The following is a 281,242-nucleotide window of genomic DNA, read 5'->3' as shown; positions in this document are numbered from 1 at the left end:
TCTTGTCCTTCCCTTAGACTTAGGTATACTCTTGGCCTGGGTTCCATGAGTCCTACTCCCCATATCATATAAATAAATTCTCCTTTTTAACCTAAGATTTGCTGAGTTTGTTTCTGTCACTTGCAATCAGAGTTTATACAGGGATCACATCCCTATGAGTTCTCTGTCTAAGTTCTTGTGGTTAGAAACATTGAATAAACCAATTCCCATCAAAATGTTAATGGCTGTTAAGTATATTAGCGTGACTGAGCTTGGAATGTCCTCAGATGTAAGCTTTTATAAATGCCTCATTATAAAGAAAAGAAAACAGGGCTCCAGAAAGGGGGAAGACTTACTCAAGAGTATACAGAGAATGAGCACCACCATCTCATCTGGTACAGCCTAGACCCAGGGAGAATGAGGTCCCTCCCTTCACTAGTAACACAGGGGAATCCATTGCCTATCTCACACTACTCTGGAGTATTTTTACAAAAGGATTTGAAAATCAAAATGTCTTTATTTCAAAAGGATGAATCCTCCAAAGTGAAAACTAAAACACTATAGTCTGCTGGAGGAAGTACATGTTTATAGGCAGTTCTCAAAATTTCTTCAATCATTCAATGACTGGTTAATGAATCCTAACAACATGGACACTATTGATCCAACTCTAGATCTTGATTCAACTAGAATAGTAGAAGTTAGCAAACAAAATCCTAAATGGTCTCTAACCTGTACCCTACTGTACACTCCACTCTTACTTTGAGCCATGCACTGAGATGCAGCCATGCTAAGCATCTTAACATTCCCTGAACAACATGCTGATTCCTCTTGCCTTTAGGCCTTTTAGGCCTTGGTTCTCACCTCTGCCACAACCTGGTACAATCTTGTATCATGCCTTTCACTTGATCAATTTCTGTTTGGCCTTTGAGACTCATTTCAGATTTTGCCTTTGTTGAGAAAACTTCCCTACTTATTCTTCTGTTTATCCAGACATACCATGGGATTCATGTCTTTCTTGTTCACTACTGTATTCCCAACACCCAGCCCAATTCCTAAACATACTAGATGTTTAATATTTGTTTATCAAAAAGATAAATAATGAGCCGGGCATGGTGGCGCACACTTGTAATCCCCACACTTGGGAGGCAGAGACAGGAGGATCACGCAGGTTCGAAGCCAGCAGCGCGCGCTGGCTTAGGAGACCCTGTTTCCAAATAAAAAGGTAAAAATAGGTCTGGGAGTGTAGCCCGGAGGTAGAAGGGCATCCAGGAACCCCAGTACCACCAAAAAAAAAAAAGATAAATAATGCTAATTATGAGAGAAGTCTAAGGCACAAATACTTCTTCACAAAGGAGAAATAAGCACACAATAGTTCACATTATAAAATAAAACCATAGCATAGTATTAAACCTGGAAAAAAATACTCAAATGAGGGTTCAAGCTAAGAAGTTAATCAAGGTAGTAAAATGGAAAATAGTAGATTAACTACAAAACAGAAAGGCAAGGAGGAAAAAAGAGATTAAAAGTAGAGGGATAAATATACGAATATATGACAGAACAAGCCAACAGACTTAAATTCAACCATATCAATAATTATAATAAATATACATGGCCTAAAAATTTTAGTTAAAAAACAAAGACTGTTACCTGGGCATGGTGGCACATGCCTATAATCCCAGTAGGTTGGAGGCTGCTAGAGGAGGGTTATAGGTTTGAAGCCAGCTTCAACAACTTAGTGAAATGCTGTTTTAATATTTTTTTAAAAAAAGTATGGAGGTATGTCTCAGAGGTATAATGCCCCTGGATTTAATCCCCATATCTCCCTTTCAAAAACACGATGGACAGACTAAAGTAAAAAAGCAATATCCAATGATACCAATAAAATAAAAGGTATATTTTAAATATAAATGTTGAAAGTAAAAGACTATATAAGGAAATACCATACTAACAGTAAAAATTAATTACATAGATATATATATATTTATGATTTTTATATAGCAAAGAATTTCTTGAAGAAAGTTCAAAAAAGAATCATTAGATAAAAGCTTGATAAATTCATCTATGTTGATACTATGAATTTCTGTAAGTCAGAAGGCAGAATTTTTAAAGGATTAAAAAGAGAAGAAACATGGTGGTATAAATGTAATCTCTTTACAAAGAATTGGTATGCAGAATATATAAAGATTTTTAATATAGCAATAACAAAAATAACCAATTAAAAAAGAGAGAAACAGATATAACCAGTTAATTGACAGATGAGCCAAATAAACATAAAAACATATGCTTAATTTCTAAGAACCAGGAAATTGTGAGTTAAAACCACAACCATAGAAACAACCATTTGTCATCCTTCAGACAGGCAATATAAAAATCACAAGTCTTGAGACAGATGTGATAGCACATGCTTGTAATCCTGGTACTTGGGAGGCTGAGACAGGAGGATCACCAGTTCACGGCCAGCCTCAGCAATTTGTGATGCCTTCTACAATTTAGTGAGACTCTATTTCAAAATAATGAATAAAATAGGGCTGGAGGTGTAGCTGAGAGGTAGAATGCCCTGGGTTCAATCCCAGTACTGAAAAAAAAAAAGTCACAAGTCTTTGCATAGAGAGCCTAGACACTCTTAAACATTGTTGGTGGAAATATAAATTGCATAACTAATTGGTTAAGCAATTTGGCATTATCTGGCTGAGTTAAAGATAATCTTACTAAAAAGCTGGCTATCCATCTCCAGGAGTTCTGCCTGTTCAAGCAGTCACATACAAAGTGGCCATAAACTTTCCAAGCTCTGTTCCATTCTCCTCACAAATTCTCCCCTGCCTCTGTTCTTTTATATTTACTTAAGTCAACACAGAATTTAATCTAGAAAAATACAAGAAATCAATCCACAAAGGGTGGAATTTCATATAAAAATATCCTTGTAGCCCCTCTACAAGAATATTTTCAGCAGCTCTCTTTAAAACATATCTGTGAACAGGAAAATAGATGAACAAATTCCATAATTTGAATGCATTATATCACTATTCAACACTAAAAATTAGTGACCCAAGTCCCCATATCAACTTATGTGGATATCATACATGATAAATTGAGAGGAGGGGAACAAATTACAGAAAAATAAATACATGGTGATACAACTGTACAAAGTTCACATTTATAAAACAATAATATATTTTATATAAAAGTAGCTATATTTATAATATAACTTCACTACTCCAGGTACACATGATTCCTTTTATTGGAAAATGGTATTAAAAACCAATATCTGGGGGGATTGAAGTTGGCAAAATAGATGAAGTTAGGCATTTCGGTTGCTCTGAGACTTAGAACTTAACTAGTGAGAAGACTGCTTCTTGGCAAGAGAAGAAAAGCAGTCAGAACTCAACAGCAAAAGACAATTAAAATCTAGTTGAACTGGAAGCAGCACAAAGAGCAGAGGACTGAAAAGTGCTCCAAGTATCTCATCTGGTAAGCAGAGTTGGTGGTTCCTGGAATCCAGAAACTTTTGGAAATCAGCTCCAATAAAAAAGAAGTTAAATTATATTTAGCCACTGATTGCAAAGAACCAACACACACCCAAAAAAAAAAAAAATCACATTTTTCTATCCTTGCTCAAAAACTTCAAGACTACAAATCTCCAGTTTTCCCAGCCAAACTTAACTCCTATTGTTGCAGCTAAACTCAACAGGACCAAGACACAACAGACCTTTCCTGCCAGAACCCAAATGGCTACAACTAGCTGGGTTAAGACCACCATGAATCTCCACACTGTTCAGCTAAACCACCCAGTGAATTTCTGTGGCTGCAGTAAACTCATTGGGACCAAGAAATTACAGACCCTTCCTGCTGATAACTGAGTGGCTACAACCAGGATCATTGAGACAATGAGTTCACAAACTGTCCCAGTGGGATCCTGCATGGCTTCAGGGACTTGCATGACAATAACCAAAGGCATGGGGTCTGCGCGTATGCAAACTATTTGAAGATGGGGCCAGAGGCTGTATACAGCATAAATGTGAATTAGCAAACACCCCTAGGCATGCTGGAGCAGGACCTAGAATCAGCAGTTGGCCCCACCATGAAGGGTCTCCAGTGATTACTGCAGGATAACCAGATGTGTGTAGGGTTAAATAACTCAGCCAACTATGCCACAGGCTCAGAAGGCTTTTATAAACTCTCAGCCAACAGTATTTGGGTGCCACAAGTACCAAGGCTGGCAGCTGGCAAGATTTCACATGTTCACAGCTGCCATAGTAGCAGTGGTGTACCTGGGCCTAAATAACTTAGCCACTCATGCCCCAGGTTCTGAATGGTACAATGTCTCTCCTGGTGGAATTTTGGCCCTGCAAGCAGAGAGGCCAGGAGCCAGCAGGATTTTATAGGACTGCAGCTAGCAGAGCAGGACTGGTATCCCTGGGACAATTTAACTCATATATGCCACAGGCTAGAAATGCTACAATCTCTAAGTAAGCAGATTTTGTGCCTGGTGAGCACAGATGCCAGCTTCTCATAGGGTTTCACATATTTTCAACCGACAAAGCAATGGTGGTGTCCCTGGCACAATAAAGCACAACCAGCCAAGCCACAGACTCAGAACAACATAATTTCTATCCCTGCCACGTTTGAGTGGAGTGACCACGGAGGCCAGATGCCAGCAGCCCTCAGAGTTTCACATGATCACAATCAATAGGGCAGCACTGGTGTCCTTGTGGCATTAAAACTCAGCCAAATGGATCGCAGGCTCAGAATTTTTTATTCTATGGCCCTGCTCAGTTTGGGCCCAGTGAACAAGGTGGCCTTCAGCCAATCAGAGACTGCTCTTTGCCTGCACTGGCTATGTAGTATATCCTGTTAAAGAGGTTCTGGGTGACTAACTCAAAATCCTGATTATATGAAAGAGATTCATTAAGAAAAATACATATACTTAGAATAGAACTTATTATACAGAGACAACAAATAGACATAGGATTCCCACACAAAGAGGAAGAGGATGACAACACAACAGAGATATCAACCTAACACAACAAAGATATAAACCTATGAATCCTGAAAACATAAGAACTAAGAACTCCACAATGATGATCACTAATACAGAGCTCCAAAAAATGCCAGAAGGATAATTCAAAAATTTTATTTTCAATATGATCAAAATACTTAGAAATAAAGCCAGAGAAAGGTACAGGATATAAAAGATCATATCAATAAAAATTAAGGCTCTAAATAAGAATCAAAAAGAGACCCTGAACAAAATAAAGGAGACAATAAACAAAACATAAAGTCCTCAACAGAAACCATCACTGGCAGACTAAACCACATGAAAAATAGTGTCTCATTCTTAGAAGAAAGCTCATTAAAAACTGACCACACAGTCAAAAATGTAGAGAAGACAATAGGACAATATGAACAGAGCATCCAAAAAATCTGGGATAATATGAAATGACCTAACTTACAGACAATAGTCATTGAAGAAGGTCTAGAGGCAAAAACCAAGGTAATTAGAAACCTCTGCAGAAAATACTACCAGACAACTTCCCAAATATAAAAAATGAGATGAACATCGACATACAGAGGACATTCAGAAACCTAATAAGAAGATCAAAGAACTTCTCCACACCGCATAATAATAAAAATGACTAACATAGAAGTCAAGGAAAGAAACTTTTGCATTGAGAGCATTTGCATTGAGAGCAAAAGGACAGGTGATATTCAGGGACAAAATAATAAAAATCACTCTGGACTTCTCAACCTAAATCCTGAAAGCCAGGATGGCTAGTAGGATGTACTCCAAACTCTGAGAAACAACTTCCACCCAGACTGTTATGTCTAGAAAAGATATCTTTCAAAATTGAAGGAGAAAGAAAAGACCTTCAAACATAGGCAGAAACTTAAAAAAAATCATTGACTACCAAGCTGGCACTGGAAAAAATATGTAAAAAAAAGAAACAAGATATAAATACCAAAAACAGACAAGGAATGAATTCCACCAGGTGAACAACTAAGTGAAGAAAAGAATAACACTATATCGAACAGAAAATATAACTCAAAATGACAGAAAATAAAATATCTCTCAATAATAACATTGAATATCAATGCTCTAAATGCCTTAATTAAAATGCAAAATGTGGATTAAAGATTATAAACCAACTATATGCTGCTTGCAAGAAAATCATATTACTGGCAAAGATTTCATAGGAAAAGATATTCCATGTGAATGGAGACAAAAAAAAAGCAAGTGGAACAGACTAATTCCAAAGCAAGTAGAAAGCTGTAAATAATTAAAATCAGAGCAGAAATTAATGTTACGGAAAAAAACTAAAAAAACCACAAAAGATCAACAAAACAAAAATTGTTATTTGTGGGGGGAGCCTCGACTCAATTTTTTTTTTTTTTTTTTTGTGGCACTGGGGTTCCTGGAAGCCCTTCTACCTCCGAGCTACACTCCCAGACCTTTTTTTTTTTACATTTTTATTTGGAAACAGGGTCTCCTAAGCCAGCGCACGTGGCTGGCTTCAAACCTACGTGATCCTCCTGTCTCTGCCTCCCAAGTGTGGGGATTACAAGCATGCACCACCACGCCCTGCTCGACCCAAATTTTTAAAATAAGAAATGAAAAAGGAGACATAACCACAAGCAGCAGGGAAATCCAGAGGATCATCAGAAACTATTTTGAAGTTTATACTCCAATAAACTGGAAAACATAAAATAAATTGAGAGATTTATAGACATATACAATTTATCTAATGTAACCAAGAGGATATAGAAAACCTAAACTAGTGAATAACAAGTAAATAGATAGACCCAGCAATAAAAAGCCTTCCATAAAAGAAAAGTCCAGGTCCAGATGGATTCCCAGATGAATACTATAAAACCTTTATAGAAGAACTAAACCAGTCCTTCACAGATTATTCAATGAAATAGAAAGATACGGAATTCTTCCAAAATCCTTCTATGAAGTATCCCCTTAAGAAAAAACCAAATAAAGATACCTCAAGAAAAGAAAATTATAGATCAATATTATTGATAAGCATAGATGCAAAAAATCTAGATATCTAAAAAAATACTAGCAATACATATTCAAAACTATATCAGTTGTATATCATGTCCAAGTTGGGTTTTTTCCCTAGGGATGCAAGGCTGGTTCAACATATGTAAATAATACATGTCATTCACCACATAAATAGAACTATGGACAAAATAAACATGGTCATCTCAGTAAATGCTGAAAAACATTTGACAAAATGTTTATATTATAAACATTTATATTATAAACCTATTTATATTATAAATACTACATAAAGTTGAAATAGAAGGAACTTATCTTAGGCAATATACAATAAACCCAAAGTCAACATCATATTTAATGGGTAAAAACTGTAAAAATTTCCTTTAAAATCAGGAACTAGACAAGGATGTTCACTATCACCACTCCTTTTCAATGTAGTACTCAAAACTCTAGCCAAAGCAAAAAAGCAAGATAAGGAAATCAAAGGAATACAAATAGGAAAAGAAGAACTGAAGTTATCTCTACTTGCAATAACATGACTCTATGATTAGAAGATCCAGAAAATGTAACCAAAATACATATAGACCTAAAAAACAAATTCAGCAAAATAGCAGGATACAAAAATCTATCAATAAAAATCAGTAGTTTTTTTTTTATTAACCACAAATTCACTGCAAAAAAAAAAAATCCAGAAAACAATTCCATTCACAATAAACTCAAAAACACAAAATAGCTGGAAATAAATCTAACCGAGGAGGTAAAAGACCTCTACAATGAAAATGTTTAAAACTCTATAAGCCAGGCGTGCTTGTAATCCTAGTCCTTGGGAGGCTGAAACAAGAGGATCATGGGTTCAAGGCCAGCCTCAGCAACCTAGTGAGACCCTGTTTCAAAAATAAAAAATATCCAGGTAGGGTGGCACACACTTGTTAATCCCAGAATTTGGGAGGCTGAGACTGGAGGATCATGGTTCACAGACAGCCTCAGCTACTTAGTGAGACCCTCCATGACTTAACGAGACCCTGTTTCAAAAATAAAGAACAAAGCTGGGTGTGGTGCACATTTGTAATCCCCGCACTTGGGAGGCTGAGAGAGGAGGATCATACAGGTTCAAAGCCAGCCTCAGCTACTTAGTGAGGCTCTCAGCAACTTAGTAAGACCCTGTTTCCAAATAAAGCATAAAATAGGGCTGGGAGTATAGCCCAGAGATAGAAGGCCTTTGGATTCCACCCCCAGTACCACCCAAAAAAAAAAGAAGAAAAGAAAAGAAAAGAAAAAAGAAAGAAAAGTAAAGAAATAAATAAAGAATAAATAATAGGGCTGATAGTGTAGCTCAGAGGTAAAATGTCCCTGGGTTCCATCCCCAGTGACACAAAAAATAATTAATTAATTAATCAATTAATTAAATTAAAAAGACTAAAAATAGGGCTGAAGGTGTAGCTCGGAGGTACCGTGTCACGGGTTCCATCCCCAGTACCAAAAAAATAAAAATTAAAAAGGGATAGGGGTGTAACTCAGAGGTAGAATGCCCTGAGTTCAATCCCCAGTAACACACACACACACACACACACACACACACACACACACACACACACTATAAAAAAAACATTGAAGATCTTAGATGATGGAAAGATCTCCCATGCTCTTGGATAGGCAGAATAAATATTATCAAAATGGCCATTCTACCAGAAGTGATCTACAGATTCAATTCACTCTACTAAAATATCAATGTCAGTCTTCACAGAGCTAGAAAAATCAGTCCTAAATTTTGTATGGAAAAACAAAAGATCCAGAATAGCCAAAGCAATTCCCAGCAATAAGAACCATGCAGAAAGCATCACAACACCTGACTTCAAATTTTACTACAGTTTTTAATAAAAACAGCATAGTAGTGGCACAAAAACAGACACATAGACCAATGAAACAGAAGACATAGAAATAAATTTTACACTTACGCCAATTTATTTTTTTACAAAGGTGTCAAACACATATGTTAGAGAAAAAACAACCCTTTCAACAAATGGTGTTGGGAAAACTGGTTATCCATTTGTAGAAATGAAATTAAATCCCAACCTCTCACTTTGTACAAGAGTCAACTCAAGATGGAAAACAGACCTGAGAATTAGACCAGAAACTTTAAAATTAATAACGAAGAGCACAGGACCAACACTCTAACATAGAGACACAAGTAGACCCTTCCTCAAATAAGATCACCAAAGTCCAGAAAATTAAAACAAGAATTAACAAATGGGATGGAATTAAATTAAAAAGTTTCTGTTCAGCAAAGAAAACCATCAAGAATCTGAAAAGAGAGTCTACAGAATGGGAGACTATCTTTGCCAGCCTTTCCTCTGATTAAGGACTAATATCTATAATATACAAACATTAAAATAACCTAATCAAAAATAAGCAATTAAATTAAACAGAGACTTTACAAAAGAAGAAATTCAAATGGACAATAAATATATGAAAAAATTAGCTGGGTATGGTGGTGCACGCTTGTAATCTCAGCATTTGGGAAGCTGAGATTGGAGGATCATGGTTTGTGGCCAGCCTCAGCTAATTAGTGAGGCCCTTTGCAACTCAGTTAGACCCTGTTTCAAAATAAAGAATAAAAAGCCAGGTGTGATGGCACATGCTTGTAATCCCTGCACTTGGGAGGCAGAGATAGTTCGAAGCCAGCCATGCTGGCTTAAGAGACATTGTTTCCAAATAAAAATATAAAAATAGGTCTGGGAGTGTAGCCCAGAGGTAGAAGGGTTTCCAGGAACCCCAGTACAACCAAAAAATAGAAAGAAGGAAAGAAAGAAAAAAGAAAGAAAGAAAGAAAGAAAGAAAGAAAGAAAGAAAGAAAGAAAGAAAGAAAGAGAGAGAGAAAGAAAGAAAGAGAGAAAGAAAGAAAGAAAAAAGAAAGAAAGAAATAGGGCTTGGGGTGTAGCTTGGAAGTAAAATGTCCCTGGGTTCCATCCCCAGTACCTAAGGAAAAAAAGGAAGAAAGAAAGAAAGAAAGAATTAACATTATTAGTAATTAGGGAGATGCAATCTAAAACTATACTGAAATTTCATTTAGCCCCAATTACAATAACAATCATGAAGAATTCAAATAAGCCCAGGATGGTGGCACATGCTTGTAATCCTAGTACTTGGGAGGCTGAGACAGGAGGATCACAGTTTCAAGGATAACCCCAGCAATTTAGTGAGGCTTTCAGCAAACTAGTAAGACCCTATTTCCAAATAAGAAATAAAATTGATCTGGGGGTTTATCTTGGAGGTAGAATACCTCTGGGTTCAATTCCCAGTATCACAAAAAAAAAAACCCCAAAGAATTTAAACAATAATACATGCTAGGAAGGTTGTGGGGAAATAGGAACTTATGCTGTTGCTAGAATTTCCAATTACTGCAGCCACTATGGAGAATAGTTTGAGATTTCTCAGAAAACTGGGAGTGGATTTACCATATGATCAGCAATACTATTCCTGGATATCTTTTCAAAGGGGCTGAAATTAGAATATTATAGTAATATATGCATATCCCTGTTTATAGCAGCACAATTCACAATAGCCAAATTATGGAATCAACCTAAATGTCTATCAACATATGAATGGATTACAAAATTATAGGATATACACACAGTGGAATTCTACTCAGCAATTAAAAAGAATAAAATTATGGGATATATACAATGGACTTCTACTCAGCAATGAAGAACAGCAAAATTATGGAATACACATAATGGAATTCTAATCAGCAGTAAAGAAGAACAAAATTACGTCATTTGTAGGAAAATGGATGGACCTGGAGAATATTGTTAAGTGAGATTAGCCAGTCACAGAAAGTGAAGGATCCTGTGTTTTCTCTCTTATGCAGAAGCTAGGGAGTAATTGGGATACAAAAGAGGCCTGAGATAATGGAGAAGAAACCCCAGCGGATCAATGGAGGGAGTTTAGGGGAGTGGGGGGAGAATTAATGAAGAAAACATTTCCACTGACGTTATGTAAGTATATGAAATTACCAATGCCAATCTCAATATCACGTATGGGGAAGTGAAGGGAATAGAGAGGAAGCCAACAGAAAGCTCACAAAGTGAGCCAGGTGTGGTGGTGCATGCTTGTAATCCCAGCATTCAGGAGGCTGAGCCAGGAGGATCATGGTGCATGATGTCCCTATCACCCTGAGCTACATTGAGATGTGACAAAAGTAGAGATTTGGGCACTAGGTTTGCTCTCTGCTTTTGGAGTGCTGCTGATTCCATGCCCTCTCAGGTGACAGGGCAAGGATATGTACATATGTGTATAGACAAGTGTATATATACATAGCTATAAATATTTCTATATCTATATGTATCTATTTTAAGCTAAGCGCTTGTTCATATTGATTCTCCAACTTTAATCCATTGCCATAATTATCATAATTTCAGCATCCTAGCCTTGCTTATCTACAAACTCCACATCTAAAAATGAAAAACTTGACTCTCACTATCCAACATCCACTTACTTAATTGTCCAATTAAGTATCCATGTATAGCAGTATCAGGATTCTCACCCCATAACTCTGGTGAGAAACAACTAGAATATCATAATTTCAAAAGTAAAGTACAATGTGGAAAAGAAAAGAATACTAACGGTACAGTAGAGAGATCTGGCAGTCATCACCTCAGCCAGAAGATCAAGGTCAGCATCAGTGGTGACTAAGTCACATGAAGAGTACATACTCTTGACATGATACTACCCAAATGGCACTTTACCCTGCAATCTTCCTCCCAAAAACATGTAATTCCTGTCTAATTATGAGACATACATGAGGCAAATACCAATTGAGGGTCATTCTTATTACTGCTCTTAAAATTACAGGGTTGAGACTTCCGGGAAGATGGTGACTGAGAAAAGCAGCGTTTATGAGTCCTGCTAACACTCAATCTCTATTGCCACAAAATCAGCACTTTTCATAGCCAGAAAACACTAAACAGCAGAGAAATAAAAAAATGTAAACACACGGGACAGAGAAAGAGAAGATTAAAATAAAAACCAGAGACCAGAGAAGAAACCAGCCCGCGTTTTGGCAGTGGAGCCATGCTGGCACCATCTTGCCTCATAGCACCAGGCTCCAGAGAGGAAAGGTAAACAAGTTGCTGAAGTGCGTAGCTGCAGATCATTCAGGTGTAATTCAGCAGTTCTTTCAGCGCAAAGAACGTCTAAAACTCCCAGTGGCCAAACTCATCACACCTTCCAGGGACTCAGAACGGAGCTCAAAACCAGAAAAGAAATATGCCAGCCTCATGGCCAAGGACATGGTAGTGGCACCATATTGCCAGCAGCAGTGGCAAGTTCACCACACCTGCGACAGCTCCAGAACAGCACACACAACAACCGTAAGTGAAATTGCGAGCCCTAAAGAAGAAATCCCAGCACTGCACCCCGAGGGACTTGTGCAGCTTTGATAATCTCCCTGTGTCTGAGATATTGCAGTCCAACTCAGTGAAGGAGTAGTGATGACAAAGATACCACACCCTAGTTGCAGATCTCCATGGAAAAATGCCCAGCTCGGCACCCCCACGATCTCTGCAGCCTTGATTAACTCCCTGGGTCTGAGACTTTGTGATACAACCCAGTAAAGGAGTAGTGGCCACTAAGATTATCACAAACTCAAGATCCAAAGCACCTTAAGTGAAGTCGTGGTGACCTAAGGAAGAACCCAGAGAAGGCACAAACTTCTGAAATCATAGGAAAGAGGAAAAAAAATAGAACAATGAATGCCCACAACCCCATAATATCAGAACCTGATAACACAGAAATTCAGAGATCTCCAGAAGATCAAATCAGGAATATAACTGTACAAATATCACAGGTCCTTTGAAAAGAATTGAGTCTAAAAGAAATAAAGGATGCAATAATTGAAGTAAAGGCATCAATTCAAACTATAAACAATCAATTAGACCACATGGAGAATAGAATCTCACTCCTAGAAGATTATCACTCCAAAAACAAACACATAATTTATAACTAAGAAAAAAAATTAGGCAGCAAGAATCTGACATTGAAGAAATATGGGCCCATTTTAAGAGAGCTAACCTAAGAATAATTGGAATAGAGGAGGGAAAAGAAGGTTAAACCAAAGGGATCAATAATCTCTTCAAAGAAATAATAGCAGAAAATTTTTCAAACATAGAGCAAGTGGTCGATACACAGGTCCAGAAAACTTAAAGAATTCCCTTTAGACAAGATCAGAGAAGAGGTTCCCCACACCACATAATTGTCAAAATGACCAATGTAGAAGCCAACCAGAGAATCTTAAAGGCAACAAAAACAAAATGCCAAGTGACATTCAGAGGAAAACCAATTAGAATCACTCCAGACTTCCCAAACCCCAAACCAAGTTATGAAAACCAGAAGGGCTTGGAGTAACATATTCCAAACTCTGAAAGAAAACAACTTCCAGCCAAAAATCCTACCCAGCAAAACAATCTTTCAAATTAGATGGGGAAATAAGAAGCTTCTATGACAAACAGAAACTGAAGGAATTTATGTCTTCAAAACCAGAGCTAGAGAAAATACTCAAAAGAGATGAACTATAAAGAAGAAATAGGTAGTACACACCAGAACCAGAGAAACAAGATTTTCCATCCAGCAGACAACTAAGCAAAGAAGAATAAACAGTATTTCAAAGAGAAATAAAATCTTAACATGTTAGGAATTAAAAGTTATTTCTCAATAATCACACTGAATGTAAATGGCCTCAATTCCCCCAATAAAAAGACAAAATGGCAAAATGGATTAAAAACCAGAATCCATCCATCTCCTGCTTACAAAAAAACACACTTTACAAGTAAAGAGAGTAACAAACTCAAGGTAAAGGGCTGGAGCAAGGTAATTCATGTTAAGTAGCCATCCTAACAAATGTGAAGTAGTATTTCACTATAGTTTTTATTTGTATTTCCTTAATGGTTAGTCATATTATGATAATGATGAGTGATATTCATGTATTTATTGGTCATATAAAAATATTTGGAGATTATCTATTTTAGTTTTTTACCTATTTCTAAATTGTATTGTTTGATTTTATTGTTGCCAATTTTTAGGATTTCTATTTGGAATATTAATATACCTTCAGATATAGCATTTGGAAATATTTTATCCCATTCTATCAGTAACTTTTCATTCTGTTTACATTGTCTTTGGATGTATAATACTTTAATTTTTTATGAAGTTTGTTTATTTTTTTTGTTGCCTGTGCCTTTGGAATCATATCCAAGAAATCACTGCCAATTTCAATGTTGTGAAGTTTTATGATCCAGGTTTTCTTCTAAAAGTTTATAGTCTTAAGATTTACATTTAGGTCTTTTATCTATTTTGAGTTAATAGTTGTAAATGGTGTTAGGTAAGGGTCCAATTTTATTCTTTGTCGTGTAATTATTATTTTTCAACAACATTCAGTGAAAAGATTATTATTTCCTTCACCAAATGTTCTTGGAAACCTTGTCAAAAATAACTTGACGGGTGGGCATTCATTTGAACCATCCCCCCATGCCATTCTGGCATGGGACTGTAACTATCTTCTGTATTTTTCTATCTTTTTAATAAACGTCTTTAAATCTTCAGCAAGAGTCCAGGCTAATGTGTATTTAGCCTTAGCTCAGGACAAGAACCTGCAGTTTTTCTGTTTGGGTTTTTTTTGTGGTTTGAGGGAAACTGTGTCCGGGACCCTAACAGTGGTCCCCATGGACAGTTTCCCCAAAACCATATCATCTCAAACCATAACATATTTGCCACCCATGTGAGGCTATCTGTCCAGCCAAAGGCAACTCCAGCCAATGGTGGCCCCAAAGCCACTGCATCTTGAAGGTCAGTAACCCTCCCCCAAACAGGACCAGATCCTGGCGGATGACTGGATTGCTGGTGCCAATGGGCTCTCTAGAACCATGGAGATCCCCCTGCCACAGACTAGCTACAGCAGAAACTCCAGGGGAGGGGAAAATTCCCCATTAAATTGTGTAGGCATGATAGACCTAATGAGTGCCCATCCATTCTGCCCACATCATAGATGGGACTCTCTTTTAAAAGCCATATACAATGTTAAATCTAAAAAGAAATGCCCATGGCCCACCTTCAGAAAGCTCCCCAAACAGGAGATGCCAGCCAGCACCCATTTCTAAAATGGTAGTAAGTTTTTTTTTTTGTTTTTTTTTTTTTTCCGGTAGTTTGAAACAGGTTTTAGGGAGATAAGCTAGCTTGTTTTTAGCGGCAGTATGTAGAAAGTGTTGCCATTGGCAACCGCAGCCATGTGCAGTAGCTCCGAACCCCCAGCAGTTATTGGAAGCCTGGATGAGTAAGCTTCTCCAAGAGCTCGAGAAAAAGCCTATGTCAAAAGTTTTAGCCAGCCGGGCGTGGTGGCGCACGCTTGTAATCCCCGCGCTTGGGAGGCAGAGACAGGAGGATCGCGCAGGTTCGAAGCCAGCCACATCCATTGGCTTAGGAGACCCTGTTTCCAAATAAAAATGTAAAAATAGGACTGGGAGTGTAGCCCGGAGGTAGAAGGGCTTCCAAGAACCCAGTACCACCAGAAACAAATCACAACAAAAGTTTTAGCCAGATAACTGCCAGGCAGGTCTGCTAGGTGAATGGCCACACTCAGGAGGCATTGTCAGGCATTCAGCAGGCAGTTACAGTTCCATTTGCATAAGAAAGCTCTCAGAGGAGGAAGCTCAGGAGGAGGTCACACCCGACTGCTGGCAGCTTGGAATTTTTAGGCCCCTTCAGAAATTGAAAGATATTCTCAGGGAAGCAAATTAATAAGATTTTTTTTTAATGGCAATATTTTCAGCTAGAAAACCTCATTGAGAGAAGGGACAGGCAGATGAAAGCTCAGCTGCAAGGCAGAAGGGAGTGGCTAAACTTCAAGCTTGCACTGGCTTTCTGGTGGATGGTGAGGCCATAACTGCTCCATGTCATCCCAGCTGGATGCCCCTACTGGGCTCCTAGCTTTAGGGGTGCAGGGAACCTCATCCAGACAGAGAAAGGCCATGCAGACCTCCTTCTGTCTTAAAATGTGATTCCAGGAATATCCTAAATGCTAGGGTAATTGGTTTTAGATTGGAAAGCTCTGAGAAGAGGGGGCGACCTTGCCCAGACAGGCCACTAAAACCCCACCCTTCCTCTCTCAAGTGGGATCCCAGCAATCCAAAGTGAAAGCCGGATCTCCACTCACATGTGTTCTCCAAAACTGGGAAAAGTTTGATATCAAAATGCTAAAGAAAGCTCTCATTTTTTTCTGCACCCAAGTATGGTCACAGTATGCACCACGGGGACAGAGACTCGTGGCCCCATCAGGGAGGTTTAAATTATAACACAATTTGGCAACTAGATCTATTTTGTAAAAAGGAGGAAAGATAGATGAAAGTAGCTTATCTTCAGCTGTTCTTTAACCATCGAGACCACCCAGATTTCTTTAAGGATTGCAGGGTTGAAACAATTGTGGCAGCCTTGGCTACAATAGGGTGGGGAGGGAGAGTTTAGAGTTCTATCTGTCCATATGCAGTTCTTTCTGAAGGGCTGAGTGTAAGGCTACATCACCAACTCAAACAATAGGTGCTGGCAGTCTTAGTCAAGTTTTTATCCAGTAGAAGCGGAGGCCATTCTTAAGACAAAGACTACTACTGCAGGCTGCCAATTTGGTTTAACAGGGACTTGAAATGGGAAAGACAGAGAGGCAAAAGCCATGAAAGAACTCTGGCTAAGCACAGAAGCATAGGCTCAAGTCTGTTTTAGGGGTGAAGAACAAGGGCATCTCTGGTGTAAATGCCCTCAACCATGAGGCCAAAAAGGGCCTTCTGAGGCCTGGCTCATGGAACAAAGGGGGACCATTAAACAGCTGAGCTCCCCAAGTTCCAGAGGGATCTGGGGTCCCCAGACCTAGGTTCTCAGTGATTCCTCCCAACTCCCACCACCTGAGTTAAGACTAAAGAGCCTTAGGCAATCACAGTGAGATCTCAGAAGGCCAGATTTAAGGTGTTACCCTCCTTTCCCAGCCCAAGGTCCAAAACCTTTGCTAGGGTGAAAGGCAGATCAGGCCAGCCCCCCAAACTACTTTTTTTACCCAATACTCAGCCCACGGCCTCCAGGATGACCTCCAATTCTCCAATTATCATTTAAGCTAGAGACTTCAGCTCCTCTCAAGAAACCAACTTTGTTTTCTCCTTTTGCTGGCTACAGTAAAGTTATTGTTAAAGATTTTTTTATCTCAATCAGTCTCAGCTAAAAGAGTAACTTCAGAAAAGCTGTCCAATTAGACCCCTGTGAGATGTGATTAAATAAAGTTATTTCCTTCTTTGACAAAATTAATGTTGGAGACACTAGTGATGTTCATCTGATGTCTTGGTTTTCTGTTATAATTTATAATACAGTTATTAGGGGGTGCGATCAAATATGATATGCATTGTCTTTAATTTTATTCCTTCTGCAAAATTAAGGTTTTAAAGTGCTAGTAATATTTACCTAATGTCTTAAAATTCAATTATTAAATTGGGGAAATGCAAAATACAATGACTTGAATGCTCTTAACTTCATAAGGTTTAAAATAACACCTAAGTCTTTTTTTTTCCAGGTCTGGGGATAGAACCCAGGGGCATTCTACCTCTGAGCTACACCCCTTGCCCTATTTTCTACTCTTTATTTTGAAACTGGGTCTCACTGAGTTGCAGAGGGCCTCACTAAGTAGCTGAGGCTGTCTGTGAACTGCGATCCTCCAATCTCAGCCTCCCAAATGCGGGGATTACAAGTGTGTGCCACCATGCCTGGTGACACACTTAAGTCTTTTAAATTTTTTTTAAACTGCTGGTATCTAAACAACATTATAAAATGGTATGGTTGTTTGGTTTGCTTGTATGTAACAACAATAGATATAAAGAGTGTGTCCGTATAAAGTTTTTGTAATGAAAGAACTAAGAAAACATACTGTAAGGTTTATTTCCTGAATGGGAAACAAAGGACTAGGATAGAAAAATCAGAAGGTTAAAGTAAGTTGTAAAGCATTTGTGGAATGTTTGTTTGTTTATAAAGATTGTCCCAAATGGGAAAGAAAGGACCAGGATAGGAAAATCAGAGGTTTAAAGCAAGTTGCAGAGTGTTTGTAGTAAGTTGCAGAGTGTTTGTGGTATGTTTACATATGTGATGAAGATGGATTATTAAAAGGGGTATAGGTTTCTAATAAGCCTACCACTTGTATATTCCCAAGAGAAAAGTGCTAGAGTTCAGCAGCAGGGGTGTACTATGGATAGAAAGGTTAGAGGATTACTTTTGGCAATGAAATCGAGAGACTCCAAAGTCGGTAAAAATTCTTTAAAACTGGCTTCAAAATGTTTACCAGAAAAAAGTTACAGGAGACTAAATCGTATCATACAGGGATTTGATATTTGGTTTAGAAATTAATTTAAAAAATAGCTTGTTAAATCCACCAGGCAAGCAAACTAGGACACCTGTCCAGGTGAAGATTGGCAGCTTGGTTTCACTCATATGCCAGGGGAAACTTTTAGATCTTTTCTGACTGGGACATAGTCCTAGATAACAATGTTATCCTATTGTCAGTATACCAGCAAGTTTTAAGTAAACTCCAAATAATGCCAGAGGAAAAGGGTAAATCCTATTTTGTCCAGGTGACCTGGTACTCATCAAATCATCTAAAATCTTCATTCAAATTGCCCCAAAGCCTATTTCAGGTCTCCACAGCACTAATTTCTGGATTCACATCATGCAAAATAAACTTAATACATCCACTTTTGTGTGTTTTAGCCTAAGTCAGCAAAACAGATTTTAACTTCTCATTTAAGTACTATTTTTTCATGGTTAACCTGTATTGTGAGTGTCATCTCATAGGTTTGAAGCTTTCAGACATCAGATGGTGTTACAAACAGAACCTGACAAAGCCATCTATCAAAGCCCTTTGGACGGCTATAGAGACATACTCACCCATCTGACTCCCTCACCACCACCCTGCATGAGTATAACACTAAAGCTGGAGCCCCCAACTTCATCTCTGTTCAGCTAGAAGCAGTTTATGACCGACTTGACATCCTTATTCCTCTGCTAAGGGATACATTCATGTGATAGAAATGAGGGGAAAATTAATGGAAATTGAGCTCATGTTAAATGTTTGTAAAATTGTAAAAGTCAAAATGTATATTCTGTATCTACCTTTGGCCTGAAAGGTGTCAGGAAGTTACTAGATGGGGGGGGGGGGTGCAATATTGGGAATGGCCTAGGAAGATTTGAGAAAGCTATGAATTCCAAAAATTGGGTGAGGGGCAAATCTGTGAAAGGACTTGGTTTCTGCCTAGAAGCAGGCAATTATTCCAATAATTAACCTAGCTAAAGGTAATTCCCAAGTCTATAGGAGAGGGGAACTAGGACTTCCTCATCCTCATTCTAAAGACAGGTTTACATAATAATTGGTTAATCTAGCTAGGGTGGGAGGAGGGGTCGACCTTAGTGAAAGGAGACACCTCGCCACAACTTACAGGGGGAGGAACCTTACAGGGATGTTTACTACATCAGAATTACGTAAAAAAGATGGAGGTCATGGGTATAAAAAGTCCAGTCCACATGTTGTATCTTTGATGGGGCATTCATTTGCACTACCCCCCCATGCCAGTCTGGCATGGAACTGTAACTATCTTCTTTATTTCTATCTTTTTAATAAACTTCTTTAAATCTTCAAAAAAAAACTTGACCATATATGGAAAAATTTATTTCTAGGCTTTTTATTTTACTCCACTGGTTTATATATCTGCCTTTATAGCAGTACTACACTGTTTCGATTATTATAGCTTTATAAGGTTTTAAATCAGAAAATGTACATCTTCTAGCTGTGTTCTTTTATGAGATTGTTTTGGGTGTTTAGAGTTCATATTTCATGTTAGGATAGATTTTTTCTGAAAAAAAATGTATGATAGTTTCATCTCAAATATATGTGTGTGTGTGTGTGTGTGTGTGTGTGGTGTGTGTGTATCCTCTGGTAAGAAAGCAAGCAAGAAAGAAATATTGAAATGTTATCTCTAAGTGATCAAAAATTTGATATCAGACAAATGAATCTGTTATGTGAGATTATCATTGTTAATTTTGCATAAATCGCCATAATATTAAAATAAATAAAAAGAAGAAGAAGAAAAAATTATCAAGGTTGAGACTGGGGATATAGGTCAGTGATAGAGTGTATGCTTGTCATTCATGAGGCCCAGTGTTTAATCCCCAGTACCAAAACAAAACTACCATAGTCATCAAAAACAATGAGGCAGGAATGGTGGCACATGCTTGTAATACCAGTATTCAGGAGGCTGAGACAGGAGGATCATGGTTCGTGAACAGCCTTAGCTACTACTTAGGGAAGCCCTTTGCAACTCAGTGAGATCCTGTTTCAAAAGTAAAGAATTAAAAAAAATAGGGCTGAGGTGTAGCTCGGAGGTAGAATGCCCCTGAGTTTCATCCTTAGTACCGCCAATAAAAGAAAAAAAAAGAATCTGAAAAAGTGACACAGTTATGAGAGACCTAAGGAGACAGAATAACTAAAAGAGTATTTTGGAATTGAAAAAGGGCATTGGGAGGAAACTAAGCAAAGCTAAATAAACCGTGGATAATAGTCAAGAATGTATCAATATTTGCCCATGGATTATAATACACATAGTATACTAATGTAAGATATTAATAGTAGGAGAAACTGGATGTGGGATATATGGAAACTCTTTGCAATATCTTCACAATTTTTCTATAAATCTGAAACTGTCCTAAAATACAAAGTTTATATTTAAGAAAATGAATAGGAAAGCTATACACCAATTTCAATATGATGGTTACCTCTCGGGGTAAGGGATGAAATCTGCAAGTTAGACAGGGATCCTTTGATGTTGGTGCAGTATCTATTCATATTCAAAGAATATAAACCCTGAACCAGGCTGCCTGTGCTCAGTATTACCGAGCCATGCAGATCACCTGAACTACAGAAGTTCTAAGGACAGAGAAATCAGGATAGTCTAGGAGGGGGAAAGGGTTAAGGAGACCTTCCTAGGGGAGGCGAGACTACAGCTGGATAGGTGCAAGAGTAGAGAACACAGAAGAGTAGAGAGAAAGCCTAAGCCTGGTGAGGTGGCGCACAAGGTGGCCTCCCAGCATTTGGGAGGCTGAGACTGGAGGATCCGGGTTCACAAACAGCCTCAGCTACTTAGTAAGGCCCTCCACAACTTAGTGAGACTGACCCTGTTTCAAAATAAAGAATAAAAGGGTGTAGTTCTGAAGTCAAATGCCCTTGGGTTCCAGAGAGAGAGAGAGAGAGAGAGAGAGAAAACAAAAAAAAAAACAAAAAAAAAACCACCTAGACCAAGGATTTTGGCTTATGCTGGCAAAGGTAGGGGGAGCAGGGGACTGCATAGTGAGGCTCTCAAGGGAATCATGTGCAGCAGGCTTGGGTAAGAGTCAGAAAACAAGGCTGAGAACATGACAGGCTCTAGATTTACTCCCGCATATGCAGACAGTGGGCTCCACTGGCCCCTGCATAGACCCAGCCCTGAGCAAAATGTCCCTGAAGAACCGTCCCCACAACACTTCCATTTGTCTGTTTATCAGAAAGCTCTCTGCAGCTTTCTCTACCAGAAGCAGCACACCCCTGGCTTTTCTGCATTTGATGCAGGAAGATGTGGAGGGCTGCTAGCCACTCTAAGTGATGCACAAGCTGAGAACGTTAAAGAAATTGGCCTCACCCTTGTTGAGGTCCTTGGCTCCTTTAGTAAACGCAATCCAGCTCTGACTGCAGAGGCAAGAAGAGACCTGGACACAGGCACAGCCTCTGTGCTCAGTCTTCCTAGCACATTCCCATCTTTGTTACTGCCACACACAGATGAGTGGTCAAGCTGTGGTCCTCAGGCTGGTGACCTCCCACTGTCTTCTGGACCACTTTCCTGCCCACTGTGACCTGAGCAAAGCAGAGACAGGAAAGCAGATTAGCTGATGAAGAGGTGCTCACAACAAGTTCTGGAGACCAGCTAAAATTATTTAAGGGAGAAAGAACTACATAATCCAAGAATTTAAAGAACCCAAGAAGGCATTAGATAGGGCAGACTTGGCATCCCAAGCAGGACTCCCCTTCTGGCCAGCCTGATCGTGCCTCAGACAGCCTTGGCCACAGACCCCAGGCTTCTTAGGCTTCTTCTTTTTTTTTTTTCAGTATTGGGGGTAGAACCCAGGGGCATTCAACCTCCAAGCTACACCCCCTGTCCTATTTTTTATTCTTTATTTTGAAACCGGGTCTCACTGAGTTGCAGAGGGCCTCACTAAGTAGCTGAGGCTGTCCTCGAACCGCGACCCTCTGGCCTCAGCCTCCCGAATGCTTCCCAAATGCCAGGAGTGTGCCACCTCGCCTGGCTTTACCCCAGGCTTCTGAGACAGCCCTCAGGCCACATCTGTACAAGAAATGCATAACTTGTATTTAGAGGAAATATCAGGCAAGCTCAAAGGAGGCTCTTCAGAAGCATTGTATCATGAAAGATGAAGTTGAAGAAACAGTCCCGATTCAAGAAAACTGAAGCAAAGTAACAGCTGAAAGCAGTACACAGGGTTTTTTTTCTTTTTTGCAGGTCTGGGGATGGAACCCAGGGGCATATGACCTCCAAGCTACACTCCCTGCCCTACTTTTTATTTTTTATTTTGAAACAGGTCTCACTAAGTTGCGGAGGGCCTCACTGAGTAGCTGAGACTGCCCACGAACCACAATCCTCCAGTCTCAGCCTCCCAAATACTGGTATTACAAACGTGCGCCTCCATGCCTGGCAATACACAGTCTTAGATGGGATGTTATACCGGAAAAAAATAAAGGATGTTATTGAGACAACTAAAGAAATTTGAATATGAAATATAGAGTATGAACTATTTGAATATGGACTATTATCCAGAAGCTAAATTTACTTATCTTAATCATTAACACTTTGATAATTATTTCAATGGTATGTTCTGTGGAATACATAGTATTTAGGGACAATGGAAGAAATATCCACAATTGACTTTCAAATGTAACAGAAAAAAAAAAAGCAGAGAAAGAATGTCAAAGCATATGTGGCAAAATGTTAGTTTGCAAATCTTAGTGAAGAGTAAATGAAATGTCTTAGCATTCATTCTTCTTATTACTTTTCTGTAAATCTAAAATCATCTTAAAATAAAAATTAAGTACTTAAAAAGAATCCTAAATGGAATTAATTTTTCCTTATGTAAAAACTAAATGCCATTTTTTCACATTTAGGTTTTTGCTCTAGTATTAGGGGCCAGGCAGACCACATCCATGCCCTTTCTGTGTGCCCTCTGATATTTGAAGACAGCCGTCATCTCTTTCAACTCACCCCTGCCTTGCAGTCACTATTTTTCTCTGGTCCAGGCTAAATTCCCAGCCCTCCACTTGATCTGCCTTCTGAGAAGGTGGGAGTCAGCCTCAGTAGGGAACCCTCACCTATGATTTCTGGGTTTTGTGGACATTCTTACTGGCAAAGGGCCCTGGCAGCGAGCTGTCAGCAGCTTGTCTTGAGAGTTCCTGAATCCAAGATGCCCAACACAGAAGGCGAGCGTTCCTGGCCAGTTTTGGGTAATCGGTGCACGTAGGAAATTGGTACTGGGAGTCATTTCCTTGAGCGATCCACAGGGAACGCAGAGCTGTGATTACCTAAGATGGCTTGGAAGCTTTGCAGCTGGAATGGCACTGTGCTAAATTTGGCAGCCCCGGGGGGAAATGAGACTTTTTAAATCAGGAAGTCGGCTTTGGCTAACGTCTCTTTCCCCCGTCTGTCATGTGCTCCTGTGCCAGGAGTGAGGAGCTGCCTGGAGTGAGGAATCTGCTCGCAGCAGTCCTGGGGAGGGTGAGCAGCTGATGGCTCCAAGGAGCCAGCACCTGCCTGGGACAGGGCCCCGCGGCCAGCGCAGCTCTGAGCCTGTTGTGGCTTTTCCTACTCAGAGAATCTGAGGGTTGGCAAGGAAAGTCCCCGTGCTTGCTGTGGGGTCCTCACCTAACCTAGATTGACTACAGAAGCAGGAAGCCTCTGTTTAGAGAACACCAAACTAGTAGAGTAACCATAATCAGTTTATTGGTCCATTTTATATGGCCTATACAGTTAAAAAAAATTTTTAAGTTGTGGAAAACATTGAATAATTAAGAGGCGTTTGTTTGTTTGTTTGTTTGAAGACTTCTAGCTATTGCTGAGGTCGGGTTTCAGCTCATGTTCGGCTGTGGCAACCCCTCCTGGGCAGGGCAGCGTGCCTTATCTCACCACAAGCCCATTACCCTACTGCTCCCTGACTCTGGGGTTCTGGGCCACTCACTTGTACTGTGGTTTTCCTTAGAGCAAATTTTTTCTGCCGGGCGTGGTGGCGCACGCTTGTAATCCCAGCATTCGAGAGGCTGAGACCGGAGGATCGCGGTTAGCGGACAGCCTCAGCTACTTAGTGAGGCCCTCTGCAACTCAGTGAGACCCGGTTTCAAAATAAAGAATAAAAAATAGGACAGGGGCTGTAGCTCGGAGGTTGAATGCCCCTGGGTTCCATCCCCAGACCCGAAAAAAAAAAAAATTTCTACCCTGTTTCTGTTCAAAAGGGGAGAACAAAAGATGTCTAGAGGGCATCTCTCGGTGAAACACCCTCCACACCTGCCACTTTGCCCCTGACATTCCATTCTGCCTCTCACTTAGTACACTGACAAGTCTGTGTCTGAGAATTAGAATCCCAGGCTCCCTTGGGTCCCACAATGGAAGTTCTTCCTTAGGACTTCATCAACCCAATACAAACATGCCTTTGTCCATAAAATCTTCCCAGATAAGAGACTACAAGAGTCTATGGCACCACCTTTTCTTTTGTACAGGAGCATTCTACCTCTGACCTATACCCTCCGTACTTTTTTCTTTTGAAACAGGGTCTTGCTGGGTCACTGAGAGTCTTGCTACATTGCTGAGGCTGCCCTTGAACCTGAAATCTTCCAGTCTCAGCCTCCCAAGTACTGGGATTATAGGCTATACCACACCCCCAGATTTGGCCTCTACCTCCTTTTAATAAATTTATTCTTTTATGTTGTTGTTGTTGTTGTTGTTGTTGTTGTTGTTGTTGTTGTTGTGGAGGTCAAACTCAGGGCCTGCTAATCATGCTACACAAAACTAAATCGTATTTGTCAGATAAGCACTCTACCATTGAACTACAACCTCCCCCCTCCCCACTCTCGGCCTCCTACCCCTCAGGGCCTAAAATGGTGTCTCCAGATGAGGCTGCCCATTCAGTACAGAGATGTCTGGACATGGCTGAAGAAAGATGAGAACCCCATTTTAAGCCTGAAAAATCACAACATAATGCACCATGAATTTGAGGCAGGACCCCCAGCTTTGTCCTCTAAAAGCAAAGTAAAAAGAATAAAACTTCTTTACAGTCCCTCCTCAAATATTAGCAAGCAAGTAGTTTGGAAGATAAGATAGTACAGTCTCAGCCAGGCGTGGTGGCACAAGCTTGCAATCCCAGCATTCAGGAGGCTGAGATTGGAGGATCACAGTTCGCGAACAGCCTCAGCTACTCAGTGAGGCCCTCTGCAATTTAGTGAGGCCCTTTGCAAACTGTTTCAAAATAAAAAAATAAAAAGTAGGACAGGGGGTGTAGCTCAGAGGTCAAATGCACCTGGGTTCCATCCCCAGATACGCAAAAAAAAAAAAAGATAGTACAGTCTCTCTCAAATATAAACAAAACAGAGTCACAGACTCTATCAAATTTAAAAAAGTGATGAAAAGAAAAACAATATAATGACTAATTGCTTGGTCTGATTTTGTCATCATGCTTATGTTAGAAAACGCATGTTTTGCCGGGCGTGGTGGCGCACACTTGTAATCCCCACACTTGGGATGCGGAGACAGGAGGATCGTGCAGGTTCAAAGCCAGCTGCGCTGGCTTAAGAGACCCTGTTTCCAAAAATAAAATAGGTCTGGGAGTGTAGCCCAGAGGTAGAAGGGCTTCCAGGAACCCCAGTACCACCAAAAAAGAAAGAAAGAAGAAAGGAAGAAAGAAAGAAAGAAAGAAAGAAAGAAAGAAAGAAAGAAAGAAAGAAAGAAAGAAAGAAAGAGAAAACACATGTTTCATACCTACCCCTCCCCTCCCAACATTAGGTGAACAAATGTATAAAAGAGCTTGTATAACCAGTGTTCAATGCTCAGACCCGAAACTTTCCTTGCTGACCCTTCACTAGTGAATAAAGAAACCTGCGTCCAACTCCAGTCTGTTTTCTGACTTACAGGACATAGTTTTCCTGCAACAAATTCAGGTCTTTCAAATCCCATGGTTAATTATGAAGTGTGTGTGTGTGTGTGTGTGTGTGTGTGTGTGTGTGTGTGTGTGTACACATGTATGTGAACGTGTTGAAAGACCTCATTTATTCAGTGTAGGCTTTTGTGTATCACAGATCTTGAAATCCTATCTTTTTTTTTTTTTTTTTTTTTGCTTTATCTATCAGCAGGAGATTTAAAAACTGGAAGCCCCTAGGTCTCCTTTACCCTCTGGAGCCCTGCATCTCTGCATCCTCCCACAGGGACAGCCTGATCATGTCACCCACTAGAACCTGTCCTGGGAATGAGGCAAGGGCCCTTGAGTCTGACTGCAACAAGAAGAGCCATGTGGACAGGAAATATGAGTCCACAGGATGAGAGGGGAGCAGAGATGCCAGAAGTCGAGGGGCTTGGAGAGTGGCCCCGGCTGCCCACATTACCTGGACCTCCTTCTCTCTACCAACCTCCTCTGATTTGGCTTCTCTTGTCCCACCTGCCTGGAGCCTCTTCTCCAACTGCCCCATTCAACTGCCACTCCCACCACACCTGAGGAGGGAACTCTGGGAGGCCAACATTCCCTTGGCCTCTCCTCTGGGGAGGGGCCAGTGGTGCTGTCCAGCTCCATCAGTGACAGGCAGAGCACCTACACAGTGCTTACCTACCCATATCCTCAAGGCCTGTTGCAGCACGCCATTGTGTACGATGGCACAGAACCCTCTCTCCAGCTCCCATTTCATGGATAAGAAAACCAAGGAGCCCAGGCCTTCCATGACTGTCTTGGGGCAAAGCCCAGGCCAGTGAATGCATCTGATGACCCTATTCCAGGCCCCTACCTATGAGCGCACATCCTGTTTTTCCCTCTGTGTGCCTGTGAAGGTGAAACAACCCTAGGCCCAGAAGAGGGGAGAGGAGCCCAGTTTTCAAAACAGAAAATTTTATTCATCTATTCATTCATTCTCCATTCATTTAGCCAAAAATAAAGGGGCAATTTGAGCTCAATTTGTTTTTCATGAATTGAACAAAAAGTTAAGTCTTAGATGGTACTAGCAGCTAAGTTTTTCATAGAAAAGTTCCCCATTTGTCACACTGCAAATATTGCAAGCTCTGGAGCTGCAAAGGTCTTGTCTGCATCCTTGGGTCTCTTCTGCCCAGAACAGGTGCCTTATCTCAGTTAGCAGGATTCCACGGTGGCTACTGAACTGGTTAAAAGGGATCAAAATCTAATTTCAGAAATAACAAATTGACTCATTTTTAGGAATTAGACATTTTAGAAGGTCTTTGCTACCTAACTAACTTGGATTTTAGGACAAATCTTGCTATAGTGGTTCAAACCTGCCCAGGGCTCTTCTTATTTTATCCTGGCCAATCCTGCCCTCTGCTGGCAGTTCCTGGCCGCTCTGCTTCCTGAAAAAGTCATGCACTGCCGACCGGGCTCTCGGATTTCTCTTTTTGCCCAAAAGGGAAGTAGAAATGGGGAGGATATAGAAGACAGCTGTGACGAATCCCTCAAATGGAATGAATCCCTCAAGAAAGGTACTGGCCTGGGGAGTGGGCTAGACTGGCAGAAGTTTCTTTACATATGTCTGAAGCATCCCACTAAATTGCCTCCACCCTTCCTCCACGGGTAGAATCCAGCACGGATGTCAATGATACCAATTGACATTTACCCAGCCCTTTGTGTATCCTGAAGCTTTTACCCCTTGATCACTTGGTTTTCACAACAACGGGGTGGGTCTCATAAACACAGACAGGCTCCCGCTCACAGTCCGCCAACTGAACACAGATGCTATCGACTTAACCAACTGGACACAGATGCTATCGACTTAACCAAAGGAGGGCGCCGAGCAGTCTCCCCATGCTCATGACAGGCAGAGAGGAATTTCTACTAGGGCGGTGTTTTGGTACTAGGTAAAGAAGATTCTTTGATTCATCAGAGAGCAGATTCAAAGAGAAATGCTAGAGAGAGGCTGTCTAGTCTCTGAACAAGGGAGTCCTTCAGAGCAAAAAAGACCAACTCCTGTCCCAGGCAGGGTTCATTTCAAGTCAGGGCCAAGGTCCAGCCTGGGTGAGCATACCTGAGGAGGAGGCATGAGAAACTATTGGAGTGCAGGGAGAAAAATGAAAAAATCCTACTAGATTTTCCCTCATCCTTCAAAAAATTCTATTTTTCCATTATGATATGAGACTATAATGCAGCAATATAAGCATATACACAAAAATTCTATTATATGTTTTTTGTGTGTGCATTACTGAGGATTGAATCTATAGGCATTCTACCTCTGAGCTACACCCCAGCCCTTTTTACCTTTGGTTTTGAAACAGGGTCTCTCAGGTTTCTGAGAGTCTCACTACTTTGCTGAGGCTATCCTTGAACCTGAGATCCTTCTCTCTCAGCCTCCCAAGTACTGGAATTACAAGCATATGCCACCATGCCTGCTATTATAGTGTGTGTGTGTGTGTGTGTGTGTGTGTGTGTGTGTGTGCGCGCGCGCGCGCGCGCGCATGAGCGCACGTGCACTCACGTGCATGTGTTGCTAGAGATTGAACCCAGGGTCATTCTACCTCTGAGCTATGCCCCCAGCCCTATTTTAATTTTTTGTTTTGAAACAAGGTCTAAGTTGCTGAGAGCCTCACCAAGTTGCTGAGGCTGACTGTGAATCTGTGATCTTCCTGTTTCAGCCTTCCAAGTACTAGGGTTATAAGCATGTGCCACCACACCTGGCCATTTTGTATACTTTTAAACCCAAACTTTTAAGACCAAGAGATCTCTGAAATAAAAGAGTTTATTGAGTCATTACAGATACTAGTCAGAAAACAAAAGGACCAGATCTTAGGACAAATTCATATAACTACAGGACAAGTTGAGGGAACAGCTGTAAAATGACCATGGATCAAGAGCTAAGAGTGTGTTTTATAAACTGTGAGGAGGAGGGAAAACACTGTGTCCTACACTGGTTGTTGGATAGGGTACTACAGAGTGGAGAAAGCTTTGGGATAAAGGGAGGCCCATAGGGAGACTTCACTGTTACTTCTGGGTCGGTGGGGGTTAACAGTCCAGAAAGGTTAGAGTAAGCAGGGCATGGTGGCCTTGGTGTTCAGCCTTGGTGGGATTTAAGTCAAGGTTTCAACACAAAGAGTGTTTTTGTTGGTTTCACTTGTAGCTGTTAACTGACTGATTTCCTTTATCTCTTGCCCCCTCTGCCCCCTAACCTTCGTAATTAAATTGGGGATGTTTTTTCTTTTATTAATAAAAATATATCAATATGGTGATATGCATGTATAGTCTATGTATCATTTGCAAATAACTATATATGCATTTACCAGGAGTCTATATGCCTAAAGACAGCAATGCCCTGTAGCAAATAAAAATTGGTATTTGCAGAAAAGAGAATTTTCCTAGCTCTGAGCTTCTGTGAGACTTAATTCCAAAGTGAGGCCCTGTCTGAAATCTTCAAATATATATATCATTGTATACAATTATACAGAGACAGAGATCTGGCCCATTGGCACCTCCTTGTGTAGAGTTGTATAGACTCGATATCATCTAGTAGTTAAGAATAGGAGCTCTGAGCTGGATGTGGTGGCACACACCTGTAACCCAAGCACTTGGGAGGCTGAGACAGAAGGATCACAGGTTCAAGGCCAGCCTCACCAACTTAGTGAGTCCCTGTTTCAAGATAAAAAGTAAAAGGGCTGGGTGTGTAACTCCAAAGTAGAATGCCCCTGGGTTCAATCCCCAATGCCAAAAATTTAAAAATTAAATCAGAGCTGAATTAGATGAGGGTTCTTAACCCTTTGGGGCCATGGACCTCTTTGGCACTCTACTCTCAGGGTAGTTTTTCTAATGCCCTAAGTATACATAGAATTGCAAAGATGATCAATTACATAGAAACATGGTTACCAAAATATGTATAAGAAATAAGATTAGATATTATAAGATCTAGTTTCTATATTGAGTCACTAAATAATATGATCTAGTAGTAGGTCTAATGATTATGATTTCAAAGCATTGATGCATTTAAAAGATATTTTGAATTATCTAAAACAAATGAAATTGAATTCCAGAATATCTTTTTGTTAAAAAAAAAGTCAAAGTTAATCAGACTATTTAATACTAGTTGACTCAGTCATAATCAAGGGAAATACTAAATTTTAATTAGTAAAAAATAAAGTCATATTTTTCCCACCCAAATTCATGGATTTTCTTGAATCTACCTAACAGTTCTGTGGATCACACGCTAATTTCCAGACTGGAGATCTCTGAAGTAGCTTCTGACTCTGACATTGTTGGATTCCATAGATTATCTAAATGAGACAGGGGTTAGAATAGGGGTTAGAATAGGAAATCTTATTATCTTAACAGGTGGCACCAGGATATCTCCTGGAACAGAAACTGTATTGAGGTGCAGACATTGAGATCCTGGTGACTTGACTAAAGCTTAAAATACTGACACCCAGTTTCTATGGAAATCAGTGAAATCAGAGTCCATTTCAAATACTCTTTAGTTCATTCCAACAGGCAACCAACTCTGAGAATCATTCCAGGGTGAGAGGCTGCTGCCAGTGGGGTGGTGCCCTGTAGAATCAGCGGCAGTGAGCTCTATTTCTTGTCCTGTGACTCAGCAAATACTGCTTTCTCTAGTGGATTTTCTGTGGACCCTGCCAGCTCAGGAACCTGCACAGCCTGCCCACACTTTTTTGGGGGAAGAAGCTGCCATCTGCTGGCCAACTTGAGGAAAATCGGCCCCTACACAGTTGACGTGGATTATGGGTTACAGCACTTTTGTTGTTGTTGTTGTTTTGTTGGGGGGGGGGGGAGTTGCCTTTTTTGTTGTTTGTTTGTTACCTGATTTTTCTTTGTGTTGTGTTGTGTTGTTTTTGGTGCTGGGGATGAAACCCAGTGTTCTACTTTTGAGCTACACACCCCCGGCCCTATTTTATTATTTGGAATCAGGGTCTCGCTAAGTTACTGAGGTGGCCACGAACCTGCAATCCTCCTGTCTCAACTTCCCAAGTACTGGGATTATAGGCATGCACCATGACACCCAACACTCATTTTTAAGCACTTTGAAGCACTCATTTGAAGCACTTTCTTAGGTACCACAGGCCATCAACCCACAGCAGCTCTGGAAGGAGGGCAGGGCCCGGTAGGTAGTCATTTTAAACTCCGTGGTCCTGTAGAGGCAAAATGGTGTGGTACTGGTGGGGCTTTCAGGTACTCTTCAGGCCTCAAAAGAAAAAAACAAAACCAAGGGTTAGAGGAGATAAATAACAGGTAAAAGGATTTGTAAGACAGAAAAACATTCACCTAGGAAATGTTTTAGGAGAAGTAGATACTAGAGAATTCTAGGAAGGGCACCAAAGATAACAGACGCGTGTCACCATCTCCAAGTCAATAAATCATTCTCCTCTGGTTGGTCCAGAGAGTGCGACCACCCCTTTCATCTCTCGCTCCTGTAGGGATTTGTTTGCTGTTCTCTCTGCCTCAAACATTCTTTCTTGCCCAATTCCCTTTATCTGAGTAAAGTTCACTCATTACAGTCTCAGTAAACTGCAGCCTCACTCCCACCAGGAAGCCTGCACCCAGGCATGGCCTCCTGTCATGCAGTCCTGGATGGACCCTTCTTTACTTGTTTATTGTTTATTTAGTCTCACAATATTCCAAATTCCATGAGGGCAGGGATATCATTATATGCCCAATACCCATCCCAGTGCAAGAAACAGTAAGAAATATTCACTTACTGAATTAGTTTTTCTTGTGGAATTTTGGGAAGATCAGACACCATAATTTGAAGACAAAAGAAAAATACTTTAAAATATACTTCACTTTAAAACTAAGATCTCGAGACTTCCGGGAAGATGGCGACCGAGAAAAGCGGGGCTTAAGAGCCCCGCTAACAACAAATCTCCATTACCACAAAATCAGCGCCTTTCATAGCCAGAAAACACCATCACCAGTGAAACAAAAAATCACCAGGCTCCAGAGAGAAAGCAGACTGAGAACAGAGCCACAGAGGAGATAACCGGCCTTGCGCCCGAGGACGCGGCAGACACGGCAGCAGCGCCATACTGCTGGCGGCAGCGGCGAATTCACAGGACGGCTACAGCAAGCCGAGGTGAGCCACTGTGGAACAGCCAGGCGGGATTTCTCCGCGCAGAGAGCATCTAAAGCTCCCAGTGGCCGAGCTCAGCACACGCTGCAGGGATTCAGAGTAGAAATCAAAATCAAGAAGAAAAACGCCAGCCCCATAGCCGAGGGCGTAGCAGCGGCGCCATATTGCCACCGGCGGCAGCAGCAGCGAATTCAGCGAGGCCAGTACAGCTACATCTGTGTACTCAAGAACAGTGAGTAAAACTGCGGGCCACAGAGGAGAAATTCCAGTACTGTACTCCCTGGGACTTTACCCAGTGGGAGAGGGGCGGTGGCAGAGATATCACACCATAGGAGAACGTGCAACCTGGCACCCCCCACAGTCTAAAGCAGCCTCCATCGACTCTCTGGGTCGGAGACTCTGTGATAAAACCCAGTAAAGGAGTAGTGGGGTCTGAGATACTACTGACTCAAGATCCAGAACACCTTAAGGGAAGTCATAGTGACCCAAGGAAAGAACCCAGAGAAGGCACAAACATCGGAAATCATGGGAAAGAGGAATAATACTGGAGCAATTAATGCCCACAACCCCACAACATCAGAACCCGATAAAACAGAACATCAGAGATTTCTAGAAGATCAAATCAGGAAAATAACTGTAGAAATAATAGAGGTGCTTCGAAAAGAACTCAGAGAGAGCCAAAAAGAGATAAAGGATGCAATTAATGAAGTAAAGGCCTCAATTCAAAGCACAAACAACCGATTAGAACACATGGAGAACAGAATCTCGCTCTTAGAAGATGAGCAATCCAAAAATGAACTCATAGTTTCTAATCTAGAAAAAAATATCCGACAACAGGAATCTGATATTGAAGAAATATGGGCCCATTTTAAGAGAGCTAACCTAAGAGTAATTGGAATAGAGGAGGGAAAAGAAAGTGAAACCAAAGGGATCAACAATCTCTTCAAAGAAGTAATAGCAGAAAATTTTCCAAACATAGAGCAAGAGGTTGATACAAAGGTCCAGGAAACTTACAGAACTCCCTTTAGACAGGATCGGAGAAGAGGATCCCCACGCCACATAATTGTCAAAATGACCAATGTGGAAGCCAAGCAGAGAATCTTAAAAGCAACAAAAACAAAGGGCCAAGTGACATTCAGAGGCAAACCAATTAGAATCACTCCAGACTTCCCAAACCAAGTCATGAGAGCCAGAAGGGCTTGGAGTAACATATTCCAAACTCTGAAAGAAAATAACTTCCAGCCAAAAATTTCCTACCCAGCAAAACTTTCTATCAAATTAGATGGAGAAATAAGAAGCTTCCATGACAAACAGAAACTGAAGGAATTTATGTCTTCAAAACCAGCACTAGAGAAAATACTCAAAGAGATTTACTACAAAGAAGAAATAGGTAACACACACCAGAACCAGAGAAACAAGAGTTTCCATCCAACAGACAACTAAAACTGGTTATCTGTGGAGATTCATTATTTATGTTAGTCTTTTACCTATCTCTAAATGGTATTGTTTGCCTTTATTGTTGTTAATTTTTAGGATTTCTAGTTGGAATATTAATATACCTTCAGATATAGCAATTGGAAATATTTTATCCCATTCTATTAGTAACTGTTAACTCTGTTTACATTGTCTTTGGATATACAATTTTTTATTTTTAATTTTTTAGGGAGTTTGTATACTCTTCTGTTGCCTGTGCCATTGAAATCATAACCAAGAAATCACTGCCAATTTCAATGTTGTGAGGTTTTATGACCCAGATTTTCTCCTAAAAGTTTATAGTCTTAAGAGTTATATTTAGGTCTATTATCTATTTTGAGTTAATATTTGTATATGGGATTAGGTAAGGGTCCAATTTTATTCTTTTCCATGTAATTATTATTTTTTAACAATATTTAGTTAAAAGATTATCATTTCCACCACCAAATGTTCGTGGAAACCTTGTCAAAAATAACTTGACAATATAGGGAAGAATTTATCTCTAGGCTTTTATTTAACTCCAATGGTTTATATATCTGCCTTTAGAATAGTACTACACTGTTTCAATTATTGTAGCTTTATATAGTTTGAAATCAGAAAATATATATCTTCTAGCTTTGTTCTTTTTCAAGATCGTTTTGGGTACCTAGACTCCATATTCCATATTAGGATAGATTTTTTTCTGAAAAATAAATATATAAATATATGATAGTTTCACCTAAAATAATAGAAAAAATATTCTCTGGTAAGAAAGAAAGCAAAAAGAAATATTGAAATGTTATCTTTAAGTCATCAAAAGCTTGGTATCAGACAAATGAAACTGTTATGTGAGATTATCATTTTTAATTTTAGATGTCAACTACTAAGCCAAGCATGGGAGGGAGGGATAGGGAGAGAATGGGGTGGGGATTGGGTGGGGGTGACTGGGAAAAGTGTGCATGTATGTCTACAAAAGTATGTATCCCACTATGATGTATGAATACAGTGCACCAATAAAAAAATAAAAAAAATAAAAAAATAAAACTAAGATCTCCCTAGAAGTAAATTTGGAATATATATATTTATATAGACACATGTATACACAAATAAATACACACACACACACACACACACACACACACACACACACAGGAGGAGGAGGGAGGGAACAATCTTATTTTCAGTTGGCATATGCTATAAATAAACCTTTTATTCCACCTGTTTATGCTACCAATTGGTAAACACACACGTAGTAGATGGCTACTATTTGAGGCCTACCAAGCTTCCACAGACATTCCTCTTCATGTAGAAACAGCATCCCAATTCTGTTTTGGAGAAAACAACCCCTCCATTCTCAGCCCATATGATTTGAGGAAGCTGATCCCATCCGCAGGTCTTGGTATGGTTATGAGACTCGGGCTTAGCAAATCTCTGTATTCCAACAGCCTAGTATGGAAGGGGCTCACAGATGAGCACAGGACCCGTAAGAACTTAGGCTGAATCACTGGGATAAGAAGACCTGGGGTGCTGAGCAGGTAGAGTGAGCCTGGAGCTACTGGCGGCCATGTTGCCAACAGGAAGTGAAAGGCAGCCAGAAAGTGAGCCAGATACAGCAAAGAAGATGGGACAGGAGAGACAGCATACCCAAGGCTGACTTCTTTCAATACGTGCCCCCAGTCCAGAACTTTTCCTGGACCTTTCTGCTACATGAGCCATAAAGTACCTTTTACGGTTTGAGGGAGTTCCTGTTCCTTGTAACTGAAAAAGTTTTAGCTAACATAGAAAGCAAAATAAATGTGACTTGTTTTTTCTTAGTTTTATTTTTTACAAAATGAATACATCATTTGCAACATATCAGAAAACTATGTTAAGCTTTCACATTATGAAATTAATCTGCATATGATTTTACAAGGACACATGATCAGTAAACCCCATGGTATCAAACAAGGCTGGGGTTCGAAAGTTTTAGGAACCCCGGTAGCCTCTGATTGGTTTGCTCCCTCAATCTCCTTTTCCATCCCAGCACCCCTCATCACAGGTCAGCCTTGTTCCAGAAGTAGCTATCTCTAGACAAAAAGGTCATAGGCTATAGGCCTCACACTGCCCCTGGACGATCCTCTGGGCTCAGGCACCAGTCCTCATGCAGTCCCAGCCTCTACTTCCTTAGCTTATTGAAGAACTTGCTGTTGCCTTCAGGGCTCCAAATAATGACCCGGGCTGCTTCTGCAAGACCTCAGGCCTGTCAAACTCCACAGCCTGTAAGGTGGAAAAAGGAAGGGAGGAGACAGGGGCAGAGTGAGCTCAGTGGAGGACGATTCACAGGCCTCCTTCCACCAGCCCAGGGACATGGCTTTCAGCTCCCGTTGTCCATGACCAGGATCGGTCACAGTTTAGGACAGTGGTGACACGGTGTGTGATGACCATCACAGTGCAGCCCTGGAAGGCTTCATGGATGGTGTGCTGGATCAGGGAATCAGTCTCCATGTCAATGGAACCTATGACTTCATCAGTAAGGGTAATCTGGTGGGTACAAAACAGGTGTGAAGGCAGCCCTGTTGGGGTCCAGAGACCTAGGCCTGGGCCTGGCTCTACCAAATATTCACCAGACCTGCATTTCCCTAGCTGACAAATGAGTTCAAAATCTCCTTTAAGCTTTAGTTAGCCATTACATTATAAAGAAGAAAATATTTAATTTCAACAAATGCTAACTATATCTTAGTGACCAGAGAATTAAGTTCCTAGAAATGAAATTTGGCCCAGTAGCAGTGTGTGTGTGTGTGTGTGTGTGTGTGTGTGTGTGTGTGTGTGTGTGTGTGTGCTGGGGATCAAATCTAGAGCTTCATACATGAATAGCATGTGCTCTACTTCTGAGATACACCCCCAAAGTTCCCAGAGACAACGTCTTGCCTTCCCAAATGCCTGAATTAGAGTAGAGCAATGGGACATACCCTGGGAGGCCTATGACATGGTCATCGCTGGTATATGATAAGCATTCTTGTTAGTCCAACAGTTTTGTACTTACTTCATTAACAATATGCATTTAAGAACTATAACAGAAAGCATAGTTTCACAAAAATATCACTGTTTAGGACAAGGTCATTGTAAATAAGAGTTTAGGATTGTAAATCATACTGTTTAGGACAAGGTCATAGTAAATCATAAAGCAGTTGGTATGCAGATACAACAAAAATCAGAAAGTGATTACTCAGCTTTGGGAAACAATACAAAGGAAGCAATCTCAGCACCAACGGGCTAAGGACTTGTGAAATAAGGAATTGAGAAGATAAGAAAGTGCTGCATATATATTGCAAATGATCTTGTTTTTCTTTCTTAAGAGGAGAAAAATCCTACCTCCTCTGAAACTTTCTCCACCATTACAAGCTCTGCTGAACTCATTTCTCTCAGATATGACAGCTCACACCATGTGTTTTGCATAAATTATCAAATAATGTGTATGTAGCCAGGCATGGTGGTGCACACTTGTAATCCCAGCATTCAGGAGGCTGAGACCAGAGGATCATGGTTTTTGGACAGCCTCAGCTACTTAGTGAGGCCCTCTGCAACTTAGTGAGACCCTGTTTCAAAATCAAGAATAAAAAATAGAGCAGGGGGTATAGCTCAGAGGTCAAATGCCCCTGGGTTCCATCCCCAGACCTGCAAAAAAAAAAAAAAAAACAATAATGTGTATATGCGTGTATGTGTGTGTGCACTTGTGGTACGAGTGCACCTATGTATACAAGGGTGAGTATGGAGGCAATATATGTATGAACATGTGTGTGTGTCTCCGTTGTGAGAGAGGTTTGTTCCTAGCTACCCCTGGTACTAAAATTGTGGGCAAAATATTTGAAAACTTTTGAAAAACATTGTTACATCAAACTTTTTTTTTTTTTTTTGGTCTTAAGGGTTGAATGTAGGGGCATCCTACCTGTGAGATACATCCATGGCCTTTTTATTTTTATTTTTATTTTTTTTCATTTTTGTTTTTATGTGGATCATATTGAAAATGGCATACATTCAGACTGTGCTTGGTGTCCTCTCCCCCCCAACTCACCCCACCCAACAATGAGTATTCAGGTTAACTATGCTACATTAATACTTTTACACATATTTGAATGTAGCTCCTCCATTAATTACCCTTAGCCTTCTTCATCTCCTACTCTTCCATTTTAGCTTCGTTGAGGTTTCTCCTCCATTATCTGGAGTACCTCTGGTATTCCTAATACTCTCTAGTTGGGACATATTAGAGAAAGCATATGTCCTTTCTCTTTCTGTGCTTAGCTGATCTCACTTAACATAATGTTCTCCACGTCTTTACATCTTCTTGGGAATGAGATGATTTTGTTCTTTTTTGCTGAGTAGAATTCCCTTGTGTGTATTTCCCATAATTTTGCAATCCATTCATCTGTTGATGGAGATCTAGGTTGGTTCCATATTATGGCTATTATAGATTGTGCTGCTATGAACACGGGTATGCATATGTTACTGTAGTTCTCTATTTCAATGATCTGGTATAGCCAGATCTTATGGTGGATCCATTTCCAGTTTTCTAAGAAATCTCCACACTGATCTCCATAGTGGCTGAACTACTTTGCACTCCCACCAACAGTGTAAAAGAGTTCCTCTTTCCCCACATCCTCGCCAGCAATTGTTGTTGTTTGATTTCTTTATGCTTGCTACTCTGATTGGGGTTAGATGGAATCTCAGCGTAGTTTTGATTTGCATCTCCCTGATGGCTAGTGATGTTGAACATCTTTTCATGTATCTATTGGCCATTTGTATCTCTTCTTTTGTGAAGTGTCTATTCAATTCAGTTGCCCATTTTTTGATTGGATTATTTGTTTTGCTAGTTTAGGGTCTTTTGAGCTCTTTGTGTATTCTGGATATTAGCCCCTATCAGAGTAGTGGCTGGTAAGGATCCTCTCCCATTCTGTAGGCTCTCTCTTTAGGTTCTTGATGGTTTCCTTTGATGAGCAGAAACTTTTTACTTTGATGTCATCCCAATTGTTAATTCTTGCTTTAATTTCCTGCACTTTGGAGGTCTTGTTGAGAAAGTTACTGCCTGTGCCTATATGTTGGAATGTTGAGCCTATGCCCTCCTCTAATAGCTTCAGAGTCTCTGGTCTAATTTCCAAGTCTTTGATCCATCTCAAGTTAATTCTTGTGCACAGTGAGAGGTAAGGATTTAGTTCCATCTTTCTACAAATGGATAGGAGTCCTCCCAACAGCATTTGTTGAAAAGGCTGTCTTTTCTCCAGCATATGAGTTTGGCCCCTTTGTCAAATATCAATTGACTATAAGTGTGTGGGGGTTTTTCTGTATCTTCTACTCTGTTCCACTGGTCTGTATGCCTGTTGTTGTGCCAATACCATGCTGTTTTTACTACTATTGCTTTATAGTATAACTTGAAGTCAGGGATTGTGATGCCTCCTGCATGGTTCTTATTGCTGACGACTGATTTGGCTATTCTGGGTCTTTTCTTTCTCCATAGAAAATTCATTTCTAGGTCTATGAAGAATGCCATTGGTATTTTGATAGGAATTGCATTGAATCTGTAGATTATTTTTGCCAGAATGGCCACAACTTATTTTTATTTTTGGAACAGGTTCTTGCTAAGTTGCTGAAGGTCTCACTGAGTTGCTGAGGCTGGCCTCCAACCTGCAATCCTCCTGTCTCAGCCTCCCAAGTACTTGGATTACAGGTATGAGCAATCATGCCCAGCTTCAAACTGTTATAGGCAATTAACCAATCTCAGTACTCCATATTGGGAAGGGAGGAGAAGAGGAGGTTGGGGAGGTGGCTACCAAGTGCTGTGAGCATGTGTGTCACTGTCAACAAGATTTACATTATGATGTGAGACTATAATGCACCAATGAAAGCATATTGAAATATTTTTTTAAATAGGCAATATAAAATTTTTTTAATTTTAAAAGGCATACTTAAAAAATAAAAATGCCGGGCGTGGTGGCGCACGCTTGTAATCCCCGCGCTTGGGAGGCAGAGACAGGAGGATCGCGCAGGTTCGAAGCCAGTGGTGCGCGCTGGCTTAGGAGACCCTGTTTCCAAATAAAAATAGGTCTGGGAGTGTAGCCCAGAGGAAGAAGGGCTTCCAGGAACCCCAGTACCACCAAAATAAATAAATAAATAAATAAATAAATAAATAAATAAATAAATAAAAAATAAATAAATATTAAAAACTGGGATTTGGAAGGCTGAGATAGGAGAATCACAGTTTTGAGTCCAGCCTCACCAACTTAGCAAGATCATCAGTAACTTAGGGAAACCCTGTTTCAAAATAATAAGGACATAGCCGGGCATGGAGGCGCAGCTTGTAATCCCCGCGCTTGGGAGGCTGGGACAGGAGGATCGCACAGGTTCGAAGCCAGCCTCAGCTACTTAGTGAGGCTCTCAGCAACTCAGTGAGACCCTGTTTCCAAATAAAATATAAAATAGGTCTGGGAGTATAGCCTAGAGGTAGAAAGCCCCTAGGTTCCATCCCAGTACAAATAAATAAATAAATAAGTAAATATAAATAAATAAAAAGTACAGGAGGTGTAGCTCAGAAGTAACCCTTACACACACACACACACACACACACACACACACACACACACACAATGCAACTAAGGCCGAGAGTACAGTTCAGTAGTCGATCATGTGCTTTGCATAAATAACATCCTGTGTTCTAACCTCAGCACCTCAAAAGTAAAATAAACAAAAATAAAAATAGAATAAAACTATACAATTGTTTCTTGAAGTAGCTGTCTTCTACTTCCCAATTCTAATAAAGACAAAAAGGATGTCTTATATCCAAATTTCAAGAGGATGTCCTGAAAGAAAATTTTAAATCAAAAGGGTTTCTAACCTTTTGCCACCTTCTGATACAAGAGATCTTAATTTGGCTCTTGATATATCGGGTCCCTCCCTTCCCCATGAAGCCCCGCAGCAGGGACAGGAGGTGGAACCCTGGAAGCCAGAGCAGAGATGCCGTGAGACTCCCGACATCACGGGGCAGACTCCAGATATCGTGAGACTCCAGATGTCGCGAGAGGACCGGCATTCCTGTGCCTCTAGCTCCTCCCCAAGACCCCAGCTACATAGATACTCTCACTTCCTCTCTGCCACATGACTCTGCCAACTGTGCAACTCTGCTGATCATGTGACTTCTGCTGCTCAGTCATCGGTCCCTTTCCCCACAATTGGCAAACCTCGCCTGAAGCTGCCGGTTGATTAAAGAGGCCTTTAATAACTTGGCTGGTATTTGCCTCCTTTGTGACCCCCAACTCAATTTCAGTGTTACATCTGGTGCCAAAACCCTCCAAACCCAAGAGGACTTATCTTTTTATTTTTTCTCTCTCTTTTTTTTAACCCCTCTCTGAGCCCTCATGAATCCCTCAGGAGCCCTTCTCTTTACTCCCAGGAACCTGGACTCTCCAACCCTTAATTGGACCAACTGCTTCCACTTTCAAACAGGGTAAGTTCCTTCCCTTCATCTGGTCAGCAGGTTCCAGCTTCTTGCCTCCTTTCTGGGTTGGATCCTCCCTTTCTGCTGGTCCACTGGCATCTAAAATCCAAGCATTTGGTGACTCACTGTCCTCCAGTCTACTGGGACCTCCAGTGCACTGGGACCACTTACCCCAGGAATGACTGGGCTCTTTGGGTCGAAGCCCCCCAGACAACCAGGTTGTCCTCTGGTCTTGAGAAGGGAGACCTTTCTCTCACCCTCTTGACCCCCGTTTCTGAATGTTGAACAGGTTAATCGGGGATGCCTGTTTCCTGTTCTTCATTCTTGCCTGGGGACCAGACATGGGAAGCTAGAATTCTAAAATAATAGATCGCAGTGGTCCAAAAACAGAACTCTGGATTTTAATACCCTGATCGATCTCAGCAACTTTTGTAAGCAGTCTGGTAAATGGTCAGAAGTCTTTTATGTCCAGGCTTTCTTTTTTCTGCACTCCCTCTAACCGCTCTTCCCAGTCAGCCACTATTTTCCCATCAGCCACCATTTTGTGATGGCATGTAGTTGCTACCTGGTGTTACAGTCGCCATCTTGGTCACCATCTTGTGACCTTGCTGGGTTACAGGCACTGTTTTCTGATTTCACCCCCAATCTCCTAGGATCTCTCCTCACTGCCCCAACCACCATCCTACTCTAAGACGGCCTCTTTCTAACCTGCTCCTTTTCCCCCCACCATCCTCCCTTACATTGTGCAAGCATACAATCTCACATGGCAGGATCCTTGTGTTATTTTAACCTCTGCCTTAACTCTGGATGAATGGTATCATATTGTAAAGGCCGCCCAAGAACGCACCGACCAGGCTCATTTAACTACCTATGGGAGTGGCCATGGTACCTTCTGACGATCCCCACTGGGAATATCAACCAGCCCCAAATAGTGGGGGTGAGGAATTAAAAATGAGAGACCATTTGATACTATGCCTTCTTGATGGCATGCAGGCTGCTTCCCATAAAGTGGTTAATTATGATAAAACTTTAGGAAATCACCCAAGGTCTAGATGAAAACCCAGCCATTTTTCTTAATCGGCTTCAGGAAGCTTTTACCTCTATACCTGATCAGATTCATCTACTGAGGCAGGATATGTGGTGGCGGCAACCCATTTCATTGGGCAATCAGCCCCTGGTATTCAAAAAATTAAGAAAGACTGAGAATGGCCCTCTGATCCCTATTCAAAATTTGGTGAACATGGCATTTAAAGTCTTTAATTCCCAAGAGAAACAGGTTGAAATGGAGCGTACACTCCAACTTCGCCAAAAGGCAGATCCCTGGTAGCTGCTCTGTGGCCAGTGGTAGAGACTCAACCCTCTGGAGCGCCACCTAGGTGGAGGACAGCAATGACAACTACCTCCAGAAGCTGGCTTCAAGTGTGGCAAGGCCACACCCACCAACCAGAGCATACCTGGTGTGTGGCCACGAAGGCCACTGAAACAGTGCCCTTGGAAAAGCAGTGAGCCCCAGGATCCTCAACACAGGGAGAACACCCTTCCATAACAGGCTCTGCTGCTGGCCCTACTCAGCCTGGCCGAAGACTGACAGCTCCCAGACTCCTTAACTTCGATCCTCCTTGCTGAGCCCAGGGTAACGCTCAAAGAAGTGGGTTATTCAACAGGTGGCACAAGCCCTGGGCATTTCTTGGAAGCTCCACATCCCATATCAAACACAGTCATCAGGAAAGGTAGAAAAAAAAATGAATGGTATTTTTAACAATCATCTAACAAAACTTTCCCTGGAGCTGCAAGTGTCATGGCCTGAACTCCTACCACTGGCTCTGACCCACATACGGGCCACCCCTCGAAGCCCCACCTTCATGATTCCCTTTGAATTGTTGTATGGTCACCCTTTTTTTGCTTAATCACTCTCTCCCTTTGGATCCCCCTCTTTTGGCTTCCTATCTCCCTTACTTGTCTTTTCTCAGGCACCGCCTTAGGGAACATACTGACTGATATCTTCCCCTACCTGGGACTGAAGAAGCAGCTCCACACCCAGTAGTCAAGGCCCTGAAGCAGGGAGACAAAATCCTCAAGTCACTTCAACCAAAATATCTCCAACCACGGTGGACTGGGACTTTTACAGTGATCCTCACCACATCTACTACAGCCAAAATGCTGGGGGACCCCAACTGGCATCATTTTACTCAGCTAAAAAGGGCTCCATTACAACAGCCCCATGAAAAATTCTCCTGTACAGTGTTGTGGCCCACTAAGGTTCATTTTTTCTCTGCATAATTCTTTTTAATGCTTTTATTTCAGCAGGTCCACATGTTTATATAGTGAGGTACTCTCCCTTTCTGGATGCTTGACAGCCAAAAACTCTTCTGTTAAAGTTTATTTGAACGTGCTTTGCCAAGCTGTCCAGGATAACCTCCAATCAACTCCTACTGCAGCCATACTCTCAACTGCCCGCTTCTGAAGGAACCAACCTCTCCTGGCCAAGGGCCCCCTATGATGTCCCCTGACAGCAGGAAGTCATTATTAACTCAGTCATCACCCAATATCACCAAAAGGCTGGGATGATAGGTCAATTCCCTCCTTTCCCCAGGAGACTCTGCATCAGGGACAGGAGACAGAACCCCGGAAGCCAGAGTGGAGATGCCTCGAGACTCCTGACATCGCGGGGCAGACTCCAGACATTGTGAGACTCCAGATGTCGTGAGAGAACCAGCATTCTCATGCCACTAGCTCCACCCCAAGACCCTGGCTATGTACATACCCTCACTTCCTCTCTGCCACATGACTCTGCCAACTGTGCAACTCTGCTAACTGCATGACTTCTGCTTCTCGGTCATTGGTCCCTTTCCCCACAATTGGCAGACCTCGCCCAAAGCTGCCAGTTGATTAAAGAGGCCTTTAATAACTTGTCTGGTGTTTGCCTCCTTTGCGATCCCCAACTCAAGTTCAGTGTTACAGCTCTGTCACCACCATTTCAGCCTAGTTGTAGGACATCTGGGTATGGGGTGCCCAGGCTGAGCACCTCTACCATAAATGCTTGAGGAATGGCCATCAGTGAGGTGAGAGAACCCTGGATCTGAGGGGAACACACAGCACGGAGCCCTCTGTCCTGTGGCAGTGAGGGAGAAAGAGCCCTGCAGTCCCCATGTCACATATCATCTGTGACTTCCTTGGCAGCCCATCAGCTGCAGACTTGCCTTGGAGTTGCAGAGTAGGGATCACATAATGCAGAACAGCTGCCTCTCCCCCAGGGAGAAGTTCTCCCCATTTTCCATCACTTGGGCAGGCAGCCTTTCAGAGAACTTTGAATCTGCAACATGGGCAAGAGGGACTGCATCACACTCTCCCACCTCTGTCCACCACCCCAGGTTATTCCTTCATGGCATGCTCACTCTCATTCGGGGCCTTGGCCTGTGCCAATAATGTTCTCTCGAACGCCTTTTCCTGGCTGCCCCCTCAGTATCTGGCCTCTGCTCAACTGTCATAACCTTAAGGAAGCCTTGGCTGAAAACCCTATCAAAAGGACCCAGGTGGGGCTGGGGATGTAGCTCAGTGGTGGAGTGCTTGCCTAGCATGCACAAGGTCCTGGGTTCCATCTCCAGCAACACTAAAAGAAACAAAGAAACAAAATATAGCTCATCAAATTTTAGCCAGGCACTGGACAGGATCACAGGGCAAGTGCAAGGTCAGCTTCATTAACTTAGCCAGGCCCTGCTCAAAATAAGATATAGAAAGGTTTGGGGATGTAGCTTGGAGGTAGAATGCCCCTGAGTTCCATTCTCAGTACCAAAAAAAAAAAAGTGTTACAGTTCCAGAACTGTTCCAGGGTCCTTGTTGGGCTCCCCTGTGTTACAGTGCTGGGGCTGTTCCAGGGGCCTTGAAGGGCTCCTGAAACTATTACAGTGATATGTAGCCACAGGTTCTTGTTCTGAGCTAGGTATAGAAAACACTAGCCTGAACTCTTGCTATAAATGAGTTTATTACAAAGACAGAAAGATAGAACAGAGTTTAGAGTAAAGCACTATGCCATAAAGGGTGACCTAGTGGGGTGACTTGAAAAGAAGTCACTGGAGGCTTATGGACACAGAGCATTTTATACCAATAATCTTCTGACCCAACTAGATTCACTCCCCTCTGGGGCAAGTCTTTTGATGTGGGGATTCTTTCCTGTAGGTCTGTCCAGTCTCCAGTACAGACCCAAAGCCTTTTGTTATACCCCAAAACGTGTTAATTGATCATCAGAGTCTGGTATCTCTTGAAGGCTTATGGCATCCTCCCACAATTATCAATTATCTTATCAGGGTCTGGGATCTCTTAAAGGTTTAAGGTATCTTCCCACATCCTTGGGAAATCTTATCTTTACAATGAAAAAGGGCCCTGGGACTATCTCTGTTGTCTTGCTAATCACCCTTGGTGCCTGGAATTCTGTACCCCTTTCCCTGAAGCTTCTGGCTTTCTAATACTGAAGTTAATTTTTAAAAATATTTTGAAGCCCTTTCCCAATACTGGTACATTAATACATTTTGAAGCCTTTTCCCAATACTGGTACAAAAAGGAGATGTTCCCTGAAGTTTCTATTGGTCCCATTAGTCCCTCAACAACACTATCTGAAATTGTCTTTAGCTTCATCAGCTTGTTGTCTCTTTTATCTTCTACTGAGTATAAGTGTACCAGTATTGGGAATGGCCTAGGAAGATTTGAGAAAGCTATGATTATTAATATATTTCAAAAATTGGGTGAGGGGCAAATCTGTGCAAGGACTAGGTTTCTGCCTAAAAGCAGGCAACTATTCCAATATAAATTAACCTAGCTAAAAGTAATTAAGTCAATAAGAGAGGAGAACTAGGCCTTTCTCTATCTAAAGACAGATCTACATGATTAGATAACCTAGCTAAGATAGTAGGAGGGGTCGACTCTCATGAAAGGAAACACCTTGCCACACCTGGCTGGGGGAGGTACCTTACAGGATAAGGGAAGGTACCTTACAGGGACGTTCACCATGTCAGAATTACGTAAACAAGATGGAGGTCTTGGGTATAAAAATTCCAGTCCACGTGCTGTATCTTGGGAGTGGTGAGTTGGCCCGGGCCACCCTCCCCCCTCGTGCCATTTTGGCATGGGGCTGTAACTATTTTCTGTATTTCTATTTTCTGTATTTCTATCTTTTTAATAAACTTCTTTAAATCTTCAGCAACTGTCCAAGCTATGCATATTTATTCTTAGATTAGGACAAGAACCCGCAGTTTCATTTCTGGTTTTGGTCGTTTTGGGTTTTGTTATGGGTTGGGGGAAAGTGTGTCTGGGACCCTCGCAGAGGTTCCCAGGGAACAGTTTCCCCACAACCATATTCTCCCAAACCATAACAATAAACACCAGGAAGTTAAAGACCTCCTTTGCCCTGACTTTACTGTGCCCATGAGCCCAGAACAGTGCCTGACACTCTGTTAGTAATTGCCTGCCATCAGCCTTTATTTGGAATTCCAAGTCACCAATAAGATTATTTAACCTATAACCAATAGCAACAGCTTCTGGAATACCCATGAGTTGGCACCCACAGAACTGGCTTCCCTGTTGAAGACGCAGGCTGAGACCAAGAGCTGGGCCTTGGGGCCACTTACAGTCCTAGTCAGGAATGTTCTCTGCAGGACATCCCAGATCTGTTTGTCATGTGGCAGGCAACGGGATCTAAGTTGAATCTGCCATACGAAAGAAAAGGAAGAAAAGTCTTTGAGCACTCATTTATATACACATAAATGTTCAAGGATGGCTAGAATTGGATTCTTAGGTTTACCAGTATTGGGAATGGCTTAGGACAATTTGAGAAAGCCCTGATTATTAATAGATATACTTCAGAAATAATCATGTCAAAATGGCAGACCTGGAGAGAGAAAGACTTGGCTTTGGTCAGGAAGCAAACAGCTATTGAAACTTAGATTGACTTAGCTAAAAGTAATTAGCAAGTCCATAGGAGAGGGGAGCTAGGGCTTCCTCTTTCTAAAGACAGATCTACATAATAATCTAGCTAGTATAGACCTTCGACCTTCCTGAGAGGAGACACCTTGCCACACCTTGCTGGGGGAGGTACCTTACAGGGTAAGGGGAGGAACTTTACAGGGATGTTTACTATGTCAGAATTATGTAAACAAGATGGAGATTATGGGTATAAAAAAGTCCGGCCCACGTGTGTCCCTTTGATGTATTCACTCGAATCCCCCCCATGCCATTTCTGAATGACATGGGGCTTAAACTGTCTTCTGTAGTTCTATCTTTTTAATAAACTTTAAATCGTCAGAAAGAGTCCAAGCTAACGTGTTTTTATCCTTAGCTCAGGACAAGAACCCATGGTTTTTTTGTTTTTTGGGTTTTGTTGTGGTTTTAGGGAAATTGTGTCCAGGACCCTAACAGGGGTCCCAAGGACAGTTTCCCCAAAGTCATAATATATTTCACCGTAACATTAGATTTAAGAAAACCCATAGCTGGGTGTGGTAGCACATGCTTGTAATCCCAGCATTCGGGAGGCTGAGACCTGAGAATCATGGTTCGCAGACAGCCTCAGCTACTTAGTGAGGCCTTCTGCCAACTCAGTGAGACCCGGTTTCAAAATAAAGAATAACAAATAGGGGGTGTGGCTCGGAGGTAGAATGCCCCTGGGTTCCATCCCCAGACCTGCAAAAAAAAAAAAAAGAAAAAGAAAACCCATGAAACAACCATGAGAGGTCTTTGAGGACCTCCCCAGCACCCAAGATTTCTGCAGGCAGCAGCCCCTAAGATTTTTCCAACTCCTCTCCAGCCCTTAAGCCCATGCCTTTCAGGTGAGGCTCCACTCCCTACTCCAGGGGTAGAGCAAATGACCCAAGTATAACCCAATCAATATGGGGCAATCCCTGGACACTGGCTAGTTTAAACTGAGAAGATAACCAACCAAAGGTCACTCGGGACTTTGAGCTGGTCATGAAAACAAATCATGCTCTTTTTCACTGGACCAAACAGAGAAACTGTAACTAACCATCTTGCTACAGGAGTGAGACAGAAGCAGCCCCTTAGGGTCCTTATGTGGAATTTGAAATTGAAGCAAAGCTAGGCATAGTGGTGCACGCTTGTAATTCCCACGCTTGGGAAGCTGAGACAGGAGAATCTCATAGGTAAAAAGCCAGCCCCAGCTACTTAGTGAGGCTCTCAGCAACTTAGTGAAACCCTGTTTCTAAATAAAGTATAAAATAGGTCTGGGAGTATAGCCCGGAGGTAGAAAAGCCCCTGGGTACCACCCCCAGTACCACCAAAAAAAAAAAAAAAAGAGGAAGAAAGAAGAAAGAAAGGAAGAAAGAAAGAAAATGAAGCAAAGACGCAGCAAGTGGGAAACAAGGCCCTTTAATGCAGCCTTGGCCTTCCAGTATCATAACTCATTAGAGACTGTTTTTACATAAGCCATTTGGGATATTTTTGTTTTGTGGCAGAATATGAATGAATAGTTGAAATAAAGTTAGAGGGTTTAGGAGGGAGGTAAAAACACCAACCAGGTTATCAGAGACGACTGTTTTATTCAGACCCAGCACCCTCCAGAAAGTCAGGTAGCCATGGGGGAAGGGACTGACAAACCACGTATCTGGAGAGTTGTGTGTAGTCCCAATCGGCCAGCTGAGTCATGTAGTGGATTGGAGGCACCGATGTTTTATAGGCATATTGATTCTCTCACGACATCTGTAGCATCGTGATGTTTGGAGTTTCAAGGCAACAGGAGTCTCGCGATATCTCCGCTTCTGGCTTCCAAGGTTCCACTGAGAGATCATGCAAGGGAGGTGATTAATATTTAAAGATGCGACGGGTCCCAATCGTGCACAGATACACGTGGAAATCCATTATAGGTGGTATGGATGCCTTTATTCGTGGGGAGTCAACCGCCAATCCCCGCGGGCCCACGGGGGCTAGTGGGTGAGAGCGCATCTCTCTGTCTCTCTCTATCAGGCTTCTCTCTGAACTCACTCCTCTCAGATCCAGAGGGGTGGTCTCCTCTGGGAATCACAGGGCTCCACCTCCTAGCTTCCAGCACCACCCCTGCGGGGCAGGGGGCTCAAAACTTTCATCCCGACCTCTTTGACTAAGGGGGGAGGGGTTAAGGATGGTGGGGACTAAGGAGGGGGGAGGGGCGATGATTGGCTCCTCTAGTTACTTCCTGCTGTGAAGGGGCATCATCAGTCTGGGGCCCCAGGTCGGGAGAAATCTCAATCTGAGCCGCCAGAAGGGGGCAGGTGGGTGTGGTCACAGCGAGAGATGGAGGTTACCCTGGAGAGCTCGTTGATGTGGTTTGCTTTGAGGAGACTAACAGGCAAGGTGCTATTAAAGAAAAAGAAAATTGTGAGAGTGGAACCCAGGCTGGGCAGGAGCCCTTTTAGATACAAGGCAAATTGTCACTAGATCTATTAATACAAATAGCACTTCCCTGAGGAATACATGTGCCGCCCCTTTAGCAGTTTTTCATTAGACCAGAGTTATTAATAGCAGCAACTCCCGGAGAGGACCCCACACCACTCTTTTCAGCATTGAGTGGGTATGGATTTGTCTGGTCAAACATACACCTGTTACTGCATCAGGAGCATCAGTTACCCATTTTAGAGAATTTAATACTTATGGCAATTTGGCATCCGAAGAGGGAGAGCACTGTAGTATGTAAACAAGTGGACCTGCTAAAATATAAACATCAAAGAGAGTTATGTCAAGAGAAACAAAGTTTAGTGGGTCCCAACACTGTGCAAGAGAATTTGTCCTGGAGCTGTTGTAATGGAGCCTTTTTAGATATGGCCTAAGCCATGGGCAGAGTCAGGAGAGCTTGCCGTCATCACCCTGGACCGAGATCTGGGAAGGAAACTAAGGCCTGAAAGATTGAGCAGGCCATCAAAGAGGAAACTGGCTTAACCTGTACCTGTAGAGTTACCCTGGGCCAGCAAGGAAGATGGAGGAAGGAGGATGAGGGATTCCAGGAGCTGTCAGTCCTTGGTCAGACCAAATAGGGCCAGCAGCGGGTCCTTGTCCAGAAGGGTAGACCCCTGTAGTGAGATACCTGAGGTCCACCACTTTTTAAAGGGCACTCGCCTTTCCAATGGCCATTTACTCCACACCTGAAACAGGCTCCTGGAGGTGGTTGTCTTTACTGTCATCCTCTCCTGGGTGGTGCTTACCACCCGGAGGGCTGCCCTTTCTCCTCCAGCTTCAGGATGTCTACCAGGGTTTGGGACTGTAAGTCCACCATCTGACGAAGATGGAGGGTACACTCCACTTCTGCCTGTTCCTCTCTGGAATTAAAGACCTTAAATGCCATATTCATCAAATTTTGGACAGGGGTCTGCAGGCCATCCTCAGCTTTCTTTAATTTTTTCATATGTCAGGAGCTGCTTGCCCAATGAAATGGGTGGCCAGTATGATCGAGCCTGCCTCAGAGGATGGACCTAGACGGGTATAGCGTGTAAGAGCCTCTCGCAACCGATTAAGAAAAACTGCTGGGTTTTCATTTGGACCCTGAGTGATTTTCCTAAGCTTATCATAATTAACCGCCTTATGGGAGGCATCTCACATACCATCAAGAAGACATTGTATCATATAATTTCTTATTTCTATTCCCTCCTTTACATTATAATTCCAGTGGGGCTCATCGGATGGAACTGCAGCTGTGCCAATAGGAAGCCCCGGATCTGTTAAATGAGCCTGATTAGCTCTTTCCCTGGCTGTTTTCAGGATCCGATCGCATTCGTCTGGAGTTAGAGAAGAGGTTAGAATGACATGCAAATCCCGCCAAGTTAAATCATATGCTTGCACAATATGTTGGAATTCTTTGATAAAACCAGAAGGATTGGTAGAAAAGGACCCCAGTCTCTTTTCCAGTTGAGTGAGGTCAGGAAGGGAAAAAGGGACATGGACCCGGACCACCCCTTCTGCACCAGCCACCTCACGAAGTGAGGCCAGGAGAGAGGAAAATGGGGCTTGTAACCCAGCTGGGTCAGACCCCGGCACCCACGTCTCATCGCAAAATGGCGGCTGTGGGTCCGCAGAATTATAAGCCTGTGACCCAGAAGGGCCACCAGGTGGCACCTATGAGTTGCCACGTGGTGTCCAAGATGGCGGCTGTGGTTGGCAGGACTCCCCAACCCGCATGCCTCAGGCAGTAGAGCCGGTAGAGGGGGAAAACAGAAAATGCAGTCGCCAGAAGGGCTGCATATACGTGAGGTCACACCATTTTGCCGACCGTGTGCAAAATTCACTAAGAGCCATCAACATCCTAGGATCTAGCGTGCCCATTGCAGGCCATCAAAAATTATTAGTTAAATCATATGTCGGCCAGACCTTAGTGCAGAGAGAGACGAGCCTCTCAGGGTACAGTTCCCCGGAGAACCCCAAAGTCTGGAAATTAGCCAACACACGGCCCAGCAGAGACTGAGAGTCAATCTCAATCTTTGATGGCTGACTTCCCCCCATGAGTTGTAAGTGTGCAAGAACGAAGGCAGGTACCCAGCATCCCGAGGCCACGCCCGAGTCTGGATCAGACTCGGGTATGTCAGAGAGAAGACATCTCTTTTCTCTTTACACACCCCCAAATCGGCCTGGCCGATCGGAGAGAACTGGAGGATACCAGTACCGGGTTCGAAAGCAGTCAGTCAGAATCCCCCCAGTCCAGCAGAGGCTAAAAAAAAAGCCGGAGCCCACTAACTCCCTTAAGAGGAAGCTTGCCGCTGAGAGAGGCTGCTGTGAAGATTTTGGCTTGAAATGGCTGTGAAAAGTTTTTTTTTTTTTTAAACATGGTCACTGACTCCTAGGATTGGCTAGGAGAGGAAAGTGGGAGGGATTAAAGATGGCGAGGCCTCCAGTGAGGCCATGAGGTGGGAGGGGTTAAGGATGGAGGGGCCAAGATGGCAGCCTGCCAGTGATTCCACGTGTCCAAGATGGCGGCCCCCCCCCCAGTGATTACACGTGGGGGCAAAGATGGCAGGCCAAAGCTGGCGCCCCCCACCCCAGTGATTCCATGTGGCTGCTTACCGGAATGGCCCAGGCAGTGGGGGTGGGCGGGCACAGGGTGAAGGGTGCCAGGGCGCGAGTCCGAGTGGAGGAACTAGCTGGAGTGCGGGCTGGACTTGGCGGGCTGGGGGCTGTTCAGTAGAGTGGCAGCCACCCAGATGGAGGAGGCAGCCGGCACGGGGGCCGGTCCGCCTGGTGGGTCGCGCGGGCTGCGCGCGGCGGCACCGGCAGATGGGTCTAAGCAATGCTGGGCGCGGAGAAGGCATGGGCACAGCGGCGCGGCGCGCCATGGATGGCAGAAGTGGCGCGTGTGGCGCGGTCCGTGGGCGGCATGAGCCCGTCCCGGCGGTGCCGCCGCATATCTTCTTTCAGCTTTTGCAGAAGATCGCCATGTGCCAGCCTGAGCGGGGCCAGGACCTCCTCGGCCCTGGCGCCAGCGGGGCGGGCGGGTGCGCAGAGAGGGGTTGGAGCCAGAGTGGCCCGCACTTTTGTGTAAAGTCTGAGTATGGGGAATCAGCTGCAGGCAGAGTGGATAGAAAGTCCAAGAAGGGTGGGTCCATTAGGCATGTCCAGGTTAGGCCCCATAAGTCCAATATGGCTTTCAGCACCAAGATGATTAATATTTAAAGATGCAACGGGTACCAATCATGCACAGATACACGCGGAAATCCATTATAAGTGGTATGGATGCCTTTATTCGTGCGGAGTCAACCTCCAGCCCCCGCAGGCCCGTGGGGGCTAGTGGGGGAAAGCGCGTCTCTCTGTCTCTTTCTATTAGGCTTCTCTCTAAACTTGCTCCTCTCAGATCCAGAGGGGTGGTCTCCTCTGGGAATCACAGGGCTCCACCTCCTAGCTTCCGGCCCCACCCCCTGCGGGGCAGGGGGCTCAAACCTTTCAGGTGGGACCCAACTTATCAATAAATATTTGTAATCCACAAGTGTATGATTCAATGGTGTTAAATACATTAACAATGCTTTTTAACCATCACCCCTATCTATATCCAGGACATTTTCATCATCCTTAATGAAAACTCTGTACATCTTAAACAATCCCCTCTTTTTTATGCCCCCCCAACCTGGCCCCTAGAAACCTCTATTTTCTTACTAGCTATGTGAATTTGCCTATTCCAGCTCCCTCATATAAGCAGAATTGTATAGTGTTTCTCCTTCTGAGTTATTTCACTTAGGATAGTGTTTGCTACATCTATTTGTTGTAGCATATTGTTGTGTGCAGGTTTAGCAAAAAATGAGAGAATCCAAGGGAATGTGCCAATTGAAGCCTTTATTAGCTGGCCAGCAGTGGTACCCTCAGTCTAGAAATCTGACTAGAGGAGCATGCCGACTGGCCAGGGGTAGGAGTTTAAGGAGAAAACCACAAAGGGGTGAGCCATCTATTAAGCAAGGGTTTACAGAAGCAGAAATTTGCCAGTTAGCTTATCTGTTATTCTGGTCAGGTGCTGGGTGAGGCCTGGGCTCCACCCAAGGTCAGACTTTTGGGATTAGTTTACCATGAATCACAGGAATTTCGGGTGGGGAGATAGGCCATTGTGATTACAAGTGTGGCCTATTAAGGGCTTTTATCAAAGAAAGAACAGACCTTGCAGGGCATAATGAAATTTCTAAATTTTAAAACTATATTTTTCTCCATTCTTTCCAGTTTGCCTCCTTTTTGCTTTTGTCATTACTATATATCAAAAGTCCACTACTATTTCATTGTGTGTGTACACCACATTTTGCTTAGCCACTCATATGTTGATAGACACTTGAGTGGTTTCTGCCTTTTGCCTGTTATAATGTTATTAGTAGTGCACACATATCTGTTCAAATCTCTGCTTTCAATTATATAACTAGAAGTAGAATTGCTGTATTCTATGGTCCGTCTATATTTAATTTTGTGAGGAACTGCCAAATTGCTTTCTATAGTGGTAGCAACATTTTATATTCCCACTGGCAAGACATGTGGGTTTCAGATTTCCTATATCCACACCAAAACTTGTTATTTGCCTTTACTTTTTATTATAGCAGCCCTCATAAGTGTGGAGAGGTAGATCATTGCAGTGGGATTGGCTTTTTTGTCTTTAGCAGGGAAATGTATTCCCATGGGTCATCTAGGCAGCTACTGATTGGTGGGATCTATCCTGCCTTCAGACCCATGAGGCTTCCCTTTCACCTAGCACAGGCAGCATGAGATACACTTGCCTGTTATGCAACCATCCAGCCCAAGTGAAGCCTGTTAACCTCTGCCTCATCTTTCCCCAGTTCAGGAGGCCACAACTAGAACTAGACTGTATTAAAGAAGCAGGGGGCAGAAGTCCTTTTTTGCATGACATTTGGTACTCTCCAAAGGAATTTCACATGAATTTCTCTTTTGAGTCAGGTATTCCCTGACATGGGTATTCCCCTTCCATGAGGAATTATTGATTATAACTAATCTTTTTGTGGTACTGGGAATGGAACCTAGAGGCATTCTACCTCTGAACTACAGCCCTAGTTCTATTTTATTCTTTATTTTGAAACAGAGTCTCACTGAGTTTCAATGATATGGTTTGGAGAGTATGATTGTGGGAAAACTGTTCCCAGGGACCCCTGTTAGGGTCCCGGACACAATTTCCCTCAAACCACAACAAAACCCAAAACGACCAAAAACAAAAAATTACTGTGGGTTCTTGTCCTAAGCTAAGAGTAAATATGCATAGCTTGGACAGTTGCTGAAGATTTAAAGAAGTTTATTAGAAAGATAGAAATACAGAGAATAGGTACAGCTCCATACCAGACTGGCATAGAGGGGTGACTCGAATGAATACAACCAAGGGATCACACGTGGACCGGACTTTTTATACCCATGACCTACATCTTGTTTGCATAACTCTGATGTAATGAGTGTCCCTATAAGGTACACCCAGCAAGGTGTGGCGAGGTGTCTGCTTTCATGAAGACCAAGGTCAAACTCTGCTCCATCCTCCCTAGATTATCATTTAGATCTGTCTTTCGATAAAGGCCTAGTTATCCTCTCCTAAGATCTGTTTTTAGATAGAAAGGCCTAGCTCTCCTCTCCTATTGACTTGTTAATTATTTTTAGCTATGTTAATTTACATTGGAATAGTTGCCTGCTTTTAGGCAGAAACCAAGTCCTTGCACAGATTTGCCTTTCACCCAATTTTTGAAATATATTAATAATCATATCTTTCTCAAATCTTCCTAGGCCATTCCCAACACTGGTATAGCAAAGGGCCTCACTAAGTACCTGAGGTTGTCCAGAAAACCCAATCCTCCTGCCTCAGCCTCCCAAATGCTGGGATTACAAGTGTGTGCCACCATGCCCGGCTGGATTACTACTATTAAATGGCTGTCCAGGGTCACAACATAAATCAGTATGAGAGCCAGGCTGGAATCAAAGGCACTCAGAGTTAGATGGGATTTAAAGGTAGAGAAGACAGATCTCCTGGATTCCAGTTCATCTTTCTTCAGCAGCAAGGGGAGGAATATTATATCTATAAAAAAACTATCCCCCAGCTACACTGTGAACTCCAGGGGAAGCAAAGAAAATGTTCATTTGTCAAAGTGTCCCCAGTGCCTAGCACAGTGTCTGAAACTGGCAGAAGTTCAAAAGAGGGAAGCTGAATGGGTGAATGAATGATGAATGAATGGATGATGGAGCTCTGTCTCAAAGAATGCCCTTTAAATACCAGTGAAACAGCCAGGTGCAGTTGCACATGCCTGTAATCCCAGTACATGGGAGGCTGAGACAGGAGGACAGCCTCAGCAACGTAGTGAGACTCTATTTTTTTTTTTAGGTGGTACTGGGGTTCCTGGAAGCCCTTCTACTTCTGGGCTACACTCCCAGACCTATTTTATATTTTTATTTGGAAACAGGGTCTCTTAAGCTAGAGCAGCTGGCTTCGAACCTGCATGATCCTATGTCCGCCTCCCAAGCGTGGGGATTACAAGCGTGTGCCACCACACTCGGCTTAGTGGGACTCTATTTTGAAATGAAAAGGGCTGAGGGTGTAGTCCAGAGGTAGAAGGCCATTGGGTTCAATCCTCAGTACATATATACACATTAGTCTACATATATGTATGTCTATCATATATACATAATAGATATAAATATAATATCTGTAACATGAAGATTTAGATTGTTTGTTTGGTTTGGTTCTTGAGATTGAGGTCTGGGGTTTTCTACCTACATGCTATACCTTGAGGCCCTTTTTCTTTTTATTTTGAAACAAGGTCTCTCTAAGTTGCTGAGGTTGGTCTTGAACCTGTGGCCCTGTCTCAGCCTCCCAAGTACTGGATTACAAGCATGTACTACTGCACCTGGCTTCTACCTTGCTCTTAATGCATTGGTCCTCCTCAGCCTCCATGTCTTTGCTGCAGTGCACTGCCGAAGTAGGGAGTGTTGTGGATGAAATGTGTTTGGTGTGTGAGGGGAGAAGTAATTCCCCCACCACAACCACACAAACAGAAAAACAGAGAAAAACCATGAGTTCTTGTTCTGAGCTAAGTATAAATACACATCAGCACAAACTTTAAAGAAGTTTATTAAAAGATAGAAATACAGAGAATAGGAACAGCTCCATACTAGACTGGCATGGAGCGATGACTCAAATGAGTACACCAAAGGGCTTACACGTGGACTCAGCCTTTTTTTATACCCATGACCTCCATCTTGTTCATGTAATCCTGACATAGTAACCATCCCTGTAAGGTATCTCCCCTTAACTCTGTAAGGTACCTCCCCCAATCAGGTGTGGCAAGGTGACTCCTTTCCTGAAAGGCAAGGTCAAACCCTGCCCCATCCTCCCTAGATCATCATGTAGATGTCTTTAGAAAGCAGAAGTTCTAGCTCTCCTCTATTGACTTGTTAATTATTTTGAGCTAAATCAATTTACATTGGAATAGCTGCCTGTTTTAAGCAGAAATCAAGTCCTTTATTTACCCATGTCTGCCACACAATTTTGACACAACTATTTTTAAAATATATCAATTTTTTTAAAAATATATTAATAATCAGAGCTTTCCCAAATCTTCTTAGGCCATTCCCAATACTGGTATAGGGGCACTGTTAGGCCCTGGGTTGAATTCAAGGAAATAGAAAGGGTGGTGAAGATGCTGAGAGATCCAGTTCTGTCCACTGCACTGATCACCCTGCCTAGACTTTCTATCCCTCCACTGCCCAGACATGTACCCTGTGAAAAAGTGTTATCTACCACCCAGGGCTTTACCCAGTGCATGCAGAAAAGAGAATAAGTCATAAAAGTTACATCTGTACACAAAATAATATGCTAGGTAGTAGGCATAGTGCAAATACATAACAGTATACTGAATTCCAACCAATCCAATCAGGATTTTAGAAAATAAACATATGCCTGGCTTTTGTTTAAGACATTATGGCTGACAGTGTACTCTTGTGTATATCAGGGCCTCATTCAATTTCCAATGACACCTCAGCGAGGGTGGCCAGGAAGGTCCAAAGGGCCCAAAGACCAAGGAGAGAACAGAGGCCTAGAGAGTGAGACACTGGCCACCCATAATTGGAGGCAGCCCTGTGCTGGAATCCCAGTCCTGCATGTACCAGTATTGGGAATGGCTTAGGAAGATTTAGAAAGCTCTGATATTAATAGATATATTTCAGAAATAATTTTGTCAAAATTGCAGACCTGGAGAGAGAGAGTCTTGGCTTTGGTCAGGAAGCAAACAGCTATTGAAACTTAGATTGACTTAGCTAAAAGTAATTAGCAAGTCAATAGGAGAGGGGAAGTAGGCCTTTCTCTATCTAAAGACAGATCTACATGATTAGATAAGCTAGCTAGGATAGGAGAGGTCAAAGGAGATACCTTGCCACACCTTGCTGGGGGAGGTACCTTACAGGGACGTTCACTACATCAGAATTATGTAAACAAGATGGAGGTCATGGGTATAAAAAGTCCTGTCCACGTGCTGTATCTTTGGGGTGATGAATTGGCTCGGACCACCCCCCCACTCACACCATTCTGGCATGGGGCTGTAACTATCTTCTGTATGTCTATCTTTTTAATAAACTTCTTTAAATCTTCAGCAAGTGTCCAAGCTATGTATACTTATCTTTAGCTCAGGACAAGAACCCGTGGTTTTTTTTTCTGTTTGTGTGGTTGTGTTGGGGGAATTATTTCTCCCCTCACACACCGCAACATATTTCACTGTAACACTGCAACTGTCCCCAGAAGGCTGTCCCCTGCACCACCCCAGCCTCTAGCTTGGCACTCACCTGATGGTTCCTGAGAACAGCACTGGGTCTTGAGGGATAACAGCTTGGGCTACAGTTCCCCCAGGCCGACAGTATAGAAGTTGAGGGCTGAGTACTTAGTAGCCATTGGTTTTATCTCCCCACTAAGAGCAGAGGCCCACAGCTTCACCATGGAGAGCGGGTTCTGTTGCTCTGAGCCCACCCAGGTCCCCAGCACTGCGCAGAGGAAGGAGCACAGCAGCCAGGAGTGCCTTTGTCTCCCAGGACGTGCAGCGTGCCAGCCGACCCAGCTATGCAGGGCTCCCTCTGACACTCCTGAACCTTTTTCTTACATATTATGTTGTCCAGAGGTACTGAGCATGTGGGGAAGGTGCAGACCACTTTTGGGGAGATTTCCTCAAAAGTTCAAGGTGAATTAGATTGAATATGTTCTGCCTTTCCCCAATACTAGTGGCTGCTGCTAATGCCACTGCCTCCACCACCACCACCACCATCTTGGTTCTCCTCCCAAGCATTTTTTTTACATAGTATGTTGTCCAGAATTCCTGAACATGTTGGGCAGGAGCAGTCTATTTTTCAGGGCGATTTCTCCAACAGTTCAAGGTAGATTGGATTAGATCTGTCTGCCTCTCCTGAATACTGGCCACCACCGCTGCCATCTTGGTCTGTCTCTTCTATCTCATATTTAGGTAGGAAGTCATGGCTGGAAATGTCTCTGTATGTTGTCTTAATCAGATATTAAACCAAAATCTGTTGTCCGGGGTTTCTCAGAGGAATACATGTCCTATTCAGCTGCTGGCAGCTGTTGCTGCTGTGGCTGTGGCCGCTACCATCTTCCATGCCCCCCTCCCAAATATTTTATATACAAATATTCAAATACAATATCCCAGATACAAAAATTCAAACATGCACGCTTGTAATCCCAGCATTTGGGAGGCTGAAACAGGAGGATCGTGGTTCAAGGATAGCCTCAGCTACTTATTGAGGCCCTTTGCAACTCAGTGAGACCCTGTTTCAAAGTGAACAATAAAAAATAGGGCTGGGGGTGTAGCTTAGAGGTAGAATGCCTCTGGATTTCATCCCCAGTATCCCAAAACAACAAACAAAAAAACCTCAGTAGAACTGGCAACACTGGGCTGATTGTGGGTGCATCCTTCACACAGAGCAGGATGCTCCAGGCTACCACTACACCCTCCACAGCCTACATCACACCCCATACCCTTTCCACTCCTCTGTGTGAAAGGCACTTGAGTTTTCAAGCCCTGCTCTCAAGGCTCTGTGAGGATGGAAGCTACGTCTGACTTTCCTTTGGCTTCTTCTGTGGACTGGATCTGGCATGTCCCTCAAAGCCTCCTGTGTTGATGACTGGGTCCCCACATAGCAGTGTGGAGATGGGGCTTTGGGAAGGGACTGGCTTCCCTGGTGGAGAGTTGGCAGTCAAGTGAGCATTATGAGGCCTGTCAGAGGACATAGGTCCCTGGGGGCATGCCTGTGGAGGGTATGCCTTGCTCCTGTTCTCAGTCAGCTCCCTGACCACCGAGGAGATGCTCTGCCTCACCACAGGCCAAAGCATTTAGCCAGTGACCATGTGCTGACACCTCTGAAACCCTGAGCCAGAAGAAACCATTCTCCTTTAAATCAGTTTTCTCAGGTATTTTGTCACTGTGACAAAAATCTGACTAACACATGGCCCATGCACATAGTAGGTACTTAACAAATATGTACTGTATGGATATGGTCAGATGAACCAGTGTCTACTGAGCTTCTCGGTGCCAGATCTCAGCCCTCTCAGGCCACTGGCAAATAAGAAATAGCAAAGGAAGAACACCCTGGGAATGGAGCTGGAAGCTATTCAGCAACAGTGGTGAAAGTACAGCAAGGGTGTGAGGAGACTGTGATGACTCCTGCCACCCTGGGGGCTGCTTGGATGAGACGACTCTGGGATGCCCAAGGCGTGATGGGGCAGAAGGTCTAAGTCTGGACAGTGTCTCTGAGAATGAAAAGATTCAGAAGGAGTAACATTTGAACCAGATTTTCCAAAACTGATAGGAAAGGAAGGACAGGAGAGGAATTAACAAGGAGAAAATTAGAAAAGAAAGGAGAGGAGACTTCTGGGAAGATGGCGATGGAGGAAAGCGGCACTTACAAAAGTCCCGCTAACAATCGAACTCTATTACCACAAAACCAGCGCCTTTCAGAGCAAGAAAAAACCACCAGCAAAGAAATAAAAACTGTAAATACAAGGGACAGAGAAAAATAGGGCTGGAAAAACAAAACACCAGAAAGAAACCAGCCTGAAGTGCTGTGGCCTCTGCAGCCACCACGGCACGAAGCAGATGGAGCAGCCAGAGCCGCGGTGTGGAGCAGCGTGGCCTACATCTTCCCTAGCAGCACCAGGCTCCAGAGAGGAGGGAAACTCAGAATGAAGCTCAAATCCAGAGAGGAGGTATGGCGGCCTCGCGGCCTAGGACGCAGCAGCAGCGCCTTACTGCTGGCGGCAGCGGCGAGTTCACCGGACGGCTCTAGACCAATATACTCAACCAGCCACCAGGCGCCAGAGAGGAAGGGTGGACAGTGAGGCGAGGTGAGCCACTGCTGAACAGCCAGGCAGCAGTCAGCAGTTTTTTCGGTGCAAGGAGCATCTAAAGCTCCCAAGGGCCAGGATCAGCACACCCCGCAGGGACTCACAGAGCTCAAAACCAGAGAAGAAGTACGCCGCATCACGGCCAAGGGCGTGGCAGTGGTGCCATATTGCCAGTGGCGGCAGCGGCAAATCCACCAAGTTCACTACAGTTCCATCAGCACACTCAACAACCGTGAGTCAAATTGCAGCCCCTAGGGGAGAAATCCCAGTACTGCACTCACAGGGACTTGCGCAGAAAGTCTCCCTGGGTCAGAGATTTTAGCAGTGCAACCCAGTGGGGGAGTGGCGGTGGCAGAGATACCACACCATAGTCACAACTCCCCACAGGAGAATGCCCAACTTGGCACCCCCCACGGTCTAAGCAGCCTCAATTGACTCCCTGGGTCTGAGACTTTGTGATACAACCCACTAAAGGATTAGTGGTGACTGAGATACCACAGACTCGAGATCCAGAGCATCTTAAGTGAACTCGTAGGGACTCAGGGAAGAACCCAGAGAAGGCACAAACTTCCAAAATCATGGGAAAGAGAAATAATAATGGAGCAGTGAATGCCCACAACCCCACAACATCAGAATCTGATAACACAGAAATCCAAAGATCTCTAGAAGATCATATCAGGAAAATAACTTTAGAAATAATAGAGGACTTTCGAAAAGAATTCAGAGAGAGTCAAAAAGAGATGAAGGATGCAATAATTGAAATAAAGGCCTCAATTCAAAGTATAAACAACAGATTAGACCACATGGAGAATAGAATCTCACTTCTTGAAGATGATCATTCCAAAAATGAATGCATATTTCCTAATTCAGAAAAGAAAACCCGACAGTAGGAATCTGACATTGAAGAAATATGGGCCCATTTCAAGAGAGCTAACCTAAGAATAATTGGAATAGAGGAGTGAAAAAAAAGTGAAACCAAAGGGATCCATAATCTCTTCAAGGAAGTAATAGCAGAAAATTTTTCAAACATAGAGCAAGAGGTCGATACACAGGTCCAGGAAACTTATAGAACTCCCTTTAGACAGGATCAGAGAAGAGGATCCCTACGCCACATAATTGTCAAAATGACCACTGTGGAAGCCAAGCAGAGAATCTTAAAGGCAACAAAAACAAAAGGCCACAAGACATTCAGAGGCAAACCAATTAGAATCACTCCAGACTTCCCAAACCAAGTTATGAAAGCCAGAAGGGCATGGAGTAACATATTCCAAACTCTGAAAGAAAACAACTTCCAGCCAAAAATTTCCTACCCAGCAAAACTATCCATCAAATTAGATGGGGAAATAAGAAGCTTCCATGACAAACAGAAACTGAAGGAATTTATGTCTTCAAAACCAGCGCTAGAAAAAATACTCAAGGAGATTAACTGCAAATAGGAAATGGGTAATACACGCCAGAACCAAAGAAACAAGAATTCCCATCCAGCAGACAACTAAGCAAAGAAGAATAAACAGTATCTCAAACAGAAATAAGATCTAAACATGTTGGTAATTAAAAATTATCTCTCTATAATCACACTGAATGTAAATGGCCTCAACTCCCCAATAAAAAGACATAAAGTAGCAAAATGGATTAAAAACCAGAATCCATCCATCTGCTGCTTACAAGAAACACACCTTATAAGTAAAGATAGGAACAAATTCAAGGTAAAGGGCTGGAGCAAGGTAATCCATGCTAATGGTACTCGAAGACAAGCAGGAGTAGCAACTATGATATCAGACAAGTTAGACTTCAAACCCAAACTTATTAGAAGAGACAAAGAAGGTCACATTTTACTGGTAAAAGTAATAGTCCAGCAAGAGGAAATAACAATAATCAACATCTATACCCCAAGCACAGGGACAGCTACTTTCATAAATCAAACTCTTTGTGACATGAAGTCACATATAAATCCCAACACAATAATACTGGGGGACTTCAACACACCTCTCACAATACTAGACCGATCTTCCAGACAAAAGGTCAGTAAAGATGTCTCAGAACTAAAGAACACCATTAACCAAATGGACCTGTTGGACACATATAGAATATTTGACCCAACTACAGCGGAGTTTACATTTTTCTCAGCTGCTCACGGAACCTTCTCCAAAATAGATCACATCCTGGGACACAAAATGAGCACTAGCAAATTTAAAAAATGTTACATACTTCCCTGTGTCATTTCAGACCATAATGGAATGAAACTAGAAATCAACTATAAGAAGACCCAGAAAAACAACATAAACATGTGGAGACTGAACACCACACTTCTTTTTTTTTTTTAATGGTGCACTGTATTCATACATCATAGTGGGATACAAACTTCTGTAGACATACATGCATACATCGCCCAGTCAGCCCCCACCCAATCCCCACCCCATTCCCTCCCCATCCCTCTTCCCATGCTTGGCTTAGTGGTTGACATCTAGTATTATAGCAATTTATCCAAAATTAAAAATGATAATCTCATATAACAGTTTCATTTGTCTGATACCAAGCTTTTGATGACTTAAAGATAACATTTCAATATTTCTTTTTGCTTTCTTTCTTACCAGAGAATATTTTTTTCTATTTTTTTAGGTGAAACTATCATATATTTATATATTTATTTTTCAGGAAAAAAAATCTATCCTAATATGGAATATGGACTCTAGATACCCAAAACAATCTTGAAAAAGAACAAAGCTAGAAGATATATATTTTCTGATTTCAAACCATATAAAGCTACAATAATTGAAACAGTGTAGTACTGTTATAAAGGCAGATATATAAACCATTGGAGTTAAATAAAAGCCTAGAGCTAAATTCTTCCCTATATTGTCAAGTTATTTTTGACAAGGTTTCCATGAACATTTGATGGGGGAAATAATAATCTTTTAACTAAATATTGTTGAAAAATAATAATTACATGGAAAAGAATAAAATTGGACCCTTACCTAATCCCATAAACAAGTATTAACTCAAAATAGATAAAAGACCTAAATATAAATCTTAAGACTATAAACTTTTAGAAGAAAATCTGGGTCATAAAACCTCACAACATTGAAATTGGCAGTGATTTCTTGGATATGATTTCAATGGCATAGGCAACAGAAGAGTATACAAACTTCCTAAAAAATAAAAAAAAATATTGTATATTCAAAGACAATATAAATAGAGTTAAAAGTTACTAATAGAATGGGATAAAATATTTCCAAATGCTATATCTGAAGGCATATTAATATTCTAACTAGACATCCTAAAAATTAAAAACAATAAAGCCAAACAATACAATTTAGAGATAGGTAAAAGACTAACATAAATAATGCATCTCCACAGATAACCAATCTTAGTTGTCTGTTGGGTGGAAAATCTTGTTTCTCTGGTTCTGGTGTGTGTTACCTATTTCTTCTTTGTAGTTAATCTCTTTGAATATTTTCTCTAGCGCTGGTTTTGAAGACATAAATTCCTTCAGTTTCTGTTTGTCATGGAAGCTTCTTATTTCTCCATCTAATTTGATAGAAAGTTTTGCTGGATAGGAAATTTTTGGCTGAAAGTTGTTTTCTTTCAGAGTTTGGAATATGTTACTCCAAGCCCTTCTGGCTCTCATGACTTGGTTTGGGAAGTCTGGAGTGATTCTAATTGGTTTGCCTCTGAATGTCACTTGGCCCTTTGCTTTTGTTGCCTTTAAGATTCTCTGCTTGGCTTCCACATTGGTCATTTTGACAATTATGTGGCGTGGGGATCCTCTTCTCCGATCCTGTCTAAAGGGAGTTCTATAAGTTTCCTGGATCTGTGTATCAACCTCTTGCTCTATGTTTGGAAAATTTTCTGCTATTACTTCCTTGAAGAGATTGTTGATCCCTTTGGTTTCACTTTCTTTTCCCTCCTCTATTCCAATTATTCTTAGGCTAGCTCTCTTAAAATGGGCCCATATTCTTCAATGTCAGATTCCTGCTGTCGGATATTTTTTTCTAGATTAGAAACTATGCATTCATTTTTGGAATGATCATCTTCTAAGAGCGAGATTCTGTTCTCCATGTGTTCTAATCGGTTGTTTGTGCTTTGAATTGAGTCCTTTACTTCATTAATTGCATCCTTTATCTCTTTTTGGCTCTCTCTGAATTCTTTTTGTAGCACCTCTATTATTTCTACAGTTATTTTCCTGATTTGATCTTCTAGAAATCTCTGATTTTGTTTTATCGGGTTCTGATGTTGTGGGGTTGTGGGCATTCATTGCTCCAGTATTATTCTTCTTTCCCATGATTTCAGAAGTTTGTGCCTTCTCTGGGTTCTTCCCTTGGGTCACTATGACTTCACTTAAGGTGTTCTGGATCTCGAGTCAGTAGTATATCAGACCCCACTACTCCTTTACTGGGTTGTATTACAGAGTCTCAGACCCAGGGAGTCGATAGAGGCTGCTTTAGACTATGGGGGGTGCCAGGTTGCACATTCACCTATGGTATGATATCTCTGCCACCGCCACTCCCCCACTGGGTTAAGACCCAGGGAGTACAGTACTGGGATTTCTCCTCTGTGGCCCACAATTTGACTCACAGTTCTTGAGTACGCAGATGTAGCTGTACTGGACTCGGTGAATTCACTGCTGCTTCTGCCGGTGGCAATATGGCGCCGCTGCCACGCCCTCGGCCGTGAGGCTGGCATATTTTTCTTCTCTGGTTTTGAGTTCCACTCTGAGTCCCTACAGCGTGTGCTGAGCTCAGCCACTGGGAGCTTTAGATGCTCCCTGCGCCAAAAGATCCCGCCTGGCTGTTCCGAAGCAGCTCACCTCGGCTTGCTGTAGCCGTCCGGTGAATTCGCCGCTGCCGCCGGCAGTATGGAGCTGCTTCCGCGTCCTCGGGCGTGAGGCCGGTGTATCTCCTCTGTGGCTCTGAGCTACGTTCTGAGTCCCCTTCCTCTCTGGAGCCTGGTGATTTTTTTGTTTCTCTGGTGATGGTGTTTTCTGGCTATGAAAGGTGCTGATTTTGTGGTAATGGAGATTGGTTGTTAGCGGGGTTAACAAACTTTATCCTTAAAAAAAAATCTTTGCTAACTCAGTCTGTCACATGTCACTGCCCATCTATTTTAGTTATAATACATATACGTAAAATTCCAATTACACATATGAATTCAAATAATTTTAAAATAATTCTTTTTTAAAAAAAAAAAAGACTAGTTTTTCTCACAGAAGACTCCAGCCCTTGCGGGTCCCCTGGCCAAGCTTTTACTCAAAGTCTACACGAGATGCTATAACAGGGTTTGATTCCCAGTACAAAAAAAAAAAAAATCACTCTACTGAATATAGAAGGTGATTGGAAGGTGTTGAGGAAGCAAGAAGGCTCAGCGGTCATCACCCAAGATGGAGATGAGACACTCAAACAGGACAGTCAACACTGAGAAGGCATGAAAGGCGGTATTGTGGCACAAACCTGCAATCCCAGTCTTGACAGGCTGAAAAGGAGAATCCTAAGTCTTAGGATAGCCTCATTAATTTATCAATATTCTCTTCCAAAAGAAAAAAAAGGGCTGGGGATGTGGCTCAGATGTACTGGGGATTGGGTTCAATCTCCAATATCACAGAGGGAGAGAGAGAGGAGAGGAGAGAGAGAAGAGAGAGAGAGAGAGAGAGAGAGAGAGAGAGAGAGAGAGAGAATAAGGAGGAGCAGGAGGAGCAGGAGCAGGAGGAGGAAGAAGGAAAGAATGACCAAATGATCCCAAGTGTCATTGTGAAACTGATTTTTTTTTTTTTTTTTTTTTTTGCGGTACTAGGTATTGGACCCTAGGGCATTCCACCTCTGAGCCATTTTTTATTCTTTATTTTGAAGCAGGGTCTCACTAAGTTGCAAAGGGCCTTACTAAGTAGCTGAGGCTAGCGGTGAACCTGTAATTCTCCTGTCTCAGCCGAAGCTGTAATATTTTGAAATGCATATGTGGTCTTAGTCTCCTGTCCCAGGCAAAATGCTCCTAACACCTTGGAATTTCCAGAGTTTTGAGAGTGTCTTTTGCACAAAACAAGGTGACTGGTTGCTCAGCCCTCATAGCTGCAGGGCAGGACTGCTCAGCTGAAAGGCCAGACGGGATTATGGGATGGCATCTTCCAGCCCTGCCCCCAACCTCCCGAGAAGGGAGAGGAGCTGAAGATTGAGCTGTAGGTGGACCGCTGATGACCAAGGAGGTAGTCCATCATGCTATGCAATAAAGCTGCTGTAAAAGTCTGAAAGGACAGGGCTCAGGGAACCTCCAGACAATTGAGCATGTGGGGGCTCCTGGAGGGCGGCATGCCCACACAGGGCACAGAAGCTCTGCACTCCTTCCTGAAGACCTTGCCCTATTAACCCATCATTCATTAAGCTTTGCAGCACCTTCTGTATTAAATCAGCAAATACACTTCCCTGAGTCCTGCAAGCCTATCTAGCAAATAAATGTAACCCAAGGAGGTGAATCACAGAAATCCCAACGTATCCATGTAGAGGATCAAAGAGTTGAACTGGATTAGAGCACCCAGTGGATCTGCTAGAGAGGTGGGGGAGAGCCGCCCACTGGTGTGCAAGGGCACACTGGAGGGGCGCGCTGTGGTGTCCTGCCACTCCAGAGGCCAAGTCAGCCCTGCGGGCAGGGCTCCAGTTCCAGTCACATGTGCAAGAACCGACCTTTGAACAAATGCTGATGCCCATGGTGTCCCTGAGAGAGACAGACCTCTGCCTCTGGACAGGACTGAGCACTGCACTCCTGCAGCACCCAGGAGAGATTTCTGGGCCTTAGAGATTCCAAGTCCCCTAAGACAGAAGTGTGGCACCTCCCCAGATATCTGGAAGGCTTGAGAGCATTTCCTCAGTGGTGTGTGTGTGTGTGTGTGTGTGTGTGTGTGTGTGTGTGTGTGTGCCACTATGGACAGACCTCTCTTACTAGTTGTGGGAACATGGGAAAGTTACTTCCACTCCTTAGGCCTATGAGTCAGGAATTACAATGGTTAACATTTATCAAGCGTTAAATCTGACCCAGCCACTTTTCTAGATGTTTCGCACGCATCAGTCAGTCCTGATGTTTATATGCATTCCTCACAAGTCTGTGAGTTCAGAAATTTTATAATCGTCCTTTTGCAAATTAGGAACCCTAAGCGCAGAGCTTGATGTTACCCAAGTCACACAGCTAGTCATGGTAGTGTGGACCTTCCACTTCGCCATGTCTTATGTAGCGTGGTGAGGACCACGCGGGAGAGACCGCGCCCTGGTCGTACAGTCCAGCCCCCACTGGGGGTCATTCATTAACTGCCCCTCTTTGATCATGTGGCCTTTTCTCCAGTTAGTTGACTTGGGCTGTGTCTCACTGAGCTTTACAAGTCCTCACGGCTGAGGAGTGGTTTGGAGACACAAAGGGGCTCTGCCTCACTTGTTGAGCCCCTATGTTTCGTCTTCCTGGTCTGTGTCCTGCAGCAGCCAGAGGGGTTTCAGGAAATCAAGGCTGTGCGGGTACAATAGCATGAGCTTAGTTTGAGCTCCCACTATGTCTGGCTATGGCTGCCCAGTGGTGTCTGCATGCGCTGCACAGAGGCGTGTTTACGCAGGATGCATGCTCACACATGTGTGAGGGGGTGAGGAGAGAGGTGGAGCCCTTACACATCCCAAACATGGAGGACAACGGAGCTTCAGGCCCTAAGCTAACTAGAGAAAAGGCCGTGGCCACAGAGAGTCAGGTGGTGAGTAACCCTGGGGAGGGGTCCCACCTGCCGGGCTCCTGGGGCCAGGCTGCCTCTGGCCCCACAGCCCTCCTGGACAGCCCTTCCCTGGGCTCTGTGGACAGCGACCCTTGACCCTGCTGCTCTCCTCCCACACCTCCTCCCACCCTGTGCTCTGTGTGGAGACAGTCTCGCCAAGAAGGGAGAACCGTTTCTAAAACGGATGACCCAGGAAATGACTAGGAACCTTTCCACTGGGCTCTCTCAGAGTGAGACTAGCAGAACCTCCCAGGCTGGGCCCGGCAGGGTTCCAAGCCTGTGTCCATAACAGTGAGAATCCTGCTGCCCAGAAGAAACAGAAACCTGCCTTTTCCACCTTCTTTGGAGGAAATGCCAAAATTCAGAAGCCTCAAAACTCAGTCAGGGTGTGAGCACTTGAGTTTAAAATCACCAGCCAAAAACCCTGAATCAAGCCGGGCGTGGTGACTCATGCTTGTAATCTCAGCATTCGGGAGGCGGAGACCGGAGGATCGCTATTTAAGGACAGCCTCGGCTATTTAGCGAGGCCCCTGGCAACTCAGTGAGACCCTGTTTCAAAAATAAAAAGACTAAAAAATAGGGCTGAGAGTATAGCTTGGAAGCACAATGCCCCCTAAGTTCCACCCCCAGTATGAGAAAATAAAAAAAAAAAAACCACCCGAATCAGGGTCAGGGTTCTGCTAGTTCTCTGAACAAGTCTTTTCCCTGCCTGGGCATCAGTTTCCCTATCTACATAGTATATGTTGGATTCTGTGGTTATGGGCTGCCCTTCACCCCACTGTTCTATGATTCCACAAATGTGGGATTCAATGTCCACCAGCTTGCTCTCTTACCCTAGACTCTGTGCCTGGTTTTGGAACATGTAGGTCATCCTCACTGGACGGAAGACAGTGAGTGAGCGTCAGTTTTCCCCCATACAAGGCCACAGAGTTCAGAAGGCTGAGCGCCAGGCTGAGCGCAGGACTCAGAGGATCACACATGGTCAGGGACTTCCAGAAAGTGTGGAAGTCCTTCCCTGGCCATGTGTGATCTTCTGAGTCCCTGTTTGCCTAGGGGCTGCAGCTGGAGGGCAGAAACCACCCAGGGGGCCCCTCGCTGCCCAAGTTCCTTCTCACCTGCAGCACAAGGCTGATAGCCATGACTTTATAGAGTAGGAAGTGGAGGAAATCCCAAAAGTCACAAACAAGACAATGGCTAAGGTCACCAGGTTGGTCATGACCTCCATTCACAGCGCCAGCCACTGCGTGGAAGACAGAAACATCAGCTTATAGTTATTCTATGTGACAGTCAGCTGCTGAAACCTGAGAGAAAGCACAGCCAACTGCCACATGTGCCTGACCCAGGCCTTTCTCAGCATGGGCCCTGGCTGCTTCCTCCAGCGTCCAGCCCCACCCCACCAATGGGGTCTGAATTTTCTTTGGGAGAAGAAAAATCCCCCCTTCTCCACCTTTATAAACCATGGATTTGGTGAAGTTAATCCGATCAAGGAATGGGCTCTGCAAGTATAGACCACCAGCACACTCTTTCCCTAAACTCTGTGACCGGTTAGGGGACAGGCAGTCACCCTGCCTGGGCCACTGACAGTGAGTAAATGCTAGGCACTGTGAGGGGAGGGGAAGGGAGGCAGGGGAGGCATCTCTTGAGAAAGGACCATGAGAGACCTAAGTTGCCAGGGTGCTGCCATGAGGGCAGCCCAGAGCTGCCCAGAGAGCAGAGCAATCAGAGACAAGCAAGGTCTCCGGCACATCATATGAGCCTGGGCCAGGACTCACTTGAAGTGAAGCCCCTCTTAGCTCCCTCATTTATCTTGTCTAGCCTTTTGTTACAAACATTTCTATAATGTGCGATCCTCCTGTCTCAGCCTCCCAAGTGCTGGGATTACAGGCGTGCGCCACCATGCCTGGGTCCCCACAGCCCTTTTTTAATTTCGTATTTTGAAACAGATCTCACTAAGTTGCTGACGGTCTTGCTAAGTTGCTGAGGCTGGCTGTGAACCAGTAATCCTCCTCTCTCTGCCTCCTATGTAGTAGGATTATAGGCTTGTTCCACCACACCCAGCTAAAGTCTTTTCTTTTTAAGCTAGTTTGAACTCATTTTTCCTCACTTCCAACCAAAAGAAACCTACCAATTTTCACATGCCACCATCACAATTTTCCAAATCAATATACAACCTATTTGGTCATTGATTAGTAGTATTCTTGTTTTTATTTGACCTAATATAATCCAGAGTTAATATTTTTTAAAAAGTTTTATGGCCCTTCCTTCACACCACCTTCCTGTCCTTCAAACCTATGTTCCATCTCAGAGTCATTGTATTTACTGTTCTTTCTCCCTGGAAAGCGCTGACCCTCACTTCATTTAGGTCTCTGCTCAACAGCTTTTCCTTTGGGATCTTCCTTAATAGCCTCTCTACTCACCCTGCTTTATGTCTCAGGCATCGGCTGCATCTGTCTGGCTTCCTGCTGCATCCTCAGCAGGCGCAATGCATGAGGTGGGTTTTCAGTATCATCTGAATGAATGAACTCCTTGGTCTCCTTGGTCCACACTGCCCTGGGTGCTCTCCAATGCCAGTAAGAGAACAGGTGCCATGCACCCAGGGTCCCAGTTCCCAGGGACACACCATCTCTATGCCCAACTCTTACCCAGCACTTGAGGCCAGCTCAGATGCCATCTCCCCAAAGCTTTACCTGGCCCCTCTCCCCACTGACCCCCTGCACTGTCTCCTCTGTTCCTTTCCTATGCCATCCAATCCTGTTATTACAAAAATATGTCTCCAGACTGCGCTCCTTGTAGGTGAGGATATCGATTCGTCTCTACAGTCAGGTTCATATTACACAACTAGGTCTTGACAATAACCACAGGATCTCTTAATTTCAACAAATACTGAGAAGGCAAATCTGTGTGTGCATAGTGAAGGAAGTTCTGTTATTTAAAAAGCTATCATTCCTCATTATTTTATTAAAGCTGAATGCCTGGAGCCTGGGCCTAAGTGCTGTAATCCCAGTACTTAGGAGGCTGAAACAGGAGGACCAAAAATTCAGTCAGCCTCAGCAATTTAGCAAGGCCCTCCACAACTTAGCAAAATCTTTTTTCCAAACAAAACAATAAAATAGGGCTGGGGCTATAACCCAGAGGTAGAATTCCCCTAGGGTTCAAACCCCAGTATCACAAAAATTGATTAATTAATTAGTATTTGGAAGTGAAAGAAAAATGTAATGCACAATACGTTTGCATAATAGTATATCTTATTAGTAACTACACACATACACACACACACACACACACACACACACACACACACACACAGTTATTCCTCAGTATGCAGATTGTTTCCAAGACTCCTGAAGGCTATTAAACCCAGTTTTCTTTGTTGATTGTATCTTAGTGATTTATGACACCTTCCCTATCCCTAACATTCCCCATGGTATTTCGGTGTTTGCTTTTTCCCATGAGGTTGTGATACTTAACTTAGCTGAAAAAAGGGTATATAAAACCTAGTTTTAGAGAATAAAATTGTCAGTTACATGAGAATAAAATTGTCAGTTATGTGTCCATCATTTCAAGTCTCTCCCTCCCAAGTCCTGGAGAGGAATCTCCGACAGAAACCTGTAAGGACAAAATCCACCAGGACCATGAGTATAGTGGCAAACATTGCTTGGGACCAGACTAAATGCCTGTTTCCTTTAGGCTGCGATGAAGCCTAAGGGGTGGTCAGGGGAGAGGCATAGGGCAATAGTTAAAAAGCATGGATAGGTTCCATGGCGTCCAGTGCCACCCAATTCTCACCTTGGCTAAGTTACTTAACCCCTCTGAGCCTCAAGCTCTGCATGTGTTAAATTTCCAGTATAACAAAGCTTCATAAAGTGGTGGTGAGCATTTCATGATTCTGCAAATATATTAAATACCTATAATTTGTACAATGTAAAAGGGTGAATATTATGGTCTGTAAATTATGTCTTGATATAAATGGAATGAACTCAGGACAGTATCTGTCCCCTGATAAGTGTTCCATCAATGTGTGCTTTTAATATTTTCTATAAATGGAACCATTTTCACTTGCCAAAGACTGGTAGCAACAAATACACTGAAATTCACAAGACTTGGACTTTTGGGTGGGATTTTGCCATGATTCCCCCTTCTAGAAGGTGGCACCCACTCTTGATCTCTAAAAGCCAGTGGACATGAGGCCATTTGGAATTTTTAAAATATATCGACCTTAAAGGGCTTAAACATAAGCAGGTAGTTCAGTGTCTATATTTTGCAAATGAAAAGAACTAAGGCCCAGAGGAAGTGAAGTGACTCTGTGACTGGCACAAAGTCACCCAAGTGGTTAATGTCAAAATTGTGACCTGGATCGGCTTCTTGAGGCCACATTCTTCACAGAAGACATTTCTTAAAGGATCATGGAGCTGACCAACAGACCATCTTCATTTCCCCATGTACTTCTCAAGCCATATTGCAAGAAATAGAAATGAATATAAGGTAATGATATCTATTAAGGCCAAAATCAAGGAAAGAAGGACTTCCGGGAAGATGGAGACCGAGAAAAGCGGGGCTTAAGAGCCCCGCTAACAACCAATCTCCATTGCCACAAAATCAGCGCCTTTCATAGCCAGAAAACACCATCACCAGAGAAACAAAAAAATCACCAGGCTCCAGAGAGAAAGTGGACTGAGAACAGAGCCACAGATGTGGCAGCAGCGCTTTACTGCCGGCGGCAGCGGGGAGTTCACCGGACAACTACAGCAAGCCGAGGTGAGCCGCTGCGGAACAGCCAGGCGGGATTTCTCGGCGCAGAGAGCATCTAAAGCTCCCAGTGGCTGAGCTCAGCACACGCTGCAGGGATTCAGAGTGGAAATCAAAACCAAGAAGAAAAACGCCAGCCCCACGGCCGAGGGTGTAGCAGCGGCGCCATATTGCCAACAGCAGCAGCAGCAGCTAATTCAGCGAAGCCAGTACAGCTACATCTGCGTACTCAAGAACTGTGAGTCAAATTGCGGGCCACAGAGGAGAAATCCCAGTACTGTACTCCCTGGGACTTGACCCAGTGGGGGAGGGGCGGTGGCAGAGATATCACACCATAGGAGAACGTGCAACCTGGCACCCCCCACAGTCTAAAGCAGCCTCTATCGACTCCCTGGGTCTGAGACTCTGTAATACAACCCAGTAAAGGAGTAGTGGGGTCTGAGATACTACTGACTCGAGATCCAGAACACCTTAAGTGAAGTCATAGTGACCCAAGGGAAGAACCCAGAGAAGGTACAAACTTCCTAAATCATGGGAAAGAGGAATAATACTGGAGCAATGAATGCCCACAACCTCACAACATCAGAACCCGATAAAACAGAAAATCAGAGATTTCTAGAATATCAAATCAGGAAAATAACTGTAGAAATAATAGAGGTGCTTTGAAAAGAACTCAGAGAGAGCCAAAAGGAGATAGAGGATGCAATTAATGAAGTAAAGGCCTCAATTCAAAGCACAAACAACCGATTAGAACACATGGAGAACAGAATCTCGCTCTTAGAAGATGATCATTCCAAAAATGAACGCATAGTTTCTAATCTAGAAAAAAATATCCGACAGCAGGAATCTGATATTGAAGAAATATGGGCCCATTTTAAGAGAGCTAGCCTAAGAATAATTGGAATAGAGGAGGGAAAAGAAAGTGAAACCAAAGGGATCAACAATCTCTTCAAGGAAGTAATAGCAGAAAATTTTCCAGACATAAAGCAAGAGGTTGATACACAGGTCCAGGAAACTTATAGAACTCCCTTTAGACAGGATCAAAGAAGAGGATCCCCACGCCACATAATTGTCAAAATGACCAATGTGGAAGCCAAGCAGAGAATCTTAAAGGCAACAAAAGCAAAGGGCCAAGTGACATTCAGAGGCAAACCAATTAGAATCACTCCAGACTTCCCAAACCAAGTTATGAGAGCCAGAAGAGCTTGGAGTAACATATTCCCAATTCTGAAAGAAAACAACTTCCAGCCAAAAATTTCCTACCCAGCAAAACTTTCTATCAAATTAGATGGAGAAATAAGAAGCTTCCATCACAAACAGAAACTGAAGGAATCTATGTCTTCAAAACCAGCACTAGAGAAAATACTCAAAGAGATTAACTACAAAGAAGAAATAGGTAACACACACCAGAACTAGAGAAACAAGATTTCCATCCAACAGACAACTAAGATTGGTTATCTGTGGAGATTCATTATTTATGTTAGTCTTTTACCTATCTCTAAATGGTATTGTTTGCTTTTATTGTTGTTAATTTTTAGGATTTCTAGTTGGAATATTAATATACCTTCACATATAGCATTTGGAAATATTTTACCCCATTCTATCAGTAACTGTTCACTCTGTTTACATTGTCTTTGGATATACAATATTTTTTTTAGGGAGTTTGTATACTCTTCTGTTGCCTGTGCCATTGAAATCATATCCAAGAAATCACTGCCAATTTCAATGTTGTGAGGTTTTATGACCCAGATTTTCTCCTAAAAGTTTATAGTCTTAAGATTTATATTTAGGTCTTTTATCTATTTTGAGTTAATATTTGTATATGTGCCAAGACTGCCTGCTGCCTCGGCATCTATGTTTTGAGACCCCACTCCACATAGTTAATCGGCAACAAGCCCCGAGAAGGAGGTGTCGTCTCTGGCCAAAGTACCCCCCACTTTTAGATACCCTTCATGCCTATTATTTTCTTGGTAATGATTCCTTTTAACTCTCTACACGAATTGCTCCAGTGATGTGAGATCAGGACTATGAAATTGAGTCCGTGGAAATAAATTCTCTAATAATTTGTCTAAACGTCCTTGGCTTTGCTCAATAGTAATGAAAAAACTGGCCAGAACTCAGATGCTGTGATAAACATTCCAGCTGCAGCAATCACTAGGTTAAGCCATTAACTCCGGTAAGGTAGCTCAGTTCAAGGTAACTGTTTACCCTGGAGATCCTGCCTAGAGGCAGAGAAGATAAAACCTTGTGTGTGACTTTGAAGCAATTTAGTTGATGAACAACTTAGTTGCCCAAATACAATAGACCCAAAGAAAAAGACTATTGACTTTTACCTCCGTGTGAGCATTCCTGGAGATAGCGAGACTGGCCGCATAGTTAGAAATGAATATGACAAAATAAAGGACAGATGTTCCAAATATATATGTATGAAAGAAAGGAAATACCGTAAGAGTAAGAAAAGCATTTTTGCATGAAAAAGAGCTTATCATAAGAAAGTCCCAACTGGGAAAGAAAGGAATTAGAAGGTTAAAAGCAAGTTGCAGAGGGTTTGTGACAGGGAAATGGATTATTAAAGATGAGTAGGCTTTTAATAGGCTTGTCGTCTAAAGAAGAGTGCTCAGCAGTTAAGGAAATACATCTGACAATTAAAACCAAGAACTTTGTGGTGTTGTTTGCGGTGTTTTGTCTGCCAAACTGTGTTGTGAGTTTGCTTAAGCTTTCAGATTTAGAAGATAAGATGCCAACACCTGAAGAAACTCTATCGCATCCATCTGAATCACCACATCTCCCCACACTTGCTATATGAACTGAGCCCAAAAGATGGAAAGTTCCAAGAAAGTTAAAGAAGATTCCCGAGAAGCCCCCAAGCCTTGGGCATGCCTGTTTCTCCTGGGAGGTTGCCCCCTGGAACTGCTTATCTGCAAGACCTTGGAGAGGATCAGGAGTTAATCTCTCGAAGATCAACAGCCAGCTGAAGGACTAGTTTTATTACCTTTGTTTACATGTCATTCATTATTATTTCACAGTGATTGCATTCACCCCCTCTTCTCTTTATCATTAACTTTACTGGTGAAGGGTATAAATTTTTGGGTTTTTTGTAATAAAGTGTCATTGGCTCAAGAAGCCTTTGTCCACCTCAGGTTCTTTCCAAAGCGTCGTACCTAAAAACTTAAGGAATTCATAGAGGGGAAAGAATCGCTGCAGATAAGTTTCTGCAGGACTTCACCTGCCTTTTGCCCCATCTTTCTGAGGATTTAACCGGGAGCGGACAATAACGACCCGACTGAGTTTAGTCCGTGACATATATGGGATTAGGTAAGGGTCCAATTTTATTCTTTTCCATGTAATTATTATTTTTCAACAATATTTAGTTAAAAGATTATTTTTTCCACCACCAAATGTTCATGGAAACCTTGTCAAAAATAACTTGACAATATAGGGAAGAATTTATCTCTAGGCTTTTATTTAACTCCAATGGTTTATATATCTGCCTTTAGAATAGTACTACACTGTTTCAATTATTGTAGCTTTATATGGTTTGAAATCAGAAAATATATATCTTCTAGCTTTGTTCTTTTTCAAGATCGTTTTGGGTATCTAGAGTCCATATTCCATATTAGGATAAATTTTTTTCTGAAAAATAAATATATAAATATAGGATAGTTTCACCTAAAAAAATAGAAAAAAAATATTCTCTGGTAAGAAAGAAAGTAAAAAGAAATATTGAAATGTTATCTTTAAGTCATCAAAAGCTTGGTATCAGACAAATGAAACTGTTATATGAGATTATCATTTTTAATTTTGGATAAATGGCTATAATACTAGATGTCAACCACTAAGCCAAGCATGGGAGGGAGGGATGGGGAGAGAATGGGGTGGGGATCGGGTGGGGGCTGACTGGGCGATGTATGCATGTATGTCTACAAAAGTTTGTATCCCACTATGATGTATGAATACAGTGCACCAATAAAAAATAAAAATAAAAAATAAAAATAAAAAAAAAATCAAGGAAAGAGAAAGGAGAGATGTTATGACTATTAGTAGTAACCATTAGTACATGAAATGTCCCTTGCAGCATTTCTCTTTACAAATGCCTGGCAACTGCCACCGAACCGAGTTCATGCTCCTATTTGCTTTCTAAAGGGGTGGGGAGAAGAGCAAGGTCTGGGGAGCAAATTATGATCTTCCTTACTTTTTCTGCCTCCAAATACCTTATTTTTATTTCCAGAAAAACTTGTTAACCACTTGAGCTAAAGCAATCAGAATTGTCACAATTCCTCAGAAATATCAAAGGACAAAAGGGTCATGGCCTCAAGGACTTCCAACACACAGGGTGGGGGAAGTGGGGGGGCACAGAACAGATCTCAGTTCTTCTGTGGGCACACAAGCCACCTTTGTGAGCACCCACACCACTAAGCATGAGGGACGAATGGTGCAGACACAGGGAACAGGGTTTCTGGTTCCTCCTAAGTAGCAAGCTATGCAGGGGATTATTGGTTGGTTTGGTTTTAGCTTTTTTTTGTTTTTGTTGTTGTTCTTGCAGCTTAACCAAGTTTTTTAGAGATTTATCCTTTACTTGATGTTATTTAAAACTACAAAGGCAAATTTAAAACCAATAAAGCCATAAAGAGACCATGAAAAGGAAAATATTTAAAATATGAAACACTTTCTAATAGAAACTTGAACATTTCTTATGATTAAGCTATTAAGTGTCACTTGCAGGACTGGCCCCCACATATTTTTAGAATCTTGGGGAGCACAACCAGAGGCACTTTAGAGATCCTCTAGCCAAGTGCTGCCAACAATGACCAGTGGTGAATGCCAGGCCTTGGCATCTCCCTCCCCTGCCTTCTGTTTTTGCCAAGTCAATTGCCTTTTCCGAGAGGTAGAAAAAGCTTTGGCCTTATATTCCCAAGACTGAAACACTCAGCAGCAACACGATCTGCCTTGGACCTGCAAAGTACTGACGGGCCTCTCCTCACCTCCCAGGTGCACTCCTCTGAGCTCCAGCCTCGGCACCCCACTGGCTTCCCCAGAAACACTCTGCTTTAATTCACCTCTCATCTCCTAATCTTGAGCTGGCTAAATTCAAATTCATCCTACAAACAGCAATAACCTTCTCCAAGAAGCCTTCTTGGACTACCCCTGAAAACTACCTTCCACCACCCCCAAGCCAAACGGATGCCTCTTATGTCCTTATGGCCCTGTGCACACATTCCATGGCCTGTCTTCTTCTCCATCTCCTCCAGCAGGCTAAATGCCCTTGAGGGCCCTACCCTACACTGTAAGCCTGCAGCACCTACTGCAGAACCCAACACTAGTAATATTTGATAAATGAAAAAGATAAGAGGTGATGTCATATTCTAATATATGATACCGTATGTGTATCTAACATACATGACCAATAATATACATTCTAGTCATAACACACATGGGACTTCAGTTTTCTCACAAGTAAAATGAGGATAATCATACCCACATCAGTGGGTGGCACTGGACACCATGGAACCTATCCATACTTTTAAACTAATGCTCTATGCCTCCTCCCCTGGCCACTTAGGCTTCATATAGCCATTCCTTGGGCATCCCCTGGCCTCCCCTGGCCATTCCTTAGGCACCACTCCTTAGGTTCCTTAGTCCACTCAGTAGGGCTGGGCAAGATGCCCATCAATAGATGAATGGGTTACAAAACTTGGGATAGGTACACAATGGAATTTTACTCAGCCATAAAGAAGAACAAAATTACATCATTTGCAAGAAAATGGATGGAACTGGAGAACATTATACTAGGTGAGATTAGTCAATCACAAAAAGTGAAAAATCAGATGTTCTCCCAAACATGTGGAATCTAGGGAGAAAATGGGTCAGAGGAGGAACTCTAGACAAAGAAGGAGAACCATAAATGAGCAAATAAGGCGACCTGAGGGAATGGACGGAGGGAAAGGGAAATTCCCTAATGTACCTGATGTCCGTTCACGAACATATCAAAGTCAATCACTAAGCCAAACAGCTGAGGACAGAGAGTGCAACAGAGCCCACGAGCACGGCCCTTCTGCTGCTCTGTTTGCTCACCCCTTCCTCCCTCCTTCCCTCCCTTTCTCCCTCCTTCCTTCTTTCCTTTCTCCCTCTCTTTCTTTCTTTCTTTTTCTTTTTTTTTTTGTGGTACTGGGAATTGAATCCAAGAGCCTTCTACCTTTGAGCTATACCTCAGCTCTTTGTATTTTTTTAAATTTTGAAATGAAGTCTCGCTAAGTTGCTGAACCACCTGGATGTAGTAGTGGTAGACACTCCAGCTCAGGGCGTCTGCTTCCATATCCTTCTTCTTTGTGAGCTGCTGCTCTGGCCCTGGGTGAGGGTAAGAAAAGAAGGAAATGGAATACTTCTGAAACACCTTTTCCCCTTCTGGCGTCAAGAGGAGTCCTAGAAAAGCCTCTGGCCCCCGCCGCAACCTTTTCCAGCCTTCTCACCTTCCAGGGCTGGTGAGCAGGACTCACCAAGGTCTGACCCTGGCCCGCAGGTTTGCCCCAGAAGGCTTAGCTGGAGGTAACCTTTGACTAGAACTCCTGAGCCTAGAGCGAGGGCGCCTCCCTGGCCATTCAAAATGTCCTGGAGAAGCCGGGCCTGGTGGCGCACGCTTGTAATCCCAGTGCTTAGGAGGCTGAAACAGGAGGCTTGCACAGGTTCGAAGCCAGCCTCAGCTACTTAGAGAGGATTTCAGCAACTTAGTGAGACCCTGTTTCCAAACAAATTATAATATAGGTCTGAGAGTATAGCCCAGAGGTAGAATGCCCCTGGGTTCCACCCCAAGTAACACACACACACACACACACACACACACACACACACACACACACGTCCTGGAGAACTTGGGGTCTCCACATCTCCACATGCTTAACAGGCCAAGAAAGGCAGAAGGAGCAAATGAAGCAAGCCGTTGCATGGGGGTTCCAGAACTATCACCATGACTCTGTGCCACTTTAGAAAAGTCACTTCACTTCTCTGAAATATAGCAGCCCCAGTGGTTGCTCAGATGCTCTGCAGGGGTGCATCTATCTCCAAGACAACTACTTAGAAACTGCCTTGACCCCAGAAGGCCACTGTGAGTATGCCCACAGAGCAGTGCTTGACATACTACAGAAACCTGCGATGTTAGCGACAACCACAGTAGCAGCAGCAGCCAGGCCTGTTGTGTCTGCCTGACAACCCCCAGGGGCCCTGGGAAGAGTCTCTTCCTACATTTTGAATCCTAAGAAAAATTACACAAGGACAGAAATGCTTGGAGGCAATAAGACTTTGCACTTGTCTCTGCTACTTAGACCCCAACATTTGCTAAATCCTAATTCTTCTACTTTCCTTTTATTCTGTGCTTATACTCTTCCTTCCTATAAATTACTTTTCTGATTATGTTGGCCCAACTTGGTTTCTGGCCCATGCAGTTAAAAAACTACTGAACACTAGAGACTACAATGTGCCAAAACTGTCCCAAGGACTTTCCCATACCTGGCCTCATCTAATTTCTATTGCATCCCTACAACGCAAATACTATTATCTCCACTTTTGCTTCAAAGGATGCAGAAAGGTTAAGTTGCTTGGCTGAGGTCACACAGCTTTTTAAGCATCAGAGCTGGGACTCAAATCTAGAATTGCCCTACTTGAAGTGGCAGTCTTTTCCTTTTGCTTCCTGCCTCAGAAAAGAGCAAGTCCTGAGCTCCCAGAAGCTGGGGCTGGACCCAATTCATTCCTCACTTCTAATGTCTTTGTTTTCAGCATTTCCTTGCTACCAATGGGCAGTAAATGAATATTCAGATGCCTTGCAAAGTCCTCCCATCTTTCCTTTGCTCTACACTCTCAGCGGGGCTCCCCCACTCACTCACTCCCTGAATCCTTCAGGCCTCCTGACCACCACAATCCACACCCTACGTGCCTCAACTACCCGGATCCAGAGCGTTTAGGATCCTGGGCAGTGAGGGGCATAGCCCAGTCTGGGGTCAAGGAAGAAATACCAGGTGGCCCAGAGAAGCCTATAGACATACAGACGCTCTGGTCCTTTCCCACACCCTCACCAGCATCCTTGCTGGGGGGGGGGGGTCCTTGGAGGAGGCCTGAGCCTGTCCTGCCCATGGGTTTTCTGCTCTCCCAGTTGTGTCCTGCTTCGGGCCCTGGGGAGAGAGAGCATGTGCTGTGAATGCAGGGGGGTCCCACCCACCATGGGGAGGGATGAGGGCAGGGTGGAAATCACCTGCACAGTTTCCTCCTGCATCTTCTGGACCAGTCGGGCATACCTCTGCAATAACTCACTGTGACTTTCATTTTCACAGATTTTTTCCCATCTTCTAGCAAAATGATCTGATCACAAAACTCTAAGTACTGGACATTCATAAGAAATAAGCTCATCGGTCAGCACATGCAAAGGTGTTCAACTTCACTATTCATCAGGAAAGTATACGTTTAAATTATAATAAATATTATTTTAAACTGCCAGGGCAAAAAACTCATAAGTCGGACAACCCCAAGTATTGATGATGACCCAAGGTTAAAAGAAGGCTCGTGAAATGTTGGATTGGTAAAGTTACTTTGGAGAAATCTAAAAATGTAAGTGTTTTGTTTTGTTTTGTTTCTGTTTTGTGGTGCTGGAGATGGAACCCAGGACTTGGATGAGCAGCCTACCCTGAGCACATCCCCAGCCCTGAAGTCTTTTGAAGCATTATGAACCAACAATGGACTCCTAAAACTCTATGCTCACATAAGACCCTCTCAAGCCTGTGGACAAGGACACGCGCGAGAGGTACAATGAAGCACTCCTTTCTTTGTAAAAGTGAAAACTGGGAAACAAAAGTTCATCCTGGAGAAATAATTCTGGTATGCTCAAATCCTACAGTGAGAATTAAATAAAGCTCCATGTGTCAGCAGGAAAGATCTCAAAAATACAATGTTGAGTGGGAAAAAATTACTTACGGACACAGAAAAAATATCAGTTACATAATGTTTTAAAATATGCAAAAGCAACTTTTTATGTTTAGAGACTTATATGTATGTATGTATATATATATATATATATATATATATATATATATATATATATATGTATGTATATATATATATATTGTGAAAGTATGGAGACCTGTGTGGGAACAACAGTAAGCAAGAAAGTGAGGGGAACAGGAGAGAGGAAATAGGGTACAGCTGAGAGGGTGATCAAGGTCAGGTTGTTTACTCTGAGTGGTAGATACGTGGATTTTTTCTTTTTTTCTCTCTCTTTTCTTTTTCTTTTTTTTTTTTTTTTCTTTTTACTAGATTGAATCCAAGGGCATTCTACCTCTGAGCTATATACCCAGACCTTCATATTTTTTTATTTTTTTCAAACAGTGTCTCACTAAGTTGCTGAGGGTCTCACTAAATTGCTGAGGTTGGCCTTGAACCTGTGATCTGGCTGTCTCAGCCTCCCAAGTACTGAGACAGGTATGCACCACCATGTCTGGAAATACATGTTTCCATTCATTATTTTCTAAACATTTTTAGGTCTTAAATATTTCATACCTAAAAATAGTAAAGCTATTATGAATGGGGGGGCTAGAGAAGATGAAGAGACTAAAGAAAGCAGGAAGTCCTGGAAGTCAATGCCATGTATGAAAATCTCCAGGGAAAACGACATGAAAGGCAGAGCCAGGAAAGCCACTGCACTGTTTCTATAAGAAAACACTCTGAGATGGCTTAGTCTACCAGTGTGTGGCCTGTAGAAGTTCTCTGAGGAATCCTTTTATTTTTTATTTTTGGGTTGTTTGAGGTTTTCTTTTTTTCAGAACTTGAAAAACAGGGGTCCACTCAGGGAATTTCAAAGATAGTTAGAAAGCTCAAAATTTGTCTTCAATTTTTTTTCTTTTTAAATTTATTTTTTTTACTGACACAAGTACAAAAAAATTATACCATCCATTGTATTAGGTTTCAGATTAAAGATGTCATAGACCATTTCTTTGTGATAACATTCAAAGTCCTTTTCTAGTCTTTTGAAATAGAGTACATTGTTGCTACCTCTAATCACCCCTACTATGTAACAGCACACCCCAACTTTCCCCCAGTACTCGCTGATCAGTCAGCTTAATATTTTAGCCAGATGCAGTGGTCCATGCCTGTAATCCCAGTATTTGGGATGCTGAGACAGGAGGATCACAGGTTTGAAGACAGCCTCAGCATCTGAGTGAGGTCCTTTACAACTTAGTGAGACCCTGTTTCCTAATAAGGAAATAGGGATGGGATGTTGCTCAGAGGTAGAATGCCCCTGGGTTCAATCCCCAATACCACAAAAACAAAACAAAATAAAAGGGCTGGAGGTGTAGCTTGGAGGTAGAATGCCTCTGGATTCAATCCCTAGTATCACAAAAGAAAAAAAAAGTTTTAAAATGCAATGGGAGCCAGGCATGGTGGCATGCCTGTGATCTCAGTATATAGGTAGCTGAGACTGGAGGATCGCATGTTCACGGCCAGCTTCAACAACTAAATTAAAAAATTAAGCCAGGCGTGGTGGTGCATGCTTGTAATCCCAGCATTCGGGAGGCTGAGACCTGAGGACAGCCTCAGCTACTTAGTGAGGCCTTCTGCAACTCTGTGAGACTCGGTTTCAAAATAAAGAATAAAAATAGGGCAGGGAGTGTAGCTTGGAGGTTGAATGCCCCTGGGTTCCATCCCCAGACCCGCAAAAAAAAATAAAAAAAAAATAAAAAAAAAATTAAAATAGGGCTTGGTAGCCGGACATGGTGGCGCATGCTTGCAATCCTCATCATGCTTGGGAGGCTGAGACAGGAGGATCGCACAGGTTTGAAGCCAGCCTCAGCTACTAGGTGAGGCTTTCAGCAACTTAGTGAGACCCTATTTCCAAATAAAGTATAAAATAGGTCTGGGAGTATAGCCCGGAGGTAGAAAGCCCCTGGGTTCCACCCCAAGTACCTCCAAAAATAAGATAAAATAAAATAGGGCTTGAGGTATATCTCAGAGGTAGAATGCCACTGGGTTCAATCCCCAACACCAAAAAATAAAGCCCTGGGTTTCATCTCCAGCACCACACACAAAAGTTAAAACTTCAGGGGTAACAGAAGTTACTCAGTGGAGATAAATTCTACACAGTGAGCTTAATTATATCCACTTCAGGCATAGCAAAGACGTAAACGTCTACACCAGGCGTGGTGATGCGTGTCCATGTCCCTGCCAGTCCCGGGACTGCAGGAGGTCAAGGCCAGCCCAGGCAACAAAGACTCTGCCTCAAAAAAAAGTTATTTTTCTAGTAATTGTTGTTATACACAATTAGGTGGAGCACTTTCCTAACATATAGGATAGCCTTTTGCGGTTGTAATTTAAACACCAAACGACATCAGAAAACAACCAGACTGTAGGAAGCTCCAGACATGTTCCCTTGTCTTCAATTTTTATTAGCCACAAAAATCTTTTGTCAACCTATGTTGTTGAAGACAGCAGACGTAATCCAAGTACTTTACAACATTCCACATGTGCTATGGTTTGGATACTGCTATCCCCAAAATATTTATGTACTAGAAGTTTTGTCCCCATTATAAGTATCAAGAGATGGCGGGACCTGTAAGAGGCTGGACCTAGTGGGGGGTGTTAGGGATGGGGCTCCTCCTTCATACGTGGCTAGATTAGCTTCTCCTAGGAATAAGTTAAGGACTGGATTAATTGCTGCAAAAATGGATTGTTATAATACAAATCTGTCTCTCACACACACACACACACACACACACACACACACACACACGTGCTCCTCTTTTGCATGTGCCTGTTTCCCCTTTCTGTTTCTCCACCATGATGACATAGCACAAAGCTTTCACCAGAAGTCAACCAGATGCTGCCACCAGAAGGAACCAAAATAAACACCTTTTCTTGTAAATTATCCACCCTCAGGTATTTTGCTATAGCAATACAAAATAGACTAAGACACAAAATTTAGGGGAGTCTTGTTGGAGATGAAGGGAAAACTACTGTGAGATTGTTATCGAACCACATTCTGAAACAGCAGAGCCTAAGGATCTGTGTTATCCACTGACCAAGGCCACAGCCCTGGAGGGGTGGTCACCTACAGCTGCTGGGTCACCAGGATGATGGTATTCCCCTGGAGCATCTTCCTAATGCACTCCTCAAAGATGTGCTTCCCAGTGTGGGTATCCACGGAAGACAAGAGACTATCCAGCAGGTAGAACTGACAGTCAGGGTAGACAGCGCGGGCCAGGCTGATCCTCTGCCTCTTCCCCCCAAGAAGTTGAGACCCTGATCTTCAGACAGTCAACAAAGGGTACCATGTCTAGAGGACAAGGACAACCAGGTGTGCTCAAATGGGTTGGACAGATGGGGAAGAGGAATCCCCCCAGCACAGAACAAGATTTGTGCCCATCCCAGGATACCTGATGATTTCCAAAACCATATCCACCTTTTCACTGCATACAACTTTTCTAAACCCCTCAACTTCTCAGGAGATGAATTAAACAACTAAAAAATTAGATAATAAACAATTAATTCCCAAGAAACAGCACTGCCTTACATCGCATTCAGGTTTCTAATCTCTGTTGACTGTACCAGTCAACCTGTGAGACTGCCAGCCTGGGGGCCCTAGCAATCAGGGCTCCATGATCCTCACAGAGCAGACTCAAAGTTCCAAGTTATCTCTGGCCATGCCTGCATATTACAGAATTACTACTGTTTGGCATGATAATGTTATTGTGGTTAGACATAAAAATGCCCTTATTTCGGGGCATCATGATGAAGCATTTAGTGGAAAAAGTGCCATAACCTCAGTAATTTAAAATAGTTCTTCAAAATGTAAATTCCACCAACTGTTGAATGTAGGTGGTGGGTACACGGGCTTTCCTTAATGGTCTTCCTGCTTTTCCATATGATAAGTTTAAAGCTCACATTAAAAACAAAGAGAGCCGGGCGTGGTGGCGCATGCTTGTAATCCCCGCACTTAGGAGGCAGAGACAGGAGGATCGCGCAGGTTCCAAGCCAGACTCGCTGGCTTAAGAGACCCTGTTTCCAAATAAAATATAAAATAGGTCTGGGAGTGTAGCCCGGAGGTAGAAGAGTTCCATCCCCAGTACCACCAAAACAAACAAATAAACAAACAAAGAGAAAGTGTGTGGTGCACATCTGTAATCCCAGTACTTGGCAGGCTGAGCCAGGAGGATTGCAGGTTCCCAGCCAGCATCAGCTACTTATTGAGTGCCTCCACAACTTAGTGAGAACTTGTTTCAAAATAAAGAATAAAAAATAGGACTGGGGGTATAGATCGGGGTAAAATGCCCCTGGGTTTAATCCCCGGTACCGCAATAAGTAAATAAATAAATAGAACTGAAAGGCCTCTGCAGGGAGGGGGCCAGACACACCTGCCAGGTGGTTGAGGGCATTTTCAGTTGTTTGCTATGAAGTGTGCAATGTGACCCTAAGTGACTTAGGGGAAGGAGTTTGGGTTTTTTTGGAAACTGGAGAGGGTGTGCATTGAACCTCATGTCCATGTATCTACAAAGAAACCTCAAAAAACAGCCACAGGCAAAGGAATTGGGGTTCAAGTCACAAAGATAGGGGCGCTCAGCAGGTACACAGGTCCCTGTGCTGGGGTAGGAGGAAGCCCATCCCATCAGCAGGGCACAGGGAAGCACCTGTAGTCCCTAGAAGGCTAGCTGCTCACCACTACCTTTGCCTCCTCCCACGGCCTGCTCCTGGTGCTGCCCACAAGGGGCGCACACCCTGTCCTCAATGGTATGGGTTTGGCTTCACATATGAGTATCATGTTAAACTTCAAGACATGCTGTCTCATCACCTAGAGCAGTGATGGACTCCAGGTGACCTTCCGAGCAGCTGGCTCCTCACAGCATCCCTGAGGAGAGAAAGACCACCAAGAAGGCCGCCTTTTTCTCACCTCCCCTGCCCTGCACAACCCTTCCGATTTACAAAACTCCTACTTGCCCAGACCCCTCCGCTGTGAAGAAGGAAGTGGCGTGGAGCCTCAGTGGCACACTGGGGCATGGAGGAGGCTGTGGCCACAGTCACTCAACTCCCCCAGCGCAGCCCACAGCAGGCTGCTCTTGCCACCCCTGTGTGGCCGCAAATCCCCAGCATTGGCCCCTGCAAAGTCAAGGACAGATGGGCCTGGGGAGAGGAGGACAGGCTGGTCTACCCCACCCGCACACCCAGGAAGGGTCAACTGCTTAAACAGGAAACAAGGGCAAACCACAGAGCCTCCCTCTAGAGAGTGAAGCCCAAGGGGAGCTCTGAGGCTAGACCTCGCACCTGGAAGAGAATTCCAAGTTAGAGTCTGCTCCACTCTGTGATCCTGGGAAAGTCTTAAGTCCCTTCATCTGTAAGATGGGGAAGCCAGCCTCACAAAACCTGTACATGCATGCGCCTGTCCATTCATTCACACAAAACAGCCATTGAGTTTCTTCTGAACAAAGAAACTCTCCTAGAGCTTCCGTTCTAGTGGGTGGGGAGAGAGACAGAACAATCAGTAGATAAAATCAATCAATCAGTAGATAGTAATAAGTGCTATAAGTAAAATGAAATCAGCTACTGTGACAGAGCTGGAGACCAAAGGCATTTTGGTAGGCCTGGAAAGGCTTCTTTAGTTGCAACTTAGGCCTGAATGACAAGAGTCAGACACAAGAAGGTTTGGAGCAAGAGTTTTCCAGAAAGTGGGAACAAGCAGTGCACAGTTCCTGAGGCTGGGAGAAGGTGGACGGCAAAGCTGTGAGCGCGGTGGAGGGGAGCCGAGGAGGGGAGGGGAGAGGGGCTCAAGGGCAGGCTCTTGGAGGGGACCTGGGCTCCAAGTGGAAAGTCACTGAGCTCCAACAGAAGTGTCTAGAACTGAGTGATTTCTGTCCTTGTGGTATGGATCAGGACAGGGCAGGAGTAAACGCAGAGCAGTGGCCAGGAGGGTCTAGATGTGGCACGATGGTGGCTGTGCCGGGGCATCGGGGGCTGGTTGAGAGATGGCTGGGTTCGGGAGAGATGTCCAAGTAGAACTGGCGGGCCTCACTGGGTGGTTGGGTTGTGGGAGAAGGAAAGGAATCAAGTTTGCCTCCCAGGTCCTCAAGCAGTAGCACAAGGGTGGTGCTGTCTCCGAGAAGAGGGAAATCTAGGGGACTGGTCAGAAAGGGTGAAAATTGAGACCTGGTCTGGTTTAAAATGTTTAGTGACATTTAAGAGAGAGAGAGAAAGTAAATATGCCGTTGAGTCTAGAGCTGAAGGGAGACTTCAAGGGTTCATATGGAATTTAAAGCCACAGAATTAGAGACAATCACCAAGAGAAAAAGTGCAAATAGACACAGAGTAGACAGTGATATTAATAGCTATCACTATTAGATAGTAATGCTAATTTTAGATGTAATTTTTACCACTAGAATTAAATCAATATATTTATTCCAATTATTATTGGACGTTAATATCCATATTAATAGATGAGAACAGGAAAGAGTAAGAAACTCGCCATTGTAAATAGTAGCAGAGAAGGAGCCAGATAGGTAAAACCACAGAATAACTAAGTTAAACCACAAAGAATAGTGCTTGGCTCATACTAAGAAATTAACAGATGTTAAGTTCTTTCCCTTTTATTTTTGTGTAAAAATACTTTCATACTATTCTGGGTCTTGCCTATCTCCCCACTAAATTTAGAACATTGATTAATTCACACTAAAATGTGAAAATCTTCCTTCCTGTATTTTTCCTTCATGAAAATTTGTATTTGGGAAGGGGGCAGTTGCTGGGGATTGAAGCCAAGGCCTTGTGCAAGCTAAGTATGTACCTTACCACTGAGCTTTACTCCAAGCCCCCCAAATTTGTATTTTAAGGGGAGCTCTTAGGGCAATTTTTAATCAAGGAAATAGCTGTTTGGCCAAGCTTTTAGCCTCAGGCCCTGAAATCCTGGCAGCAGGCTTGCCTACATGACTTGTACAAGAAAGGCTACCTTTGACACCACCAAGTTTATCCTGTGCAACTCTGGGCCAGGGCTCTCCCCCGTCCTCCAGCCTGAGGGCATCTAACCATGGGCCTGGTGACCCCCTGAGAAGCTTATCTGTTCCTCTCTAGCTCTGATGCCCCCGTGACAATTTTGGGGCAGGTCTGTTGCCAGGACAGGTGGCCTCCTCCAAAACCAGAGCTTTGCTGGAGTCTTGCCGTGCCTGGAGATATAAAACAGGACTCTCCTGGAGAAAAAAATTGTCTGTAAAGACAAAAGGAGAGGGAAGGAGGAGGCACTCTCAGTTCAGTAGGAATGTGAATCATGTTTTACTGACTTGCCAGTTGACATGACTTATTGAACTTCTCATAAGCAGTAAAAGTCTGAAGTATCACCACCACCAAGGAGGTCAGTTTCTGCTGGTGACAGTTCTAGATTAGGGTTCTCCAAACTTCAGACCATGGGTCACTCATCCATGTTTGCTACCTGTGCTGTCTTTTGACCAAGGCCTGACCTGTTCCACGTGATAGTGGCTGTGGACTAAGGGATTGATGTGTAATTTTCCAATTACATTCTATTTATAACTACTATAAATTTAAAAATTCCCTCCTATTTATCACACCATGGGAAACACCATTTTGAGTTATACATTTAAAACTGTAACTACAGGCAGGTCTCCATTTCCCTGTCTGTAAAGTACTAGGGCTGACCTACATAAAATCTAGCATTGAAAAAGATGAGTAGAAAGTTTGATCCCACTGAACTCAGTTGCCTTCATACAGCTCCCTGAGACCAGCTGAGAGAGACCTAAGAGAATGTTCATTGACATTTGGGACACCTTACTTAGCCTGCTGAGCCCAGATTGTAGCTTCTACTTGTCTGCCCACTCCAGAGGAAAACAGGCAGAGGAAGAACCTAGTGCTCTCACGAGAGGAAGGGCAGTGGCAGGGTCTCTACGGCTTTGGGAAAGCTAGAGCAGCTCCTGGGTTGTGGAGAAGTCAAACTCTCCAGCCACAGGACTTCTGCACTTGCTCTTCCCTCTGCCAAGTCCCTGACCAGCCTGCCCACAGTGGTGTCCCAGGCTTCCCCAGTATACACTCTGAAACTCACATGACTTTGTTCACCTCATGGCTCATCATGTGCCTTTGACTCATTTGTTAATTATCTGTTTCCAAAACCAGATTAGATAGAGACCCCTGGAGAAACTGGGCCCAGTCGTCAGACCATGGGTCCCGGGCAGGGGTCGGGTGGGGCACACTGGACCCCGGAAGAGTTGGGACCCAGGTTGCAGGACTCTGGGCCCGGGGCCGGACCACACATAGCACACCAGACACCTGGAGAAACCGGGCCCGGTCCGACCCTGGGTCCCAGGCAGGGGTCGGGTGGGGCACGCCGGACCCCAGAAGAGTTGGGGCCCGGGTCACGGGACTTGGGGCCCCAGGCAGAGTAGTGCGGAGCATGCTGGACCCATGGGGAAACTGGGCTGGGTCACAGTGCTACTGAGTGCCTGATCCCACTACCTCCTCAAACCACACATACTGTCTTCTCTTATTTAAAAAAAAAAAAAGAAAGAAAGAAAGAAGGAAAGGAAAAGAAAAAGAAAAAAGAAAAATATCGGAGAGGGGTTAAGAAGGCCATGGCAGATTCCAGGATACTGGAGATGCAGACAAAACTTATCCAAATAAACTGGAACTTATGGAAAAATTCCCTGTGAAGGAGGACTGCTGCTTCTCTACATTGTTAAGAATCTTGGACATCACCTGTAAGGAGAGAGTTTAGCAGAGACCAAGGAGAAAGGCGGTGTTGAAAGCGGTCTCCACGATGGCGGTGGAGACTTGTTTTCAGGAGAAGCAGAAATAGGATCCTACCAACCTTGTTTTTTTGGAGAAATTACACCAAATATCGAATGCTACCATCACGCATGCTTAGGAACACTGGACAACATTCAGAGTGGAAAAAGAGCTTGGGAAAGATTTGAAATGGTGTAGGCAGTGGCAATGGCAGTGGCCAGTACTCAGGGGAGGCAGAGATCTGATGCATAACACCTGGAACCTTTGAAGTAATAACCCCAAAGGCAGAATGCTACCACCATGCACCCTCGAGAACGTGGGACAAATGGTTGGGCGAAGAGGGTGCTCGGATTGGAGCCTGCCGTGTGGCGAGGCCAGTGCTGGGGCCTCCGAGGCCGGGATCGGAGCCTGCCGAGGGGTTAGACCGGTGCCGGGGCCAGCGTGGCCGGGATCGGAGCCTGCCGTGAGGCAAGGCCGGTGCTGGGGCCTCTGAGGCTGGGATCAGAGCCTACCAAGGGGTTAGGCCGATGCCGGGGCCAACAGCTGGCATCAGAGCCTGCCAGGAGGCAAGGCCACTACTAGGGCCTCTGAGGTCAGGATTGGAGCCTGCCAAGATGTTAGGACGATGCCAGGGCCAGTGGCCATCATTGGAGCCTGCCGCGAGGCAAGGATGGTGCCGGGGCCTCCGAGGCCGGGATCGGAGCCTGCCGAGGGGTTAGGCTGGTGCCGGGGCCAACAGTTGGTATCAGAGCCTGCCGTGAGGCAAGAAAGGCCTCCGAGGCCGGAATTAGAGCCCGCTAAGGGGTTAGGCCGATGCTGGGGCCAGCGGCCAGCATCAGAGCCTGCCGTGAGGCTAGGCCGGTGCTGGGGCCTCCAAGGCTGGGATCGGAGGCAGCCAAGTGGTTAGGCCGGTGCCAGGGCCAGCAAGGCCGGGATCGGAGCCTGCCGTGAGGCAAGGCCAGAGCTGGGGCCTCTGAGACCGGGATCAGAGCCTGCCGAGGGGTTAGGCCGGTGCCGGGGCCAGCAGCCAACATCGGAGCCTTCCGTGAGGCAAGGCCGCTACTGAGGCCTCCGAGGCCGGTATTGGAGCCTACCCTGAGGCTAGGCCTGTTTTGGGGCCACCGAGGCCGGTATCGGAGCCAGCTAAGGGGTTAGGCCGGTGTTGGGGCCAGCGAGACCAGAATTGGGGCCTCCCATGAGGCAAGGCCGCTGCTTGAGCCAGCGAGGTCTGGATCAGTCCACCGGGTAGCCAGGCCACTACTGAGGCCGTCAAGAGTGGGATCGGTACTTGCAACGCGGCATGCACAGAGAAATATCGCAGAAAATAAAAACCAGATGCTTCCCCTAATCAGCAATAACTAGGAGGAAAGGGGCAACAGGAAGAGGTCGAGCTATAGAAAGGGCCCTATAGTGAAGCTATTAAGGTGACCAATCAGAGGATATGGAATAGGGGAGGATGGAGCCTCTTTAAAACACAGGAGGTACATAAACAATATATCAAAGTTAATCACCAAACAAGCATGGGATGGAGGGAGGGGGAGGGAATGGAATGGGAGCTGGATGAGGGCTAATTGGATGATGTGTGCTTGTATATCCTCTCAAGTCTTGTACTCCAATGTGATTACAATGCACCAATAAAAAAATAAAATAAAATAAAATAAACCAGATTAGAATATCCTGAGAGCAGGAATCATATGTGATGTAGTATTCTTGGTGCCTCGTCTATGTTGGTGCTGGGATTGGAACCCAGAGAATTCTACCTCTGAGCTATATCCCCAGCCCTACTTTATTTTCTTATTTCGCAAATCTCTAACCTGTGATCCTCCTATCTCAGACTCTCGAGTAATGGAATTACAGGCATGCACCACCATGCCTGGAAATAAATGTTTTTTGAAAGAGTAAGCAGATGGGTGGATGGGATAGGTCAGGGGCTAGATGTATTTAAAAGTAGGAAGACTGTGAATTGTCCTTTTAAATTGATTTAGATTAGGATATTCCAACTCATATGTCTGCTGAGGAAAGACTAGCTTTGAAAATAAGTGGACCATTTCTAAGACAATAAAAGGTAAGTAAAATGCAGCCCTAAAGTTGGAGTTGCTATAGGGCATGGTGGAGTCTTCAGCCTACCACAGGTAGGCTGAAGTAAGCAGTCCATCTAAACTAGGAACTAGCTCCTCGGCTCCAGCTGCTTCTGGCCACAGGAGAATGTGGCCTAGTGATGCCAGATCTTGATTATTCAAGACAATTCATAAATCTGGATTGTTGTATGAAGTTTCCAGGTTTATAAATACAAGAAACAGATAATGTTTAAGCAAAACTATGGCGGTTACCCTATGTAAACTTGGATAAGGTCTACAGACCTCCTGCCTGAGGCCTGGTTTGGAGTCCTAAGCTCTCCCTGAGGACTGGCACCTGTCCTGACCCAGCCTCCACACCAGCCTGAGAGGAGGTGGCCACTGAGATAGCTAGCTCCTCTTGAGCCAGGATAGACCCTGCCTCGGCCAGGGGCACGTTCAGGAGGAACATCACAGGCTCAGTGCCAGTGTACACCAGCGTGGGGGCATGCAGCCACTCTTGTTATACTTACCTTGAACCTCTCCATGGCAGACTTGGAATTTATAAGACCTTTGACTGCAGAGACCACACGGAACACTGTCATCCGCAGGGGATTCAGGGTGGCCACGGTGGTGAAGGCCTGGGTGAGAGGGGAGGGGCAATGAGGGCAATCCTTCCCACTTTCTCCATTCCTGGGTTCCCATCCCTGAGCCTCCCTCCCCCCACTTCCAACAAGCAGTTCTCTCATTTGGCAGAGGCTCAGCTGGCACTGAGAGTGACTGAAAAATTGGGGCAAGGAGCACTTGTCATAGAGGTAGAAGGCCTGGTCCCTGCTGCAACTTAGCTGGCAAGTAATTCTGTAACTTTGGGCAGGTTGCTGGGTGTTCCCATTGGCAATAGTAACAAAAATCATAAAGTTAATACAGTAATAAGGTTAGGGGAACAATGAGAAAAGCTACACGAGATAGCTTATCTACCACCTGCATAGCTTCGCACTCCTGCTGCAGTCAAGGTCAGACTCTTCTTTGCCTTGTATACTCATTTCCTGCCTAATATCCAGAATCTTGTTACCTAATGCAAGCCTCACTCTGACTGCAGCAAACTGCTCATGGGATCCCAGAACAGGATCTCCTGGGGGTCCCTTAAGGACCTGCTAATCTATTTCCATTTTCACCCCCTTCTTCCAACTAAATCCAAAAATGGATTCCTACAGTACGTGAATGTTCTGCTCTGATCCCTCATGGTGTGAGTGCTGTGTAACCCTGAAGTCCTCCTGAAAGCTCTCCTTTCAAAGCTCCCACTGCCCACCAACGTCCCCTCATAGACTTCTCCTCGAGTGGCTCCCTGGCACACGCCTGGGCCAAGTGGAGGTGAGGGCTGCAGGGAGCACAGCCTTGTCTCTGGACTCTCTCGAAGGCTCCCCTTCTCGATTTGGACTCAGTCTCCTGCCTCCCTGGATGCATCACCACCTTTCCAAGAGCACCCAGCCTTATTCTCTACAAAAATCGAATTCCTAATCCTGAAAGGCAGCTGCTGCTTCTCAGGCCAGGGTAGGACCACAAAGGGAAAGACCAGAAAGACTACACCTTTTATTCAAAGTGTGGTTCCAGGGCCTGATGTGGACTGAATCAGAGAGATGTCTCCATTTGGGATTCTTCACCTCAAGGCATTGTCAGAATTGTCAGGTTCTTAAGCATACATGCCACTTTCCTGCACCCTGAGACCTTCCATCTCTCCTCCCAGTGCTGCGAGGCAAAGGAGTCACTTTCTCAGGTGGGCTGAGATGGAAGAAAGCTGGAGTAATCTGGAAAACCAAAATTGATGTCCAGTGTCCATTTGCAAAGCCTTCAGGTCTTCCAGGGACATGGACTAGGAAGGACACACATGAAAAATCCCCATCATTATAGGAAGAGGAAAAAACAAAGCACCAAGACACATACTAATGATGTCACGAGTTTCAAGTTTAAGAATGTGGGTGAGAAGCATGGTGACAATGGCCACTGTCAGGGTAATGAACAAAGTGAGGTGGTCAGGCTCTGCACAAACTCACTCCTCCCCAGTACTTTCTTTCTTCTTCCTTCTCAGGTCTGGGAGAGTTAAAAAAAAAAAAAAACCAGCAGGAATAAATACAAGTGCATTCTCCAAAGCAAATGAATCCCCAGAGGTAAGAGGTTGGGCTTATAAGGGCAAACCAGGCTCTGAGCAGAATCCAGACTTTGCATACCTTTGGTCATGTCTGCAAATGGTCTCTCCCACGTGTACATTTTAATAAGCTTAATGCAAGTGACAACCTCACTGGTCAGGCAGATGTGCTGGTCACTAGCCTCAGATGTGTGATCCTGTGTCTTCACGATCACTCTGGTCAGGAAAACCTGAGCACAGAGTGTTGATGCACAAGAGTTTATTTCAACAAGGACAGGAAAGTTCAGCCTGGCATTAGTGAGGTAACTAGGAATTTGGTTATCCCTCAGAACCCTTGGGGGGTGGGGTTAGGTCTAGGACCCCCCGCCAGGATACCAAAAATCCATAGATGCTCAAGTGCCTTAGTATTTTTATATAACCTATGTACGTCCTCCAATATACTTCACATCATCTTTATGTTATTTATTTTACCTAATTTTATGTCAATAGTCATTATACTGCGTTTGGGAAATCGTGATAAGAAAAAAAGTCTGCACAAGTTTAGTACTGAAACAACTTTTTCCCCAAATATTTTCAGATCCAGGTTTACTGACTCCTTGAAGGCAAACCATGCAGGTAGGGAGGGCTAACTGTACTTGCCAAGGTCAGCCCCCGATGTGGACTGAATGCAAGGGCTTCATTCGGCACTGAGTGGCTCCACAGAAACTCTCGGGTGCTGAGCCTGCTGAAGGCTTCCCAGTGGACACCTCTTCAGGCCATGGTGCCTTCAAGCATCCTGAGGGCCTCTCTCTCTCCTGGGCCCACACCAGATGTGGATAGCCAACAGAAACATGGCTCTTCTGCCCTCTAACACCTTAAGCCTGTTACATGACAATCCCTTCTAACCAGAGCTACTGCAAGGGGAGAAAAGCACTCAGGTTTAGCAGTTGGGAGTATACATGATCCAAGAGCCAGTTCTACTTTGCCAGTTTTATTTCGCCTGAGTCTTTGGCAGCAAAGTTGTTCCCTTTTGCCCAGTAAACTGTGTTTAGCCAAATGTTCGATGCCATCTACATTTTTTCCAGATAGAAAAGGACAAATATTTCCCACAGAGATCATCCATGGCACACATAATCCCACATAGGAACCTTTGAGATAGACCTCACACATCATGGTTAAGGTTAACACACTTTGAGGTGCGCTGCAAACCTGGGTGTCTTTCTCTGCTTCTCAAGCCTTCTTCCTAGGAGAGGGACGGCAAGGCCACCAGTGTCACTTCTAGGCATCTTAGAGCTAATGCCTGTGCCATTATGCCTACTTCATATGTTTTTATGAAATAGTCAATGAAATATAAGGTGTCTTACACAAAGGTTGTGCTTAACAAGAACATTTTATTACTATTATTGCTAATAATAATATCCAGATCTCAGACAAGTGCTTCTATTCCATTCTAATGTATTGTTTTGGATGGAAACACACCAAGTATGTGCACATGTGTTTTTAATCACTCTGAACCTCCTTGTGATATATAATTACAATGCACCAATTTAAAAAGTGATTTCCTTTTTTTGTGCAGTATCTGAGATGGAACCCAGGGGCATTGTACCTCCAAGCTATACCCCAGTCCTATTTTTGAAACAGTGCCTCACTGAGTTATAAAGGGCCTCGCTAAGTAGCTGAGGCTGTCCTCAAACCTCCATCCTCCTCTGGTCTCAGCCTCCTGAATGCTAGGATTATGAGCATGCGCCACCACACCTGGTGTGATTTCCTTTTAATATCACCTGATCTACTAGTTCACAGGAAGTCTCAGCCTGAGACTTTAAACAAAAAGTAAGCCGGGCATGGTGGCACATACCTGTAATCCCAGTAGTTGAGAGACTGAGGCAGGAGGACCACAGGTTCAAGGACAGTCTCAACAAGTGGTGAGACACTCATCAACCTAGCAAGACCCTGTTTCAAAATAAAAATAAAATAGGGCTGGGAGTGTAGCTCAGAGGTAGAATGCCCCCTGGGTTCAATCTCCAGTGCCACATACACACATAAAAGAAGTATATTAGGAAGCATATAGTTACTTTGGAGGAAATTTAACTGTAACTTTTAAAGTTAAAAATTGCACAAACCATGTGACCTGATAGTTTCATTTCTCTGTGAGAAAACACCCACAAGTGTTGGAAGAAGCACAATTAGGACGTTCATTGCAGCACTGCTTATACCAGCCAAACCCTGGAAACGTCCTAAATGTCCACTGGTGGGGAAAGGTTGAAAAGGTCATCCCAGAAGTATTAGGAATATTTGGTCCTAGATCTAGACTGTCAGAGCTCATATCCCAGACTCATTATTTCCTAGCTGTGGAGACACCAGCAAGTTACTCTGCCTCCCTTGGCCTCTGCACCTCATCAGCAAGATGGGGGGGAAACAGTACAGCCACTTCATTGTATTCATTAGTCCATGAACTGAGTGAGATAATGCCCATAAAATAATTTACTTTGGACACATTGAAAGCACTATAATTATGATTAAGCCTCACTAAATGAAGAATGAGGGACACTCATGTGTGCCAACATGGAAAACTAAAACATAACAAACAGGAGTAGCAAAAACTACAAAACAACATAAATGATGCGGTAATATCAATGTAAAAACTCACCTGAAAAACTATGTTTTTTTATCAATAACTATACTTTTTCTATTGATAAAACCAAGTTGCAGAACACTATACAAAATGTAGTACCATTTATGTAAACACACATATACATGCCGGGCGTGGTGGCACAATCTTGTAATCCCTGCGCTTGGGAGGCAGAGCCAGGAGGATCGCGCAGGTTCAAAGCCAGCCGCGCTGGCTTAAGAGACCCTGTTTCCAAATAAAAAATATATATATATAAAATAGGTCTGGGAGTGTAGCCCAGTAGTAGAAGGGCTTCGAGGAACCCCAGTACCACCAACACACACACACACACACACACACACACACACATACACACACACACACACACACACACACACAATACATTGTCTATGAGTAATTTGCACAAGTACATAAATAAATGTACTTTAAAAAGTCAAGAAGGACACAAGCCAAATTGATAATGGTGCTAACCTCTGTATATAGGGAAGTGACGAGGTCTAGGGCATCCTCTATATAGCTGTCCGTTTGTTTGCTAGGGATTGAATGGAGGGCCTCACACATGCTCAGCATGCACTCTACCACTCACCTACACCCTTAGCCCTCTATAAAAGTTTTCTTGTGGTTTCCGAGAGGAACGTATTCATGTGGGTTTTCTTTCTTTTTTTCTTTTTTATTTTTTTGCAGCACTGGGGATTGAACCCAGTAGCATTCTGCCTCTGAGCTATACCCCCAGCCCTATTTTTTTTAATCTTGAAACATGGTCTTGCTAAGTCACAAAGGACCTCACAAGTTGCTGAGGCTGGCTGCGAACTAGCAATCCTGCTGTCTCAGCCTCCCAAATACTCGGATTACAAGCATGGACCACCATGCCCGGCTCATGTGGGCTTTAAAAAATGTATTTAAAAATAAAATGGATGGAAGCAGCACTCTAGAAATCTTCATGTGAGTAACCAGTTCCATCTCCATTTTCAAACGAGGCTGGGGAGGGCTGATGCCTGATCATGATGGGAACCGGCTTGAGGATAGGAGCCAAAGCAGCACTGCCTTTCCCCAAAATCAAAACGTCTGTTTCAGAAGAAAAGCAATCTGTACCCCTCAGTGCAACTTGGAAGCAATAGAAACACAGGGAAAATAAACTCAGTACATAAAATTCCCAATATGTCCTGTGATGATGGAACCTAAATTGGAGTATCTTCCTCCACTTTCCATCGATGTTTGTGTTACATTGTAAGAAGAAAAAAAGCAAAGACTGAAGAGTCAATAACAATAATCGTGTAGGTATAAGTATTTCTCTTTTGCAGATGAGAAAATTAAAACTCTGGTTATTTATGATTGTTTTTCCCTAGAAAGTCCCTGAGCTTTAAGTTCCCCCATCCCCTCGCCCCCAGGCTGGGAGGGAATGCACTGTCCAACATGCTTCTACTCAAGATGTGTGTCTTTGACTTCGCAGCTGTATTCCCAGGGCCTAGAACAGAATCTGACCCACTTAGGCCAATGAATGGATAATCTCTGGATCCTTTCCATGTACTCTGAATGCAAGTGGCAGTTCCCTGGAACAGTGTTGACCTGCTTTCATGACCCTGGCCAATTGTTGATGTTTATAAATACTAAACCTAGGAATTATTTTCACTCCTTCCCTCTTCTTCCTCTCCTGACTCCCTTACCTTCTTTGCTTGGTCCCTAGAGCAGTGATGTTTAGCAGAGGAGTAGGGAGGTCCATCTGGGATATAGTCCTGGTTGCTTACCTCTCCCGAGGTGATGTGTGTCAGAGACTTAAACTGTATGCGCTTCTAGAAAGCAAAGGAGGAGATGGCAGTTTGAAACCCAATGCTCACATGCTGGTTGATGATCCAAAGTGAGCGTAATCTCAGAGACTCCAGACACTCTGTGAGAAAAAGAGGGAGGCACAGGCCCACCATGGACAATATTCCCTGACCCGTCTTCAGAGTATTCAAGGATCTTTGGTATAATCAGTATCTAAAGGAAATGGGAGTTTGGATCGGTTGGCCTCCCCAATCCTTCTTTCAGGCACGTTTGATATTCGTTGTTAGGAAGTCAGGGTTAATGCTGGGGACTTGCTGAAGGACCCTAATGGATTCAAGCACAGTTCTCCCCTCAAGGTCCAGTTGGAGGAGACTTAGGAATTCAACTGACCCAGACCTGAATCCTAGGTCTGCTACCTAGGTGCTGGGTCTGCCAGGAAACACAGCCAGAGCCCATTCATCCCAACCATGTACACAGGAGAAACCATTAGTTCTTGCTACCTACATTCCCAGAGCTGTTCAGACATTTCTCAAAGCAGCAACCATGTACTAAGCCAGGCTAAATTCCAAGTGCTTTATATATTTGTCTCATTTAATGTTGTGCTCTCTATTTTACCTGAGGATGTCATGTGGTTCCACTAGGAAAACGAGGTACAGACAGGTAATTAAACTGCCCACAGTTACCCAGAAATTAAATGGCAGAGGCAAAGCTCAACCCTACAGAATTTGCAGTGATATATATCGGGTTCATTTTCCCTCCAAAAGTCTTTATTTTAGGGACAGCAGCTGAGAGGCAAAACATCCCCAACTCCTGTCATGAACTTCAACATGTCCCTGTCCCATTTTTAATCATGAGAGCTCAGCATCCCCAAAGCTCACCAAGTCTGCACTAATGGACCCAGTATGCTCACAACGCAGAAGCAGCAGCCCAGAAGCAGGACAAAGATAATCCTCGTTCTCTGGAACCACAGCATCACTTGAAACACAGAAGCCTTTTCAATTCCACACCTTGATAACTTCTTCACTCCGAAGACGGTGAAGCCTTAAGGAGAGGGACAAAGCCAAGTGGAATCACTTGCGTGGGTCGGCCCTGTCCTGGGGCTTGCTAGCCAAGAGCTCCATTGCAGAAAGCTTCAGACAGAACACACTGGAGAGAACAGTGTCTCTCCCAAGTACGCATCCTCCACCATCAAGAATTATCACCTTGAGTATTTTTGTTTCATCTCTCCTCCCCTCTACCTTTGTGATTATTTTTTGCTAGAGTATTTAAAGCAAATATCAGATATTGTATCACTTCATCTATAACTGCTTCAATATGTATCTCTTCCAGATAAGGCTTTTTGAAAGGAATCATAGTAACAATAATTCCTAAATGGTACTTAATGCCTTGTTGATAGTCAAATTTCTCTAATTACTTAAAAATACATTTTTATAGTTATTGTACCTGAATCAAGATGCAAACAAGGTCTACACTTGCACTTTAAAAAACATGGTAAGCCTCTTTAAAGTTTGAAATTTTTTTTTGTACGGATACATTAAAGTTGTACCTATTTATGGGGCACCATGTGATGATTCTACACGTGTACACATCACATCCAATCAGGGTATATAAATCTAGCTCCTCAAACATTTATCATCTCTTTGTGGTGAGAACCTTCAAATTCCTTTCTTCTAGCTTTTTGAAATATATCATCTATAGTCCCATACAGTATACTAGCACACCAGAATTCTTTCTCTCCCACTCCCTCTCCCTCTCCCTCTCCCTCTCCCTCTCTTTCTCTCTCTCTCTCTCTCTCTCTCTCTCTCTCTCTCTCTCTCTCTCTCTCTCTCTCTCTCTCTCTCGTGTGTGTTTTATTTTTACTCTGAAATAGAGTCTCATTAAGTTTCTGAGATTACCCTTGAACCTGCAATCCCCCTGTCTCAGTCTCCCAAGTACTGGGAATACAAGTGGGCTTCACCATGCCCAGCTTCAGAATTCTTACTCCTAAGTCTAACCATAACTTAGCCTCCTCCCATTCCTCTCTCCCCAGCCTCTGGAGCCACCATCTACTCTCAGCTTCCGTGAGACCAACTATTTTAGATTCCACATATGAGTGAGATTGTGTAGTACTTTTATTTCTTTGCCTGGCTTATTTCTCTTGGCATAATGATCTCGTTTCATCTATGTTGTTACAAATAACAGTATTTTGTTCTGTTTTATGGCTGAATGGTATTCAGTGGAGGATATGTGCCACATATTCTTCATCCACTCATTAACTGATAAACAACTAGGTTGTTTATTGATAGGCCTGTTAGGACTCATTTCAACCTGTAAGTTTGCCTACCTACATATTTCTATGCCATTTATTTGTTGAAGAAATTTAGTTACTTAACCAGACTAATTTGGATAATGTGTGTGTGTGTGTGTGTGTGTGTGTGTGTGTGTGTGTGTGTCTGGGGATGGAACCCAGGGGCATTTGACTTCCAAGCTACACCCCCTGCCCTATTTTTTATTCTTGATTTTGAAACAGGGTCTCAATAAGTTGCAGAGGGCCTCACTAAGTAGCTGAGGCTGTCCACAAACCACAATCCTCCTGTCTCAACCTCCCAAATGCTGGGATTACAAGCATGTGCCACCATGCCCAGCTAATTAAGATAAAATTGGTTACTTATGCAAAACATGGATTTTCCATGCTTTGGGTTGAACTGATTGCATCTCTTTGGCATTGTCTAACATATTTTCTTTCTCCTGCATTTTTATTAGATCGATAGTTTGACCTGGAGACTTAATGAAATTCATAATTCAAGTCATTTGGTGAAATTATTTAGTAGGTTATGAAATGTACACCCTGTTGCCTCAAATCAGAAGTCATACAATGTGAGCTGGGCCATAGCTTAGTGGTGGAGTGTTTGTTTACCTAGTGCGTGGTGAGCCCTGGGTTCAATCTCCAGTGCGAAAGAAGAAGGAGAAGGAGGAGGAGAAAGTGGAAGAGGAGACGCAAAAAGAGGAGGAGGAAGAGTCATAGACTGTCTGGAGTCCCACTTCTAGTAACATTAAGGTACTCATTCATCATCAAATTCCATCACTGACATTGCCTAGGATTGCTTCAATCGTGGCTGGCAAAATGATGATTTTCTTAATTCTATCATTCCTTTAGTATCTTAAGTAGCTTGAATTCTTCTATTAAAAAAAAAAAACCTTTTTCTCATTAAGAATTTAGTTAGCCTGAAACACAGATAGTTTAGGAAATTACCCAGGACTTTAAAGTGTCACTCTTTCATTTCAAATACAAATTAAGATTCACAAAACTCAGTACTTTGACTTCTAAAAAATGCCCAAAATTATTTCAAAGTTCCCCAAAGGGTTCCCCAGCATTGGCTCATCCAGATAAAAGTATGTCCTTTTGTGACATTCCAAGCTAATGGAGACTTGAATGTTTATGTTATACCAGAAAAGCTAGAACCTTTTTTCTTTGGAGAAAAATATTCCACAAATATATCAAACTTATCATGAAAAAATTAAAAAATATGCTGACTTTCCTCTACTTTTCATTTTGAATCCTATATGAGGAGGGGCAGAAGACTGGACAACAGTTGCTGTGGTGCTTAGAGCTTCCAGGAGACTTACTCTGGCCCTCTGGTGCCTCCCACACACCCGCAGTCTTCACTACAGTTGCCATGTGGCATCTGACCTTTGGCATTTGGCTCCTGCTCCCACATATCTGATTTCACTCTGAAAAGCAGCTACCGTTGTGTATCAGGAGAACATCAAAGAACATGCAGAGGAACCTCAGTGTTCCCTGAAGCTTTGACTTCATCCGGAGCATGATGGACGAAATGGCCTCTGTTTCAGCCTCCCTTTGTCACAGGGCCAACGGCAGCACTGCTTGTACACAGTGAGCTCCACCCTCCTCCAGTCGCAGCCTTGCTGACTCTCTCCAATTCTCAAGGCAAACAGTCCTATCCCTTCCTATTCCTTCCTTTTCCAGCCATGAAACCCTTCCTACTAAAATGAGACAAAAACAAACACCATCGAATCTTTCTGTCTTTTTTTTATCTGCAATTAAAATTTCAGTCTCTTTCTTCCTCCCTGAGTTATAAAAAAAAAAAAACTGTTGCTAGCCTATGTCCACCAATGAATAAATCAGATAACTTGGCAGGGAGTTCTGGGCCCTTGCTCAGCAAAGCAAAATGTCCTATGACACCCATGTGCACTAGAGGACTCTGGGGATTGAACCTAGGGGCAACCGAGCTACACACCCTGCACTATTTTTATTTTGAAATAAGATCTTGTTAGGTTGCTGAGAATCTCACTACTTGCTGAGGCTGGCCTCAAATCTGAGATCCTCCTGTCTCAACCTTCCAAGTACTGGGAATACAGGTATGTGCCACCACGCCCAGCTATATTAATGAATTTGTTTTGCTTATAGATGATAGTACTCAGGCTGAACCATGGAGTCAGCTCTCCTCATTCCAGCCCCACCTCACATGTGTATATATGTATACAATCCACGGAGAAGATGAGCTCTAGAGTGGGCTCTATGTTAACCGAATACATCCAAGTTTTCCATAATCTGCCCACACTTTCCCTGTAACTCTACTAACCACCAGACTCAATGTCAAATGACTTGGATTCAAATTTTATCTCCTCCATTCATTGGCTATATAACTTTGGATGACACCATTTCGCCCATCTTTTTGTTCTTTAAATGGGAAAAATAATATGTGCCCTATCTATTTCATAGCTTTATTGTGATAGCTAATGAATATAATGAATGGGGAAATGCTCTGTAACTACAGAACAATAAAAAATATGGTGGTGATGATGGTGGTAATAATACTGCCACTGATGCTGCTACTGGTGATGGTAGTGGTGGAGAGGATGATGCTGATGTTGACAGATTGTCAGCAAGTCCTCATGAAAGCCAAAGCAGTTCTTCTGATGGATTAAGGAAGATGTATCGCCAAACTCTGCCTGTCAAATAGTGGACATATAGAAAGAAATCTCTTCCTTCATTAATTATTTTTAATAAACATCCCCAAATGGAGTAATTACAAAAGTGTTGATGGACAGACATCATGAGTTATGGAATGAAAAGGCAGAATCACTGGACTGTTAGTGAATAGACAAGATCAAAAGAGCCTGTATAAGCAGTGGTTAGGGAAGAAGTAAACGCCCCCAAGTGGTTGAAGTACCAGGCATTTTCCCTGATACTTCAAACTGAAGTCACCAGTTTTGATTCTTTAAACAGTCTTATACAAGTCCATGATATAAGGTTTATGGCTCACTATTTTATACATAAAGACACAGAAACCAGATAAGGCCACTTGTCCAACATCATGGTAAGAGGTGAGATCCTAATCAATATTTGGCATTACCCCACCAGTCTAGAAATTGCTTTTAATGTTATGTGTTTCAATATGAAGAAAATTAAATTTAAAAAAAGATTTTGGGAGAAATAGGGAAAGATGAAAATGCCAGACTCATGAGATTAGGGTGAGTGTTATGACCCTTTTCTCTACTCTGATGGTTTATACTCATAACCCCCAGGCTGTGCATTCTAGAACAGGTTAGTCATGCCATGGCCAGAGATGTCAGAAGAAAGTGGGGGCCAACGGATGAGGAGATCACAGGGCAACCCATGATCACCAAAGACAGGCTAGAATCCTGAGCCAGTGCCAGTTCCCAAAGGCCCAACAGAAATAGTATGTTTATCTAAGTGTTACAGTTGTAATGGCACAATGGGTTCTTCTCAATTCAAATAGATATGTTAGGCTGGGTGTGGTGACAAAAGCTTATAATCCCAGCATCCAGGAGGCAGAGACAAGAGAATCATGGTTTGTGGACAGCCTCAGCTACTTAGTGAGGCCCTCTGCAACTCAGTGAGACCCTGTTTCAAAATAAAGAATAAAAAAATAGGGCAGGGGGTGTAGCTTGGAAGTCAAATGCCCCTGGGTTCCATCCCCAGACCTGCAAAAAAAAAAGATATGTTAAATCAGGAAAATGGAAGAATTGATAGACAACTTGGCTGAAGCTGAAGAAAGTCTTAATTAAAAGCAAGAAATAAAAAGGGAAGAACAAGCAGAGTGCCAGACAGAGACATGCTGGAGAGCCTGAAAATGGAACTCTGCCTCCTCTCAGACCCCTGTGGAAGGTTGAAAATAGAGTTGCGGAGTTTAGGAGAGAGGTAAAAACACCAACCGGGTTATCAGAGACCGCTGCTTTATTCGGACCCGGGCCCTCAGGAGAGTCAGCCGGCCATGGGGGAATGGACTGATGAGCCACGCTTCTGGAGAGTTGCACATAGTCCTGATCGGTCGGCTGAGTCACGTGGTGGATCGGAGGCATCGATGTTTTATAGGCATGCCGAGTCTCTTGCAACATCTGTAGTCTCAAGATGTTTGGAGTCTTGAGGCACCTGGAGTCTCATGATATTTCCGCTTCTGACTTCTGGGGTTCCGCCTCCTGTTCCTGCTGCTGAGATCACAAGGGGTAGGGACCCGACTTATCACCCTGTACTTAAAAACAGTTTTTTAAATTGATATTCTCTTATAGGTATTATCAAGTCCATGGGCTACCAACACATTTTCCAAGATGGTGGTATTATCTTATCTCTGGACCATGCACTAAATAAATGCAGGTGCTGGCTGATAATCTATCTTTCTCTACCTCTGCTGTATCAGTTGCCCACCAACTTTGAGTGCTTTGAGGTAGCATATGGATTTTACATCCTGTATACCAAGACCCGTCACAGAGGAAAAGGGAGCCAGTGCAGCAGCATGTAGTCTCCACGGGCAAGGCCTAAAGCTTTGGCTGTCTTTATAGTCTTAAGATGTGCCAGGAAGAGCTATGTGTGATCTTTTAAGGCTCTAATTGCTTCTACTCTCTTACTATGGGTTACCATTAGGAAAAGGGAGATGGAAGGGGAAGTATATGAGGACAAGCTACAGTCTTTTCCTGCCTGAGTGCTTGCACAGCACCCAGGCTGGGACTTCCTTTGACATTTTAATTGGGAATCAATACTGGGGCAATTTCACAACACCAGGACATAAGAACTAAGGATGTGAACTTTGTACATAGTGGAGATAGCAATTCAGTATGGTAACAATGTAGCTAGAATTGATAGAATCTTGGATTTTAGAAATGAGAAAACAAATGTAGTATGTGGGTAGATAAGTTAGTAGAAAATATGTCAGAGAGAAAAGAAAATCATAAATACAAATGGGACTCTTGGTGATGAAATGCTGAGGAGTCCGACTAGAAGAATATTAAAGGCCTGTCCGTAAATGCTGAGCACCAGCAAGCCTAGGAGTGCAGTTCTGCTGAGGCCCCTGAAAGCAGGCTGTACAGAGTCAGAAAGCAACTGGGGATGGTTATGTTAAACTGTGATCTGGTGGAGGACAGTGCATTGAATTTCTTCCATTTTAAATCTAAGGTCAACATCATGGGGTGTTTAGCCCTCCCTGTGCCCCCCCCTCTACTCTCAGAATGAAGACCAGCCTCACAGTGCGGCCCGTGGGGACCACACGATGCTCTGGCAATCTGCCTGCCTCTAGGGCTCATCTCCCCCGTCAGTCACCTCACATGGCACAACAGCGACACTGGCCCCTCCTCAGTCCTGTGCACATCATTGCCAGGGTCCAGCCCAAGCAGAGTCAGCGTTTGTGTGTTGATGAGGGGGAAACCGAGGCCGACGAGAGAAGAATGACACACGAGATCAAGTCTTTCTCCATCTTTCTCCATTTTATTCAGGATTTGTTACAGTTTTTATACTTTATTTTTTGGCAGAAAAGCAAGAGCAAAGTCATGCAAGCAGGATTGCCAAGGACAATAAAAATTATTATTTTCTATAAAGTTTAGGGTAAGGTGCCGGACATAGTATGTTTTGTCTCACTTCACAAGGCTGACTCGAACTTAATCGTATACAGTGGCTCTAACTAAGGTCAGTTTGAACTTATTGTTTGGCCCAATAACTTTATCCTCGGGAAAGATCTTTGCTGTCTGAGTCTCTCACAAGCCGCTGCACATCAGTTTTAGTTATAATGTTTATACATAAAATTCCAATTATACATATTAATCCAAATAATCCTAAAATAATTTTATGAAGAAAGGAATGCTAGACGTTCTTCATGGGGGATCCCCGGTCAAGCTTTCTCAAGATCTGCAAGAGATGTGGTAGCGCATCATGCTGTGTTCCTCCCGCCTCAAGACAAGCTTGGCACATGCCGCTCCCCTGCCCAGACCATTCTCCCCTGCGCTTGTCCAGGAAGTTCTTGTTCATCCTCCAGGTCCCAGCTCACAGCCCTCAGAGCCCAGCAAGCGCTCACTGTTCTACCTTCCCTCAGCACCGACACCTCTTCGTAGCATCTCCAAAGAGCAGCGTGGGATCACACATCTACTTGTGGGTTTACTTGCTCCTGGTCTCTCTGCCCCACATCATGGCCACGTCAGGTCTGTCTCACTACTTGGCTACTGTTCTATGGCCCAGCACAGTGCCTGGCACATGTAGGTGCTCAACAACCCTTGTTGAATGAGTGAATAAATGGATGGATGAACAGAGGTGATGATAAGGTACAATAGAAGGAAAAAGGATAGGTAGAGAGGAGACAATTAAGAAAAGAGGGACTGTAGCTTTAAATTTACAAAGTCCACAAACACTCCCCTTCTCACTCAGATTTGGTTTCCTCCAGGCCTGAAATATATTTTTCTTTTTTGTTTTTGTTTTTGTACTGAGGACTGTACCTCTGAGCTATACCCCAGCCCTTTTCATCATTTTTGTTGTTGTTTTGAAACAGACCTCAAACCTGCAACCCTCCTGTCTTAGCCTCCCAAATATTGGGATTACAAACATGTGCTACCATACCCAGCACTAGGCCTGAATTCTTACAAGATCCAATAAATCTTAGAGTACTGTGAAGTCCAGTTAGTTAATGCCTATAGATATTGTGAGTTACTTTACAAAATGTATTTGTAGACAGATTAAATGAAGCTTTGAGAAAGATAATGTTAAAAATTCATGATATGGATACAGTCCAAGCACTATCTATTAACTACATAATATTAAGCTAAAAATTCTGAGAGCTGAGCGTGTTAGTGCATGATTATAATTCCAGTACTTGGGAGGCTGTGACAGAAGGATTGCAGGTTTGAGGACAGCCTCAGCACGTAGTGAGACTTTTATCAGCCTAGTGAGACTCTGTTTCAAAACAAAAATAAAGTAGGGCTGGGGGTGTAACTCAGAGGTAGAATGCTCCTAGGCTCAATCCCCAGTAACACACACACACACACACACTTCTGAGAGAAAAGCCCAGGTCAGTGTGACCCGTTCTGTGCTCCATGTTCAAAGGAATCAAGCTCCTTAGGCTGCTGCCCCTGCCAAGCTTCTCATGTTCACCCTTTACTAAGTTTCCTTTAAATAAAAAAGACTGAAGCGGGGCATGGTGGAACATGCCTATAATCCTAGCACTTGGGAGGCTGGCCAGTGTACAGTAACTTAGTAAGATCCTGTTTCAAAATAAAACATCTTAAAAAGGGCTGGGGATGTAGCTCAGAAGTAGAACACCCTTGGGTTCAAAAAGAAGAAGATGTCTAGTACTTGAGAGGCTGAGACAGGAGGATCGCAGGTTCGCAGCCGGCCTCACCAATTTAGCAAAACTCTTGACAACCTAGTGAGACCCTGTTTTAAAACAAAAATAAAAAAGGTCTGAAAGTGTATGTCAGAGACAAAGCACCCCTGGGTTCAATCCTCAGTACCAAGAAGAGAGAGAAAAAAAGAGGAAGACGCCTAAGACCCCAAAGCACATGTCGCTCTTGACACTAGCCCTCCCCTCCAGGGTGTGTGTCCTGCTCCAGTGCTCGCTTCCCTGCACAAATCTTCTTACTTTCAGGAATAAATCTCTGTGTTTCTGACACATCCCTGCAATTCCTTTCTGTGGAATAAGTAAAAAAAAAAAAAAAAAAAAAAAAAAAAAAGAAGAAGAAAGAAAGAAAGAAAGAGGGAAGGAAGGAAGGAAGGAAGGAATGAAGGAAAGAACGCCAGAGCCAAGTTGTGGCCTTTGTCCCTTCTGGGGGCCTCCTCAGACCCACCTGGTGATGACGGGCCATGCCTCCCCACTGTGCCTGCGGCTGCTCTGCAGGTGTTGACCATGGTGGGTGACATGACTGTGCAGGGACACAGCTATGTGACCTTGGGCAGGTTCAGAATATGAGGTTGAGTAGCATCGCCTGCTGGCTCCTGGCCTCCCTCCCTGTCAGGACTCACTTTGGCTTGGGACTGAAGGGAATCATGGTTCTCCAGGCAGGGTCGTACTTCCCCTGAGGGAGCACATCCCCTCTCCCTGGCGTCTCAGGCTCCTCTTCCGCTGCCCCCACAGGCTGTCTTTGAAAGCATAAGTTTGCTTGGAAAAAACAAAATAGTATTGGTTTCAGATTTCATCAATACTGTCCTGAGAGAGCACTGAACTAGGTGCTCAAGAAGAGATGGATCTTTCACATCTAGCTTCCTAAAGAAAGGCTTCCAGGCAGGGGATGGACGACGAGGCCAAGAGACAGGAGCGCTGGGCCCCAGCTCCGCCTTGGCTGCACATGCACAAGCCAGTCACATCTCCTTCTTGGGGTTTCATCTGTCAATAAGCAATGAAACTAGGAACAAAGGGTGTGATCCCACAGAATGTGAGACCAAGTCACCTACTGACAGTAACCTACCTAAACGGAATAAGTAAAAAGTATCCCAAAATATTATGTTATACTTTGGATAACAAAAACAAAATGCTAGGTAATTTTTAGGACTTCATATAAAATAAATACTGTTGACCTCCATACCCATGGATTCAACCTACCATAGATCAAAAATATTCAATAAAACATTGCATCTGTACTGAATATGTATAGATTTTCCCTTGTCATTATTGCCCAAAAGATACAGTATAGCAGCTACTTACAAATCATTTACATTGTATTAGGTATTATAAATAATCTAGAGCTCAATTTAAGATGTACAGGATGATGTGCATAAATTATATGAAAATACAGTGTCATTTTATGTAAGGGATTTAAACATTAACAGATTTTGGTATCTGTTTTTTGGGGGGTCATGACTGGAACCAATGCCCTGTGGATATAAAGGCATGGCTTTAAAACTATCTTTAAAGTATAGCAAGATATTTATGGGAAAAGATTTAGGTTAAAAATTAGGTAGAAAAAGTCAGGAAATGAGATAATGTGAAAACTGAGAGATGGACATGATTGTCATGGTCCAAGCTGGTATGTTGGTTATGGGTTTACAGATGCTTATTATATTATTATTAATAAATATATAGATAAGTAGGCAATAGATGATTAATAGATAGATGCACACAGAGATGATAAAGTAGATACACATATTTATGTGCATGAACCATGAAGATATGTCATGACCAAGTATTATGATTCATCTGCTGGTGGAAGACCAATGTCCCTCTGAAAATAAAATCAAGGGTAAACGAATATGGGACCAAATTCTTTGACCTAATTTATGATCATGGAGAATATACTGTTGATGACATAAAAATCTATTTACATAGCTAAATCCCAACACCACATCATGATCTATGTTAGTGCCAAGGTTCACAAGGCCATCTGAAGATTAAACCCAGCCCTCAGCATCCTAGGCAAGCACTCTCTCACTGAGTTACATCCCCAGAACCTTGAAGTTCACTGGTAAACATGGGGAACCCCTTCCTCCTTGGTGAGACCCTGGATGAAAAGGGTCTTGATGAACACTTGTGGCCTTGGGCCATGCGTGCTTCATATATCAGTCTGTTGCAGGGGAGGGAACTTGGCACATGTCCAGGGAAATAATCCAGAACCTATGGATCATGCCCAGGATGGTCAGCTCTCAGTTGGACTTCTCTCCATGATCTAGTGGCTCAGGCCTACACCTAGGATCTCTCCTTGAAAACTGTTTTTCCTTCATTCTTCATGTCCAGTCCACCAGCATATTCTGTTGAAGCTACATTCAAACATAACTTGACTTTACCAGCTTCCAATCTAAGTCATTGTCACCTTTTCCCTGGGCAGCTGTAACACCTCCTAAGTGACCTCCCTACTTCTGATCTTAAATCTTTATATCTTGAGCCGGGCATGGTGGCACACGCTTATAATCCCAGCGCTTGGGAGGCTGAGACAGGAGGATCATGCAGGTTTGAAGCCAGCCTCAGTTACTTAGTGAGGCTCTCAGCAACTTAGTGAGACCCTGTTTCCAAATAGAATATAAAATAGATCTGGAGTATAGCCCAGAGGTAGAAGAGCCCCTGGTGTACCACACACACACACAAAAATCCTTTTACCTTCTATTCTCCACACAGAAACCACAATGGCCTTTTGAAAATATAATCCACCCAGTGTTATTTCTCAGCTTGAAACTCCCAGTGGCTTCCATCAGGCTTAGAGAAAAATTTGAATTCTTTTCCACAGCCTACAGAGCCTTCCACAATCTGACCCCACCACCTTACCATCTTATTGGGTGCCACAAAGCCCTTAGCTCAGGATATTCTAAAGCGGTTCCTTGAACACGGTACATTTGTTTTCAGCTGCAGCATCTTTTTGCAGCTGCTACTGCTTCTGCCTGGAAAAGGTCCTGAGTCTCAAACCCTGGTCTTTGCAATGCTCCTCTCTCAGTGCAATGCTCAGTCCAAACATCATCTCTTCAGGGAGGGCATCTCTGACCATCTAAAGGACTTAGCACTGTCCAGGAATATTTTGCTTATTCATTTTCTTGCTTATTTTTTTTCTCCTTTAGCATGTCAGTTCCATGAAGAGAGGAAACTTATGTCTTGATTCCTGATATATCCCTCAACACTGAGAATAGTATCTACTACATAGTAAGTGTTCAAAAATATTTTTGTGAATTAATATTAAGACAAATATTAAGCTAGGTGTGGTGGCATATACCTGTAAACCCTGTACTTAGGAGGCTGAAACAGGAGGATCACAGGTTTGAGGACAGCCTCAGCAATGTCATGAGAGTCTCAGCAACCTAGCAAAACCTTCTTTCAAAAACAAATGTGAGACAGGAGGATTGCAGGTTCAAGGCCAGCCTCAGCTACTTAGTGAGGCCCTCCACAACTTAGAGAGATCTTGTTTAAAAATAAAGAATAAAATATAGGGGTAGGAGTATAGCTCAGAGGTAGAATGTCTCTGGGTTCAATCCCAAGTACCACAAAAAACCAAAACTGTTACGGTTTTGAAGCTGATGTTATGATTTGAGAATATGTCCTTGGGGACCCCTGTTCAGGTCCCGGGCCCAATTTCCCTCAAACTACAACAAAACACAAAAACAGAAAAACTGTGGGTTCTTGTCCTGAGCTAAGGATAAGTATATAATAGCCCAGACTCTTGCAGAAGATTTAAAGAAGTTTATTAAAAAGATAGAAATACAGAAGATAGTTACAATCCCATGCATGGGGGGGGGGGGTTTCGAGTGAATGCCCCACCAAAGAAACAACACATGGACCAGACCTTTTATACCCATGACCTCCATCTTGTTTATGTAATTCTGATGTAGTAAACGTCCCTGTAAGGTGAAAGACCCCCAGCCAAGGTGTCTTTCACAAAGGTCAATCCCCTCCTCCCATCCTAGCTAGGTTAGTATGTAGATCTGCCTTTAGAAAGAGAAAGTCCTAGCTCCCCTTTCCTATGGACTTGCTAATTACTTTTAGCTAAGTCAATCTAAGTTTCAATAGCTGTTTTCTTCCTGACCGAAACCAAGACCAAGTTCTCCTTTCCCCAGGTCTGCCATTTTGACACAATTATTTTTGAACTATATCTATTAATAGTCAGAGCTTTCTCAAATCTTCCTAAGCCATTCTTAATACTGGTACAAAAGGGCTTGGGTGTAGCTTGGAGGTAGAATGCCCTGTATTCAATCCCCAGTAGAAAAAAATTAAGTAATATAGTGTTTGATGTATGAGTGAAAGAAAGTGGAGTCGCTCCAGAGAAAGAAGCTTAGTGTAGAAGCTTCCAAGTTTCTGCATTTGTGTCTCTTTCAACATACCTAGTAGCTCTACCTGTACCAGTTTTGGGAATGGCCTATGAAGATTTGAGAAAGCTCTGATTATTAATAAATATATTTCAAAAATTGGGTGAGGGGCAGATCTGTGAAAGGTCTTGGTTTCTGCCAAGAAGCAGGCAACTTTTCTAATGTAAATTAACCTAGCTAAAGGTAATTAGCAAGTCGATAGGAGAGGGGAGCTAGGACTTTCTCATTCTAAAGACAGGTTTACATAATAAGTGATTTGAGGTAACAGGATGGGACGAGGGGGTTGACCTTTGGGAAAGGAGAAACCTGGGTGTAAACTAAGAGTTCCTGGGGGCAAACTAAGAGTTCGGCAGGAAAAGTAAGGAGAGGAACTTTACAGGGACTTAGTACGTCAGAGTTACGTGGAACAAGATGGAGGATGTCATGTGTATAACAAGTCTGTTCTGTGTTTTGTATTTCGCTGGATTCGTTCAAACCCCCCCCACACACACACACACACACCACTCCTGAATGGCATGGGGCTGTGACTGTCTTCTGTATTTCTATCCTTTTAATAAACTCCTTAAAATCTTCAGCCAGAGTCTGGGCTATTGCATATTTATTCTTAGCTCAGGGTAAGAACCTGCGATTTTTGTTTGAGGGAAATTGCTTCCATGGGGCTACGGGGGTCCCTGGGAACAGTTTCCCCAAACAGTAAGATTCATCTTTCATGTAACGTCATCCCTTAAACTGTAACATCTTTAACTGTAACACTACCGTATCCTTTCTCCAATCTGTGATAAATGTACAGTTCTGCCTGCCCTGCATTAGACTCAGCTGTCTATGGACCTGTCACCTGACTAAGATACGCTTGAGGTTGGGAACATGTTTTGTATTACCCTCCCTACCCCTCTGCAATTAGCTCAGGACTCAGTACTGTGCAGTCATTCAACAAACGCCCATTGGTTTGAAAAGGCTTTCAGTTCAATCCTGGATTCTGAGATCATTGCTGCACTTCATATTTGGATACAAAGTTCCCCCTACAACCTAGGGCAAAACCCAAATTGAATCCCAACATAAAGAGCTCCAAATGGCAAAAAAAAAAAAAACCTCAAGAAAAAAAATATTTGATTACAACCCACAAAAATACCCTTGAGTTCATACTTAAATAATTAAGTAAATAAATGGGAAAGAGGTCGGACAGCCTTTTCTTAAAGAATTCCAATGAATATACGTAGAGTTATCTCTCTACAAAACACTAATTACAAAGAGAAAAATAGTAACTCATAGTGCAGACAACCTGGCAGATGTCACCTTCATCAAATAGTCGAGACTGAAGTGCCACTCATAACTCTCATGTACCAACCACTAGGCCACAGTCTCATTTGAATGATATTTGAGCCCCAAATGCATGCCATCGAAGCATGAAGAACATGAGGTAACGCCAAACTTTGAGACTTGTACAAATTTCCTGATATCCTTTAACGGCGTCATAGTTTTAAAAGACAAAGTAAAATGGAGCTAAGACTGAGGCATTGCCACAAATTGAAGAGGATCTAGGGGCTGTCGTGACAAAGTGAAGAGTGGGACTCTGGATTGGCTCCTGGATCAGATCCAGTTAAGGACTACAGCAAGAAAACTAGCAAAGTTTGGATAAAATCTGTGGATTGGGTAGCATCATGCTGATTGGTTTTGATAATGTACTATGATTATGTGACAGGGATGCGTGAATGGTATATGGAAACCCTTTTTGCAACCTTTTTGTAAATCTAAAATCTATTCACATAAAAAGTTAAAGGCGTTTCTAATGCACACGATTCAAACACGACCATCCTCAACGCACGCCAAGCGAGGCTGGGAGGAGGCCAAGTTCGCAGGCCGATTTTCTTGAGATCTATGCTTCAAAATGACAGGAGGCCGACGCCTAGGCTGCTAGTAGGTAGAGCCAAGGGGAAGCAGTTGCGCCTGGAGGCCGGCAGGCGCGCCGGGCCGGAAGAGGCGGGGTTTGGGCCGGAGGGAGGGCCGGAAGGGGCGGGGTTTGGGCCGGAGGGCTGCTCGGAAAGGGCGGGGTTTGGGCTGAGGGGCGGGGCGGAGCGCGGGGTCGGAAGAGGAGGCGGTTGGGTCCGGAGGGGGCGGGCCGGAGTGCGGGGCAGGAAAAGGCGAGGTTTGGGCGGGGGCGGGCTGGAGGGCGGGGCCGGAAAGGCGGGGTTGGGGCCCGGAGGGGGCGGGCTGGAGGGGGCCGGAAGAGGCCGCGGGTCCTGCGGCTGTGGAGCAGGACGTTCCGAGCTGCTGCCCTGCTCCTTCTGACAGCTCTCAGTGCTGTTGGTCGCCATGTCGTCGGTGAGCCCCATCCAGATCCCCAGCCGCCTCCCACTGCTGCTGACCCACGAGGGCGTGCTGCTGCCCGGCTCCACGATGCGCACGAGCGTGGACACGGCCCGCAACCTGCAGCTGGTCCGGAGCCGCCTGCTCAAGGGCACGTCGCTGCAGAGCACTATCCTGGGCGTCATCCCCAACACGCCCGACCCCGCGAGCGACGCGCAGGACCTGCCGCCGCTGCACAGGTAGGCCGGCGGCCGGGCAGGCCAGCCGCTCTGGGGCGCCCTTGGCGGCTCGGCTCAGCCTCCGGCGCCCGCACGGGAGGATGGGAACGGCCGACGCTGCCGGTGCCCGTTAGTAAGACAGTTCGTAAAGTGGTGCCTGACACCGAGTCGAAACTCCGTGTGCTATTAATTACCTGCCATTGTTGACTGTTTGATTTGAGCCCCGCTCCCCTGCAGTGTCCCAGGCCGGAGCTCGAACTTTCCAGGCCCCTCCTTTTTCCTGGGTCGCTTTCTTGCCTTCCCATCTTTCGTCCTAGCAATCCCCCTTCCTTTCTAACTTTTTCTTTTCCTTCTCTTCCCCCTCCCTCCCTCCTTCCTATCCTGTTTACTCTCGGTGACACTCTGTACTCCACAGGTTTTCCCTACCCTGTTTCTAAAATACACCACCCTGTCGTTAACTTTGGGCGCTTTTCTTGTGCACTCAGTACCACCCTTTCCCTTCTCCCCCAGTGTTTTTCCCCCCATTCTTAAAAGGGCTTTCTAGCCGGACTTGGTGGCGCACGTAAGCGGGAGGTTAACACAGGAGGATCGCAGGTTCAAGGCCAGCGTCAGCAATTTAACAAAGCACTCAGCCACTTAGTGAGACTGTTTCAAAACAAATTTAAAAAATTGCCAGGCGTAGTGGTGCATGCCTGTACTCCCAGTACTTGGGAGGCTTAGACAGGAGGATCACAGGTTCTTTGCCAGCCTCAGGTACTTAGGCCCTATTTCAAAATAAAGAATACAGAAATAGGGCTGGGGTGTAGCTGAAGGTTAGAATGCCCCTGGGTTCAATCGCCAGTACAAAAAAAAATGGGGGATAAGGGGCTCTTTTCTGTTCTCATTTCCCTTTGTCTTCCTTTCTTCCTAGATTCTCACCTTTGCTCCTCCCAAATCTTAATATTCTTCTTAGACTTCCCAGGTCTAACACTAGATTGACCCGCATCATGGCCCGAGGTGTGTGACTTTGGATGAGCTACAATCCCTAACCCTTTTTTTTTTTTTTTTTTTTTTGAAACAAGGTCTCACTAAATTTCTGAGGCTGGCCTTAAATCTCCGATCCTCCTGTCACAGACTCTCAAGTACTGGGGATACAGGTGTGCACCACCATGCCCAGCTATGTCTATTTCTTTATCTCTAATTTGTAAACTAACAACATCAATCTCGTAGGTAGTTATGGAGAGTAAATTAAATAAAATGTGTAGGCTGTCTTGCACCACTGAATGATGGATAGCTCTGGTGTCCAGTACTATACAGTGTTTGTGGCTCTGGAGTACTTGACATATGACTGGTCCAAATTGAGATGCTAGGATTGCATGGTTTCCATTCACCAAAAGTCCTAGGTCCCAGAAAGCCCCTCCGACCCAGGTAGAGCAGCGGGGTTAGTCACTCATCTAATGCCGTAAATGTACAGTACATACTGGATTTGAAAAGTCTTAGCATAATGTTTTGTTGGTTTTAAAAATGTTATGTAGATTAAATGTTGAATGGCATGATTTTGACTATTTGGGGTTAAATAAAATGTTAACATTTTACCTGTTTTTACTATATTATGAGTCTACTAGAATCACATGTGTGGCTCACATATTTTTATCGGATGGTGTTGGTATACAGTATGCTCTCACCACACCAGATTTTATCTTCAAACTCACCTTCCAAATTCCTGCCTCTTATCTTTAACTGAATTCAGGGTTTTTTGTTTTTGGGTTTTTCTCCTAGTTTGGAGATCATCTTTTCCCTGTGTTTATTCCTCATTTTCAAATTAAGGGTTCCTGACAATCCCCAGTACTGCAAAGTATACTTGACTGAGTAGATTTTGAGAGGGTTAAAATGCCTTTTTTTTTTTTTTTTTTTTTTTACCCAAAATCTTTGGACTGTATACATTGTTTTGTTGAGAGGCCACACTTTTTTCTCACATTCTCAAAAGATGTCTGATACTTCCTTAAAACAACAAAAACAAGACAAAACATAAACCACTACAACAACTCAGGATTAGTTAATATTTAAAAGCCTTGCTGTTTTCAAGCATGGAAAATACTTGGCTCTATCTAATCAGCTGTAGTTGTTCCTTGAGTGGAACTGGATAGTTTTCAAGTTTCGTAGTGTTTGACAAATTGTATTGCATGCTGATATTTTCTACTTATGACCCCACTCCTTAACCTCTGTTTATTCCTTTTTTTTTTTTTTTTTTTGCCTTTTGTGCCCAGGCACTTAATTACCTGTTGAGGCAAGATTGTTCATAATTTGATTTTTCTGTCATATTTCTTCTGTATATATGTATTGATTACCCATGGATACACTGAATTTTAAAAAGAGTTGGTCATATTTTATTTTATTTTATTGGCACTGGGGATTGAGCCCAGGGGCATTTTACCTCTGAGCTATATCCCCACCCTATTTTTTCTTTTCTTTTTTTTTTTTTTTGGCAGGTCTGGAGATGGAACCCAGGGGCATTTGACCATCAAGCTACACCCCCTGCCCTATTTTTTATTCTTTATTCCAAAACAGGGTCTCACTAAGTTGCAAAGGGCCTCACTAAGTAGCTGAGGCTGTCCGCGAACGACAATCCTCCAGTCTCAGCCTCCCAAAGGCTGGGATTACAAGCGTGCGCCACCACGCCCGACTTATTCTTTATTTTTGAAACAGGGTCTCACTAAATTGTGGGTGGCCCCACTAAGTAGGTGACGCTGGCTGTGAACCTGTGATCTTCCCGTCTCTGCCTCCCAAGTACTGGGATTGCAAATTTGTGTCGCCACACCCAGTTTAAAATTTTTATTTTGAAACAGCGCCTTGCTAGTTTGCCGTCCTCTTGCTAGTCCTGCCTGCCTTCTGCCTCAGTCTCCCAAATGCTGGAATTATAGGCATGCACCACAGTGACTGGCCATACTTTATGTCTGAGTGATGATTTGTTGGTATTTTGTGTGTGTGAAGTTTTGGAGGGCTTTTTCATGTAAATCCCTCCACAACAACTTTAACTAAATTCAGCCTAGAAGTTATCACTACGATCACTAATACTCAGATAATATATAATCCGATGCTTGATATTGATATATTGCTTTTGTTTTAGGTGACTTGTAATATTAAATTTTAGTTATTAAAAAGTCTAGCCGGGCCTGTGTAGTGGTGCACATTTGTAATCCCAGCATTTGGGAGACTGAGACAGGAGGATCGCAGTTTGTGGACAGTCTCAGCTATTTAGTGAGGGCCTTTGCAGCTCAGTGAGACCTTGTTTCAAAATAAAGAATAAAAAAAAAAAAATAGGGCTGGGGGTGTCACTTGGAGATAGAATGCCTCTGGGTTCCATCTTGAGTACCAAAAAAAAAATAATAATAATAAGTCTAGCCATGAGTGGTGGCGCATTCCTATAATCCTAGTACTTGGGAGGCTGAGACAGGAGGATCACAGGTTTGAGGACAGACAGCCTCAGCAAATAGTAATTCTCTGATCAACCTAGCAAGATCCTGTTCCAAAATAAAATAATAAAATAGGATTGGGGGTATAACTTGGAGGTAGAATATCCCTGAGTTCAATTCCTAGTGGCCACAAACAAACAGCCAATGGACTTGCAGCATTATAAAAATCTACCAGATCATCTAGTCTAGAAATACTGTTTGCTACTTGGTAATACATTCTGATAGCTTTTTTCTGTAGCGTAGCTATCAAACCACTCTAAAAAAGCTTTACTCATATAAGTATTGAGTTATCTGTAGCGCGAGTCTGTTTCTGTGCATAGATCTGCCCTTTCCCAGGTACCTGCTTTTCCAGGTGGTCCAGCACCCAGGGAAGTGAAGGACTTTGCTCCTGCCTCCTTTCCTTTGCACCACCCAGGTGACTGCTCAGTCTCTGGGGAGCAGCAGGAGTAATTTGCCCCCAGGGTTTCTTGCCACACGGGTGTTACCTCCCCTTTACCCCTGCCCTTGCCATTTTGAGCAGCACAGCCTTTCTGCATGTTAGTGTGAAGCGTGTGGCCTGACAGGAGCCTTTGTAAAGAAAGAGCTTTCTTTAATAAAATAAATTTTTTAATAATAAAAAAGCTTTGTATTATCCCTGCAGTGTAGAACTTGGCTCCCATGCCACCTCAGGACACACTGTGTTTCTTTGCTTAACTGAACTGCAGTTTTAGTGACTCCTGAGTGACCCATTGTTTTTGTAGTGAAAATATAAAATAATTTAGCACTGCTTGCACAGTGTCCTTTTAGGTATTTCAAGATAGGCATCTAATCTTCCAACTTTCTTCAGGGTCCATGCTTCATTTTGTCATAGTGCCCATCCCTGCTTAACTAGGTTGGATTTCTCGTTCATCTGGAGACCCCGAGCTAGTTTCTTTGGTATTGTCTAACAAATATAAATATTTTATATCTAGCAAATGCACAGTTTCATAATTAGAATCAAATTTTGTTCTTATGTGACTCCTTTTGTATCTATTGGTATTCTTAGGTGTTCAAGAACTATCACCTTATAGTATTTTAAATTTTTACTCTTATATTAGCAGATGTGTAACAGATAGTTCAACTTTTTTCCTAAATCTTCATTTATTCTTTTTTCTTTTTTTCTTTTCGGGTCTGGAGATGGAACCTAGGGACATTTGACCTCCAAGCTACACCCCCTGCCCTATTTTTTATTCTTTATTTTGAAACCGGGTCTCACTAAGTTGCAGAGGGCCTCACTAACTAGCTGAGGCTGTCCGAGAACCGCGATCCTCTGGTTTCAGCCTCCTGAATGCTGGGATTACAAGCGTGAGCCACTATGCCCAGCTTTCATTTATTCTTAAGGAAGATCTGTCTACAAGTGGCATTTCTTCTTTTTTTTCTTTTTCCTTTTTTTTCTTTTTCCTCTTTTTTTTTTAGAACTGGGGATTGAACCCAGGGGCATTCTGCCACCAAGCTATACCCCCAGTCTTATTATTCTGTGTGTGTGTGTGTGTGTGTGTGTGTGTGTGTGTGTGTGTTACTGGGGATGGAACCCAAGGGTATTCTACCTCTGAGCTACACCCTACACCCCTAGACCTATATTTTATTCTTTATTTTGAGACAGGGTCTCACTTAGTTGCAAAGGGCCTCATTAAGTACCTGAGGCTGTCCATAAACCGCGATCATCCTGTCTCAGCCTCCCAAATGCTGGGATTCTAAGCTTGTGCCACCACGCCCCGCTTTTATTTTTTACTTTTGAAACAGGGTCTCACTAAGTTGCAGAGGGTCTCCCTAAATAGCTGAGGCTGGCCACAAATCTGCAATCTTCCTGGCTTAGCTCCCAAGTACTGGGATCACAAGAGTTGCCACCACTCCTGGCTTACAGTGGCATTTTTAAAATTCAGAAGTAAAGTTTTAAGTAAGGGTAAAAATCAAAAGTTGCTAGAAGCAACAGAAGCTTCTTTTAGTTTATAGACCTTGAGAATGTTCAAATAGACTCCTGTCTTGTTTTTAAATTCTTATTAATGAAGATAAAATTTTCCAAAAATTATCAACTGTTTAAGAAGATAAGTGTAGTATAAGTTAGACAAAACTAAAAAAGGGTTTCAGTGGCTCTTTCCCAGAAATGTGAAGCTTTTCTTTTAAGTGTTTTCTTAATCAAGGGTCATTGAGATGTAAACATAGTATGACTTCCTAGAATCCACTTTTTGGAAAGCTATGTTAGTAAATATTTATTTCTATACTTAATAGTATAAGTTCATATTGTCTGCTGTGTGAGGAGAGAGTAAGTTTTGTCATAAAATCTAATTCAGGAACCCCATTGCTATCAAATATTCTTGTAACTATGTATGTTATTTTCTTGTAATTATGTAACTTATTTTCCTCATTATGCAATCTTAGTTACTCATTTGTAAAAAAGAGATTTGCCTCATAGGGGGAAAAGGGGGTATAAAATGAAATATTCAGGAAGTAAGGCCTGCTAAACCTACATGCTAGTGGCATTGTTATCTCCTAAGTGGGTCGTTTAGATATGGGATTTCACAGAAGAGGTTTAAGGCCCTGTATTGTCTCAGTATGAGCTAGAACGGAGCTTGCATCATTACAAAGGGCTTGAAGACTGAGGATTCCAAGAAAAATGGTGGGCTTTACATTAAAATAGAAGCAAACAGCAAGAACACATGCTTGTTTTAGATGTTTAGATATTTACTTAGCATCTTCATCTTCAAAAAATGCTTTTTTTCAGCAACAGCTTATCTTCCAACACGGTAATTGATGGTTTCTGAATACTTGTAGAACTCCTATAGTCAGACCTTGTATGGATTAAATACTGTAATACTTTATATTTTATAAACTCTGAAGGTATATCCAGATATCCAGTTAGGTTTCATTTCAAAGTTCCTTTTTTTTTTTTTTTTTTGGTCATGCAAGGGGTGGAACCCAGGGGTATTCTACCTCTGAGCTACAGTCCCAGTCCTTTTATTTTGAAACAGGGTCTCACTAAGTTGCTGAGGGCCTCACTAAATTGCTGAAGCTGGCTTCGAACCTGCAATCCTCCTTCCTGTGTTAGTACTAATACCTAAGTTAAGGTATTATAAGTGTACGCTGCCATGCCTGGCTCAGTGGTCCTTTGAAGCCCAACAATGTTAGAGCACTCAGAGAGTATATTAATTACAGAGCTATCTACAGGGAAGGATACAGCTCATTTGGCTGTATAAACGTGGATCTGTTGTAAATTCAAAGTATCGCTTTGGGTCATAACTGATCATGTACATATTCTAATAGAAGAGCAAGGATATTTAGAAAGATGACTAACTTGATATAAAGACTTGTATATCAGAAAGGAATTAGATATTTTGTTTACCTATTTTTAATATGCTCTTATTGGTACATTATAACCTCACATCATAATGTAAATCATGTTGACAGCGACATACATGCACACAGTTATTTGCCTATTTTATATGTAAAATCTGGAGTCCAATAAACAATATAAGTTGTCTAAAATTACACTAAATGCAGTCTTTTTCACAGTGCCTTTTGCTTAAGACATCTTCAGGTACTGTTTCTGACCATCTGTAATTTCAGAGGTCACATTTTTCCTTAAATATTTTAGTTCATTATATGTGATTTTAAGTGTGAATCAAAACCTTTAAAAACAAATCAAAACATTTAAAACCTTTGTCTCATTAGAGAGAAAGGCATATTAGTTTAAATTCAGCTTAATTTCATTTCAGTTTGGCGCATCTTCCTTTTACTATTAGCAAAAGTGTTTTATTAGCTTTCTTTAAAAAAAAAAAAAACACTTTTTTTCTTGTGCAGTACTGGGCATGAAACCCAGGGGCATTCTACCTCCGTGTGACACCCCCAGCCCTGTTTTTTATTCTTTATTTGGAAACAGGCTCTGACTGAGTTGAAAAGGGCCTCACTAAGTAGCTGAGGCTGTCCTCATCTGCACTCCTCCTGTCTCAGCCTCCCAAATGTTGGGATTACAAGTATATGCCACCACGCCCAGGTGGCAACTCATTTTCAGTATCACCTTTTATCAGTGACAGAGGCCAAGTAATTAAATTTATCTCCTAGAAGACCTGGAAGTTTGGATTTGCGCCCCCCCACTTCTTCTTTCCCTCTCTCTCCCTCCTCCGCCTCATGTTTCTTCTTGGTTCTACCTTGTAAACCCCTTAGGGAAGATCTGGTTGACAGTTGGATGTTTCTATATACAAACAGAACTGTGAACTCTTTCAGCATGGAGCAAACAGTGGTGGATATTATCTGCAATGAATTATAGTCTGTGTTGGTCTCTAATCAATTTAGGTATTGCTTTCTCAGGCAATCTGTATTGGTTTTCAGAAAATGGGAAATATTACCTAGTATTTATTAGTGACTGAAAAAAATAACCACAGCATAAATAAGTCAAAATAATAAGCGACAAGTCACTTCATGGTTTTTTGTTTTTGTTTTTGTTTTTGTTTTTTTTTTTGCAGTACTGGGGACGTAACCCAGGGACATTTCTACCTCCAAGCTATACCCTCAGCCTTGTTTTTATTTTGAGGCAGGGTCTCACTGAGTTGCAAAGGGCCTCACCAAGTAGTAGCTGAGGCTGGCTGTGAATCTGATTCTCCTGTCTCAGCCTCCCAAATGCTGAGATGGTGGCGTGCGCCACCACCCCAGGCCACTTAAAGTTTTGAAAGTATGTGATTTTTCTTTTTCTTCACCCAGTTATCTTCCCAATTCTCAAAAGGTGATGTAGAACAGCGGACATAGCTTAAACTTAGCTGAGAGCCACAGGAAGCCAAAGGTTATGCGTGTTCTCCAGAATGTGTAATTTATAAAGAAATGAGCCAGTCCATTGAAATAGCCACAGACTGGCTGGGTGAGGCGGCGCACGCTTGTAATCCCTGCGCTTGGGAGGTGGAGACAAGAGGATCGCGCAGGTCTGGAGCCAGACACGCTGGCGTAAGAGACCCTGTTTCCAAATAAATATATAAAAATAAGTGTCTGAGAGAGTAGCCCGGAGGTAGAAGGGTTTCCAGGAACCCCAGTACCACACAAAAAGAAAGAAAGAAAGAAAGACAGAAAGGTAGGTAGGTTGGTTCATAGACTGTATGCAATTCAGTATGTTTGAGATAAACAGGTACAGTATTCTAATACTACCATTTTACCAGAGCTATAATCATTTTAATCTTAGTTTTTTCTCTGAAATTACCACTTTTCCTATTTCAAGGGAGAAAATGTGTTTTTGTTGTTGTCGTTTGCTTTTTTCCCCCGATAGAACTTAGGAACAGTCTACCTCCGAGCAACATTCCCAGCCTATTTTTTTTATTCTTTATTGATTTTTTTTTTGAAACAGGGTCTCCCTGAGACTCTGTGTATTTCTGTGTGTGTGTGTGTGTGTGTGTGTGTGTGTGTGTGTAATTATGTATGTATGTATGTGTGTATGTATGTGTGTATGTATGTATTTCAAGATTGTGGTACCAGTTTGTAATAAGGTAGATGTATAGAAGTTTTATTGATTGATTATGTAAGATTACTGGTTTTAATGTTAGTAACAGAACTAGTATTGCACAGAGATTTCTTATATTAGTTTATGCTGTTTATATTGAAGTCTACTTAAAATATTAATGTTTAGCAGGGCGTGTGGTGGTGCACGCCTTTAATCCCCACACTTGGGAGGTGGAGACAGGAGGATCACACAGGTTTGAAGCCAGCCGCGCTGGCTTAAGAGACCCTGTTTCCAAATAAAAATATAAGAAAATAGGTCTGGGAGTGTAGCCCAGAAGTAGAAGGGTTTCCAGGAACCCCAGTACCACACACACAAAACAATGTTAATGTTTATTCTAGCCTTCCTTCCTCTCCTCCTTTCTTTCTTTCTCTTTCTCTTTCTCTTTCTCTTTCTCTTTCTCTTTCTTTCTTTTTGACAGACTGGGGATGGACCGCAGGGCCATTCTACCTCCAACCTACACCTCCAGCCCTAATTTTTATTCTTTATTTTGAAACGGGGTCTCACTAAATTGTGGAGAGCCTCACTAAGCCGAGGCTGGCCATGACCTGCCATCTTCCTGTCTCAGTCTCCCAAGTACTGGGATTACAGTTGTGGTCCACCACACTTGGCTTATTCTGGTATTTCTGATTGCCACAATTGCTTTAAGCTATATAATTATCAACTGCTTTTACTCGTGTGTGTTTGTATGTGTTGCTTTTGCTGTTGTTGTTGGTACTGGGGATTGAACCCAGGGGTGCTCTTACACTGAGTTACATCCCTAGCCTTTTAAAAACATTATTATTATATTTTATTTTGAGGGAAGGTGTTGCCGACTTGCCCAGGGTGGCTTCAAATTTGTGATCTTCCTGCATCAGCCTTCCAGGTTGCTGGGATTACAGGCATGTGCCACCACTCCCAGTTTACACTTCTATTTTTATGCCCTGGCCTAGCCTATGTCTGGTGTGTGGTTATAATAATCCTCTGTACTAGAGAAAGGGGTGGGAGGAATTAAGGTGGATGCAGTGCCACATACCTATATTCCCAGTACTTGGGAGGCTGAAGCAGGAGGATCACAGGTTTGAGGGTATCCTGTGCAACTTAGCAAGACCTCGGTTCAAAATAAAAATTAAAAAGGACTAGGAGGCCGGGTGTGGTGGCACACGCTTGTAATCCCCGCGCTTGGGAGAAGGAGACAGGAGGATCGCTCTGGTTCGAAGCCAGCCATGCACGCTGGCTTAGGAGACCCTGTTTCCAAATAAAAATGTAAAAAAATAGGTCTGGGAGTGTAGCCCGGAGGTAGAAGGGCTTCCACGAACCCCAGTACCACCAAAAAAGAAAGAAAGAAAGAAAGAAAGAAAGAAAGAAAGAAAGAAAGAAAGAAAGAAAGAAAGAAAGGACTAGGGATGTAGCTCAGTGGTAGAATGCTCCAGGGTTCATTCTCCAGTACCAGGAAAAAAAAAAAAAAAAAGGTGTAAGTAATCCAAATATGGAAGTTTCTACCTATTTTATAAAAGAGAAGTCAGTTAAACTGAGATTATGTTTTGTCCCGTAGCTGATGGTGTCTTAACGAACCACATGTTGGAAGCTAAATTAAAATTAAATAGAGATATCTTTAAACCCATCTACCTTTTCTTTCTTTTTCTTTTTCTTCCTATTTATTTATTTATTTATTTATTTATTTTGTGGTACTGGGGGTGGAACCCAGAGGCTTCTACCTCCAGGCTATACTCCCAGACCTATTTTATATTTTATTTGGAAACAGGGTCTCACTAAGTAGCTGAGGCTGGCTTTGAACCTGTGCGATCCTCCTGTCTCAGCCTCCCAAGCATGGGGATTACAAGCATGCGCCACCACACCTGGCTTTCTTTTTATGGTACTGGGGATTGAACCCAAGGGCATTCTACCACTGAGCTACACCTCAGCCCTTTTTATTTTGAAATAGGGTTGCAGACCTGGCTTTGAACCCACAAATCTTCCTGTCTCATCACCTTAAGTACTAGGATTACAAGCATGTGCCCCTGCACCCAAATAGATGTTCATCTTTAATTACTTTTTTACTGATAATTTTTTTGGTGTGTGTGGTACTGGGGATTAAAACACAGGGGTATTCTCCCTCTGAGCCTCTGAGTTGCAGAGGGCCTCACTAAGTAGCTGAGGCTGGCCGTGAACCTTCGATCCTCCTGTCTCAGCCTCCTAAATACTGGAATTACAAGTACATGCCATCATCCTGGCTACGCTGACACTTTTTACGTGTCATATTAAATGTTTGTAATACATGTTTTGTGTGTTTTTCAGGATTGGGACGGCTGCGCTGGCGGTTCAGGTTGTGGGCAGTAACTGGCCCAAGCCCCATTATACTTTGCTGATTACAGGCCTGTGCCGGTTTCAGATTGTCCAGGTCCTAAAAGAGAAACCATATCCTGTTGCTGAAGTGGAACAGTTGGACCGGCTTGAGGAATTTCCCAACACCTGCAAAACTAGAGAGGAACTAGGAGAGCTATCGGAACAATTCTACAAATATGCAGTACAAGTAAGTGGTTTTTATTTTACCTTCAAGTCAAAACACCCCCTTCTGTTCTTAGATATGGTGAGTCTATTAGATATGAGGTTTTAGGGTAGCATACCTTTAAATAATTTAATAATATTTAATTTAATAATATTTTATAGTTGGGGTTGTAACTAAATCACTCTAGAACATATTAGTCAATTCTTTTAAAGTTTTTCCAAAAGATATTACTAAAGATCTATCTTTTTTCTCTACTCCTTCCTTCCTTTCCTTTTTTCTTTCTTTCTTTTTTTCCTTTCTTTCTTTCTCTCTTTTCCTTCCCTCCCTCTTTTCCTTCTATTCTTTCTTTCTTTCTTGGATTGAACCCTAGTACATTCTACCTTTTATATCCCCAGCTGCAGAGGGCCTCCTAGGTTGCTGAGGCTGGCTGTGACCCTGTGGATCCTCCTTTCTTGGCCTCCTAAGTACTGGGATTATAAGTATGTACCACCATACCCAGCTGTGATTTTTTAATAACTTCTAGTATCTCTAAATCAGATAGTTACTAAACCTAAATATTTACTATTAAAATATCATACAGAAGCTATTTGTCACTAGGATATCTAGGCATCAAATTCTAGAAGTTATATTGCTTCAGAAGTCTTTGTCACACGGTGCCTGTCAGTAACTGTGGATGATTAAGCCCAGGGTGGACTGATTTCACGGACGTGTAAAAGCTTGACCAAGTAGAATACTAGAAAAGAAGAACGCGTCAGGCAGGCCTTACATATTGAGCTTCTTAATTCTGGAATTGAGTTTTTTGGCTAACTATGTAGAACAGAAACCTATTCTTCCCAACTCATCTTGTTTCAAACCTTAATATTATAAAATACAGTTTCTTACTTTTCTGTTGACATAATCCAGTTACTCTAACTGGATTTAAGAGGACCAGGTGGCTAAAGGTCTTGATTTTAAACACCAGTAAAAACTTTGTAGGGTAGATATCCACAGCCTTTGGTGTTTGTACCAGATGTATTATTTAAAGTGTCACACTCCTAGTGTGGTGCATAATAATAGAAAATTTGGAGCTTTAGCTTATGAGGGGACTGAAGGAAAGAATTTGCTCTGAAGAAAGAAACTTCAGTGTGAGAACAGGAATAGGTGCATGTACTATTTAGGAATGAAGGCAATAAGGAGAATTAGAATTTCTCTTCACTTTCCTCAGTGAGGCTCCTTGATTCTTTTTACTTCTGTTGAACACAGCTTTGTCGTTTCTTTTGCTTTGCCTTTACTTCTTTCTATTTTGGATCTACAGACATCATTTAAACAGGGTCGGGCGTGGTGGCGCATACTTGTAATCCCTGCGCTTGGGAGGCTGAGACAGGAGGATCGCACAGATTCGAAGCCAGTCTCAGTTACTTAGTGAAGCTCTCAGCAACTTAGTGAGACCCTGTCTCCAACTACAGTATAAAATAGGTCTGGGAGTATAGCCCAGAGGTAGAAAAACCTCTGGGTTCCACCCCCTAGTACCACCAAAAACAACAACAAAAATAATTTAAACATGTGAACATTTTGCAATGACATTAAATGAATTTTTAGAGATAAGTAAATCACTGCTACATACCTAATTTAATTTCTTATTTTCTTCTAATTTTGGTCCATACTAATTTTGTGTTTTGTTTTAGTATCCATCTCTAATTTTTATACCAAATGCTTTTAGTTAAGTACTTTATAAATTTCACTGACTTGGGATATCTTAATTATAATATTTCTCTTATTAGACTTATTGACTATTTCTAAGCCAGGCATGGTGGCACATGCCTGTAATCCCAGTACTTGGGCGACTGAGACAGGAGGATCACAGGTTCAAGGTTTCACAACAAAAAAATAGAAAGGGCTGGTGCAGCTCAGAAGCAGAATGCCTCGGGTTCAATCCCCAGTACAAAAAAAGTTTCCAATGAGTGCTTCTCTTTCATTCCCTTTGACATCTGTTTCTGTAGATCTTATTAACAGACTCTTCATGAGCCTCCTAATTGTTCTCTTCCCGCTTTCTTGTGTCTCTAACCCATCCTGCTCACTGAGCCTTTCTTAAAATAAACAAAACCAAAAATTGGGGGCATGCCTTTTCCTTAAGTAAAGACTTTAATGGCCATAGTGTGAAGTTCAAATTTCTTAGTATAATGTTACCCTTTGCAACTTGACTTAGGCCTATCTATCTTACCTCAACTCTCATTTTCTCCATTTAGACCTACAGTCCTAGCCACATTGAATATCAAAGAGCCTCACATCTTGTTATTTCATGGTTGATTTTTCCTCCTGTTCTCTTCTTTCTGTGAATTTTCAGATGTGATTTGTGTGTTCCTGTGTATTCTATGCTGTGTTCCTTTCTTTGTGGTTTCTCCATCCTTTATGCTTATCTTTTAATGTAATGCTTATCATGTTATATTGATATTTATTTCATAGATCTGTTTCCCCTACCAAAATTGAATTTGTTTCTTCTTTAACTGTCCCGCTCTAAGTAGTGTACTATGTCTGGCAAATAGCTTCTACTCGGTAAGTGTTGGGAATGATCTTTAACTGTTTTAATTTATTTTCTTAGGATGAATTCCTAGGAGCAAGGGTCTACAAACTTAATTGTCTACTTCTCTCACCTGAACAGCTTCATCATAATCATACTTCAGTTCCCTTGATTCTAGGCAGGTAATGGGTAGGTCCCTAAATTACAGTGATTTTAGAGCAGTTTGTTATTATTGGTATTTTAAATATGATTTGAGGTGACTGAGGGTTTCGTTCTCCATCTGTAAATTAGTATGAACTAAGTTTTGCTATGTTAACTACACAGTTTCAGCTACGTAACAACAAGGGTGAATATTTCTTGCTCAGGCTTCATCCCCTAAAACTAGTAGTTATCAGTAATCTGCCTGTAAGTCACTTGGATCCAGATGGATTTGAGTTTCATCTCAAGACACCCTCCTCTTATTATTGAGGCAGAAAAAGGAGATGTGCAAGTCTCTCAGTGACATGTAATGCTTCCGCTTACACAGAACTGTCTCATCCCCCATGTGATTCAAGGGCCAGCTTGAGTGAGGCTGATAGCCACAATATATTTAAAGGAGATGAGAGAGAGCAGTCCTGACTTTCCCAGACGAAAAGGGACATCTTTGTCTATCTGAATGACAATATTCAAGGTTATATTCTTGAAGGCTTTTTCCTTCTAAAAATCAGTCAGTGGTTAAATTTTAGTTAATCCAAATGTTATACTAAAAATCAAATTATGATTTGTCATAATAGCATCAGCTATGTTAAATTTCCAGAATCTTAATAATCACATTGTGATTATGTAAGAGAATTCCTTGTTTTTGAGAACAAAGGTACAACATACTTGCGGTGTTCCCATAATAATTGTATGTGTGCATATATACAGAGAGAGAAAGCAAATGTAGCAGACTGTTAAGAACTAGTGAATCTTGGAGACGGATATATAAGAGGAGTTCATTATACTATTCTTGCAATTTTGTTATAGATATGAATTTTTCCAAAATTAATATCAAGTACTCTTTAGCCATTTTTGCTATTTTATATATATATATATATATATATATATATATATATATTTTTTTTTTTTTTTTTTTTTTTTTGGTATGTGTGTGGTATTGGGGATGGAACCAGGAGCCTTCTACCTCTGGGTCTCAATAAGTTGTTAAGAGCCTCATTGAGATGCTCAGAGCATCACCGAGTTGCTGAGGCTAACTTCGAACCTGCAGTTCTGTCTCAGCCTCTTAACAAGCATGTGCCGTCATACCCGGCCCCTGATTAGTATTTTGAAAGTATTTCTTCCTTTCCTGAAAGGTCTGTAAATGCCCGCACTATATTAATCAGTGATCTTTCACAAAGAAATACTGAGCCCCAGGCATTAAACCTATATTGAAGTCTGACTTTTAATTTAAAAATACCAGCTTTTATTAAAAGACTTTTTTCTTTTTCTTTGTAGTTGGTTGAAATGTTGGATATGTCTGTCCCTGCAGTTGCTAAATTAAGACGTCTTTTGGATAGTCTTCCAAGGGAAGCTTTGCCAGACATTCTGACTTCAATTATCCGAACAAGCAACAAAGAGAAGCTCCAGGTACAGTGTTTACTTCTTGAAACAAAGTTGCTGTGTCGCTTTTTATTTGGATCTAGATAATAAGTAGTTCAATTTTGACTTGCAAGAAATACTAGAGACTCAAAGAAGTGGTTAAAGTGCTTTTACAATTAAATTGATTTTTTTATGTGTGTGTGGGGGGGGTTGAATCCAAAGGGTGCCTCTACCATTGAGCTATATTCTGTAGCCCATTTTATTTTTTATTTTGAGACAGGGTCTTTCTAATTTGCTCAGGTTTGCCTCAAATTTGTGATCCTTTTCCCTCAACCTTCCCAGGACTGGGGTTATAGGCATGTACCACTGCACCCAGCTTAAATTGATTTTTTTTTTTTTTTTTTTTTTTTTTTTGGTAGTAGATAGTACTGGGAGTGGAACCCAGGGGCTTTCTACCTCTGGGCTATACTCCCAGACCTATATTATATTTTATTTGGAAACAGTATCTCACTAATTTTCTGAGAGCCTCACTAAGTAGCTGAGGCTGGCTTCGAACCTGTGCGATCCTTCTGTCTCAGCCTACTAAGTGTGGGGATTACAAACATGCGCCACCACATCCAGCTTAAATGATTTTTATAAGTGATCATATTAGCCTGGCTAATAATGCTGCTTGTAATCCCAGTACTTGGGAGGCTGAGACAGGAGGATTGCAGGTTTGCAGCCAGCCTGAGCTACTTAGTGAGGCCTTCCACAACTTAGACCCTGTTTCAAAAATAAAGACTAAGAAGTCAGGTTGTGGATATAGCTTGAAGGTGTAGAATGTCCCTAGGTTCAATCCCTACTCTTACCAAAAAATAAATAAAAAGTGATTATTTTATATTTTTGTTTACATAAGCAATTCTTTGCAAATCAGCATGAGTAATTGATCAATTTATAGAAAGAGCTAAAGCAGATCATTGTAAAAAAGTAAATATTTAGCCAGGTGTGGTGGCACACACTTGTAATCCCAGCATTTGGGAGGCTAAGACAGGAGGACAGGTTCACAGACAGCCTCAGCTACTTAGTGAGGCCCTTTGCAACTCAATGAGACCATTTCAAAATAAAGAATAAAAAAAAAAAAATAGGGCTGGGGTTGTCTCTCTGAGGTAGAATGCCCCTGGGTTCCATCCTTAGTACTGCAAAAAAAAATTTAAAAAGTAAATATTTAACGTAAATACATAAATATGATTGGCTTAACTGTTTTCTGAACTTGTGGAACCATGGCTTTCCCTTGGGTATGAACTTGCTTTTGTTAGAATTTATCTTGAAATTTCTTATCTAAGTCATTCCGAGGATGCCTTTTTTTTTTTTTTTTTTTTTTTATGCTGGGGATTATACCCTTGGCTCCAGGCCCTAATTTATTATTTGGTAACAGGATCGTGCTAAGTTGCCAGGCCTGGCTTTGAACCTGTGATCCTCTTGTCTGAGCCTCCCAAGTATTAGGATTACAGTTGTGCACTACCATACCTGGCTATAAAAGGACGTGTGTGTGTGGGTGGGTGTGTGGGTGTGTATGGGTGTGTGTGTCAGAGAGACAGGCAGATACACACACACTGGGGATTGAACCCAAGGGCATTTTACCTCCAAGCTATACCCCAGCCCACTTTTTATTCTTTATTTTGAAATAGTTTCTTACTAAGTTGTAGAGGGACTCACTAAGTAGCTGAGGCTATCTATGAACCTGCTATCCTCTTGTCTAAGCCTCCCAATACTGGGATTACAAGTGTGTATCACCAAAACCTACTTGAAAGGACTTTTAAAAACACTCAGGTACATTGGACCTGGACTTGGTGGCACATGCTTGTAATCCTAGCACTTGGGAGGCTGAGACGGGAGAATCACACAGGTTCAAAGCCAGCCTCAGCTACTTAGTGAGGCTCTCAGAAACTTAGTGAGACCCTGTTTCCAAATAAAATATAAAATAGGTCTGGGAGTATAGCCAAGTAGGTTCCACCCCTAGTACCACTAAAAAAAAAAAAAAAAAAAAAAAAAAAAAAAAAAAAAAAAAAAAAAACTGTGCATGGTGGTACACGCCTGTAATCCTAGTACTTGGGTGGTTGAGACAGGAGGATTGCTGATTTAGGCCAGCCTTGGCAACTTAAGGAGGCCCTCAGTAACTTAGTGAAACCCTGTCCAAATAAAAACTAAAGCCGGGCATGGTGGCGCACACGCTTGTAATCCCAGCATTCAGGAGGCTGAGACTGGAGGATCGTGGTTCGTGGACAGCCTCAGCTACTTAGTGAAGCCCTCTGCAACTCAGTGAGACCCTGTTTCAAAGTAAAGAATAAAAAAAAAATGGGGCAGGGGGTGTAGCTGGGAGGTTGAATGCCTCTGGGTTCCATCTCCAGACCCTCAGTAAACAAACAAACAAACAAACAAACAAAATAAGAGCTAAATGAGTGGTGAGGGTATAGCTAAGAGGTAGACAGCCCCTGGGTTGGATTCCCTAGTAAATGCGCGCGCGTGCACGCGCGCACACCACACACACACACACACACACACACACACCCCACACACACCACACACACATACACACCACACACACACCACACACACACACACCACACAGACCACACACACACACACCACACACACACACCACACACACCACACACACACACCACACACACCACACACACACCACACACACCACACACACACCACACACACACACACACCACACACACACCACACACACCACACACACACACACCACACACACACCACACACACACACACACCACACACACCACACACACACCACACACACACACCACACCACACACACACCACACACCACACACACACCACACCACACACCACACACACACACACACACACACACACAGAAATAAATTTTTTGAAAAGGGCTGGAAGAACTCTTGGGTAGAGCACTCTTGGGTTCAATTCCCAGTACCTCCCAAAACAACATATATAAAAATAAATCAAAGCCAGGCGTGGTGGCGTACACTTGTAATCCCAGCATTTGGGAGGCTGAGACCAGAGGATTGTGGTTTGTGGACAGCCTCAGTACTTAGTGATTCTCTCCACAACTTAGTGACACCTGTTTCAAAATAAAAAATAAAAAACAGGGCAGAGAGTGTAGCTCAGAGGTCAAATGACCCTGGGTTCCATCCCCAGACCTGCAAAAAAATAAATATATAAATAAATAAATAAATAAATAAATAAATAAATAAATGCACTTAAAAATAATACACTAAAATACGCTAAAAATAATCCTAGTTTGCATTATTTTAATCCTGACTATAAAACTCTTTTTTTCTTGAACACCTATTTTTATATAATTTTTAGTATAGAGTTTCTTACTAGAATTTTTATAGTTATATTGACTCTTCCTAGAATACTTGTTAGTTTTCATTAAACAACTTTTTCTTACTCTATAGCTTACTTACTACTTAAATGCAGCAGTTATAACAGCAAGGATAACTAATACAAAGTGGTTGAGTGTAGACACAGAATTGAGTTTGGTGGGAGCAGGGTGTGCAGGAATGCTGGAGAGTCACCTGGCTGTGGGAGTTAGCAAGCATGTTGTTGAGAATGAGAGTGACTGTTTTTCCAATACATCATCTCAAAGGTTGGTTAACAGTTTGATTAGTTTTTCATGTATGCAAAAAATTAATATTTTGAACCTAGAATTTGTTGAGACTCAAAATTTAAACTTTAAGAGACTAATAATAAATGTAGGCTTTACAAGAATAATTTACAGAAAGAGTTGACATTGACCATGTGTTTGGTTCTTGATCTTGGGACGTATGGCTTCATTTATAAATGAAAGACCAAGCTGGGAGGATGAGACAGGAGGATTGCAGGCTCAAGGACAGCTTCAGCAAGTAGTGAGGTTCTCATCAACCTAGCAAGACCCTATTTCAAAATAAAAATAAAATGTACATGGGGGTGTAGTTTGGAGTTAGAACACCCCAGGTTCAATCTCCAGTACCACAAATTAAATAAATAACCAAGATTTCTTTTCTGAATTGTTTTAGGATTCTCATATTCAAACAACCTTGCTGGTTGTAGTTGATTTGGTTGTGTTAGCCATAGTACAGCTGTGATTACTGGTTGGATGTGGTAGAGGGTATATGTGGTAGAGGCAGGCTAGGCATACCTTTCCCATAGCCCCTGGGATTTGCAGAAGATAAAGGCTGTGAAGGAGGCTGCACCTTGGACCAGGCCCCAAGGCTGTGGCATCGCTCACCCACAGGCTCACAGTGTTGTGTAGCCTGTGAGCTCCAAGGTGCAGGTGGTATGTGGGGTAAGGCTGGAGAACACACAGTGGGCTCACAGAATTAACCCTGAAGTGGTCCCACCCAGGTACCACATCGCTGCCCTGCCAGGACCATAACAGCAAGGTACTGTGTGGATTCCTTTTTTTTTTTTTTTCTTTTTTCTTTTTAACTCAGCAATTTAAATCATGATTCTGACTGCTTGTGTTTGGTACATGTATTTATGAAGAGAGGTGGTATTAAATGATTCACATTTCCTAGATTTTAGATGCTGTTAGTCTGGAAGAGCGGTTCAAGATGACCATACCACTACTTGTCCGGCAAATTGAAGGCCTGAAATTGCTTCAGAAAACCAGAAAACCCAAGCAGGATGATGACAAGCGGGTAAATACTTCTTTGATTCTATTTTTTCCAGATTTTTATGTGATGTGAGATTCTGTTTTATTTGAAAAAAAGAAAAATCTGAAAGCCAAGCGTGTATCTGTAGTCTTAAACACTAGGGAGGCTAAAGCAGGAGGATCCCTTGAGCCCAGGAGTTGAAGGCTAGCATGGGCAACATAGCAAAAGCCTGTTTCAAGGTGGGAAAAAAGAATTGGGGAAAATAAAGGAAAGAAAAGAAAAATTGATTGCCACTGATAAAATTTTGGAGTATTTTTATCAAATCCTTTTCTATGCCTGAATTTCTTGTAAATATGTTAGCATTTTCTAATTTTTTGGTTATTTTTGTCCAGAGAGTCAATTTTGTGAGTTGTTAACCTTTTTCATAGAGATTGTACATTGCTTCCAGTTGTCTTCTATTATTTTAAAAGTTGGCAAGTAAGCCTAGCATGGTGGTGCACGCTTGTAATCCCAGTACTTGGGAGGCTGAGACAGAAGGATCACCGTTCGCAGACAGCCTCAGCTACTTAGGCCCTCCCCAACTTAGTGAGACCCTATTAGTATCTTGTGTGTGTGTGTGTGTGTGTGTGTGTGTGTGTGTGTGTGTGTGTGTGTACACACACACATATATATACAGGGTCTCTTAAGCCAGAGAGGCTGGCTTCGAACCTGTGTGATCCTCCTGTTTCCGCCTCCCAAGCGCCTCCCAAGCGCAGGGATTACAAACGTGCGCCACCACGCCCGGCGAGACTTTTTTGTTTTTAACTTTAAAAAGTTTCAGTTTTCATTTAGTCAAACTCTTAGTTTTTTATTGTCTTCTATGCTGAATCCTTGTCCTCTAGTGACTTCATAAATATGCAGTCCTTTTAGTTTTCCTTTAGTTGATTTTTAAAAGATACTTAACTCTTTAAACCATATTAATATAATAATTTTGCCCTGTTAACGAGGTAAAGACAGCAGTTGTATTTTTCCCCAAATAGCTTTTTATTTGGCTCAACGCTACTTATTAAATAATCCTTTCTTCTCTGTTATCATGAAGCAATTGCATATATATGTGTATTTGAAGCCTACTTTGAGCTGTAGAGTTTACTATTTTTATGTCTGGGCAGAGTTAAAATCAGACGGGTGTATCAGATGTGGAAATGTGCGAAAGTGGCAATTCTTGGAAGGACTTTGACATGCCAGCTTAGAAGAATGTAGAGACGTGGCGGTTACCAGCACAGGCTGCTCTTCATCACTGTGAGGAAGAAGAGCAGAATCAGGGGGCTGCCTCCAGTGGGACCGGAGAAGAAAGAGCACAGTGGTCACCACGCAGCGTGCGCACATGTGTGCGTGCAGTGTGCGTGTGCGCGTGCAGTGTGCCTGTGTATGTGTGTGCGTGCATTGTGCGCGTGCGCGTGCGTGTGCATGTGTGTGTGTTCTGGGGATTGAACCGAGGGTCATTCTCCCTCCTCCAGTCTACTCCCCCAGCACTGTTTTATTTTTTTATTTTGAAACAGGGTCTCACTAAATTTCTAAAGCTGTTCTTGAAACTGTGATCCTCCTGTCTCGGCCTCCCAAGTACTAAGATTGACAGGCATGAGCCACCACACCCGGCTTATACTACGTGGCATTTAATATTTTAGGGCACCACAATGCTTAAAACAAATGTCAGCAGTCTGAATTAGTTCTAGCTTGAGATCCAATCAGTGACTCAATTATGCATTTTTTGCAGAAAGTCAAACCTGTGTATATTCTGTATTGGGAGTCACAGAAAACTGCAGCTCATTATCAGTAATAGTTCCTATTACTTACTTGTTTGAAGTACTCCAGTAAATGATTACATAAGAGATGGTTTGAAACTGAAGGAATCGGAGGATAATATTTAGAATTAGCTTAAAACTATCTTCTTGTTACCCTTTTAAGAGTTGAAAACTGCCATTCTAGCAGTCAGGGGGAAATTGTACTTTAAAAGTCCTTTTGTAGCAGGCGTGGTGGCACTTGCTTGAAATCCTAGTACTTGGGAGGCTGATACAGGAGGATCGCAGGTTCACAGCCACCCATAGCTACTTAAGTTGTGGAGTAAGGCCCTCCACAACTTAGTAAGACCCTGTTTCAAAATAAAGAATAAAAAATAGAGCTGGGGGTGTGGCTTGGAGTAGAATGCCCTAGATTTAATCACTAGTACCACAAAAAAAAAAATTAGAATTGTCTCATGATGAAATCATTGATGTACTTTTTAAAATTTCCCTTAAAAATCCATTTTCAAGTAAGAAATCATAAAAGCTTTTATAATTTTATAACTTATAATTTTATAAGTTTTTATTATAAAATGTTTATAATTTAAGACATTTTGCTAATGATTTATACAAGTATAAAAGTATTTAATATATGTTTTAGATGTTTTATGCTTAAATGTATTAAATAGAGAATTTCACAGTTTAAAAACTTAATTCTGGAGGTTTTTAGATTGAATACCAGTGTATCATCTTGCTCTAGTAATGATTGGAGGAGTTGATTTTGTGATATTGATGAGTCAAGCATTTCAAAGAGCTCATAAGATACTTCTAAAATATGGCAGAAAGAGAGGCATGAATGGAGAAAGAGAACATGAATAAGGGACACTTGACTTGGCATAAGACATGATTATTGGGTTTGAAAGAGCAATTTCAGCACCATGGAACAGAAGCCAAAAGTTTACTGAAGTTTTGTATTTGGTAAGAAAGGGGAAGTGCTACTTGTTGGAGAAACAGAACATTAGGAGGAGGAGAGTAAACTATGTGGCAGTAAAGCTGGAAGGGACCCCTACTGATGATATAAAATATTTTGAAAGAAGGAAGAATTTCTTGTCTTGATGACAGTGTTAATAAAGCTAGGGGTGAAAAGGTAAAGATAAGGGGGAGAGATTTTGGAACGTAGGAAGAAGAGTGAAATTTACTCTATAATCAAATAGTAAGTGGTAGCTGGGCATGGTGGCGCATGCTTCTAATCCCAGTACTTGGGAGGCTGTGACAGGAGGATTCCAGATTCACAGCCAGCCTCAGCTGCTTAGTGAGGCCTTCTGCAACATAGCGAGACCCTGCTTCAAAATAAAGATTTTTTTTTTTTTTTTTTTAAGGGCTGGGTGTGTAGCTCAGAGGTAGACTATTCCTGGGTTCAATCCCTGGCACCGCAAAAAATAAATAAATAAATAAAAATAAAAAGTAAGTAGTAATGTATATGAAAAAAAATGTAGCTGCAGTAATAGCTCAAGAAAAGTAATTCTTAGGTATTATTTCTAGTAAATGGTTGCTTTAATTATTTTTCTTATGCAAGTGTTATAAGCACCAAGAAATCGTGTCCACTTTATATTAGTCTACTTTTTAATTCTTCTACCTGCATACTGCCTACAAATACTCTGACCTTTATCCATAAGATATAGATTGAGCTAGTTATGGTGATGCACACCTGTAATCCCAGCACTTGGGAGGCTGAAACTGGAGGATTGTGGATTTGAGAGCTGACTCATTAATGTAGCTAAACTCTCAGCAACCTAGTGAGAGTTTGTTTCAAAACAAAAAATTAAAAAGGGCTGGGAGTATAGTTTAGAGGTAGAATGCCTCTAAGTACTGGGTTCAATCCCCAAACACACACACACACACACACACACACACACACACACACACACACACGCAGACTGTAGCCATAGAAATACTTATTCAGCACAAATTATAACCTTACATCATGTAGCTGCATACTTCATTTACCATTTCTTTTGACATACTGTTTTCTACCGCTTTTTTCTTAGGTTATAGCAATCCGCCCTATTAGGAGAATTACACACATCCCAGGTACTTTAGAAGATGAGGAAGAGGATGAAGATAATGATGACATTGTCATGTTAGAGAAGAAAATAAAAACATCCAGTATGCCAGAACAGGCCCATAAAGTCTGCCTCAAAGAAATAAAAAGGTAAATTACAGGAGGTATTAATTCATTAATGTTCTAAATTGTAACTTATAGCTGGGCGTGGCAGTGTGCTCTTTTAATCCCAGTATTTGGGAAGCTGAGACAGGAGGATTGCAGGTTCATGGCCAGCCTCAGCTACTTAGTGAGGCTTTGTGCAACTTAGTGAGACTTAGTGTAACTATTTCAAAATAACATCTCAAGGACCTAGAAAGACTACAACAGTCTAATCCAAAAGCCAACAAAAGGCAGGAAATTATTAAAATCAGAGCAGAAATAAGTGAAATAGAGAACAACAACAACAAAAAAAAAACCAATTCAAAGAATCAACAACAAAAAAGCTGGTTTTTGGAATGATAATGAGATTGACAAATCCCTGGCCAACCTAACCAAAAGAGAGAACCAACTCAAATAATTAAAATCAGAAATGAAAAAGAAGACATCACCACAGACCAGGCTCTGACAGGTTTCCAGATGAATCCTACAAAACCTTTAGTGGAAAACTAATCCCAATACTTCACAACTTGTTCTGGGAAATTGAAAGAGAAGGAATTTTCCCAAATTCCTTCTACAGGGGCCAATATCACATGAACCCCAAAACCAAATAAAGATACCTCAGGAAAAGAAAATTACAGACCAGTATCCTTGATGAATATAGATGCAAAAGTTCTAAACACATTTATGCATTCAAAACCATATCAAGAGAATTGTACACCACAATCAAGTTGGTTTCATCCCAGAAAAGCAAGGCAGGTTCAACATATACAAATTAATACACATTTTCATCACTTAAATAGAACTGAGAACAAAAACCACATGATCATATCAATAGATGCTGAAAAAGCATTTGACAAAATACAACACCCATTCATGTTTAAAACACTGCAGAAAATTGGAATAGAAGGAACGTATTTCAACATCATTAAGGCAATATATAATAAATCCAAAGCCAACATAATGAATGGAGGGAAAACTGCAAGAATTTCCTTTAAAATCAGGAATGAGACAAGGATGCCCACTATCACCACTCCATTTCAATATAGTCCTCGAGACTCTTGCCACAGCAATGAGACAAGAGAAGGAAATCAAAGGAATTCAAATAGGAAGAGAGGAATTAAAACTATCCTTATGCTGGGTGTGGTGGCGCACGCATGTAATCCCCGCGCTTGGGAGGCTGAGATAGGAGGATCGCACAGGTTCAAAGCCAGCCTCAGCTCCTTAGTGAGGCTCTCAGCAACTTAGTGAGACCCTGTTTCCAAATAAAGTATAAAATAGGTCTGGGAGTATAGTTTAGAGGTAGAAAATCCCCTGGGTTCTACCCCCAGTACCACCAAAAAAAACTATCTTTATTTGAGCCGGGTGTGGTGGTGCATGCTTGTAATCACAGCATTTGGAGGCTGAGACCCGAGAATCGCTGTTCGCAGACAGCCTCAGCTACTTAGTGAGGCCCTCTGCAACTAAGTGAGACCCGGTTTCAAAATAAAGAATAAAAAATAGGGCAGAGATGTAGCTTGGAGGTCGAATGCCCCTGGGTTCCATCCCCAGAACTGCAAAAAAAAAAAAAAAAAAAAAAAAAACTATCCTTATTTGTAGATGACATGATCCTTTATCTAGAAGACCCAAAGAACTCAACCAAAAGACTACTGGAGTTGATTAACCAATTCAGCAAAGTTGCAGGATATAAAATCGATCTAAAGAAATCAGTTGCTTTTATATATACCAACAATGAAAGAAATAAAATTCCATTCACTATAATCTCAAAACCAATAAAATACCTAGGAAAAACCTAACCAAAGATCTGAAAGACCTCCACAGTGAAAACTATAAAACATTAAAGAAAGAAATTGAAGAAGATATTTGAAGATGGAAAGATCTCCCTTGCTCATGGATAGACACAATAAATCTAATCAAAATGGCCATTCTGCCAAAAGCGATCTACAGATTCAATGCAATTCCTATTAAAATACTAACAGCATTCTTCATATACCTAGAAAAATCAGTCATGAATTTTATATGGGGAAAGAAAAGACCTAGAATAGCCAAAGTAATCCTCAGCAATAAGAACCATGCAGGAGGCATCACAATCCCTGACTTCAAATTATACTATAGAGCAATAGTAGTAAAAACAGCATGGTATTGGCATACTGACCAGTGGAACAGAATAGAAGAAACAGAAACAAACCCACACACCTATAGTCAATTAATTTTTGACAAAGGGGCCCAACTCATTCGCTGGAGAAAAGACAGTCTTTTCAACAAATGGTGCTGGGAGAACTAGCTATCCATTTGTAAAAAGATTTAACTAAATCCTTACCTCTCACCACTCACAGGAATCCACTCAAGATGGATTGAAGATTTAGAAGTTAGACCAGAGACTGTGAAGTTATTAGAGGAGGGCATAGGCTTAATACTCCAACATAGAGGTACAGGCAGTAACTTTCTCAACAAGACCTCCAAAGTGCAGGAAATTTAAGCAAGAATTAGCAAGTGGGATGGCATCAAACTAAAAAGTTTCTGCTCATTAAAGGAAACCGTCAAGAACCTAAAGAGGAAGCCTACAGAATGGGAGATCTTTACCAGCCACCACTCTGATAGAGGGCTGATATCCAGAATATACAAAGAGCTCAAACAACTCTACACTAGCAAAACAAACAACCCAATCAAGAAATGGGCAAATGAGCTGAATAGACACTTCACAAAAGATATAAATGGCCAATAGACACATGAAAAGATGTTCTACATTATTAGCCATCAGGGAGATGCGAATCAAAACTATGCTGAGAGTCTATCTAACCCCATTCAGAGTGGCAAACATAAAGAAATCAAATAACAACAAATGCTGGCGAGGATGTGGGGAAAGAGGAACTCTTTTACACTGTTAGTGGGAGTACAAACTAGTTCAGCCGCTGTGGAGATTCTTTAGGAAACTGAGAATGGATCCACCATATGATCCGGCTATACCACTCCTGGGTATCTTTCCAAAGGGGTTGAAATCAGAGAACTACGTTAACATATGCATACCCATGTTCATAGCAGCATGGTTTGTAATAGCCAACATATGGAACCAACCTAGGTCTCCACAACAAATGAATGGATTGCAAAATTATGGGAAATACGCACAATGGTATTCTACTCCGCCATAAAGAAGAACAAAATCATGTCATTCACAAGAAGATGGAAAGACCTAGAGAACATTATGTTACGTGAGAGCAGCCAAGCACAGAAAGAGAAGGGACATGTTTTCTCTAATATGCTCAAACTAGGGACTATTAATGGAGGGGAAACCTCAGCAAAGCTAGAATGGAAGGTTGGAGAGGAAGAAGGCTGAGGTTGATTAATGGAGGAGCTATATTTGAATATGTGTAAAAATATGGACACTCATTGTTGGGAGGGGGAGAAGGGGAAGTAGAGAGGGGAGTGCACCAAGCACAGTCTGAATATGCCATTTTCTATATGATTCACATAAAATTAAAAAAAAATTTTAAATAAATAAAGAATGAAAAATAGTGCTGGGAGTGTAGCTTGGACATAGAATGCCCCTAGATTCAACCTTCAGTTCTGGGGGGAAAAGAAAATTTTAGTTTGTGAAAACTTGATTCTGTTGCTTTGATCACAAGCTGAAAGCAGAGTCATTTGTTCTGCATTCTCTGATTTTTCTTTATGGTGTATGTTCTCATAGACTACCCAGTTTACCTTATCTTTCCATATCAGCTATGTATGCATGCATGTTTTATTTATTTATCTATTCACTTGTTTGCTGTACTGGGAAGGAACCCAAGGGCATTCTACCTCCGAGATAACTCCCACTGCCCTATTTTCTTTATTTTGAAACAAGGTCTCACGAAGAGGCTGATACTGTACGCAAACCCTTGGCATAGACATCCTTTCATCTGTGGAATGCTTCCTTCCTCTTTCTTCATTCCTCCGCAGAATCTAACTTTTTATTTATTTATTTTTGTATGGGGGATTGAACTCGAGCATTGTATCTCTGAGTTCCACCCCCAGCCCCAACCTCCTTTAAAAAAAAAAAAATCTTGCTAAGTTTCTAAGACTGGCCTCAAACCTGTGACCCTCTTGTTTCAACCTCCCAAGTACTGGGATTAGAGTCTTGTGCTACTACATCCTGCTTAAAATATTGTTAATATTTCTGAATTAACAACTTTTGCACTAATTTTTTCTCATCTGAGGAGAAATGATACATCTCTTTCACATATGGTCTCATGTCAAACATTATAACTGTTATCACTGTCTTTTCATTATTTAAAAGAATGGACCACCTGGGCCTGGTGGCACACATTTGTAATCGCAGTACTTGGAGGCTTAGACAGGAGAATCACAGGTTCGTGGCCAGCCTCAGCATCTTGTGAGGCCCTCTGCAACTTAGACTCTGTTTCAAAATAAAGAATAAAATTGGGCTGGGGGTGTAGCTTGGCAGTAGAATGCTCCTGGGTTCTATCCCCAGTACCACAAAAGAAAAGGAAAGGAAAGGAAAGGAAAGGAAAGGAAAGGAAAGGAAAGGAAAGGAAAGGAAAGGAAAGGAAAGGATGCTTCTTTGTTTAGATGCCGTGTTTGTTCAGTTATCATTGTGTTCTTCACATGTCAATGTTTTTTCTTTAGATTATGAACTCCAGAGGGTAGGAATTGCCAGTTTCTCTTTGTATATGATAAAGTACAGGGAAACCTTGAAGACAAAATAGGCTGCATGATTGATTGCAGTTTCTAGGTGACCTCAGAGTTAAATAAAACAGGACAAAATAAAATTTTTATTAAATTAAAAAACCTTCTGCAGACTTGTTTAAATATGTATGATACATCTTACAAAGAAAGGAAAACATGCATGATTTTTGTTATTATAGAATTATTCTTTTATTGAACATGTTTGCTTTATATTCTTTCTCTATAGACTCAAAAAAATGCCTCAGTCGATGCCAGAATATGCTCTGACTAGGAATTATTTGGAACTTATGGTAGAACTTCCTTGGAACAAAAGTACAACTGGTAAGCCAACAAAATAACACCTTGTTTCCAGCCTATTTGTCACTCAGATAGCTTATATGGATTCTCATACAGGTGTTTTCTGCTGACTGTCTTACTGTTAAATTAGTTCCTATAACTTTTAATTTTTATTTTATTTTATTTTATTTATTTTGTGGTACTGGAAATTGAGCCCAGGGGCATTCTACCTCTGAGTTCTACCCCTAGCCTAATTTTGTATTCTTTAGTTTGAAACAGGGTCTCACTAAGTTATGGAGAGCCTCTAAGTTACTGAAACAGGCCATAAACATATTACCTTCCAGTGTTTCCTCTTGCTCATTGTATCATAACTGGCTCATTTGTGTGTGTCTGTGATGGTAATGGTGTTAAGAACATGTAACATGTACCAATTCAGTCTCTATTTGTTGTTCATCTCTTCAAATTTTTGGTTTCTTGATTCAGTCTTGATTATATGATGTTTCTAGGAATCCCAGGTTTCTAAGTTGCTGGCATGACATATTTTATAGGAATTTCTTCTGGTCCTTTATATTTCTGCAGTATCATTTCTGATGTCTACTCTTTCATTTGCAGTTATATTTATTTGAGTACAGTGGCATACAACTTATGTCATCATAGCTACTTGGGAGGCTGAGGCAGAAGGATTGCAAGTTTGAGATGAGTTTGAGCAAATTAATGAGACCCTATCTCAAAATAAATTATGAAAAGGCTTCAATCCCCAGTACTGAAGAAAAAAAAAAAAAACCCAAATCAAAACAAAACTTGCTTGCTTGCTTGCTTGCTAGAGAGAGAGAAAGAGAGAGAGAGGGAGAGACTGATTAACCTATAGAAGATCATGATATTGTTAATTTGTTTTATTTCAAAGAGGGCCCAGGATGAAGCATATTTGTGTTAAATTAACTATGCCAGGGTTATTCTGGGAATCTATATCTTTTCACTAGATTAAGTCAATGTGCCCCTGGTTAACTGTAGAAGGAATCCTTTCAAAGCAATAATGATAATGTTTTTTCTTTATTTTCCAGCTTTATTGAGGTATAAGTGACATACAGTAAACTACACATGTGTAAGGTGTACATTTTGAGGAGTTCTGAAATATAGTAAAATAATGAACCTACCTATCTTCTCTAAAATCTTTCTCATGCTCTTTTGTAATCTTTTCTTCCTTTCCTTTCTTCTTTGCCTCCTGGCTCCCAACCATTATAGATTAATTCATAATTTCTAAAATTTTATGTAAATGTAATCACATACCCTTTCTTCTAGTTGCTGCATGTTGGTAATTTTTTTTATTTGATGGAGTTATATTTTATTGTATGACTACAGTATAATTAGTTACCTATTGATGGACATGTGAGTTGTTTCCAATTTTTTTGGCTTTTAAAAATAAAGCCATCATGAGCTATTTGTGGTAAATTTATTTCACATTTATAAATCCCTTCTTGTTGAAGGGAATCACTTCTTGGGACTCATTTGAAATGTTTTTCACTTAAATACCTATCATGAAACACTTTTTTTTCTTTAGCATTTCAGCAAAAAACTAAAGAAGGGTAAATTGTGGTATAAAAGGATTGAGTCAAGTTGAGCTCTTAAACCATTATTATGTCTAAATATTGTTGTGAAGTACAGTAATAGAACCAAGAAAATATTCATAATTCTTAAAAGAGAAACTTATCTAAGTAGAACTCTGAGATATTAAAAGCAGAAAGGAAAGCCAAGAGGAAAGAGTTGGAGGAAATTAGTTTGCTCATCTTCCCATCTTAAATAAGAGGAGACAGTAGATACCATTTTAGCCTTCCAGTTGTAAATATATGTATGTATGTATGTATGTATGTATGTATGTATGTATGTATGTATTCAAGCAAGGTTTTCATTTTTTACAATTAACCAGAATTCCTATTCAAAATAGGAAGCATGCATTCTGAATCATTAAAAAGAACAATGAGGCCAATCATGGTGGTGCATGTCTTGGGATGAAACAGGAGGATGGCAGGTTTGAAGCCAGTGTCAGCAACTTAGTGAAACCATTTTCAAATAAAATATAGAATAGAGGGACTTCCGGGAAGATGGCGACTGAGAAAAGCAGGGCTTAAGAGCCCCGCCAACAACTAATCTCCATTACCACAAAATCAGCACCTTTCATAGTCAGAAAACACCATCACCAGAGAAACAAAAAAATCACCAGGCTCCAGAGAGAAAGCGGACTGAGAACAGAGCTCAGAGCCACAGAGGAGATACTCCGGCCTCACACCCGAGACCGCGGCAGCAGAGCCATACTGCCGGCGGCAGTGGCAAATTCACCGGATGGCTACAGAAAGTCGAGGTGAGCCGCTGCGGAACAGCCAGGTGGGATTTCTCGCCGCAGGTAAAACCTAAAGCTCCCAGTGGCTGAGCTCAGCACACGCTGCAGGGATTCAGAGTGGAAATCAAAACCAAGAAGAAATACACCAGCTTCACGGCCGAGGGTGTAGCAGCGGCGCCATATTGCCACCGGCGGCAGCAGCAGAGAATTCACCAAATCCAGTACAGCTACATCTGCGTACTCAAAAACAGTGAGTCAAATTGCGGGCCACAGAGGAGAAATCCCAGTACTGTACTCCCTGGGACTTGACCCAGTGGGGGAGGGGCGGTGGCAGAGATATCACACCATAGGAGAACGTGCAACCTGGCACGCCTCACAGTCTAAAGCAGCCTCTATCGACTCTCTGGGTCGGAGACTCTGTGATACAACCCAGTAAAGGAGTAGTGGGGTCTGAGATACTACAGACTCGAGATCCAGAACACCTTAAGTGAAGTCATAGTGACCCAAGGGAAGAACCCAGAGAAGGCACAAACTTCCGAAATCATGGGAAAGAGGAATAATACTGGAGCAATGAATGCCCACAACCCCACAACATCAGAACCCGATAAAACAGAAAATCAGAGATTTCTAGAAGATCAAATCAGGAAAATAACTGTAGAAATAATAGAGGTGCTTCGAAAAGAACTCAGAATGAGCCAAAAAGAGATAAAGGATGCAATTAATGAAGTAAAGGCCTCAATTCAAAGCACAAACAACCGATTAGAACACATGGAGAACAGAATCTCGCTCTTAGAAGATGATCATTCCAAAAATGAACGCATAGTTTATAATCTAGGAAAAAATATCCGACAGCAGGAATCTGATATTGAAGAAATATGGGCCCATTTTAAGAGAGCTAACCTAATAATAATTGGAATAGAAGAGGGAAAAGAAAGTGAAACCAAAGGGATCAACAATCTCTTCAAGGAAGTAATAGCAGAAAATTTTCCAAACGTAGAGCAAGAGGTTGATACACAGATCCAGGAAACTTATAGAACTCCCTTTAGACAGGATCGGAGAAGAGGATCCCCACGCCACATAATTGTCAAAATGACCAATGTGGAAGCCAAGCAGAGAATCTTAAAGGCAACAAAAGCAAAGGGCCAAGTGACATTCAGAGGCAAACCAATTAGAATCACTCCAGACTTCCCAAACCAAGTCATGAGAGCCAGAAGGGCTTGGAGTAACATATTCCAAACTCTGAAAGAAAACAACTTCTAGCCAAAAATTTCCTACCCAGCAAAACTTTCTATCAAATTAGATGGAGAAATAAGATACTTTCATGACAAACAGAAACTGAAGGAATTTATGTCTTCAAAACCAGCACTAGAGAAAATACTCAAAGAGTTTAACTACAAAGAAGAAATAGGTAACACACACCAGAACTAGAGAAACAAGATTTTCCATCCAACAGACAACTAAAACTGGTTATCTGTGGAGATTCATTATTTATGTTAGTCTTTTACCTATCTCTAAATGGTATTGTTTGCCTTTATTGTTGTTAATTTTTAGGATTTCTAGTTGGAATATTAATATACCTTCAGATATAGCATTTGGAAATATTTTATCCCATTCTATTAGTAACTGTTAACTCTGTTTACATTGTCTTTGGATATACAATATTTTTTTTTATTTTTTAGGGAGTTTGTATACTCTTCTGTTGCCTGTGCCATTGAAATCATATCCAAGAAATCACTGCCAATTTCAATGTTGTGAGGTTTTATGACCCAGATTTTCTCCTAAAAGTTTATAGTCTTAAGATTTATATTTAGGTCTTTTATCTATTTTGAGTTAATATTTGTATATGGGATTAAGTAAGGGTCCAACTTTATTCTTTTTCATGTAATTATTATGTTTCAACAATATTTAGTTAAAAGATTATTTTTTCTACCACCAAATGTTCGTGGAAACCTTGTCAAAAATAACTTGACAATATAGGGAAGAATTTAGCTCTAGGCTTTTATTTAACTCCAATGGTTTATATATCTGCCTTTAGAATAGTACTACACTGTTTCAATTATTGTAGCTTTATATGGTTTGAAATCAGAAAATATATATCTTCTAGCTTTGTTCTTTTTCAAGATCGTTTTGGGTATCTAGAGTCCATTTTCCATATTAGGATAGATTTTTTTTTCTGAAAAATAAATATATAAATATAGGATAGTTTCACCTAAAAAAATAGAAAAAAAATATTCTCTGGTAAGAAAGAAAGTAAAAAGAAATATTGAAATGTTATGTTTAAGTCATCAAAAGCTTGGTATCAGACAAATGAAACTGTTATGTGAGATTATCATTTTTAATTTTGGATAAATTGCTATAATACTAGATGTCAACCACTAAGCCAAGCATGGGAGGGAGGGATGGGGAGAGAATGGGGTGGGGTTCGGGTGGGGGCTGACTGGGCGATGTGTGCATGTATGTCTACAAAAGTTTGTATCCCACTATGATGTATGAATACAGTGCACCAATAAAAAATAAATAAAAATAAAAATAAAAAATAAAATAAAATATAGAATAGAGCTGAAGCTGTAGCTCGAGGTAGAATGCCCCAGAATTCAATCCCAGTACCACAAAAAAAGAAAAAAAGAATGAATATGTCCTATTTAGGAAAGATAGAAAAGAGTTTATATAGCATAGTGTGTATGCATTTCTTTTCTTCCTTCACTGTCAGTATGAGTGTGGAGCTATATAATATGTGAAATATTTCTTGAAAGAAATTTCTTCATAGTATTTTCAGTCTTCTTAAAATTATCTAGCCAAGTGTGGCAATGCATGCCTGTCATCCCTGTACTGATGGGGAGAGAGAGGTGAGTTAAGAAGATCATAGGTTTAAGGCTAGCCTCAGCAACTTAGTAAGACCCTGTTTTAATATTTTTTTAAAAATTTTAAGGTTTTGGGGGCTTAGGTAGAATGCCCCTGGGGTCAATTTCTAGTAACAAAATAGTAATAATGGTAATAAAATCACCTAAGCAAGTGTGGTAATTCCAGCTATTTAGAAGGTTGAGGCAGGAGTATCATTTGAAGCCAACTTGGACAACATAGTAAGACTCTCCAAAAAAGAAAAAAAGTTAGAATTCTGTTCTTCTGTTGCTAAATCTGTTAATCAGGAATGGATGATGTACCTTTTTAGGTACAAAATGATATTTTAATGGAAATTTTTTTCCTTTGACCTGGTAATATAATAAATATATCGATAATGTAATCTTTGCCAAACTAAACTAGTCCCAGTGAGACTTATTCTTTTAATAGATTTGATCTACTATTATTTTAATATTTAGAGCTATACAAGATGACGTCAGTCTGAAGTTTTTTTGTTTTTTTTTTTGTTTATTATGGTTGGTTTTAGTGCTAGAGTTAGCATTGTAAAACTCCTAGGACATTTTCTAGCTTTCACTTATTTGTATTGGTTGTGTTATGTTTGAACGCCAGAAAGAAAAAACTTTCATCCACACAGGGTTCTGACTAAAATCAACAGTACTAGAATTAAATTTTATATATATACACCACACACACACACACACATTGTTGCTTAACTGGGTTTTTATAGAGTATCTTGTGAATCAAACTACCATTTAAGGCCATTTTCTAATAGGAAGAGTACATAGCAAAATCCAAATAACTGAGTGTATGTGTATGCATTTCTTTCCTTCTTTCACTCAGTATGAGTGTGTAGGTATATAATGTGCCCTAACAGCCACCCAGTTGGTAATTTATTTTGGTTTTCATGGTGTGGTGTTTAATATATGAGTATTTTAAGGCCCAAAGTACTTCAATAAACTGATGACAGCTTTGCTCTAGAAACAAAGTCTAAACCAAATTCTTCTCATGGTACTTTAATGTATACAATTTTTCTGGAAGAAAATTAGGTAGTTCTTTAAACGTCTATTTTTGTATAGCACTTATATTCATAGATGATTAGCAAAAGGAAATAATTATAAATGTACAGAGATTAGTTACAAGGAACATAGTATAAAGTATTCTTTATGAGTAAGGATAAATAAATGTTTAGCATAGGGAATTAGTTAAGTGAATACGGATAATTAATACAATATTAAATGCCCATATAATGTTAGAAAAATACATGTAACACTGAAAGTTGCCTAATTGAATAAATGAAAAACATTTTACAGAAGACCTCATAATTTCTCATTTTCAAGAATAGGTAAGTAAGTTCACATTCACACAGCCTGGAATAACACCAAAGTAAACATAGTGATGATCTCTTGGGGCATGTGATTATGGGTAACTGTTTTCTCTCTTTTTATTGGTTTCTTCAGATTTTCTGGGATGAACATATATTATTATTACTGTAATGAGGGAGGGAACTACCTTCTTTAAAGGAACAAATGTCAGCACAAATTAGGTTATTTTGTTTTGTTTTTGTGGAACTGGGGATCAAACCCAAGGGCATTCTACCTCAAAGCTACACCCCAGCCCTATTTTTTATTCTTTGTTTTGAAGCACGGTCTAATTATGTTGCGATCCTCCTGTCTCCGCTGCATATGCTGGGATTACAAGCATATGCAACCATACCTGGCAGCATTGGATTTTTAATTGGGTTGTGCTTACTATCTCTGAAGTAATTAAATCTTAAGCAGAAAATCTAAGCCATGTGTAAATCTCCTTTCATTTAAAAGGATCCAAGTCTGTTCTTATCACATCTTTATTTCTGGAAAAAAAAATATATATATATATATTTATTTGTGTGTGTGTGGGGGGGGGTCTGGGGATGGAACCCAGGGGCATTTGACCACTGAGCTATACCCCCTGCCCTATTTTTTATTCTTTATTCTGAAACAGGGTCTCACTAAGTTGCAAAGGGCCCAAGTAGCTGAGGCTGTCCGCGAACTGTGATCCTCCAGTCTCAGCCTCCCAAATGCTACGCCTGGCTTGGAAAATATTTTTTACCCTTGCTAAGCTTGAAAAGAGTTCTCTCATTTAAACATTTCATATGCTCCAATTATTTCTGTTGGGTTGACAGACCGCCTAGATATCCGAGCAGCCCGGATTCTTCTGGATAATGACCATTATGCCATGGAAAAATTGAAGAGAAGAGTTCTGGAATACTTGGCTGTGAGGCAGCTGAAAAACAACCTGAAGGGCCCAATTCTTTGTTTTGTTGGTCCTCCTGGAGTTGGTAAAACAAGTGTGGGAAGATCAGTGGCCAAGACTCTAGGCCGAGAATTCCACAGGATTGCGCTTGGAGGAGTATGTGATCAGTCTGACATTCGAGGACACAGGTAAAATATACCTCTCAGCTTAATCTCTCATTCTGCTTTCCCTTTTATTGACTAGGACTTGCCAAAGCTAAGACCTAATATTATGTCAGTTTTTTTTTTTTTTCCAGAGACACAGAGACTTATTTAGGAAAGTAAGAAATACACATTCAAGGGAGAATGTGGGCCCCCCCAAAAAAGGAGAGAGACTTTTGGAAGGTGCAGGCTCTTTTATAGGGGGTGGGAAGGAGGAGGTATGTGAGGATGACCTCAGTCTATAGTCAGAAGATTACCTAGGGTATTTCTATCATCTTCCAGGTCCTGATATTCACTGTCCAAGCCATAGGTATTTAATTTGTTTAAACTGTCCAAGGACAGCCAACAGTGCCCAAGGAGATTGTTCTTTTGTTTAGACTATTTACAGATGGGATGGTTAACAGTGTCTAAGGAGATTACCTTTTTTTGTGTGACCTCTGTTATTGGTCAACAGACATCTCCCCGTGATAGTCAGCAGTGCTCAGGGTAATGAGCAAGGACTCGGAAATTCCTCAGAATCTTTTGAGTCTAGCAGACATTGCCACAAACTTCCATATTAAAGTAACATTTTACTTGTTCTCATTTTATCTCTTTTCTACTTTTTTCTTTTTTTTTCTTTTTTTCTTTATCTCATCTGCACCCCCCTCTTATATCTCTTAATCTTATGGGTTGATGAGGGATGAAGTTCAGTCTTTTTATGGCAAGGGGTGTTGGCTGTGCCTAGCCAGGGATCAAGTCTCATCCTAACTATTGATCTAAAGGAGATAGAGTGAAACTGGCCTCAATTGTGGTGGGTTCCTTACTGTCAGGTCACAGGTTAATACTACAGCTGCAAGAACATGAGGATCATAAATGGCTTTTCCTCCTGTGTGCATGCATATTTAGTCTACTATGCCAAGCCTGTTTTAGTTGTCAAGTCAACATTCACAATCCTTGTTACTTTGTTTTTCTTGTCAGCAGAGCCATCATCTGTTTTTCATTGGTATTGTGGTTGCTGTGGGCATCTACATGAAAAACTGACATGTTAGTGTATTGTACAGTAACCCCGATATATTGCCACAATATTTTTCCCCATAACTCTTTACCCTGGACTATCCGCTGTTTATCATTCCAAACTGGAAGACAGGTAACTTCAGAATATCAGATCCCAAATAGACCCAAATACAATAATATTGGGAGACTTGAACACACCTCTCATGCCACTAGATTGATCTTCAAGGCAAAAGATGAGTAAAGACTCTTCAGAACTAAAGAAAACTATAAACCAAATGAACCTATTAGACATATACAGAATATTTCAACCAGGAACAGCAGAATACACATCCTTCTCAGCAGCACATGGAACGTTCTCCAAAATATTTCACACCTTGAGCCACAAAGCAAGCACCAGCAAATTCAAAAGATGTAATGTACGTCCCATCATCTTTTTAGTCCACAATGGAAAGAAAGTAGAAATCAACAAGAGGAAGACCAAAAGAAACTATTTAAATACATGGAGAATGAATGATACACTATTGAATTATGTGTGGATAAGATCAGAAATAAGGGGAGAAATAAATTTCTGGAATTAAATGAAAATAGAGACACAACATACCAAAATCTATGGGACACTTTGAAGACGATGTTAAGAGAAAAGTTTTTAGCATTGAGTGTTCACATAAGAACAGAGAGTAGCTAAGTAAATAACCTAAAGACACATCTCAAGGACCTAGAAAAGCAGCAACAGTCTAATGCCAAAGCCAGCAGAAGGCAGAAAATAATTAAAATTAGAGCAGAAATAAATGAAATAAATAAATGAAATTTTAAAAATTCAAAGAATCAACAAAACACAAGCTGGTTCTTTGAAAAGATTAATAAAATTGACAAACCCCTGGCCAACCTAACCAAAAGAGAGAATCAGCTCAAATTACTAAAATCAGAAATGAAAAAGGAGACATCGCCACAGACAGTTGGGAAATTCAAAGGATTATCAGAAACTATTTTGAAAATTTATACTCCAATAGATAGGAAAACATAGAAAAAATCGATACATTTCTAAGCACATATAACCTACCTAAATCGAACCAAGAGGACATAGTAAGCCTAAACCAACCAATAGCAAGCAAATACAAACACCAATAAAAATTCTGCCATCAAAGAAAAGCCCAGGCTATTGCAGGTTTTCAGCTGAATTCTACAAAACCTTCAGTGAAGAACTAATCCCAGTACATCGCAACCTGTTCCAGGAAATTGAAAGAGAATGAATTCTCCCAAATTAAGATGCCTCAAGAAAAGAAAATTATAGACCAATATCCTTGATAAACATAGATGCAAAAATTCTAAGCAAAATAGTAGCTATCTGCATTCAGAACCATACCAGGAAAATTGTACACCATGACCAAGTTGGTTTCATCCCAGAAAAGCAAGGCTGGTTTAGCATACTAAATTAATACAGGTTTTCACCACATAAATAGGCCTGAGAACAAAAACCACATGATCATATCAATAGATGCTGAAAAAACATTTGACAAAATCTAATACCCATTCAAGTTAAAAACATTGCAGAAAATTGGAATAGAAGGAAGGTATTTCAACATTCATTAAGGCAATATACAATAAATCCAAAGCCAACATCATAGGAACAAGACAAGGATGCCCAGTATTACCACTCCTTTTCAATATATCCCTCAAGACAGAAATAAGACAAGAGAAGGATATCAAAGGAATTTAAATAGGAAGAGAGGAATTAAAACCATCCTTATTTGGAAATGATATGATCTTTTATCTAGAAGACCCAAAGAACTCAACCAAAAGACTTCTGGAACAGAGTTACCAGTTCTTCAAAGTTGCAGGACACAAAATCAATCTAAAGAAATCAGTTGCTTTTATATATGCCAACAGTGAATCCACAATGAAAGAAATAAAACAATTTCATTAACTATAACCTCTAAACCAATAAAATACCTAGGAATAAACCTAATCAAAGACATAAAAGACCTCAACAGTGAAAACTATAAAATAGTAAAGAAAGAAATTGAAGAAGACCTTGAAAGATGGAAAGATCTCCCTTGCTCATGGATAGGCACAATAAATATCAAAATGGCCATTCTGCCAAAAGTGATCTACAGATTCAGTGCAATTTCTATCAAAATACCAACGGCATTCTTCATAGACCTAGAAAAATAAGTCATGAATTTTATATGGGGAAAGAAAAGACCCAGAATAGCCAAAGCAATCCTCAGCAATAAGAACCAGGCAGGAGGCATCACAATCCCTGACTTCAGATTATATTACAGACCATTAGCAGTAAAAATAAGCATGGTATTGGCACAACAACACACATTCTGACCAGTGGAACAGAATAGAAGAAACAGAAACAAACCCATACACTTAGAATCAATTGCTCTTTGACAAAGGGGCCAAACTCATATGCTGGAGAAAAGACAGTCTTTTCAACAAATGGTGCTGGGAGAACTAGCTACCAATTTGTGGAAAGATGGAACTAAATCATTACCTCTCACCATGCTCAGGAATCAACTCAAAATGATAAAGACTTGGAAATTTGACTAGAGACTGTTAAATTATTAGAGGAGGGCATAGGCTCAACACTCCAACATATAGGCACAGGCAGTAACTTTATCAAGACCTCCAAATTGCAGGAAATTAAAGCAAGAATTAACAAGTGGAATGGAAATTTAAAAGTTTCTGCTCATCAAATGAAACCATCAAGACCCTAAAGAGAAAGCCCACATAATGAGAGAAGATCTCTACCAGTCACCACTCTGCTAGAGGGCTAATATCCAGAATATACAAAGAGCTCAAAAGACTACACTAGCAAAACAAATAACTCAATCAAGAAATGGGCAATCGAATTGAATAGGCACTTTACAAAAGAAGAGGTTCAAATGGCCAATAGTTACATGAAAAGATGCTCAACATCATTAGCCTTCAGGGAGATGCAAATCAAAACTACACTGAGATTCCATCTAACCCCAATCAGAGTGGCAAGCATAAAGAAGTCACATAACAACATGCTGGCAAGGGCATGGGTAAAGTGGAACTCTTTACACTGTTGGTGGGTGTGCAAAGTAGGTCAGCCACTATGGAGATCAGTGTGGAGATTCCTTAGAAAACTGGGAAGGGATCCGCCATATGATCTGACTATACCACTCCTGGGTATCTTTCCAAAGGGGTTGAAATCAGAGAACTACAGTAACATATGCATACCTATGTTCATAGCAGCACAATTCATAATAGCCAAAATATGAAACCAACCTAGGTCTCCACAACAAATGAATGGATTGCAAAATTATGGGAAATACATACAGTGGAATTCTACTCAGCTATAAAGAAGAACAAAGTCATGTAATTCCCAAGAAGATGGAAAGACCTGGGCAATATTAAGTGAGATTAGCCACACAGAAAGAGAAGGGACATATGTTTTCTCTAATATGCCCAAACTAGGGAGTATTGGAGATACTTGAGGTACTCCAGATAATAGAGGGGAAACCTCAGCAAAGCTAGAATGTAAGGGTAGGAGAGGAAGAAGGCTGAGGTTGATTAAATGGAGCTATATTCGAATATGTGTAAATGTATGTAGCATGGTCAACCTTGACACTCATTTTGGGGAGGGAATAAAAGGGGAAACGGGTGATTTTTTTTTAAGTACCCCCTCATGTTACCCAAGAGTAACATGTAACTGTCTTCTGTATTTGTATCTTTTTAATAAACTTTAAATCTTAAAAAAAAAAAAAAAGAATGGAGAGAGTAAGGGCAGAGTATACACTCATCGCAGAACTAAGAGTTGAAGGTGACGGTAGGAGAGAAAGAATTGAGGATTATAGTGCAACCATGGCGGTGTCTGGGAACGTGTAGCTCCATTGAACAGTTGAGGCATTGGGGGAACACTCGGGGCTTGGCATTTGAGTCCAGGAAACATGCTCACAATTAGAGTTCATGAAGTGTTGTTTTTCCTCACCCTCTTTCCTTGTAGATCAGTACCACTGACCTTCAGTCTTAAATAGCCAAGAAAAACAACTGCTTTTTGTTCCCTTCCTTGCTTATTCTCTTGACTTTGTCATTCATTTGGCTATTTTCCCATGAATGGAATCCCGCCGTTTGCTAGAAGTACCTGTTCATGTGAAAGAAGCTCATAAGTTGGGAATTGATATTCAAATAACCAAAGATATATGTTTTAGTATTAAATAATAATGAAGTAGGAGCTAGGGGGAAAAGAAGAAGGCTTGGTTTACATTTAGATTTTAAATGAGAATAAAAGTAATGACCTGACTTAACACAGCCCTTTATTTTTCTTTGAATCATTTTGGATATCTTAAAGGAGGAATAGATCAATGCTCAACTTCACAGTAACTCATAGTTTTTCAGTCTTAGTAATTCCCATTTGGGATTATCTTCTCTGGGATTCTTCTGTCCACTTTATTTATGTATGTATTTATTTGCTTATTTTTATTTTATTTATTTATTGGTACTAGGGATTAAACAGAGGCATTCTACCTCCAAGCTACACTCTCAGCCCAATTTTATTTCTTATTTGGGAACAGTCTCATTAGGTTGCTAAAAGACTCACTAAGTTGCCGAGACCAGCTTTGAATCTGTGATCCTAGTCTCAGTCTTCTAAGTACCTGGATTACAAGTGTGTGCCAACTTTTTGTTGCTGTAATGAAATACCTGAGGCAAGATACTAAGGAGTTTTATTTAGCTCACAGTTCTAGCAGCCGAAAGTCCCAACAGGTAGGAGCACTTTCAAACTTGTTCCTATATCAGCAACCCTCTCGAAAGACCTCAGTACCACAAGAAATGTGTTAATCCCTTTCAAGGGTATCCCTTCCCCCAACTCCTCCCAAGAGGTACTGCCTCTTGATACCTTGACCCTGGGAACCAAGCCTTTGCCACATGGACCCTTGAGGGACACTTATACCATAACCACATCATGGCAGGCAGGAAAGCACCATAAAAAAATTACAGGGGGCAATATAGGATCTTAATCATGGTTGAAGTAAGAGAGTAGTAGCTGCAAGTTAGGAAGGAACTAGATTAGTAAGAGCCTTGACTTCTAGACAGAGGACTTTGTGCCTTTTTCTTTAGGCTCTGAGAGGCAATGGAATTAGGTAGAATTGCTTGTTGGCAGTGACTAATGCCGGAGCCTGCCGGCAAAAGTACGGGTTCTGAAGAGAGGAGTGAGGATGAAAAGAATTTTATTCACAGAATACTTCATTCTCTCATGGAAGTATCGGCAGTACACTCCCGGGTCGATATCTCTACTGACCGATCCTGGTTTTATCGCTCTCGTCCTATTTATACCGCTCCCGGTCAGCCAACCCTCGTGACGTCACCACCTACACGCGTAACGGTCAAACCAATCAAGCCTGTGCCGTCAGCACCTGTGCGCTTAACGGTCAAAGCAATCAATTCCACCTGAGCTTCTCTCAGACGTTGAATTTTCCATGACCCCAAACCTTATTGGCTCTGGGCAAAGGACAGTCAGAAGTATTCTTTAAGGGGAAAACCTTAATGGCTCCCCACAGACTAATATTTAGATCTCTACATTTTTGTTTGTTTGTTTATTACAGAACTAGGGATTGATACCAGAGGCATTCTACCTTCAAGCTATACCCCCAGCCCTATTTTTTAATTAATTAATTTATTTTATTTTATTTTGGTGGTACTGGGCTTCCTGGAAACCCTTCTACCTCTGGGCTACACTCCCAGATCTATTTTTATACTTTTTTAAATTTGGAAACAGGGTCTCTTAAGCCAGCACGTCTGGCTTCAAACTTGCGCGATCCTCCTGTCTCCACCTCCCAAGCGCGGGGATTACAAGTGTGCGCCACCACGCCTGGCTTTATTCTTTATTTTGAAACAGGGCCTCACTAAGTTGCAGAAGGCCTCACTAAGTAGCTGAGGCTGGCTGTGAACCTGCAATCCTCCTATCTCAGCCTCCCAAGTATTGGGATTACAAGTGTGTACCACATGCCCAGCAAGATTTTTACATTTTTAGAAAGGGTACCTAGAATATTATTGCCTCTCCATGACTAGTTCTACACTTGTCAATACTTCATAAGTCTACCTGTCAAAAAAAGAAATGTAAATTAATGCACATCTTCTCTGTATCTCATTCTAATGTCTTGATTATGCTAATTTCTTATCATAACAGGACAGTGTTCATTGTATCTGGTTACAGTACTCTGGATGAAGGGTATTCCCACAATATTTTTTTATCTTTTCAAAGGTCACTCTCTTTGTTTTGTCCTACTTGTACCAGTCATGTGGCAGGACTGAGGCTTGCTCTGTGAACCAGCTTTGTGCAGGTCATGAGATTGCTGCTGCTGCTCCACTTCACATCTCATTGAGCATGTTCTTCTAGGCCGTCAGCATTTTCTGTTGTTTCAGAAGCAGCATTTGCTTTGTGCTTGCCTTAGGGAGCAAGGTAGTAATTAAAATTAGGAAATTGCTGCTTAAAGTTTGCGAAACTTTATTTATTCTGAAATTAAGGAACAGAATAATGAAATTTTAATATAAATACTCTTTATTTGCTGAGCATGGTGGCACATACCTTTAATCCCAGTACTTGCCATAGATTTAAGTGTGGTAACATATGAGAACCTGTTTCAAAATAATACATAAAATAAGCCAGGCATGGTGGTGCATGCTTGTAGTTCCAGCATTCCGGAGGCTGAGATAGGAAGATCACATTTTCAGACAGCCTCATCTACTTAGTGAGGCTCTTTGCAACTCAGTGAGACCTGGGTTCCATCCCCATTATCGCAAAAAAATAAATAAACAAAATAGGACTGAAAGTATAGCTTAGAGGTAGAACACCCTTGGGTTCAATCCCTAGCACCACAAGAGAGAAAGTGAAAGAAGGAAGGAAGAACAGAGAGAGAGAGAGAGAGAGAGAGAAGAGAAGAGAAGAGAGGAGAGGAGAGGAGAGGAGAGGAGAGGAGAGGAGAGGAGAGGAGAGGAGAGGAGGAGGAAAGAAGGAGAAGTATTTTTTACTTCAGACTTTATTACTACAGTTAATAAAGATTATTGCTTTTGAAAATAAGACTTTGTATAGAGGAGCAAACAAGGAGGAGAAAGGAGGGGGAAAGAGGAAAATCTCTAAAACACTCAATGTACTTAAACATATTGAAGTTAACCACTAAACCAAGCAAGGGAAGGAGGGGCAGGGAGGGAATGGGGTGGGAATTGGGTAGGGGTTAAATCAGCGATGTGTACATGTTTGTACACACAAGTTTTTTACCCCAATATGATGTATGAATATAATGCACCAATAAAAAATTAAAAAAAGAAAATAAGACTTTGTAGTCTTTTATGAGACTTATAGCCAGAATTAAGTAGAAAATAAGAATTAAATATAAGTGAGATGTGATGGCACATGCCTGTAATCCTTGTACTCTGGAGGTTAAAACAGAAGGATCACAGGTTCAAGGCTAGACCCAACAATTTAGCAAGGTCCTTAGCAACTCAGTGAGACCCTGTTTTGAAACAAAAAATAAAGTAGGACTGGGTGTGTATCTCAGAGGTAAGACACCCCTGGGTTCAATCCCCAGTAAAACACACAGACACACACACACACACACACACACACACACACACACACACACCAAATAAACAAAACAAAAAATATGAATTGAATCTAATAACTTTGTGATGTATCCTAGTACCTTTTATATGTGGAGCAGCTCTTTGGTATATTACAGTGATAGCTAAATTGCTTCTTCATAGTCCTGGAGTTTGATTTCTTAAATGGTACAGTTCTTGTCTCCTGATGTCACAGTTGTGAATTTGATGCCCGCTTTCTATAGGCGCACCTATGTTGGCAGTATGCCTGGTCGCATAATCAATGGCTTGAAGACTGTAGGAGTTAACAATCCAGTGTTCCTGTTAGATGAGGTTGACAAACTAGGAAAAAGTCTACAGGGTGATCCTGCAGCAGCTCTGCTTGAGGTAAGAGTTAGAAAATTCCCTGTTTATAATCACACTCAACAAGTAGGAATAAGAAAAGATCATATCTGAGTAATATACACACTGGTATGTATTTCTGTGTTTAGGTATGGAAAAAGAGTTTGGTACAGACTAAAGTTTGAAGTAATTTGACATCTAAATAAAAATGCCTTAAAGACTGGTCCTCAATAAATGCTGGTGAGAATGTGGGGAAATAGGAACTGTTATGCACTGCTGGTGGGATTGCACATTAGTGCAGCCGCTATGGAGATGAATGTGGAGATTCCTCAGAAGACTGAGTAGCATGATCCAGCTATGCCACTCCTGGATGATTTTCAAAGGGATGAAAATCGGAATATTATAGTGAAACATGCATATCCACGTTTATAGCAGCATAATTCACAATAGCCAATTTATAGAATCAACCTAGGTGTCCATCAACAGATGAGTGGATCACAAAACTATGGGATATACAACACAATGGAATTCTACTCAGCAATAGAGAAGAACGAAATTATGTCATTTACAGGAAAATGAATGGGCCTAAGGAACATTATGCTAAATGAGATTAGCCAGCCACAGAAAGTGAAGGGTCATATGTTTTCTCTCATATGTGGAAGCTAGGGAGTGATTGGGATACGAGAGGGACTTTAATAAAGGAGAAACCCCAGTGGAGCCAGGGAGGTAGTCCAGGGAAGGGCGCTGTGGGGAGAGATGAATAAAGGAGGCACTTCCATTGACGTTAATGTACAATATGTGAAAACACCAGTGTCAACCCAAGATCATGGAAGGAAGGGAAGAACGGGAGGTGGCCGGAGGGAAGCCCAAGTACTGTTTGCACGTTTGTCCTCATCACTCATACTGCGTACACACACTCATACACATACTACAGTATGATCTGAGACTACAGCACACCAATAAGTAAAAATGTGCACGCATGAGAATGTGTGTGTGTGTGTGCGTGTGTGTGTGCATGCGCGCATGCACGCTTTACATATATATGTTAAGATTTATTATTCTAGCTGGGCATGGTGATGCACACCTGTAATCCCAGTATTCTGGAAGCTGAGGTAGGAGAATTCAGGTTCAAAGCTAGCCTCACCAGTTTAGCAAGGCACTTAGCAACTTAGACACTGTTTCAAAATAAAAAATAGGGCTGGGGTTTAGCTTAGAGGTAGAATGCCCCTGGGTTCAATACCTAGTACCTTTGGACAAGAAAATGGAAGAGAGATTAGATTTCTTGCTGTTTTTTGGTAAGTCCCTTAATTTTTGTTTTTATAAAATAATTTAACAAAATTTTATAAATTCTTGCCATTCAGAGACCAGTAATTTTATAAGGTTATTTAAAAAGGCATCAAGCAAGTCCTCTTCTCCTTGGGCATTCATTTCCTCTTTACATTTTGTTCTTTCCTTTTTTGGGGCGGAGGTTACTGGGGATTGAACCCAGAAGTATTCTACCTCTGAGCTATATATACAGCCTTTTTATTTTTTGAAACAGAGTCTCACTGAGTTGCTGAGGCTGGCCTCAAACCTGCAATACTTCTGTTTCAGCCTCCTAAGTACTGGAATTACAAGTGTGCACCATCATGCCCAACTAATATTTTGTTTTCAGAATAGTTTTGCTGTACTGCTATATCTTGATATTTGGGGGTTTCTAAGCATGTGTATGGACCGGGAGATTGAATGCAGGGGCATTCTATCTCCAAACTATGCCTCCAGCCCTATTTTTATTTATTTATTTATTTATTTATTTATTTATTTATTGGTAATATTGAAACAGGGTTTCACTGAGTTGCAGAGGGTCTCATTAAGTTGTTGAGGCTGGCCACAAACCTGTGATCCTCCTGTCTCAGCTTCCCAAGTATGAGGGTTACAAACATGTGCCACCATGCCCAGTTTTATAAATATCTTTTTTTTTTTTTTTTATGGGTCTGGGGATGTAACCCAGGGGCATTTGACCTCTGAGCTACAACCCCTGCCCTATTTTTTATTCTTTATTTTGAAACCAGGTCTCACAGAGTTGCAGAGGCCCTCATTAAGTAGCTGAAGCTGTCCAAGAAACACGATCCTCCAGTCTCAGCCTCTCGAATGCTGGGATTATAAGCGTGAGCCACCACGCCAGGCTCCCAGCCCTTTTTAAAAAATTTTGCTGTGGCTAGCTAGCTTCAAATCTACAATCTTTCAGTCTTAGCCTGAAAAGAATCACTTCAGAAATTAAAATATTGCACTATGAAATAACTCACTTAAATGGAAAAGAAAGCAGTAAGAAAGTCAAATGGAAACACTTCATTGGCGCTACGCTCATTTATGAAATTATCAGTGCCAACCTTACTGTCGTGCATGGAGAAGGAGAAAGAGTGCTGTAGGAGCCACAGGGGAAGCTTGTCAGTCGCAGTGACGACTCTTACACGATCTTCCTCAAGCAGTTTTATTACCCCAGCTTCTTGTACAGTTCCCGTAGATCTTCTCCCTCTCTCCCCAGAAATCCTTCCCTTATATAGAGCCCAACAGCCAATCAGCAGACCGTTCACGTGTACAACTCATGGGCACAGCCAGTCCATTGGCTGTTGCCCTATGGCATGCGGTGTTCCCGTGTATCTCATGCTCTTGTCGTCATACTTCCTGAAAGTTGTTTACCACCTAAGCGCTCTGGGGAACTTCCGCTCCGCGCCATCTTAGCTCTCGGACTTACTGGCTGATGGGCGGGGCCCGTCACAGAAGCTCACCAAGTGCTCAGTGCACCTATGTCCCTATCACTCTAAATTGCATTTTAATGTGAGATTACAAATGCACAAATAAGAGTATGTATTTTTTTAAAAGACAGAAATTGGTACACGGGGTGGTGCATGTCTGTAATCCCAGTACTAGGGAGCTGAGACAGGAGTATCACAGGTTCAAAGACAGCTTCAGTGATGAAGTGAGACGCTCAGCAACCTCTTGAGACCCTGTTTCAAAACAAAAATGGCCAGGTGTGGTGGTGAAAGCTTGTAATCCCAGCATTTGGAAGGCTGAGACAGGAGGATTGTGGTTCGAGGACAGCCTCAGCTACTTAGGCCCTTGGCAACTCAATGAGACCTTGTTTCAAAATAAAGAATAAAAAAATAGGGCTGGGGATGTAGCTTGGAGGTAGAATGCCCCTGGGTTCCATCCTCAATACAGGAAAAAAAAAAAAAAAAGATAAAATAAAAATAAAAAATAAAAAGGACTGAAGGTATAGCTCAGAGGTAGCATTTCCCTGGGTTCAATCTCTAGTAAGGCACGTGCGTGCGCACACACGCACACACCGCAGAATCAAATAAAAAGATTGAACTATAGGAGATACACATTAGAATCAAAAGCAAGTAGATAGAAGAATGATGCAAAAGATAATATCATGCAGATGGCAACTATAAGACAGCTGGGGTAGCTGTACTAATAACAGGTGAAATAATGTCACCAGAGATTCAAAAAGGGTATGATCTAGTGATGGAACAGTTAGTCCATCAGGAAGGTACAGCAGTCAAAACACACACCTCAGAGTGGCGCCCAAAATACGGGAAACCGAAACCAACAGAACTGAAGGGAGAAATAGACAGTCCAACAGTGATAGTTTGCAACTCCAATGCCACACTCCTAGTAATAGTTGAAACTAGTCAGAAGCTCAGTAGGGAAATGGAAGTCCTGAATAACACCATAAACCAGCTAGATCGAACAGACACTGTAAGAACACCTCCACAACAAGAACATACACATTCTTCTAAAGCTCACATGCAATGTTCTGCAAAAACCATGTTACTAAACCATAAAATAAGCCACAGTAAGTGTAAAAGGATGAATGCATACTGAGTCAAAGAGATCACAAGGGAAATTAGAAAATACTTTGAAGTGAACGAAAATATACCAAGAACTAACCCTCCTCCTCCTCCTCCTCCTCCTCCTCCTCCTCCTCCTCCTCCTCCTCCTCCTCCTCCTCCTCCTCTTTTGTACTGGGGATTGAACCCAGGGACACTCTATTATGTAGCCACACCTCCCTCCAATCCTTTTAGTTTTTTTTTAAATTTTGAAGCAGAGTCCTGAGTTTGGCGGGCTCTATACCTGAAGGGCATTGGATGAGGCCATGAAAAAATGCTCTTGAGACTTTATTCTTGATCTCAAAGAGTAAAAGGCAACTCAGCAGAACTTAGCTCTTTTATTCCAGGCTTGCAGAGTTATGTCTGGGTCCTTGCATCCTTAATTGTCTCTGGCTAAGGAGTAGTGCATTGTGCTAGGAACGCTTTAGGAGATGAGTTATCTGGCAGTTTTGCAAAAGTTGCAGAAGCTTCTGTCTTCAGTTTCCTCCTTGGGTGTCTTCCACCCTAAGCAAAGTAAGGGAAAGATGGAGTAAAACAGAAGGAAACAGCCTAGATAGTGAAGGGATAGCAAGGTCACTGTCTTCAATTCCCTCAGGTAAGGCAGTCTCTACCAAAACATGTAAGACGCTATAAATCTGTAAGCCAATATTTTTTAGACTTAGAACAGTTTCTACAGAGTTTTTGAGGCTGGCCTTGAATTTGCGATCCTCCTCTCTCAGCCTCCCAAGTATTGGGATTACAGATGGGCACCACCACACCTGGCTCTAAGGACTTTTTGGAAGGGGACATTAGTCTCTATTCTGAATTCACTATTCTGAACAACCCATAGTTATCATTTTGACTTTGACTCAAGGTTTTCAGAAGTGTTTTAAATTTCTAAATACTTAGGTTTTGTTGTGATTTTGATGTTTAATATATTGTCTAAGATTGTTACTTAAACACTTTCTAATTTTTTTGGAGTTTGGGTCCAGTTTTATAAACTTTGCATAAATTTTAGGAAAGGTTCACTGTTTTGAGAACATCCAGCTAATTTAGGGATATTTTTTTCAGTACTAGGGCTTGAGCCCAGGGACATTTTACCTCCAAGCTACATCCCCAGCCCTAATTTTTTATTCTATATTTTGAAACAGTCTCACTAAGTAGCTGAAGCTGTGAACTTGCCATCCTCCTGTTTCAGCCTCCCAAGTACTAGAATTATAAGCAGGCACCACCATGCTGGCTAAATTGGGATTCTAATCTCAAAACAGCCAGCACCCCTCCCCTAATTAGGAAATAAAGGGAGTGTCTACAGTATCTTTTATAGGATGCTTCTTTTATCTGGGGGATGGCACTGTGCCCGGTTAACCCTCATCCAGGGGTTCCCTCACAAAAACTTGTTTATATGGCAGATGTCTTGATAACTCATGTCTGACTATCCAGTTTATGCTTCTCTGGCTATCCCTCTAGTGCCAGGAGCCTGACCTTGGGTTTTGTGTTTTGGTGTGTGTGTGTGTGTGTGTGTGTGTGTGTGTGTGTGTGTGTGTGTGTGGTACTGGGGATTGATACCAGGGGCATTCTACCTCCTAGCACACCCTAGCCCTATTTTTTATTGTTTATTTTGAAACTGGGTCTCACTAAGTTGCAGAGGCCTCATGAAGTAGCTGAGACTGGCCGTGAACCTGCGATCCTGTCTCAGCCTCCCAAGTACTGGGATGACAAGTGTGCGCCACCACGCCCGGCTGACCTTGTGTTCTTATCCAGGAGCATCCCTATCCAGGAGCATCCCGTAGGAAAGCACCCTGGGGGGCCCCTAGTTCTTCAAATGGAAGGCACGAACTTATGTACTAGCACAATAGCAAATAAGTTCAAAGATTGTATTTGCAGATCCTGGGCAAGAGGATTCCTTGAGACGGGAGGACCGTCATCTGTCCCTGGGTTATGCAGGGTGTGGCAGAGAGGAGGGGATGAGCAACTAGCAGTACATGTAAGAGAATAAGGTGTGGTTTGCTTTAAAGGGCATATGAATGGTCCATTTGTTTATTTATTGTGTATTTATTTATTTAATTTTGTGATACTGGGGATTGAACTCAGAAGAATTCTACCTCCAAACTAAACCCCCAGCCCTAGTTTTTATTCTTTACTTTGAAACAGGGTCTCAGTAAGTTGCAGAGGGCCTCATGAAGTAGCTGAGGCTGGATGCAAACCTGCCATCCTCCTGTCTCAGCCTCCCAAGTACCGGGATGCACCCGTGCACCATCACACTGGGCCTGAATGGTCCCTTTAAAGGAAGCAGTGGGAAAGTGAAGAGTTCAGCTGCCTGCGTGGCAGAGATACCTCCATGTTGGGTCTGAGGTAGAGTCAGAAGCCCAAGGGCAGCTCAGGGCTGCTTTGGCATGAGTTAAATTCAAAAAAGATGCCGAGACAACATAAAATGATAAGAATTCGCCACAGTGCCATGGTGACTTCAGTATGTAAGTGTGCATATCTTTACATACACACACACACACACACACACACACACACACACACACACACTTAGAGAGTAGCAACATTACAAGTATATGTGTGTTGTATTCCATTGCTATTCCCTAGTTCATACCTTTTCCCTCATATAGATTGAAGTGTGCGAAACACATTAAATTTGCTCAGCATGGTTTTCTCCTGGCAGTTTTTTCACTGCATTTTTTTTCCTGGCAGTTTTGCTTTTTAATATCTAGTAGAGAGCCAGGCGTGGTGGCGCACGCTTGTAATCCCCGCGCTTGGGAGGCTGAGACAGGAGGATTGCACAGGTTCGAAGCCTGTCTCAGCTACTTAGTAAGGCTCTCAGCAACTTAGTGAGACCCTGTTTCCAAATAAATATAAATAAAAAAGGTCTGGGAGTATAGCCCAGAGGTAGAAAGCTTCTGGCTTCCAACCTCAGTTCCACAAAAAAAAAAAAATAGTAGATTTTTTATAACACAATATTTAAATATTTCTTAAAACATCATTGTGATTATTTTTGCTAGACAGGAAGAACCATTTTCTTTGTTGCATTTGATGTTTTTACCTTGATTGCTAGTTGGACTGGTACTGTTATATGCCAGGCATAGCTTTTTTCCCTTTTAATTTTTAATCATCCTATCTCACTTTTTTTTAGTATTTTCTACAAACAGTTTTGATCAGATCAATTTTGCCATACATTAGTGGTCTGGTATTTAACAGTTTTTCAAATCATTGCTCTAACTGATGTATTTGGACTTTTTTAATGATGGGGAACTTTTATCATAGCAAATTATATATAACATAATAATTACCGTTTAACTTTTATCTTTCTTCATTGTAGTTATACATCATACATGCACACAGCTCATGGAGCACTTCCTTCCAGGTCCCACCCCTGCACTCCCCTTCCCCATGCATGTCTTTGATATTGGCATTGTTAGTTTACCATATGTTCATAGCATTATTTCAGCTTACCTTCCTTATATATAACTATATCCCCCTCCACCCTCCCCTAAGTCTTCTGTTGCTTTATTGTAGGCTCTACTTGTCTATCTGAGATTATCCTAGTTCCAGATTTCTTTTTTGCATTACTGGGGCTTGAACCCCCAGGGGCATTCTACATCTGAGCTACACCCCCAGCCCTATTTTCACTTTATTTTGAAACAGGGTCTCACTGAGTTCTGGAGGGCCTCACAAGGTTGCTGAGGTTGGCTGCAAACCTGTGGCCCTCCTATCTCAGCCTGCCAAGTACTGGCATTACAAGCGTGCACCACCACGCTCAGCTCCCACTTTCTATAAGGCTTCCACATATGAGAGAAAACATACTATTTGTTTCTTAAGCCTGGCTAATCTCACTTAGCACAATATTGTCAAGTTCCATCTATTTTCCTGCAAATGACATAATTTTGTCATCTTATGGTTAGGTTTTTGTCCCCTTGAGTGGTCCTAGTATTTCCTTTGAGTTATGTTATTAATTGTGTGCATAATTTGTTATTTTTAAAGGTGTATGCTTTTTTTGTGTGTACTGTGATACTTTTGTTTTGTTTGAAGTACTGGGGATTGAACTCAGGGGCAGTCTACCTCCAGACTATACCCCTAGCCCTATTTTTTAATTCTTTATTTTGAAACAGGGTCTCACTAAGTTGTGGTGGACCTTACTAAACATATGAGGCTGGCTGTGAACCTATGATCCTCCTGTCTCAGTCTCCCAATTGCTGGGATTACAAATATGCACTGTGGTGCCTGGCTTGTGATACTTTTAAGTTGTTTGTTTCTTTGTTTGTGGTACTGGGGGTTGAACCCAGGGGACATTCTATCTCTGAACTATACCCTCAGACCATTTTTTTTTTCTTTTGAAACAGGGTTTCACTAAGTTGACAAGCATCTCACTAATTGCTGACACTGTCCTCAAACCTGTGGTCCTCCAGTCTCAGCCTCCCAAATGTTGGGATTACAAGCATGCACCACCACACCTGGTTTAGGAGCTTGCTTTATAAGAAGACTTAAGCTATATACCTGAAAGTACTCATTAGCTAACATGATTCGGAGCCACACTTATTTACTTTCTGGCTTTCTTCCAGAAGAAATACCTAAACCGAAATCCTCCTCCTGTCTCAGTCTTCCAAATGCTTGGAGTATAATCATGCGCCACCAAGTCTAGCTTACTTGTAGGTTTTTGCAGTTATAAATTAAGCTACTATAAAGGTTTGCATGCAGGCTTTTGTGTACATAAGATTTTAACTCATTTGGGTACATACCAGGGAGTATAGTTGCTAGATCTGATAAAACCATATTTAAGTGTTTTCTTTTTAGAGTGTGTGTTTGGGGGGGGGGTTGGAGGGGGTGTTGTGGGTGTGTGTTTTACTGGGGCCATTCGACCTGTGAGCTACACCCTCAGCCCTATTTTATTATTATTTTGAAACTGGATCTCATTAGATTGATGAGAGTTTCTTACTGTTTGCTGAGGTTGTCCTCAAACCTGTGATCCTCCTGTCTCAACCTCCCAAGTACTGGGATTACAATCATATGCCACCACGCTCAGCACAAGCATGTTTACTTTTGAAAGAAATTGTAGAACTACCTTTTTATGTGTGTGTGGTACTGGGGATTGAACCCAGAGGCATTCTACGTCCAAGCTACACCCACAGCTCAATTTCATTTCTTTACATGGGATGAGGGTTTCGCCAGGTTGCTGAGAGCCTCACTACACCACCAAGGCTGGCTCTGAACCTGCAATCCTTCTGTCTCAGCTTCCTGAGTACTGAGATTAAGAGCATGCTCCACCACGCTTGGCTCAAACTGTCTTCTAAAACAGCTGTACCATTTGCCTCCACAACAGTGAATGGTAGTTCTTTTTGTTCTGCTTTTTTACTAACACTTGGTGTTTGGATTTTAGATTTTAGCCATCCTATCAGATTTTCTTAAGTTCCTGACAGTATCTTTCCCATTTTTTCCAAGAAGCTCTGTATATTCAGGCATACCTTATTGCTTGTGTAGATAGCAATGGTACCTAATTGTTTTGCATCCTTTTTTTTTAAAGCATATTTCTCACTTTAAAAAAAAATAACAGATTTGAAAGCTGAGCATGGTGGCTCACGCTTGTAATCCCAGCATTTAGAAGGCCGAGATAGGGAATCGCGCAGGTTCGAAACCAACCTCAGCTACTTAGTGAGACTCTCAGCAACTTAGTGAGACCCTGTTTTCAAATAAAGTATAAAACAGGTCTGGGAGTATAGCCCAGGGGTATAAAAGCCCCTGGGTTCCACCCCCAGTACCACAAAATAAATAAATTAATTAACAGATTTGAGCCAGGTGTGGTGGCCCACACTTGTAATCCCAGCCTTCGGGAGGCTGAGACAGGAGGATTGTGGTTCACAGACAGCCTCAGCTACTTAGTGAGGCCCTTTGTGACTCAATGAGGCCCTGTTTCAAAATAAAGAATAAAGAATAGGCTGGGCATGGTGGCGCATGCTTGTAATCCCAGCATTCAGGAGAATGAGACCGGAGGATCATGTTTCGCAGACAGCCTCAGCTACTTAGTGAGGCCCTCTGCAACTCAGTGAGACCCCGTTTCAAAATAAAGAATAAAGCCGGGCGTGGTGGCGCACGCTTGTAATCCCCGCACTTGGGAGGCAGAGACAGGAGGATCGCGCAGGTTCGAAGCCAGCCGTGTGCGCTGGCTTAGGAGACCCTGTTTCCAAATAAAAATGTAAAAATGGGTCTGGGAGTGTAGCCCGGAGGTAGAAGGGCTTCCAGGAACCCCAGTACCACAAAAAAAAAAAAAAAAGAATAAAAATAGGGCAGGGAGTGTAGCTCGGAGGTCAAATGCCCCTGGGTTCTATCCCCAGACCGGAAGGAAGGAAGGAAGGAAGGAAGGAAGGAAGGAAGGAAGGAAGGAAGGAAGGCAGGCAGGCAGGCAGGCAGGCAGGCAGGCAGGCAGGCAGGCAGACAGACATATAGGGCTAAGGGTGTAGCTTGGAGGTAGAATGCCTAGGGGTTCCATTCCTAGTGCTGCAAAAAATAAATAAATATAAACACACACACACACACACACACACACACACACACACACACACACATTTGGAGCCAAAGACATGGTGGCACATGCCTGTAATCCCAGTATTTGGGAGGCTGAGACAGGAAGATCACAGGTTTGAAACCAGCCTCAACAATTTAGTGAGCCTCAGTAACCTGTCCAGACCCTGTTTCAAAAATTAAAAAAAAAAAAAACCAGGGCTAATAGTGTAGCTCAGAGGTAGAATGTCTCTAAATTCAATCCCCAGTACCTCCATATAAAAAAACAGATTTAATGAAACACAATTTATATACTGTAAGATTTAACATTTAAAGTACTATTCCATGAGCTTTAGTTTATTCACAAGTTGCAGCAAAGATAAAAAGGGTTGGAGTTTTCTTAATATAAATATATTTTATTTGGAAACAAGCTCTCACTAAGTTGCTGAGAGCCTCACTAAGTAGCTGAGGCTGGCTTTAAACCTGTGCTATCCTCCTGTCTCAGCCTCCCAAGCGCGGGGATTACAAGTGTGCACCACCACGCCCGGCTTGGAGATTGTTTTTACAATAATGTGAATATACTTAAAATTGCTTAACCTTGGCAATTTTTATGTTTATATATATTTTCAGCTTATAAAATTGGAACCTACTGGCAACTGCCATTTCTTTTTCTGATCTTATGAATTTGGCTCCTCTCGATATTTGCTATAAGTGGAATCATAAAGTATTTGTCTTTTTGTAACTGGTTGGTTTTCACTTTATATAGTGTCCTTAAGGGTCATTCATTGTACAGTATGACTTTTTTTTTAGTATATAATAGCTGATTTTGAATTTTTTAAGAAGTCTAACATCTGGGCTTCAGGTACAGTTTTCATTTACTGCTTTTTAATTTTTTAAAAAATGTTATTGTTGCTAGATATGATGGCACATGCCTGTAATTCCAATACTTATGAGGCTAAGACAGGAGGATTATAGGTTCAAAACCAACCTCAGCAATGTAGCAAGATTTGCAGCAACCTAGTGAGACCCTATTTCAAAACAAAAAATAAAAAGGGGCCAGGCATGGTGACACGTGCTTATTATTCCAGTACTTGGGAGGCTGAGATAGAAGGATCACAGGTTTGAGGACAACCTCAGTCAATAGTTTGACTTTCATCAACCTAGTGAGACCGTGTTCCAAAATTAAAAATCGGGCTGGGAGTGTAGCTTGGAGATAGAATGCCCCTGGGCTGCATCCCCAGTACAACAAACAAAAGGAGGGGAAGGTGCTAGGGTATACCTTAGAGGGAGAATGCCCCTGGGTTCAAGCCCAGTACCACACACAAAAATATAGTAATAGAGCTGGGCATTTGTCTCCCACTTGTAATCCCAATACTTGGGAGGCTAAGACAGGAGGATCGCAGGCTCAAAGTCAGCCTCGACAACTTATTGAGGCGTTCACAACTTACTGAGACGCTGTTTCCAAATAAGAAATAAATCCGGGCTGGGGGTTTAGCTCAGAGGTACAATGCCTCTGAGTTCAATCCCCAGTGCTACAAAAGGAAGTGTGTGTGTGTGTGTGTGTGTGTGTGTGTGTGTGTAGTGATAGTAATTTTTATTAGCTTATTCCTATGTGGAATCCTCCTTTCAGTATACCAGAATTTTACCAGATTTTCTGATAATGTTTGAGGAGGGATATACTGATTATTTGTTCTATAACCCAATAATTTCTTTTTTTTTTTTTTTTTTTTTTTTTTGTGGTACTGGCGATGGACCCCAGGGGCATTCTATCTCTGAGCTACACCACCAGCCCTATTTTTTATTATTTATTTTGAAACAGGGTCTCACTGACTTGCAAAGGGCCTAAGAAGCTGAGGCTGTCCTCGAACCGCCACCCTCCTGTCTCAGCCTCCCAAATGCTGAAATTACAAGCATGCACCACCATGCCCAGCTAATTTCAAAATACTCTACATATTTACTTTATTTTCCCATAGCAGTTAAGGTAGGGTTTCCCAAGAGGGAAACTGGTTCTGCAGGATTGGTCACTGGTAATGTCCGTATAATGAGTAGTTAATAAATAGTATTAAGAAGAAAGCTGGGAAGTGTGTAATTTTTTCTTCTTTGTGCTGTTATGTGTTTTCAAAAATGTTGACAATGAATGTTACATTTTTAAAAAGTACTTAGGATATGAGAAATGGTGTAGTGTTGCCCTGTATTTACAAGGCTGTATTTACCTGTACTGAGCAGAAACGTCAAACTTGCAGATACTTCACATGTGTTTTAATCTGTGCAGTTTTCTTTTGGAACTACTAAATTTGTTTAAATATTTATTGTTCTCCTGTAGGTGTTGGATCCTGAACAAAACCATAACTTCACAGATCATTATCTAAATGTGGCCTTTGACCTTTCCCAAGTTCTTTTTATAGCTACTGCCAACACCACTGCCACTATTCCACCTGCATTGTTGGACAGAATGGAGATTATCCAGGTCCCAGGTACTTAATTTATAAGTCAAATAATTATTTTCTGTATAGCTAGCCTTTCTGAGCATACACTTTAAAATTGGCCATACCATGTAGTTTTGAATAAGTTAATTTGCCAATGTGTAAACTTCTTCAAAAGGTCTGAGTAACATGTGCTAACCAGAGTTATGTAGAGTCAAAACCTAGAACAACAAAAGTTGCTTATTATACAATGACAGAGAAGAGTAGATAAATGTTCTGTAAGACATCAAAAATAATTTTGTATGTGTATTGTACTGGGGATTGAACCCAGGGGAATTCTATCTCTGAGCCACACCCCAGCTCTGTTTTATTTTTTAGTTTGAAAAAGGGTTTTCCTAGGTTTCTGAGAATCTCGCTATGTTGTCAAGACTGTCTTCCAACCTGTGATCCTTCTGTCTCAGCCTCCCAAGTACTGGGAGTACAAATGTGCACGACCAAACCCAACATCAAGAATAAATTTTGACACTTTCAAATTTGACATTGAAGATAAATTTTCTTATTTTGATTATGGTTTTAGGCACTTCACCTATTTAAGTAATTTAGTACTTAAATTCTTTCTAAATTCAAGATTCATTGTGTCTATATTTGCTTTATTTTAAAAAGCATGGCAGGCAGGTGTGGTGGTGCATGCTTGTAATCTCAGTACTTGGAAGGCTGAAACAGGAGGATCGCAGGTGCATGGCCAGCCTCAGATACTTAGTGAGGCCCTTTGCAACTCAGTGAGACCCTGTTTCAAAATGAAGAATAAAAAATAGGGCAGGGGTATAGCTTGGAGGTAGAATGCCCCTGGGTTCCATCTCCAGTACAAATACATACATACATACATACATACATACATACATACATACATACATACCAGGAGTGGTGGCGCACGCTTGTAATCCCAGCATTCAGGAGGCTGAAAACGGAGGATCGCGGTTCATGGACAGCCTCCGCTATTTAGTGAGACCCTGTTTCAAACTGAAGAATAAAAAATAAGGCCGGGAGTGTAACTCGGAGGTCAATACCCCTGGGTTCCACCCTCAGACCCGCAGTAGATGGATGGATAGATGGATGGATGGATGGATGGATGGATGGACGGACGGACGGACGGATGGCAGACATTGCCAGGTGTGATGATGCACTCTTGAAATTCCAGGACTTGGGAGGCTGAGATAGGAGGATTGCAGGTTTGTAGCCAGCCTCAGCAACTTAGGGAGATCCTGTTTTAAAATAAATAAATGGATGGATGGATGGGGGAATAAGCCTGGTGTGGTGGCACACGCTTGTAATCCCAGTACTTGAGAAGCTGAAACAGTAGGTCACAGGTTTGCCACCAGCCTCAGCTACTTAGTGAGGCTCTCTGAAACTTAGTGAGACCCTGTTTCAAAATAAAGAATAAAAAATAGGGCTGGTGTATCTATAGCTCAGGTGTAGAATGCCCCTGAGCTTTATCCCCAGTATGGGCAGGAGGCAAAAAAAAGTCGGGGGGAGAGGCTTTGAGTGTAATTCAGAGGTAGAATGCTCCTGGGTTCAATCCCCAGTACCACCAAAGGGGGGGGGGGTTGGCACTGGGAACCATCCATCATCCATCCACGTGAATAATTACAGAGCAGCCTCCATTCTTTTTCAGGGTATACACAGGAGGAGAAGATAGAGATTGCCCATAGGCACTTGATCCCAAAGCAACTGGAACAACATGGGCTGACTCCTCAGCAGATTCAGATCCCTCAGGTTACTACTCTTGCCATCATCACCAGGTTAGTAAGCCATCCTGAGGCATTATTGATCTTGGAGTCTGAAGAGCTTGGTTTTCTTTTCTTTTTAATTAATTAATTTATTTATTTTTATTGGTGCATTGTATTCATACATAATAATGGGATGAAAAATACTTTTGTAGACATACATGCACACATCACCCAGTTAGCCCCTACCCGTTCCCCACTCCATTCCCTCCCCATCCCTCCTTCCCATGCTTGGCTTAGTGGTTGACATCTAGTATTATAGCAATTTATCCAAAATTAAAAATGATAATCTCACATAACAGTTTCATTTGTCTAATACCAAGCTTTTGATGTCTTAAAGATAACATTTCAATATTTCTTTTTGCTTTCTTTCTTACCAGAGAATATTTTTTTCTTTTTTCTTTTTAGGTGAAACTATCATACATTTATTTATTTATTTTTCAGAAAAAAATCTATCCTAATATGGAATATGGACTCTAGATACCCAAAATGATCTCGAAAAAGAACAAAGCTAGAAGATATATATTTTCTGATTTCAAACCATATAAAGCTACAATAATTGAAACAGTGTAGTACTATTCTAAAGGCAGATATATAAACCATTGGAGTTAAATAAAAGCCTAGAGATAAATTCTTCCATATATTGTCAAGTTATTTTTGACAAGGTTTCCACGAACATTTGGTGGAGGAAATACTAATCTTTTAACTAAATATTGTTGAAAAATAATAATTACATGAAAAAGAATAAAATTGGACCCTTACCTAACACCATATACAAATATTAACTCAAAATAGATAAAAGACCTAAATATAAATCTTAAGACTATAAACTTTTAGGAGAAAATCTGGGTCATAAAACCTCACAACATTGAAATTGGCAGTGATTTCTTGGATATGATTTCAATGGCACAGGCAACAGAAGAGTATACAAACTCCCTAAAAAATAAAAAAAAATATTGTATATCCAAAGACAATGTAAACAGAGTTAACAGTTACTAATAGAATGGGATAAAATATTTCCAAATGCTATATCTGAAGGTATATTAATATTCCAACTAGAAATCCTAAAAATTAGCAACAATAAAAGCAAACAATACAGTTTAGAAATAGGTAAAAGACTAACATAAATAACGAATCTCCAAAGATAACCAATCTTAGTTGTCTGTTGGATGGAAAATCTTGTTTCTCTGATTCTGGTGTGTGTTACCTATTTCTTCTTTGTAGTTAATCTCTTTGAGTATTTTCTCTAGCTCTGGTTTTGAGGACATAAATTTCTTCAGTTTCTGTTTGCATGGAAGCTTTTTATTTCTCCATCTAATATGATAGAAAGTTTTGCTGGGTAGGAAATGTTTGGCTGGAAGTTGTTTTCTTTCAGAGTTTGGAATATGCTACTCCAAGCCCTTCTGGCTCTCATGACTTGGTTTGGGAAGTCTGGAGTGATTCTAATTGGTTTGCCTCTGAATGTCACTTGGCCCTTGGTTTTTGTTGCCTTTAAGATTCTCTGCTTGGCTTCCACATTGGTCATTTTGACAATGATGTGGCATGGGGATCCTCTTCTCCGATCCTGTCTAAAGGGAGTTCTATAAGTTTCCTGGACCTGTGTATCGATCTCTTGCTCTATATTTGGAAAATTTTCTGCTATTACTTCCTTGAAGAGATTGTTGATCCCTTTGGTTTCACCTTCTTTTCCCTCCTCTATTCCAATTATTCTTAGGTTAGCTCTCTTAAAATGGGCCCATATTTCTTCAATGTCAGATTCCTGCTGTCGGATTTTTTTTTCCTAAATTAGAAACTATGCGTTCATTTTTTGAATTATCATCTTCTAAGAGCGAGATTCTGTTCTCCATGTGGTCTAATCGGTTGTTTGTACTTTGAATTGAGGTCTTTACTTTATTAATTGCATCCTTTATCTCTTTTTGGCTCTCTCTGAATTCTTTTCTAAGCAGCTCTATTATTTCTACAGTTATTTTCCTGATTTGATCTTCTAGAAATCTCTGAATTTCTGTTTTATCAGGTTCTGATGTTGTGGGGTTGTGGGCATTCATTGCTCCATTGTTATTCCTCTTTCCCATGATTTCGGAAGTTTGTGCCTTCTCTGGGTTCTTCTCTGGTTCACTACAACTTCACTTATGGTGCTCTGGATCTCGAGTCTGTGGGGTATCTCGGTCCCCACTACTCCTTTACTGGGTTGTATCGCAGAGTCTCAGACCCTGGGAGTCAATCAAGGCTGCTTTCAACCATGGGGGTGCCAGGTTGGGCGTTCTTATATGGTGTGATATCTCTGCCACCACCACTCCCCCGCTAGGTCAAGTCCCTGGGAGTAAAGTTCTGGGATTTCTCCTCTAGGGGCCACAATTTGACTCACTGTTGTTGAGTGCGCAGATGGAGCTATAGTGGACTCGGTGAATTCGCTGCTACTGCCGCCGGTGGCAATATGGTGCCGCTGCCACGCCCTCAACCGTGAGGCTGCCGTATGTCTTCTCTGGTTTTGAGCTCTGCTTTGAGCCCCTGCAGGGTGTGCTGAGCCCAGCCCTTGGGAACTTTAGATGCTCCGTGCACCGACAAATCTGCCGAATTCTTCCCGGCTGATCCGCAGTGGCTCACCTCAGCTCTCTGTCCGCCGCTCCTCTCTGGAGCCTGGTGGACTGTTGAGTGCGTTGGTCTGGTGCCATTCGGTGAACTCACCGCTGCCATCGGTAGTAAGGCGCTGCTGCCGTGTCCTCGACCATTAGGCTGGCGTATCTCCTCTCTGGCTCTGAGCTCCGTTCTGAGTCCCCCTCCTCTCTGGGGCCTGGTGCTGCAAGGGAAGATGGCGCCCACCGCTTCGCACCACAGCTCCAGCCGCAGCACTGCAGTCTGGTTTCTTTCTGGTGTCTCGTTTTTCCAGCCCTCTTTTTCTCTGTCCCTTGTAATTACATTTTTTTGTTTTTCTGCTGATGGTGTTTTCTGACTATAAAAGGTGCTGATTTTTGTGGTAATAGAGATTGGTTGTTAGCGGGACTCATAAGCCCCGCTTTTCTCCATAGCCATCTTCAAGCTTGGTTTTCTAATGGCATCTGTAGCATCCATTTTACTGCAAAAAAAAAAAAAAATTAGAATATCCTCATTGGTAAGGGCCTTCAAGTCAGAATTTCTACTTTGCCACAATAGTTATTTAAAGGATTAGTTTGATAATTAAGAACCAAATGTGTGGAAAATCTGGGATGGTACTTTTTTTTTTTTCTTTCTTTGTAGTACTGGGGATTGAACCCAGGGGCATTCTACCTTCAAAATACACTTCTAGCCCTGTTTTTTATTCTTTATTTTGAAATATGGTCTCACTAAGTTGCAGAGGGCTTTACTGAGTAGCTAAGGGTGGCTGCAAACCTGCAATCCTCCTGTCTCAGCCTCCTGAGTACTGGGATTACAAGCGTGTACCACCATGCCTGGCTCCTGAGGTAATTTTTTTGGGGGGAAGGGGTTCTGGAGATGGAACCCAGGGGCATTCCTTTAAGCTACACCCCGTACCCTATTTTTTATTTTGAAAAAGGGTCTCACTAAGTTGCAGAGAGCCTCACTAAGTATCTGAGACTGTCTGCGAACCATGATCCTCCAGTCTCAGCCTCCCGAGTTCTGGGATTACAAGTATGCACCACCATACCTGGCTCTGAGATAACTTTTTTTTTTTTTTTTTTTTTTTTTTTTGGTGGTACTGGGAATGGAACCCAGGGGCCTTCTATCTCTGGGCTATACTCCCAGACCTATTTTTACATTTTATTTGGAAACAGGTCTGTTAAGCCAGCTGAGGCTGCTTCAAACCTGCGCAATCCTCCTGTCTCAGCCTCCCAAGCACGGGGATTACAAGTGTGCGCCACCACGCCCGCCTGAGGTAACTTTTTAATGTTAAGGATCTTGAAAGTTGTTGAATTTGCTTAAGAGACAAGTGGCTACATTCAGACATCTGATTTAGGTTTTACAGATTTTTTTTCTTCTCTGAGTTATTTTTTAAAATCCTTGGAGTTTCAGTCCTCTGAATTAAAACTGGAGCCATAGAAGAAGGAGCTTTCCCAAATGTGCTACCAAGGGCGTAAGCCTGTGGCAAGTACCACATAAATTATCTGAGTAGAGTATTATTTAGTCTAATTTATAGGTTGTGTGTTTGAATGGAAAAATCTAATGTGTTGAGCATTTGTATCTACTGTAGCCGCTTAGTTTTCCTGGCTCAGTATTACAGACCCGTTGCATCATCCCACAAGTTAAATCAGGCTGTACAAGCCCTCCTTAGGCCGCCCTTTTCTGGTAACTGCTGTTTTTTAAGAGATGTGAAGTATCTCTCTATTTCTTAGTTTGCCTCATCAACTGTCTTCTGGTCAATGGCAGCCTCATATGAATCTATTTAAATTCAGATACAGAACAGTAAGACTACGTATGACCTAGGAACTCCTTTTCTCAACGTGTTGTGTGATCTACATGTGGGTAATGCCAGAAGAAATAAGGTGACTTGCCAAAGTCTTCCAGAAAAATTATTGTTCCAGATAACACCTCTGATATCTTTGTCTAACTTTCAACAAGGCACTTACCTTTTTTTTATAGCTTTTCTCTCTGTAAAATAGAAGTGATAGAGAGGAATATATAGCTTATCTGAATCTGAATATTCTGAAGTGTAATTATTTTCAAGGTATTGCCTGGAGAACTATTTTATTTATATATATTTGCCAGCTCAAAATATCAGAATTTGGGGGGATTGAACTCAAGGGAGTGTTCCACCCCTGAGCTATACCCCCAGCCTTTTTTTTTTTTTTTTTTTTTTTTTGCAGTCCTAGGGATGGAACCCAGGCTCTGTCTACTTCCAAGCTGCACCCTACACCCCAGCCCTATTTTTCATTCTTTGAGTTGCAGAGGGCCTAAGTAGCTGAGGTTGTCTGTGAACCATGGTCCTCCTGTCTCAGCCTCCCAAATGCTGGGGATATGCCACCATGCCCGGCTTGTTTTTTATTTTGAAATACAGTCTTGACAGAAGGATCACAGGTTCAAAGCCAGCTTCAGCAACTTAGATCCTATTTCTAAATAAAAATAAAATAGGTCTGAGGTATAGCTTGGAGGTAGAAACCCCCACTGGGTTCCATCCCTAGTACCACACACAAAAAAAGAAAAGAAATAGAGTATCAAGCCTGGTGTGGTGGTGCACACTTGTAATCCAATTACCTGGAAGACTGAGACAGAAGAATCACAGGTTTACAGCCAGTCTTAATGAGACTTTGTTTCAAAATAATAATAATAAATTTTTAAAAATAGGGTTGGATGGAATTGGAGGACATTATGCTAAGTGAGATTAGTCAGTCACAAAAAATAAGAAAGCAGATGCTTTCCCATATATGTGAGAGGTAGGGAGAAATGGGTCATAGGAGGAACTCTAGATAAAAAAGGAAATCCTATACAGGAGCAAACAAGGCAACTTAAAGGAGGAGAAAGAAGGGGGGAAGAGGAAAATCTCTAAAACACACAATGTACTTAAACATATCGAAGTCAACCACTAAGCCAAGCAAGGGAAGGACGGAAGGACGGACGGGGAGGGAATGGGGTGGGAATTGGGTAGGGGTTAAATCAGTGATGTGTACATGTATGTCCACACAAGTTTTTTACCCCAATATGATGTATGAATACAATGCTCCAATAAAAAGTTATTAAACATAGGGTTGGGGTATGACTCAGGAGTCAGAATGACCCTGGTTGCAATCCCCAGTACCATAAAATAAAATAAGATAAATAAAATAAACAGAATCTTGCTAAGTTGCCAAGGCTGTCCTCAGGCCTGCGGTCCTCCTGTGCCAACCTTCCAAGTACTGAGATTACAGGCATGTGTAACCATAGCTGGCTCAAAGCATCAAATCTTTAAAACTGTGAACATTAAAAAATTTCTCTAATAGTTTTATTTATATATACATTTTTTAACAGCACAGGTATATGCTGTTCCTGGCGAGTTTTGGGTATTTAGTGAGTTACTAGACCTACATCAGTTTTCAGGTTTTTTATCTTATGGATCTCTTAGCCATCGACCCTTAATTGGCTAGTCTTACTTAGCTCTTCATGTAGCTAGCCTGCTGGATCTTCCCATCTTAAGATGCTTACTACTAACTACCTCATAGCGGGCACTGTAATTTTCATAATCATTTTTTATATTCATTTTACTGTATTTTCTACTTTTGCTTTATAGGAACATCTGGAATCTAAACATAATTCCTTCCTTGTTCATCCCTTCTGAAATAAAAAAGATATTCTGTCAGATCGTCAGATCTAAACCCCATAAATACTCTCTTCTTCAAACTAAACATTCCTGTCATCTTCACTGATCTTCATGACCTGGCTCAAGACTTTTCGCCTTTGTGTTTAGTTTTTTTCTGAATGATTCCTGTATATACATCAGTGTGCCTTTTACAGTGAAACACTCAGAATGAAACAGTATTTCAGATAAAGCCTAAACAGCTCATAGCAGAAGAAGGCCATGCTTTTCTTACTCTGTATCATTTCATAGCTGTCTCTCTAGATACTTAGCTTTTTTGAGATTATTTCGTTACCTTTTTCATTGAATTTTTCATTTGGCTTATCCCAGTCTGTTGTTGTTGTTGTTGTTGTTATTTGTTTTTGTTTTTTGTGGTATTGGGGATTGAACTCAGAGGCCTTCTACTTCCAAGCTACACCCCCAGCCCAATTTTTTATTTCTTATTTGGAAACAGGGCCTCATTAGTTGCTGAGTCTGATCTCGAACCTGTGATCCTCCCTAGAGTTTAATCAGTCTTTCTTTCTTTCCTTCTTTCTTTCTTTCTTTCTTTCTTTCTTTCTTTCTTTTTTTGTTTGCAGTACTGGGGATTGAACCCATGGGTATTCTACCTCTGGGCTATACACCAAACCCTATTTTTTTAATTTTTTTTTATTTTTGGAGGGGGGATGGAACTCGGGGGCATTCTGCCTCCAAGCAACACTTCCAGACCTATTTTTTATTATTTATTTTTTGAAACAGGGTCTCACTGAGTTGCAAAAGGCCTCACTAAGTAGCTGAGACTGTCTGTGAACTGTGATCCTCCTGTCTCAGCCTCCCAAATGCTGGAATTACAAGCATGTGCCACCATGCCTGGCTGCTACTTTTTATTTTGAAACAGTCCCCAGGCTCCTTTTCTTTGTTTTGAAACAGAGTCTTACTAAATTGCAGAGGGTCTTACTAAGCAACTGAGGCTGGCTGCAAACCACAGTCCCTGTCTCGGCCTCCCAAGTACTGGGATTACAAGTGTGCACTACCATGCCTGGCTCATAGAGTTTAATTTCTTAAAACTAAAATGTTAAACTTTGCAGTTATATATAATTTGTTGTTTCAGCTACCATCGCAGTAAATTATTTTTTCACTTTAATTAGTATCAAATACATTAATTTTATGTCCTCTGAAAATCAACATATCAGTAGCATCTTTATGTTTAAGCTATGAGAAACATCGACCTTTTTTTTTTTTTCAGTGCTGGGGATCAAGCCCAGGGCCTTGCACGTGCTAGGCAAGTGCTCTGCCATTGATCTGTATCCTAAGCCCTACATCAACCAACTCTTTTTTTGTGTTTGTGTGGCACTAGGAGTTGAACCCAGAGGCACTCTACCTCTGACCTACACCCTTGGTTTTGAAAACAGGCTGTCACTAAGTTGCAGAGGGCCTCACTAAGTAGCCAGGGCTGGCCGTGAAAATGCAATCCTCTGTCCCAGCCTCCCAAGTACTGGGATTACAAGCATGCGCCACCACACCTGCAATGGTTTTCTTATGTTGGTTTTATTTTCAAGATGACTATTGGGTTTCTGATATGAAATAATATTTTTATATTCTTTAAAATTCTTATGTGAAATTATATGCAGTTGTATAATGGACTTTATGCCCTTCTATCCCTTTGCTTGAGTTTTATGGGCCACGTGTAGTATAATTCCAGTACTTGGGAGACTGAGACAGGAGAATTGTAGATTTGAAGCCAGCCTCAGCAACGGCAAGGCTGTCAGCAATTTAGTGAGACCCTGTTTCTAAATTTAAAAAAAAATAGAGCTGGGGGTGTAGATCAGGGGTAGACTGCCCTTTGGTTCAATCCCCAGCATCACTCCCCCCAAAAAAAGTTAGTTTTATTTTAGAGTTTTTAGGCAACAGCTTTTGTCTTACAGCATTTATTTATTTATTTATTCATTCATTCATTCATTCATTTGATACTGGGGATTGAACCCTAGTGGCATTCTACCTTCAAGCTACACCCCCAGGCCTATTTTACTTTTAATTTGGAAACAAGTTCTTGCTAGGTATGGGGTAAAAGTTCACATGACTTATATGAAAGAAATAGTCATGGTCAAAAATAATATGAATATTTAAGAAACAATACTATAATGAGATGTTTTAAGTATGGAGAAGTTAGTACTCAAGAAAGTAGTAAACTTTTAAATGTACATTATTTCTTTAGTAAGGTTGGTCACATTACTTCTATTTTTATGGATGATGTTTAGCCAAAAGTAAACTATGTTTCTTTGATGACAGATATACCAGAGAAGCAGGGGTTCGTTCTCTGGATAGAAAGTTTGGGGCCATTTGCCGAGCCGTCGCTGTGAAGGTCGCAGAAGGGCAGCATAAGGAAGCCAAGCTGGACCGCTCTGATGTGACCGAAGAAGGTCTGTGCTGCTCCCAGGCCTGGCAGAATGAAGGGCACAATTGAGCTGGGTATGCAGGGGTGGTGTTGAATAGTCACTGGAGCAGTGGTGCTTATGACTCCAGTGGTCAGTACATCCAGTAAGTAGATACCTGAGGTTTGATGTAGTTTATCAAGAGGAGTCTCATTTATAAATAGTACAGAGTTTAAACAAATAATGCTGTTTAAGGATTTCTGCAGATTTGAAAATGATGGTACACTTTACATATGGGTTTTGGTGTTCTCTTATTTCTTACTGACCTGGACAGTGGTTAAGTCCCTTGGTAATTTATAACATAAAAAGTTGTTGCCAAGCCAAACATAATGGCCCACACCTGTAATCCTGGTACTTGAGAGGTGAGACAAGAGGATCTCAGGTTTGAGGACAGACTCAGCAAGTAGTGAGATTCTCATCAACCAAGTAAGACCCTGTTCTAAAATAACAATAAAATAGGTCTGGGGGTGTAAATTGGAGGTTAAAGCCCCTGTGTTCAGTTCCCAGCACTACAAAGAAAAAAATTTTTTTTTTTTACTCAAGCCAAGTGTGATGACATGCTCCTGTAATCCTAGTACTTGGGAGGCTGAGATGGGAGGATTTCAGGTTTAAGTCCAGTCTCAGCAACAGCGAGACTAAGCAACCTAGTGAGACTTTTTTCAAAACAAAAAATAGGCTGGGGATGTAGTTTGGAGGTACCCTGAGTTCAATCCCCAGTACCAAAAAAAAAAAAGTTACAACATCAAAATGTATAAGCTTTCCAAATACTACAAAGGGTAGATCTTTGTACTCTGGAAGAGTTTCGTGTGTAATTATTTTTTATATATTTTTTGTTTAGAAGCATACAATTAAATGTAATATAAATATAATTGTGGAAGTGGTGACATAAGGAATTACTGGAAAATAATCAAATAGACATTTCCTTTGTTGAAGTTAAAATGGTTTAATTTCATGCCCCAGAATTGGAAGGGATTTCAGTTTATCACACCATTCTGTTATGGATTTGCCAAAATTTGCTTTAACAAATGTAAGTAGGAGGGAACTAGAAATTTTTTTCATAGTAAAGAGATTTATTAAATGCTCTACCATTTCCAAAGCCCTCTTTCCAAACAGGAGTTAGAGGAATGTGATGTAAGAACCATAACTTGTGGCAGACATGGTGGAGCAAATGCAGTTAAATAGCTTGCTTCTTTTTTTCTCTTATTTGCTGAGCTCAGGACACTTCACAGCGCTGGCATCAAAGAGTAGGTGTTCGCCGGACGTGGTGGCGCACGCTTGTAATCTCCGTACTTGGGAGGCAGAGACAGGAGGATCGCGCAGGTTTGAAGCCAGCCACGCTGGCTTAAGAGACCCTGTTTCCAAATTTAAAAAAATATAAAAATGGGTCTGGGAGCGTAGCCCGGAGGTAGAAGGACTTCCAGGAACCCCAGTACCACCAAAAAAATTAAAAATTTAAAAAAAAAAGAGTAGATGTTCACACAGTCCTCAAGTTTCTCTGCGATGCTTCTTCACTCACTGTTCCACTTTGCCTACAACTCCACTGGTTCATTTTCTCTAGAGAGTACACCAACTATTTTTTGGTAAATTGGAGGATAGCTTTCTCATTATGGGGATATTGAACTCTTAATTATTGTGGGGGAAGGAGGTTCTCAGTGTCAAACCCAGGAGTACCTTACCAGTGAGCTACAACCTCAGCCCTTCCTTCCTTGCTCCCTTCCTTCCTTCCTTCTTTTCTTTCTTTCTTTCTTTCTTTCTTCCTTTCTTCTTATGGTACTGGAGATTAAACTCAGGGGCATTCTACCTCTAAGCTACATGCTCAGCCCATTTTATGTTTTGTTCTGAAACAGGATCTCACTAGGTAGCCAAGAGTCTTGCTGCATTGCTGAGGCTGTCCTCAAATCTGCATTCTTCCTGTGTCAGCCTCCCCAAGTACTGGGATTACAGGTGTGCACCACCACTCCTGGCTTTTATATTTATTTTGATACAGGATCTCACTGAGTTACCAGGGTGGACTTAGAGCTTAAAATCCTCCTGCCTCAGCCTCCCAAGTTGCTGGGGTTACCAGCATACACCGTTGCACCTGGCTTCTAGTTGTTTTTAATACAGACTTTAAAGCTTTAACACTGTAATCTCTGTTACAGTTTGACTGTATTCCCCAAAGCTGCTATGTTATAAACTTAATCTCCATTGCTACAGTAGTAAGAGGTGAGCTCTTTGGATTAATGCCATTTTCTTGGGGGAAATAGGTCAGTCATCTCAGTAGTAGGTTCCTGTTAAAAAGATGAATTTGGCTCCCTTTCTCTTTCCCATGGGCTCTCGCCATGGGATCCCCTCTGCCCTGGCGCGGTGCACGAGGCCTTCCCCAGGTGCAGCCCCTCCCACTTGGGCTCCTCAGTCTCCAGAACCATGAGCCGAATGCATTTGGTCCATCACATCAACCGCCTTTGTTCATTACCTTGAAGGAGACCTCAAATCCCTGTACTTTGTAGGTTTTCTTAGCCCCAGTCAACTCACTATTGTTGATCTCACATTCCTACCCCACAGATACTAAGGTTTCGCTTCCTAAAATTTTGCTAGCATGTCTTATCAGTTGTCTTCTGTGTTTTCTTGTTCTTGTACTTTTTAACTGCTTACCTGTCATTTAATAGGATCTAGAGAAGAACTGTAAAGATAACACATGTTCAGGCTGCTATTTGTAGAAACAGAATTTTTCCAGCGGTCCTAGGAGAGGGAGTGCCTGTCAGGAGCGGAGTCCACTGGCGCGGCAGGCTCCGGAGCAGGGAGTAGGGAATGAGGCATGCTCCCTCCACTCCCTCTAGATGCAGGCCCTGATCTAAGCGCATGTGAATTGCCCTTGTTTATTCTTAAAAGGCCTCAGGCATTTAAGCCTTTGTCTTTTTTGTTCTTGACTATGATGTAATAGAAAGATAGAAGATGATTTACCTAGGTAAGTCAGAATAAGTTAGAATTTATAATACATTCAGAGGGATTTGATGTCAAGGAAAAGTTTCCATAGTTATAATTCTCTGCTTACCATTTATTATTCATACATCCATTTGTGGGTTTTGTTTTTGTACTGGGGAGTGAGCCTAGTGGCATTCCATTTCTGAGCTACACCCCCATCCCTATTTTTTTTTTTTTAATGGTCTTGCTAAGTTGCTGAGACTGTCCTAGAACCTGATTCTCCTGTCTCAGCCTCCCAAGTACTGGGCTCACAGGTGTGCACCACCAACCATATCTAGTGTGAGTTACTTTTAAGCAGTAAAGATAAGCACAAATACTATTAGAAATACACTAATGCACTGACATGGCTGGGCATGTTGGCACACACTTGTTACCCCAGTACTTGGGAGGCTGAGACTTGGAGGATCACAGGTTCATCTCCAGCCTTAGCTACTTAGGCCCTCCGCAACTTAGTGAGACCCTGTTTCAAAATAAAGAATAAAAAGTAAGGCTGGGGTATAGCTCAGAGATGGAATGCCTCTGGGTTCCATCCCTAGCCTGACAAAAACAAAAGGGGTGTAGCTCAGAGGTAAATTTGTCCATGGATTCATTCCCCATACCAAAATAAAGAAATAAATATAAAAATAACTCAATAACTCACAAGTATTCAATAACTTGTTCAAACATCTTTTGAGTTGTGTGTGAGTGTAGTTTTTATGGTAACACTTATTTGCTCCTTTTTTATTTATTTTATTTTGTTTATTTATTTATTGGTGGTACTGGAGGCAGAACTCAGGGGCTTTCTACCTCCCAGATCTATTTTATACTTTATTTGGAAACAGGGTCTCACTAAGTTGCTGAGAGCTTCACTAAGTAGCTGAGGCTGGCTTTGAACCTGTGCGATCCTCCTGTCTCAGCCTCCCAAGCTCAGGGATTACAAGCGTGAGCCACCAGGCCCGGCTCCTTTTTTTTATTTTTTAATTACTGAACATCTTCTAAATGATAACATAGTTAAACAGATTACCTGTGTTATCCAGATGAATAAATAATCAAGATAATATTTTGTCTCTTTTTTTTTTTTTTTTTTTTTGGCAGTACTGGGGATGGAACCCAGGGGTATTGTACCTCCAAGATACACCCCCAGCCCTGTTTTTTATTATTTTTATTTTTTGAAACAGGGTCTCACTGAGTTGTGAAGGGCCTTGCTAGGTAGCTGAGGCTGTCCACAATCTTCGGGTCTCAGCCTCCTGAATGCTGGGATTACAAGTGTGCGCCACCATGCCTGACAATATTTTGTCTCTTGAGAATGAATTTTGTTGTAGCCCTTATTGAAAGTATAGATATGACTTCAGGTTGGTTCTAATATTGTAAAATACCCCTTGAGTTACTGAAGTTACTGAAGTGCTCCAGATTTTAGTAGAATAATTATAAGGAATCTGCAATGGTGTTTATGACACCAACCAAGCCATCAGAAAAATTTCTACAAAAGAGTCTACATTAAGTTTTTGTGCCAGAAAATTCAAATGGAGCTCAGTAACTTAAAGTTTCTCATTAAGAAATATATTAATACCCGGGCATGGTGGCACACGCTTGTAATCCCAGTATTTGGGAGGCTGAGACTGGAGGATCACAGAGACCCTCAGCAACTTAGTGAGACCCTATTTCAAAAAAATAATAATAAAGAATAAAAAACAGGGCAGGGGGTGTAGCTCGGAGGTCAAATGCCCCTGGGTTCCATCCCCAAACCTGCCAAAAAAAAAAAAAAAAATGTATTTTTTTAAAATACAAGTATAAAAGAACACAGTTGCTTTAAAAATTTCAAGTAATACAATGTGAAGGTTATTTTCCATGTTAAAATAATGCCAGACTTAGAGTTACTGCCAAGAAGAAAAGTAATTTCAGGCCACAAGCTTCAAAACAAGCAGATACCTCCAGTGTATCACCCAAACCTTCTGGCTCCAGTCCTGTGAAGAGCTGTCTTTGTTTCTGTGGGATCTTCACTAACAGTTAAACAGACCAAGTAACCACTGGGAGTTCAGATGGCAGATGAGAGGTGCAGCTGATCAGAGTTAGAAGAGGAATATGTATGGGTTCAGTCACTTCCCAATAAAATATGGGCCTGTGTCTTTCTGCATGTTATTAGTTTATTATGAATTACTCTTTCTTTTTGAGGTGTTAGTTGGGTTGAGGAATAAAAACACGTGACCAAAGTTGTAGTCTGCTTTTTGTTTTGTATTTTGGGTTTTTTTTTGTTTTTTTTTTTGCTTTTTTATTGTTTGTTTTGTTTTTTATGGTACTGGGGTGGAAACCAGAGGCTTTCTACCTACCTCCAGGCTATATGCCCAGACCTATTTTATATTTTATTTGGAAACAGGGGCTCACTAAGTTGCTGAGGCTGGCTTCGAACCTGTGCGATCCTCCTGTCTCAGCCTCCCAAGCGCGGGGATTACAAGCGTGCGCCACCACGCCCGGCTCTGTAGTCTGCTTTTTGCTTGCCTTTAGCCAACACAAATATTCTTTGTTTTCAGTTTTACACAAACCTGTTTCTCTGCACTTGGGCAAATGTCCATTTGTTCAATTACTCATATACCACAAATGTGCAATTAATATCTGCTGAGATTTTTTGGTTAGGTGTTATCATTAATAATTAGTCTATTTTGACCCTGCTGATTTGATTCATAAATCTCTTATCAGTGTTCTCTAGTAAATATTTTGCCTCTGCTGTTGAACTCTGTTAACAGACGCATCAGACAGTCATGTGTCAAGGTGTGGTTTTGTGCTTATTTAATGTGGTGTTTTTTGGTTTTATTTTGGTTTTTTTGTTTGTTTGTTTGTTTGGTCCTAAGGATGGAACCCAGAAGCATTCTATCTTCCAGCTACAACTGAAGCCCAGCCCTTTTTTACTTTTAGTTTTGAAACAAAGACTCACATAGTTGCTGAGACTGGTCTGGAACGGGCAGTCTTCCTCTTTCAGTCTCCTCAGTACTGGGATTATAGGTGTGAGCCACTGCATTCCGCCTGCTCACCATTTGAATTTGTGGGCTAAACTAACTCTTTCAGCGTTTTACACAAATTTTCTTCCTTTTTTTTTTTTTTCCTCCTCTGGGACTCTGAGACTTTGAACTATTTGTTCCTTATCCTCTGTTCTAATATTTTCTTGAACTTTTCTAATTCAGTTTGTATATTTGTTATTGTCTTATATTCTACTTCATTATTGTTGTCTTCGGCATTTCAGAAATTTTCCTTTTTAAAGTTTTCTATGCCAGTTGATTCTTCATACATAGATTTCAGTGCATTCGGAAATTCTCTTTGGATCTTTAATCCATCTTTTCTCTTATTTTTTGGATGTACTAATCATGGTTTACCTTTTTTAAATTTATTTATTTTTGTGGTATCAAGGATTGAACCTAGAGGCATTGTACCTCCAAGCTACATCCCCAGCCTTACTTTTTATGTTTTGTTTTTGTTTTTGTTTTTGGTGGTACTGGGTTTCCTGGAAGCCCTTCTACCTCTGGGCTACACTCCCACACCTATTTTTACATTTTTATTTGGAAACAGGGTCTCCTAAGCCAGCGCCCGTGGCTGGCTTTGAACCTGTGCGATCCTCCTGTCTCTGCCTCCCAAGCGCAGGGATTACAAGCATGCGCCACCACGCCCGGCTTATTTTTTTATTTTAAAACAAGGTCTCAAGCCGGGCGTGGTGGCGCACGCTTGTAATCCCCACGCTTGGGAGGCTGAGACAGGAGGATCACACAGGTTCGAAGCCAGCCTCAGCTACTTAGTGAGGCTCTCGGCAACTCAGTGAGACCCTGTTTCCAAATAAAATATAAAAAATGGGTCTGGGAGTATAGCCCAGAGGTAGAAAGCCTCTGGGTTCCACCCCCAGTACCACCAAAAAATAAATAAATAAATAAATAAAACAAGGTCTCACTAAGTTGCTGAGGGTGTGATTAAATTGCTGAGGCGATCCTCCTGCTTCAGCCTCCCAAGTACTGGATTATAGGCATGTACTTCCATGCCTGGCTTCAGAGTTACTTTTGACTAAATCATAACACATATTCTGACCATTCTTAACTGTAAAGAAATATAGCTAGGGCTAGGGATATAGCTCAGTAGTAGAGCATATGCTTATCCCAGCATCAAAAAAAGGAGGAAGAGAGAGAAAAATACAGCCTTTGTTTTGTAGCTTTAGGCCACCACTTATCATCTGATTAACTACTCTAAAATATCTAGTTCAACTTTAATTATATGCTACCTATTTTCCAGTCCATAGAAAAATAAAAGCTATAAATTGAATAAAGGGCCAGTCAGAGGGTGGGATGAATCATAAACACCAAGAGTTGATGTCAGTGAAGACAGGCCTGACCTCTTGTGATTGACACTCCCTGGGCCTCTGCTACCACAGAACACTGGGCTGGCGAGGCCACAAATCTGCCTCACCCTGTGGCAGTTTGGGTAGTTCAGACTGGGTCTCGTTTTGGCCCAAGTTGCATTTTGACAGGTGTTGGTTCCTGTTTCCATTAGGTAGGACAATGAGGTCAACCTGACGTAGTGGAGGAAGGTGAATACTGTGTCTTTAATTCCTTGATACATTCTTTCCAAACAACTTTACAGTTTAAAATGCATCAAAATAAGCTGTGTGTGGTGACACACACCTGTAATCCCAGTACTTGGGAGGCTGAGACTGGAGGGTCACAAGTTTGAGGACCACCTCAGTGATTTTTTTTTTTTTTTTTGGTGGTACTGGGGGTGGAACCCAGAGGCTTTCTACCTGCAGGCTATACTCCCAGACCTATTTTCTTTTTCATTTGGAAACAGGGTCTCACTAAGTTGCTGAGAGCCTCACCAAGTAGCTGAGGCTGGCTTCGAACCTGTGTGATCCTCCTGTCTCAGCCTCCCAAGCGCGGGGATTACAAGCCTGCGCCACCACGCCCGGCTTGAGGACAACCTCAAAAAGTAGTGAGACTCTCATCAATGTAGCAAGACCCTGTTTCAAAATAAAAATTAAAGAACAGGGTTGGGGGTGTAACTTGGAGGTAGAATGCCCCTGGGTTCTATCGCCACCCAGTACCACACACACAAATAAATGCATTAAAATGAAATATTTGAATTTTAACAACAGACGTTCCTTTCATTCATTCACTTTAATTCTCCAGTTGACCACTGATAGCAGGAACGTGGTAGGTGGAAGGAGGCGTCCTGCCCGCCGGGCTGGGGGGCGCTGGTGCCTCTGTTCCTCTTGCTTCTTCGTTTCCTGTCCCATGCGCTGTCTGTCCCTCGGAGCCCCTCGTAGGGGAGAATCAGTCCCGCACTGAACTTCTTTCGGGGTTCTTAGCTGTGGCCTCTCAAGCGTGAAGCAAGCTTTATGCTAGTTCTTTTGTGTGGCCTCCTAACTGAACTGGAAACTGTCCTTGTAAGGGGGTTTTTGATCCTTTCAGGATTTTTTTCTTCTTTTACTAGTCTCCAGATCTGAAACTTTCATATTTTTGTCTCTTGCCATGAATGCATGTCTTATATTAATTAATAGTACTGTATATAATATTTTTAGGAAGTATAACTGTTGGCTAAATTTCTTTGTCTGTTGGATCAGCCTTCTTATTGCAGATCTGCCTCTTTATCATCTAGATTTTATATTAGTTATCTCTTGCAGTATGAAAGATTGCCCTCAAATTTGGCAAATTAAAGCATTGATCGGGCATAGGTCCTCTCTCAGTTTCTGTGGGTCAGGAACCCAGGAGCAGCGTCACTGAGTAGTTCTGGCTCAAGTCTTCTCCCGAGGCGACAGCCAGGCAGGCAGCCAGCGGAAGGCTCACCTCGGAACGACTCTGCCTCCAGACCCGCTTACACGGTTATTAGCCGACCTCGGTTCTTGCTGACTGCTGGCAGCAGTCCCCTGTTTCTTCCCACATGGGCCTCTCCCTAAGGACATGGCAGCTGGGGTTCTCCCAGAGGGAGTGGTGTATGAGAGAAGACAGAGAGCTGCAGAGTCTGCGGTCTTTAACAACCATCACTGTTAGCATATTTTTAGGTCACACAGACCAACCCTGGTATAGCGTGAGAGGGGACTTGACTCTACACCAGTGTGACTTCCAGGAGATAGGGATTGGCTGTTAGGGAGCCATCGTTTTTAATTTTCTTATGTGTGGTACTGGGGCTTGAATCCAGGAGCATTCTACCTCAGAACTATACCCTTTTTATTTTTTGCTTTGAAACAAGGTCTGTCTAGGTTGCTGAGAATCTCTCTTGAACCTATTATCCTCCTGTGTGTGCCACCACGCCCGGCTTGGGAGCCATCTTGAAGGCTGGAAATGGTCTTACTAAGTTTCTGAGGCCGTCCTGACCCTGCAATCCTCCTGCCTCGCTTCCCAAGTGCTGGGACTTTCAGCAGGTGCCACTACGCTATTTTAATGAAGGTTGTTAGAAGTTTTATTTCTGTTAATACAGCCCATATTTTCCAAGAGTTGAAATAGCATATTTAGAGTGATAAAGAAAGCCTATAGTTTGGGTCGTTAATAGAGAGTGGACATTTCTGTGCTGCGGTAGTGGTAAGAGCAGCTGTATGAACCCTCCATCAGGTGGGCCTGCAAGAGAAAAAACCTGATACAACCACAAACAGAAGAATGATTCTTTAGCAAAAGCTGAAAGTCTTTAAGAGGTGTGTTAATGTTCTTTTTTGGAGACCTAAAAACTTTGTTAGCTATTTTTAATGAAGGAGGATAATTGAAAAGTTTCCTATTACTTGTTTCCAGTTACATCTAAAAATTCTCATTTTAACCTAAACCCCAGGTCTTTCTTTCTGGTTAGATTTAGGAAATAAAGAGAAAATAATTCTCACAACCGCCCTGCAGAGATAGGGAATGAGAGGTTTAATGCTTTTCATAACATAATCCGTTCAGTTGGATGGTTTTCCTATGCCTCTCCTGATTCACTTGTGAAAAGGAGCCTGAAACCGTAGGTCAGGAGAGAGCGTCACGAACTTCAAGGCCATACTGGGATCACCTGTGATAACCCGGGGTGTCCAAAAGCATTGAGTCTAAAACACGGCTTGCTGCTGTTAGACATATTCAGTAATCACTTTTGGAAAGAAAAGAGTTAGTGAAAAAAATTCTTTTAACTTCATGAGAAAGAAAATTTTTTAAAAAGAAAGAGCCAGGCATGGTGGCACATGCTTGTAATCCCAGTACTTGGGAGGCTGAGACAAGAGGATCTGGGTTCGTGACCAGCCTCAGCTACTTAATAAGGCCCTCTTGCAACTCAGTGAGACCCTGTTTCAAAATAAAGAATAAAAAATAGGGCTGGGGATGTAGCTTGGAGGTAGAATGCCCCTGGGTTCAATCCCCATTTCCACCAAAAAAAAAAAAAAAGGGCTGGGCGTGGTGGCGCACGCTTGTAATCCCTGTGCTTGGGAGGCTGAGACAGGAGGATCGCACAGGTTCAAAGCCAGCCTCAGCTACGGAGTGAGGCTCTCACTTAGTGAGACCCTGTTTCCAAATAAAATACAAAAAAAAAAAAAAAACAGGTCTGGGAGCATAGCCTGGAGGTAGAAAGCCTCTGGGTTTCACCCCAAGTACCACCAAAAAAAAAAGGAAAAAGAACAGTAAAACTAAAATAGTACATAGATATATACAATGTTAGGTAACTATAATATTATACATTGTTTACTAACACATATAGTTATTACTTGCAAAAAAAGAAAGTATATGTGAAGAAGGTGACAAAAGAAATTTTATTTTGTGTGGTACTAGAGGTGGAACCCAGGGGCTTTCTACCTCCGGGCTATACTCCCAGACCTATTTTCTTTTTCATTTGGAAACAGGGTCTCACTAAGTTGCTGAGAGCCTCACCAAGTAGCTGAGGCTGGCTTTGAACCTGTGCGATCCTCCTGTCTCAGCCTCCCAAGCCCTGGGATTACAAGCATGTGCCACCACACCTGGCTCAAAAAATTTTTTTAACAAAATACTTTATGAGATAGTATAAGAAGAATTATGGCAAATTTAAAAAAAAAAAAAAAGGCTAGCAATGAGGTAGAATAGAACCGAACATTTCCTACATTTTTAAAACCTTTACTCTGCCAGGCGTGTGGCATACTCTTATAATCCCACCATTCAGGAGGCTGAGACAGGAGGATCGTGGTTCGTGGACAGCCTCAGCTACTTAATGAGGCCCTTTGCAATTCATTGAGACCCTGTTTTAAAATAAGGAATAAAAATAGGCCTGGGAGTGTAGCATGGAGGTAGAATGCCTCTGGGTTCCAACCCCAGTACTGCAAAAAATAAAATATAAAACCTGTACTCTCTAGGTTTCTCTGTGTGTGTGTGTGTGTGTGTGTGTGTGTGTGTGTGTCTGGGGATGGAACCCAGGGGCATTTAACCTCCAAGCTATACCCCCTGCCCTATTTATTTTGTATTCTTTATTTTTTGAAACAGGGTCTCGCTAAATTGCAGAGGGCCTCACTAAGCAGCTGAGGCTCTCCACGAACCACGATCCTCCAGTCTCAGCCTCCTGAATACAAGCATGCATGCGCCACCATGCCCAGCTTCTCTTTAGGTTTCTGACCACAGATTATGTAACGTTTTTCTTTTTTCAAACTGAAATTATAAAGCCAAACATGGTGTACATGCCTATAATCTCAGTACTTGGGAGCTGAGACAGGAGGATGCAGGTTCGGGGTCAGCTTCAGCAACTTAGTGAAGTCCTCAGCAACTTAGCAGACCCTATTTCCAAATTAAAAAATAAAATAGGTCTGGGGATATAGCCCAGAGGTAGGTTCTATCCCCAGTACCAAATAAACAACAACAACAAAAAAAAAACTTGAAATTATAAAGTAGTCTGATAAGTAAGCTTAAAAGAATGACTAAGCCCAAACCAAAGTACACTAATACTTTAACAACACAAAGGTCTCAGTGTTGTGAAGGAGAAATAGTGTATTATTACAGGGATTTCAAGCCAGGTTTCACACTCTCCAACCACAGCACTGCCAATTATATTTACTTATTGGCAAATGATAACCTTAGAGTTGAGCTGTGTGCTTACAGAATAGGTGATACTTATATGGGCTCTATCATTCCCATTAGGAAATGGGACACCTGGCCAGGTGTCATGGCATACACCTGTCATCCCAATATTTAGGAGGCAGAGACAGTAGGAACACAAGTTTGAGGCCAGCCTCAGCAACTTAGGAAGACCTGTTTCAAAGTAAATGAAAAGGTCTGAGGGCTATAACCCACTGGTAAAGCAGCCCTGAGTTCAGTCTCCAGTACCAAAAAGGGAGGGAGGGAAAGAAGGAGAAGAAAGTGGGACACCTGGTCAAACTCCCTGAAGAGGGAATTGAAGTTTTGTCATAAGCCCTGAGTTGTGTTGATCTCAAGAGAATTATACAATATAATCTACTGCACTTGACCCTTCAGTATCTTTTCTCTCTAAAGAACATTAGCTGATCTGGGCGTGGTGGCACACGCTTGAAATCCCCGCGCTTGGGAGAATGAAACAGGAGGATCGCGCAGGTTCAAAGCCAGCCTCAGCTGGCTTAAGAGACCCTGTCTCCAAATAAAAATATAAGTAGGTCTGGTAGTGTAGCCTGGGGGTAGAAGGCCCCTGGGTTCCATCCCCAGTACCACCAAAAAATAAAAAATTTTAAAAAATAAAGAGCATTAGTTAAATAGTACCAGACATTGTTCTTGATAATATAGGAGGTAGTGGTTAAAAAGTAGGCCCAGTGTGGTGGCGCATGCCTATAATCCTAGCACTTGGGAGGCTGAGACAGAAGATGGAGGCCAACAAAGTAAGTAAAAGTGAATGAACAAGGCAATTGCTAATACTGCCCTCTGGGGGCTCTTGAAAGACTATTTCTTCTTTCGCCTTTCCATTGATACACAAGGTGAATTTTTGTGCCCTAATATATGCATAAATGGGACTGAACTGTTAAAGTCCACCGTGCTTCTTTTGATATTTACTATTAATAAAATTTCAAGCCTACAGATCTCTTAGAACTTCTAAAAATTTTTTCTCTCTCCTAGGTTGCAGAGAGCACATCTTAGAAGACGCAAAACCAGAATCTATTACTGACACTACTGACTTGGCCCTGCCACCTGAAATGCCCATTTTGATTGATTTCCATGCTCTGAAAGACATCCTTGGGCCCCCGATGTATGAAATGGAGGTGACCATTCTCAATTTTTTGTTGGTGCTCACCAGGTTACTGTGATGGCTGCTTAATAGGTCAGGAGGGAAATAGAACTGGCTGAGTCTTAAGGTTAAAGATTCGTTTCTGTATGGCATTGTATTTTCCTACTTAACATGATAGTGTGACTGTTGAAGGGAGCCAGAGACCATAGTCACATTCTGTTACAAAAACCCACTAAGTAGCTGAGGCTGGCTGCGAACCTGTGATCCTTCTGTCTCAGCCCCCTGAATGCTGGGATTACAAGCGTGCACCACCACACCTGGCTCATAATTCTGTTATTCAGCTTCATTCTAAGAGTCGTGTCTCTGACTTTCATCCTTAGATGAATTCTCTATTCCTACTGTATGTGCTGATTTATTAAGGATTTCTTTGCATCATTAAGGGTTTGAGGGAGGCAGTGGGGAATCAACCTTTTTTTTTTTTTTTTTTTTGCAATACTGGGGCTGAACCCAGAGACATTCTACCTCTGAGCTATATCCCAACTCCTATTTTTTACTTTTTTTTTCTTTTTAGTGGTACTGGGGGTGGAACCTAGAGGCTTTCTACCTCCAGGCTATACTCCCAGACCTATTTAGATTTTATTTGGAAACAGGGTCTCACTAAATAGCTGAGGCTGGCTTCGAACCTACACGATCCTCCTGTCTCAGCCTCCCAAGTATGGGGATTATAAGTGTGCGCCACCACGCCTAGCCGCTATTTATTTGAAACAGGGTCTCACTAAGTTGCAGATCCTCCTGTCTTAGCCTCCCAAGTACTGGGATTACAAATGTGTGTCGCCATGCCCAAATGGGAATCAGCCTTATACAAAATGCCTAAAAACATGAGCATAATTCTAGTTTCAACTGCTCAAGTACAAACCCAGATAGTATTTTTTAGGACCCTGTTGTTTAATAGTTCCTTAGGGTTAAACCCAAGTAGAGTTTTCTCCCTGTTTCCATTTTTTTCCCCATACCATATCTTATGGCAAAAGGTCTGATTCCCAGGCCTGAGTTGAGGCTGCTGATGGAAACCATTTTCCCAGCGGAGCATGGTGATGCACGCTTGTAATCCCACCATTTGGGAGGCTGAGACAGGAGGATCACAGTTCACAGACAGCCTCAACTACTTAGTGAGGCCCTTTGCAACTCAATGAGACCCTGCTTCAAAACTAAAGAATAAGCTGGGCGTGGTGGCACATGTTTGTAATCCCAGCGCTGGGAGGCTGAGACGGGAGGATTGTGTAGTTTGAAGCCAGCCTCAGCTACTTAGTGAGGCTCTCAGCAACTTAGTGAGACCCTGTTTCCAAATAAAATATAAAATAGGTCTGGGAGTGTAGCTCAGAGGTAAAAAGCCCCTGGATTTCATCTTCGTACCACAAAAAAAAAAAAAAACTAAAAAATAAAAGAATGAAAAATAGGCTGTGGGTGTAGCTTGGAGGTAGAATGTCCCAGGGTTCCATGACTAGTAGCGTGAAAGAAAGAAAGAAAGAAAGAAAGAAAGAAAGAAAGAAAGAAAGAAAGAAAGAAAGAGAAAGAAAGAAAGAAAGAAAGGAAAGAAAGAGAGAGAGAAAGAAAAGAAAGCAAGCAAGCAAGCAAGCAAGCTAGCTCTGGTTTTCCCTAATTTCTCCCAACTAAGGAGAGAAGAAATAGTCTTCCATTCCATCTTGTTTATTTTAACTCTGAGTTGGTCATTCAAACTAATGAGACTGACTATAATGCTCTCAGTTATAAGAGTAGAGCTTGTTTACTCTTGACAGAGGAAAGGGTTTATGCAACAGAAGCAGGCATCACTCTTTTGCTTTTACTTATATCTCTATTTAAGTTCTCAAAGAACAACTGAGAGGAATTTTTCCTGGTAGGCCTAGAGAAAAAGGCCACCAGATACGTAGGGGTGGCTGCCACTCTTCATTTACACAAGCACTAAGGCAGGCTGTATCCCCTTTCTGAACCAAGTTCTTTCAGCACTTCAGAATTCAAAACCATGGTACCTTAAAAATTCAAACACCAAAATAATGCCTCAAACATGTAGGTAAACACTCTCCCACTGATCTGCATCCTTACTCAGCATTTTTCTCCCCCTTGATACTTGAGATTAGTTGCTGCAGCTGTTCTCGAACCTGCAATCCTCCTGTCTCAGCTTCCCCAAGTACTGGGATTACAAGCATGTGCCACCACACCCTACTCCACATTAGCTTTTAAATCTCTGAAATTAAGATTTATAGAACATATCCATGAGAGCCATCACTGTGCCTAGGAGTCTTCCCTTATATACGCAATAAGAGATGAAATTAATTATGCAGATTCACAAAAGGGATAATTAGTCAAATCAGTATTCAAGCTCCAAGTCCAGTATTTTTTCCATTCTTCTATAATACCCTGTGAGACCAAGATAATTCTTGCCCTTGCCTGTCAAAAGACAGTAGCAAAGGTGTATGGCAGTTTTAAAAAACAAAGCATCTGCTACCGCTGCATATCAGATTTTCATTTATAGTACTTTTTTCATTTTGTTTTGCTTTGCGGTACTGGGGATGGAACCCAGGGGCCTTCTACCTCTGAGCGACACCCCCAGCCCTATTTTACTTTTATTTTGAAACCAGGTCTCACTAGGTTGATGAGAATCTCACTACTTGCTAAGGCTGGCCTTGAACCTGCAATTCCAAGTGCTGGGATTATAGGCATGTGCCACCACACCCAGTTTATAGTGTACCATTATACTCTATCTATGTTCTTACGCAGTATACTCTTACCAGCCACAGCATTTAGTTTTGGAAAGGTAGAGGTTGGGCTCTACTTCCTGGTCACTCCATTGGTGTATCTGTTGTGTATTAGGAACTGAGGAAGGTCTACTACAAATGATTGCCATTTAGTCCTCATCTGTGGTGTCTTTACAACAGAGAAGGAAACGGCCATAGAGTATTTAAATAACTTGCCAGAAAACACAATTTATGCCAGCGTTGAGATCAGGCTCCAAGCCTGACTGACTCCAGAGCTTATGCTCTGCTTATTGCATTAGAGAAACTTGCACAGGCGCCCCTGAGCAGACCCTCTGCTCTTTGCAAGCCGCAGCAGCCAGTCTTTCTCTCCTTCGTGCTTTTCTAGGTAGAGACTCCAAAGAGAACCAGGTGTATTGGCACACACCTATATTCCCAACAGTCAGGAGGCTGAGACAGGAGGATTGCAGGTTTGAGGCCAGCCTCAGCAACTTAATTAAGACCCTTTTTCAAAATAAAAAGGGCTAGGGCTTAGCTCGAGGTACAGTACCCCTGGGTTCAATCCCTAGTAACCCCCGCCCAAAATCTTAAGACCAAGATTATACTTTATACTTTTAGGATTAAATTCAGTCATTCTCCCTTTAAACTACACCCCGGCCCTATTTCTAGTTTCTTTTTTTTTTTTTTTTTTTTTTTTTTTTTTTTTTTTTTTTTGGTGGTACTGGGGTTCCTGGAAACCCTTCTACCTCTGAGCTACACGCCCAGACCTATTTTTTTATATTTTTATTTGGAAACAAGGCCTCTTAAGCCAGCAAGGCTGGCTTCGAACCTACGCAATCCTCCTGTCTCCGCCTCCCAAGTGTGGGAATTACAAGCGGGGATTACAAGCGGGCGCCACCACACCCGGCTTTTTTTTTTTTTTTTTTAAATAGGGTCTCACTAGGCTGATAAGTCTCACTACTTACTGAGGCTGTCCTCGTGATCCTCTTGTCTCAGCCTCCCAAGTACTGGGATTACAGGCATTTGTCACCACGCCCAGGTGAATATAGACTTTTAAACCCGGAATTCTATGGCTCAGAGGCAAGTGCTAGAGTGGAAGTATAAATTAAAGACCGTCAGAACATAGAGGATATTTAAAGCCCCCTAAGGAAAAAGTGTACAAAGAACAGAGCATGTAGCCTAGGAACAAGCCCTAATGAACGCTAGGAACCATATAGAGAGAAGGGGAGCCATCAGAGAAGGCAAAACAGTGGGGCCCAGTAGATACCCCTGTCATCCTAGACTGAGGCAGGAGCCAGTCTCAGCATCTTAGTGAGATTCTGTCTCAAAGAATAAAAAGGGCTAAGATGGGCATGGTGGCGCACACTTACAATCCCAGTATTTGAGAGGATGAGACAGGAAGATTGAGGGTTTGCAGACAGTCTACTTAAGTGAGACCTTATTTCAAAATAAAGAATAAAAAGATAGGGCTAGGAGCGTAGCTCAGAGGTAGAATGCCCCTGAGTTCCATCCCCAGTACTGGGGGGAGAAAGGGAGGGGCGGAGGTATAGCTCAGTGGTAGAGTGCCTCTGGGTCCCAACCTCAGTTCCACAGAAAGAAAGAGGGAGACAAATAGACACAAGGACTGGTGGTGTGCTGCCATGAAAGCCAAACAGAACGTGTCAAGAGGAAGGGGACGTGAAATTGTGATACTGTTTGTAGAGAGATCGGAGGAGACAAGATTAGGAAGATGTGTGCCAAAGTTGGCAGCATGGAGGTTGTGGGTGACCTCGAAAGGGATTTCACAAGCATGATGGGGCTGGTAGATTGAGTATGTTGAAGACGGTGGGAGGTGAGGAAATAGAATTAGTACATAGGCAGCTGTTCAGAAGTTTATCTGTGAGTGATTACGTTGAAATAAGGTAGCTAGCTGAGCACAGTGGTGCCTGCCTATAATCCCAGTGACTCAGGAAGCCTATGCAAGAGGATCACAAGGTGTCAAGGCTGATTTCAGCAATTTAGTGAGGCCCTGTTTCAAAATTTAAAAAAAAAAAGAGCCAGGGTATAGCTCAGAGGTAGTGGGAGGGGCAAGAATATTGAGTTACTGCCAGGAATATTACACATGCGTATAATCCCGTACTTGGGATGCTGAGATGGGAGGATTACAGGTTTGAGGACAGCCTCAGCAACTTAGGGAGACACTGTTTCAAAATACAAGATAAAATAGAACTGAGGTTATAGCTCAGTAGTAGAACACCCCTGTATTCAACCCCCACTACTACTACTACTACCACTACTACTACTACTCACACACACGCACACGAATACTGAGTTATTTATGAAGAAAAGCTGTAATTTAGCGTGCTGGCTGCACGAGGAGCGTGTGACGCCAGGACGGACGGCTGGTGGAAGCGGCGGCTCAGGGCGAGCATGCAGGTGAGCTGAAGCACAGGTGGGGGTGCGGGTTCCAGAAGTGGCGTGGCTTCTTTTTGATAACTGGGACCCGGAAGAGAGAGGCTGCGTTCAGGAGAGGCTTGAAAGGCCTGAGAAGCCAGGTTCCAGGTAGGAATTGTGTAATTGCCAAAGACGTTCAGGAGAGCAGGAGCGAGGGTGGTTGTTGAAGGTCAGAGGTAGTGAGGAGAGAATGAAGGTGGTACCGCTGCCGTAAGCAGGAGTCAGTAGGAGGGAAGAAGAATAACGTCTGAAAGAAGAAATGGGCCTTTCCTAAATCCTGAACACCACTTTCCTGAGCTTGTTGTTTATGTGTTACTATAGTTAGTGAAACTTGTAAGTTCATATCTATAAAGCACCCACCTTAGTGCCTAGTAAAAAAATGAACAAAACACTGTTCCTATAACTACTGTGCTCCCTAAAAACAAACAGACCTACCTCTAGTGACCAGAAACCCCCGTTGTTTTGTCATCCTAATTCTGTATCCACAGTTAGTAACCTTACACCACCCATTGTCATTCTTTACTGTAATCGAAGATGTGTCTACAAAAACAGATTCGTACCAAAAAATGCTGTTGACTTAGCACACTGGCAGTGAAGAAGGCACACTTCTATTAAATAAGTTATGTCCCTTTAGAATTCCCTAATCAGGTTGAAAAATAGGTTCTAGGAACTTAGTCTGAATTTTAAATTTAGGAAGTATATCATAAGTCACTTTTTCTAACACTATGAAGTTTCCTAAAGGAACAAGGTCACTTAAACCCACTTTAAATTTTAATAATAAAATTGCTGGGCGTGGTGGTGCACACTTGTAATCCCAGTGCTTAGGAGGCTGAAACAGGAAGATTTTGCACAGGTTTGAAGCCAGCCTCAGCTACTGAGTGAGGCTCTCAGCAACTTAGTGAGACCCTGTTTCCAAATAAAGTGTGAAAAAAAATAGGTCTGGGAGTATAGATCGGAGGTAGAAAAGCCCATGGGTTCCACCCCCAGTACCACAAAACAAAAAGAAAGAAAGGAAGGAAAAGAAGGAAAGAGTGAAGGAAGAAAGGAGGGAAGGAAGGAAGAGAAAAGAAAGAAGAAAGAAATCAGGCTGGGGGTGTAGCTTAGAGGTAGAATGCCCCTGGGTTCAATCCTCAGCACTTAGCACCCCCCCACACACACACACACACACAAAATTAATGATAAAATAAAAGATCTTCCTGTGCACAGCAAAAAGAATGGGAAGAGCTTGTGACCTGAGGCAGCCGGGACTTGTCCAGGCTTCTCCTGCGGTCAGGCAGGCACCGCTTACCCTTCCTCCAAGCCTCAGCAATAGCCCATCCCCTTACTTTGCTTTCTCTAATGGGAAACAAGATCTTGAGTTCCTGCCTCATGAAAAGGGTACGTGACCAGAGGATATCAGGCAGCTTTTAGGAGGGGGTATGTATGTTAGGCACCCCAGAATAGACAGAGGGCCAGTATACCTGGCTGGGGACAGGATTCTGTCATTTGATTATTCCTGCCTCCATTCATGTTTTTGGATAGTTCTTTACCCTACATTAAAGCCTCAGTGTTGGCTGCTGACCATGGTGTATGAAAAGCCCTTATCTATTTTTTACTGTCTGTAAAAAAGTAATAAAAGGTTACTTGGGAGGCTGAGACAGGAAGATCGCAGGTTCAAGACCAGCCTCAGCAACTTAGCAAGACACTCAGCAACTTAGACCTTGTTTCAAAATTAATAATAATAATAATAATAAGCTAGGTGTGGTGGCACACACCTTAATCTCAGTACTTGGGAGACTGAGACCAGAGGATCACAGATTCAAGGACAGCCTCAGCAACCTAAAGAGGCTTTCAGCAAACTAGCCAGAACCTCTTTCCAAACAAAAAACTAAAAAGAATTGGGGGTATAGCTTGGAGATAGAATGCCCCTGGGCTTAATCCCTAGTACCACAAAAAATAAAGGTGGGGGTGCGAGTTTGAGGTACACCCAGCCTGGTCCAACACCCCACCAGGAATCAGTTGTGCTAAGAAAAGGCCCTTCTGAAAAGACCTAAGAGCTGTTGGTCTCGGCAGCGTGGGAGTCAGGCCAGACTGGGGCGCCTAACACTGCTTTAAGGCGTATCAGCGGGAGGGCTGGGATGTAGCCAGTGGGGTGCTTGCCTAGCACGTGTGAGGCCCTAGGTTCAATCTCTAGTACCAGGGGAAAGAAAGAAAACAGGAAGATGATGGAACCAGCACCTCTCTAAAGGCAACAGAATCTGCCCTTGCTTTTTCTTAATGCTACTAAAACAAATCCACACTCGAAAACAGACTCAAGAATTCAAGGCTTATTATTTCAATACAAAGACTTGTGAAGAGGTTGCCAGAGGGATAGCTACTGTGGTAACAGCCCGGGCAGAAGCATAACATGCTATATGAGCTCTAAAAGAAACCAGTTGGTGGTGTGAGTGTCATTACAGAATAATCCTGCACACATCGCACAGTGATCTGACAGCTCAGGTTTTGCATTTAGCATGGTGCCATGCTAGTCCCTGGAAAGAAGGCCCACAAAATATCCCTGTCTCCATCCCTGGGCACCTGCCGGCCCTTCTGTTGTGCTGCCTCCCAGTCCTCTCTGCCCAGCAAACTTCTCCTATTAAGACGACTAAGCCTCTCTTCCGACACCTACTCGAGCTCTAGGTCTAGAACCCTGCCTTGTCAGAGTGCCCTATAGATAAGAGCACTGTGTGTGTGTGTGCGTGTGTGTGTGTACACGTGTACGCGCGCACGGTAGTAGGGATTGAACCCAGGGGCATTCTACCTCCAAGCATTTTTTATTCTTTATTTTGAAACAGTCTCACTAAGTTGCAGAGGGCCTCACTAAGTAGCTGAGGCTGGCCATGAACTGCGATCCTCCTGTCTCAGCCTCCCAAGTACTGGGATTACAAGCGTGCGCCACTGCGCTCCACTGCTTACCCTTCTTGTAGCTCCCTGTACCAGGTATAATTGCTCCTCCATCTCATGTCCGTGTGTAGTCCACCGGTCCACGGTGCGTGCACTTCTATGGGACGGAGTCTGGCTCAGGATACTTGGTAAAGGGCTGTTGAATGAATGTAAAGTCTTGTTCTCTCTGATGAGTCTAAGTGTTGGTCTAGGATTGTAAGAGTCACAGAGCTGGGCAGGTACACGATTTCAATCCGTATCACTGGTTTTAATAAAGTATAGAGCAGTGTGAAATTGACAGTCAGTAGATACACAAATGAAAACTGATTCATTCAAGTATTAAGAATAAATCTTAAGACCTACTCTATTATTAATTAGGTTTTTCTTTAAATATTTCAGATGTTTCCTCAGCCTGCCTATTTGCCTTATTGCTAGTAATAGTGTATAATTGAGTACAGAAATGAACCTAAGATATTCTCCCACTTTGGTATCTAGGCTAATAGAACTAATAATTTCACAATTTAATAATGGGAATAGAAGCTGAGAGGAAGGTACTGGTGGATAAGTGTTATTTTGTAATTATTATGTTGAGTCTGTGAGTAGGGAATGCTGTGAAACACCATTTCTTTTGTGTAAAGGGGTGAGATGGCTTGCAGTCACAAGCATATGGTGGGGGGGGGGGGTTGTTTGTTTGTGGAACTGGGGATTGAACCCGGGAGTGTTCTACCTCTGAGCTACACCCCAGCCCTATTTTATTTACTTATTTATTTATTTACTTACTCTTATTTTGAAGCAGGATCTTACTTAGTGGCTGAGAATCTCACTAGGCTGCTGAGGCTGTCCTCAAACCTGCAATCCTCCTGCCTCAGCCTCATGTACTGGAGTTTCAAGTGCATGCTAGCATGTCCAGCTCTTGCATCTTGTACTATGTCATTTCTGTATTTGTATTACATCATTTCTCTTTTCTTTCTTTCTTTCTTTTTCTTTTTTTTTTTTGTACTGTGCTTTGAACTCAAGGGTATTCTTCCTCTAAGCTACATCCCCAGCCCCTTTTATTTTTTGTTGTGGAAACAGAGTCTCGCTAGGTTGCTGTGAGAGATTCACTAAATTGCTGAAGCTGGTCTCGAACCTGTGATCCTCCTGTCTCAGCTTTCCAAATTACTGGGATTATAAGTATGCGCCACCCTGCCCACTGTGCACTATGTCATTTCTGATGGAGAAATACACATCTGGATGCTTGATTGTTCCGCTTCATTGTGAGAACATACGGAATATGACTAAGTCTAAGGACTAAAAGTTCTTCTTAGATAGCTACTCTTAGCCTTGATTACAGTTTCCAGGTTTAGTAGGAACTTCGCTTCTGTCCAAATTTGTTGTTACGTTCCACACATTGGCCATTTACATCGTCCACTTCAGATTACTATCAGAACACTGACTGCCAAGTCCTAATAGGACTGAGCCGCCCTTCCCAGCAACAGCCCCATCGCTTCTGCTCGCAGTTCCAGGGCCCTCCAGCAGAGGGTGAGAGTTGGAACCGGCTTGGTTTCTTGGCAGGGTGGTGATCAAGTAGACTCACCACTGCTTCTTTGATCCTTTTGGTATTGTTTTGAAAAATAAGGTCTGAGAATTCAGCTGTAAGAGTCATTATCCTTGTTACAGATAAAGCTGTATCAAATGGCTTTTTGTGTTAGACATAATTTAGTATATTAAGGATCATTCTTTAGGACTGTTTCACCTGTCCCTGGGAAATTCCTACCCAAAATAAGTGCCATGGTGCAGGTATAGAAAAATGACTTTGTATTAGAAAATAAACTTTGTGGACAGTTTTATAGGTAGTTGTTTCTGTTATCCTTTTCATATTGAACTTTTGTGTCTTAAATTTAGAATATAGCAGTGCCAAGCTGGGCGTGGTGGCACACACCTATAATCCCGGTACTCCATAGTCTGAAACAGGAGGATCACGGGTTTGAGACCAGCCTCAACAACTTAGCAAGCCTCTCAGCAATCTAGCAAGACCCTGTTTCAAAAATAAAATAAAATAGGGCTGGAGGTGTAGCCCAGAGGTAAAATGGCCCTGGGCCCAGTGCCCAGTACCACAAAAATAACAACACAACAGCACAAAGCTGGAGGGAAGTGTGAGCTGTGCTGCAAAGTGCCCGCGCAGCCAGCGCTGGAGCTCGGCCTTGCAGGTTTCTGACATATTCTGAGAAGTTGATTAGAATTCAGTTTGGGGCTGGGATGTAGCTCAGTGCTATAGCGTTTTCTTGGAGTATGGGAAGCCCTTGGGTTTGATCTCCAGTACCACAAAAGAAGAACTAAAATTTTTTAAATAGACTATAAGTACCCAGTGGCTTCAATGGATACCATACATGATTTAAGAGTAAAAAATTTTTGGTACTGGGGGTTGAACTCGGGCATTTTACCTCTGAGCTATGCCCCCAGCCCTTTTTCATATTTATTTGGAAATGGTCTCACTAAGTTACGGAGGTGGGCCTTGGACCTATGAGCTTCCTATCTCAGCCTCCCAAGTTTTTGGATTACAGGTGTGCACCACCACACCCAGCTTAAAGTAAATTTTAAAATCAGGAATCTCACTGTCCGAGCCTGTTGGGAGAAGACTAAACATCAGCACTATAGCCCAAAGCAGAAATCAGGCTGCAGACCCGTCTGTTCTGTATGAGAAACCTACCTGTCAGTAGAGGACTCTCTTGTAGATCCGTGCCCAGCTCCTCTGACGCATGTGACTTTCACAGGATAGGAAAGCTGGAGGCTCAAGGGATGCAGTAAAAGTTCGCTTTGCCGTCTTTCAACTGTCACTGTGTTTTCATAACTTGGATGTGTTAACATAGCTAGTTTATCACCAGATCTCGGACAAATAGCATGCTCTGTTTAAAATGGCAGCCAGGCCACAGTGGCTCCAATTCCTAGGAAGCTAGGGCATCTGAAGGAGCATTTTATAGCACCTTCTCTACAGCAGCAAGAGTCCTGTGGGGGAAGTGAAATGGAGGGTGTGAGATGGACCTTAGAGCCAACATTTGTATGCTGGTAAGAGGGCTTTTACTTTGTGATGCAAACACATGGTTACCTACAATGTGAATTGGGTTCTGGGGTGAATATATGTAAATACAACCTAATAAATAGATAAAACTACTGGATTTCTTGAAAATTAGGGCACAGAGAACTAGATTTGGCTTTTTTTTTTTTTTTATGGGTCTGGGGATGAAACCCAGGGGCATTCTACCTCTAAGCTACATTTCCTGCCCTATTTTTTTATTCTTTATTTTGAAACAGGGTCTCACTGAGTTGCAAAGGACCTCACTAAGTAGCTGAGGCTATGCGCAAACTGCAATCCTCCTGTCTCAGCCTCCCGGCTGGGATTACAAGCATGCGGCACCACACCCGGCGAGATTTGGCTTTTTAAAATCAAAATTATGCACGCATATTTTAAGGTAAAATTGCTTCTGATAAATACCAAAAAGGAAGTTTAGGTATTTTTCTGGAAGAAAGCCAGAAAGTAAATAAGTGTGGCTCAGAATCATCTTAGCTAATGAGTACTTTCAGGTGTATAGTTTAAGTCTTCTATAGAAAAAGCAAACTCTTAAGCCAGGCATAGTGGTGCACAATTGTAATCCCAGCATTCGGGAGGCTGAGACAGGAGGATTGCGGTTTGCGCATAGCCTCAGCTACTTAGTGAGGTCCTTTGCAACTCAGTGAGACCCTGTTTCAAAATAAAGAATAAAAAATAGGGTTGGGGGTGTGGCTCAGAGGTACAATGCCCCTGGCTTCCATCCCCAGTACCACAAAAAAGAAAAGGCAAACTCTTGTGGGATAGTATGATTGATTAGTCAGTCTGAAAATAATTCAGCACTTTTTAACATAATTCTGATCATTTTTCTTCTTCCTTTCAAGGTATCTGAGCGTTTGAGTCAACCAGGAGTGGCGATAGGTTTGGCTTGGACTCCCTTAGGGGGGAAAATCATGTTTGTGGAGGCTAGTCGAATGGATGGCGAAGGCCAATTAACGCTGACTGGCCAGTTAGGCGACGTCATGAAGGAGTCTGCCCATCTCGCTATTAGCTGGCTCCGTAGCAATGCCAAGAAATACCATTTGACCAATGGTACGTGGCCTCGCCAGAGTTGTGATACAGCTGTGAGTGAAGAAGAGCTTCAGATATCACAAGTCTATAAGAATCTCACAATTTTATGGCAAAGATTAAACTAAGCTTTTTTTCTTTTTTCCTTTCCCTTTGTGGTACTGAGGACTGAACCCAGGAGCATTCTATCAGTGAGCTACACTCTATTCCTTATTTTATTTTATTTTAATTTGCAGTACTGGGGATGGAACTCAGGGGCATTCTACCTCCAAGCTACACCCCCAGCCCTATTTTTTATTTTTGAAACAAGGTCTTACTGAGTTGCAAGGGGCCTCACTAAGTAGCTGAGGCTGTCTGCGAACCTGGATCCTCCTGTTTCAGCCTCCCCAAATGCTGGGATTACAAGCATGTGCCACCACACCTGGCTTATTTTATATTTTGAAACATGGTCTTGCTAAATTGCTAAAGCTATCCTCAAAGCTGCAATCTTCCTAGCTTAGCCTCCCAAGTACTTGAGATTATAGGCATAGGCCACTGTGTCCAGCTAAGATGAGCTTTAAATTATCATTTATGTCACCTAGTACAGTACAAATCTTTGCTTCTGAACCCCTATGGAGATTCCAGTACCATTTTAGGATTATTTGATTCAGTGCCTGAACTAGAAATTAATTCAAAAGGTTAATTTTGTTTTGAATCTTACATAGAACAGAATGAATCTCATCTCTCATACCTTCCTCGCTTTAATTATACTATTCATTAATATTTTTGAAGGATTCATTTACGCAAAACATGATTTTTGTCGCTGGTTTTCTTCTTTAGAAGAAAAAGAAAACAGATTTTTCTACATTAAAATCCTTTTCTTCTTTTTAAAGCTTTTGGAAGTTTTGATCTTCTTGACAACACAGACATCCATCTGCACTTCCCAGCTGGAGCTGTCACAAAAGATGGACCATCTGCTGGTGTTACCATAGTAACCTGTCTCGCCTCACTTTTTAGTGGGCGGTTGGTGCGTTCAGATGTAGCCATGACTGGAGAAATTACACTGAGAGGTCTTGTTCTTCCAGTAAGTATGGAAAACCTAATTTATATGGTCTTATTTATTTTATTTATTTATTTATTGGTGAAACTGGGGGTTGAACCCAGGAGCATTCTACCTTCGAGCTATGCCACCCCAACCCCATTTTTTATTCTTAATTTTGAAACAGGGTCTCACTAAGTAGCTGAGGCTGGCCACAAACTAGTACAGTTTTAAATTTTATATTAATTGTGCTGTCTCTTCTTTCTGTGAAAACTTTGGGTTTAGACATACATTAATTTTGTTTGTATGTGTGTGGTACTGGGGATTGAGCCCTAAAGCATTCTACCTCTGAGCTACACCTCTAGCTGCCCCCCCACCCCCAACTTTTTTTTGCCTTGTACTGGCATTCTACCTCCAAGTTACATCCCAAGTCCTATTTGGGCCTCACTAAGTAGCTGAAGGTGGCTGAGACTGTACTGGGATTACCACACCTGGCTCCTATTTTTATTCTTGTTTTTGTTTTGAAATGGTCTTGTTAGGTTGATGAGACTCTTACTACTTGCAGAGACTGTCTTTGAACACCCTGTCCTCCTGTCTCAATCTTCCAAGTACTGGGATGATAGGTGTGTGCCACCATTCCCGGCTTAGATTTTTATACCTGTAACCAAATCATATTTTAAAGTTTTCATCAAATAAAATAAAACCTGACAATTTTCCTCATGTTTTCTCACTTAAAAGACTTGGATAGGCCGGGCGTGGTGGCGCACGCTTGTAATCCCTGCGCTTGGGAGCAGAGACAGGAGGATCACGCAAGTTCAAAGCCAGCCGCGCTGGCTTAAGAGACCCTGTTTCCACAAAATATATATATATATATATATATATATATATATATATATATATATATATATATATATATATATAATGGGTCTGGGAGTGAAGCCCGGAGGTAGAAGGGTTTCCGGGAACCCTAGTACCACCAAAAAAATAAAAAAGATTTGGATAGCTGTTTTTAATCTTTAAAGTCTAGTTATTACCTTTAAAAATTTGACAACTTCTATCTACCTATAGAAATATCAAGGTTATGACAGTTGATAGAATTACAGACAAGCTAATAGAGTGGAAACTGAGTTAAAGATTACCCATGTCTTTTTTCTTTCCTTTTTTTTTTTTTTTTTTTTTTTTTTTTTTTTTTTGTGGTACTGGAGATAGAACCCAGGGGCATTCCACCTCTGAGCTACACCCCAAGCCCTGTATTTTTATTTATTTTGAAACAAGGTGTTACTGAGTTGCAGAGGGCCTCACTAAATAGCTGAGGCTGTCCCCAAACCACGATCCTCCTGTCTCAGCCTCACAAATACTGGGATTACAAGCATGCGCCACCACGCCCAGCAAGAATACCCATATCTAATTGTTAGATTTTTTAAAATGTGGAGTCTTGGGGCTCCAGCAATCTAACACATTACAAACAGTAATATTTATTATTCTCAAAGTTTCTGTGGCTCAGAAATTCAGGAGAGGCCTAGCTGCCTTCTTCAGGTTCAAGGTCTCTTGTACTAGAGACCGGGGTCTAGCCAGGTCACAGTTATACAGATGATGCTTCCAGGTGGCCCATGCACAGGACAGGCAGATGGGTCCTGGTATTGGCAGGAGGCCCATTTCCCTCATAAGGGGCACTTCTGGAGGCTGTGTGAGTGAGATCACATGCTCAAGAGACCCCAGAGAGATCAAGCCAAATAGAAGCGCTCTCTTTTTTTTTTTTTTGACTCAACCTTGAAAGTGATAATGGCCTCATTCCTACCACACATTTCTTATTCTCAAGTCAGAAAGCCTGGCCCCCATCCAAGGGGAGGAAAATTAGACTCCACCTCTGTAAAGGGACCATTATGAACCTATTTTAAAACTACCACAGAAGCCTGGGTCACTTTGGGGCATATTTTCTTAAGTTAGTGGTATAGAAGTCCTGGCCCTTTTTTTTTTTCTCTCTCTCTCTCTTTTTGTTACTGAGGATTGAACCCACAGGCATCTACTAAGTTATACCCCAGACCAATTTTTTATATCATATTTGTCAAGAGTCTCATCAGGTTGCTGCGAGCCTCACAGAGTTGCCAAGGCCGTCTTTGAACCTTCAGTCCTCCTGCTTCAGCCTCCCAAGCACTGGGATTCCACGCACGCATCACCACACCCAGCTCAGAATCCTTACTCTAAACCCATAAAGAGGTACACAGCTGGCCTCTGTAGGAACAGTACTTTCTATTTATTTTTTTAAATTGGCAACAAGACTTTGGAGGTACTGGAGGTTGAACCCAGAGGGGCATTCTACCTCCAATCTATACCCTAGTTCTATTTTACGTAGTTTTAAACAGGGTTCTTCTCTGTTACTGACCTTCCTAAGTTGCTGAGGCTAGCCTTGAACCTGTGATCCTTCTGTCTGAGCCTCCCAAGTCCTGGGATTACACACATGCACCATCACACCCGGCCTAAACTTTATTTTTAAAAACATGAGAAATGCCAGGCGTGGTGGCACATGCTTGTTCATGGCCAGCCTCAGCTACTTAGTGAGGACGTCCACAACGTAGTGAAACCCCATTTCAAAATAAAGAAGAAGAAATAGGGCTGGAGGTGTAGCTCAGAGGTGGGTGGGTTCAACCCAACTCCCAGTTCCACACAAAAAATAGAAAAAATAAAAATATGAAAATATGTATTGATGGGGAACTATGTAGTGTTCAACACATGTATTGAAATTACCTACTTATCTCTGCAAACATTTATCACTTCCTAGGAACAGTATTTAGAGGTAAAATAATATGCTTTTTCAGAATCAACCTAACCACAAGATTGTAATTACAGAATGCAGTCAATCAACCTCGACAGTTAAAAATAAAAAAGAATTGTTGACAGAAGGTGTACCGTCCCTATCAAAAATTTTGAGGAGCCAAGCGTGGTGGCACACGCTTGTTATCCCGGCATTTGGGAGGCTGAGACTGGAGGATCCCGGTTCGCAGACAGCCTCAGCTACTTAGTGAGGCCCTCTGCAACTTAGTGAGACCCTGTTTCAAAATAATAAAAAATAGTGCAGGGGGTGTAGCTCAGAGGTGGAATGCCCCTGGGTTCCATCCCCAGACCCGCAAAAAATAAAAAAATAAAAAAAAATTGAGGTGGGAGCCGGGTGTGGTGGTGCACACTTGTAATCCCAGTCCTTGAGAGGCTGAGACAGGAGGATCACAATTCATGGACAGCTTCAGCTACTTAGTGAGGCCCTCCACAACTTGGTGGGACCCTGTTTCAAAATAATTAAAAATAGGGCTGGAGTGTAGCCTGGAGGTGGAATTCCCCTGGGTTCCATCCCCAGTACCACAAAAAAAAAAAAAAAAAAAAAAGAAAAAAGAAATAGGGCTGGGGGTATAGCTCAGAGGTATGTTCCTGGGTTCAATCTCCAGTACTGAAAGAAAAAAAATTTTTTTTAATTTTCTGTCATAAAAGGATTTAGTATGGCGGTAATAGAAACAAAAAATGTAGGTTGTTGTTTATGGTTTTCCTATAGTTTATACATGTCACATGTAGTATGTGTCATATAGTAGTCTAAAAGAATGGAAGGCAGTTTCAGTGTCCTATACTAGTGCTGGTTCCATTCAGTGAAGGACAGGTGGGTTGGATCTCTTTCCGAGCTTGAAGATGATCATAGACCTTAAGCCTTCCTTCTCTCCCTATAGGTGGGTGGCATTAAAGACAAAGTGCTGGCAGCACACAGAGCAGGACTGAAGCAAATCATCATTCCTCAGAGGAACGAGAAGGACCTGGAGGAAATCCCAGTCAACGTGCGCCAGGATTTAAGTTTTGTGACGGCAAGCTGCCTGGATGAAGTTCTCAACGCAGCTTTTGATGGTGGCTTTACTGTCAAGACCAGACCTGGTCTCGTAAATAGCAAACTCTAGGCCAGCCCAGATCTCAAGCTCTTAGAAGCCACAGTTATGACGTGCCAGCAGGCACTGACCAGGTTGATTTTATTCACACCAGTAGGAGTGAGCAGAGTGTTCCTAATTCATGAGCATAATCCCAATAGGATGAGCCTCACTTAAGTAGTGGTGAGTGTTACACAAATCTGTTACTAATAAATCAGTTTTAACAATCAAACTCTTGACTTTGTTCTTTAGAGAGGGATCATTAGGATCCCTGGAAAAATAAAAGGCAGTTCTCAATGGGGTCATTCCCAGATTTTGTATTGCCCAAGAACATACTAGAAATATAAACCCTCTGGCCCACTGCAGACCTGAATCAAACTCTGAAACTCAGGGTAGAGACCTATGTTTTAAGAAGCTGGCCCTCTACCCGGGCTTGGTGGCACATGCTTGTAATCCCAGCATTTTGGAGGCTGAGACAGGAGGATCATGGTTCACAGACAGCCTCAGCTACTTAGTGAGGCCTTCTACAACTCAGACCCTGTTTCAAAATAAATAATTAAAAAAAATTCAGGCTGGGGGGTGTAGCTCTGAAGCTGGCCCTCCACACAGTTCTGATGCACAGTCAAGTTGATGAACTATAGATCCTAACCTCTGCAGATTGACCTAGAGACTTGTAGGATCCCAAAACCAATCACTTAGATGGAAAATTAGGCAAACATGAAAATATAGCCAATTATTTGTCCTTATGGAAAATAAAGTTAAAATAAAAAATAGGGCAGAGGGTATAGCTCAGAGGTAGAATGCCCCTGGGTTCCAACCCTAGACCCGCAAAAAAAAAAAAAAAAAAAAAAAAAAAAAGGGCAGGGAGTATAGCTTGAAGATCAAATGCCCCTGGGTTCCATCCCCAGACCTGCAAAAAATAAAGACTAAAAAAATAGGGCTGTGGGTATAGCTCGGAGGAACAGTGCCCCTGGGTTCCATCCCCAGTACTGCAAAAAAAAAAAAAAAAAAAAGCTTTGACTATCTTACCACCTATTCAGTTACCTTTACTAAAGTAGGACTGTTTTGCTTTTTGCAACCAGAGGGAACTGATGTCCACCAAATTGGCCTGCCATGCTCCACCCAGCAAAGGGCCAACATTTTTTTAACTGGGGGTTCCATTAAATCTCTTAGAGAACTGACCATACAGTCTCATCCTTGGCTATAGGCAGCACCAGGGTCTCTTCTCCATCCTTTAAGTGTACATGTCAGGACATCAGTGACCTTTGTAGTTGCCACTGTCCACATCCTTTTTTTTCTTTCAATTAAAAACCACCCATGGAAATATGACTCCCCACTCACCCCAACCCCAGATCCTGGGAATCACCGTTCTCACTCTATGTCCCATATAAATGTGCCCATTCCAAATGCTTCCTGGAAGTGGAAGCATACAGTATCAAGATTTATCCCTGAAGCATGAGCAGAATATCATTAATGGCTGAATAGTAATGCCACACTGCTGACTCACTCATCTGTTGCTTAGTCAAAGTTGCTGGCACACAAGAATCTCTTCAAGTTCCTGCTTTTTAGTTTTTTTGGTTTTACCCAAAAGTGGATGGCTGGTTCATAGGTACTATGATCTGAAATCCCCTAAATTCATGTGATGAACTGTCACCAAGATGAAAATATTAAGAGGTGAGGAAGCCAGGTCCAAGCCTGTAATTCCAGTACTTGGGGGGGCTAAGACAGGAGGATCACAGATTCACAGCCAGCCTCAGCAACTTAGACCCTCTGCAACTGAGACCATATTTCAAAATAAGGAATGAAAAACCTAGGTCTAGAGGTATAGCTCAGGGGTAGAATGCCTTCCTGGGCTCGATCCCCAGTTCCCTGAAAAAAAATAATAAATTTAAAATAAGGGCTGGGGACATATCTCAGATGTACAGTGCCCCTGGGTTCGATCCCCAGTACCACTAAAAAAATAAAATGATAAAGTAACATAGGGCTGGGGTGCATGTAGCTCAGGTAGAGCGCCTGGGTTCAATCCTCATTACCACCAAAAAAAAAAAAAAAAAAATTAGGTGATTAGGTCACAGGGGCTCTACTCATGAATGGGTTTAGTGCCCTCGTAAAAGAGCTCCAGGGAACTACTTAGCTTCTTTTCTGCCCTTCAGTCCTTCTACTATGTGAGGAGGCAAGCTATGAGGCACCATCTTGGAAGCAGACACTGAACCTTCCAAGGCCTTATCTTGGACTCTTTCAACCAAAAAAAAAAGTTACCCTAAGACTCCCTGTGTGTCACAGTAACAAGAAATTCTGATTCAGCTGGCCCAGAGGTAAGGCCCTGGGGTCTGTGTATTTAACCAGCACTCCACATGCATTTTTTATTTTTGCGGTACTGGGAATGGAACCCCAGGGGCATTCTACCCCTGAGCTACACACCCAGCCCCTTTTTTTTTAAATTCTTTATTTTGAAAAAGAGTCTAAGTTGCAGATGGGCTCATCATGTAGCTGAGGCTGGCCACGAAACCTCGATCCCCCTGTCTCAGCCTCCCAAGTGTGCGCCACCATTGCCTGGCTACTCTACGTGCTTTTGATGCATGGGCTTTTAAAAGTTCTTCAAGCTGGGTGTGGTGGTGACACTTGTAATCCCTGCGCTTGGGAGGCTGAGACAGGAGGGTTGCACAGGTTCGAAGCCAGACTCAGCTACTTAGGCTCTCAGCAACTTGGTGAGACCCTGTTTCCAAATAAAATATAAAATATGTCTGGGAGTGTAGCCCAGAGGTAGAAAGCCCCTGGGTTCCACCCCCAGTACCTCCAAGAAAACAACCAAAAAAAATCTTCAAACTGGGCGCAGTAGCACAGGTTTGGAATCCCAGTACTTTGGAGGTGAAGACAGGAGGATCTCAAGTTAGTGGCCAGCCTCAACTACTTACTGAGGCCCTGTTAAAAACACTGTTAAAAACAAACAATAAAAAATAGGACCCGGGCGTAGTGATGCACGCTCATAATCCGAGCATTTAAGAGGCTGAGACAGGAGAATCTCGGTTCATGACCAGTTTTAGCTACTTATGGTCCTTTGCAACTCAGTGAGACCATTTCAAAATAAAGAATAAAAAAATCAGGCCGGGGTGTAGCGTGGTGGTAGAATGCTCCTGGGTTCAGTTTATAGTACACAATTTAAAAAAAAAAAAGCTCAGTCGGGCGTGATAGTGCATACTTGTAATCCCAGCATTCCAGAGGCTGAGATGGGAGGATCGCAGTTTACTGAGAGCTTCAGCTACTTAGGCCCCTTGCAACTCGGTGAGACCCTGTTTCAAAATAAAAAACAGGGCTAGGGGTGTAGCTCAGAGGTAGAATGTCCCTGGGTTCCATCCCTAGTATGTATGTATGTACACACACACACACACACACACACACACACACACACACACACACACACACACACGCTGGGCCTGATAGCACAATCCTGTAATCCCAGTACTTGGAAGACCAAGAGTGGAGAATGACAGGTTTGAAGGCAGCCTCAACAACTTAGTGAGGCACTTGAGAACTTAGTGAGACCATGTTCCAAGATAAAAAGTAAAATAGGACTGGGAGTGTAACTCAGAGGTAGAATGTCTCTGGGTTCAATTCCCAGTACCAGAAAAAAAAGTACAAGCCAGGTTGGGAGTATAGCTCAGTGGTAGAATACTTACCTAACATGCACTAGGACCTGGTGTTTTTTTTTGTTTTTTTTTTTTTTTGGCGGGTTTGGGGATGGAACCCAGGGCAGTTGACCTCCGAGATACAACCTCTGCCCTATTTTTTATTCTTTTTTTTTTTTTTTCTTGGTGGTACTGGGGTTCCTGGAAACCCTTCTACTTCTGGGCTACACTCCCAGACCTATTTTTTTATATATATATTTTTATTTGGAAACAGGGTCTCTTAAGCCAGCACAGCTGGCTTCAAACCTGCGTGATCCTCCTGTCTCCGCCTCCCAAGTGCGGGGATTACAAGCGTGCGCCACCATGTCCGGCTTTATTCTTTACTTTGAAACAGGGTCTCACTAAGTTGCAGAGGGCCTCACTAAGTAGCTGAGGCTGTCCGTGAACCATGATCCTCCAGTCTCAGACTCCCAAATGCTGGGATTACAAGCGTGCGCCACCACGCCTGGCTTAGGACCTGGGTTTGATCCCTAGATCCCCCACTTCAATACACACACACACACCAAAAAAAAAAAAAAAAAACCCAGTAAAATAAACAGTACCTATACCTACCCCATAAGATCCCCTGAAAGACACCAAAAGAAGGGACAAGGGCATTAATTAAAATTATTCATTGTAATAAATACAATTTAAGAACAAGAGTTAAACCTCATAAAATCTCAAATGGACCAAGTAATGTCCATCCCATCACAAGAAATGTGGCTCTCCCTTTAGGCCAAGAATGTGAAGACTTTGAGAAGCTGAGATAGGACAAACAGCCTCAGCTACTTTTAGTGAAGCTCTTTGCAACTCAGTGAGACCCTGTTTAAAAATAAAGAATAAAAAAATAGGGCTGGGGTGTAGCTTGGAGGTAGAATGCCCCTGGGTTTCATCTCCAGTACTGCAAAAACCACATGTACATACATACATACATACATACATACATACATACATACATACATACATACGGGCTGGGGGATAGCTCCATAGTACAATACCCCTAGGTTCAATGCCCTGTGCCACCAAAAAAAAAAAAAAAAAAGAATTAACAAGTATTAAAATACTAGCTAAAGCTGGGCATGGTGACGCACGCTTGTAATCCCTGCGCTTGGGAGGCTGAGACACAGGTTCGAAGCCAGCCAGTGAGGCTCTCAGCAACTTAGTGAGACCCTGTTTCCAAATAAAATATAAAAAACAGGTCTGGGAGTATAGCCCGGAGGTAGAAAGCCTCTGGATTCCAACTCAGAACCACCAAAAAAATAAACAATAAAATAAAATACTAACTAAGCCGGGCATTGTTGCACACGCTTGTAATCCCTGAGGCTGAGACAGGAGAATCGTGTAGGTTCGAAGCCAACATCAGCTATTTTAGTGAGGCTCTCAGCAACTTAGTGAGACCCTGTTTCCAAATAAAATATAAAATAGGTCCGGGAGTATAGCCCCGAGGTAGAAAGCCCCTGGGTCCCATCCCCAGTACCACCAAAAAAATAAATACTAGCTAAGCTATCAAATTTACTTTATCACACTTCTACTATGTAAGACCTCTCAAGAAAGCAATGACAAAAGCATCCAAAGATGGCTTCCATCCCCAGTACCACCAAAAAAATAAAATAAAAAGGACTGGGAGTATAGCTCAGAGGTAGAACACCTCTGTGTTCAACCCAGTACCACACAAAAAAGTGAGTTGACTTAGTATTTCATAGCCCTAATGACTGAGTTTTGGCTCTGCAGCCAGACTTCTAAGTACCTAGGTGCCACTCTTAGTTCTGCCCTACTTAACAGCTCTGTGACCTTGGGCCCCGGTTTCCTAAAGTGTAAAGTGGGGTTAAGTTATATATAGTAGCTGCTGATAAGGGTTAAACAAGGTATAAGTAAGTGACCTGGAAGAGTGCTTTGTTACATATTAAGCACCCAACAAATGTTAGATATTGTTACTACACCTTTAGTACCTTTTTATTTCATTTTTTATTTTTTGTGGTACTGGGGATGGAACCCTGGCTATACTACCAGACCTATTTTATATTTTATTTGGAAACAGGGTCTCTTAAACCAGCGAGGCTGGCTTTGAACCTGCAGGATCCTCCTGTCTCTGCCTCCCAAGCGCAGGGATTACAAGCGTGCACCACCCCGCCTGGCTTATTTTTGTTTCGAAACAGGGTCTTGCTAGGTTGCTGAGTCTCAATAAATGGCCGGGGCTAGTCTTGAACCTGTGATGTCTCAGCCCCCCAAGTACTAGGATTTCAGGCGTGTTCCAACATACCTGGGGCCACTTTTGTCTTTTAAAAGAAAAAAACAAACAAACAACACTTTAGTCAGTCATCGTGGGCAGAGCAGGGCACAACAAGCCCATGCAGTCCACAGGCAGGTGCCCAGTCTCCTGCTGCACTTAGAACTTAGAACTAAGCTCTGCCACACTTCTAAGTGATGGCACACCGCTTTGTGCAGTGTAGAGTACAGAATGAAACAGGGAAATTACTTTGGAGTTTACCAAACTTAGAGCTAAAGCAGACACAGCAAGATTTAATTTGCCAGATAATCTTTTAATGAGAATTATAAAAGACCAAAAACATTTTCTTGGAAACTGCCCTTTTTTAAACAAATGATTTGCTCTTAATTACAAATACTGTGTATAATGATGCCTTCTGCAAAACCAATAAATACAAGAACAAATTTTAAACATGTGATCTGTCCAAGATATTTGAGGAAAAAAGAGCCTGATTTTTTTCAGTATTTATTTAAATCTGAAATTACTCCCTTTCAAAGAATAAGCCTGAAGACGTATGACTCAACTGGAAGAGAGAGAAAGCACAAGTATGAAGAGACCACCTTATTGCTGCTTTAAATAGCTTCTGATAATTTTTCTGATGAAACCTTTCCTTTCTGGGACTTATATCTTCACAAAATAGCTGAATTTTAAAATATTTCTAATGAACTGATTAATGAAAGAAAATATGTACTGAACACAGAAACTTTACCATAAACAATTATGCATATCAAAAGATACTAACTTTAAAAAGGTACAAAAAGTGAGGGAAAACCTGAAATTACAGAAAAGAAAGTTTTATTTAATGAAAAACTAGAATCAATAAAAATTAGCAAATACACACACACAAAAGGAAAAAAATAAAAAAACAGCAGCACTATGTATTGACTCACAAAGGGAAAGCAGTGGTCCAAGACCACTCTGATGGCTTGTCAGTTAAAGGAAAACCAAACACGCACGCACACCAAAAAATAAAAAAACAATACAACCAATCTACAACAAACACAAAATTCAGAATTATTTTACAATGCTTCCTTTCTTAATACAAAAGATGCCCATCTTGGGTGTATATATATATTTTTTCAGTGGTTTACTGTTGACTTATTCTTAAATATATTAGTGTTACTACATGCAACTGTTTCCTGTATTTAACAGCCTTTCTTTTTATTTACCTTCATGTGTCTAGCTTCCACCTACCAAGAGTTTCAGGTTGGCAGGCAGATGGGTGCCTTAATCTCTGTGAAATCGAATGCAACTGTTTTAAACACTGGCCAGAAAATGTTTGATTGCCGTTTCAACACATGGAAATAGTTACATTGATGCCTAAATTGCCATTTTCTGCAAAAAGCTGTGCAATGCTGGTGTCAAAGACTAGGCAGTCACTATTCATAATGGCTGTTGCAATTCCCTCATGAATAGATCGAGGAGTCGCTTCCCAAGTCAATCGCCGCCTATGACCATTTAGCTCAAGTCGATAAGCAAAATTTTCAGCTTGCTTGCGTGTTCCTATGAGCTGTACAATTGCGAAGAACTGCTGGTGACCGTCGTATTTTTCCTGTTTCTCCAAGACCAACATGAAATGGAAGCCAAAACAGGACTGCATCATCACCCAGTCAACAGCACCAGGAAGATTAATGTCTGTAGCAAGGAAAACTATGTCCTCTCCCTGCAGGGTTGTAATGGACTTGTGCTGATGCATCAGATGGGGCATCACGGCATCCAAAGAGCCTTGCCATTTACAGGAAGCACCAGGACATGGGCAGGAATAAGGCCTAAACTCACAGAGCTCTTCATGGTCTGCTTTTTCTGTGTGTGGCAGAGTTATTTCACATCCAGAAGAGGCATATTTACAAGGGAAAAGTACTGAATTGGCCACTTTCTCCATAGCCAAGTTGCGAATGGATCCCAATGGGCCTCGGCAAGTTGGACAACATGTGAGCTTTGGGCGACAGTTGCTACAAACAAGATGGCCGCTCTGACACTGAAGAATGGGTGGCAACACATAGTCAAAGCAGACAGGACACTCAAAAAGACTCGCCAAGTCATTGTTGGATGCAGTTGTGCCAGTCAGGGCAGGCACCCTCTGGGATGGTGGACACTTGGAGGTTCCAGTAGGTAATGCTGTAGCAGTCTGACGGCTCATTTCTGTAATAAAAAGATAACAAAAGAATAAAAGGAGGCAGAAGAAAAGTAATTACCACTAAAACATATAGTGTTTACATGCTCGAAATAATTTAAGGCCTTTGCAAAATTTACTGTGAGCAAAAGAACAAAGGAAAATAGAATTAAAAACAAAACACGCAGCCGGGTGTGGTGGTGCACGCTTGTTATTTCAGTACTTGGAAGGCTGAGACAGGAGGATCACAAGGTTCCAGGACAGCCTCAAAAAGCAGTAAGACTCAGCAACTAGCAAGACCATTTCAAAATAAAAAGGCTAGGTGTATAGGGTAGAATGCCCCTGGGTTCAACCTTGAGTAACACGTGCGTAAAAATAAAACCATACATTACACTAAATGAATGCGCACTTTGTTAGGAGTTGTACACTGAGTAAGCCTTCTCAAAATGTTTCAGAGCATTATCTAAAAGCCTCTTTTTTTTCTTCTGGTGGTACCTGCAATTGAACCCAGAGGCATTCTACCTTTAAACTACACCCCCAGGATGGTGTTATTTCTTATTTGGAAACAGTCTCGCTAGGTTGATGAGTCTCACTACTTGCTGAGGCTGTTCTCCAACCTGCAATCCTCCTCTCTCAGCCTCCCAAGTACTGGAATTACGGGCGTGCATCACCACACCCGGTTTAAAATCCTCCTTTAAAAGAAAAGTACTACCCAGCATGGTGGTGCACGCTTGTAATCCCAGCATTTGGGAGGCTGAGACAGGTGGATCGCAGTTCAAAGACAGCCTCAGCTTCTACTTAATGAGGCCCTTTGCAACTCAGTGAGACCTTGTTTCCAAATAAAGAATAGGGGTGGGGGTGTAACTCAGAGGTAGAATGCCCCTGGGTTCCATCTCTAGTACCACAAAAAAAAAAAAAAGTACTAAAACAGGTGTGATGGCATTCGCTTATAACCTCAGTATTCAGGAGGCTGACACAGGAGGATCACAGATTCAAAGCCAGTCTCGGCAATTTAGCAAGGCTCTCGGCAACCTTGTGAGACCCTGTTTCCAAATAAGATATAAAATCAGGCTAGGGGTGTAGCTTGGAGATAGAATGCCTCTGGATTCACTCCCCAGTACTAAAAAAAAAAAAAAAGAAAAGAAAAAGAAAAGTACTAAGCTAGGCAGTGGTGTCACATGTATAAGTGACATTATCTGGGAGGCTGAAACAGGACAATAATCCCATTATTTGGGAGACTTCAACAGGAAGATCACAGGTTTGCTGCCAGCCTCAGCTACTTTGTGAGGCCCTGCACAACTTAAGTGAGACCCTGTTTCAAAAATAAAGAGTAAGCCGGGCGTGGTGGCACACATTTGTAATCCCTGCGCTTGGGAGGCAGAGACAGGAGGATCGCGCAGGTTCGAAGTCAGGCACGCTGGCTTAAGAGACCCTGTTTCCAAATAAAAAAATATAAAAAGGGTCTGGGAGTGTAGCCCAAAGGTAGAAAGGTTTCCAGGAACCCCAGTACCACCAAATAAATAAACAAACAAAATAAACAGAGCAAATAGGGTTGGGGTGTAGCTCGGAGGTAGAATGCCCCTGGGTTCAATCCTCAGTATCACCCACACAAAAAAGTAGTGTCCAGCTATACCAATCCTGGGTATCTTCCCAAAGGTACTGAAATCAGCAATTTATAGTAATATATGTATATCCATGTCCATGTTTACAGTGGCACAATTCACAATAGCCACATTACAGGAGCAACCTGTTTAGTCCAGATGAATGGATCACAAATTATGGGATTTACACACAATGGAATTCTACTCAATAAAGAACAACACAAGGATGTCACTTCCAGGAAAATGGGTGGACCTGGAGAGCATTATGTTAAGTGAGAAAGACACAGAAAGCAGAGGGTCACAGGTCTTCTCTCTCATATGCGGAAGGCAGGGAGTAATGGGGATGGGATACCAGAGGGACTTGAGCTGATGGGAGAGAAACCCTAGCCGAGTAAGGAAGGGGGTTCTGAGGAGCAGGAGGATCGACAAAGGAACGACATCCAGACATGAAGTACATACGAGTGCCAACATCAACCTCGACGCCCTGTATGGAGGAAAGGGGGAGGGAAAGCCCGCCAAGTGCTGTGTGCAGAGATGTCACCACTGTTATTTATTTACTTATTTCTGGAAATAGGAATTGAACTCAAGGGCATTCTATCTCCAAGCTACTCCCAGCCTGATTCTATTTTTACTTTGAAGCAGGGTCTCACTAGGTTGCTGAGAATCTCACTACTTGCTGAGGCTGTCCTCAAACCTGTGATCCTCCTGCCTCAGCCTCCAGAGCACTGGGATTACAGGCATCACTATCATTATGAACCAAACATTATGATGTGAAACTATAATGCACCAATAAAAGAGCGAAAAACTACTGGCTGGGTGTGGTAACATGCCTGTAATCTCAGTACTTTGGAGGCTGAGATAGGAGGATCGCAGGTTTGAGGACAGCCTTAGCAATTTATAGTGAGGCCTTCTACCACTTAATGAGACACTATTTCAAAATAAAAACTAAAGCTGGGCATGGTAGTGCACCCTTATAATCCCAGCATTTGGGAGTCTAAGAGAGGAGGATCACGGTTCATGGACAGCCTCAGCTACTTGGAGAGGCCCTCTGTGGCTCAGTGAGACCCTGTTTCAAAATAAAGAATGAAAAGTGGGACTGGGGTTGTAGCTTGGAGGTAGAATGCCCCAGAGTTCCATCCCCAGTACCACACAAAAAAAGGGGGTGGGCTGGGGTGTATAGCTCAGAGATCTGGATTCAATGCCCAGTATCACAAAAAAACAAAAGTAACTAAAAATTGTCTTTAGATGGACTACATATAAGAAATGCTAAAATAGAGCCAGGTGAGGTGGTGCACACCTATAATCCTAGTACTTAGGAGGCTGAGAAAGGAGGACCCCATGTTTGAGGATAGCCTCAGCAAGAAGCAAGCCTGCAAGGCCCTGTTTGAAAAACAAAAAGGGCTGGGGGTATAGCCTGTAAGTAGAACCCTGGGTTCAATTCCCAATGGAAGGGAGGAAAGAAGCAAGCAAGCTCGGGGTGTCGCTCAGGAACATCCCTGGGGTTCCAGCCCCAATACCAGAGAGAAGACAGACACACGCTAAAACAGAGATTAAAGCATAACTAAGACACTCACAAAAATAGAAGAACCTTAAGTACAAATCCACTCTGTTATGACTGGGCTTTGTCCTTCTCCTATCTCCTCCTAAAGCTATCTATTCCTTTCCAATTTTCATTCGGCTGTTGATAGCTTGAGGGAGTCCTTGTGGTTCATATGCCAAAGATCATCAGAGTGCTGACTTTTATTAACTCTGCCTAGTGGTAAATAGCATTTTCTCTAGAGCTGTATTTTGGAAATGAGGTATAGGGAGGGCCTGCTGCCACCCCACCATTCACCTTCATCTAGTAAGTCTTTCCTCAAATGCTATATAGTCAACTAGGTATTCTGTTTTCTACTGATCAGAGTGAACCTCAAAGGCTAGGGGAAGCCAGGTGTGGCGGCACACACTTGTAATCCCAGCATTTGGGAGGCTGAGACAGGAGGATCGCAGGTTCACAACCAGCCTCAGCTACTTAGTGAGGCCCTCCACAATTTACTGAGACCCTGTCTCAAAATAAAGAATAAGCCGGGCATGGTGGCACACACTTGTAATCCCAGCATTCAGGAGGCTGAGACCGGAGGATCGCGGTTCTCAGGCAGCCTCAGCTACTTAGAGTTAGTGTAATCCCAGCATTCAGGAGGCTGAGACTGGAGGATCATGGTTCACGGACAGCCTCAGCTACTTAGTGAGACCCCGTTTCAAAATAAAGAATAAAAAATAGGGCTGGGGGTATAGATCACAGGTAGAATGCCCCTGGGTTCAATCCCCAGAATTGGCCAAAAAAAAAAAAAAGCTAAGGGGGAAATGGAGGGCCATCAAAATACTTTTTTTTTTGGTACTGGGGATTGAACCTAGAGGCATTCTACCTCCAACCTACACCCTCAGCCTGATTTTTTATTTCTTTATTTTAAAACAAAGTCTCACTAAGTTGCAGAAAGCCTCACTAGGTAGCTGTGATCCTCAAATCTCAGCCTCCCAAGTACTGGGATTATAAGTATAATTTAATGTCATCTGAAAAAAACAACCAACAATGTAACTAGTCAGACCAAGTCAAATATAAACAAAACAAGCACCTTTTCCCAGGAATCTACGTTTGCTGGGACATGGCAAAGTGTCATGAATAGAAATAGATAGCTTTAGGGACTCTCAAGAGGATTTGTAACACAAGACCAATCAGGCTGTTAACATCGTAGACGTGTACTTCCTATAACTATGAGGTATTTCTACAAAACGTAACCTTTGAAAATGTAATGTTTTCTCTCAACTATAATCATTTTTCTGTTGAAAAAAAAAAAACTTTGAAGAAACTATTCTGGTTACAGTCGGGCATGGCATCTCACCCATTTTCCAAGTATTTGGAAGGCTGAAACAGCCCATTTATATATATATGTGGGCTAGAGGCATAACCAAAGGGGTAGACGGCCCTTGGTATCAAAAGAAATACAGAAGGAAACATTGGTAACAAATGTGACCAGGTAAATACAATCTAGATTACTTATTTGTTTGTTTGTTTGTTTTTGCAGGTTTGGGAATGGTTAAACTTTTTTTTTTCCGGGTTTGGGGATAAAACCCAGGGGCATCTGACCTCCAAGCTACACCCTCTGCCCTATATCTTATTCTTTATTTTTGAAACAGAGTTTAAGTTGCCGGAGGGCCTCACTAAGTAGCTAAGGCTGTCCGCGAACCGTGATCCTCTGGTCTCAGTCTCCTGAATGCTGGGATTACAAGCGCGAGGCCCAATTTAGATTCTTGATTACTTAAGTGCTCACCAAGAGATACCCTAAATGGGGAACTAAGGGTGCAAAAATATTAATTCCTTTGTGACTAGTGGAATACCCTAAAATTCAAAGGGAAATAAGAGTATGGAAACAGTATTTAGCATGTGTGAGACTGGGTTTGATCCCCAGCACCCTCACACACACAGAGAAACAAAATTCCACAATGTGGCTAATCATATAGTCAAGAACACTAATCATCTCCCACCATCTGGAGCCCAGTGGGATCCAGAGCCTTGTTATGAGAAGACGGCTCTCCGATGATCAGGGCCCTCTACATAAATCCTTTGTGCATATAGTCTATCCACTTCATGTGATCTGCAAAACAATGGGCTCAGCACTGCTCCCTCTCTGCTCCCTCCACACCGTGCATGCGTCGTTCCTTTATATGCTGCTCACTCAGGTGAGCAGTGCAATAACGGGAGCACAGTCCAATTCCCCAGCGCCTTTCGAACTAGGAAACTAGACAGCTACTCACATCACAGGGCAGTAAATTTAATTTGTATTTAACATAATATAGATACTGAGCAAAAAGAACACTATTTCTTAATCTAGCAAAATAACTGTAACATCCAGCATCAGTAACTCAGGCTTGGGTTATAAAGCATATTACTTTACAAACACTATAGAAAGCATATTTTAATTCCTATCAAAGTGTGAATAACAAGTTAACTCGGACAGTATTTCTTATAATGGAAATATTTACAGGATAGCTAGCAACTGCTAAAAGCTTCCAAAGTTCCAAAGGTGAACTCCAGCTCCATCTTGAACCCTAAAAGGAATCCTAATTATACAGCACCACTGCAACAGGAACCAAGAACAGCCCTGCTGGGATTGTGACATAAGCCCAAGTTTGATTTAAACAAGAAAAGCACAGCCGCCCAAATGAGAAACATCTCTGCAGACCTCGGAAAGAGCAAAACTATACTGCAGCCAGCCACTCCGTAAGTCAGACTCCCATGCTTTATAGCTTTCAAGTTTCAGTTTTAGGAGCCTGGCATTTTCACAGCAATACCTTTTCTCTTCCTTGTCCTAGCCGCTGGTAAACATGTGAGCAAGACTCTGCTCCAGGAGCACAGAAGGGGCAAGGTAGGCTTTCCCGGCATAAGAAGTCAGGCAGCTCATCGCGTTTCCCCCAAACAGCAAACTGAAACAGAGGTCCCTCCTGGCCACTTCCTGCTCTTAGCACAGAAGACTCAAATTCCTGTCTGAGGTCAGGCTCCTTTCATCCATTCACTCCTCAGAAGCACCGCTACAGAGGCAAAGAAATGCAGGCCTTCCGTCCTGGGGAGGCGACCACACCTCCTTGTAAGCTCAGATTCGCTTGCGTCTCCAAAAGTGGGAGCCATGGCTGAGTCGTCCCTCGCTTGTGCCCTATTCCTTTCTCGCTCTCACAAGTTTTATCTCCCCTGCTCCCAGGCTTAGGCTCTCACTAGGCACCGTAAAGGCCAGGGCTGCAGGGCGTGCGACGCTGGCTGAAGGAGTGCTCTCGGAGCAAAAGCCGGAGCTGGAGGGGCCAGCCCGAAGCCGGGAGAGCCATTTGGAGCAGGGCTGGGCCTGGGACGGCGGCCGCAGCTGAGGAAGCCTACTCCAACTCTGGCACCAGGGCCGCGTAGGGGCTGACCGCGCCCTTGCTCTTGCGGGAAGGGGTAGATGGGTGGGGCTACAGCCTAAGCCACGCCCACCTGGCTGGGTGCAACCCACTGCTCCCTACAGGCCTAGCCAGCTCTGACTGGTGCCACCCGGCCCTAGGCACACAACCTGCAATGTCACGCCCTCAGCATTTCCACCAGTTTAAGTAGAAACATGTTTTTGTAGGTCGCAAAGATCAAACACCCGCAATTTAAAGTTTCAATCTAAGAATTACACAGGGTATAGAGAAAACGTGTGTCCAGACGAGTGCTCTTTTCTGCATGGATCGCACTGTCCAAGTTAATCATGAGAATTCTTACGTTTTCATGGAGTAAAAGCTTCCTTCCTAATTCACCCAATAACTACAATGTTTACCGGGCATCAAGTACTGTATTTCCTCCGTTCTCACTTCTCTATTGCCCCCCCTCCGTGGACAGAATATTTTAAATTCCCCCTTCCTCTGCAAAAAGCCTTTGCAGTGAGAGTAGTAAACACACTTAAGACATATTAAACTCCTACTTCAACCTCAAAATTGAGATTATATTTTCTTCCCACTCTCGGAAAGCCATTTTAAATGGCCTCATTAAATTTAAGAGTAGCTTGTTTTGTTTTTAAACAAGCATTACCCTTGCCCCATAAAGTCCTATGGGCCTCACATTTGCATTGCGTCAGCCAGAGCGTTCAGAGTTTAACCTGTCATTACATCATGCTTAGGGCAGCTTTAAATTCAGCAAGAACTGGTAGTGCCAGTGAATTGTAGACTACACACTTTCAGCAACAAATTTCAATTCTAATCACTTTCTCACCTTATTACTAGTGTGTTCAATCCCTCAAACTCATTTTAGTATTAGGCTATATAAAATATCTGCAGAGCCAGATGTGGTGGCACACACTTGTAATCCCAGTACTTGGGAAGCTGAGACAGGAGGATCCAGGTTGATAGCCGCCTCAACTACTTAGTGAGGCCCTCTGCAACTTATGGAGACCCTGTTTCAAAATAAAGAAAAAAAAAAAAAAAAGAGGGACTAGGAATGTAGCTTGGCAGTAGAATGCCCCTGGGTTTAATCCCCAGTACCACAAAAATAAAATATCTGCAGAAACATAACTAGAAAACATAACTAGACAGTATCTAGAAAATAGACACTGTCCGCTTCAGGGACAAACACAAGTTACTATTTATTACCCATATTTTTTATAGTCTAATATGTACTCATTCTAGAAAGGTCTTGGTTTTCTAAAGCAGGAGATTTCAAACATTTTAGGCAGAGAAACTCTTCCAAACAAGAGAAAATTCAAATGCCTAAAATGAATAAAAGGAATAGGATTACCTACAAGCAAAAGATATTTCACTGTCTGCCAGATCCCCAAGACTGTACAGAGCCTTACAAGTATACTGAAAAATGAGCACTTTATGCACAAATCCCTAACAAAGAGGTCAAGACAGTAAAAACAAACATTCTGGAGTCATGCCCAATGCTCCATCGGTTAGCTACAGAACTGGGATACTTGCAGCCTCAAATGGCTTCTGTCTAGATGTAGAAATAATGTATGTAATAGGGGGTACACATTCGAGAATGATTTAATTACAGAAGACCTGAGCTGGCTACCTAGAACGGTTACAGGCACACACGCTCTACAAGACTTTAAAGCTTATGAAAGGTGACCAAACATGTCTGCCAGAAATCAAGCACCACTTAATTTAATAAATCTTAATCCCTACCAAAATTTTACATTAAAAGAGCTGAACATTTTGCAAATACTGTATTTCACTAAAAGACAGTCTATAAAATCCAAAATTAGCAAAGCTACAAAATTCAGAAATTGCCTAACCTACATCCCAGGTTAGTATAAAGTTTAGAGTAAACCAGCATGTCATGGTAGCCTACTCCTGTAATCCCAGAATTTGGAAGATAAAATAGGAAAGTCACAGGTTCAAAGCCAGCCTCAGCAACTTAGTGTGGCTCTCAGCAATTTAGCAAGACCTTTTTTCCAAATAAAAAATAGAATAGGGCTGGAGGTATAACTTAGAGGTAGAATGTCCCTGCGTTCAACCCCCAATACCAAAACAAAAATGTTTAGAATAAACCAAGTGTGGTGGAACACACTTGTAATCCACAGTACTTGGAAGGCAGAGACAGGAGAACAGGAAGTCTGAAGCCAGACTCAGCAACTTATTAGTGTGACCCTGTTTCAAAACAGAAAACAAAACAGGGCTCGGGGTGCAGCATGGAGGTATAATGCCACTGGGGTTAATCCCCAGTACAAAAAAAAAAAAGTAATAAAATAATAACAATAAAGTTTAGAATACATAAATTAGTCTTTTATTCTCAATTCCATGTGGCAACTTTTGTTTCCTTTAGGAATGGCAGCCAGGCATGGTGGCACAGACTTGTAATTCTAGTACTTGAGAGGCTGAAACAGCAAGATCGCAGGTTTACAGCCAGCCTCAGGTATTTAGTGAGACTCTCCACAATTTAGTGAGACCCTGTTTCAAAATATAATAAAAAAAAAATAGGGCTGGAGGGATAGCTCAGAGGTAGACTGTTCTTGGGTTCAATCTCCAGTATCGCCAGGCGTGGTGGCGCACGCTTGTAATCCCCACGCTTGGGAGGCTGAGACAGGAGGATCGCACAGGTTCGAAGCCAGCCTCAGCTACTTAGTGAGGCTCTCAGCAACTTAGTGAGACCCTGTTTCCAAATAAAATATAAAATGGGTCTTGGAGTATAGCCCAGAGGTAGAAAGCCTCTGGGTTCCACCCCCAGTACCACCAAAAAAAAAAAAAAAATCTCCAGTATTACAAAACTAAAGTCAGGCATGGTATATACAACCATAATCACAGTACTTGGGAGACTAATATAGGAGGATTACAGGTTTGAGGCCAGCCTTAGCAACTTAGCAAGACTCTAAGCAATCTACTGAGACCATACTTCAAAACAAAAATTGAGCTGAAGGTATAGCTTAGAGGTAAAATGCCCCGGGATTCAACACCCAGCACCAAAAAAAAGTTTTAAATGGAGAAATGTATTCAGATATGGAAAAATGATCGGCATGTATTACAAAGCAAGTTAAAAACAGAACATACAGAACATAGAGGGGAGGTGGCAAAAGTCATTAAGACTACCCAAAAGTTGGGGGGAATGAATATTTATTACTTGTGAAATATTGGTAATAACTTTTAGCTAAACTTCCCTTTAAAAGGACAACAGAAAAAAACGTTAAAAGTTAGTCTGAAAGCTGGATGTGGTGGCACATACCTGTAATTCTAGTCCTTGGGAGACTGAGACTGGGGGATTACAAATTTGTGACCACCCTTCCTCAGCAATTTAGCCAGGCTCTCAGCACTGAACAAGACCATTTCCAAATTAGAAATAAAAACAGTCCTATGCTACCATTCGCAACTTGCATTGTTAATTTAGTAAAAGAAATAGGATGTAAATATGAAACCCCTCTTTTATTTGTGCAAAATTTTTCTTAGAAACTATATAATATTTATTATAAAATTGAGGAACAGGGCTGGAGGTGTAGCTCAGTGGCAGAGCATGTACTTAGCATGTGCAAGTGCCTGGATTCAATCTCCAGGACCAAAGGAGGAAAAAGATAAAATACAGGTATCAGATTAGGAATTTGCATGAAAAAAACTAAGTTAAATAAAACTCCATTCAGAAAAAATAAAGACCTTTTCTCCTTCCCAGAATGCCTTTTTGTGAAAAAGGCATTTGCATTTATTTGACTTTGTGATAGGTATTGTAAAGATATTGCTTGTTAAGTTATAATGTTAAACACTACTTCTATTTTAAGATTTACTTCCTTCTCACACATTGACAAAATTAAGGCAAAACTCCTTAATATCCAACAGTTTAAAATGACTAAAGCTAAAAATCAGACATTATTATTAGACATTATCCTAAGTGCACACTTGTAATCCCAGTACTTGGGAAGCTGAGACAGAGGACTGCAGGTTCAAAGACAGCTTCAGCAGTTTAGTGAGGCTCTCAGCAACCTAGTGAGACCCTGCTTCCAAATAATAAAATCTGTAGCTTGGAGGTATAATGCCTGAGTTAAATCCCCAGTCCCCCCCCCCCACAAAAAAAATTATAAACTGGCATGGTGGCACACACTTGTAATCCCACTACTTAGAGGAGATAGGAGGACTAAAGGTTCAAGGTCAGCCTCAACAACTTAATGAGACTGCTTCAAAAAAAAAGTGCTGATCAGAGGTAGAATGTCCCTGGGTTCCATACCCAGCACAACAAAAAAAGAAGAAGTCGGGGCGTGGTGGCACATGCTTGTAACCTCAGTACTTGGGCAACAAGACAGGAAGATTGTAGGTTGAAGGACAGCCAGAGCTAGCAGTGAGACTAGTCAACCTAGAGAAACCCTGTTTCCAAATAAGAAAATCAGGCCAGGGGTATAAGCTCAGAGGTGCCCCTGGGTTCCATCTCCAGTAACACCGGAAGAACATACAGATGGACGGAAGGAAGAATAGATCATATATACACCAACGTTAAGACAAACTTTTTATTATATACTTCAGGGAACTTGAATTATCCCTGTAGTTAGTAAAAAGAAGTAAAAAGACAAGCAGACATGCTTAACCACCCAAAGATTAAAACAATAAGGTACCCATGAACCCTAAGAAAACTAATGAAAGAGTCAAACCAACCAGGTGATTAATTAGTACTTAGAAATAGTGATCCAAACTAGGCGTGGTGGCACATGCTTGTAATCTCAGTATTTGGGAGGTTGATCCCTAGTATTGCCAAAAAAAAAAAAAATAGAGCCATAAATTGTAAGCCTTTTACGACAGGATCACTTTTCTTTATCTTTTTTTTTTTTTTTTTTTTTTTTTTGCGGTACTGGAGATGGAACCCAGGAGCTTTCTGCCTCTGAGCTACACCCCCAGCCCTATTTTTTACCTTTATTTTGAAACACGGTCTCACTGAGTTGCAAAAGGCCTAAGTAGCTGAGGCTACCCAAGAACCACAATCCTCATGTCTCAGCCTCCCAAAATGCTGAGAATGCAAGTGTGCGCCCACGCCCATCTTATGGCTCCATTTTAAATACAGAATACTAAGCTATGAACACTGTAGTTTTGAATTAGAATGTAAGTATTATAAACTTTGGCAAAAGCCAGGTGTGGTGGCACACACTTGTAATCCCCGCTCTTAGGTTCGAAGCCAGCCTTAGCTACTTAGTGAGGCTCTCAGCAACTTATTGAGTCCCTGTTTCCTTAGAAAAATAGGTCTGGGAGTATAGCCCGGAGGTAGAAGGGTTCCATCCCCAGTACCACCCAAAACAAAAACAAAAAAAGAAAAACAAAAATAAACTTTGGCAAGTATGATTCTTATAACAAATATTTGATCTTTACCCTTTCTTGTCACATAGCTCCATGTGTATACTAAAGAGATGACTGCTGTTTGGGGTTTCCTGGTAAGCCTTGGGACAGGGAGTGGTGGCCAAGGAAACCAACCTCGCCATTCAAAACTTTGAAGTATAAAAAACTAAGCCGGGCGAGGTAGGAAACTAAGCTAAGAGGATTCTAGGTTCAAAAGCAGCCTCAGCTACTTAGTAAAGCCCTCTGCAACTTAGTGAGACCTTTTTTTCCAAATAAAACAGGTCTGGGGGTGTAGCTCAGAGGTAGAATGCCCCTAGGTTCCATCTCCAGTACTGCAGAAGGAAAAAAAAAATACACCACCACCTTTAAACCTTCCGTCCCAAGCCCAAGTCCTGATCTCCAGAGGGAGGGCAACTGAAGGTAGAGCTGATAAACAAAGGCCAATGGTTTAATCAATTATGCTTACATAATGAGGCCTCCATAAAAACTCAAAAGGAGGACAAGGTGAGTATCCCACAACTTGAGGAGCTAAATCAAGACGGTGGCAAAAGCTGGCCATGGTGGCGCACGCTTGTAATCCCAGAATTCAGGAGGCTGAGACCAGAGGATTGCAGTTCGCAGACAGCCTCAGCTACTTAGTGAGGCTCTCTGCAACTCAGTGAGACCCGGTTTCAAAATAAAAGAATAAAAAAATAGGACAGGGGGTGTAGCTCGGAGGTAGAATTCCCCTGGGTTCCATCCCTAGTCCCGCAAAAAAAAAAAAAAAAAAAGAGGGTGACAGGTTCAAGACCAGCCTAGACTATCTCAAATTTTTTAAAAGGATGGGGGAGGGATGTAGCTCAGAGTAGAGCACTTGCCTAGCAGTCTGAGACCCTGGGTTGTCACTAACACCACCACCACCACCACCACCACCACCACCACCACCACCACCACCACCACCACCACTACTACTAGTACTACACACACAGAGAAGGACAGGGTTCAGAAAGCTTCCAGATTGCTGGATATGTGGAAGTGCTTAGGAGAGGACACAGCAACTCCTTCCCACATACCTTGTATGTGCCCCTTCCCAGATATCTTGTCTATTTATCTCTTCCATCTCTAAGTACTACCTGTATCCTTTGTAACATCATTTCAAATAAGTGGGCAAGCCAGGGGTGTGGTGGCACACGCTGTAATCCCAGCATTCAAAAGGCTGAGACCTGAGGACAGCAGTTCAGACAGCCTCAGCTACTTAGTGAGGCCCTCTGCAACTCAGTGAGACCCGATTTCAAAATAAAGAATAAAAAATAGGGTAGGGAGTGTAGCTCGAAGGTCGAATGCCCCTGGGTTCCATCCCCAGACCCACAAAAAATAAAATATAAAAATAAACGGGCAAATGTAAGTAAAGTATTTCTCTGAGTTCTGTGAACAATCCTTGCAAATTATCAAACCAGAAAAAGGAATTCTCTGAGTACCAATTTGCAGTTTACCAGGAGTGTAGGGCATGGCGGGCAGTCTAACTAGACTGACAGTTTATTAACCTGTAGGACCTAACCCCAGGGTGATAATGTCAGAATTGACATCCAGTTGGTGTTCACTGGAAAGTTGCTTGGAAAACAGAAAAACTTCCACACATCTGAGGTTAAGTGATTTTAAGACTAAAGTAGAACAATGAGGTTTGTTGATTATGGTACTCAAGGGTACCATAATCTCCCTTCGAGATATATACAATACCCCTAGCTCTTTTTCATTTTTGAAACAGGGTTTGGCTAAGTCAACACACAATGGCCTAGAACCTGTGATCCTCCTCCTCCTGTCTCAGCCTCCCAAGTACTGGAATTACATGTATGCGCACAGCAAGAAGTTTTTCCTACCATACAAAGCAAGATACACAAAACTATATAAATTCTTAGCTGGGCGTGGTGGCGCATACTTGTAATCCCAGTACTTGGATGAGATAGGAGGATCACAGGTTCCCGGGCAACCTCAGCAATTTAGTGAAGCCCTCTGAAACTTAGTGAGACCCTCTTTCAATATAAATAAAAACTAGGGCTAAGGTGTGGCTTGGAGATAAAATGCCCATGGGTTCAATCCGCAGTACCACAAAAAAATTAAATTAAAAAATAAACTATTAAAAATCATTTGGTAAGAGCCAAGCATGGGCCAGGCATGCTGGCACATGCTTATAATCCCAACATTCAGGAAGCTAAGACCAAAGGATTGTGGTTCACAGACAGCCTCAGCTACCTATTGAGGCCCTTTGCAACTCAGTAGAGACCCTGTTTCAAAATATAGAATGAAAAATAGGGCTAGGGGTTAACTCAGAGACAGAATGCCCCTGAGTTCCATCTCCAGTATGGCAAAAAAGAAAAAAGAAAAAAAAAACCAGGCATGGTGGCACACGCTTATAATCCCAGTACTTGAGAAGCTGAGACAGGAGGATCCCAAGTTTGGGGCAAGCCTCAACAACTTAGTGAGGACATTCTGCAACTTAGATAAACCCTGTTTCAAAATAAAGAATAAAAATAGGACTGGGAGTGTAGCTCAGAGGTAGAATGATCCTGGGTTCCATCTCCAGTGCCTCAAAGGGGGGAAAAAAAATCATTTGATAAGGAAGTAGTAAAAGTACTGATCCAGGCAATATGGAGGTAGCTGGTGTCTTCTGTCAAAGCAACCTTGGAGATATGTGTGGGGTAAAAGTCACACTGAAGGTTGAAGGGCATATTTCCTGGGGCTAACACTTGAAAAGTATGACTGTAAAGAAAAGTGAGTAAGTAGAGACAACAAAGCCCAGAGCTTTGGCTTCATTATTTCATTAAGTGGGAGAGACCAGAATACAATAAATATTAGTAAGAGCCAGTTAACAGGGAGAAACTGAACTTACTCAAGAGTTCTTGGGAAGGTGGGGACGGGGATTCCTGAACACAGAGGGACTATGTTAAAAGAGGTAAAAGAACAGAAGAGACAGATTGTGTCTAGCTTCGGCTAAGAAAGCTCTGGTTAAGAAAGTTTCTACAAGAGTTTTCCATTTTCCCTATAAAGGAAGCATAGTCATATCTTTTTTTTTTGGGGGGGGTGGAGATAAGAAGATAACATGGGTTTCAGAGGATCTCTTCTAAAAATTAAGCCATGACAAAGAGTTTTTTTGTTTCATGAATTAGTTGTGTTATATCAACAGAACACTGAGAACAGAATCAAATACGTATATGTAAATGGGTCCCCATATCCTAACCTTTCCTAAGCCAAAGGAGAAATAATTTGCCATTGACCTAATATGTTCACCAAACTTTAGTATTAGTATTTCAAAACCTAGAATGGAGCCAGGCGTGGTGACACACACTTATAATCCCCGCACTTGGGAAGTGGAGACAGGAAGATTGCGCTGGTTCGAAGCCAGCCTTGCTGGCTTAAGAGACCCTGCTTCCAAATAAAATATATAATAGGTCTGGGAATGTAACCCGGAGATAGAAGGGTTTTCAGGAACCCCAGTACCACCAAAATACATACATACATACATACATACATACATACATACATACATACATACCTAGAATGTGTGGTAGTACACAACTATAATCCCAATACTTGGGAGGGTGAAACCAAAGGACTGCAGGTTTCTGGCCAAACTCAGCAACTTAGTGAAACCCTTAACAACTCAATGAGACCTTGTTTCAAATTAAACAATAAAATAGGGCTGGGAGTATACCTCCTAAGTAGAATGACCCTGGGTACAATCCTCAGTCAGTCACACACACACACACACTTAGTAGTAATCTATAAAAAGTTAGGGATATTAAGTTAAACATAAAAGCATACTGCTTGGGAGACAGAAGGAAACATGGTAAAAGGTCACATAAAGTCTAACATTTTATGATTGGTGGCCTTCTAGTAAAATGGGGGAAAAAGTAATCAAATTTATAGGGAAGGAATGACACTTTTTAAAATATCACTGGAAGCTGGGCATGGTGGCACATGCCTATAATCCTAGTACTTGGGACCGGAGAATTGCAGGTTCGAAGCTAGCTAGCCTCAGCAATTTAGCAAGGCTCTCAAAAACTTAACAAGACTTTGATTCCGAATAAAAAATAAGGCCAGGCGTGATGGTGCACGCTTGTAATCCCCGCGCTTGGGAGGCTGAGACAGGAGGATCCCACAGGTTCGAAGCCAGAATCAGCTACTTAGTGAGGCTTTCAGCAACTTAGTGAAACCCTGTTTCCAAATAAAATATAAAAAAGGTCTGGGAGTATAGCCTGGAGGTAGAAAGCCCCTGGGTTCCGCCTCCAGTACTACCAATAAATAAAATTAAATTAAAAAATAAAAAATAAAACAGGGCTGGAGGTGCAGCTTGAAAGTAGAATACCCCTTGGCTCAATTCTCGGCATACTAAAAGAAAACTTAAAATATTAAATAAGTTTAAAAGAAAAAATTTACTGTTTATCATGTTTTAATCTAAAAAAGCTTTAGCACATATTGAACCATCGAAATCTCCTGTTAAGTCATGTAACTGAATGCCCCTGTTCATATTTATGATCACATTGGTTCCAAGCGATACTATAGTATTCTAATTATAAAAGGCTAAAGAAAAAGGCTAAAGTAGGCTTATAGGTAAATTTGTGTGTAGCAAAGTCCAAATGACATTATTTTTCACTGAAGCACTACTGGCCCAAAAACAACATTATATGATGTCCACATGAAACAACACAATTTAGGTATGCTTAAATCTAAAAAAAAAAAAAAAAAAAAAAAAAAAACTTGCATGCTAACTCCATCATAACCTTAGACAGTTCCCTGTCTCATGACTTAAAAATTTAGCAGACAGTATCCAGAACTTTAGTTAATCAGTAATATGACTTCCAATGGTTTTGGAGTTTTGTTTGTATATTTAATTTGCAAGCTTTGAACAGTCAGCAATATCTCAGATATCTCAGAGAGCCGATGGCATTGGCTCTTGCCTGATTAACTTTGTTCACTGTTTTTTTTTTGTTTGGTTGGGTTTTGTATTGGGAATTGGACTCAAGGGCATTCTACATCTGAGATACACCCTCTATTTTATCAAGGTCTCACTAGGCTGATGAGTCTCATTACTTGCTGAGGCTGTCCTCTACCTTGTGATCCTTCTGTCTCAGCCTCCCAAGCACTGGACAGGTGTGCGCCACCACCCGGCCATTCACTGGCTTTGCATATATGGTTTTCCTATGTCACCAGTCTTTCTCAGTCTCCTGATTCCTGCTCTTCTCCCCACACTCCTGAATTTGGGAGGAATCCAAGATCTGTTTTTCTTACCTCCATTGGTGACCTTGCTAATTCTATTAGTTTTGAATTCCAACAATATGCCAAGAACTTAGAATTGTTTTATCTCCAGCCCAGAGATCCCTCCAGATCAGTCCCAAACCTTAGACCTTTATATAACTGCCTCCTAAATATACCTCTCAGGAGAATGGCCAAACTATTATCAACCAAAAAAAAAATTTTTTTTGCAGTACTGGAGATGGAACCCAAGTGCATTCCACCTCTGAGCTACAACCTAGCCCTATTTTTTACTCTTTATTTTGAAAGAGGGTCTCACTAAGTTTCGGAGGGCCTAATCAGCTAAAGTTGGCCTCAAACCCAGATCCTCCTATCTCAGCTTCCCAAGTACTGGGATTATAAACACGTGCCACCACACCTGGCTTCATCTATCAAAAATTCTCTACTACACCCCCCACCCTTTTTGGTGGTACTGGGGTGGAACCCAGGGGCTTTTCTACCTCCAGGCTATACTCCCAGATCTATTTTATACTTTATTTGGAAACAGGATCTCACTAAATTGCTGAGAGTCTCACTAAGTAGCTAAGGCTGGCTTCAAACCTGTGCGATCCTATGGTCTTAGCCTCCCAAGCGCTGGGATTACAAGCGTGCGCCACCAAGCCTGCCCCCCCACACCTTTTTATGGGGCATCTGGGGGTGGAACCCAGGGTCATTTGACCTCCTAACTTCACGGCTTGCCCTATTTTTTATTTACTTATTTGGTGGGTCTGGTGATAGAACCCAGGAGCATTCAACCTCCGAGCTACACCCCCTGCCCTGGTTTTTTATTCTTTATCTTGAAACAGGGTCTCACTACGTTGAGGAGGGCCTAAGTAGGCGATCCTGAGGTCTTAGCCTCCCAAATGCTGGGATTACAAATGTGCGCCACCACACCCTGCTCTGGCCTTCCCCTTTTTAACTGATAGCAATTGCCTTCCAGTTACTCAAGTTAAAGACCTTAAAATGACCCTTGGCTCTTCTCTATCACATTACCTATCTGAAAAAAACAGGAAAGCTTATTGTCTCTTCTTTAGCCTATCCTTTGGATATCTACCATTCCTCCTTTTCCCAACTTCCCAGCCATCTCCACTTTCCCCCCCATAAAACCTTCTCACGAACTTTACAATTTACTTATTATTTTTCATTTTTGTTGTTACAGGTCCCCCCACCCTAACCTGAAATGTGGTATACTTTCAGAATTTTCATGAATGGCAGTGAGGTGATTCACACCTGTTATCCCAGTACTAGTGAGGCTGACAGGAACTTCACAGGGTTCAGTCAGCAGCCCAGTGGTAACTTAGCAAGATTCTGCTTCAAAATAAAAAATAAATAAAACTGGGGTATTTGCAGGGCATTGTGGCGAACACATGTAATCTGGTACTTATGAGGCTGAGCCAGGAGGATCACAGGTTCACAGCCAGAGGCTCAGTTACTTAGTGAGGCCCTCTGAAACTTAAGGAGACCCTGTTTCAAAATAAAGAAAAATTAGCTGGGCGTGGTGGCGCACACTTGTAATCCCCGCGTTTGGGAGGCAGAAACAGGAGGATGGCGCAGGTTCGAAGCCAGCCTTGCTGGCTTAAGAGACCCTGTTTCCAAATAAAAATATAAAATAGGTCTGGGAATGTAGCCCAGAGGTAGAAGGGTTCCATCCCCAGTACAAGAAAGAAAGAAAGAAAGAAAGAAAGAAAGAAAGAAAGAAAGAAAGAAGAGAGAGAGAATAGAGCTAGGGGTGTAACTTGGAGGTAAAATGCCCCAGTTACTTACTTACTTACTTACTTACATACATACATACAGCAAGGAGCTGGGGTTAACTCAGTAATAGAGCACTGCCAGATTTAATCCCCAGTACTACAGAATATGAACAAGATGGATACATAGTTACTAATATACAACCAGTTTAGGGCTGAGGATGTAGCTCAATAGTAGAGTGTTGAGCTAGCTCCACACCTACAAAATAAAGGGGTGAAAGAAAAAAGCCAGAGTATATAATCTCATTTATGTTGCCATGCAAGGTGGCACATGCTTGTAATCCCGGCACTCAGGAGGCTGAGACAGGACTGCGGTTCACGGACAGCCTCAGCTACTTAGTGAGGCTCTTTGCAACTCTGTGAGACCCTGTTTCCAAATAAAGAATGAAAAACAGAACTGGGGGATGTAGCGCGAAGGTAAAATGCTCCTGAGTTTCATCCTCAATACCACAAAAAAAATTTTTTTAATCCATTTATGTTAAGATAATACACATTTGCACATACCTATCTTTAGGTATCAAATGCATGTATGTGCCATGTAACAGGACAGAAAAAAAACTGAATGTGTATCCAAATTGCAGAATGTGGTTTAAAGGTCCAAAAGGTTGAATATAAAAGGCGACAGAAAGATCAAGCCAGACTTGGTGATGCAAGCCTGTAATTCCGGTACTTGAGAGGCTGCGCGCAGGTTCAAAGCTAGCCTCAGCAACTTAAGTGAGGCTCTCAACAACCTGGTGAGACCTTGTTTCAAAATAAAACATAAAGAGCTGGGCGTGACGGAGCCCAGCATTTGGGAGGCTGAGACAGGAGGATCGTGGTTCTTGGACAGCTGCAGCTACTTAGTGAGGTCCTCTGCAACTCAGTGAGACCCTGTTTCAAAATAAAGAATAAAAAAATAGGGCTGGTGGTGTAGCTTGGAAGAATGCCCCTGGGTTCCATCCCCAGTACTGCAAATAAATAAAGAAATAAAGAAATAATAAAGAAAGAAAGAAAGAAAGAAAGAAAGAAAGGACAAAGAGAGGGCTGGAGGTGTAGCTCAAGATAGAATGTCCCTGAGTTCAATCCCTAGTACCACACACACACACACACACACACACACACACACACAGAAAAAAAAAAAAATACATGGTAAATTCAGCTGGTAACTTTATCAGAGACAAACTAACGCCCCTGAATCTCACGAACATACTATTACTATTGAGTGAAAGAAGCCAAATAGAGATGGAAATGAAAGAGTAGATACTGAGCGGGGTGTGGTGGCACGAATCTGTAATCCTAGTACTTGGGAGGCCGAGACAGGAGAAATCACAGGTTTGAGGATAGCCTGAGTAGTGAGACTCTCAGTGCAACCTAAGGGCACACTTGTTTCAAAACAAAATAAAAAGGGCCTTGGGGTATATCTCTGAGGTAGAATGCCCTGAGTTTGATCCACAGTATCACATGCACATTAAAAAAAAGTAGATACTGTACTGTTTTGCTCGTATAAAATTCAAAGCAAGTCAAATCAACATATAGTGTTAAAAAAAAGTGGTTGTTTCCTGGGGAGCAAGAGTAGTTAAATAAGTAGTTAACTACTATTGCCCCTCAGATAGATAAATAAGAAAAGAGGCATTTGTTTTGGTTATGCTCTACCTCTTAATCTGGAATGCTTGTTATAATACTGTGTTGCCTTTGTGAAAATTCATCAAGGTTTATACACATAATTTAACCATTTCAGTGGTAGAACACTCATGGGTTCAATCTCCAGTACTTTAAAAAAAAATAAAAATAAAAAAGTGACATTTAGAAAACAGTGTCATTCTGACTGCTCTAGGCAGTGTCCTTGAATCTCCCTGAAGAGCATCAGGTGTCATCATCAGCTAACACCTCACAGCATCTCTTTGCCCCTGCTCAAGATTCACAACCTGTCTCTCACCACTTCACCTTTGGTCGGCCACAGTAAGTACCTGTATTCTCTACCTATAAATACTCTCAGCTGAGGACTTCACTTATACTTCCTTTAGAAAAGACAATGGAAGCCAGGCAAGTGGTGCAGGCCTATAAGCCCAGTACTTGGGAGGCTAAGACAGTATGATCACAAGTTCAAGCCTAGCCTTGGCAACTAAGCGAGACCATTTCAAAATAAAAAACTTTTTATGAAAGAGGCTGAAGGTGTTTGCTCAGAGGTGAACACCCCTGGATTCAATTCCCCATAAGACTGAAAGAGGGAGGGAGGCAGGCAGACACACGCAGGCTGAGAAGACACACGCAGGCTGAGAAGACACACACACACACACACACACACACACACACACACACACACACACACCAAAGTAAACATCTTTTCATTAGCAAGCCTACTGGCTGAATCACCACCTTTACTTCTCCCTTTAGAATAGAAGTAACCCTTCAGTACTGTCCTCTCACCTTCTCAACCTTCACATGTCTCTCCTGCACCAATCCCCCCCCCCCAGTACTAAAGATGAAACACAGGGGCATTCTACCTCTGAGCTACACTCCTATCCCCCATTTTATATTCATTATTTTGAAACAGGGTCTAAGTTTCAAAGGGCCTAAGTAGTAGCTAAGGCCATTCTCGAACAGATTCCTCCTATATCAGCCTCCCAAATGCTGGAATTACAAGTGTGCGCCACCACGCCCAACTTCCCTCTTTCTTTACCACAGACACGCACTACCATGCCCCTTCTGGCTTCTGTGACACTGCTTGCCTCAGATTTTCCTTCTCAATTACTTCATATATCTCATACACATCTCAAATCTAACATAACAGAACTTTGTGGCACTGGGGGATCAAACCCAGGGGTATTCTACCTCTGAGCTACACCTCCCACGGCCCTATTTTACTTTTATTTGGAAATGGAGACTCTCTAGGTTGATTAAAGTCCTCCAACTTGTGATCCTCCTGTTTCAGCTTCCCCAACAAGTACCAGGATTACAGGCGTGCACCACCATGCCCAGCTTCAAAAACAGAAAATAGAAGTTTATTTTTAATGCTATCCTGTCCTTCAGTCTTTCCCATCTTTGTAAGTAGTACCATGAGCAACTGCTGTTCCAGCCAGAAACCAAGTTCCTTCCTTCCCTTTTCTCTCTCTTATGTAATCCATCAGCAAGTCCTATTAAATCTGTATCCAAAATATATCTCAAATCCATACTTCATTTTCACTCCCACATTTTTTTTGGTGGTACTGGGAATTAAATCCAGAGGCATTCTACCAAAAAACCACACCCTTAGACTGATTTTATTTTGTATTTGGAAACAGTCTCAATAGGTTGCTGAGAGCCTCACTAAATTGCTGAGGCTGTCCTCAAACCCGTGATCCTCCTCTCTCAGCCTCCCAAGTACTAGGATTACAAGTGTGCGCCACTACATCCGACTTCACTTCCACCACTTTAATCCAAATCCTACTCAACTATTAGTAAAGAAACAGCCTCGCTGATCCTGGTGGCACACACTTGTAATCCCAGTACTTGAGAGGCTGAGAAGGAAGATCGCAGGTTCCCAATCAGCCTCAGCTATTTAGTGAGGCCCTCCACAGCTTAGTAATACCCTGTTTCAAAATTTAAAAATTCCCCAATTTTTGCCCTTCTATAGCAGATATTCTAGTAACTATAGCCATGGAAACCAAACCATTTAAAATACATTAGAAATACTGCTTAACACTACTCTTAGCCAGGTGTGGTAGAACATAGGCCTGTAATCCCAGTACTTAGAAGGCTGAGACAGGAGGATGGCAGGTTCAAGGCAAACTCAGCAACATAGTGAGGCCTTCAGCAATTTTGATACCCTTTTATTTCAAAATGAAAAATAAAACTGAGCTGGGGTAGAGAGGTAGACACACCCTGGATTCAATCATAATACCACAAAAAAGAAGAGAGGGAAAAAAGACTGTCCTTAAGAAAAAAAATTTTAATTTATTGTAAAGAAAATTTCATCCCCTTCTTGCAGGGATTTTTTTGGGGGGAGGGGGGAGGTAGAGTTCTTCTTCTTTTTTTTTTTTTTTTTTTTTTTGGTGGTGGTACTGGGGTTGAACCCAGAGGCTTTCTACCTCCGGGCTATACTGCCAGACTATTTTATACTTTATTTGGAAATAGGGTCTCACTAAGTTGCTGAGAGCCTCACTAAGTAGCTGAGGCTGGCTTTGAACCTGCGCGATCCTCCTGTCTCAGCCTCCCAAGCACGGGGATTATAAGTGTGCACCACCACGCCCAGCTGGAGGTAGAGTTCTGAGTTTAATTTTGCTGAAAGTTGGATCCGAACAGAGCATGGTGGTACATGCCTGTAAGTACCAGAGAATCACAGTACTTGGGAGGTTGACCAGAGAATCACAGATTCAAGGACAGCATTAGCCAGGAGTGGCAGCCCATGCCTGGAATCCCAATTCTTGAGAGGCTGAGAAAGGAGGATCACAGGTTAAAGGACAGCTTCAGCAAGTAGCAAGACTCTCAGCAACCTAAAGACCCTGTTTCAGACATGATCAAACACGGTCTATCAGATCTGTTCAGGGCGGTGTGACTATAGTAGAGCCCCTGTTTCATCACAGCCAGCCTCAACTATTTAGTGAGGCCCTTTACAATTTAGTGAGACCCCATTTCAAAATAAAGAATAAAAAATAGGGCTAGGGGTGTAGCTCAGAGTTAGATGGTTCTAGCTCAGAGGTAGATGGTTCTGGGTTCAATCCACAGTACTGCAAACAAAACAAAACAAAACAAACAACTAAGCCAGGCATGGTGGCCCACCCTTGTAATCCCAGTACTTGTGAATCTAACAGGAAGATCACAGCTTCAAGGCCAACCTCAGTAACTTAGTGAGGCCCTCTGCAATTTAGTGATACCCTGTTTCAAAATTAAAAACAAAAGCCAAGTCCCAGCATTCAGGATGCTGAGACTGGAGGATCACAGTTTGCAGACAGCCTCAGCTACTTAGTGAGGCCCTCTGCAACTCAGTGAGACCCGTTTCAAAATAAAGAATAAAAAATAGGGCAGGGGGTGTAGCTCTGAGGTTGAATGCTCCTGGGTTCCCTCCCCAGACCTGCAAAAAAAAAGAGGGAGGGGGACTGGGGTATAGCTCAGAGGTAGAATGTCTGTGAGTTCAATACCAAGCACCAAAGAAAAATAAAGTTAAATAATTAAATTTTTAAAAAAAAGGCTGGGTGACCAGGCATGGTGGCACACCCTTGTAATCCCGGGGAGGTTGAAACAGAAGGATCTCAGATTAGATGACAGCTTCTCAGCTACTCAGACCCTCTGCAACTTAGTGAAACCCCTTTTCAAAATAGAGACTAAACCCTTTTTCAAAATAGAGACCAGGCATGGTGGTACAGGCTTGTAATCCCAGCATTCAGGAGGCGGAGACCAGAGGATTGTGGTTTGCACTAAAAGCCTCAGCTACTTAGTAAGACCCTTCACAACTCAGTGAAACCCTGTTTCAAAACACACAAAAAAAAGACTAAAAAATAGGACTAGAGTGTAGCTCAGAGGTGCAATACCCCTGGGTTCCATTTCCAGTACACACACACAAAAAAAAAAAAAAGAAAAAGAAAAAGAAAAAGAAAAAGAAAAATAGGGCTGGGGTGTAGCTCCAAGGTTGAATGTCCCTGGGTTCCATCCCCAGTACCACAAAATAAAAAAAATAATAAATAAGGGGGGGAACTGAGGGTTGTAGATGAAAGGTACAGTGACCCTGAGATCATTCCCCAGTAACACACACACAGCCTCATAGCCTCAGCAACTTAGTGAGGCTCTCTTGCAACTTAGTGACACACTATTTCAAAACTTAAAAAATAGAGCTGGGGAGGATACCTCAAAGGTAGAATGCCTCTTGGGTTCAATTCCCAGTAGGAGGAGGGAGGAAGGAGGAAGGCCTATATAAAATAAATCTAGAATCTTAATTTTACAAGATGTATGTAGAAACTCAATAATTTATAATGAAAAATCTATACTAGATCACTTTAGAAAAGACTAAGGGGCAAGCAGTGCTGGGATTGAACCCAGGAGCATTCTACTTTTGAGCTACATCCCCAGCGCTTTTGTATTTTATTGCAAGCAGGAGCCACCACCACTCCCGGCTCTAATGGGTCTCTTTAAGCAAAGAACCTCCAAGCTTTAAAAATTGTAAAAATCACTGGGTGTTGTGGTGCAGGTTTGTAATCCCAGTACTTCTGAGGCTGAGACAGAAGGATTGCAGGTTCTTAGCCAGCCTCAGCTACTTAGTGAGGCCCTCCGCAACTTAATGAGACCCTATTCCAAAATAAAGAAAATATAGCCAAGCATGGTGGTGCACACTTATAATCCCAGCATTTGGGAGGCTGAGACAGAAGGATCACAGTTCATGGCCAGCCTCAGCTACTTAGTGAGACCCTCTGCAACTCAGTGAGACCCTGTGTCAAAATAAAGAATAAGAAATAGAACTGGTGGTGTAGCTCGAAGGTAGAATTCCCCTGGGTTCCATCCCCAGTACTGAAAAAAAAAAAAATTTAAAAATATGACTGGGGGTGTAGTTCAGAGGTAGAATGCCCCTGGGTTCAATCTCCACTACCGCAAAAAGTATATATATAAAAATCACCTGCCGGGTGTGGTGGCGCACGCTTGTAATCCCTGCTCTTGGGAGGCAGAGACAGGAGGATCTCCGAGGTTTGAAGCCAGACTCACTGACTTAGACACTGTTTCCAAATAAAAAATATAAAATAGGTCTGGGAGTGTAGCCAGGGTTCCATACCCAGTAACACACAAACACACACACACACACACACACACACACACACACACACACAATCACCGGGCATGGTGGTGCATGCTTGTGCTGAGATAGGATTACAGGTTCCAGGACAACCTAAGCGAGTAGTGAAGTGCTCATTACCTAGCAAGACCTTGTTTAGAAATAAAAATAAAATAGAGCTGGGGGGATAGCTGGGAGGTAGAATGCCCCTGGGTTCAATCCCCAGTGCAATAACAACAAAAAAAGCATAATCAACTCCTTTAAAATACAATACAAACACTCAAAACTTTGCCAAGTTCTATACTTACTGTTATTCTCACTATGAAAGATCAGATGGTTCTTTGGGGGTTTTTTGGTTTTGTGGTAAGGGGATGAAACCCAGGGGCATTCTGCCTTTCAAGCTACACCCCAACCATGTTTTATTTTATATTTATTGCAATACTGGGGATGGAACCCAGGGGCATTCTACCTCCAAGCTACACCCCTAGCCCTATTTTTTATTCTTTATTTTGAAACAGAATCTCACTAAGTTGCAGAGGGGCTCACTAAGCAGCTAAAGCTGGCTGGGAATCTCCAATCCTCTGGTCACAGCCTCTCAAGTACTAGAATTACAAGTGTGTGCCGTCTGCCCAGCTCTTTTTTTTGAAATAGGGTCTCACTAAGTTGCAGAGAGCCTAACTTGCTGAGGCTAGCCACAAACCTCTGATCCTCCAGTCTTGGCCTCCCAAAGTACTGGGATTACAAGAGCAGGCCGTCAAGCCTAAAACATCAGTTTTCAAAACAGCTTCTCACTAAAAATAAAATACTGTGCTCCATACTACTGACACTAGGTGTTTCACCTGTAACCTCTAGAATTTTAACATAATATTTTATTACAAATAGAATACTGTTCTATAGCATTTTTGTAAGAACTTTCTGAGCTTTAAGGGATATGACAGATGTAAATTGAATTTTTTTTTTTTTTTTTTTTTTTTTTGCGGGTTTGGGGATGAAACCCAGGGGCATTTGACCTTTGAGCTACACCCCCTGCCCTATTTTTTTATTTTTTTATTTTTTTTGGTGGTGGTGGTACTGGGGGTGGAACCCAGAGGCTTTCTACCTCCGGGCTATACTCCCAGACCTTTTTTATATTTTATTTGGAAACAGGGTCTCACTAAGTTGCTGGAAGCCTCACTGAGTAGCTGAGGCTGGCTTCGAACCCGTGCGATCCTCCTGTTTCAACCTCCCAAGCGCCACACCCAGCTGTATTCTTTATTTTTGAAACAGGGTCTCACTAAGTTGCAGAGGGCCTCACTAAGTAGCTGAGGCTGTCCGCGACCCGCGATCCTCCGGTCTCAGCCTCCCGAATGCTGGGATTACAAGCGTGCGCCACCACGCCCGGCATGAAATTTGTTTCTATACTGTAGTTCAGTTTAAGGTATTATTATGTATTACTGAACTATGCTGGAAAGATGCTAAAGGGGTCATCTAAACCAATTTTATAATGTATCTAAAAAAAGTTTTGTATAAAGCAAACATTAGGGAAAATCTTTTGGATAAAACTTTTACTAGCCTTTCCATATTACATTAGTCTGTATCTTTATTTCATTGCCAAGAATGAAATATAACAATTTGTGTAATCCACTTTGAGTCTCAAATTCTACTAGTCATGAAGCCCTCTTAACAGCTAACCAAAATCCTCTCCAGTTATTGTGAGCCAGTATCTCCCTGATAAAGTTACCAGACTATTACATTTGTCACATTACACTTTGTTCTTCAGCACCTTCCACAAGAAATGGTGACACTACAGATACCTAACACTCAAAGGGACTTGCCGTTCCACTTTTCCAAGCTAAAGTCCTTGAAAGTGAACGGATCCATCAGTCTGAAATTGCTAAAAAGAAGCCTCAATTTGAGCCGGCGTGAGGGTGCACGCTTTGTAATCCCAGCAGCATTCAGGAGGCTGAGACCGAAGTTATCCAGGTTCACCGCCAGCCTGCACTACTTAGTGAGGCCCTCTGAAACTCAGTGAGACCCTGTTTCAAAAAAAGAATAAAAAAATAGGTCTAGGGTTGTAGCTCAGAAGTAAAATGCCCCTGGATTCCATCCCAATACCACAAAAAAAATTTTTTTTAAACCTCAATATTAATTAACTTGACTTTCAGACCTCACAATATCTATTCAAATCCTCTATCATCAAATTTTTCAAAATGCCTTCATCTCAGAAGGAATGCATTTTTATATTTAAGGCTTTTTGTAAAAAAAAACAAAATGTACTGGAAGAAAACCCCAGCCACTGGTGATTTGTAATGTGACCTCACAAATTCTGGCCTGTGCACTTCTAGCATACGCAGCATGGCACTGGGCACTTACTAAGGGCCTGCCACTGCTCTAAGCACTTCGGCTATTTTCGCCTCAATTCTCTCGACAATGATTTAGGTAAGTAAGGTCATCACACCCATTTTACAGATAAGGAAACTGAAGCACAGAGTAAGTATCTTGCCCACGGTTGCAAACCGGTGGGGCAGGACTGGACCCAAAGCAGACAGTCGGATGTCAGTCCTTGGTTCCCAACACTTAAATGCTGAAAAGTTAATTCAACCTTGCCAGCCGCCTCTCCAAGAAATGGTGACTGTTCTACAGCTTCGGAAAGGGCAGTCAGCCCGCTGCCCTACATCCAGGGCTCAGGGGTTTTAATGACTTGACAAATCTGCTACACAACCTCATTTTACGAACGCGCAAACTGGACTTTTCTGCATTTCAGAGCAAACACTTTCTGTATCTGTCCAGGAACGAGCTGACGGCAAAGAAAACCTGCACATCGCTGCGGTCCGGTCCGGGTTATCCACATTCCTAAGTTATACATCTGGGAGCGTCAAGAAAGGACACTGAACCAACCGGCAAAGGAAGCCTCGGAAGAGCAGGGTTTACAATAAAAAGCTAGAGCTGCCCCGGCAAGTCGCTCGGCGCTCTCCTCTCTAATGACATAAACAAGGGAGGAGGCTGCATTCTTCCCGCAGCACAATGAAAGCTCGCGGGGCAGGACGGCGGCCCGGGCCGGGCCGGGCCGGGCGGCGCGGGAGGAAGGCCGGCCGCTGCCCGCTCTCAGCTGACCTCCGCCATGTTGGCCGCGCACCCCAGGACCCTCCACAACAAAGGCGGGCACGAGGGCGGGCGGCTCGGACCAGCCCTCCCGCCGCCCGCCGCCCGCGCCCCGGGCTCCGCCTGCGCCGGGCCCGGCCGGGGTCCGGGCGGGGGCGGCGCTCGCGGCCCCGCTCGGCCGCCGCGAGACAAAGGCGCGGCCGCCGGAGCTGCCCGCGCCCGCCCGGCCGCCGCCGCCGCCATTACGGCCGGGCCCTCCTCCCGGGAGCCCCTGGCCGCGGCTCCTCCTCCGGGCCGGGCCCGCTTACCTGTGGGCGGAGAGCGCGCCTCGGACCCGGGCCGGCTCACACGCGCTCCGTCGCCAACCCCGCCGCCGCGGGCAGCGCCTCCGCCTCTCCCCCGCGCCGGGACGCCTGGTCCGCCGCCGCCGCCGCTCGAGAGCGCGCCCCGCCACGGCCGCCGCGGCTCCCCTCGCCGCCGCCGCCCGCGCGTCCGCGAGCCCGCCGCGCGCTCCCGCTAAATACCACACACTGCGGCGGCCGCCATGGGGAGGCGCGGCCCCGCGCGCTGGGAGCTGGGAGCCGGGGGCGGGGCGCGCGCGCGCAGGCGCAGAGGCGCCGGGGGCGGGGCGGGCGCCGGGGGCGGGGCGGGCGTGCGCAGGCGCAGAGGAGCCGGCTCGGGGGCGGGGCGGGCGCCGGGGGCGGGGCGCGGGGCCGCGGCGGCGGTTGGCGCCGGCGGCTCGGAGAGCGCGGCCGCCTGCACCCGACGCCCGCGAACGCCGGCGCGTCGCGCCCCTGCCGCCGCCGCCCGGCCGCGGGAACGGACGCCGCCCGCCCGCCCGCCCGGCTCCGCGCGCCGGCCGCTTCGGTTAGTCTCGCCCGGCGCCTCCAACCGCCCTGCCGGCGCCGCTCCCCCCCGAAGAAAGCCCGCTCCGGGCGACCCGCCGCGGGGCTCGGGACGCTGGACGCCGCGGGAGGACGAACCGCAAAGACCTCGGTTTAAAGAGGGCGGTGGAAGCGCGCCTTCTGCGTCCCCGGCTAGAAAGTGCCCACGTAGGGCTGTTAGGCTTCTTTAAATGGGAAAGTGAAAACATCCCTTACAGTTCTCTAATGGATGCAGTGAGCAAACGCCAGTGTGAGGCATAGTGCTGATTGGATTCCCATGTTAGATCCATAAACATGGTGCTCTGTGTAAAAATAAGAAAGGTTCTTTTTATATGGTGTGTGGGAGAGGTGGCACGGGGGTTGAACCCCGGGGCATTCTGCCTCTTGAACTACACGCCCAGCCCTCTTTTATTCTATATTTTGAAACAGGGTCTCACTAAGTTGCCGAGGCTGGCTTCGAACCTCTGATCCTCTCAGCCTCTCAAATACTGGGATTACAAGCGTTTGCCACCACGCCCGGTTTATATGGGATTTTAGAAACCAAGGAATCCCTATTTCCAACTGCCCCACCATCAGCAAATCCTTTACAAGGTGTAAATGTTTGTATAAACAATCCCGCTCCCTGGGAACACAGTTTCTGCTCACAAGCGGAGGGCAGGGAAGGTTACCGTAGATACTAATGCAATCTGCTAATTTTTGGCTTCCCTCAGCAAATATGTAATCTGTGCCTATGTTGATCCTTTTACTTATGTTGTCAACCTAATATTTTGTTTATTGTGGCTGCTGTCTTCCCTTGAGACCATTAGCACATCCAAACATTGTTTCTTGAGGTTGGAAAAATTTTTTTAAAAATGTCCTTAGCCACAAGCATCATATACTACTAATGTGTTGCACAAAGCCCAAGAGTCCATTGAACTTGTGCTATATAGAACCAGATGGTGTTCATTCATTCATCTTCACCAACAAATACAATTCTAAAATGTTCTAGCATACGCTGTGTTTAGCAAGTGAGAAAAGCGTCCAACAAATGACAGTTAACATACTAGGTTCAAAGAGCAGAGCACTAGCCACTATTTGGGTGTGATGGCACAGACCTGTAATCTCGATCAGTACGTGGGAGGCTGAAACAAGAACATCATGGGTTTAAGGCCAGCCTCGGCCATTTAATGAGACCCTATTTCACAATAAAAACTTCAAAATTTTTTTTCAGAAAGAAGCTGCTATGACACATACCTGTTTAGTGTTTGGGAGGTTAAGACAGGAGGATTATAGATTCAAGGCCTGCCTCAGTAACTTAGTGAGACCATGTTTCAAAATAAATGCCTCTAGTTTCAATCCTCCATACCCCCCCACACACAGCCACTATCTATGTACAGAGTGTAAAGTCTAGTGGGAGAGAAAAACAATTTCATGTGTCACAACAGCCAAGTGTGGTGGAACACACTTGTAATCCCAGTATTTGAGAGACTAAAACAGTAGGATTGAAGGTTCGTAGCCAGCCTCAAATACTTAGTGAGGCAATTGCAACTTAGACCGTGTTTCAAAATAAATAAAAAATAGGACTGGAAGCCAGGCATGGTGGCACACGCTAGTAATCCCCGCATTCGGGAGGCTGAGACCGGAGAATCATGGTTTGTGGACAACTTCAAATACTTAGGCCCTCTGCCACTTAGGGAGACCCTGTTTCAAAATAACGAATATAGGAAAATAGAAAATAAAGAAAACAGGGCAGAGGGTGTACCTCGGAGGTCAAATGCCCCCTGGGTTCTATCCCCAGACCAGCAAAAAAGAAAAAGTAGGACTAGAAGTATAACACAGGGGAAGTAGAATTCCCCTGTGTTCAGTCCCTAGTTCTGCAAAATAAATGTGTCACAACAGCTGTCACAATATCTGCCAAAAATGGCAGAAGAAAGCCGGGGGTAGTGGCGCATGCTTGCAATCCCAGCATTTGGGAAGCTGAGACAGGAGGATCGGAGTTCAGGGACAGCCTCAGCTACTTAGGCCCTTTGCAATTCAGTGAGACCCTGTTTCAAAATAATTAAAAATAGACCTGGCAGTATAGCTCAAAGGTAGAATACTCCTGGGTTCAATTCCCAGTACTGGAAAAAAAAAAAAAGACAAGTTGATAAAGAACTAAAGGATTAGAAGAAAAACTGATTGGGTGTTAGTGGAAAGAGGAGAATTTGAAGGAGAAAAGCATTTCAGAAGAAAGCATTGTATGATAAGCCCGCCCAATTTCAAGAACTAAAAAAACAAAAAATTCCACTGTGGGTTTTTCTTAGAAGGGTTCAGAGGGAAGGACAGGGTATAAGTCCTAGTGCACACATGGTACTGAGGAAGCCTGTGGGGCTCAGAGAGGAGAGGGCTGAGCTTTGTGGGTCAAGTTACCCAAGTTTCCTAATAGACATTTAGGCCATGAACTGGGTCTTGTTGGGAGTTTTCCTGAATTCTGCCTGTAATCCCAGTACTGGAGAGGCTAAAATAGGTTCAAGGCCAGCCTCAACCATTTAGCAAGGCTGTTTCAAATATAAAAGGGGCTAAGGATGTAGCTCAGAGGTAGACTGCCTATGGGTTCAATCCTCTGTACTGAAGGGAGGGAGGACAAAAGCTTTCCAAGCAGAAGTGACATATAAGAAGAGACATTTCCAAAAGGGAATGGAGTGAGCCAGACATGGTGGCACACATCTGCAATCCAGTACTTGAGAGGCTGAAAAAGGAGGATCACAGCCGGGCGTGGTGGCGCACACTTGTAATCCCCAGCTCGGGAGGCTGAGACAGGAGGATCACATGGGTTCGAAGCCAGTCTCAGCTACTTAGTGAGACCCTGTCTCCAAATAAAATATATTTAAAAAAAAAAAAGGAGGATCACTGTTTCAAGTCCAGTCTCAGCAATTTAGCGAAATCCTCAACAACTTAGTGAGACCCTGTTTGAAATTAAAAATAAAATAGGACTGGGGGTATAGCTCAGAAGCAGAGTGCCCCTGAGTTCAACCCCCAGTACCAAAAATGAAAATAATGGTGTGTCCAAGACTGACTTTTTGGGCTGGTAAGGAGAACCAGCAGACTGATGAGGCCAAAAAGAACGCATCTGTCCAGGCAAGAAATAGACAATTCTCAGGAAGAAAGATGATCCTCTTGTGGGTCAAATGGATTTAGAGAGGACTGGATGTGAAGAAGATAATGATAGGAATATAATAGAAACAGCATTTGCTAGCCCAGCATGGTGGCACATGCTTATAATCCCAGTACTTGGGAGGCTGAGACAGCAGATTCTAAGCAAGCCTTAAGCCTCAAGTTACTTAGGCCCTCAAGTTACTTAGGCCCTCCGTAACATAGTAAGTCCCTGTTTCAAAATAAAAGAATAAGAAATAGTATTTGTTGCTGCTGGTGTGTGTGTGTGTGTGTGTGTGTGTGTGTGTGTGTGTGTGTGTGTGTGTATTAGAGGCTGGCCTAGAACCTGTGACCCTGTCTCAGCCTCTCAAGTGCTGAGATTATAGATGTGTGCCAACCCGCCTAACATTAGCTGCTTTTTTTTTTTTTTTTTTTTTTTGGTGGTGGTGGTGGTGGTGGTGGTGATGGAAACCAGGGGCATTCTACCTCCAACCTTTATCCCCAGACCTATTTTATTATTTTATTTGGAAAGACAGTCTCACTAAATTGCAGAGGGCCTCACTGAGTAGCAAGCTAGTCAGGAACCTGCAATCTTCCTGTCTCAACCTCCCAAGTACTGGGATTACAAACCTGCGCCACCACATCTGGTTATTAGCTGCCTCTTTTTTTTTTTCTCAGTAATGGGAATAGAACCTGGGGACATTCTACCTCTGAGCTATATACCCCCAGCCCTACTTTTTAGTCTTTTTATTTTTTAAAACAGGGTCTCTGAGTTGTGAAGGGCCTCGCTGTGTACCTGAGGCTGTCCGCAATCTGCAATCCATCATCCTCCAGTCTCCGCCTCCGGAATGCTGGGATTACACCTTGCGTCACCATGCCCAGCTATTAGCTGCCATTTTTAAGTACCTGCTCTGTGCCAGATGTGTGCTCTACTTCGTCATTCTTCACAAAAATTCCATGTAGTAATTACCATTACCACTCTCATTTGATCTAGGAGGCAACTGAGGCCCAAAGAGATCAAGACGCTTGCCTAGAGCTACAGGTGCCAAGTTCCAGAGTTGGGATCTGTTGGCTCTGCTCTAAGGCCCGTTCTGAGGTTTCTAGCAGACATGGTGGACCAGGAGCTTGGAAGAACACAAGATAAATTATTGTTTGGTGGTATTAGGTGCCTTAGTGACTGGTGCATAGAAAGCAGCTGAAGTTAGGGACCCAGAATTTAGGAAGGAGGTCACAGTCATTACCCCTTGAGTGGGCTGGTTGTATGTTCTATGTAAGCAGGTTTTCTGAAAGCACAGGGAGAATCTGTGCCTGTTGGGTGAACTACTCATACAAGTGAATGCCTTGTGAAAACAACACAAGGCCCTTTGCAACTTAATGAGACTCTGTTTCAAAATTAAAAAAAAAAAAGTCAAGCATGGTGACACCTGCTTGTAATCCCAATACTTGGGAGGCAGAGACAAGAATCAAAGGTTCCCAGCCAGCCTCAGCTACCTAGTGAGGCCCTCCGCAACTTAGTGAGACCCTGTTTCAAAATAAAGAATTAAAAAAGGCTGGAGTATAGCTCAGAGGTAGGCTGTTCCTAGGTTCAATCCCAGCCCCACAGAGGAAGGAAGGAAGGAAGGAAGGAAGGAAGGAAGGAAGGAAAGAAAGAAAAAGGGAAGGGCGGGCTGGGAGTGTGGTTAGAGGTATACTCCCAGCTCTAATTTTTATTCTTTATTTGGAAACAGGGTCTCACTAAGTTGCAGAGGACCTAAGTAGCTGAGGCTGGCCACGTACTAAGTACTAAGATTACAAGCATGCACCACCACACCTATACCTGTCTTATTTAGTAAGCTAGTTTGTTCTTTGTTTATTAGTTAGCAGTACTAAGATTGAACCCTGGGGTGTTCCACCACTGAACCAGAACCCCATCTCTGTTTTATTTTGAGACAGCGACTTGTCAAATTGCAAAAGCTGGCCTTGAATTTGTGATCCTACTGCCTCTGCCTCTAGAATATCTGGGATTACAAATGTGTGTGCCACCATACCCAGTCTCTGTCTGCTTATATGTAAGATCATAGATATCTATCACCCAGTTTACTCAGCTCTGGAGACATATAAGCAGTTTAGCTCTGATGCTAGTCAGAGTCTTTCTTGGATTGAAACTGTGAAGCACACTTGCCTCCAAATAGATCCCTATCAGCTTTGCGAAGGAAAGCAGGTCCCCAGGTCTACAGCAGAGAGAGGATGTTTTCTTTATCAAACACACCTGTGGCCAGGCACTCACGGTCTGGGGTTGGAGAATATATTAACAGCATCCAAAGCAAATTCTAACCTAGGAAGGTGGAGATAGATACGAATGTGCAAAGTGGGGAAAAGGTTTTTTTTGGTGCTGGGGACTGAATCCAGGGGCATTCTACCTCCAAACTACACCCCCAGCTCTTTTTTTTATTTTCTTTTTTGGAGGTACTGGGGTTCCTGGAAGCCCTTCTACCTCCGGGCTACACTCCCAGACCTGTTTTTACATTTTTATTTGGAAACAGGGTCTCCTAAGCCAGCACGCGCGGCTGGCTTCGAACCTGCGCGATGCCCCTGTCTCTGCCTCCCAAGCGGGGGGATTACAAGCGTGCGCCACCACGCCCGGTGTCTGTTTTTTATTTTGAACTGCCTCGCTAGGTTGGTGAGAGTCTGGCTACTTGCTGAGGCTGACCTTGAACCTGTGATCCTCCAGTCTCAGCCTCCCAAATACTGGGATTACAGGTGTGTCCCACTAAGCCTGGCTCAAGAATAAAATCTGAGGAAGCTGCAGAACAATTGCCAAGAGCCCAAATAGTACAGAAATACATTAGCCCTAGCTGTCATTTTCCAACATCTTGGTTCTTCAGAAAAGAGGCAAGCACTGTACCGCTGATCTAAATCCCTGGCCTATCTTTTAAAATATTCTTTTCAGCCGGGCCTGGTAGGATCGCAGTTTCAAGGCTAGCCTTGGCAATTTAGGATGACCCTCAATTTAATGAGACTTTGTTTCAAATTAACATAAAAGCCAGATGTGGTGACACAAGTTTGTAATTCCAGTACTCGGGAGGCTGAAACAAGATCTCAGGTTTTAGACCAACCAACATAAAAAATAAAAAGGGCAGCTGGGCATGTTGGCCCACACTTAGAATCCCAGTTCTTGGGAGTCTGAGACAGGAGGATTGCAGTTTCGCAGCTAGCCTCAGCTACTTAGTGAGGCCCTCCACAACTTAGTGAGACCCTGTTTCAAAATAAAGAATAAAAAATAGGGCCAGATGTGTATCTTAGAGGTAGAATGCCCCTGGGTTCAATCACCAGTACCACAAAATAAATAAATAAAAATAAAAAAGGCTGGGGGATGTAGCCTGGGAGTAGAATGCCCCTGGATTCAATTCCCCAGTATCAAAATTAATTAATTAAAAATAAAGCTTTGCACAGTGGCAGTATTAAAAGCCAATAAAGTGTATCCGAGGTAAATTATTACTAATTGAAAACTTTTTCCAATATGCCATCATGACTTACAATATAATTGGTATTGGCAAAAAAAAAAAGAATAAAAATAAAATATGGCCAGGAGTGTAGCTCAGACACAGAATGCCCCTGGGCTTCATCCCCAGAAACAAAAAACAAAAAATTGTTGAATCCCTGTTAAATTGCTATCATGTACACTGAGTCGTTTGAAGACAGGGGAATGAGGCATTCTCTATTGTATTTCCACCTAAGCCCAGCACAGTGCCTGGCACATAGAGGGTCCTCAAACATTTTGTTGAACAAATAGAAAAATAATAGACATGAACTATGCCCTTAAAAACTCTGGCTGTCTATGGACTCTTTATAGTTTCCCTTTTACATGTTTTCATTCATTGGTAACATGTGTTTGCCTTTCTTTCCAAAGTATCTTAGAGGAAATAGCATTTGTTGAATTTAATGTTTTCCTAAACTTATAGACTACTTTATTCATTATATATATATATATTTATATGTTTATATATTTATATATTTATATTTATTTATTTATTTTTGCAGTACTGGGGATTGAACCCAGCGGCATTCTACCTCTGAGTTATACCCCAGCTCTATTTATTTATTTATTTATATTTATTTATTTATTTATTTATATTTATTTATTTATTTATTTTGGTGGTACTGGGGTTCCTGGAAACCCTTCTACCTCTGGGCTACACTCCCAGACCTATTTTATACTTTTTATTTGGAAACAGGGTCTCTTAAGCCAGCGAGGCTGGCTCGGAACCAGCGCAATCCTCCTGTCTCCGCCTCCCAAGCGCGGGGATTACAAGCGTGGGCCACCACGCCCGGCTATTTTTTTTATTTTTATTTTGAAACAGGGTCTCACTAGGTTGATGAGTCTCACTGCATGAACCTACCATCCTCCTATCTCAGCCTGCCAAGAACTTGAAATACAGGTGCGCCCCCATGCTCAGCTGAACTATTATTATTATGTTATTATTATTATTGCAGTACTGGGATGGAACCCAGGGGCATTCTACCTCCAAGCTACACCCCAGCCCTAGTTTTTATTCTTTATTTTGAAACAGGGTCTCACGGAGTTGCAAAGGGCTCACTAAGTAACTGTGGCTGTGAACCACAATCCTCTGGTCTCAACCTCCCAAATGCTGGGATTACAAACATGCGCCACCATACATGGCTTGAACTATTCTTAACTACATATAATTGGTTCTCCATATCCATAGATGCTGTATGATAGGTTCAACCAACAGCAGACTGAAAATAAATCGCTTTTCTTTGTCTCTGAAGCCGGGCATGGTGGTGAAGACTTGTAATCCCAATACTTGGGAGGCTGAGACAGGAGGATCCCAGGTTTGTGGCCGGCTCCAGCAACTTCGTGAGGCACTCTGCAACTTAGAGAGATCCCGTTTCAAAATAAAAGAATAAACCAGGCGTGGTGGCGCACACTTGTAATCTCAGCATTGGGGAGGCTGAGACGGGGAGGATCGCAGTCTGCAGACAGCCTCAGCTACTTCGTGAGTCCCTCTGCAACTCAGTGAGATCCTGTTTGGGCTTGGTGGCCCACGCTTGTAATCCCAGCATTCAGGAGACTGAGAGCAGAGGATCGCGGCTCACCGGCAGCCTCAGCTACTTAGGCCCTACACAGCTTAGTGAAACCCTGTTTCAAAATAAAGAATAAATAAAAGGTAGGGGGTGTAGCTTGAAGGTTGAATGCCCCTGGGTTCCATCCCCAGACCTGCAAAAAAAAAAAAAAAAAAAAAAGAAAAGGAGAGAATAAAGTAGTCTGGGGGTGTAGCTCAGAAGTAGACTGTCCCTGGTGTCTAAATCCCTAGTATCATAAAACAAAATTTAAAAAAAATGTGTCTGTGTTAAACATACACATTATTTTTTCTTATCATTATCTCCTAAGCAATACATTGTAAAAACTAGTTACATAGCATTTTCTTATATTAGTATTTTAAGTAATCAAAATGATTTCACATATACAGGGAGGGATGAGGGTGTAGTTCAATGGCAGAGTGCTTACCTAGTTTGCCCCAGATGTTAGGGTCTATCTCCAGCCCTGCAAATAATAACATAAAAAGATGTATATAGGTCATATGCAAGCATGTCAACATTTATTTATTTATTTATTTATTTATTTATTTATTTATTGTTGTATTGGGTATAGCTCTACCTCTGAGCTTTACCCCCAGTACTCCAGTACTTTTTCCTTTTTTTTTTTTTCCTTTTTCTTTTTTTCTTTATTTGCAGGTCTGGGAATGGAACCCAGGGGCATTCAACCTCCGAGCTATACTCACTTCCCCATTTCTCACTACGTTGCGGAGGCTGTCCACAAACCAAAATCCTCTAGTCTCAGCCTCCCAAATGCCCAAATGCTGGGATTACAAGTGTTCGCCACCAGGCCTGGCTGTTTCTTTTTTCTTTTGAAACAAGATCTCACTAAGTAGCTGAGGCTGGCCTTGTACTTGCGATGAGCCTCCTGTCTCAGCCTCCCAGTACTGGGATTACAGGAGTGTGACCTACATACACCTGGCTCAAGTAACCTTTTTTTTTTTTTTTTTTTTGCACAGTACTGGGGATTGAACCCAGAGGCATTCTACTTCTGAGCTATACTCCAAGCTCTATTTTATTCTTTATTTTGAAACAGGGTTTCACTAAATTGTAAAGGCCTCACTAAGTAGCTGAGACTGGCCCTAAACCTGTGATCCTCCTGTCTTACACTCCCACATACTGGGATTACAAACCTGTGCTACCATGCCTGGCTCTCAGGTCACTATTTTATGTAAAGGCCTTGAGCATCTGCAGATTTTAGTATTTCCAAGTGGTCCTAGAAATATTCTCCCATAGATACCAGGGATAGTAAGAGACAACTGTAAATATTATTACCTTTATAATTTAAAAAAGCTGGGCATGGTGGTGCACGCTTGTAATCCCAGCATTTGGGAGGCTGAGACAGGAGGATAGTGATTCATGGATAGCCTCAGCTACTTAGTGAGACCCTTTGCAACTCAGTGAGACCCTGTTTCAAAATAAAAGAATAAAAGCAGGGCGTGGTGGTGCATGCTTGTAATCCCAGCATTCGGAAGTCTGAGATGGGAGGATCATGGTTTGTAGACAGCCTCAGCTACTTAGTGAGACCCTCTTCAACTTAGTGAGAGCCTGTTTCAAATTAAGAATACAAAATAGGGCAGGGTGTGTAGCTCGGAGTTTGAATGCCCCTCGGTTCCATCCCTAGACCCCCCCCCCACAAAGAATAAAAAAATAGGCCTGGGGGTGTAGCTCAGAGGTAGAATGGCCCCGGATTCCATCCCAGTACTGTACACACACACACACACACACACACACACACACACACACACACACCTGGGTATGATGGCACACCCTTGTAATCCCAGCACTTGGGAGGCTGAGAGAGGAGGATCCAGGTTTGGGGCCAGCCTCAGGACTTAGTGAGGCCTTCTGCAACTTTGTGAGACTCTGTTTCTTTTTCTTTTCTTTTTCTTTTTCTTTTTTCTTTTTTCTTTCTTTCTTTTTTTTTTTTTTTTTTTTGTGGTACTGGGGTTCCTGGAAGCCCTTCTATATCCGAGCTACACTCCCAGACCTATTTTTTAATTTTTGGAAACAGGGTCTCTTGGCTTCGAACCTGCGCGATCCTCCTGTCTCAGCCTCACAAGCGCGGGGATTACAAGTGTGCGCCACCACGCCCGGCTTGAGACTCTGTTTCAAAGAATAAAAAAGAGCCAGACATGGTGGTGCACACTTGTAATAATAGCATTCGGGAGGCTGAGACAGAAGGATCTCAGTTCAAGGAAAGCTTCAGCTACTTAGTGAGGCCCTTTGCAACTCAGTGAGACCTTGTTTCAAAATAAAGAATGAAAAATAGGACTGAGAGTATAGCTCAAAGGTAGAATACCCTTGGGTTCCACCTCCAGTACCACAATATATAAATAAATAAATAAATAAATAAATAAATAAATAAATGGGCTGGGGGTATAGCTCAGAGGTAGAACGTCTCTGGTTTCAATCCCCAGCACCACCAATAAAATAAATAAATAAATAAATAAATAAATAAATAAATAAATAAATAAATAAATAAACAAACAAACAAACTAACTAACTGAAGTCTGGCATGATGGTGCAAGCTTATACTAAGTACTTGCGAGGCTGAGACAGGAGGATTGCAGATTAGAGACCAGCCTCAGCAAGTAGTAAGACTCTCAGTGGCTAATGCTTGTAATCCCAGTACTTGGGAGGCTGAAACAGGAGGATCAAAGGTTTGAGGCCAGCCCTTAGTAACATAATGAGACCTAATTTTGTTCGTTTATTGTTTTTGTTTTTTGTTGGAGATTGAATTCTACCTCTGGGGTACATACCCCCAAGCCCTAATTTAACTTCTTATTTCGAAACAGGGTCTCAAAAAAATCGTAGCCAGCCTAAGTTGCTGAAGTGAGCCACAAACCTATCTCAGCCTTCCCCAGGCACTGGAACTACAAGCATACACCACCACACTTGGCTTGAGACCCAGTTTCAAAATAAAAATTAACTCAGGTGTGGTGGTGCACGCTTGTAATCTCAGCATTTGGGAGGCTGAGACAGGAGGATCAAAGTTCATAGCCAGCCTCAGCTACTTAGGCCCTTTGCAACCCAGTGAGACCCTGTTTCAAAATAAAGAATATAAAATAGGGCTGGGGTATAGCTCAGAGGTAAAATACCCCTGGGTTTCATCCCCAGTACTGTAAAATAAATAAATTAATTAATTAATTAAAAATAAGATAATAAACCTGAGAAGCCAGGCGTGGTAGCCCATAACTATAATCCCAGTACCTAGAAGGCTGAGACAGAAGGATCACAGGTTTGAGGACAGTCTCAACAAGTAGTGAGACTCTCATCAATCTAGCAATACCTGTTTAAAAAAAAAGCCAGGTGTGGTGGCGCACGCTTGTAATTCCAGCATTTGGGAGACTGAGACTGGAGGATCGCCTTTTGCAGGCAGCCTCAGCTACTTAGTGAGGCCCTCTGCAACTTAGTGAGACCCTGTTTCAAAATAAAGAATAAAAAACAGAGCAGGGGGTGTAGCTCAGAGGTCGAATGCCCCTGGGTTTCATCACCAGACCCGAAAAAATAAAAATTAAAACAAAGAATAAAAAATAGGGCTGGGAGTGTAACTCAGATGTAGAATGTCCCTGGATTCCATCCGCAAACCACACACAAAAATATGTGAAAATAGGGCTGGGAGTATACCTTGGAGGTAGAATGCCCCTGGGTTCAATCTCCTGTACCACACACACCAAAAAACAAACAAACAAATAAACAAAAAACAGAAAAAGGGGCTGGGGATATAGCTCAGAATGTCTGTTTTAAATATATATATATATATATATATATATATATATATATATATATATATATATAATTTTTTTTTTGCGGGTCTGTGGATGAAACCCAGGGGCATTCGACCTCTAAGCTCTACCCCTGCCCTATTTTTAAATTTTGAAACCAGGTCTCACTGAGTTGCAGAAGGCCTCACTAAGTAGCTGAGGCTGTCCGCGAACCACGATCCTCAGGTCTCAGCCTCCTGAATGCTGGGATTACAAGCGTGCGCCACTACGCCCGGCTCTATTCTTTATTTTGAAACAGGGTCTACTAAATTGCAAAGGGCCTCACTAAGTAGCTGAGGCCATCCACAAACCATGACCCTCCTCTCTCAGCCGCCCAAGTACTGGGATTACAAATATGTGCCACCACACCCAGCTCTCTTTCTCTTAATAAAAATGTAGCTCTCAGAGATTCTGAAAACAGTGCTTGGGCTTACAACGTTACCGCTTTCATGAGCCAAGAATTCTATTTTTTCCCTATTACACAGAACAATAATTTTAACAGCTTAAATTTTCAAAGCACTTCACAAGTATTTAATTAATCGTCTTCAGTGCCAGAGAGAAAGAAACTGATATTCATAGTATTTCATCCTGACATCCTTTAATTTGGCAAGACTTGTGCTGGCTTTAAAAAAAAAAACAGTGTCTGTCCCATGAAGGTCATCTGGGCCATCACTGCTTCATCAGTAGTCCTTACCTAAGAAACCTGGTAATCAGAGAGGCTTGTGTGGCCGTCTCTTTGGGGCTGGGATGGGGCAGGGAGCTGCTTTGAGCCTGGAAGAGAAATGGCATAACTCGCTCAGAGAAATGACAAAGCTCGTCTGTGCTGAACCTGCGAGATGGGGCTCGTGACCAAGGCGGGTTGCCAATTGCATCAGCGCCTGATCACTTGGTGGAACTGGGGCATGATGTGTGTCAGGAGGCTCCGCTCAGCACCCTGCTCTCCTGAGGCCCAGAGAGCAGCAGCAGTGGAATTCTACCCTGTTCTTTGTTAACCTCTCCTGTGCTCGGGAAGCTCTAAGAAGCCCTGCTTTTTTCTCTGTTCAGACCTGCTTCCTCTGGAAGGATTGAGGAAGCAGACCAGCCGCATCACTTTGAAGACCCGAAGGATTCTCCTGGCTGTGCTCCAAGGTGTGGCCTTCTCACGGCCTGCTGCCACCCCATCCAGACCTGCTCCATTTCGCAGTGTCCACTAACTGATCCTGTCCTGCTCCATCCGTCACTCACACAGTGGCTAGAATGAAGTAAAACCCCATCTCAAATTTAAGAAACCAAAAACAAAGAGCAGGGCATGGTGGCACACCCTTGTAATCCCAGTACTTGGGAGGCTGAGAGAGGATCACAGGTTCAAGGCCAGCCTCAGATACATAGTAAGACCATCCACAACTTAGTGAGACCCTATTTCAAAATAAAGAATAAAAAGTAGGGCTGGGAGTGTAGCTCAAAGGTAGAATGCCCTTGAGTTTATTTATTTATTTATTTATTTATTTTTTTTTTTTTTGTGGGTCTGGGGGTGGAACCCAGGGGCATTTGACCTCCGAGCTACACCTCCTGCCCCATTTTTTATTCTTTATTTTGAAACCAGGTCTCACTGAGTTGCAGAGGGCCTCACTAGGTAGCTGAGGCTGTCCGCGAACTGTGATCCTCCAGGTCTCAGCCTCCCGAATGCTGGGATTACAAGCGTGCGCCACCACGCCTGGCTCTAGAATGCCCTTGAGTTTATTTTTATTTTTATTTTTTAATTTTTAATTTTTAATTTTTATAAGTGGAACATATTGAGAGTGGTGTATATTTACATTGTGCTTCATGCCCTTCCCCCTTCCAATCCCTCCCCCCCAATAGAGAGTGTCCAGGTTATTCATGTTGTATTTATGCTATTACACATATTCGTATGTAGCTCCTCCGTTGAACAACCTCAGCTTTCTTCCTCTCCTATCCTTCCATTCAAGCTTTGCTGAGATTTCCCCTCCATCATCTGGAATCCCTCTGGTATTACCACTACTCCCTAGCTTGGGCATATTAGAGAAAATATATGTCCCTTCTCTTTTTGTGCTTGACTAATCTCACTTAACATAATGTTCTCCAGTTCCTTCCATTTTCTTGCAAATGCTATTATTTTATTTTTCTTTATAGCTGAATAGAATTCCATTGTGTGTATTTCCCATAATTTTGCAATCCATTCATCTGTTGATGGAGATCTAGGTTGGTTCCATATTTTGGCTATTACAAACTGCACTGCTATGAACATGGGTATGCAGATGTTAACGTAGTTCTCTGATTTCAACCCCTTTGGAAAGATACCCAGGAGTGGTATAGCCGGATGAAATGGTGGATCTATTCCCAGTTTTCTAAGGAATCTCCATACTGATCTCCATAGTGGCTGAACTACTTTGCACTCCCACCAACAGTGTAAAAGAGTTCCTCTTTCCCCACATCCTCGCCAGCAATTGTTGTTTGATTTCTTTATGCTTGCCACTCTGATTGGGGTTAGATGGATTCTCAGCGTAGTTTTGATTTGTATCTCCCTGATGGCTAGTGATGTTGAACATCTTTTCATGTATCTATTGGCCATTTGTATCTCTTATTTTGTGAAATGTCAATTCATTTCAGTTGCCCATTTCTTGATTGGGTTGTTTGTTTTGCTAGTGTAGAGTCTTTTGAGCTCTTTGTATATTCTGGATATTAGCCCCCTATCAGAGTGGTGGCTGGTAAAGATCTTCTCCCATTCTGTAGGCTTCCTCTTTAGGTTCTTGATGGTTTCCTTTGATGAGAAGAAACTTTAGTTTGAAGAGATCCCACTTATCAATTCTTGCTTTATTTCCTGCACTTTGGAAGTCTTATTGAGAAAGTTACTTCCTGTACCTATATGTTGGAGTGTAGATCCTATGCCCTCCTCTAATAACTTCACAGTCTCTGGTCTAATTTCTAAGTCTTTGATCCATCTTGAGTTGATTCCTGCGCATGGTGAGAAGTAAGGATTCAGATCCAACTTTCTACAAATGGATAGCCAGTTCTCCCAGCACCATTTGCTGAAAACGCTGTCTTTTCTCCAGCCTATGAATTTGGCCCCTTTGTCAAAGATCAGTTGACTATAGATGTGTGGGTTTGTTTCTGTGTCTTCTATTCTGTTCCACTGGTCAGTCTGCCTATTGTTGTGCCAATACCATGCTGTTTTTACTACTATTGCTGCCATTGCGTTTAATTCCCAGTTACACACACACACACACACACACGCACACGCACACATACACACACACATATTGAACCAGAGGTTTTTTTTTTTTTTTTTTTTTTTTTTTTGCAGGTCTGTGGATGGAACCCAGGAGCATTTGACCTCTGAGCTACACCCTCTGCCCTATTTTTTATTCTTTATTTTGAAACCGGGTCTCACTGAGTTGCAGAGGGCCTCACTAAGTAGCTGAGGCTGTCTGCGAACTGCGATCCTCCAGGTCTCAGCCTCCCGAATGCTGGGATTACAAGCGTGCACCACCACGCCCGGCAGAACCAGAGTATTTTATTCTTTATTTTGAAACAGGGTCTCAATAAATTGCAGAGGGCCTCTCTAAATTGCTGAGGCTGGCTTTGAATCTGTAATCCTCCTGTCTCAGTCTCTCAAATATTGGGATTACAGGCATGTATCACCACACCTGACTTCTTTTGTTTTTGTACTAGTGGGATTGTACCAAAGACTACTCTCCTCTGGGCAGAGTAAATAAAGGGCCTCACTAAGAAGCTGAGGCTGGCCATGAACCTGCAGTCCTCCTGTCTCAGCCTTCCAAGTACTGAGATTACAAGTGTGCACCACCACGCCAGTTTAGTATATGCTTTTAATGAGCATGGTGGGGATATTCTAGACCAAAGGACTGAGAAATCTGCAGATTATGTTTTGAGAAAGAGGCCCAGTTTGGCCAGGTCCTGAAAGAGATACAGCTGGACAGCTAAGAGGAACCAATTGTAGAGTTTTATGAATAAAAAATTTATTGTTAACCCGGGTGTGGTGGCACATGCTTATAATCCCAGCATTCAGGAGGCTAGAACAGAGGATCGTGGTTCGTGGGCAGCCTCAGCTACTTAGGCCCTCTGCAACTTAGTGAGACCCTGTTCCAAAATAAAGAATAAAAAGTAGGGCTGGAGTGTAGCAAGGAGGTCAAATGCCCCAAGGTTCCATCTCCAGATCCGCAAAACACACACAAACACACACACATTGTTAGCTGAGGGTGTTGGTCTTAGACCCTGTTTCAAAATAAAGAATAAGCTGAATACTTGGGAGGATGAGACGGAGGGTTGCAGGTTCGCGGTCAGCCTCAGCTATTTAGTGAGGTCCTTTGCAACTTAGTGAGACCCTGTTTCAAAATAAATATAGGCCTGGGGATATAGCTCAGAGGTAGAATGCCCCCTGGGCTCAGTTCCTGGTACTGAAAAAGAAAAAAAGAATTGATATAAGGATAATGTGAAAGAAGAGCACAGGCAATTTGTAGGTCTGCAGAAGTGTGCGTGCGTGCGTGCGTGCGTGTGTGTGTGTGTGTATGTGTGTGCACGCGCATGGTACAGGGGACTAAACCCAGGAGCATTCTACCTCCAAACTACACCTCCAAGCCTATTTTTTAGTCTTTATTTTAAAACAAGTTCTCGGCCGGGCGTGGTGGCGCACGCTTGTAATCCTGCGCTTGGGAGGCGGAGACAGGAGGATAGCGCAGGTTCAAAGCCAGCCATGCCAGCTTAAGAGACTCTTTCCAAATAAAAATATAAAATAGGTCTGGGAGTGTAGCCCGGAGGTAGAAAGGCTTCCAGGAACCCCAGTACCACCAAAATTAAAACAAACAAGGTCTGACTAAGTTGCAAAAGGCCTCACTAAGTACCAAAGGCTGTCTGCAAACCACCATTCTCTTGTCTGGGCCTCTCAAGTACTAGGATTACAAGTGTGCGCCAGCACGTCTGGCTTTTTTTTTTTTTTTTTTTTTTGATACTGGGGATTGAATCCAGGGGCATTCTACCTCTCAGCCATATCCCCAGCCCTATTTTTTTTTTCTTCATTTTGAAACAGGGTCTCACTGAGTTGCAAAGGGCCTCACTAAGTAGCTGAGGCTGGCCGTGAACCGCGATCCTCCTGTCTCAGCCTCCCAAGTACTCTGCTTGTTCTTTATTTTGAGACAGGGTCTCACATCAACATCCCCAGCTAACTAAATTTTTTTATTGTTCAAATTAAAAGAATATAGCAGAGGTCAACAAATAACCTGCAAGTCAAATTCAGCTGCCCTGTGTCTCTGTACAGCCTGCCAGCTGGGAATAGTTGTTTATATTCATCATCGTCATTATTAATAATTTGTGTGTGTATGTGTGTATGTGTGTGTGTGTGTGTGTGTGTGTGTGTGGTAATGGGGATTGAACCCAGGGGCATTCTACTTTTGAGCTACATGCCCATCCCCATTTTATTTTTATTTTGAAACAAGATCTGCAAAGTTGCTGATACTTTTTTTTTTTTTTTTTTTTGCACATTACTAGGAATGGAGTCCAGGAGCATTCTACCTCTAAGCTACATCCCCAGCCCTATTTTTTATTCTTTTTTCTTGTGTGTGTGTGGTGCTGGGGATTTAACCCATGGGCATTTTACCTCTGAGCTATACCTCCTGCTCTATTTTTTATTCTTTATTTTGAAACAGGGTCTCACTGAGTTGCAGAGGGCCTCACTAAGTAGCTGAAGCTGGCTGTGAACAGCGATCCTCCTGTCTCAGCCTCCCAAATGCTGAAGCATGCACCACCACACCTGGCTATTTTTTTTTTTTCTTGCGGGTCTGGGGATGGAACCCAGGGGCATTTGACCTCTGAGCTACATCCTCTGCCCTCTGCTCTATTTTTTATTCTTTATTTTGAAACAGGGTCTCACTAAGTTGCAGAGGCCCTCACTAAGTAGCTGAGGCTGCCCATAAACCGTGATCCTCCTGTCTCAGCCTCCCAAATGCTGGGATTACAAGGGTGCGGCACCATGCCTGGCTTGCTAATACATTTTTAAATGGCTAGAAAAAAAAATCTAGAGTCATGTTTCATGACACACGAAATTAAAATTTCCATGTCTTTTAGTAAAGTTTTACTGGGATGTGGCCACACCCACTTATTTATATATTGTCTATGATTGCTTGTGCTACAGCAGCAGAAGGATATACTTGCATCAACCAGGTGTGGCTGACATGCCTGTAATCCCAGTATTTGGGATACTGAGACAGGAGGATCATAGGTTCAAGGTCAGCCTCAATAACTTAGTGACCCTCTTTCCAAATAAAAAATAAAAATTAGGGCTGAATATGTGGCTTGGTTATAGAATGCCACCATGCCCAGCTGAAAAAAAAAGTAATTAAAAAATACAAGTAGCCAGGCATGGTGGCGCACACCTGTAATCCCAGCTTCTCAGGAGGCTGAGGCAGGAGAACCACAAATTCAAGGTCAGCCTCAGCTATGTATGTATGTACGTATGTAGTATGTATATATGTATTTTGTGGTACTGGGGATTGAACCCAGGGGGATTCTACCTCTGAGCTACACTTCCAGCCTTATTTATTTATTTAGTGATACTAGAAATTGATTCAAGGACATTCTACCTCCAAGCTATACCCCCAGCTCCATTTAATTTAATTAATTTTTTGAGGTACTAGGGATGGAACCCAGGGGCATTCTACCTCCAAACTACACCCCTAGACCTATTTTTTATTTTTTATTTTTGAAACAGGGTCTCACTGAATTGCAAAGGGCCTCACTAAGTAGCTGAGGCTGTCCGAGAAGGGTGATCCTGTCTCAGCCTCCCATGTACTGGGATTACAGGTGTGCACCACTATACCTGGTTTAATGTCAGCAATTTAGTAAGGCCTTCAGCAATTTAGCAAGAATTTGTTAAAAAAAAAAAACCAAACAAACAACGGAGTTAGCCAAGCGTGGTGGCACACGCTTGTAATGCCAGCATTTGGGAGGCTTAGAGTTCAAATGCCCCTGGGTTCCATACCTAAATCTGCAAAAATAAGGGGTGGGGTTAGATAGTAGTGTCACTCAAAGGTATCATGCCCCTCAGTTCAATCCCCAGTATTCCCCCCAAAAAAGAAAAGCCAGTGGACAAGAGGTATACCTTCAGTAAGCCCTTGGGAAGCACTAATCTGCTAGGTACCTTGGCGGCACATTTTGCCAAGCACTTTGCATGAGATAATGACCATAGCACCACCAAAGTCATACTTGGTTTCTTGTGAACAGGATAATGTCTTTGCATACATTTTCTCATTTCAGCCGAGACCCTGGGCTGAAGGCAGTGTTCCTTGGAGCTCAGAAACCAAGGTTCCTGGAGGAAGCAGCTTGCCCATAGCCGTGGTGAGTGACACACCCAGGATTTTACTCAGTTCTTGGGATTTCAAGTCTATTGTGGGCTAAAGGGAACCACTGCACCTCACATGCTACGAGAGCTGGGTGCCAGGCTGAGAAGTCTGTTCCTGAGTCTGTGCCCCGGGGGAGCCCCTGGAGGTTTCCAGTGGAGGCCCTCATGCGCAGAGTCCTGGAGCGTCCTGGGCTTGCTCAGCAGGAAGCTGGGCCCTGTACTCCAGAAACAGAACAACCAGGAGACTCTCGGAGTACATTAGTGGTGGTGGTGATAAAATCCAAAGGATTTCGTGGTTCAAAAGGTTGTGTAAAGTGGGGGAGAGGGAAGGTTAGGGTGCCCACAGTTTGGTTCTCAGTGGTTGGGAACAGTGAGCAGATCAGGGAAGGGTGAGAGCACCTACAGCCGCATGCTGCACGCTCTCCGGGGTATCCAAATGGAGAAGTGTGGCAGACCAGAGGGCATTTGGAAATTGAACTTGAGGGAGAAATAAGCTTTGGGGTATCATCTACCTAGAGGGAATGGTTAAACTTGTTTTTTTTCGGGTTTTGGGATGAAACCCATGGACATTTGACCTCTGAGCTACACCCACTGCCCTATTTTTTTATTCTTTATTTTGAAACCAGGTCTCATTAAATGGCAGAGGGCCTCACTAAGTAGCTGAGGCTGTCCGTGCACCACAATCCTCTGGTCTCAGCCTCTGAATGCTGGGATGACAAGCGTGGGTCACCATGCCTGGTGTGTTTTTCTTTTTTTTAAATGTCTCCTTTCTTTTTAGATAGGCACAAGAGACACAATTTGGCCAGCATCCCATCATTTTTGTTCTCTGTTAAATATCTACACATATCTGGGCATGGTGGCACACATTTGTAATCCCAGTACTTGGGAGGCTGAGACAGGAGGGTCACAGGTCCAAGGAAACCTCAACAATATAGCAACAGTCAATAATCTAGTTTTAGACAATATTTAAAAAAAAAAGGGCTGGGGTGTAACTTGGAGGTAGTCTGCTCCTGGGTTCATTCCACAGTACCCCCCAAAAAATGTCCACTCGTCTTATCTCCATAACTAAGTAGCATAGTGACTGTGACTTCTTGGTATCTGATTTCCCCATAGCAGAAGGCAAGGATAGAAAAGTTCTCAGTGAAGAAAGGAAGAAAGGCAGATATGGTGGACAACTGGAGGCAGAACAAAACTCCAGAGCCCTAAAGGTAATTTTGGGCTAATGGGTGGTGTGCAGACTGGCGCTGTTTTATTTGTGACATGGGCAGATTAAAGCAAGCTTGTTCCCAGGCCATCTACAGGGCCCGCCTAGTTTGGGTTGACAGCTCTCTAAGACATACCTTTGAAGAAAGCTTCCTTCATCTTCATGTTGTCTCCAGCAGTTCTTTTACAATATGTGTTCATTTCTTGTCAGTTTGAGTTCACACTTTCTAGATTCCTTAAAGGCAAATTGTAGGATGAAAATAGATTAGAAATAGGAAACCAGAGATTATTGTGTTAGGGATATCTATAAGAGATTCATGTGCGTGTGTTTATGTGTGTGTGTGTGTGTGTGTGTGTGTGTGTGTGTGTTACTTGAAATTGAGCCCAGGGGCATTCTATCTCTGAGTTATAACCCCAGCCCTTTTTGTTTTTTGTTTTGAAACTGTCTCACTGAGTTGCTGAGGGCCTCACTAAGTTGCTGAGGCTGGCCGCGAACCCGGATCATCCTGTCTCAACCTGCCAAATGCTGGGATTATAAGTGTTCGCCACTATGCCCGGCTCCCAGTCTTAGTTTTTATTTTTGAGGGTCTGGGGGTAGAACCCAGGGATATTCCTGAGCTACACCCCCTGCCCTATTTTTTTATTCTTTATTTTGAAACCAGGTCTACTGAGTTGCAGAGGGCCTCACTAAGTAGCTGAGGCTGTCTGCAAACTGTGATTCTCTGGTCTCAGCCTCCCAAATGTTGGGATTACAAGTGTGCCCCACCATGCCCGGCTTCCAGTCCTAATTTTTATTCTTTATTTTGAAACAGGGTCTCACTAAGTTGTGAAGGGCCTCACAAGTTGCTGAGGCTGGTCATGAACCTGCGATCCTCCTTTCTCAGCCTCTCCAGTACTGGGATTAAAAGTGTGTGCCACTATGCCTCTCCCAAAGTGATTTTCTGAACACAGAAAAAATATGAGTTCCTCTGCCCTGTTTGTGTTTCTTTAATTATTTCTGGCGAAACCTTCTCCTGCTCACCTCCACCTTGTAGAATAAAATTTAGTAGAAGAGCACAATATATTTACATGACAATAGATTTTAGGTGTTCCATCCCCTGAAGATGCTATAGTTTTGGCCTATGAAAATGAGATATTCAGATGGTAAAGAACCAAACCCTTGCCCCTCAACTCAGGCGCTTAGAACTGGGGGAGAGGAATGTCCAGGGAGGTCTGTAGATTCTAGAAGCCCTTTGCCAGCCTGGTAAGCATTGAAATACTAAAGCCATGAAAGAGTGTGTTCCAGGTTGGAGGCATGAAGCCAAAGCCCAGGGTAGGTAGGAATCTCTTTAAGTCTTTGATTCAGCAGCTTTCAAATAATTTTTGTGTTATTTATTTTGTGGCACTAGAGATTAAACTTAGGCACATTCTACCTTTAAGCTATAGCTCCATCTCTTTTTATTTTGAAACAGGGTTGTGTAAGTTGCTGAGGTTAGCCTCAATCTTGCAATCCTCCCATCTCAACCTTCCAAGTACTGGGATTACAGGCATACCTGGCTTTTGTATGTGATTTTTAAAAAATTATGTTAATGCCAGGTGTGATAGCACACCCTTATAATCCTAGTATTTATGAAGCTGAGACAGGAGGATTGCAGGTTTTAGGACAGTCTCAACAAATAGTGAGACTCTTATTAACCTAGCAAGATCCTGTTTCAAAAATAAAAATAAAATAAGACTGGAGATGGAGCTTGGAGATAGAATGCCCCTGAGTACAATCCCCAGTGCCACAAACACATTAAAAAAAAAAAAAAAACCTTTGTTAAGCTTGGTGTGGTGGTTCACGCCTTCAATCTCAGTACTTTGAAGGCTGAGACAGGAAGATCGCAGGCTTAAAGCTAGCACACACACACACAATTTTTAAAAACTAGTTTCAGGGTTTTTTTCCCTTGGAAAGAGTATGAGATCTGAATAATTAACCCCCCCCTCAACCCCAGATGTTAAGGGACAAAGCAGGACATCATGCACATTGTGGTACCCTCCTTCAGGACCTTGTTGTTATGGAGACAGGGAGGAACAAGCAAAGATTTCTTAACACTGAAGGCCTTGAAGTCAATATAGGGGTGCAGATTGGTGAAATCCAGGTTGTAAAAGGAAAAAACAAATACTGTCCCTTCCCTTGCTGAGCCTGCAGAAGCCCCAGAAACTCATTGCTACAGACTCTGCAGGAAAGCTGACAAAACTCCCAATAAAGTTAGATTTCTCAACTCCCCACTAAAGCCGATCTCCCATCCCAAGGGAGCTGCGATCCCACAGGGGTGGGGCGAAACCAGGTCTGGGAGCCAGGAAGAGCTCAGGCCAAAGTACCTTCTTTCTGAGTTGCCCCATCTGTGAGCCAGAGGGAGTGGCTAGGAAACACTCCCAGCTCTGATGGTGCAGACAGGCAAGTCTTTGGGAGGAGGAGGGGCTCTAAGAAGACTATTCATGTTTACTGGCTATATACCATGGGCCAGCCACTTTATATAAACTCAGTCCTCACAAGCCAAGAAGCATATTGTTTCTCCATTCTACCCAGAAAACAAGGTTCAAGAAATTAAGTTAGCTGGGCGTGGTGGTGCATGCTTGTAATCCCCGCACTTGGGAGGCTGAGACAGGAGGATCACACAGGTTCGAAGCCAGCCTCAGCTACTTAATGAGGCTCTCGGCAACTTAGTGAGACCCTGTTTCCAAATAAAGTATAAAATAGGTCTGGGAGTATAGCCCGGAGGTAGAAAGCCTCTGGGTTCCACTTCTAGTACCTTCTAACTCTGGGCTCTGTTTCCTGACTTCCGAACTTTCCTGCAACAAAGCTATACCCCTGGCCTGATTTTTATTTCTTATTTAGAAACAGGGTCTCACTAGATTGCTAAGAGCCTGGAGAAGTTGCCAAGGCTGGCTTTGTTTGTTTTTGCAGTACTGGGACTGAACTTAGGGGCATTCTATCTTCAAGCTACACCCCAGCCCTATTTTACTTTTTTTTAAATTTTGAAACAGGTTTTTGCTAAGTTGTGGAGGCCTCACTAAGTACCTGAGGCTGGCCATGAACCTGAGATCCTCCTGTCTCCGCCTTCCAAGTACTGGGATTACAAGCATGTACCACCACACCTGGCTTATTTTTTATTTTGAAAAAGGGTCTTACTAAGTAGCTGATACTGGCCTTGAACCTGTGATCCTCCTGTCTCAGCCTCCCAAGTACTGAGATTACAATTGTGCGCCACCATGCCCAGCTTGACTCTTTGCCTTTTACTGTTACCACTTTCTTTTACAAGTCTCTGCTCCTGAAAAACCTGATAAAATGACAGCAGGAGCCATGCTGCCTTCCCGAGGCCTTCAGCATCTCTGTTTTGTATTATTCCCTTAGCCACACTCTCTCCACGGCGAGCACGGTCTGAGTCTTGCTGTGGGCCAGGCACTGCACTGAGCCCTGCTTTCCTATGCCCCAGCGACGTGAGCCTTGCTACAGGCCTGTGACGTAGGTGACATTATCACCCCCACTTCACAGCCCACCAGAAGATGTGCAAGTAGGTTGAGACAGGAACCTGGACTGTCTCAGGAAACAGTTTCCCTCTAATGAAACAAGGGTCATTCAAACCCCAAACAGGTTCAGCTACGGAGAAGCCCATGCTCTGAAGTTGAGAATTTGATGTCAGTTCAACTCATTCTGTCCCACAGTTGTCTTCTGGATGCCCATTCTGTGAAGGCAGAGGACGTGACCTGCTTTTGAGCAGAGGCCAAGGCTTTTCGCTCCTTTTAAGGACTCACTAGAAAAGCAAATTTTTAGCTCACTTTGGCTGGATGTTCCCATTACCCACATGAATGAATGCTCTGAGGTCTTGGGCACTAGAACAAAGAAGTGTTCCCGCAAGCAGGTGTTCTTCCTTTCTTGTCCTGTCCTCCCCACACACTACAGCACAGCCCATACTTCACTCTGGCAGCCTGGCTCCACTGCCTCTTACCTCTCACTTTCACAAGGCTGAACAATTCTGACCTTGCTGTGTTTGTTACCTCTTCAAAGAGGACTTGTAGTTTATTAATTTGTAAAATAAACTACAACTAAAATTTTTCTTTTTTGTGGTACTGGAGATTGAACCCAAGGACATTCTATCTCTGAGCCTCATCCCTATTTTTTTTTTCTTTTTTTGCAGGTCTGGGGATGGAACCTAGGGGCATTTGACCTCCCAGCTACACCCTCTGCCCTATTTTATATTCTTTATTTTGAAACAGGGTCTCACTAAATTGTGGAGGGCCTCACTAAGTAAGTAGCTGAGGCTGTCCACGAACCGCGATCCTCCGGTCTCAGCCTCCCAGATGCTGGGATTACAAGCGTGCATTCTACCTCCAGGCTATACTCCCAGACCTATTTAATATTTTCTTTGGAGACAGGGTCTCACTAAGTTGCTGAGAGCCTCACTCAGTAGCTGAGGCTGGCTTTGAACCTGTGCGATCCTCCTGTCTCAGCCTCCCAAGCATGGGGATTACAAGCGTGCATCACCATGCCCAGCTTATTCCTTATTTTGAAACAGGTTCTCAATAAGTTCCAAAGGTTCTCACTAAATTGTGGGCCTCACTAAGTAGCTGAATCTAACTGTGAACCTGTGATCCTCTTGTCTCAGCCTTCAAGTACTGGGATTACAAGCGTGTACCACCATGCCTCAGATTATTAATTTACTTTCTAACTATCCCACCCTCCCAATCAAGAAGTACTCAGTAAATATTTATTTAAATTTGTTGAATTCAGAGCCAGGTGTCTAGGAGCATGCTTGTAATCCCAGTACTTGGGAGGCTGAGACAGGAGGATCACAGGTTCACAGTCAGCCTCAGCTACTTAGTGAAGCTTTCTGTAATTTAGTGAGACCCTGTTTAAAAAATAAACAAACAAACAAATAAATAAATAAATGAAAAAGCTGGGTGTGGTGGTGCAATATTGTAATCCCAGTACTTGGGAGGCTGAGACAGGAGAATCACAGTTCGCAGACAGCCTCAGCTACTTAGTGAGGCCCTCTGCAACTCAGTGAGACCCTCTTTCAAAATAAAGAATAAAAAATTGGGCAGGGAGTGTAGCTCGGAGGTCAAATGCCTCTGGGTTCCACCCTCAGACCCGCAAAAAAAAAAAAAAAAAAAAAAAAGAATAAAAAATGGGGCTTGGGGTGTAGCTCAGAGGTAGAATACCCCTGGGTTCAACACATACATACACACACACACACACACACACACACACACACACACACAGGGATGTGAGTATAGCTCAGAGTTAGAATGCGTCTAGGTTCAATTCCCAGTATCATCAAAATAGTAAATCAATCAATCAATCAATACATTTGTTGAATCCAGGATGGTGGTGCAGGCCTATAATCTCAGTACTTGGGAGGCTGAGACAGGAGGATTGCAGGTTTGAAGACAACCTCAACAAGTAGTGAGACTTTTATCAACCTAGCGAGAACCTGTTTCAAAATAAAATAACTAAATAAAAATAGAGCTGGAGCCGGGCGTGGTGGTGCACGCTTGTAATCCCAGCGCTTGGGAGGCTGAGACAGGAGGATCGCACAGGTTCAAAGCCAGCCTCAGGGCTGGAGGTGTAGCTTGGAGGTAGAATGCCCCTGGGTTCAACCCCCAGTATCACAAAAATAAAATAAAATAAATTTGTTGCCATGTTCTTGTTCTGACCTTACTGATGAACCGAAAGCATCAGCCAAAGGAGAGGCCTATGTGAGAGGCAGTTCTCCAAGGCCCCTCAGAGAGGGCGGAGGCGTGGGCTGCCGTTGTTGTCCTTTTTTCAGAATGTTTGTGCAATGAACGGCCTCTGAAGACAGAGCGTGCCTCCCTCCAGAGCGACGGGCAGGTGTGCCTGCAGTCTTGGATGAGACGGAGCCTTACTCTGTAGCAGAGGGAGGTGTGCTTACTGCCCATTATAGAGGGCTCGGTTTCCAACGTGCAGGGATCTTCTCCTGTAATGTGCTCATTGTGTGTGACTGCATGTGTTCCTTAGACCCATTGCCACGTGGGAATTAGAGCTTGGGGGAACTGACACCAGAAAATGCTATCATTGTGAAGAATAAAATCCTTTGCCTCTGACCCAGGGGTCTCACCTGTCTTCTGCCAGTATCCATGAAACCGTGGCAGAATAATTAGTTAGCTTGCAAAGAAGATAAATGACAAACTTCTCGGTTTTTACACTTTTCCCCCCCAATATTGTGAACTGAACCCAAGGCCTTTCGTGTGTGTGTGTGTGTGTGTGTGTGTGTGTGTGTGTGTGATGAGGGATTGAACAACTCAGGGTTAATCTACCTCTGAACTACACACCCAGCTCTATTTTATTTTATTTTGAAACAGGGTCCCGCTAGCTTGATGATAGTCTCATTCTTTGCTGGGGCTGTCCTCAAACCTGCAATCCTCCTGCCTCAGCCTCCCAAGCACTGGGATTACAAGCATGAAGCTGGTTTCCCTTTAATATTTCCTCCACTGGTGGTGCTGCCATCTAGTGACAACACAGTTTAGTGACTCTGCTTTCTGTGCTACTTCTGGGGTATAAAATGCCAGGGAAGCCAAGAAGAGCGGTAGTCACCTGTAATATCAATACTTGGGAGACTGAGACAGGAGGATCATAGGTTTGAGGACAGCTTCAGCAACTTAGTGAGACCTTCAGCAATTGAGCGAGACCTTGTTTCAAAATGAAAAATAAAAAGGGCTGAGGGCGCCACGCAGCTGTGAGGTAGAGTGCTTCTGGGTTTAGTCCTCAATACAAAAATAAATAAATAAAATAGCAACAGAGTTTGTCTGGAAGCTGGCACTCCATGATATAATGTGGCACAGATGAGACTTTCATCAGCAGTGCAATGTTAACCTCTTCAGCACAAAGGCCTTGTTGATTTTTTCTTTTCTTTCTTTCTTCTTTCTTTTCTTTACTGGGATTAAATTCATGGGCAGTCTACCTCCCAGCTACATTCCCAGCCTTTTTATTTTTTATTTTGAGACAGGGTCTTGCTAACTTGCAGAGGCTGTCCTAAAACTTGAAATCCTCCCGTCTCAGCCTCCCAGGTACTGGGATAACAGGCGTGTGCCATCACACCTGGCTAATTTTACAACATCCTCAGAAAAGACGAGAGAGGCTGCAGTTTACTGGGAGTCTTGCTCTATCCTTGGGCATCTGTATTAGCGATCATCTCCCATCATTCTGAGCAGCTCGTGAGGCTTCTTGTTCATTACCCTGACAAAGTAGCCTTCAGTGGGACTTTTGTTCCCATGCCCCGTACTTATATATTGTTATAATTTAAAACATAGTTAAGCTGGGCGTGGTGACACACACTTGTAATCCCAGCATTTGGGAGGCTGAGATAGGAAGATCGTGGTTTTCAGACAGCCTCAGCTACTTAGTGAGGCCCTTTGCAACTCATTGAGACCGTCTCAAATTACAAGCGTGTGTCACCACATCCAGCACAAGCACAGTCAATTTAAAAAGCAGTTAGCTAACTGGGCGTGGTGCCGCACGCTTGTAATCCCAGCATTCGGGAGGCTGAGACAGGAGGCCCGCGGTTCACCCACAGCCTCAGCTACTTAGTGAGGCCTTTTGCAACTCAGTGAGACCCTGTTTCAAAATAAAGGATAAAATATAGGGCTGGGAGTGTAGCTCAGAGGTAGAATACCCCTGGGTTCCATCCCTAGTACCCTCCCCCGCAAAAGTAGTTGGGCATGGTGGCACATACCTGTA

At 42.5% G+C, this 281,242-nt stretch overlaps 2 protein-coding genes across 2 annotated transcripts; one reads left to right on the top strand and one right to left on the bottom strand.

Annotated features, from left to right (window-relative positions):
- Window positions 1-116,224: 116,224 nt before the first annotated feature.
- On the top strand, window positions 116,225-222,613 carry LONP2 (lon peptidase 2, peroxisomal; the record flags this gene model as incomplete). The annotated part of the gene is given in 19 exon segments (XM_080704656.1): window positions 116,225-116,457; window positions 127,660-127,894; window positions 131,841-131,972; window positions 136,469-136,591; window positions 140,352-140,515; window positions 145,413-145,507; window positions 152,818-153,076; window positions 161,896-162,037; window positions 174,662-174,812; window positions 176,434-176,560; window positions 185,073-185,203; window positions 198,175-198,317; window positions 210,274-210,481; window positions 211,330-211,520; window positions 215,186-215,401; window positions 215,404-215,448; window positions 222,489-222,499; window positions 222,501-222,558; window positions 222,560-222,613. Coding segments are annotated over 19 exon segments (2,718 nt in total).
- On the bottom strand, window positions 222,597-229,439 carry SIAH1 (siah E3 ubiquitin protein ligase 1; the record flags this gene model as incomplete). The annotated part of the gene is made up of 2 exons (XM_080704657.1): window positions 222,597-223,447; window positions 229,349-229,439. 2 exons carry the CDS (start codon window positions 229,437-229,439, stop codon window positions 222,597-222,599), a joined length of 942 nt encoding a protein of 313 aa, XP_080560783.1.
- Window positions 229,440-281,242: the final 51,803 nt, after the last annotated feature.

This window comes from Muscardinus avellanarius (genome assembly GCF_963383645.1).
Source record: "Muscardinus avellanarius genome assembly, chromosome: 10".
Lineage (NCBI taxonomy): Eukaryota > Metazoa > Chordata > Mammalia > Rodentia > Gliridae > Muscardinus > Muscardinus avellanarius.
This window is presented reverse-complemented; position numbering and strand designations above follow the sequence as displayed.